The 244,763-nt window shown below is 42.2% G+C and overlaps 1 protein-coding gene and 1 long non-coding RNA gene across 2 annotated transcripts; one reads left to right on the top strand and one right to left on the bottom strand.

Moving 5' to 3' along the window:
* Window positions 1-14,224: 14,224 nt before the first annotated feature.
* On the bottom strand, window positions 14,225-188,314 carry LOC103823772 (Kv channel-interacting protein 1). The gene is made up of 8 exons (XM_009098917.4): window positions 187,805-188,314; window positions 32,031-32,155; window positions 25,880-25,949; window positions 23,693-23,763; window positions 21,975-22,082; window positions 20,933-21,037; window positions 20,304-20,366; window positions 14,225-18,087 (listed from the first exon to the last, which is right to left on the bottom strand). The coding sequence occupies exons 1-8, from the start codon at window positions 187,863-187,865 to the stop codon at window positions 18,040-18,042; spliced, it is 651 nt and encodes a 216-aa protein (XP_009097165.1). The 5' UTR covers window positions 187,866-188,314; the 3' UTR covers window positions 14,225-18,039.
* Window positions 188,315-233,035: 44,721 nt separating this feature from the next.
* Window positions 233,036-234,609, top strand: LOC108963423 (uncharacterized). Its single transcript, XR_001992124.3, has 2 exons — window positions 233,036-233,556; window positions 234,380-234,609. It is a non-coding gene; the product is annotated as an uncharacterized LOC108963423 (long non-coding RNA).
* Window positions 234,610-244,763: the final 10,154 nt, after the last annotated feature.

The following is a 244,763-nucleotide window of genomic DNA, read 5'->3' as shown; positions in this document are numbered from 1 at the left end:
CACAATATGCTCTAATACCAGTCCCACTTCTGAATTTCCAACAAGGCTTTGCTCTTCTAGCCCATTCTCTGAAATGGTACTCAGATGCTTCTAGAGGCTCTCAAGGGCTCCTCACTAAAATGTGAGGATGCAGGACCACAGAGAGAATCATTTACCCACTCGAAGCAATGTTAGACCACAATTTTGACTGAAAAGAAGGAAGACATTGGTCCAGGTTGTTGAAAAAACTTGTAGAAAGAAGTTAATTTTACAAATCAGACTTCAGTTAAAGTACGAGACTTCATGAACTTCAGCTAAGGAACCTCTCATGAGCATCGCTCATGAATGTCCCATGTTTTACACAGGATGACCATAAAGACAATAAATATACCAAAGACTGGGAGGCAGTGAAATTGAAATCTGTAAGTACTCCTGGACAAGAGAAAGATGACACCAGTGCCCAGAGCTGAATATAACCACAGTATTTCTTCACTGCTCAGTGTGTCAGTTAATAGAATAGCAATTCTGCTATTCTATTATAGGGCAGGAGCTTTCATCAGAGATTACCAGCAGTGGGAAGAAATTGTAATAATGTTGTGTATTTATGTTTCTCTGTCCAGCAAAGTGTTTCATTTTCACAGAAAAATATAGCCTTAAACACTGTTAGGTGACCAAGGGCATAGTCAATACACCAAGAGGCTACAGCAAACACACGGCCACAAAATCCTCAGTGAACATGTGGGAATTTTTCTTCCAAGCTTCCAGGTAACAAGTAAATGTCAAATAAACTGTGCCGTTCCCCTGGTAATTCAGGATTACTCTCCTTGGTCATCTGTGGTGTCCATGACAAAGGGAACTGGTTTTCCCTGCAGCCCGTGCTGGCAGGCACAGCTGGGGGAGTTCAGCGCTCAATCCCTGCCCTGGGAGAAGCAGGGGGGACGCGCTGAGCTCTCCCAGCAGGAAAGGAGTGATGGACAGGATGGCTTTCTTGTGTCTCTGCTCTGGCTGAGCACCTGCCTCGGCAGCACCTGCCAAGGATGGGAAAGGAGCCGGCAGGGCTGAACAGAGGGAAGAAGGGTGGAAGGAGCAGCAAGTGATGCATTAATTGAAGGTTTGACAATCCACTGACAGATAAGCACGCAAAGAAAAAATAGGAGATGGGGCCTCGAGGAGCACAGTTCAGACACAATCATTCATCTTACACATCTATTAGTCTGCTTTTCTGCAGGGCAGTGAAAACACTCCCCACCGCAGGAAGTTTTGGGGGAAAACCAGCCACGTACCCTCCTGAGCACCTCCATGGCCCACATTTACCCAGAACATTTATTTTGCTCTTGCAGGCAGCACAGTAAAAGCTGCACTGCAGCTGTACGTCCTTCCATGCCAGCGTTCAGTTTCCCTCAATAAATATTCAATATCTACAATAAACACAAACGTATTTCATCTGGATTGGTTTCCACATTACCTTGTTTTTAAAGACCATTCAGCACCATGTTTCTTAGTGCAATATGGAATTTATTGTAGTAGTAAAACAACCAAGAATTTTTTAAAATTCAGAACAGTTCTCATTTTAAACCACTCAAGAAATAGCATAAATGTTCCCCACTTTTAATAACAGAGAAATTAAGGTACACAGAGGCCAAGTTATTTGTCTTGAGCGTCACCAGTAAGACTATCTGTCAAGATGAATGAGCCTCCTGCAGAACACGTACCAACAGCTCCTCGCTCAGATGGCACAAGGCTCACAGCTCTCCAAGAAATGCTGAAAGCAGCAGCACTGGCAGCCACACGAAGGCACTGCAGCATTCCCCTGCTGCTGTCTGAGCCCGGCACTGCGGAGCAGCAGCACCCTCCAGATCCGCCCTGCCTTATTTCCCTCTGCATTCTCCACATTCCATTCGGATCCACTGCCCCAGACACCGGGCCCCTCCCTGCTGGGGCGAGGGATTTGGCCGGGGGGGGGGGCAGGCATTGGTCTGCCAAATACCAAGGATTAGCTTAAATAAAGCTAATCCTTCACACAAGTGACCATCAATAACTGCTAACTTGCTTCCTAAAAGACACAGATCAATTGACATAATATAACTCCTTTAAATATTAATGCCCTAACAGGGAGACAATTGCACTAAGCCTAGGGACTCCTCCACTATTAGAAATTATGCTCCAGCATTAAACAAATTAACTCAATAAATGTCTTACCATGAATACAAATTCCTGCTTAGAGCTTGCAGATAAAATTATTTAGAGCTGTTCTTTGAGGAAAGATGAGGTGTTTAAACTTGCAAAAGAGCAAGGGCAGCTGTATTCATTAGTCTTTTTTTCAAATGAACTGCTTTGTTTTAAACTCAAGGCATCCCTTTTAGAAAGGAGGAGGAAGAATCCAGAAAATTGTTACATTTCTTCCTCTGGGTTGCACAGTTTCGGTCCTACAAAGATGCAAATGTTTGCTCCAAACTCCAAAGGCAGCTTAGGGCCAGGCCAGCTCGGCCCCAGTGGTGCCCAGTGCCATCAGCCGCACATCCCTGCAGCACAGAGCACCTGCAGGACACAAGGAGTCCTGGCTGGTGGCACTGGCCAGCAATCTGTGCTGCTGCCTTGCTCCCGTGGTTTCTGGCAGGAGGTGGGCATGGCCATCAGCTCTGAGAAACCTCATCTGGAACCCTGAGGCTGGAGGGAGTTATTCGCCTTGTCCCGAGGGAGGTCGATTTTTATCTCAAAGTGGATGCAATGTTTCTGGTGTTTATTTTTCAGTTTGTACACACAAGCAGCTCAAAACCGCAAGGTACCCATTGAAAAAAACAGGGCAGAAGATATTTCTCCTTTATTGATGCCTTTATTTAAAGTGATCAGCTCAAGGCTGGGAGCCCCGACAGATCCGCGGGCTCACCATCGCAGCTCCCTGGAGTGACTCGGAGAAGGCAAATGCAGCTTTGTCCACCACGGGGCAGAGATTGGGGGCCCAGCCTCGGGAGAGCATGTGAGAGTATACACGCTCTTCAATCCCAAAATGGAGCTGGCAGTCTCGGCTCCTGGCTCCAACCAACATCTTCTGAAGTTGTGGTGTGTGGCCATTAAGGTTTTCAGAGTCTCTGCTGGCTTCTCACTTCACCCCTGATGTCTAGAGACCACTTTGATCTCTGAATTCCATATTGGCTGCTGGTTTAGGGGTTTATTAATTGCGTTTGGTGGGGGGCTTGCCCCATTGCATTTTGGCTTTTAACTTATCTGCATATCAACTCTTGGTTCCCTCCCCTCACCCGTCTGGGGGGATGCCATCCTCCCACCTGGCCGCAAGCAGGGTGATGCTGATACAATAGAGTGAATTCTCAACCATAGATGGCTAAAGACCTGATACTTAACAGGTGATTACAACATGCAGCCAACAAAAGCACTCCTCTCCCCCAGAACTGGTTAAACTTGTAATTCTACAAATTTTGGAAAAAAAAAAGGGGTAACCCTTTTTTTGTTCATAACACTTGACTGAAACAGAAAGGTTTGTCAAAGAGACCATAGATTCAGCTTATTTCTTTTGCTATAGATAGAGGAAAACTCCAATGAAAGCCGCACACAGAGACCCTTAAACATAGAGAATTTTACAAGCTGCTCAAGGAGCTTGCCTCGGCAGCAGCCTCCTCCTTCTCCACGCCTTCTCTTTGCTGCACTGGCTTTGCCCAGGTACTCATTGCATGCCCAAAGGCTATATCGGTGAGCTGCTGAGCTGTTGTGACACAAACCCTCCCAGCAGGAATGCTGCTTGTATGCTGCAGATTTTACCTACAGCACCTGAATTCCTTTCTGAGCTCCCTGAGGGCTGGGAGAAATTTAATACAGGTCTCAAAAGTGAGAAATTGACACAAAAAGAGAATGTGGACAGGGAGACAGGATGCAGTCTGCTTGGGAGGGAGGGAGACACAAGCAGTGGCAAGAGTAGTTCTCTCTCTCCCCTCCTTACTGGCCCCCACATCCCCAGGACTGAGAACCCACTGTGATGCCTGAGGTACCATGGCAATTTCAGGCACCCCCACCCCCTAGCACCCATGGGGACCATTTCCCAAATCTTGGCTCAGCACTCCCAGCTGCCTCAATTTCCCCACAGGGCTCACATTTACAGACATCACCAGTCCCAAGCTGGCCCCACTGCCCAGAGGCAAATGCTCACCCCTGGACAGCCCACACAGACACCATCAGCCACCAGCACAGGGCCATCACATTTAGGGCCACCCAACTCTTCAGCTTGAGCTGTGGGAAGATGTATCTGTGCTAAGATGTACTAAGAATGAGTGTCAAAGCAACCTGCAAAATGAGAGCAGTGACTTGCCAGCCCTGAACAGCAGGTTGCAGCCCCTTGGGAGGGTGGCAGCAGCGCTCACCCCCGTGCCAGCCCTGCTGCCACCCCCTGTCCCAGCACCTCGGGGTCCCAGCTCTGTCTCCGGGGGCTGCAGCTGGGGCTGATCCTTGCTGGGGCCAGGGATCATGGCAGAGATGATTCCTTAATAGGCTGCTCTGTGTGCTGGCACAGAGCCACGGAGTGAGGATATACCTTATCAGCCCTGATTTGGCTTTACAGCCTGCTTGCTGCTTTGGTTCTGCCTCCCAAGAGCAGAATTAATTGCTGGGCTAGAAAATGCCGATAAATCAATCAGTTCATAGCACATTTATTTTCTGTAGCTCTGCATTGGGCTCCTGGCAGCTTCAAACAGAAGCAATACCCACTCATACTACAGGGAGAGGTGAGGGTGGGGCTCTTGCCAAAAACTACCTGCAGAAAGGAGCACAGGCAGGGCAAGGTGGGGGCTTAGCACCAGCAGTGACCAGAAGCCAGATGCCATCCCAGCAGCAGTACTGCCCCACTTCAGCCTTTAAGGTGACTGCCAAGCCAGACCATTGCATAACTTCTCTTTCTAGATTTTCCAAAATAAATGCCTGCAAGACAGGCTAGAAAAAGGAGGGAGAAAACTGACATTCTGTGAAAAGAAATGCTGTTTTATACTCTAGACTTATTTACATCAAACTCTGTAACTTGCCAACGGTGTCTACAGCAACACAGAAAATAAACCACTGAGTTGTTACCAGTATGCTTTTTTTTGGGTGAAATGATAGAGCAAACACAGACCTCAAACCAAACTCAGACTGCACAGGAACCACTTTTAGTCAGTGCTTTCCCACCCGTGGCCCTGGTCCCAGGCTGCAGTACTGCTCAGCTGTACTGAGGCCTTTGCCAAGGAACACACAAATCCGGGTAGTGACCCTTTCCCTTCCCTTTCCCTTCCCACGCCACCCCACCCCACCCCACCAGACACACCAATACCCCCTGTTACGAGTAAAAAAATAGTTACCCATTTTTTAAAAAAGGGTTGCAGAGTTTATAGTTAAGCTGGGAACTGATCGCTGGCCAGAAGAATTCTTTTGTTAGCTGAATGTTGTAAACACCTGTTGAGTATCAAGTCGTTAACCCTCTACTGTGGAGAATTCTTCTTTCAGTACCATCCTTGCCTGCTGCCAAGAGGATGACAACACCCCACTCCGGACGGTGGGAAGGGAGGAGATCTCAGGAGACATGCCAATATAGTCTCAAAAACCCAGAGTGCAACGGGATTGGACCCCCACCAAATCCTGGAAAATACCCCAAAAGCAATGAGCCAAGACAGAACTGAGAGGTCAAAGTAGTGTTTGGACAGAAGGGGCGAGGTCCAAAGCCGGCAGAGACACTGAGAACCTCGGTCACTCCTTGCCCCGGCTACAAAAGGCGTCAGGCTGGTCCAGGACTCCTGGACCGGCAATCCAGACAGAACCCTGGGTATATCCCCACTGCCCTTGAGAGGACAGGACTCCCGGTTATGCTCCCCATGGGACAGAGCTGCACTTTCCTCCTTCTCTGAGCTGCTGCTGGGAGCAGCGGCAGAGAATCGTGGACCTGTCAACCCCCCTCCTGAGCTGATCACTTTTAATAGAGGCATTAAAAAGGAGAAAGATCTCCTGCACTGTCTATTTCACCCCCAGTGCTCAGCCCCATCCCACGTCATTTCTGCTCTTTCTCCTGCTCTGAAAAAGGGAGTTTGATGGAGCATGGTCCTACCACAACCTGAACCCCACAGCTATGGGAGATGCTATTAGTGGGGCTGTATTTTGTCCTGTTATTTACATCAAAGATCCAGCACCACAATTTTTTCTCCCCACGATTTAAAACCATGAACCAGCCCTGTCCCTGTGCCTCAGGTGCCAGCCTCACTGTTCATGGAAGGGCAGAACAGGGACCAGGCTGCCCCAGCACAGGGGAGCAGGGCTGGGGGTGCCCTCAGCTGCTGTGTCTGAGGAGCAGCCCTGGGCAGCCCTGAGCCCCTCAGAGCCCCTGGGTGCCCAGCACTCTGCAGCACCCCCCAACACCAGCCACTACCCAGGGTGAGGCAGCTCCGGCTGTGAAGTGCCCTGCAGGTTCTGCTGCTCTTGGAGAAACACATGGTGCCCACAGCAAATGCTCTGTCGACAAACGTGCTGTGTTCTGAACAGGGCCCCTCTGCCAGTGATGCTCATACCAGAACCAGAACAACATTTCAAGTAAGATCAAAAGTTCTGGACTGATACCAGGCATGCTTTTTTCCCAATCTGTAACCCCATTTAATTATTTCCATTATGAGGTTGCCTATGACAACCTGAAAACATTTTATCTGTGCGCTCATCAGCACCCAGTGTTCATGATTTTAACTCCACTTTAAAGACAAAGAACACAGTTTAAATGCAAAAGAAACTGGTGTAACCTCTTGTCAGATACAGTAATGAGTTTGGGAATGGACAATTAATTGGATACACAGTTTTAACCGCTCCACGTTCTGTTATTATCTCATATAAATGCACAACTGGGGTTTTATCTTTGGGCAAAGCTCTTACCTGATACAACATCATTCCTTTCTGCTCCCTAACTTGTTAAATAAATATTTCACCCATACAAGTGACTTTGGCTGTCAAAAGCTGGACAGATATTTTACTTACACCAGATTAGGATTTATTGGAAATGGTTGTGTACTTTTATATTAATAGGATGAAATACACGCGGAGACATCAAAACAGATCAAGATGTACTCATTAAATGAGAGCTGCAGTAAGTACTAATTTCTAGTTTTCATGTTCAAGAGAGAGAAATTTATCTCTACTGATAGTGCCTGGTATTTGGAACTGTTCTGAACACCATGAACATCAAAAAAAGCTTAATTAAAAGGCTTTCTTTTAGTTTAACTTTCCTCCCAAAGGACCTAGGCCTATATTGTTCTGTCAAGGAAAAAAATCCCAAAACACTTTAAATTAATCCATGATTGCTTTATGCTGCTCTGCAAATGAGATGGCAGTGACCAGTGGGGTGCATCCCAGGGGCACAGCAGCATCTCCACTGAACAGCCACAGAGCTTCAGGAGGTTAGGATGCAGCAGGGACCCCCACAGCTCTCAGCATCTCTCCAAGCACTGCAGCAATATACCCAATTAAAAATCTTCTATGTTCTCATTTTGTCCTGAACAGTCACAGAAAGCAGACACAGACACATCCCAGTGTTTTGCTGTTGAGGTAACTGGATGTTGATTATAGGACAACACTTCCTATTATTATTTTCACTATTTGAGAGTAATAATTCTTGCTAAGGAGCTCTGGCCAGTGGAAGACTGTGGCTTCACGTTATTCATGTGGCATATGTGTGCTCCCAGCAGAGGAGTGAAAGGCAGATAAATGTCTCACCTGAAGCTCTTGTCCTCTGCTGTTACAGGTGAGCAGCATGGCACTTCCCCAGGAGCTCCAGCATGGCAGGTCTGGGAGCAGCTCCTTGGCAGAGCACAGGCACAGGTTTGTCAGCTGCCAGGTGTGTGTGCTATCTCCCCTGGTAAGGACCTCTTCAAAAAGCTTACCCAAAGCACGCTTCAGAATTTCCAAAATTAATGTCCAAGGAGCAAGCCTTTCCTGCTTTTGGATGAGACAAAATGAGGTGGAAATATCATTGAGGTTCACACGGGTTTATCTTTCTAAATTTATCAGTGCTGGTAGGTTTGCCAGAAGGAAGACAGCTCTCATTACTTAGTATGGATTGAGGTTTGTTAATCTTAAAAATGCCTCAGCAAAAGACAATGCAGTAAAGAAACATTTTGTGTTTAAAAATAGTCTCAATAGTTGTTAAAAGGGATTAAGCAATGTTTTTTTCCTGTACCAGCAAACGGAGCAGTGCAGACAGAGTAAAAGGGTAACTCTGGGAATGAGGAAATACTGTTTTATCTAATTTACTGCAGCCTGAGGTGAAACATTAACTGAGCTCTGAGCTCTTATGGGGTGTAAACAGCCTAAACAAAAACACTGCTGCACTTAGATGTCTTCAAAGCTGTGAATGGTATCACAGAACACACCTTTCATTTTCCTGAAGCATTCACTGAAACGTTTACCTTTGGAGTAGATTGTTTTGAACACTGTGGAAATAAGGAAAAGGGGAGATTTTTATGATGGAAGTTTCCCAAAAAAATGTGAAAATATTTTAAAGGGATAAAACCAAATCACTGCAGACTTACGTTCAGGTTTGCATCTCAAAGGACAGAAAATGTGTACGTTGTTTCCCCGGAGTTCAGCAGGTGCTACCTGCAGGGATCCCTGCCCCTGTGTGAGGAGCTGGAGTCAGCCCCCAGAGGCTCTGGGCTGGAGCCAGACTGATGCTCCTTGGGCATCTGGGAAAGAGCAGGTTTCAGTTCTCTCCTTCTCAGGGTAATCCTTGATCTTGATCTTGACCTGTCTGCCTGGGAATGCACACACCAAACCAAAAAGGAATCCATAAAAATGGAGGAAAAGATCTGACATTTTCCCTCCTGATTATTTAGTTTAAGTTTGTTACAGTATAAAGCACCACCAGACCACCAGACTGGCACAAATAAAATAACCAAAAATCACTGAAACACTTGTGAGTTGATGGAGAACGTGCCCTTGGGTATGAGACTGATAATTATCTGACAGGGAGAAAATGTCTGGAGTCCTTAAAGGCCCTGTAGCCTATTTATTGCTACATCTGTGGTTAAGCCACATCATCACACACCCCTGAAGAAGCTTTGTGGCATCTGGAAAAGTACTGACCAGTTTGTCCCCGCTGTGGGTACCAGCAGTGCCCTGGCAGAACTTGGTGCGATAATCACAGGGAATTTTTGTATGCCAGGGCCATATCTCTGCCAGTGAACTGGGAGATTGGTACGAGGAGCAATAAAGCTGATGTGCAGTTCTGGCCTTGTTATCAGAGGGAAGGAATAGCTCATGCAGTTATTTACAGTTTGTCTCTGTGCCACATGCAGGCAGTCAGCACTCAAATAACAATGGCTGAGGGAGAAGCTGCAGCCCTCCAAAACCACCCTGCAGGCTTGGTTCCAGCTGGCAACCTTGGTGATCTGCGCTCCAGAGCTTCTGGGCTGTGTCACATGGTGGAATGACAAGTGACAGCAGTATCCTCAGCTGTCCTCCCATGGCTCAGATTCCACCCTGGCTTGGGACAACAGGGTCTCTGCAAGGTTCATCCACTGAACATGCTTTGGGAAAACTGAGGGCCACTTTGGGAACACTGCACTCCTCTCTGTAATGTCCTGAAAAGCACAATCTTGAGACACACACCTGACACCATGTCACATTTACAAGGGAAAATTTAAGTCTAATAAATATTAATTCAATGGGACTTACCACCACATTTTTTTCTAGTTGCATTTGTTAAAATTTTGAGGAGTTATGAACAAATCCACAGCCTTTTATTTTCCATTTGCCAGGCAGAGACTGTCCAGAGCATGACATGCATCTGCTCTACATCAACAAACTACTTTCACTGGAGACTCCTGTCCTAATACTCCAAACCCTTTGATCCCCAAATGTCCTGTTAAAGCCTGTATAGCCTGTGACAACAGAACCTGCAGAATGTGTGACATTATCCTTATGCTACAAACATCCATACACCCATAGACATCTGTACACATCCACACACATCTCTACACACACACACACACACACACACACACACACATCCATAGGTTCTACACATGCTGACAACACTGGCTGTTTTGCGCAGCTCCATGCAGGGAGTAGAGAGCACTGGGAGGTGTCTCAAGCCATGGGAGGGGTACAGCCTATTCCCCATGGAAGCCTCAGACCATTTGCTTTTTCCCATGTCAGTACCCCAATACCTGGGTGCCAGCTATCCCCTGGGTTAATTCCCAGCTCAGCCTGTGTAGTGAGTGGAAGCTGAGGGCTTGAGAGCTGCAGTGCTGCCCCTCATTGGGAACATGGAAGAAACTTGCAGAGTCAGGGACTAGGTGCAGAGACACAGAGCAGAACACAATACCTGGAAAGCACAACCACAGAAGACCAGCCAAACACTACTATTGCCCCTTTTTTGCCAAGTGAAAAAAAAAATCTCCGAAAGTCCCAGCTCAGGGAGCAGGTTTGACCAGCTTTGTCACATTTTTGTGTTCTCTCAACTAACACAGACCGAGGCAGGGTTTTGTCCATCCCTTCCAGACTGTGTCAGTGCCATGAGACACCTCTGGCTCTTCCCCCAGGGCAGCTCCAGCCCACGGCTATTGACTTTCTCCAAACAAGGAGATGCCTATAACAAGGCATCTCCTCACTCCATGGACTTGTCCTTGGAGGAAAGGCATAGCTAATGCACAGGGACTCATCTGGTCTGTGAAACACTACCTTAGTTCCCAGCTGTCAAAATTTCCTCCCCAGTTCTCTGGCTCCATTCAGCTCCAACAAGAACAGGCAGCTCCTCCAGGCCTTGCTGGGGCTCCAGGGACACAGGAGCTGGCCAGGTGCTCCCACAGTGTCAGCACGGAGCTTGCCCATGTACTGCAAATTCATACCAAACCCAGAGTAAAGCTGCAATAAAGGAACAGGCTGCATTCGAGCATGACTTTAATTGTATCTAAAACTACCCGCAGGTCTCTACAATGTCACATCCATTTCTGCACTGATGTCTCTGGGCCTTGCTGAACAGGGCTGCCCAAGGCCTCAAATATCCTCTTCACAGGCTGGAACGTGATTACTGGTCCAAATGGGGATTAAATGTGCCCCCAGAAAAGGGAATTTTTAGGTTTTGAAATTCTTCTTTTGGACACTTTGAAGCTGCTGAAATCTACAACATATATTCCCATTTTTTATTTATGACATGTACTGAATACTCACTGCTATAATAGGACAGAAACTAAAACCTTTAATATTCTGTTAATTTTATATCATGGGTTAAATCACTACAAAGTATTGCTTATAGAAATCTCTTACCTTCCTTGCCTTTCAAAGCATCTCATTTGTTTGTACAGCTCTATCATTTGAATACCAAAGGAACCAAATGCAATTCAGTAACTTGTTTGTAGCAGATGTTCCTCGAGATCTAAGCATTATATCACAGCTTAGTGCAAAATAAAAAAAGGCAAATAAAGTGAGGTAAATTTTAAAAAGTCTGAAACAAAAATTGAGAAAAATTTAGAAGCATTTTTGCAACTCAGTTTGTCATACACATAGATGGGTTTTTCTAAAATTTTCCTCATTATCAGTTACAGAACAGACAGTGTGCCTCCCTCCTGTCAATGCTCATCCACCACAATGGGTATTATTCTTCTTACTTACAACTGGTTGGTGACAAATGCTCTTCTGTAAAAGCTTAAGCTGTGTGAAGAAAACAAGGCTTTGGTAATTCTTTGTATTCTGAGTTCTCTAAAATTTAGAAGGTTTGTTCAGACAGAAAACATTGTGCTGACATTTATCTTCATGTATATTTACACTGTTATATATTTTCAATTTATATTGATTTATAAGTAAATCAATAAGATAATTAGAACACAAAGGTTGAATCAGTTTCTGTGAAAATGTCAACAAATTCAATTTAACCCTGGGATTGTAAAATCAATCTTGGATTTTTTTTTAAAATCAACACTTTTCAATAACTTATTTTTCTTCTGGAAAATCCTGGATTAGCACTAACATTTCACAGACATTTTAACAACAAGATGACTGGACATTACTAGCAATGGGCCCTTCCCTGCATCCCTCGCAACATCAATGTATTCACTCCTTGGCTCTCTGCAACGGAAAGAGCAAACACAGACGCTAAAATGCTTGGGCAGTGTGTCCCTGGTGGGCTCCATCGGTCGAGGCAGAGGGAACTGGGGCTGGGTTTGGGGATGTCCCCATGTGCTGCGGGGAAGGGAACTCACAGCTGCCAGGAGTGTTCAGGCTCATTCTCATGCTTTGTTATCTTGGTGAGGGCAGTGACTGTCCAGGCCCATCTCCTGCAGCCAGATTTCAGAGCAGAGCAGATTCCTGCCAGGGGAACTCTGCACTGGTGCTGTTCCCCTTCTCCATTTCATGGCTGCTTGCTGTGGGTGCAAATCCCGACAAGAAACTTTGGAAGTGTCCCAGGTTCTAAAGGAAACATCCCCCTCTACCCACCACCAGGAGCCGTGTCCACCCCTTGCAGAAGCCCTTGTCCTGAACAAGAAGTGTGGATCACCCCATATCCCCCCAGGCTCCTCACAGGCTGCTGTGCACCTGGCCAGGACAGCAGGTGAGTCCCCAGGAGAATGTCCCAGGCAATGTGACAACTCACCCTGTGCTCAGGAGGCACCTTCCTGCCATGGGGGCTTCCAGCCAGAGCCCTACAGCAATTCCCAGTCTCTACAAGAACAGATGGAGAAAGAGAGACTTTTCTTCTGCAAGACAACAAGGGAAATTTTAACAGAACAGTCTGGAAATAACCACATCCACTGAAGCTCTGGAGTTCATTATTTCCCACCTCCTGGAGGGTGATGGGGACAGGGGTCCTGTTTATAGAGATCCAGTCTCTCCTGGCCAAGCAGCAGAAGCGGGTCCATCACCAGCTCTTTATCACACAGAATTTCCGCTCCTGCAGCTCCCATGCCTGATCCCACACAGTGCAGACCTGATGTGATGAAATGACTTCATGTTCCAATGTGTTCCCAGAAAACTCCTCCCTTTCCAGTTTGCTGGACCTGCATGGTTAAGCAAAGGTTATGGAATTAATGTTTCAGTAAAAAAAAAAGGCTATTATTGGATTCAAAAGTAACCTTGCATATGCTGAGTTGTGGCACACACTTGAGGCTCCCCCACTGTGCTCCAGAGTGAGAGACAGCCCCTGGGCCAGTTCAGAGCTGCTCCCTCCCCACCACCCCTCCATCCATCAGATGCAATGCCCTGGACCTCTGAAGCAGCAGGACGAGGTGCTCAGACTGCAATAGTAACGGGCTCAGAATAAAACCAGAGCTGTCCAGTATCTCACAGCAGTAAGTCAGACTTCACCAGCCACTGGAACAAACCTCAGCCAAAAAGGAAACAAAAAGCCTACGCACGTGCTTGGAGTCCGAGCCTGCTTTGCCTGGCAGCAGCTGGGACACATCCCAGGGAGCGAGAGGTGTTGAGCAGGCAGTTAGCACACCTTCTTCTGGCAGAGGGAGCAAGAATTCCAGTCTGGCATTGTCCAGAGGGCCCTGCTGTCTCTGGGTGCAGGAGGTGCCTGTGGAAGCGAGTGCTGGGCAGGCACTGCAGTGACACCAAGACCACGTTTCACACAGACACCTTTATTTCCATATTTCCGCATAGATGAATGTTCTATTTCCTGGGATGTACCGGTAGACAGATAAAACCCTACAAAATGGAGTTTCGCAAACACATATATATGTGTATGTATATATATATATATGTGTGTGTGTGTGAGTGTGTGTATATGTGTGTATATATATGTATATGTACACACATATATATAGTCTGGCAAAATCACTTCTGCATCTCCTAATGTGTCAAAATGGATGCTTACAATGCTTACAATAAGCTAAAGCTGAAGGGACACTGGAGTTTTGGGTTGTTTTCCTTATCTATAAAACAGTGTTTGCATTTTTTTTCCTCCTTATACTTAAGCAGAACTGCAGAAGAGAAAAGCCATGCCTATAAGCTTGCAGTTTTCACTACCCTAAGTTACTATCAGCAGTGCAGGTAGAAGAACATTACTGAACTTTACACAAGGGCCAAACTATCAGTTCAGCATATGCCACCACATCAAATGTAAGAGCACTCCTGTATCAGTGATGCAAATAAATCATTGGCATGTAAGGGATAACTCACGGCACAGTTCAGTTTCACAGCCCCCACCCACACAGATACATGTTTGAGTCCCACTTTTAAAAGTTTCCTTGCAAATTTTTAACTGAACAGTGTCTCTTGAGAAAAAATACATACTGGGTTGAGGAAAGAACACCCTCCTACAGGTATTTCTTTTTATTATTAAAACCAATATTTTTAAAACCATTCATCAAAATTGAATACAAACTGCCATTGGAGAATAGCATTTGTAACAGTGAAGCTATACATGGCTGATCCATTAACATGGCTTTAGATATCACAATTTACATTATTTGCACATTTCCTTAGGTGTTTCATGGCACTTCCATAAAGAAGAAGAAAAGTTTGATACATTGCTGCTACTATCTCATCAGAGGCAACCCACAGACACAAGGGTGTTCGTTCTCAACAGATACTGCAGTCAGGAAATGCCAAAATGCCACTGCCCATGATGCCTGAACCTCAGGGTATTTGTGTCTCAAGCTTTTAGCTTGGCTCATGGTTACTCACAATATTGCATTGCATTAGAGGAACAGGAAAACAAACAGCCACAGTACAAGCATGGTACTTTTTTTTTTTTCTCTTTTTTTGCATTATCATTTATCACATTCCTATTTGTCAACAGATCGTTACCTAAAATGCATGATAGAAAGGCTTTCTTTATAAAATGCTGGCATGAAGATGCAGACTAATGTTTGTAACTAGTGAAACAGTCAGAGTCCTGATTCAGACATTATTTAAACATTCATAACCTGCAGGAAATGTGCACTGTCAGAGAATCTGACCGCCTTCTGTCTACTGGCAGGAGGATTGATGAGTGGGAGACTGGAGCAGCATAGTGTGTTTTATTTAGAAATCTGTAGTAGTGTTTGTCATAAATATTGCAAGCCCCATTTATGAGTGAGCAGAGACTTGGCAAGTTTACAGTAGAGTAACATTCACAGAAAACATGAAAACAAACCCAAAGCCATTTCCATGCAGAAAGCAGCTCTCTCACAGTCACTGATGTCTCACCTGCCAACTGGAGCACACCTGCCATGGACAGATGCTGCTGATGGAAAGCCCAGAGGCTTTCTATGGACTGCTGCATCCCAGCCTCTGGCTGTAACAGTGGGATCAGGGACAAACACAGGGAAATAATTAGGTTTGCAATGGCAAGGACTCTGCCACAGATAGATTCTGTAATCTGAGCTATGGTAAAATGCAGCTGTGGGGGACACTTTGCAAGTCCTCCTGTCTCAGCTACTGCGGGCTTCAGGTGAAGCACAGAGCTCAACCCAGGGCAGAACATCAGGGGTGTGTGGGAGGGGACTGACTCCAGTGGGATCAAAATCAAAGCTCGTTATCCTCTAAGGGCAGACTTGGTGTGGCTATCAGCATGTTCCTCTCCACCTGATGCACCCTCATTGTTCCTGGCAGTGAAAAGCAGGCACAGTGAAGCAGCACAGGAGATGGCAGAAGTGCAGGGTCAGTACTGGCACTCTGATCAGCAGTGCATGTCAGCACACACTGACAGTGACAGCAGCTGTTTGCTGCTGAGCTGGAGCCACACTCCAGAGAAAACAGTGACAGCCCTGGTGACAAAGGCAGCCCCCAAAGAACTGCTGCCAACAGGCCAGGAAACACAGATGAGGCCAAATTCATCACACTAACTCCAGAAATTAATTTAGCTTCAGGGACTACGGCATCATGCAACTAACAACATTTTCTTTTGAAAACGGCACATTCCAAACACTTCTGTCTGTATGCGCCATCTCATAAGCACCCGTGAAGCAAGACTATTAGAGGAAAAAGGCACTGTGCTAGCCTGATTAAAATCCTTAATTTCCACTGTCCTTGCACTTCTCCCTCTGCTGAAGTGAACTGCTTAGAATAATAGATTAAGCAGTTTTGGTGGAAGGGAAAACCTGGTAATTATATTAAATTCTGTCATTTGCAAAAGTGATTGCAAGAAGAATAAAGAAGGAAAGGTGTAAACTGTTATTATTTCAGCTACAACTGATGTCTATACAAAGTGCCTGTTAAATAAAGCCCAAATGACCCAACAACTGGAGGAAAGGTACTCCCACAGCAGGGCATCACTCCTGCAAATCCCAGCCCCTCACAAGAGCTGCTGGATCACTGCTGGGAGGAATTCATTTGTATGTAGGTATTTGTACGAAAGGCAATAAATAAGATGGACTAAGGTGTCATTCCTGCAGACATGTAACTTCACTTGAACATCACTTTTGATGGCAAGAGAACAACTTAGAGAAATAAAGTTAAGACTACACAGAAGTGTACAGGGGGGCGCAGTAAAAGGGGAAAACACTCCATCTTGGGGAATTGGCATTATCATTATACTAGGACTGATCAGACCTACTTCTGTAATTAGGAATGATTCAATAGATGAATTTTTTATAAAATTAGGGCTACAGAACTGAGGCATTCTGTATATTCTGTATTATAAAAAACTTCCACTTACATAATTTTTAAAATATATCTTCAGTGCTAACACTTTGTCTGTAATTAGTATGTGATACAATAAAAACAGGATGGGAATTATGCAGCACTACTGCAAGGACTTGCTCAAACTGTGGTTTGAGCAGCTGGAAGAGCTGGCTTCTTCCCTTCTTCCCTTTGCTTCTCAGCCATTGTCTGCCTGGAGATGGCAGTGGCACTCTGGTGGTTTAGCTTTCCTAAAAGGCTTCTTCACAGAAGGCTCTGATGTTCCCCAGCTGACAAATCATCCAACCTTGGTGTAAATTCACTACATGAACTTTTCTGTTTTATTAAGTAAAAACCCAAACCCTTAAACCAATACTCTACTTGGCATTAGCAAAGAAATGGGGCCTTATACAAGGCATGCTAGTGCCTTGTAGGAAAAAAATATGGAGCCTGGGAGCTGGTTCTGAGGCTAATAACAATTAAGGAACTCCCAATCAAATGTGCTGGGCACTTTGTGGGTACCAAGGTCTGTATGTTGAAACACAGCTGCATCCTTGTTCTTTGCTAAGTCAAACAAGAAAATTTAAATAAATCCATAAGGGGCGTAAGACCTGACTGTAATGTCCAGTGATGAACCTGGGAAGTGTGTACCAAACTACAGTAAAAGGACCAGAGCACAAGGCCGTGGTGCTGCTGAGATGCACTGTGGAGCATCACCTGGTGTCCCTGGGACTCAGCAGGCAGCTGGGACCAGAGCAGGTGTTCATCTTTCTGTACCAGCCCTTACACACCTGCCTCATCTCCTGAAAACTTACCATTTCTGAACAGGATTTGTTCTGTACTTTTATATTAATATGTGCAACACGTTCTGCTCCTTTCTGACTCACGCTGGCATGAAGATCACCTGATTAATGTGTTCAGGAAGATCTCCACTAAACCCAGCGTAGTGGCACCAGTGCATGTGAGAGGATAAGCAGGATCTCTGCAGAAATGGGGATACTGGCTACATGGGCTGTCTGTTTAATGTCCCAGGTACATTGACTGTTCATTTTTTCACAGACTGCCCTGGCAGATTGGGGTTTTGTCAAAGCAGATTAACAGCAAAGGCATCCACAGAACATTGTGCCAAACAGAGGTATGGACTGAGCAGTCACTTGCAATCGATGGCTGAATAGCTATCAACATGTGCTATTATAGGGAATTAAGCTTGCTAGATTAAAAGCAGGACTTGTGCCTAGCAAACAGTGCTCTGTATTGCTCATTGAACTTCGAGCAGCAGTTCTCTCTTGTCGGGATTTATTAAAATATTCACATGCTTCCAAAGTGAAACAAAAGTCCAGCAGCATCTTCCGGGGAGAAGTGGTGGGATCGGCTGCATTCAGTTGCCATTTGGTTGGACATATCATACAAAATCCTCACACACTGGACATGGCTCAATTGTAAAATCTTTCACCCAGAAAGAAGATCTTTGTTACACAGAAGTCTCAGACTCCTCCAGTGCTTGTCTGGTTACATGACATTCTCAAAGAGCTGTAAGGATCGCATGATATTGTCGTCCTGAAAGCAAGGAGAAGATACTCCCATGAAACCAGCATGGACAAGCACAATTCATAATCCTGCCTCTGCACCAGGGAGCTCTGCAGCTGCTCCAGCAGGCAGCGGCCTTGCTCTGAGAATGCTTTCCCCTTCTGTGAACTGGGGCTCAGTGTCCAGGCCATTCAGCACAGCAGCTGGGTTGTGCTTTGGCCCGGGGATGGTTTGAGGCACACCAAGCACAGGGTCTTCTCCTGGGCCTGATATCCAGCATGGCTGTGCTGGGCAGGGCACTGGGTTGGTGGCTGTGCTCAACTCTCAGAACCCCTCCCTGACCTTCGGTGTGCAAATATGCTCTTGGCTAATGTGCTCCACAAGTCAAAATGGAATGGCAGGTTTTGAACCAACAAGCAAACTGCCTTGAGGGAGCACTTCCTGCCAGAAATTCCAGTGCAAGCCCCAAACACATGCAATCTGTGCAATTTCAGCCTGTCCGAGGTTCCTAGAGCCAAATGAGAAAGTTACAGACAGACACAAGGAAAATCCTGGATTATTTCTCCTGAAGTATTGGAATTTTACTTCAAGATAAGAACCAGATTAGTATTCAAAAACATAATGATGGTTTTTATCCTGCAGGAATTCAGTTCAGAACAGCTGTTTGCCTGTAACATGAAAACAATTTTCCACATTGAGCAGCTTAAGAGATCTATTGCACTGCATTCCTCAGTATTTTGTGAGGCTGCATTATTCCTGTCACTGCTGACTCAGTAGCAGTTGGAAGCCAATCATCCTCTCCAGGGTCATGCCAGAGCTTCACTGCCCTCAAACCAGAGCCACTGCAATGGTACAGGTGAGCACTGCTGTGCACTTTGTTTTTCAAAAAGATAAAAAGAATAAATCTTGGTGTGGCAGGGCTTGCTCCTGCCTGCCAGGAAACAGCAGCTGACAGTGCGTCAGCATGCCCCAGCTCCCAGTGCCAGGATGGCAGCAGAAGGAACCAAACCCAAACAGGGACAGAGAATTAAAACTCCAGCAGTTATAGGTAAAGTAAAGCTGCTTTCAGTACTGAGACCACCTGATAATACACACACCTACAGACAAGTTACAAATGTGCAGAATAAGACACAACACAAATGATTAAATAAAGATGGTGCCAAAAATAAGCCAAACAATCAGGATGGACCAAGAATGAAGTAACTGAAAAACATTAGCTTTCTATTATGCATTGCTAAACAAGGATTTGGTTGCCTGAAGCCCGTGACTAAGACCTGGATGTGGCCAGAGCCAGATTTGACACCAAAGCAGCAGAAGTCAGCCCAGCCCTCCACAGTGAGCACCTTCCCCTTGCTCAGGGACAGAAGAGCTGTCCGGCTGCAGAACTTGAAAGAATTTTCCAGGCAACATAAAATGCACAGAAGGGCCAATATGCAATTTGGTGCACCAATATAGACATTCCAAAAGGCAGAGGTTACCTTTTACACTATTATTGTAGTGGTCAAATATTAGACATATTTCAGAGTGCATATTCACAGAGTCCAGGCCTAAGACAACAGACATTAAGCCAATTGCATGTTAATGCAGATGCTTCTTTGTGCCAGTGCTAGAAGTACCAACAAATCTTAACACAGCCGACCTCATATATGGAATTTGAAAGAGGGGGCTTACTTCCAAAACAGAGAAAAAATTAAAATCATTGCTACGATGACAGCATTTGCTTTTGATGTTTGACCATGAAAACATCAACTGGTTTTATAACTCAATGCTGTAATTGCAAGAATTTGAGACACCTTTGACTCTGGGCAGTTCCAGCAATGTGATACCTGATAATGACGTCTGGGGCAGTACACAGAGACAGCAACAGACTCTCAAAATGAAGAAAAAAACCCCAAAACCAAAGCAACAAAACTCCAAAACAACCTAAGACAGTTAAGAGTTTTCTCTACAGTTGTCTGCTTGTCTGCAGAATCAGGGACTGCAGTCCACTCAGGAAAATAAAAGCACTGCACATGAAGACATCATCTCCCGTATTCTGCCTCACCCTACCTCGCTATTGAGTCACAGGCTTCACAGGGCATCACAAACTCAGTCTTGAAGCTGTTTTGGTTTGGGTTTTTTTCCGACAGAGCAAAGAAAACCCAGGATCCTGAGCAGCATCTTGTTTCAAATAGAGTCTATCCAAAGGGAAGCAAATGATGTGACATGAGATAGAGCTTTTTTTGCAGTTATAGCTTAGTCCTTACCTCCTGACACGATTCAATAAACTCATCTAGAGTTACAACTCCATCTTTGTTTTTATCCATTTTCTGCAAAATAAAATAATGTAAAAATTAGCTTACACTGGTAACACTATTGTCACAGTACAGTATCTTAGTTGATGCAACCTGAATAAAGCTGGGCACTTAAGCTTAGCCCACAGACTAAGTGGCCAGTGGCCAGTGCTGAATTGGCCAACTGCTAAGGACTTGTTTACTCTAGGATCTGGAGCACTTTTGAGGTCATCTCTAACTGCTTTCTTGACACACACCAGAACCTCTGTCCTTATTCCATTGTTTACTTATTCACTGCCTGACCGACCCACACCCACATTCCTGTCAGTCCTAAGGGCAACTGAGAGAAGCAGCACAGAGGGCCTGCAACACATGCAGAGGCTTCAGACCTACTGGACGTGGCGCATCCCAAGGCAAAGGGTCAGGCTAAGAGACATGGGAGATACCTTTGGAGCCAGGAAATCAGCAGACATTGCAGTGCCAGGCTGAGTGGCTGCCAGGGTTTATTTTGACATATATAACGAAGTATAGACTCAACTTTACAGGAAAGTCTATCAGTGCCTAGTTCAAGTGTTAAGAAAAACCAACAAAAACCCAGGTACCTGGAAAAACACTTCTACATGCTGCCTTGGTGCATCTTCCTTGAGCACTGGATATGTGTATTTTCCCATCATATCATAAATCGCCTTTACGATATCCATCATTTCCTGCCATGGCAGCATGCCAGCAGAAACACAAAAAGGAAATTAAGAGAAATAAGGGCCCATTTCTGTCTTGCACTGCCCTATTCTTCACCCTCCTTCTCCTATGACAAACCAGCACCTGGAATGCCTGTGCATGTGCATGGAGACAGATGTACCTGACACACAAACACCCTATAGAAAGAACTGCTTCCCTCTGTCCCCACAGTGCCACATGCTCCCAGTGCGCCCTCCCCTCCCCTGGCCTGGCTCTGACACAGCAGGTGCTGGCAGCAAGGGCTGTGATCAGCCCTCTACTGTGGCACCAACACTGTCCCAAGGGCATCCTCCATTGCCAAGGACCCTCAGAGTTGGAACTGGGAATCTGGTCCCTACCCATACCTTGCACAAATTGCCCCTCAGCTCCAAGACTGGTGGCAGTAACTGCAAACCCTCCAGAGATGCACAATGGGTTTGAGTGGACCAATTTGTATTTGACACAAATTCAAGGTCACCATGCTAAGTCAAAACTAAGGCTTCCCATAACGGGAACAAGCAATACCAGATAAGAAGATAAAGCCAGATGACAATGCAGGATTTGGTAGTGGTGCTGCTTCAGATGACCCCCAGAGTATCTTCCCATGCAGAAAGCAAGTCCTTGAGCCTCAGTCACAAAGTTCTGCCACCATCACCCTCCCCTTTACAAAGCTTATGTGGCTCAGAGGAGTAACCAGCGTTTTGCTCCTGGACAACACAATTCATTAAAGGGACCATAAGATAGGAAAAATATGTCTAGGAAATAATGCAATAAGACCACTATGCATTTTGCTTCCACACAGACAAATGCATGAGTCCACTCTGATTTGAGTTTAATTAGCTGCATGTATGATTAATTGTGTTCTGCAACAAAACCCAATCAACTCTCCCTTCCAAAATCAGTCATATTTGTCAGGAACAGCCTTACCTCCTTGTTTATATAGCCATCCTTATTTATGTCATACAGATTAAATGTCCATCTCAGCTTTTCATGAACAGTTCCCCGTAGCAGAATGGACAGTGCCATGACAAAATCCTGGTTTGGGGCAGTGAGAGAAATGAGATTTCTCATAACATCCTTTTCTAAGTCACCCTCTTTATACAATGCCAGTCAAAAGATTCATCTTTTTAGGATGGAGCATATGCTTATCAACCTCTTTTGGCTCCCTTTTCCAAAAATGCGTCCTCTCTGACTGAACTCAATGGTTGAAGCATTCACTGAGATGTCTGGTCTTTAAGAGCACTTCCAGATGCTCCAGTAGCCTTTCTCCTCCCTGCTGCAAGGACCTGTCACTCAGATTGCCACCACCTGATTAAACACAGCTGGACTGTGCCTGTGGAAGTAGAAGCTGATGCTTTCTTACCTCCTGACTGAGGTGCTGGCAAAGAAGGGAGAAAATCTTATCTGAGAGATAAAATCCTCTAACACAAGGAGGCCTAGATTTTGCTCTTTGGCAAAATCTGCCAGATTTGACCAGATGTGATTCCCACCACTAATTACTCAGTGTGGGACACATTATTTTAATTGGTTTTCTTTGCTTACAGCAAAGATACTGCTTCTGATAACTGTGATTTACTAATTATACTGCACTGGTGGCTCAGGCACTGAGACTAGCATAGCCACCGGGCATTTTTAGCACAGGCAGAGCTTCAGGCTAACAGAGCTATACAGCTCCTGATAACTCATTTAATAGCTTTAGTCACCTCCATGAGCTCTGCATGGGGCAGAGCAGCACTGCTTAGAAACCTCTGCTCCTTTTTGCCAAGCCTCTGAGGAATTTGAATTTGTTGATAAAAAAGGGGACAAAATTCTCATGTTTGACAACCAGTTAAAAGACTGATCTGCCAGAAATGAAAGTTCAGCACTTTCTAGGTTTGGGGTTTTTTGTTTGTTTGTTATTTTTACAACATTTTCCCGTTCTCAGACTGTTTAGGTTTCTGAACACCTTCAACTACAGAGGAGCTGCCCCATGCAAACCTCCCACTGCAGCTCTTGCCACAGAGACACACAGATACATATGGAAACACCCCCATTTTGCATTTAATGAACAGATACATTTCCCATGGAAATTAACAGAGGCTTTGGACATTTGACAGCAAAAGCAAGACTGACTATGATTTGTTGTTTTATAGGAGTTTTATAGTCTTCAAAACTAAGAAGTTCATCCTCCTGAAGTCTATGACTCAATACAACCCTTTGCTGCACTCCTACAGCTATGGGCTGAGCATGAAGAGAGGTTGTTTCTAGCCACTGCAACAGGCCCTTTGGTTAAAGTGAGCACTTAGCAGGTTTCCAAGTACCTGAGATGCTTGTTCAACGCATGATGCAATGCATGATGACTGCAGAAGGTATGAGATGCAAGTTCTCTGCGTCCCTCATCTCATTTCACGTGGGACTCTCAGCCACTCCTCTCTGCTGCATAAACCTCTGCACTTTCTCCCTCTGATCCTGACTAGCACAATCTAGATATTTCTTTACTGAAATAGAACTGCATCTGCATAAACTTAAGTGAACCAGATTTGAAAACATTGACTGGCTTTAGACTGAAACTTCTAATCTTTAATCCAACATGTCCTACTACTTTGCAATGAAGACTGGACAGAAAAGGTTAAACCCACAAAATTTGCAAGATGCAAAACAATCACCTCAAACTTCACGGAGCCATTCTGTGCAGTGTCAAAGGCATTGAAGAGGTAATGTGCATACATGCTGGCATCTGAAAGGCACAAAGGACAGGGACTCATCATACAGGCTCTAAACAAGTCATGAATTTATCTTCCTTCTGTATACAATTCAACCCTGACACATTGCCAGGTATTCTATGAAGCAGTAAATGCTGTCATGTGTTGGGGAAGATGAAACGGGAAAGCCTTATAAATATGATTGTCTGGCAAAAGATTTTGAGAATATAGAAACTATAAGCGAGATTGAAATGAAAGCCAGCTTTGAGATATCTCAGTTACTGAACAACGGGAAAACAATGGTGTGGCTGGCTGAAGGTAATCCCCTTTTGATGGAACAAATACCCTCTGCTTGCAGACAGGTCCAAGGGTCAGAGCAGACCCTGCTAGCTTGGCAGAAGGGGCCCAAAGAGGAGTTTTTAGGGTTTAAAATGTAACACAGTGTGGTAATGTAATGATTCTCACAGGCTGTATGTAAATGCTATAGGATTTGTATCTTGCTCTAGATTGGTTAGTGAGAATTAGAAGATTCAGCATAGAAGAAGATTTGTTGTATTGTAACGGGAATTTTGCCCTCTTATCCTCTCTTTTACTCTCTCTCTTACCCTCTTTACTCTTCCTTGCTCTCTCATCCCCTTTACCACGCTCTTGCCTTCTCTCTCTTTCCCACTCTCTTTACTTCTCTCAGGCCTGCTCTGAGCTGTGGCTGGCAGCTCACAGCAGGGCCCTGCACCCAGACCCTTTGCAATAAACCCCAAGTTCCACAACCTGGCTTCAGAGATCTCTCGTCTCTGTCTGTCCTAACCCTGTTGTTCCTACAATCATGGACTTGCAAAATCCTGGCATCCTCACTTAAAACAGCCTTGAAATCCAAAAGCTTTTATTACAGTAGAAACTATTTGGATTTTGGAGCATTACCTGAAAGAACAAGCAGGAAATCCCCACCAACCATGAGTGTCTCTGGTTCAAATGGTGGGAAACAGCAAAAACATCAAAGAGTGACTGCAATCTGCAGCATTCTTTCTCTACCTTTTTGTTTTGTGGGAGACACAGCAGAGACCCCCCCAGGAAATGCCCAGCATTAGAAGGCTCTTGCTCCAGTTAGTTGAGTTTGACCCATGGCTGCTGGAGATCAATCTCACCCAGAGATATATTTTTGTCCTTTTGAATCTTAAACTACTGGGTTTAGAAAATCACAAGAGGAAATCATCAAGTTCATACTGAAATTTAACGCAAACCTTTTATAGGTGTATCTCTTTGAGGTCCAAGGGTTGTAAAACATAAGCATAATGTGTTTTATTTTGACATGGAGTTGAAAAAACACTTGTTAATGACCTTCTTTAAGTAAATGTATATGCACACATACACCCTTGCAGAAAGATCAGTCATTGTTCCCCAAAGACTGTGTTCTGCAGCTACTACGGAGTGGGATATTTTGGAAAGCCTCAAATACTTTATCTTTTGCTAAAAAGCTACTTAAATGACTAATTTCTTTCAATTTGAGAACAACATCCCCACAAAACCTATCCAATTACAACATATAGATTCTTGATGTTTTTAGAAGGAAAGAACACGCACTATTTGAGAGATTTAATACAATACCTTAATATGCCCATTCATGATCTGGCCCTGTCTTAATCCCATAAACACCAAAAATGATCATTTCAGGCATCCAGGAGTTTACTTATCAACTAAAAACTGCTTTAAGAATTCTAAGGAGGTTTTGAATAATTTTCTAGCCAAAAAGAAGTCTGAGACCCTCCTGTGCTAGACACTACATGCCCAGCAGTTCAACAGCAGGGAAGCACGAGCCACATGCTTCCCTGTGGAAGGTGAAGGAGGTGAAGCAATTCCACTTTCTGCCAACAGAAAGTCAGAACAGAACAAAGCATCAACCCACAGTTTCTATTTTGGACCTGGGGAATGAAGAGCTCACATTGAGGGGCAATCTTTATCGGGGTTTTTCTATGTGAAATAGCTGTTCAAAGGGCCTAAAATTTTATTACCTTGATGTTTATGTTTCTGTCTAAAACCCCTCAAAGCTTCAGCTTGACTCTCATTTCTCACACAGATGATCTTCAGCAGATTTGCAGCCAGCTGGCAGTAGGCAATGTTAGGGCTTCAAGAACCCTGAAAAAGCACTCCACTTACCTCCATGAGGAAAAAACTGTGCATAGATATGTTTAAATGTTTCTTCATTAACAACCCCACTAGGACATTCCTGTTGGAAAACAAAAGGAAAAGAACGAGAGAAAGAGAATCAAGAAAAACACAGGTTTGTAAAGGTTCATTTGCAAAACTCTATAAGCCCAAAGAGAGCAATGAAACAAATCACCTTCCTGTTCTCACAGCGCTCTGCATGCATAGGCTGTGCAGCTGGAGAAATTAAAGTAATTCAGACAGAAGTTTCATCCTAAGCATCTCACAAAGCTGGCTCACCATTATTAACATTTCTAACTGTGCTTTCAGCAGTTTAATTGCTGTTTTTAATCCTCAGCAGCAGACTGTAGCCAGGTGAACAATCCATACACACTAGTAAGTCCTTACAAACAAACCTCAATAATAGACACACCCCCACCAGCTCAGTGCTGCTATAACATACATTACAGAGCCTTGGGCATTGCTACCTAACCATGTGATGTTTTCAGTTAGAGAAAATACTTCACAGTTGATGGCACTATTCCTCAAATTTGCCTATCAACCAATTTTGAAAATTAAACCAGAGCAAACCAATAAAATAACCACATCACTCAGCCTTTTTCACAGAGCACAGAATTACATACACAGAAAAGTCAACTTCCTCCCATACTCTGAACCACTGATCAATAGAGACCCTAGGGTCTGTGTTGTGCTGCAGCACTGACCCCACTCAGCCATTTAATTCCCCAAGCTCCTATCAAGGAGGGAGGTGGGAGCAAGAGCACTGTCCCTGCTGGTAGGAGGTGCTGGAGGTGGATTCTCTGAGCAGGCTAACTCTCTCTCGCAAAACTCACAGAACTGGCATGTATGGTTGGGCTTGATGCTTATACTGAGCTGAAGGGCAGACTTGGGATCAAGAAAGTTCCTCTGTTCCTAGCACTATACTCACTCCCTCTCTGTGTCATGCTGTGATCCCTGCCTCACTTTAACACAGGTGCTTCAGCCAGGAACTTCACAAAATATCCTCTGCACAAGGAACCACCAGCTTTCCATTCTTGGAACCTGACTCCTACAACCTTGCCTGATGATAGTCCTGAACTACTGTTTAGACAGAGACAGCAAACAGTCAATCAGACAACTTTTCTATGAGCCACTTGTGATTTTGTAAGTTGCAAGATTTCTAGTTAGATGAGTATTCTCAAACTGTTCCAAAGCTTCTCATAAAACATCCATTGCCTGGTTTCCTTATCACAAGAAAAGTGGTTATTTTTTCATCTGTAAAGAAGAAATCATCAAAGGAAGATAATTAAATAGAAGCTAACAGCTACTGTAAGAGATTCTCCCAAATAGTTCCTAAACATTCATGTCTTCTGAAGCTTGTAAGCTAACATACATTAAATAAATCATCTGATATTTATTTATGATATCTTTTAATCATTGATCAGGCCCAGAACCATATCCACAGCCATTCTTGAATAGCAGTGTTCTCCTTGGTCACTGAAGTGCTGTTGCTACAAGATCACAGGGCCCTTGCAGAGTACTTCACCAAATTGTCATTCTTTTTAAAACCAAGCCTGGCACAATTGGCGCATCCTTTCCAGCACAGTGCTACACGGAGATTTATTTCCTTCTCTCCTCATGATAAGACAACTGTTGCATTCTCTAAGAAGCACAACTTCACCTGCGGAAAGATGGTTTGTAGTTGAGGGACTGATCATTCTTTTCTCTATGTTTCCCACAAGTGCAGAGTCCCTGAGGTCCCGTCCCTCTGTTTATTACCAGAGATGTGCATGTGGCTGCTGCTGCTGCCTGTGCTCTCTCACAGGGGCAAGGGCTACCCTGGCAGTTGGGCCATTGGGCCTGTTTAATTTTCTGAATTTCTACGTGGTCCTTATTGCTTCTGATGCTCCATCTGGAAGCCAAATGAAAGTTTGCATCACAGCTCTAGGAGTGGTGGGGAGAGGCAGTGCTGACATTGATCAGCCCATTTAGCTCTCTATAACTGGATTGCTTTCAGATACATATGCTACTACCAATTTATTTGCAGTTAATTGATCACAATTTTTGTTTTATAAGAGGCAAACAATGCTCCAGAGGCCTCATTAGTGCTATAGCACTACTTAATTCTGCTGACTCCATAGAAATCTTACTTGTGACACAGGTGAGCAGGTGAGCTTAGTGTCAATTAAAATTCCACTGAAGATAATAAAGATTCACTCATTCAAGAAAAAATCCTTGTCAGTAAGAAGAACACAGTCCTTCACCGTAGTATTCATAAGGCTTTCCTTTGATAGCAGGGCTTTAGGTTAATCCTTCTCATTTCCTTAAAGTAATAATTCTTTAAAAATGCCAAACAGTGACAAACATTTTTTTTTTTGTATTGTCATCAAGCACAGAACAAATCCCTCATTTTCCCAGGGTGACTATCAAGCTTTGGCAGCACAAGCTGTGCATCTGAACTTACCCTCCTCTTTTAAATCACTATACCACAAAGGAGCTGAATCCATGTAAAAACCAAACACACCAATCCACAAAACCAAAAGGAAAATAAAACATAAATAAAGCAGCTGCATTTTTTCTCTGCTGGAATCAGAAATAAACTTTACCGACTACTTTCAGAGATGTGCAAAACAGAGATGCGGGGACCAAAGGGGATCTAAGCCCTGCCTTTCAGACCCTCCTGAGTTCAGCTGGCCAGAACATGAGGATGAGTACCCAGAGCTACGTTTTGCTAAATTAGAGGTAGTATGTTAGCTGACCACGGACAAACACACAATCCAGATTTGCATCTCTAAGCATTCACACATTCCATGTAGTTTGTTGCTCTATGTTCTCCCACTTTGGAGATGTTTTGGGGATTATTAAAGAATGAGAACATTTCTCCCTTGCTTGTACTGCTCACTTTAACCTCCGTGATCCTCCTTTTTTTACAGTTATATTTCATACTACCCTTTGTTACAGATTTGCTAAAATGCTCATGCTAAAGCAAGGTAAGGATGTCTCCAGCAGCCTCTCAGTCATTTGGGTTGTCTGTTTCCTGATTCAGTATTAAGAAATTATCCCTTGCAGCTTACAAGCATTTCCCCTAATAGCACAAAGCCCCCCAGCAAAAAAACCCACAAAACCCCCAGTTCTTTTAAATCCTTGTACTCGATTCCAAAGAACGCAAACCATGCAACATGGCCTAAGTGGAAGATCCTGAATTACCAGGCTCAAATCTCTGTATAGCTGGTCCCTTCATTAGACATCAATTTATCAATTTTAATAATACTTCCTTGCTCTCTTCCCAGCAATTCCATAAATGGCCACCAAACTTTACTCCTCTGGGGGGCAGAAACTCTCTTCTAATTCCAGCCTATGCCTATTAATGGCCTTTCTGTTCCTGTGCCAATGTTGCTGTTTAGCTCAAACAATTCTGATGGTTTTGTAGACAGAAGGTATCACATTTTCTTTTGTTAAGTTGTACCGAGGCAAAACCCACCAAAGAGTCTGATGGGTTTGCCTGTAACTTTGCTTTTTTAGTCCTTTTTTTAGATGGGACCAAACACCTCATGTTAGTCTGGTTCCAGTCTTACCACAGCTAACAGAGAGGTGCAAAGGAGACCATTCACATAATGCAGAATCCTGCAGGCAGAGGCAACTGCTAGATAAATGTGAACTGTTGGTCCTGGAACCAAGAGAGGCTCGAGGGTGACACCCTCTCAAAACTGGAAAAGCAAGCTGAAGGCAAAGAGATGGAACATTTGGCCAGCCAGCAAAAATACAGGCCCGGTTAGCATGCTCAGCTTCTCTGGAGATGAATTTATCGGCATCCTCTATAACTGTGGGGCAAAACCACCAGACCAGACTAGTGACACCCTGGGTAAAGACAGAGACAATTTGGAGTTGGGGGGGAACAGAATTCAGAGACAAAGAAAGAACAGGTTTAAAGGTACTGAGAATTAGGACCCTGGTCAGACAAGCACTAGTCCAGAGGCCAGGCCAGCCTGTTCTGAGCTGCCTTTAGTGGAACACTATCCCTGCTCCTGCACACTAAATCCTCTGCAGCCAGGACCTCCATCCCTCTGTCCCCTACACAAGTTCCTGCAAATTGCTCTGTGAGTATCCAGGTGTTGCCTTGTGGTTAAACAGGACTTGTGCAGTAATCACTGAGAGCAAGCGGTGAGTACAAGCCAGGGAGGAAAATTACTGTATTCCCACAGGGATTTTGAATCTCCAGATGGCACTGTAACATCATCCCAAGGAACAGACTGTTTGGTACAATAGCAAATATGGTAACAGATGAGCCAGTTTGCCTCCTGTGCATAATTACCCATACCACTGAAACCAGGATTTGCAAGCTACCAGTGTTAAAGCTGCATTTTCATGTAAATTTTAACCTTACATATGAAATCTTTGTGTATACTGTATGCAGATCAGCTGGATAAAACCAGCCTGCTTTGTCATAATATCCAGATATAAACGAAGACCTTGCTGTCACTGCCAATTAATACCAAGACCTTCAGTGATGTCCTAGATTTAGGTCACAAGTTAAAAGCCCTTGTCTGCAACTATTGCCCGGGGAGGTAATGCCTCTGTAGTGCAAAGTGCAAGCAGAATTGGAAAAGGCAGAGGGTAAATGTCCTGTGTGCTGAGAATGCTCCAAGTCTGCCTCAATGGTTTACTTTTGCAGCTACAAATCCCCCCAGCTCAGAGCAGAGCTCTCCCACACAGGATTCCCACCCGACAGTGATACAGAAGGCACGGTAGAGATCTTAGCAAAACTGGGTTTAACCTCACTCTGTAGGCAGTCATGTCATATCAGGGTGTTAATCTGTCAAGTTCTGTCTCAAAAGCCCTGTGATTTCCTGCTGGCTGGCAAAAGCATAAAGAGATACCAGTGTTCAGTTAGGCAACTTCACACATGAAATGACCTCCTGCGTGCAACAAAGGCTGCAGAAATATGCCACATGCACCAACAAAAATACAGAAAGCTGAGCTGTGCTTTGGCCCACTTAGGGTGAGCAGAGAAATAAAGGGTGAAACCACCAGACTCCTTAGAAAAGTCAAATATACACTGGAAATGTGATTTGATCAAATTTCAAAAATCTGTCAAAAAGCAAGGCCCTTCTCAAAGTCCCGCAGGTTCCTCAGAACTGCCTGTATTTAAGGTAGCTCAGCTTTTATTTGACAAGTTTTTACCCAATAGACTTGCCTGAGAAATGTCATCATTTTGCTATAATGGTTTCTAAATGCTGGAGCTGTCCTGCAAGAGAATATAAAAACCATTCTGTCTTTATTGAGCCATTTTGATTCTGACCTGTTAATCATCATTAAAACATCAGCTGGCACAAACCACCTGGGTGACTAAATCTTGACCCTCAGGCAAACATGTAATGAGTACTCATTCTTCAAGGTCCATAAAGCATCTGCTCCATGTAGCCTCAACATTCCCCATCCGTTTTTTCTAATTGTTAGGAGCCCCTGAGAGGCAGCAGCAGAGCCAGGCTGAGGCTTGGGAGCTGCAGACTCCAGGCTCCCAGGGAGCCTGGCAGGAACGGTGGCTCACAAGGCTGGGCAGGGAGCTGCTCTGAACACCCAGTCACACCAGCTCGCACTGCTGCCTGCTTGCCCAGAAATCTGGGGCCTCTCTCTGGTCTCCTCAGTCTTAACACACATTCAACTTTTGGTTTCTCTTTGGCTCCTGCCACTCCAGACTTATTCCCTACTTATGCAGGACCTTAAAGTCCTAAAGTGCTCTACTACAAGAGCAAGATTTCTAGAGAACTGAGGAAATATCCATCCTGGGCACCTAATCTCAAGTGAACAGTAGCACTTATATTTGAACATGAGGAGATGAAAACAAGGCTTAAAAAAGTAGCCATAAAAACATTTTCAGGTTATCTTCAAGTACTGGCACAGCTGAGGAAATTGAAGTACACTTGCTGACATTTGGGGAACAAGTTTAATGAGACCATTATGTGCTGAATATTCATCCAAACCCAGTTTTAGGCAGATTGCAGTGTCATAAATATTAGATGGAAAGGCAGATTGTGCTCATTTTGCTGTGGTAAGGGAGATCTTATACAAAACTACTAATGCTTAGCAGGGGAATAATACAAAATCAAGCTGAGCAGTTGAGGCTGTTGAGGACATATTCTGTTCATTGCAGTACTGTTCTTACATTTTTAAATCCTCTGTAAAGAACTTGAAGTTCTCTTTTAGTGAAATTGGTTTGTGCTTCAAGCTGTTCCAGTCCCTCGGGTCTATGGCACACTGTCGTCATTTCTAATTCATCTTCAATTTTATCTGAAAGAGAAGACAGGAAAATATTTATTTTGGTTGTTACCTTTGCTCTTTTAACACGATGGATAGGACAGACTGGATTTCAAGAGAAACAGATCAAAAAGAAACTACCAACAGAACTGATCTGTGTAACTGTTTTCAACCTCTTGAAAGCAAAAAAAGGCCACAGGAGTAAAGCAAAAGTTCACATTTCTTCCTGGGCTGCCAATTAGCTGCCCATTCACAGAGCCAAAATGCTGGTGAGAGCAGCAGGGCAGCAGCAGACACCATTGCTCCAAAAAGCAACCACAGACATTTCATACCTAAATATTGAGACGGCGTGGAGGAATGGCACTTCCAAAGTACTGGCTTTAGCTTTCTAGCTGTGCAAATACACCAGAGGGAGCAGACATGCTCAGACAACGACCTTATACTGAGGTTAAACTCTGAGGGAAACTCCTCTGTGTGCTAACCAAAAACTTGTCTAGAGACATTGAAGGTCACTTTAGTCCTAGGAGAAATTCAAGTTTTGTCCACAGTTGCAGAATCTGGAATTACTTCAGCTGGAATTTAGAAGAACTTTTTGGAGGAAGAGATAAAAAATGAAAAACACTTCTATGCATTTTAATCAAGAGAGTGTTCTTCTACAAGGAAGAAAAATACTATCACACCCTGATTTACCATAACCTCACTTCATTTTTGATGCATGTTTTGCCCTGCCAATCCCATCCCCCAAGACTGTATGCAATGCCAAAATACATAGATATTTAGTGTCTGTCAGTTTGAGATTCTCTAAACTTCAAGGATCAGATCCAGCCGTCAGCTGACAGAAAACCCAATCCACATCCAAATGTTGCTTGGCATAAAAGCAAATACTCCCCTTATCGTCAAAAAATGCACAATTCATTTCTTGCAAAAATGTTCTAGGTTATTTGGCTCAAGCATAATATAGTTATTTCTGCTGTAAGCCAACAATTAAAATCGAAATTTGCAAGGAAATAGAGTTACCCTGAATAGAGGAAAGGCATAAATTCAGAGCAGACTGGCTCAATGAAAGAACAGACCAGCCCAAAGGTGTATTTTCATAAGCTATTTATTTTGCAGAGATACACACACACACACACACACACACACACACACACACACATATATGCATACACACATTAAATGGAACATTATTAAGGGAGGCCACATGTCAGTAAGTGCTAATGGTTAATTAACATCAGTTTTTTTGTCAGTATTAAGAAACTGGTTCAAAATATTGGTGACTTCAGCAACCCTCTTAATCCACCACATCTGCAACATCACAGTCAGCATTTGTAGGCCTTGAACAGATAAAATGTATTCCTAAATCCTGTTCTGTAGGTCCGTTGCACTGCAGGGGAATAAAGGTGATAGGCTGTAAGAGCAAGGAACAGGAGCAGAGTATCAGCTGTTCATGAAAAAGAAAAAGGGACTTAAGGCTGTTAAGGGGCCGAAAGAAGCCTGAAGTACACACCTTCCCACACAAAGGGAAAATGAAGAGTTTAGACATTACAGCTCCTGTTAGAAGAAAGGAAATGTAAAAGGATGTCTGCTACAGGAAAAGTAATTTGAAATAAGGGGGGAAAGCCATTTTCTTTGCAAGAGAATTAATGACACAAAATGAAGGAATGCAGAAGCTGTAAAGAGAGAAAATTGTGGGGAAGAAATTCTTTAAAAGGAGGGACAAGAAATGAGTGGTTGAAAAACGAGAGAAAATCTACCTCAATAGTCCTCACCCTCCACAAAGATTTGGGTTTTTTTGTTATTTGTTTCCTTTCAGTGCTTGTTCTCAAATCAGCTCTTTTCAACCTGTTTCTTTCATTCCCTGATACCCAATAAATTAACCACAGAAACTTTAGTAGCAAACCAGGAGATTGGCACTTCCTCCTCTGCGCTCGCTTTTTATCACGGGCATTGTATTTCTTTTTATTTGCATTTTCATTATCATCCTGGCTCAGTCCCTCCAGCTCTTCAGAGGTGTCACTGTATGAAATATGAGCTCTTGCATCTATTACAACTACAGTGTTATTATATTGAAGTTCACTGAGGATGGTGAGTGCAAGCAGAAGTATATATACATAAACACATGCAAATTTAAACTTCTGATAGGAATGATGTTAAGATATTTTATGTAATACCACATTCTTCCTCAGTTTGCCTTATTTCCAGTTTTCTCCTGAGAGATTCAAGTGTAGTAAACAACCTTGCTGCTGTTTTAAATTTAATTTTCTTCTTCAATTCATTTATGCATGAACAGACCTTGGGACCAGCTGCACACACAGTGAGGGGCGAGTGTGATCACCTCCTCAGCTCAGTGACACCTGTATCTGCCTGGTTCTTACAGCATCCTTATCCTTTCCAAGCTGGCAGGACATACCTGTGCTGCTGATGGAAACACACACTCAGGGGCTGGACACCATCCAGCTACTACTCAGTGAGAACTTGAAGAGGTTGAACCGAAGAAAAGCTGCCGGGTTTTTTTTTGTTGTTTTTTTTTTTTTTTTTTGGTTTTTTTTGGTTTTTTTTTTGGGGGTGGGGGGGGTTATCTGTGCTCACTAATCAACTAATCAGGTGGAAGCAGCAACTAATGCAGAAGGCTTCTTCTGCTTACAAGTACTGATAAATGGTAATTTATTACTTTTCTGGTTTTATTTCCAACACTTGTTGAAGTCATCCCAGGATGAATCCCTTCCACAGCAGATGGCTGCAGTGAGTTGTGTCCTAGACTAAAGATCTAAAGATTGTTTAGCTGGTACAAAGCATTCACTTAGCTGTTTTTCTTACAATGTGTTTTAAAATAGAAGAATGGGATGTAGCATTTCTTGAGTTCAGATTTATTTCTGCCCATATTTTTGTGGCTGCTTTAATAGCAGGGTATGAGGTCTGCATCTGGTAGAATCACCCGTGGTAATCTTACTCCACTGTAGGCCCAGGTTAAAATAATCACTTAGGTTTGCATTTTTTGTGCAAAATAGCATCTGTATTTGCTTAGCCCATAGGATATGCACACTTCCTTTCATAACGGAAACCAAACAGTGACTTCACTTTACAAAGAAAAATAATCTTGACACACTTGCAAGTACATGCATGTTTTAGATTGTTGCTAATAAAAGAGACTTTTTTCATTTCACCACTCCTTGCTCAAGAGCAGAGTGAATTTTCCTTAAGGAAAATTGATGTTTAAACAGAATACACTTTAGAAGTTACTTAATGATGCTTGCTTTATTCATCCTTTCATATTTGTTCCAATTTTACCTTTTGCTATCTTAACAATTTGGGAAGTTCCACACTCATAGCGCCTGCAAATGGCTCTGCACTTCAGACACCGGTTTGCATTGGAAGGGACCTTAAAGATCATCTAGTTCCAACCCCTGCCACAGGCCGGGACACCATCCACCGATCCAAAGCCAATTTGTGCACCATAAAACAATGGTGGGTTATTCCCCAGCTGCTGCCTCGGCTCTGGGACTGAGCACGCACCATCCTGAGCCTGCCCATCCTTGCTGGCACCTGAAGCTGCCCCTGCACCCCCGGACCGTGCCCAGGGGTGCAGGGCTTCCTCGGCCACACGCGCTGGCGAAACAAGCATCAAACAGCACCTAACACCTTCCTCAGGTGCAATCCTGCAGCATTTCCAGCCCACGTCCTGCCAAATGAACAATAGTGAAGCCTCATACAGTGCTAGGGCTGTCCAAGGACAACCAGAGCCTAAAACAGTTCATAGGGTGAAAACGACGATTTTCATAAAGATGTAAATGATGCTGTCCCCTGCATCTGAAGGCTGCAAGGTAAAAATGCAGAACATCAGTCTCCATGGTTCATGGGAGGACTTTGAAAACAAGTTGCTCATAATAAATTCCCTTTTTTAAGGAAAACAGTCAAGGCATAAAGTGCAGATAATGTGCCCAGTGTTAATTGTAAAACTGACAGGCGTTAGATGAAATGGGTAATTTTACAAATACAGCTGAAGGGGATTAAATTATGTGCAAGAATTATTAGACTGCATCTTACTTTTATTAAAAAAAGCGCTATATTTTAGGAGCAAGGACCTGAAGAAAAAATTAACTCTAGTTTACCCACGATATACTTGAAATTAATCTCCAGACAGAACACGCTCTTGGGCAGATCTTGCAGGAAACAGGTCTTGCCTATGGGAGATCAATTGCAAATATTTGGAAATTTCACAAGGAAAAATACCTCAAGGCCTGAGTGTGTAAATGCTCATTAGGGCAGGAGCTGGGAGAGAGCTTTGGGGTGTTCCTGGGGCTCTGAGCCTCCTGATCCTTGGCCCCGCTGTCCAGCAGCAAATTTCTGTGCTGTGCTGCTATGCCAGCATGCTGTGCCATGCATGTGTCTGGCATTCCTGGGCTGTGCCATGTGCTCACCCCTGGGCACTGTTCCAGCCTTTAAGTGACCCCGCCTGGCACATCCTGCACATCCCTGGAGCCGCGCAGGGACAGAAGTGACAGCTCACACTCAGCTGTGATCCTGAAAAAGGGGCAAGGAAAATCTGCTCATGGCAAATGCAGTTAAAAAATGGAACAAAGGTACCTAGTGATGCATAAAGTAGTAAACACAATTAAAGTCGAACACCTATTATTATTATTATTATTATTATTATTATTATTATTATTATTATTATTATTATTATTATTATTATTATTATTATTATTATTAAAAATAATTATTAACATTATACTGCCTGACTGGAGAGATCAGTTTCCAAAAGGTACTCTCTCCAGGCAATAAACCAAAAAGAGAGTGGCGTCCTTATCCAATCCCTTTTTTCTGATAAGACTTTATGACTCCTTCAGGTCTATTTTGAGTTAGATTTGATGGCCCTTGTGGGTCTCTTCCAAGTCAGAATATTCTGTGATTTTCATCACTAAACTATCAACATCAAATTAATTTCACAAACATCCAAGCTTAGCAGGGTGGTTCTGCCTGTGTGAACCTGCAACACCACCACTTGCTGAGAAAAGATACCTGAAAACCCAACAGTGTATAAAATTCTAAGATAAAAATAGCTAATAATAACAAATATAATTAGTAAGAAATAGATCTTTTTAGACTTCTTGCCTAATCCTTACAATGATCTGTTCACAATGTATAAATACCATCCTCTGCCTCTCCTTTAGTTTCACAGCTGTACACAGGGATGCAAAACCAACATTCTTCTCCAAAAAAGGAGGCATCAGAATTTTGAGGTACCTCCCAAATGTCTTTCTGGCACACAGCTAAGATCAGGTACCATGGCTTGAACATGAAATATGCAATGTCAAATTTGAATTTAGACGTTTCTGCAGACACTGTATGAAGTTCACCTGTCATTAGAACTGTTTTTGTTGTGAGCATTCCCAGAGGAGGAGACTGCAACATGTCCTGGCAGTGCACACGAAGGCTATGCAGGCAGGAGCCACTGGCCTTAAACTGGTTTTCCCTGGTGGGAAATGCAGGCTGAGCTGGAACCTAGGCAAGATTATGATTCCAAAGCAGCAGGAGAAAAGAAAAACCATGAGAATGTCAAGCAATCACACATGATGCTTTTTTAGAAGAACTATCAGAAACTCTTCAGAGCACACTTCATTAAATAGTCGTAAGAAACTTCTGAATTATAAATTAGGTAAGTAAAACTATTTTTTTTTCCTTTTATGGAATACGTAACTTATAAAAAAAACCAAACTCTGATGAGCCCAGAAAATGCATTACAAATGGACTTATTATCTCTGTGAATTATTGTTGTCAATGGGTTTTTTTGGTCATTAAAAAGCAAATCAGATACTTCAAGTCCTTGATTTATGACTGCAACAATTTCCATTTAGACTGTTTTGCTCTAGCTTTGAGTTAGGAAACAGGTTTTGGAAGAACAATAATCAATGAATATATATAATAGGGTGAAATCAAGCAATCAAAAATATTAATTAGTTCAGTGCCTAATTCAAGTACCTTTTATCCCTGAGTTATCATGGGGAAAATAGAACTGTGTATTTACATTCATGCAGGTTTTAACTACAATGTAAAACCTAAGGGTTCCCCCCGCCCCCGCTCAGAGGCACCTTTTTTGATTACACACACTTCGCAGGATAACACACACTTCGCAGGATTACACACACTTGGCGCTAGCTGCAGACTTGACAAGAGAACATGTAAAAACATTCATAAAAAGAAGGTGAACAGGTACAGAGTTTGGCACAGAGAAGGTGAACAGGTACTCAGTTTGGCACAGAGACAAACACAAGTTAAACCACATAAACTCCTTGTAAAGGCACTCTCAATCAAGTACGGTGTTAAGGGCACAGTTGCAGCGGATCACAAAACTGTAGCCTCCCCTGAGATTCTAGTCTGTATTGGGACTTTTCACCTGGAGACAGAGAACTTGTGCTTTTAAGTGTGTGTACGTCCCCTTTCCACTGAGGGCCTGGCCTGTGCCCTCCCCAAGGCAGCCTGAGCAGGGGGACACCAAACGCAGATCTGGGGAGACGCAGGAGCAGGCCCAGCTGGGGACAGCCACAGCACTCTTTCAAATTTTATTCCTCACAAACGTTCATGTGACTGGGATACATCCAGAAGCCATCTCCCCCCTGCACCAAGTTTGTGGTCAGTTTCTCAAAGTCTACTGACAGTACAGCAGCTCTTTGCAGCTTTCTCTCTCTCAAGTTACCCAGTTACATAAAATTTTACTTCTTCACTGGGGAATTATGCAGCAAATGAGCAGAGCTGTAATACATCCATGCTCATAACCTACACTGGAATTCTGCACAACATCAATTTCATGCTAAGAATCTTTAAAAAACAATTAGCTGTTTTTCTACTTTGACATTAAATGTCAATTTATGATCAGTTTGTTTGGATTTTGTTGTTGTTGTTTTTTAAATGAAGCTTTGGTTAGGGTTTTTAAAACAGAAACACTTATTTTCCCAAGCTGTAAACATGTGGGTTTCTTCACATTTATTAAGGAAATCTGTGTGTGCGTTAGCATACCTTCTTGTCCGAGATTGCAAGGCAAGATATATTCTATCTGCCATCTGTATGGCAGTTATCTTCTGTTAAGTGGGCAGTTTTCCTTATCTCTTCCACACCCAATCCTCCCTCCTGGGGGACATTGGCTGATAACAGGCTATTGAATGTCACTGCATGACTGATATCAGTGACTGATAAGAACTACAGCATCCCGTTAGGAGATGTGAGCCCAGAGGGAGGAGCCAACCACTGCTACCCAGATATAATCTGGAGATTCTGGAATACCAGCACAGCTTCTCCACTGGATTTCCCAGAGGAACAGCAGCTGCTTCTTCCACTGGATCTTCAGAGGAAGACTACACCCTTTCTACAAGATCCCTGCTCCAACAGAACCACCCCTGACACTCCAGGAGGACTGCAGCCATAATTCCAATTGGACTTCTACTGGATCCCTGCTCCAACAGAACCACACCTGACACTCCAGGACTGCAGCCACATCTCCGATTGGACTACTACCAACACCCTTACCAACAGGGTGTCAGGCTGGGTTCTGACTCTGTCAGTATCGTTTTGGTTTACTGCATTGTTTCTTTTATTTTCTTCTTTTTATTTTCTTCCCTAATAAAGAACTGTTATTCCTGTCCCCCTATTTTTGCCTAAGAGCCCCCTTAATTTAAAATTCATAGCAATTTGGAGGGAGGGGGTTTACATTTTCCATTTCAGGGGCGGCTCCTGCCTTCCTTAGCAGACACCTGTCTTTCCAAACCAAGACAACTGCCTATCAGAAACAGCAGTGTATGAAACAGAACTTGCCACAGAAATATAAAGCAACAGTGGCAGTGTGAATGTGGAAGGAATTTTCCTCTTAAAACAGGTGGACCACTGCATTATGGCAATTCACCTGTGTAAAGACTAGAAAAAGAACAAATTGGTGTGATCCAGTCAGAATTGAGGACAGAAACACCACCATAAACGAGTGCTCTGCAAATGCCATCGAAATGAGCCAGTACTTCCCAGAAGATCACTTCTCCCACTTCACAGAACTGCTCAAGTTGAACAGATTGCTCCAAAATGTGAAGCATAATTAAGCAGAACATTAGTAGTAATTAGCTCTATTTGCACAGAAGAAACTGCAAAAAAAAGTATCATTCCAATACAGATCCAGATGTTTCAGTAAGAGAAAATGTCCTTAAATGTGTGTGGTGCTGTGAGCAAGCTCTGCTGACACACGGTGCACTCCCGGTGGGCGGGGGACAGCTCAGGGCCACCCACCAGGCACAGACTGTGCTCTGGAGATGTGCTTGTACAGGCAGCACCCTCACTTCGGGCATTTCATTGGATCCTGATCTCGGGCAACCAACAGGGCCTGGATGTCAACTTCATAAAAACATTTATGTCCCGGTTTTTGGTTGCAAAGAAGCAGAACCAGAAGGGAGGCTTCAGGACATTAAGATAAAAGGACAGTGCCTGAACCCTGCTACTGCCGATGTTCCTTTAAGTACAGACTACAGACTTCTTCCTGATTCAGATAAAGCTGCTTTTGGTACCTGTACTCAGATTCTCCTCCCACATACTATTCTAAATGCAGAATAAATCAGGTACATATACATACACATACACATACACACTGCTGCCCAGGGTAAGTGCATTTGCTTGCTGAAACTTTTCATCCAAATAAATGTCAGTTCCTCATGGCAATTAAAAAAAAAAAGAAAACCTCATCCAACACACTATATTCTTTGGCATTAGTAAAAATCCAGTGTGAAAGCAGCAAGTTGTTTCAAGATTTCCAACAGTTTATTCCTTGCAAGGAATTCCTTTTCTCTTTCCCCAGAGCCATGCCTAGCCTGTGGAGATGCTCCCAAGATCAGCTGTTTCATCCTACTGCCTCAGCCACAAATCCTTCCCCATCCTACACCCCTGGGGTTATTCCCTCAGGAAGGGAGTGAGAGGTCAGAGGGGTGTGAATTCTTCGCCTGTCCTGTACACTCTGCTATCAGCATTGTTGTTGTTACTGTTTGTTTTCTTATTTCACTGCTATTTCTAGCGAACTGTTCTTACCTCAACCCATTATTTTTACCTTTCTGTCTCCAATTCTCTTCTCATCCCACTGGAAGGGGAGAGAGAAAGCGAATGAGGGACACACGGTCTGAGGTGTTTCAGTGGCAGCACCAGAGCAGGGGTAAACTGAGACCTCCCTGAACTCCCGTGCAAGAGCCAAACCACCAGCTAGCTGCTCCAGCCAAGCAGCAAAGCGAACAGGCAGGGAGCTGAAAGCACAGCAGATAAGATAGAAGAGTTTCAGGAAACAGACAGTAGCTTAACAATTTCCTAAACTTGGTCCAGTTAGTGGTGCTGGGAACCTTACAACTTTGTTCCTGTGGCAAAAGGTTATTTGGGACAAGCACAAAACTTCCTTTGATTTTTCTGTGTCCTTATTCTGCTTCTCCTTATTCTGCTTCCCTATTGGAAGGCCAATAGGGACAACCACTCTAAGACATTGTACTAGGGTATAAATGCAACCAACTACACACTTGGTGAGTTGCCATGAAGCCAAAATATTTCGTTATTTAAAAGGTTACCATTCTCTGGGTTAGAAGATTTAGATTCTACTATTCTAAGGATCTTTCTGCTTCTAAAACTCAGTAATTCTCTTAATTAGGAAAGGAAGGCCGTGAGGTTTAGATCTTCTGAGGCTGGGGTCTGGCTGTGATCAGTCCCCTAAAAGCATTGGCAAATTCAGAGATCTGATCTGTTTTTGAAATACCATCAACAGAGAGTGATTTGAGACTAATAAACACCAGTGCTTGTAAACACTGGAGGTGTTCTGGCTGACAATGGCTGAGGACTTCTGTGGCCAGAAAACAAATACACAATTAGGAACATGACCAATGCCAGAACTCAGCTTATTAAATTTTCATGCCGACTCTGATTACTTTCATTTAGCAGCACAGATGTTAAACCAGAAAGAGGAGATAGAGTGCCCATGAGTACTGGGAAATGGCTGGCAATACAGGCAAGATTTGGAAAAGAGTCATTAGAGCAGATGTTGCACATGTGCGCTGATCGCTCTTACAAGTCAGTTGATTTTAAAGAAGCCACAAAAACATCTGACTATATTGGCTTTCATAATTCTGATTGTTTCATTCTGTTTTAAGGAACTCATGTAGCAGCTCTAATGCAATCCATAGGCGTGTCGTGGTTTGGGACGGGAGGAAATTCAGGGAAGCGATGCAAAGGTTTTTTGTGTTACTGACAGTCTGTTGAACCACTGAGAAGCTGGACACGCCTCTGTGAAAGACGCATGTTAAAGAGGAAAAAAGCGGGAACTCTCTTTTCTGGTCGGTAAAGGGGTAACAGGCCCTGGCCCCGACCCCGTCTCAGCCAGGCTGGGCCGGGCGGTTCTGCCGCAGGCTGGGCCCCTTCCCCCTCCCCAGGCCGCCCCCCATCAGCCCCGTCTGGCCAGGCTGGGCCCCAGCAGCTTCCGAGCAGGAATGGGGGGAGGCTGCGGAGCCCTGGCCAGAGCAGGGCTGGCCGCGGCTGTGAAGATCCTGGCATTAGGTGCCCTTCCCCCAGCGCAGCTGAGACCAGAGGCAGCGGGGTATCCTGCAGCCCATGCAGTGTGGCCCTGCGGCTGGAAGTGAACGCAGAGAAAACTAAAGATCAGCCATGAGGCCGATCCTGACACAGCCAGCCGCAGCTCCAGCCACAAGTTACCGGCGGGTCAGGTAGGCCCCAAGAGTGATGTTAACTCTTTCAGTGCTTGTCGTGGTTTGAGAGGAAATGAAGTTTTTGTGATGGTGTGGGCAAGCCAATCGGTGTTCAGATTTAATATTGGCACCTGGTTTGTCCACTGAGGGCATGGATACGCCTCTGAGAACACCGGGGGTTAAAAGCTGTGAACGCCCAGGGGAATTTCCTTTTGAGTTCCGCTTTGGGACTGAGCAGACCCTCAACCCTCCCTGCCTGGCCTGAGCTGGGCGCGGGGGGGGGGGGGGGGGGGTGCCCAGCAGGGCAGCCAGGCGTGGGAGTTCATGAAGCAAACCGGCAGAGCCTGGGACTTTTAACCCTTCTCGGGAGGATGGAAACCTTGCAAATGCTGATTCCTCCTGATGTTGATGAGATTGAGAGGATGTTGAGAAGAATCCTAGGTGGGAGGAGATGATGGAGTGGCCTTTGGCTGGACTTTGCTTGTATAGCCACAGCAGAACCCCTTGTGTTCCTGTGACACAGAGACTGCATTCTAAGGGGAGGCGATGGCTCAGAGCCAGGAGAGTGCGGTGATGTGGAGGTGTGCGAACAGAGACGACGGGTGAGGAGGGTGGTGGTGGTGCCCTCCGTCTTTGAAGAAGAGGAAGATGATCTCTGTTCAAGAGACCCTTCGGCCCCAGGGGGTGAAATTTAGGGGGGGACAGGTGTCCCAAAAGGAGAGAGACTGTGATCTTTTTGGAACTGGACAAAGTATCCTTAAAGGGAAAAGCCCTAGAAGCAGCTCTGGTCCATGTGCAGTGGTGAGAGCACTGGACATGGAAGGAAGAGGTCACAATGGCAAAATGTTCTCTGGGCGGTGCCACACGTGACACGGAAACACGAGAAGTTTCGACTGTTTCCTGGGGAAGTCTGTGGTGCAAGAGGGACTTCTCTCTTCTCGAGGAATTGAGAACTGATTATCTAAAGGGTGGCAATGGAATTGGAAATTTGGTGGGGGGAGGAGGAAGAATTTGGAAGGTTTTCATCTTGTGTTCTATGTGTTTTGTGTGTCTTCCTTTGTAGTTTTAGGTTAATAAAAGTTTTTTCCCTTTTAACCTTAAGTTGGAGCCTGCTTTGCTCTGTCTCTGATCACATCTCACAGTGGGTGCCAGGGAAGGAGGTGATCTGGTGGGGGCACTGGCATTGCGCCAGGCTCAAACGATGACAGTGCTTCAGTCCTCCTTCGAGTTAGAGAGAGGAACAAGAAGCAAGCATGTAAATCTCAGATGGAAGGGAGGAGAAGATGCCTTGATCTTCGGGCTGAAGTCCTCTTGTAAGCTATGGAGAAAAGACTCCCTATAATGCATGAAGCTGTGGGGAGATGAAAGTTTTCAAACTGATACTGAGCAAAGGCCTCCATGTTAAAGTAAGCTGATGTTAAAGTAGCTGTGATCCCATAAGAAGTTTGAACCGAGAAAGAGAGAAGGGTGCCTTCTCCTGTGCCCCCAGGAGAAGAAGAAGAAGATGATTTCTGTTCCCAGGGATGAAGATTATTTTAGAGATAGATAATGAGAACTTTTGTCCTTGAGCAGGACATCTTTAAAACAGTACCCCATAAGTCAACATGGCCCATCGACAAGCTGTGGGAAGGCTTGTGGCAATGGGAAGGATTTCACGATAGCAGGGTTCCCTGGGTGGCTGCTAGTTGTGATGAAATTGGGAGCCACAAGAGAACTGTTTTTTTTCCTTTTGTGAAGAAGTCTCCATAACCTTAACAAGAAGTACTTCTCTCCCTAAGTGAACTGAAGAAAGACTATTTTAGAGGTGGTAAACTGACTGGAAATTTTAGGTTTGATTTCTTTACATTGTCAGTGGGAAAGAAAAGGTTTTGGGGGAGAAGTGTTCTGAAGGGTTTGTTTTGATTCTCACTGCTTTTTTTCTTTTAGTCACTATTAATAAAATTTTCTTTTTACCCTCTTAAAGTTTTAAGCCTGCTTTGCCTTTCTCCTAATCCTATCTCACCGTAGAAAGTGAGTACATTGTTCATTAACCAGCACCAAAACCTCTTTAGTGCCTTGACTGGGAAATTCTAAAATTGGGGAAATTTTAAAATTGAGGAAATCTTAAAACCACTACACGAAGGAAATCTGCCAAAGAGCAAGAGGCACAAGGAACAGGTTGAGATCAATGTGCCATCATGGGTAAGCTCATCTCAGAGCTGAATCTTGCACAGAGGAGCCCTTTGGCTCTTTCCCTTTTGCTCTGGGCTCTGTCATCTGGATGGGGAGCACCAAAGAGAAAAGGCAACCAAGATCCACAACCTGTGATAGGAACTTCTGGTCGAGGATCAACCTAGGGAAGCCTGACCAGTCTGCAGGTGCACAGTCCTATTTGTTTTAGCGAGGAAATATTTTAAATGATGTATGTGAAGAATAAAGAAGAAAAATTTCCTTTTCAGAATGCTTCAGATTTCATCTTGCAATGTCAATCCTCCTTTTATTCATTTACATAAAATATAATTAAGTTTTGGCCTACTCCCAGAATAATAGGACAGTGGAGAGCTAGAGCACTGTACATGTAAAGACACACAAAGGCAGTCTCTGTGAGCTGCCAGTCCTGCCCTGGCACCTGGGAGCCCTCATTCCTGCCCTGGGGCAGCAGGAGCAGCCCTGAGGTGTGGGCACAGGGCACTCCTGCCCCTCCGGCCCTAGGACAGGTCTGGCAGCTTCACCTTCACTTCAGGACCTTTTGAGCCTAAACATGTGAGAAATGATGCTCACTTTTAAAATTTCAAAGGTTTATTAAACTTTAACAAAATACAACAAAAGACTGAATATGGAGAAATTAGTACTGGGAACATGGAACTAAACTACCACATGCCCACCCACTAACTGCCTGCTCTGCCTTTTATAGCTATGGTGTTTTGCTAGGTAACCCTAACCCCTCCCAAAGTCTGCCAATTAACTTTTCTCTGCTGTCCATTGGTGGAGACTGCTTCCTTGCAACTTCACTGGAGGTGAGGTGTTGCCATGCCACCCTCCCCAAATGCCCCATGCAAGGAGCACAGGTGCACGCCCTCCTTCCCCATGTCTTGACTACCATGGCTGTCCCTTGGCAACTGTACAGGTGGTAAGGGGACTATGGAGAAAACAGAAGCCATCCAAACAACAAATCACAATAACATAATTATCCAGCAACAAAACTTCTTAGCACACACTTAATATTCATCCCTGAATTGCGAGAGCCAACCATCGCATTACTCATGTATAACCAACCCCAGTACTCTCAGGTGCACTCAGCTGCACCAGCCTCTCACAGCAGGTGGAGTGACAGACCCCACCACTGGCCCTGCCACTGCCACTGCCACCCATGGGCACACGGCTGCGGCAGGGAGCCAGGGACTGACAGCACTGCTGTCAGGAAGGATGGTACACATAAAATGGACAAATTAAATGTTTTACTCTTTCAACTGTGTGGAACTTCCTTTTCAGAGAGAAGGAATTAATTTAGGACTTAATTAAGATACATTTAGATTAATTAGGACTTAATTAAGATACATTTGGATATGCATCCTCAATTCAAGGTTCCCATGTGTGGGTTTAAGAATTGCAGAAGAGGGATTAAAGTAATGTTAATTATATTCCATTTATATCAACTATTTATATAGCTATCCCTTTCCAATTATAAGCACGTCTAACTCAATTCCTTCAAGAAAAGGAATTGAGCCTTATCCTGAAATTCTTGAGGATCCTCTTCAGTCAAAAGAAATCTCTCTCCCTAGAACCATAAATTTATCAAGCCAAGTGAAGTTATTCCAGATTTCAAAACATGACACTTTCAAAAAGCTTTCTTCTGGTTCTTGAATGTTTCTGAAAACAAGACAACCATGAAAGAACAGGCAGGTCTGTATCTAGATGAGTCATGCTTCATGTCAGTGAGAATGGGTTCAGCATCGATGGGGGAAGCTGGAGCACAACTCTCATTTTAAGACTTACTAATAACAGTGTGTCCCTGATACTTTGGCAAATCAGTGTAAAAGATGAGTAATTTTTAACATTTCACCAGAGTGAAGCCATCTCAGACCCTGCCCTGGGGTTGGTGGAAGGACGTGTCTTCAAAACCGTGATGAGCTGTTGTGTTCACCTGCTCTCAGGACACTGAGGCTGGCACTGCTCACAGGAGCTCACTGCAGCAATGGGAACAGAAACCATAGCTGACTGCTCCTCACAGGCCAAATGAAAAATTACTAAACACATCGGTCTGCAAGATTTTAAACACCTTTTGTGTAATGATGATCTAAGTTATCTTTAATGGTACAAGGAAAAAACCTATTTTTAACCTGGCCATATCTCTTTAAAGTGAATGCTGTTTTCACACTATTTAACTTCTATAATTTAAATGTGTATGTCAAGCAGGAAAAATTTCCACACTTCTTTTCCTTTCTGCTGCAATAAGAAACCACATTTATTTCATATAAAATTTACCACCATTATTTATTAGCAGGCAGAAAGCTTCTGGGTATAATAAAAATTTGGTACATAAAGCTGCAGCTTGCCTTAGGAGAGGGGGAATTAACTGTAATAAAACTCATTTAAAGAGCCTCATAGTATCGCTTCAGAAATAATAAAAAGAAGGGGGGAGAAGCAAGAAGCAAAGGGAAGATTTTTTTGGTAAATCACAAAATATTTTCTGTTCTTTCTGCTAAATTCTCATATGAAAAGAAAAGACAAGTTTTCCTCTCATGGCTACATTTAAGAGTATTCATGGAAGGAATAACAACAGAATATTTTCTTTTCCACATTTGCTAACATTTTACCTCTTGACAGCAATTATATCTGATAATTTCTTCCTGGGTATCAGATTATTACATTCCTATTTTAGAGACTTTTGACAGCCACTACACACAGGAGGGGTCAGCTCTTTAAGCACACCCAACCTTGTGGTTTCATGTGGAGGCCAGCTTGCACAGCTTCACTCAGGAAAATAATTACAGAAACACCTAGAAACGCACTTGTAATGCAATGGCAGAACTGAAGAGACAAAAGACAGAACTTGGGGAGACATTCAGGACTTGTGTACTCCAGACTGCACACAGGGACAGCACACGGGGACATCACTCTTGCCTGGCTGAGCAGAGCAGGCAAGGATGCCAGTTCCTTTAGTAAGGTATTATCCTTACCATGTGCATTTTCTATTAGATATTGGCTGTATTTCCCACTATTGGAAAGAAAATTAAATCCCTTCCAGTGAAAATTAAATCCCTTCAGATTATACTTCAGAATTCTGTTTCAGTCTTCAGGAGGTTGGGTTGGTTTTTTTATTACCTTGTTTTGGAAACACCCTCGGCTAAACAAAGTAACCTGCATAGAACTGATGTACAATTCTGCCTGAATCCCTTACCATCCAACAGCTCCTCCTTTCCAAAGTAGATCAGAGGAAAGTCTTGTAAGGGAAGAGACAACAAACAACAGTGAGAGAACAGAAAGCCAGACTCATCAGATACAGAGAGTTTGGTCCGTAACAATCAATCACAGACATCTAACATCTATCAAGGAGCCTGACAGCTGGTTCAAGAGCATTGGGGAATCTCTACCCTCCACAGCCAACGCTTCCATGGTTTTAAATGAAGAATAACTTTGACAGCTACAAGCTCTACAAGGACAAACTCAGCTTCAGTGATGCTGCCATTCAGTTTAGAAAATTTTGTGCATGTATTTTTCTTGAATCATATTAGCTTTTCCCTAAAACCAACCCCTGCCCTGCAGGCAGTGCAGGTACTAAAGCTTGCACCCTTCTTCCCTCTGGCTGCCTGATGCCTCTACCCCTGCTGCAGCTGGATAGGATGTGGATCCCCATGGGCAAAGGCAGCACCCAGCACCACATCCTGGCTCAGGGAGCTGCACTTCTGACACGCACGGCCACCCGAAGCCTGCGAGTGTGCAAGGTGAGCCTGCGAGTGTGCAAGGTGGATTTTAGGCAGCAGTTACAGTCCACAGTCTCTCTTGCAGCTCTAGAAAATGGGTAAAGCATAAGCTCCTCCTCTTCAGAAATGTTAGATCAGCTTATCATCAGTGCATTTTATCTTGAAAAAAAACTGAAGCCAAACAAAAATTACTGTAAAAAATAAAATTGTGGATTTCCATCAAGCTTTATACAGTTAAATTATTTTTGTTTTAAAATAGTCTAAAGAATATTAACTGCTTCTTACAACCTTCTTCTCAGCAGATAAAGTGATGCATATAGGGAGGAAGTCTGAAGGGACAGAGACAAGATGCAAGGGAAGAAGCATATCCAGCTACAAAACTCATGTACTGTTGTATTTTTATATACATGGAAAATTACCAGAAGCACAACAATCATGGAATATGGCGTGGGATATGTTAAAAATTTTGCTGTGGTATATTCTTTTTGCATGTCTACCATGTTATTTTAAGAAAGGCCCATTTTAAGTTGTGCTTAATAAAATACCTACTCAAGATAGTTATCTAGCTGTTGCATCACCTATTACAAAGGTTTGCACTTTTCAAATGATTAGCAAACTTCTAAGTTAACTTAGAGCCATGTCCTTCAAACACTGGTGCATAAAGCATAATAAGCAGTTCTACTTCAAACACTAGTGCACTTTTTATCTTCCCCTCAGCACTCTGCCCATCCCACTAAAAACACATCCCTTTCTTCTCCTGGCCATCTGCTCCAGAATTTCAAGGAGGGCACTTCTATACTTCAAGTCATGATCACTCCCATACCAGCAATTAAAGAACATGACCTGAGTAAGTATGGGGGAGGACATTGCCTAAGAAGTCAGTCAGATGAAACCCCCTACTTTCAAATTCCTTACAGAGCATTAGTATCTCACTGTAATCAACCTAAAGCTAGGGGTCTGAGGTAGCTGCTCCTGCCTTGACATGTGCTCCCTTTGGGAGCTGACACTGCACCAAGAGCAAGAAGGGAAAAGTTCCTCAACCAGAACTTCTGTAAGACAATCCTAAATATAAGGTTGTGTGGAACATGTCCCATGATATTCTCATCCTGGTTTTGTTCCTAGCTTCCCATGACTGGTGATCACTGTGTTTTCCCTACCTTTAGGGAACTGGGAGACCAAAGACAGGCCCTTCTATTTTATCCTGTAAGGGAGAAACAGCTAAAAGAGAGAGAGGGATACAGGACTATGTAATTTTTTTCACCTTTCACTTCAGTTCTTGGGAAGTACTGAAACAACCAGCGATGCATGGTCACTGAATGGCCAGAACTTCTGGAGAATGTTTGTAAGAGTGCATCCTTGTGCAGAGGAGAGAAACACAGAATGTATTACATCTCCATCCCAGTAATCCTTTTTGGCCCTTTCCCACAAATCATTCACTCCAGGAAGCTGGGGAAAAGAATGGTCTATGAAAGGGCTGTGAGTCAGATGGAAACTGACTTGACAGCTGAGAAGAATTGAGAAAAAGCCTGAAGATTCCTACTGATGGATTTCAATAAAGACAGATGCAAAGGGCTACAAGCCCGACAACAGAGCAAAGCACACAGGTACAGCTGGAGATCTGCAAATGATCCTGGATCATGAGCTGAACAAAAATGACTGGTCTTAAGAGGCTGCAAAGACAGCAAGGACTTGCCCAGAAGTACTCACAGGAACAGGATTTTCCAGCCAGTTTTTTTCTCTGTATGGGAGGGGGGTCTAATTATTAATATTTTTTATTTAAACAGAACAAAGGAACATGGTTTAAGTAAACCTGTTCCATCTTCAGAAGAGAAAAGTTCTAAAAGAAATACACATAGCTAATTGCAGTGTCTTATTTTGGTATTATTATGCAAAGTTATGAGAACACAGCTGGAATTTCTAGGCGTTTAATAAGGTTTTTATTTCTAATAAGTAAAAGGTAAAAGTAGTGATCATCTCTAGTGAGTATAAAGTTGTGAGAAATACTTGCATTGCAATGTAAGCATCCACTTTGCCTTTTCCATTGCTGCCACCAGCACATCAAGGAAAACAACTTAATGTCAGATTTCTGACTTATTGAAATCTGTATTGCATGATATTAACAACCACCCACATTATATTAATGTTCTAATTTCACATATAAATAATTCTTAGCACAGGAACAGAGTCAAAAGGGAAAAACGCAAGCTCATCTAATAAGTACCAAATAAATATATCTTGGTTTCCAAGTGAACTATTTTGCAGCCACAAACACAGATTTCCAATAAAAACTATCCAAATCTGATCAGGTTTATAATGCTGTGTTCCTACATGTTGTCAGGCAGCCCATGTAATCAGAGCTCTGTGTACCAGTGGTGCCTTACAGAGGTAAATGTCCATGAATACAACGTGAGCTATTTGCTCACTTTTACTCCTTTCACCTTCACAAAGACACCTTTCTCATCTGTCATATACTTGACTTTGCTGGGAAAGCACTGGGGAGACTCTTCTAGGAAAAGTAATTGCTTCAGGAACAGACACTGGAATTCTCACAATTAGGTCTGCGAAGGAGGTATGAGAACATTCTTGCAGTTAATGCAAAACAAATGCAATAGCAATGCAAATACATCAACATTTGACTTGGCACCTATTTTAAGGTTAGCATTTCTGTTCCCATTATTTGAAATTAGTTGTCATTGTTGGAGATCTAAATTTATTTGTAATTATTTAATTGCAATCCAGTGACATTCTAAGAGTAAACTAAAAGCTCCCACTATATTAATTTTGAAATGAGGAAATTAATAATGTAAAAACAAATACATGCTGTTTTACATCTCTTAATGTAAATAATTCTTAATTAAGCAATTTTTAGATTTTTTTCCTAAATTCTGCAGGAGGATTTCTAGGATTGTGTGACAGCATTGATTTTACTGTAGTGGGGTTAAAATTCCATCTGCTTTTCTTGATCCACTAAGACAGATTCAATATATAAATTTTCTTTACTTTTTTGGAATCTTTTGCCAGCCTGTACTAACCTGTATCTTGAAGAAACGAATAAAGAAACATAGGTGTTTATGCTAGTATTTTATCCTTACTATTTCCTGTGGTAGATAAACTTGACACAGTTAATGAATAAGAAGCAAGAATATAGTCAGTGACTTGGGGGTCACTTTTCTTTAAAAAACACCTCACTTGCATAATCAGGAAGTTATTTTCTTTAAAAATTCAGTGATACGTACATCCCTTTATGAAAAGATGAACTCTAAAGCACACTTAGTTGTTCAAACATGTATGCTTTACATCTAGGAAAACCTTTAAAACAAAAAAAAATTGAGTTCATTACATTGATTACAAGTCAAAGAGAGACCAAATCTTCCTGCTGGTGAAAAAGAAATATTTATTGTTAGATTATTTTGCTGAAGTGTCTGGAACGGCAATTACAGTGAAGTTTTGTTTTGTTCACATTCAATACATAGCGTCTTTAATCTGCAAATTACAGTCACAACAAACCTCTTGGAGCCCTATGAAATCATACATCTAATTATCAGTTTTGGTTCCATTATCACAAGAAGCCCTTTCCTTTTTTCAAGTTTGGTACTAATTCATTTTCAATAAAGAGCAAGAGTTAACAGTAAGAAAAAATAATTAGGAAAACTTAAATAATACACAAGGCAAAAACCATCACAGCTTCAGATTCTCTCTGGCTAAGGCAAAATATCAAAAGCAAACAAAAGTCCTCAATAAAGCATAAATCAGAATTGCCTCTTTGCAGCCTGTATGATTCTTAATAAAGACAAAGCCCACACTGAGAATCTGTGCACTGACAGACACCACTTTCCTCCCACAGCCAACTGCTGCCTACACTGGCTTCACTTGCATGCATTTAAACACAAGCAAACAGGAGCTGCAAAACTCAAAACTGTTGTTCTCTTACCATCTGACAAGTCAATTAGCCCGAGGTAGTGCAAAAGTTTCAGAGAGGAGCACACCACCACCACAATCCCTAAAGTCTCGAGTCCCTCTGACTCGCCTTTAGTCCACATCCTGCAAGGCACCACACAGACACCACTGGTGTGCCCACAAACAACTGCCAGGCATCAGAAGCTGAGAAATCCTGTTTCAAGCTTTCCTTCCTGCTGCTCAGCTAAGTGCACAGCACATTTCCCTCTCCCCCTCTCTCACTCCCTCTCTTTTCCAGCCTCTCCCCCTCCCCTCTCACTTGCTTTTTTTTTTGTTTGTTTTTGTTTTGAACATGCAAGCAACTTCCGCATTAAACCATAATCTAAGGTTTTATTTTCTTTCATCTCAGGGTAATTCTCTCAAGAGTTTGCTCTGCTCCAGAACAATTGAGCACCATGCTGCTAACCTCAGCAACATCTCAAACCTTTTTCTTTTTTTTTTTTTAAATACCTGTGCTACCAGTTGCATTTGAGATTTTGTCAGTAATTCTGCCAGTGCAGATGCTTTTTGTCAATGCCTCTGCTGTACTGCATAAGAGAATAAGAGACACTGTAGGAGAGGAAAGGGCTTTCCTTTTCTGCATGTCTCCCCTCACCCACAACATGCTGGGGTAAAGAAAAACACACTTCCGACATCCATGTGTGCACCCACACCCAGGCCAGGAGCTGCAGAGTAATTCTGTCTGCTAACAGCTCCCCTGAGGTACACAGCTGGGCAGCCAGAAGTGCACCCCAGTATCTCCAATGCAGCCACACTGGGGTGGGCCAGGCTGGCTGAACAAGCTTCCCTTGCAGGCAGCTGAGGCAGAAGAGCAATTCCCATCATTTCATCTCAGTGTTTCACCAGGCTGCTGGCACTGGGCAGCACTGTGGGCTGCTCACAAGCTGATTATGTATTTCCCCATTATCACCAGAGATGAGAAAACTCTTGGCAGAGTGCGTGTTTTATCAGGATGGCGATATTGCTACACCAGTAAAGGCTGGGGTTTTCAAGCATGCTATTAGACGCTGGTAGTCCCATGCAGGATGTTTAGGAGAACTGAGCTCACTGATGCCTTTTATTTTACTGAACTCAGAGGCTGCTGCGTCCCCATACTTCAGCCCAGTCCAGGAAATCAGTAGCTCCCCCTTCCTGCAGTCCCCAGTGAGCAGGGCTGGCTGCCTTTCACCCACAACACTGGTCCACAGCCTCTCCTGGTGCTGACTCTGCCTTAAACTGCTGGTGAATAGCAACAACAGGTGCAGAATCTCAACAGGAGTTTGTATATCATAGTAACTAAAAAGTGCACTTGGATTGCTAAGAGATGCTCATAGTGAGGCCAGGTTGGAGGTGCAGACTACTCACACACACTTGAGTGATCAAGTCAGCAATGAGCAGTTTAATTGAATTTGAGCTTTATTTCTGTATGCAGATGGCCAAGGAGGAGAACACACTAGTTATGAGGGTTCTCTGCCATGGGCATTCACCTTCCCAGAGCTCAGAGGCATCATATAAAAGCCACTTCTCCTGATGAATACCTTAGACCAAAGGACTTTTTAGTGCTCTGTAGCATCTGCCATATTAGGTTTTCATTACCCTGGCTGTATGGCTGGCTATCATGCCACATCATGTTTCCTATCTCCCAGATTAACACTTTCAGCTTTAAAACTATCAAAGGTCTGAAATCACTGTACTGTAAAATCTCTCCCAGATAAAGAGAGGAGAATTTCAAAGAGTAACATGATAAGCAGACCTCAAAACATTTAGATAATTCCTTGGTGTACCATGTCCTGTTCCAATTAAAAAACCAAACTACTACTACACAAAACCCCCAAATAAACAAAAAGTCATGCCCCCTTATCACATGAGGTTTGGACAGGAATAATGACCACAAAAATAGCCAGATTCTTTCCTGTCTATGGAAGGGATTTTGTCAGATTTACCAGCTGTCTGGTGGGCTTTGCACTGTTTTCTTAGACTCCTTAAGTTTACAGGTCCTAAAGAGCACACAGAATCACAGCCCACTTTACACACTTGTTCCCAGGCACTTTGTTTACTTACAGATACATTTAGTCACAAAGTTTCTTCCCAGCAATGCACAAAAATGCTGCATCCGATTACCACTAATAAAAAAAAGGGAAACTCAAAAAATTATGCTATAATGAGTAATGAAACTCAAAGCACCTGGCTCCCCAAGGGTGTGTCTTGCAATTCTCTGGTTCTCTCACATTAATATCTTCACTCCACAGCTCCTAAAGCCCTGCAGCAGCACCAGCAAGAGAAGGGGGAAGACACAGCAAAGTGTGAGTTCCATTGTTTGTGTTACTGTAATTTATGCCAAGTACAAAGGGTTTGATGCTTTAGGCATTCCTGATACAAGCAGCTCTAAAAGAACATGCAGTTTTGTTCCCTTGAGTGCTCACTGCTTGAAGTGAGCCATGCTTGAAGTGCATGCCAGAAGCTCAGAATTCATTTAACAATATATCCAATGCTGAAAAGGCCAAATCATTATTTTTCTGAGGTTGAGTCAGTTTTCAAACAAGCTTGGAGGGAATGTTGAAAGACTTTCCCCATTCAGGATCTTCAGGCTGCTTTAGGATTACCCTGATGCTGGCAGTTCCTCCCGGATGCTGCTTTTTCTCTCCCACTTCCCAAAACTACTCAAAATTGTCACTTGGTTCATTGTTCACCTGCTTGTTTGTGCCCCAATGTAGAGACCCTGGGAGGGCATTCCCTGGTTTAGGGAGATACAAGAAGCTTCCCTCAAAAAGCAGCTAGACCCCATTGGCTCCTTCCCTTGTTCCTATGTCTGTTCCTGTGTCTCTGAGCTACTCCTCCCTGTTCCCTGACTGGCCCTCAGCTTTGTACTGCCCCGAGACCAAGTTCACCCCCAGGCCCCTTGGCAGGCTGAAACTCAGACCCCTTGTGTGTGGGTGCTGGGACCCGAACATCTCACTGCACGGCTGAATAAAACATCTGGGTGTATTATGCAAGGCCCTTTTTGCTTCCTTACCCTGGACTATACTAGCAGCAATTCAGCTTGCTACACCCCAAGAACAGGGATTCCTCATGCTGGGCACATATCAGGGTCATGCTATGCTAACTTTTAATGGAAAATGCTGTGAAGTTGCCTGACATGCAAAGCACCAAGTTCCCAGTTCACCCATACCAGCTTTCTGGTGGTCCTTAAGAATTCAAATAATCACAAGTTATTGATTGAAGAGCTGACTACAGATGTTTCATGGGAGGCAAATCCAATGGACCCAAATACTCCTGTGTTTTCCCCATAACAAGAACTAATTTCAGTAAGGGATAAAGCTTTCCTCAACAGCTGGGCCCATTCCCTACCGTCACACTCATTCTTTTACTGTAGTATTGAGCTAATGAGAGAGATTGGTTCTGTGATTTAAACCAAAGGAAAGCTATCCAGCTTAGTTTTCCAGTAGAAATCTGCAGAGAAATAGAGAATCATCAACTCTAAAAAAGAGGCAGAAATATTAATCAAGATATTATTAGATATTTTATTTGAGTTGCTTCTGAAGCAATGAGGAAATGAGGAAAAACCCAAAACAATGCCAAATAAATACTGTGACTTTTTTTTTCCTTTTTTTTTATTCTTTTAATTTCTAGACAACTCTGCTCTGCAATGTAAAAACCATGCTGCATATTCAGGTTTTGGATTGATGCCTCCCAAACATTTCTAATATTCTGCAAAATACATGCTGTCATCCTTAGACAGGGTAGGCAGCTCAAGGGACTACGATTTTACCTAGAATCATATATGGAATAAACTGCACCAACTAAACTGCCTGGTTTTCTGCTGTAGACACTGGTCAACAGATTTTGCAGAAAAGCAGCTGGAAGAACGTTTGTCTAGTTACATACAAACAAGCTTAAGCTCACTAATGAAGCAGTAAGCTTCGCTTTTACCAAATTTTAAATAATGAGGATGCAAAATGCCTAATGTTAAAATACCAGACATTCTGATAATAGAGATAAATGTTCCTGCTAGTGCCTACTGTACACATCTCTCATATGCAGCAAAAGGAGTTGGATGCCTGAATTAGCTGCAGAAAAGGTATGCACAACATGTGCACTCTGACAGTGTAAGTGGGAACTTCATAAAGATCAATCAAAATAACATGTAATGAGAAGTCTTTTCTGGTAATAAAAGAATTGCTATGATGAATCATATAAATTATTTGTGTAATCTTTGTATAATCAGCTTTGTATAATTATTTGTATAATCAGCTCTTAAAAGTGGCTGGGGGTAAATAATGCATCAAACAGGTGAAAAATTCACAGCAAAATGGAGAATAATATTCCTCTCAGAAAAAGCTTCTCCAATGACCAAGGTATTTGGAACAGATTTACACTTTTGAAGAGGAGGATTTGTGTCCTCATTTTGCATAATGCAAATGCAGCATGACATGTTCTCAATACCCATACCTTTAACAAAACTTGGTGGTATTCTGTGATTTGCCTGGTTTAAAACTCTAAATATTAGATTTTTGTCATTTTGATGAACTACTTCTTTGCTGTTGTGTTATGATAAAGAATAAATAGAAACATCATGATTCTTCTTGTAGAGTACTTTATTTCATACACCCCCAGAACAGCTCTGTTTACCTATCTTCTGACACTCAGCAGTCCTGAACGGTCTTCTCACATGGCTGCTGTCCATAAATCTATTTCCACTGTAGATTTCTGAAGCCTGTCCACTTGTGGTTTGTTTCAGAAGTGGCATAATGATTCACAGCACAGCAGCATCAAGGGTATGAATTTACTATTTCCTACATATTTATCCAATGAGCTCTTTTGTGTGTACATAAAGTTAGCTGGTTTTGTTGCTGTTTTGATTTAACATTATTCAAACCAGAATGAAAACTAGGCCTTTCTCGTGACTGACTTTAACTTACCTAGTCCCAAGCAATGATATTTACTGCTTAAATTGAATTATTTTTATCAGTTTGCCTTAGTCACCAGTCATTTCTCTGTCCTGCTCACACTCATCTATATTTCTCAGATTTTTCTGGATCTCACTAGCCCCAAAGAATTTGTGTCATCTGCAAATTGTGTGATGAGAAAACCACTTATTGATAACTACTGACTACAATTAAAGGAAAAAAAAAACCCCAAAAACCTGTGAGTAAATTTAGAAGTTTGGTGTTTAAGTAACTGATGATTTAGAGCAAGTCCAAAAAAATCTCCATAGACATTTGGTGCCAATGAGCTCACGTCCCTGCCCATTTGCACCACAATTCCAGCCAGACCCCTCTGCCTGCAAATTAATTGGATTTCCTATCACACTATTATTTCCCAGCAGTTATCCACCAGCTAGAATAATTTTTTTAAAGTCCTGGCTAACTACTACTTATTATTTTTGTCAGTAGAGGTACATTCAGTTTTAGGATAGATGAACCACAAATATCTCCTTAGTTAGTTTGGATAACACAGAAATTGGGATGTTTTTCTATTAGTGCTATCCAGGGAGCTGGGAATAAAAACCTCAGTTCTTTAGCTGCCATTTCCTTGCTGTGTGAGCAAAGGGAAATAACTTGCAGATGAACACTTGTCCTAACATAGTATCAATTTTTCTGCTATAAAAAAAACAGCTGTAATTCCTTCAACATTCCCCTCCCTTAGTTCAGTTCTTCTGATGCATAGAAGGTGCTGCTATCTTTGTGCTATCAGAATCTCCCTGGTTGCCGACAATGGTAGGTGGTTGTGGGGTCCATGAACCCATGAGGAGAAGCAGAAGGACCCCCCCCCCTTCAGAGGACTGTCTTGAGCTAGTGATTCCCAGCCTTCTGTGAGCCTGTGGCCACAATTCACATGGTCAACTTCACAACACACAGGAATAGCTCTGAAAAGTTCCAGAAATCTAATCCATCACTCCTAACTTTTTCCAGAAGAGTTGGCAGCACAGACAAGCACATCCCACCTTGAAGTGAGGGTTTGGCTTTACCCTGGAGCTCATGATGGCAAAAGCTGAGTGAGTGTTAGCAATGCACAGCCAAGGTCATGAGAAGACCAGCAACTGACAAAGAAACCAGGGAACCTTGAAGGACTAACCTGAGCCACAGTGAACTTGCACAGTCTGAAACTGCAATAGAGGCAATATATAATTAATGAAAAAGTAATAAGAACCTCTCACAACTGTTAATATCCTTGTCAAGTTCTATTTAACTTTTCCCTTCTAGTTTGCATCAATTTCTCTAGATTTTTATTTGTAAACCAACCCAGGTACACAAACCACAGCAGCAAACCCAGCAGGCTCCTCTGAGATCACACATCACTCTCTGACTTGCAGAAATGCAGTGTCTGCTCTCAGGAGGGACCCAAGGAAGCTCTCCAGCACTGAACTTACTGTCCTTTTGTGCTGTTGCTGAAGCTGGATGGACTGCTAGCAATCATTTAATGATCTCAGCTGTGCTAGGAGATGAGACAGAGAAAGGTTGCAGGACATTTCTCATTGTCCTACTTTTAAACAGCCAATGAAAGCTGAGGAAGACTCATGCTGTGAGGAAAAGAGCATTAGGGCAGAGAAGATGAAAAGTTAAGAAGAAACAGGAAAAGAAGGTATTTCAAGGCTGAAACAAGGAACAGTGCATAAAAGCATGCAATGGGAAGAAGAGGTCTGTGAGGGACTGGGATAGGACTAGGTACAACATGAAACTGCTCAAAACCAGAAAACCTGATGTTTCAATTATTCTGGAGGCTCATTCCCCAAAAAGGGCAAATGCCACTGTATGAGTCCACGCAGCCAATCTGTGCTGAGCCCCACACCCAGCTGAGCATTTCCTCTGAAGCTGTACTCAGAGGTGAGCACACCTCACCAGCAAATGCACATCACTGATAAGTGACAAGCAGCCAAAAGAAGCTGCCAAACCTCACAAATAACCAGGAGACAGATATGTTTTGCAATGGCAGTTTTTTGCTGGCTGAATTTCTGCCACAAGCAAGAGGAGATGTGACTCCTCCCTCTGGCAATCACTGTCAAGCTCTGGAAGCAGTTAAGAGGCATAAAGCTTAAAGCCTCTTCTATCAGCTCGGGCTGCAGTGGACTCATCACAGCTCTGGTGGTCTCCAGTCAAGATATCCCCCTTATTTACCCATTTCTCTTTATTTTTAAGAGGCAAACTGAAGAATCCCTTTGCTTAGAGCATTTTTAGCTCACTCTAGTGACATACTAAATATGATGCCCTCATTTTTGCATAAGAATTATAAAAAATACTGCCCCGTAAACGTCATCTCATACATTTTTCTTAGTAACAAGAGGCCAAAGCACTGAAAAACACTCCACTTGAAGACCAGTGTTTCTTTGTGTGTTACATTAAACTGTTTTCTCACCATTTTTCATGCTGTTCTAGATTTCTTATTTTAAGTAACCTCAAGCAATGAATACATGTATAAAATATTCTAAATAAGCCTATATTTGTTTCACTTACTGAACTGTTATATAAATTACCTTTAAATATTCTTGTTGACTCTGCTGGCATTTCATCTTCATTTTACCATCTATGCAATAGTTGCACTTAGGTTTTTATTTTATTATCTGTAATTTTGTAATTTCTGTTCTAGACCCAGCTCAAAAGGTTTAATTTGCTTATTTATTTGCATAAGTATACTAGATAGTGCCACAACTTCTAGGAGATGACAGTAATAAGTTCATGAAAGAATTATAAAACTGTATAAAACTAACCATATTTTAGATACATCACAGTGAATTATGAAGTAGTACCACACTATTTTAAATACATCATAGCCTCAAATTACACCATCCCAAAAATTTTTAAAATCTGTACCAAGCACCAAAACTCTCAGCGAAAAAACCTGACAATTTATAAAGCTAACGTCTGAAATCAAACTTTCTAAAGTAGTTTGTAAAACATAGGTAGCAAAAGCTGAAATGCCAATTTATGATGTAACTCTAAGCACACAGAGAGTAGGAGAACATTTAGACGGCTCTCTGGAAAGGGGGCTGGCTTTGCTTTTGCCAGCAGTGCTCCCACTATAAGGTTATGGCAGCAGCTCCATGTAACCTGCACTCAGTAGAGGGGTCAGCTCTCACAGATAACCAGACTGTCCCTGATTTACAAATTACAGTTTAACTGCTCCTCTAGCGGCACCACTAGTGAAATTCTGCTTCTTGACATGAAGGTAGGCTGACTTTCATGGAAACAAAGCACATGAAAAGCACATGACAGAAACGATACTTAGGATGTTAAAGCTAAGCAGCAGCCTCAGATAATAAACCTCCTTCATGTGTCTTGTATCTAAAAATATTCCATGACCGAGCATGCTATCATGCACACTTGAGCAGGCAGACTACTCCCCCAGTATTCCACAGTCCTCCTGATTCACAGTTTTATGGCTAAGATGGTATCACAAGTATAGCTCTGTGTGAGAGAGAATTTCTTCATAAGCCTTCTATAGTGGATATTTTTGCCTGACATCCAGGAGAAATGATGAGGAGGACTCCATCTTATCAGAAGGCTAATTAATTACTTAATTATACTATATTATTCCATATTATATTACATCTAAACTGAATCTGCCAAGTACTCAACTGCACAACATAGGTGACTGTCAGCTGACAGTCCTGACACTGACACACACACACTGATTCAATTGGTCAGTGAATCAAAACCCTCACACCAGAATCCAATTACCAATTCTCTTCAGGTAAACAGTCTTCCACAGTGCATTCCACTTGTGAACAAACACAGGTGCAGCAAATGAGATAAGAATTGTTTTTCCTTTCTCTGAGGTTCAGAGAATATGAATCCCAGAATATCCTTGTGAAGTTGTGCCTTGCTTTTCTCTGTGAAGAGAAATGTGGCAACAGCCTTCAACATGCAAAACTCAAAGCCTAACATTTTTCCAAAAAAAAACCCAAGACATTTGAGAGCCAGCTCCTTGATAAGAGAAACATTCATCTGCATGAAAAATTTTGGATCTTATTGCAGAGGCACTCATCCTCTGAAGGATTTAATACACCTCTTAGGCTAATCCCAGCGCCGAATGGGATAAAACTAGGTTCCAGAATTAGGGACAGAGTTCAGCAGATCTTTGAAGCACAGGAGCACGAGACTGGAGTGTTTCTGCCAATGTCTGCAGAATACCAGCACTTCCAGAGACTCCTACCCCAGAGCTCTCCAGGAACAGCTGCTCTACAGCAGCACTCACCTGACCTTGGCACCAGGAGCCAAGCAGTTTCCCCTGGGTGTCCATATGTAAACAACCATGTGATGCGCATTATCAGTTGTACTATGACATTTCTTGATGAAAATCAAATACACAGTATGCAAAGTACAGAGATGAAAGGCCAAATCCCATAGTGAATTGTGCTGGACCAAATCCCTGTCAATCTAAATTTCGATCAGTTCAAGTACAGGAAGATCACTGTTCTCCAGGACACTGCAAGGGACTACCTAAAGAGCATTTTTAAGGAAAACTTGGTCAAATATGTCCATCTCAATTAACTAGGTATTTTCACAATGGTCCATACTATTAATTGGAAAGTATAATAAACCTTTGCCTCTACTTAAATATTCCTGCCAACTTGCTGATTGGAATACATCCAAGCTAACGGAAAAGAATATGACAGAGGACATTACTTTCCCTGCCGTCCCTGCAATTTAATTAAACTACAGCTTATTAATTAATTGTGAGTTACATTCTCATGAAAAAAGTGCAAAGCTTAATTGTCATCATTAAACTACATATCAATGGATGCATCAGTGCATGCTTTGCTGCTGCTCAAATACATCCCTGCTCAGGCCTGGAGGGCAATACGCTTAGATGAAATGAAAGGGTATTTCACTTGTCAGTACTTTTTCTGTTCAGAGTGCTTTCAGGCAAACAAAAAACCCAAAATCCAGCAATTATGCCAAATTATGTCTGGAGGTATTGGAGATAACAGTTTAGTTAATGTAAAACATGAAACACTCCTCAGTACATTGAAGAATCCTTGGCTTGAGATTTCTCTATCCTTAAGCATTTTACATTCATAGCAAGTAGCTAATTACTATTAACTCTTGCTAGTCACCAGGAAAACATGCACTACAATACACTTGGGTTTCTATTAGGATTACCTTCCAGGTACGTTTTGAATAAAAGTATTGATATGAATTTGAGAGATATCTCTCTAGATATACCTCTGCTATTTCTATAGAGAAAAAAAGATGGCACACATCCAAACCACTCTCTACTCAATAACAAACTACTGAGCAGGATCCCACTTTCATTGGGCCTTGAGAATTGAAGGATGCTTCCCTGCAGAAGAAAAGCATGCAGGCTAACATTTGGGAAATGAAGGCAGGCAAAAATTCTTTAAATTTTGTGGCAAATCGTGAAATCATTCTGACAGTTTACTCTTCTTAGAGAAATTGATAGCACTTGGATGATGTAAATGCAAGCATTCGAGCTGCTATAGAAACGTTTAGTTTGCTTAAGGGAAGCTGGATGAATCCCAACTGGATGTTGGGAAAACACCATATTTGCTGCCCACCATCCCCACTGCTTGGTACAACACTTGACTGTCAGGGGTGGCCTTTACAGACTGGCCATTGCCTACAAGCACACAGGAACAGAGGCTCAGCTGGCAGCATTAGTGTCTTTCTGCCTACTTCAGCCTATTTCAGCTGTATGGGCTGCTTACAAGAGGGATTGCTTTTAGATTAGAAGAAAAATGCATCTGAATCTTAAAGCACCATTAAAATCTCATACATCATGATTACGGGAGGGTGTTTTTTGGAAAAGATACATAAAAATATTTGTGAATATGTGAAGCTTTGTGAGCCTGAAAACTATTTGCAAGCCTCTGAAATCATCCAGTTCCACAAAGTGCACTAATCCTGTTTCAGTTGCTAGCTCCAATATCATCAAAACAGGAAAGTGGGAAACCACTCAATTTCACACATGGGCAAACTGGCTTGGATTCTGCTAAAATAACTGATCTAAACAGGAAGGAATTTTCCATTTTGTTGCCCAGGTTGCAAAGCTGCAATCTTTGCTAAGCCATAGAAAAATCCAATTCCTGTGTGTTTCTCCTGGATACCAAGTAGGCAGCCTCTTGTTGTTAGGATATAACCATCAGTAAGCATTAATGCTCAGGTTTCTTCAGACCTGGGTATAAACTATTTTCCAGTTGAAGATATATACATATATAACTTCCTGAACCACAGAAGAGTGCTATGAGAGTCAGTTAAGAATGAAATCACATCTTCTCAATTAACATAACCTCAAACCTACTAAAATTTCACTATTACAACTCTAAAAGGAGAAGGTGACGTTGGCATATTTATTCAATACATTCTGCTTAGTTTATACAGTAATTTTGCTCAGAGGGGGCATTAGACAGCACATAGACTTGGAAATGCCATACAACAGCTTTAAACTTTAAATGTCAGCTGAGGGTTCTGGTTATTACTTGCTTACCATGATGTTAACTGCACAGACACTCAACTGACTTTGCTTTGGTCTCTGCTATAACTCCAAAGTACTGCAACAGGGGAATTAACTGTGCCACAAAGCTGACAAGCTTTTGTTTTGTGCTAACAAAAGCTAAGCTGACAAATCTTAAACTGCGGCTGTGCTTGAAAGTAAAGCTGCACCTTGGATCATGATGAATTGCAAAAGCTGAGCTGGAACCTTTATGAGACCAATTTCTCCAATCCAGCTGTTTCTCGGTGTGCTGGAGGGAAAGGATGCAGAGTCCCACCTGCATATCCACGCAGCAGGGAAGCAGGATCAACTCACCACACTCTGTATCGGACACACACAAACAAGTCACCAGGGCATCACAGGCACATTGCCACTTGCTGGGGGCTGGCTGGTTGAAGACATACAAGGCTGGCAATATATGATCTGGATGGGAGGTATGGGAAGTCCTTTTCTGCACACCTGTATTCTGCCTGACTATCCATAAAACACCTAATAGTTTGGCTTTGCTGGTCACCTTTATTTCTTTATTTATTTCTATCACCTTTACTTTTCTCTTGGGCATATCTAAGTCAACACCACTTGGATACTGGCATTGTCCTTTTTTTGTCATTGTTCTCGCCTGGCTGAGGTGTTTCTGTGTCACCACTGTTATAGTACTCCTCAATTACTGCTAGGTGACTCATACAAATGCTGTTATTTGTGTGAAGCAATAACTAATATGGGGTTGGTGTCAGCCCTTCCTTGTTCCTAACATGCTACGGGGTGTCACAAAAATAGAGGAAAGATTTATGTGAGCCCAAGCCTTCAGAAACCTAGTTGCTGTGCTGTGGAGAAGGTATGAAATCACAGCCAAGCCAAAGACACCAAAATGGCCTGGTGTGTTCAGGGGCCCACGCCCTGAGCTGTGGCTTTGCTCTCCTCTCCCAGGCAGGTAACAGTGCTGCCTCTGAGAGCTCTCCCCACCAGTGTGCTCAGTGCTGTGCAACACCAGGAAGTTACAGCACAGGGCACTCACTGAGCAAAGTTCAGTGTGAAACACACAACAGGGCCAAGTGAAGCCATGAAACAAGAACTGGTATCGGTGTAAGCCTTAGCCCTAGGAAATAATTATATATCACAAAATATTAACAACCTCTTCATATGATTTTCAACCTCTCAGAGCTCAGCAACTCACTGCCAATTTCCTCACATGCTGCCAAGGACACTTGCCTTCCAGGAAATCATTTGGGATCAACTAGATCCTTTCCCCAGGTTTCATTGGCATAATTTTAAAACAAGTTCCTTGAAAAATTGTTCTGCTCTGCTCTACCAACAGATAGGAAATAAATACATTTTCAGCGGAATGCATTCTAGAGAGGCCCCAGGCTGGGGTCCCCTTTATGTAATGGTGCTCAGTAAGACATCAGCTGCTAGGCACATTATCTTGTGGGTTTGCTGTGACTTAGGAAAGACACATTTCCATTTTAATAAAGAAATCAGTTACCAAAAATGCCATCGGGGGAAGGTAGTTCCAGTAATGGGGAATTAACAAGTTCTGTAATTAACCAATTATTTTAGATATAAGTATTAGAAGTTGCATGTTCTCATTTCATTAACTTCTCCTAGCCTCTGCTTTCCAGCTAATTGTAATTGCAGAAAAAGGTAGGAGAGGTAAGACCCAGTAAGACACATCTACTGCAACTGCTGCAGTCTCAAGCACACTCCAAAGCTGACCCACATTGCACAGCCAAGGAAAGCTGGAGGAACTCAACTGCTGGCAGGCTTGCCCAGAGACAGCTGCCATTACACAGAAGATGTGTAAAAGTAATTTTAAGTAGTAGTCTGAACATAATATTAAACTAGTGATGAACCGGCCCAGATCAAGGCAAGGCCTGGCAGCATAAATCTCTATGCAGAGTAAACCGTGTGTATCAAAATATTCAGGATGCACTATTTGGAGGTATCTTAGAAAGTTTCTCCAAGACCCTGCTCTACCAACAGAACATGTGCTCAATACACAGCAAAAATCAGCGAAGGCAAAGGGCAGTTACAGGAAGCTTTCAGTCATACCTTTTTATTTGCCTGTTGCTGGGTCTTAGCTCAAATATTAAAGCCTGATGTATTCAAGGAGTGTAAGAATAGCAGCTCTTCAGTTCTGCCTGAAAACCAGTTACAGAGAAAGAGCGCTAAATTCCCTTTCACAGCAATTTTTTTCTAAAGTTATCAGTTCAGCTCTCTGCCTCCTTTCCTTCTTAGGATTAAAGAAGGGAAAAAACCCATAAGCTGGTTTTGCTTCAGTTTCTGCTTATAAATCAAGCCATAAAACCTCTTTTAACATCTATGTGATCAGCAGGAAATATTCACTGGCTGGTTTAGGAACTGGCATTGCAATTGGGGCTTCTTACAGTACTGGATTATTTCTTGAGAAGCAAAGGTCTCCATTTCACAGCTATAAAATGGAACTAAGTCCTGAGAACTGCACTTTGGTAGTATGCCTGCAGATTTTTTTTCCAATTCTGGATGATACTGTTTGTACAGTACATTGCTTAAATGAGGTTTAAATTGCACAGCACAATAAAATTTACCAAATAATTAGAAAGAGGAGAAAGTGTCACACAACTTTTTCACACACACAAGCAAATAGCAGCAAAAGAAAGCAAATGGGCAAATTGTTTTGGTAGAAATTCATGTTAGGTAAATACCATCCACGAGATAATTGCTACTACTATTACAGAAACTTCACCTACAGTTTTGGAATATTTGACAAAGAAAATTCTAGTAAGAAAAAATGGAAGAAAGCAAAATAATGTTTCCCAGAGCCCTGAAGGAAAGCTAGGGACAGAAGTTAGGTTTCCTGAGTTTTTGAAGCAGCTTAGACAATGTACTTAGTTTGGTACTCTGCCTTCTTTCTGAACCCCTAGGCTCAAATTATTCAGGCTCAGGTTCACAAACACCTTTGCCTTCATTTTTTTCCTAATTTCAATACCATTTAGTAATGTTTTCAATGACTTATTTACTAAAGTCTATTTTCCGTTTGTTAAAAATCTCTGATTTGAAAATTCACTATTCCTTGCTCATTGTTGAGTATTCTTACCCTTTAGTCAGCCTCAGAAAACAAGGCAGAAGAATACAAAGGGAGAAAAAAGCAAGACAAAAGAAAGAAGGAAACAGTGAAAACTGAGTGATAAATCAAGACTAACAAGAGAATCATCAGATAAAAGCCAGTTGATTCACACCAGATAAACCCATGTTGCTTATTGGCTAATTCTACCTAGAGATGCCCACCTTTGTTTCAAGAAATGTGTCAATTCACTGAACCAACCATGAGGGAAAATGCCTTAATAAGCAGCTCAAGACTGAGGATGGATCTAAAGCATTTCTCTAAATGCAAATACTTTCACAGATAGAGGAGTATAACTTCTATAGCACCAGTCACTTTTTTTCTAAATCTGCAGTACCCATCACAAGCAATTCTGTTCCCCCTGCAGGTGACACCAGGCACACACAAAAACAGAGCACAGGCCAGCAGCAGGTTCTCCCAGCAGAATTTCATTTCAAGGAGTAATTTTCATAAGCCCATTTGAAATTCTGATGAACAATGGTCACACTTGGACTCAACACTGAGAAGTCACAACAGACTGCAGCTCATTAAACCTTACAGGCAGCTCTTGAGACCCTTTGCTTTTAAAACCCAAGCAAACATCCACAAAGCCATTCTAACTTTCCAGAAATTGACTGAGAACATCACAGAGCTGGTATAATCTGGGCCAGGAAATTGCTAAAAAACCTGAAAGACAACTTTATGGAACAGGTCCTAAGGGAGCTGACTGGCAAAGATGCCTACCTGGTCAACAGAGTGGATCTTGGAGCAGAGTAGAGACGGAGGCTGACTTGGCCATGGCCAGCACAGAGCCATCAAGTTTAAAATCTCTGGTGACAGGAGGAAAAGTGTCAGAAAAACCTCAGCTCTGGACATGAGGAGAGCAAATCTCAGGCTGTTTAGGGAATTAGTAAGGTCCTCATGGAAAATATTTGAAATGCATAATTTCTCACTGCTCAGGAGAAAGCAGTAATTTTGAAGTGACACAGAGAAAGGCAATCTGTAACAATAAGGAGACATTTTGTGGTCTACCCAGAAAACCATTCAAGGGCAGGCACTTTGTAAGAATTTTTCACAAATTATGTCCAGCATAAATACAAATGGGCAATTAATTAACATGTACTTGGAAAGTAATGCTTCTTTTGTGCAGAGAATTTTTTTGAAGTTCTATATAGACAGAGAATAGAACAGCTGTAGCTGAAAAGCTCAGTACAGCAGATTTAAAAACCTTCACTCAGACACATTATAAAGCTATTAAATATCTGCCATTCAGGTAATTATTGGAGGTTTGCTATATATTTTACTGTCTTCAGTCCAAGACATGAGGAACAGGAGAGGGGGAAAAAACCAAAAGAGGAGGGTAAGTTAATGGATCCAGCCAAGGAGCTCTTCTCAGTAATTATGCCTGATTAGAAATGTGTCTGCTTCAAAGAACAGAAATCTGAAGCTTTATTAGTAATGAGAGATCTCAAGTTTCTAATAAACTGAAAACAAAAGTACCATGCATTTCACATTGTACCTTCTTGTTGCACAGAGTCATTGTTTTCAAGTCACTGTCTGGAGGACTAATTTGTGCATGACCTAACAGAGAAAAGGACAGGGAATCATAAAATAAAATAATTCCAGTGATTCATGCAACACAGTTTTTCTTGTCTAGAAATCCTCGAGATCCTCTACCCACCCTAAACCTGCCCAGATTCCAGTGCAGATTACAGACTTTCTATGCTTACCTTCATGTGAGAGGGAATAAACCCAGGCTCACCAGACTCAGGAAAAATATTTCAGTTTAGCTTTTTTTTCTCCATGAGTTGTAAGCTGGAGTGGAAGGCTGCATGGCTAAGAGCTGACTTCTGTGCAGGGTATTTTCAACTGCATATTAGCACCCTTCTCCCCTCATACCCTGGGAGGCCATAGACGTCACCTTCTTTAAGAAGAGAATTGTTTCTTACTACCTCTGCCCACTGGGAATAAATGTTGGGAGTTTCCAGCTGAAGCCAGAAGACCCAGAAGTCAGAGACCTGCTGCAAACACCATCATATGAGAGCCTATGACCACAGAACCCCAACTCTGAGGGGATCATAGCACACACCTACACTTCAGCTTATGTCTGACTTTAGACGTTTTACAGCAGTAAACATAAATCTTCCATATTGTTGAAGATGGCACTGGTAAGTTTTGCAAAGAACCTCACTACCCAGCAAAGTATGAGCCAGGATATTTCCGTGCTTGATCTTTTTGCTGATATTATCAGCAAAAACATGGACTACATCCAGCTGTGAAAGCAGACAGAGAAGAGCTCCCCCAGCCAGTGACAACTGGAGTAAGACTGTCTTATTTCACAGATGGTAAATCCAAGTTATTATCTAGTAATGAGAGAGCCAACATTTAATCTATGATGAACAAGGACAATTGAAACCAGGATGTCTATGTGTCCAAAGGAAACTAATCACATGTAGAGAGGGCAAATCTCATTCCCCATTATAGGCAAAACACAGAATAACAGAAGTTTGTAAACTTCCTTTGCCCCCTGTTAGAACAATCATGAAGTCATCCTTACACTTCTTATTTCATCAGATTATATCAGAAAAGCCTGATTTATTCCAAGAAAAATATAACATTCGCTTTAAGTGCTCTTTCTTTTGTTAAATACTTAATTTTGCAATTTCATATCCTCATTCTTTTCGCGTATGGTTGAGACATTAACTTTTTTTTTTTTCTTACAGAATATCAGAGACCAGCTGATGCTAGGAAGATGATGGAAAGTACTGTTCAGAGCTGGGTTACCTACAGCAGGGTAGTTTAGAGTCAGGCTTGGGCTATTTCCAACAGACTCCACCACCCATCAAATCAGCCTCTTCCAGTGTTGGATCTAAAACGTGCTCAAGTCAACAAGGAACCTTCTACTGACTTCAACACCTTGTGAGTTACCCTGCATGATGACACTCGTTATTTAGGCTCATGAACGCTCCGAAAGATCATGGAGGTTTTTTGAAATCAAGTGGTTCTGCCTTCTACTTCATAAGACAGTTTGATGCAGTGGTGTGGGAAGTGCACATAAATAATTCTAAACAAATTGGAGTCAAACAGCTTGTCTTAATATTTATCAATTTTCAATGTCTCATTTGGAAAAAAAAAAAACAATGTAAATCTCTCAAACACACTCTCATAACTCACAACTTCAAAGAAATTGTTCACTGTTTTATACTGAATTTATCTATATATACTTTGGTTTAAGGACTCGTAATAATATTAAATAAAAAGGCCTTGTCTTAGATGAGATTAAGTGTCACTGTAGTAATTCAGTAAGAGGATGAAACTTAAAAAAATAGCAGAAAAGGTACACAGTTTATATAATCATGTAATGACAACAGTTTTCTGCAAATTGGCATGGTGCTCTTTCAGCTAACTAAAAAAAACCCCTCCACCAACTTTTCATTATCTTCAATGAAAGCCCAGAGCAGAATTTTGGGGCTGGAAAGAAACCCCTTTACTGAAAAGGGCAGCAGAAATAATGAAAAAAGTCAGAGAAAATTAGTACTTCACAGCAACAAATTTTGCCACAGCCCCAAATTCAGATCCCTAAAACTTGTACCCAAGTGGTTTTTCCTGCCCCATCTTCCCTGTCCCCAGTGAATCATAGCTTACACTGGTCCATGCATTTGTGGCATAAAGAAAAATCCAGCAGTTTGGATGGTGGAAGAGAACTGTTAGGGCAAAGTGGCTTTGTGTCCTTTTGCTTCTGTTGAGAGACTGAGGAGACAAGCACAGGCTCCTGTTAGCCCCTGATTCTGACTGATGAGCCCATCACTCTAAGGGAATCTGTTCCAAGTTTCTGGTGATACAATATATTAATTCTATTCTCTACCCCTTAAAAGGGAAAAACTTCTACTGTCTTACAAAAAGGAACTATTGTGGGACAAAATATAAACTTAAAATGTTCAGAAGTAAAAATATCCATTCTGCAAGGCAGTTCCTCCATCCCCAGGCTCAGGACACTCAGTCACAGTGACAGCAGAAGAAGCAGGCCCAGGACAGCCCTTGCATTTCTCGGGCTCTGCTCTGCAAGGCCCGGTGATTCTTGAAGAAAGGACTTCTCCAGACCTTTCCTCTATCCCCCCGCATCTCCAATCCATTCTATTCCTCCCAACTCCTTTCACATGGGACTTTAAATGAAAATTTTGTACTTTTATCATCCTGGCAGTGTTAACAGACATTATAGCTATGACAACTACAGCAAAACCCAAGTGTAGAAATGAGGTCTGGGGAAGGAGTGAATGAAGGAACACTCACAAGGTTTGACATTCTGTTTGTACAGTTCTTTATTCTTCACTTGGTATCCTCTGAATGCTCACCAATGCACAGCACAGTTTTTTCCCTAGTTAAAAACCAAGTGAAAGTAGTACTTACCATAGAAATTATGGTTTAATTAAAAGAAAGCATTTCATAACTAAGACACAGCCATAAGAAGCAATTACACAAACCTTCGGAGATCCCTGAAAGCTGTGGACAGTCCTTTTACAAAGGAGGCTCAATTCTGGAGTCCTTCAGCTAATTTTATTAGTCAGCTTGCACTTTCTTACACTTTCTCACACACCAGACAATCTGTTCCACTCATGGAGGACTGCTACAAATAAGTCAACATTAAGCTTACCTGTCCCGTGTGTATAGCTCACTTATCTTTTTTTCTTACTACTCTCATAAGCAACTAGCAAATACACAATACTTTGAAGAGTTTTTTTCTTTTTTAAGAAAAGTTTTCTGCCTCAGCATGTTCAAGCTAATTATTCTGTAACATTCAGGGCTCAAGAAAAACACTCTCACAGTAGCATGATTAAAAGTCAACACGATAATAGTGCCCTGCAAGCTGTAGCACTAATTAGATTTCTTAATAGGATAGGGTTGAAAAGGTTTAGTTTGGATTTTGCTGAAGGAAAAATAAATGAGGGACAAAATGAGAAAAAAAAAAGACTGATCTAGATATGTAGATATTAGATACAGGTTTTGCTCCCAGTTTGCCTACTCACTTCACAAGCAAGGTCAGACAAGTTACTTTTGTCCTCAAGCAGCTCAAACATCAATCCTTTCAATCACTTATTCATGCAAAAAACTTCACTTCTCCTGAAGTGATCTTCACACTGTACAGAACTATTTCTAAAACCTTCACTAAATGAGAATGGACTTCAGTTTGCTACATGAAAGGCAGAAAACCCCAAATGAGACAAGATGCTATAATTGCCAGCAGGTGTGATGACATGAGTATAATTAAAAGCTTTCATCTACTAGGCACGAGTTATATGGTCCCAGCAGCTATAACAAAACACTGGAGCCACAGTTTGAGCGATCTTTTCTGACCTTTTATGTCATCAAGCTGGTCTACACTTGAGTTTTTATGGGTAAAAATTCCATAGTTCCAGCTTCAAACTGATGGAACAAGAACTTGCAATTTCTCTCTGCAGATCTCAGCTGTCAATTGCACACCCTGGACTTAGTTGCTTCTTTATTACCTACATGATCCTTCTGCAGTTCTTTGTTATCTGTGTCATAAAGGAAAAAACAAACAAGAAAATTGGTCTAAGGACACACACTGCACTTTTGCCATCAATGCATTGCTGTGAACAACCTTCCCAGGCAGGCTAACTGCATATTAAAGATTTGCTGAATCAGAATATAATAGAAATGACCATGCTTATTTGAACAGAAACCATGCTTTATTTCACGCATAATTGTATTATCAATTTTCCTGAGGTCTATGATTAATTTGAATGCTGAGTTATTTGGTGGCACTGAAATGAGAAATCACATTGTTTGTTAATTCTGACAACAGATGAATTTGGATTTTGGAATGCTTCCATCCATTGCTACAGCAGAATAAGCTTTGTTTTTACTTCTAATCAAGTCTGCATAAATTGTACATTAAATAAAGAAAGTTGCATTTTTTGAGGGAACTGCTAAGAAAAAACGTAAGTAAAAGCTCTAGAGATTAAAAGTCTTTCATGTATCCTCAGAGCAGACACAAGGAGCATATCTGTGTTGCCTCTCCAGCCAGAGCTGCTACCTGCACTATCCGTGCACTTATGTTTCCCCTGTGAGACTTCTATACCTGCAGTCATTAAGCAATCTGGTACATTATATGTAGAAGAGGTTTTGATACTTTCATTCAGATGAAGCCATGTCATTAAAAAATCCATGCTTAGCAAATCATTAAAGCAAATACAGGACAGATTTTAAGACAGCTGTCAGGTCACCGAAATTAAACCCCCCAACTCTGCACTGAACATTGATGGGACTTGGGCATTTTCCTTCCCCTCTTCCATCACTGAAAACTGTGTTTTCCTCCATAGCTTTTCTGATACTACATTGTTGTATCACAGGGTCTTTTGGTTGATTGCTGTAGGAACAGAAACCAGCAGTTCCCATGGCATGACCATCAACTGACATCCAGCAGCAGCAAGCCAGGCCCTGGGCACACACATTCATCACAGCCCTCAGGAACAGCAGTGTACAGACGGTGATCAAGAAACTGGTGTTGCGGAGGGAAGCATTACTGCCAGGTGAAGACCACAAGCATGTGTTCTGTGCTCCCATCCTGGCCAATATGTAACTGATACATGCAGTGCATTTCCCAGCTCAACTAAAAGCCACACTAGAAAATTATAGGTGCTACTCTCCCACAACCTCAGTGTGCTCTGAGAGATGCTCCACATTACAAGTAAAAATGCTAAGTTTGGAACTGATGAAGCTGGCATGAACCTGCTGTTGTGACTTAACTGCAGCAAGCAGCTCAGCCTCATGAAGCTGCTCCCCCTCAATTGCACAGGGGAGAGAATTAGAAGAATGAAAGTAAAAAAAAAAATCATTAATTGAGATAAAATGTATAATAACCCTGGCCAGGGGTGAATATTGCTTCCACTTGCATCACTTGTCTTGGGGTTAATTTCTTTTTTGTTAAAGTTTATATTTTTTAAGGATTTCTGACAACATATATGGACCACAGTATACTCGGAGGAGCTCTACTGTATGTTTGTGAAAGCTGAATTATTTTCATTTTCTATTATACTTAAGTGTCAGTAGGCTTGTGAAAGCTATTAGACTTGACAACTTACATTTTGTGACTTTCACTTATGATAGTTGAATTTTATGTCTCTCTCAGTGCTTCAAGAGAAGCATTTTTGCCTATGTTTGCATATAATTTACCAGAATTTCAATTAATTTCCTCATATAGCTTATTTCACACGCTTCCTAGAACAAATGTTTTTCAGACTCATGCAAACACACATAGGCAGTAGTCCATCCACCTGCAGTTTCTGTGTCATATGTACCTTGGCTAGAAAAATTATGTTCTATTCATCTCTGAACAAGGAGCACTCGTCACCCTCCAGGAAACCACGGAATGAGTTTGCTTGGTGATGACTCTGCTGCAGAGTTTGCAACGTCACCTGCAGAAAACCTTCCTCAGCTCAGACCAACCATCTAGGAGCCAAAACCTTTTATCACTCTGGAAAGGCATTTGGTCTAGAATATTCAAGGGTTATTACATCTGGAGCATGGAAAATTCAAGAATAGAATATTTTCCCCATCACAGTTGGAGGGGAGGGTTCAGATGTCAACTGTCATTAAAATATCTTTAAAAGATGTGTTCCGCACAACCATCTGAAAGTCAAAATACAAGACTTCTCTGCAGGAATAAACATTGTAATATACTTTAAAATGAAAGTTTGGGTGGATTTTTTATGTAGCTTCTCATCAAAATCTTCATTCTCTAATACATTTCCTAGTTCCTTCATGCTGAGAAGTGCCTCTTATCTTCTAAATTGCCAGACTGTTGGGCTGAACAAAATGAATACAATTTGCTTTTAACTGTTTCAGCACATTGCCAGAGAGATTTCCCTGATTGCCAAGCAGTAGCCATTTAAGCTGGAAAATGAAGTAAAAGTAGAAATCCAAGTCATTCCACCTTCACCGTTATTTTAATCGAAATGAATCAGTTCAATTTGAACATTGTTAATGAAGGCTCTTTTCTGTCTTTTAACTGCATTATCATGGCAGCTGTGGTTTAACCTGATAGAAAATGTAAAAAAGACGAGGTTTGGAGAATCTAGAGAAGAGAGACCAGGAAGGATTTTGAGCAGAGACAGAAACAGAGCAAGGACAAGGACTTGTTCTATTCTCCTCCAAATCCTCAGCCTTATATAAGAGGTAGCTAATTTTACAAATGCAAAGAATTCTAAGGATTAAGAAAATATTAAAGAAAATATTTTTACCACACAATTTTTTCCTAAACAAATTATTGTTTACTTTCACAAAAGACAACCATGCAGCTAAGTTTATGCCTCTGTTCATACTGCTTTGCTCCCTTGCCTTTATCTCCTGCTATATTCTTTGGGAACAGAACAAGCTGACCTCCCATAGTACACTGAGAGCAGGCTGCTAATATTTAGTCTGAAGTAATGTCTACTGTCTACCAGAATTTTGCCTGAAGTCAAATCCAAGCAAATCCAATCTGAAGTCAGCTCCAGAGCACTCCTGCTCTCTGCAAGCCTGATCCACCTGTGCAGCTACACAATTCCTTGGTAAGCAACTCAAAATTTTGCTAGACTAAAACAATTAGAAAGTCTAATTACTACTAAATAAGCAATAAAGAAAAAGCAATTTAAAAAAACCAACTGTTTCAGAAGCACTCAATATACTTCAAAACCAAAAAGGTTTTGAAAGCCACACATAAAAATCTTTAGCCGGAAGATACCTGGAGAAATAGTCTACTAAATAAACAGTCTTACTTGAGACAAGACAAACATACCTGAACCAGTTCTGCCGAAACTGAGTGCTGCTCCATGCTATTCAAGGGATCTGACCTGGTATCCAACCCCTCGTGCAACAGCGCTCACCCAGGGGCTCTCCTCACAAGGGGCTATACTTCACACAAATGCATTTTTTTCCAAGCAGAAGTGCTGCATAGTGAATGAATCCCAAAAGTAAGACTAAGAGTACCTTAGCAATCGTTTAGCAAATATTTCCTAGCATTCAACAAAGGGATATATATACCCCAAAACACATCGAAACATGCTGCAACTCCGGTGTTAATTAACCTCGAATGTATCTACCAGATTTAATGGAACCAGCTGCAAATAAACTCAGAAAAGGTGGGCTGAGTTCTGGGAGTTATTTCTCACTGAGTTATTGCCCATTGGCGAACCGGCCTCCACCTCTGCGCGGCTCTGCTGGCGGCAGATGAGGCTGGAGGTGAGCGGGGATGGGGCCGGTCAGGGAGCGCTAGGTGCAGGCTCCGGCGTGCCCCCGGGATGCTGTCGGTGCTGCCCGGCTCCCTGCAGGAGCTGCCGGCTGCCCAGCCCTGCCCTGCCCCGGGATGCTGTCGGTGCCGCCCGGCTCTCTGCAGGAGCTGCCGGCTGCCCAGCCCTGCCCCCATCCACCCGGCTCCCCGCGGCAGCGCTGCCGCCCCTCGGGCCCGGCTCGGCAGTCCTAGGAAAAGCGCTGCCTCTGAATCCAAGGCTTCCCGCAGCGCTCACAGAATAGAAAAACGTTACATGAGTAAGGAACTGCTGACCCTTATCCTAAACACAGTTTTCTCTTTAAATTCCCCTGATATGCATGGTCTGGGACAAATGCTGATAGGCTGGGAAACCAAGGCCTACATGAGCAGTTTTCACATTAAGCAGGTCATCAGAAACCACCAAAAAGGAGCTGGCGCTGTCTGGTGTTGAAAGTTGGAGTTGATTTTTTTCAGTTTTGTTTGTTGGCTTTGAGGGGAACTTTTTTTCCGCCTAACTAGGTCATAGGTTAAACCTGGCTGTTTTAATGAAATAACTTGCCTTAAACAGGTACCAACATCCATAAAATTTCTGAAAAGTACAGGACTTCAGAAAACCAGGTTATTCCCTTTCAGGTCTAGCTATTAAGATGGATAACTTTAAAAAATAATTTTGTTTGAATTTTGTCAGCAGCTATTTTAGGAGCGACATTTCATAGTCTGTCCTGACAGTTGATCAGCCCAAATTAGTGTTAAACCTATCACCTTCACCAACAGTACGTTCGCTCCAAACAGGAGTCTAAGCCTCTTTTGTATTTATTCACTGAGCGTAGTTCTTCTAAGGTGATGGTTTGACATGATACAGCTCATGTGCTAGAGATTACCTGGAAACTCCTTTGAAACAATCAGTATTCTGTGTGATTGTATCAATGATCAAAGACACAGAGAAATTCTACTTATTTATTAATAAACAAAGCTTCAAACCACAAATATGGAGCAACCAGAAATAGGGAGCTGTCATTCATGAAACATAAATCAGCATTTTCCATTTCTTTTCCCACCCAGTTAATTGCAAACAGTAATGAACCATAAACAAAAACTCAAACTTTTTGGGGGAAAAATTCAATGCCAAAATGGCCTATTTAACAAATTGATAGTAATTGTGCAAAGAACATTATCTATACTTCAGTTTTCTGAGCAATTATTGTAACAGGGAAAAGCATGAAACTAGGGAAGAAGAGAGAATAGAATTCAGGATACTTCTTTTATGGCAAAACCTGCAAGGGAAATAAAAAATCCTAGTCTCACCTATATTGATGCTGATATTTACAGCAGATTCTTCAAGCTGTGTGATTTTTTAAACACAGTCAGATACAAATATTTAATCTTAACTGACATTTTTCATTGAAAGAATGATAAAATGTGTACCAAAGCAGAAGGCTCTAAGTTAACTGCTATTGTCATTTCTACTCAATTACTGCCTACACAAGAACAGTCATGCACTGAAGGCAAGAGAAACACCACCACTGATGGTGAATTTCCTGGCTTTTATCACTGTGTCAAAACACTATCATTCTTTAATCACAGGCTTTCATGTAAAACAGCTCAAATGGCAGCAAAATCCCAATGCAAAGCATTTTTGAATATCAGTTTAGTCATGACAAGTAGCAGGATTAAGCACTGCTTAAATTAATGAGCAGGTACTTAAAAGGAAGTCCCTCCCTGATCATGGGCCAGGCTCTCCACAGCAGGGCCCATCTGGAGGCTTTGGAAGATCTGCACTCTGTGCAGGCAGCAGGAGGGTGGTGGGGAGGCCTTGCAGACCCATCCTGTAACAGGGGCCCTTCCCTCTAACAGGCATTCACTGCCATGAAGCCTTTCCTGGAGTTCCTCTTCAACATTTGGGGACCAGGAATACTGTTATTCATCAAGAACACACAACCCCAAGTTTAAACTGCTTCCCTGTACTTCAGGTTTCTAAACCTAAGTTATCCTTGGAGACCTCTTGCCAAAAGGTATCTTTTGCTCTTTGGTCTTGTGACTATTACAATTGTCTCTATTACATGTTGAACCCAACCAACAATGCTGAAAGAGACCAGCACCAGAGTACCTCTTAGGGTGAGACACATTCTCCTGGGAAAGGGGAACCCACATTCAAATGTCACTTCAAAAAGAAGGTATTTTGCCCCTAAACCGGACTAGCACTCAAGCCTCTTGGACTAGGAGTTTCTTCCTCAGGCTACCCAAATATAGATCACGGTTTCCTCAGCACCCGCCAAGACTCAATTCTTACTATTCTGTGAACTGCCTTAACTTCTAAAATGAGCTCAAATGAAATGTGTATATATCACTTCAATAACTTATTTTTGGCTAAAACTAGTTATTTAAAGGTGTCAAATTTATAAATGAGTTTGACCATTCTGCTGCATAAACAGTTTAACTGAAAAGATCCAACACCAATTCCACACTTTAAACCCCAGCACAATGCTTCCCTCTGGATCACAACTCATCCCTGAAACACATGAGAGATACAGACAGTGAAGGGGAGAAGACATCCTATCATGACAGCAGATAATGACACATCAATGCATTATTACATCAGTAAGTTCACAACTAACCAAAGCTGTTCCCATTACAGAGCATCACTTCTCCAGCTGTGTGATATCACACACTCCCAGATACAGACAGCCCTGTACAGTGCTTGCAAAGGCCTCAGGTAGGAAGCCAGATCAGTACTTTTAATGGCATTAGGGGAGCACACATACTCACTGTACCTCTGTTGTGATAATGAGTGACGCAGGGACCCCAGGCAGGTGCAAAGGAATGCTCTTTGCTGCCAAAAACCAGCCAAAAACCAGCAGTTAGCTGGTTATCAGTTTACATAGTTTTAAGGCACAACAAGCACAAGTCAACCAATCACCATACATCACAATTGTGGACATGCAGCAGTCTCTGCAGCACATCTCTCTACCCCTGCTCCAGCTGAGTCACTCTCCCATAGTTTCCTTCTACTTAGCCTAAGTAACAGGCCAGAGCCATGTTACTAGGCCTCCCCTTTATAAAGCCTTGCCTGTTGGTAACTCTACTACCTCTGCTCAGGTACAACCTTCACTCCTCACAGGAGGCTCTGTTACTACCTGTTACAACTCTGTCCATGTCCTGCTTAGACTTGTTTCCTGCAGAAAGCACAATCAGCAGAACTGCACTGATTCACAGGATTACTTCTAAGAAGCAGAGTTGTAGAGGTATATATATGCCTCAGTAGTTCCTTCTCAAGTCACTCACACGTGATTCTTTCCCTGGAAATGAAGCATGAAACTGTGGAAACTATTCACAGCTTGATGACTACATTGCCTGCCAGCCAAAATACTAGGACTGTGTGAATACACAAATCTTTTTTACAAATCAGGCTGTTAGAAAACTTGGATCCAAAAGGAGGCATCTGTGTGTTTTTTGTGCTACAAGCAGTCACAACAGGTTGCCTGAAATGGCTTGCTTCCTTAGCTAGTGGGCAAGAGTAATTTATGAAAATGATTTATTAGATACTTGTATCTAAAAAAAAGTTCATCAATTTACAAATTATAGTTTTTTCTGCTTCTGAAGCATTCAAGGAGTGTCCCTGGGTCAAACTACAAAACTGTTACCAACTCCCTGGGTGTGGAAAGCAGAACAGGGGAGTTGCAGTGCTGTACAGTTCCCAGGCTGGTTGCTGGAGCATGGCCATTTCTCTTTCAAATGTCAGGATGAACCTCCCGATCCCCAGCTAAAAGGCAGTGATAACAGAGGGGTGTGACTGATATATCCCCCATTGGTCTTACAGGCAGCATTGCAATTTCCACAGTACCTGCTTGTCATGGTTTGACGCTGGTGCAGTGCTTATGCACCCAAGAAAATTAATTTTTCTCAAATGAGTTCTGGGAGATGCAACCAGAAACAGAGCAGAGCAGGCTCACACTTAGAAATAATGAAAAAACCCCAACTTTATTAACCTACAACTATAATAAAAGGAACACACACAGAATTCAAAATGAAAACCTTCCAAAACATTCCTCCTTCCCCCACCCAGTTTCCACCCAAGCACAGTGAGACAAAACCTTGGATTCTCAGTCAAGTTACCACCCCTTAGATAATCAATTCTCAGTTTATCAAGGGAAAGAGGAGCCTCTCTTGTACCATAGTCTTCCCCAGGAAACAAAGTTATGTCAACAAATGCTACCGCTTGGAGAAAATCTGCCATCATGACCACCTTCCTTCATTCCATGTGCAGTGCTCTCACCACTGTTCATGGACCAAAACTGCTTATAGCGTTCTCTTTTAAGAATGCCTTGCCAAGTACCGAAGAATAACCATCTCTCATCTGGGAACAACAGTTCCCCCCCATTTTCACTCCCCCTGGGACCAAGGGTCTCAAGAACAGAGATCTTCCCCAATGCCAGAGGGCACCACCACACCCTCCTTCTCCTTCTCTGTTCTCTTCACTCCTGCACTGGCAGTCACTACAGCAGGTCACTCTCTTGTCTCAAGCCATTGCATTTCCCTAAATGCAGTCTCTGTGTTACAGGAAAAATTAGTCCAGCCAAAGGCCACTCCATCATCTCCTCCCACCTAGGATTCTTCCTCATCTTCTTATGACATCCTTCACTTGCTCAGACCTCCACCACACTTGCCCATTTCCTTCTATTTCATGTCTGTCTCTCTTCTCATTCAAATCAGAGAGGGTTAAAATCTCAGCCTCTGTTTGCCCAGAACTCCCACGGTGGCCAGGCACCTTCTTGCCGCACCCCCGCCTTTTCCTTCGGCCGTGCTGCCAGCACAAGGCACAGGCTCTCACTCTATCTCTGTCTCTATCATCTCTATATCATCTCTCTATCTCTCTGTCTCTATCTCTCTCTGGAGGGCTGCCCGATGCCTCTCAGGGTTCCTCCACCCTTCCACTCCATCCTGCAGGGGCCTTCACCTCCCTTCTCTGCCCCAGGCCCAGCTTACCTCACCCAGCCGCATGGCTTTTCCTCCCCCGCCCAGCCCACACCTGGGCAGGGCAGCTCTGACCTCTTTCACCCACCGGAACCAAGGGAGCTTCCCTCTCGGTGTTCTCTGCTTTTAACCCCCCTGTGTTCTCAGAGGCGTATCAATGTCCTCAGTGGCCACACCAGGTGTCAATATTCAAATTTTGCCACTGATTGGTTTGACTACAACTTCCCGAAAAACTCACTTCCTTTTCAACCCAGGACACTGCTGTAGCATCAAAGAAAACCAAACCACACAACCCAAAAAAAGAGAATTCAGCCAAATGGCTCAAGTTTTTCATTAAATGCAGCTAAGGAACAACCTTCCAATTAATTCACAATGCTTACAGCAAGCACTATAAAATCCTTGGTGTACTCTATACACGAGTTAGATTTAGTTACCATCTCATTAAAATAGATAGAACTGAGATGGATGAATTCCCTTTACTGCTTTCATAATCCCAGCTTTTATGTTGATGCTACACAAATTTTACATGACTAAACAAATATCAAGTCTAAAATACAAGTTTTTAGACTTTTTTTCCCTCACTTAGGACTAGATTTTGTCACAATACTGCATGTACTACAGATCATGAGTAGCTGGAATCGATTTTGTTGTAAGAACCACCTCTTTGTTTGAATTATTTCTTGGACTAATAAGTAATTTACTTATTATTAGAAGTGATGGCAGGCACCAGAGCTTGGGGGAATTTGTCACTAACTCCAACAGATGCTTTAGTCCCATTATCTATGAACATTTAAGCCCAGAATGTATCTGGGCGAAGCCAGGCTTTCACTGGGAAAACAGTAAAATGTATGTTTTAGTTGAGTGGGTCCCTGTAAATACAGGTCTTTGCTGCCAGTATATACTTCTCCAAATTTGGACTTGTCTCAGGGATAAAGAATAACTGAATTACATTGTCTGCACCTTATTTTTTAAAAGCAAAAGTCTCAAATGGTGCTTTTTTTTTTTTTTTGTAAGTTAACATTACTAGAAGAGCAAACATTTTCATTTAGAACTTGATAATGGCAAAAAGCCTGATAGTTTGCTATGGAATGCCAGCCTGATCTGAAATACAAAGTTTCTGAGTTAGGGGTAAATCTAAACACTTGGGCTTGAGTAAAAAAAAAAAACCTCACCATTCTGCATAACTAAAGAAACAAAGTGAAGATAACCATTATGTTTGCTACAATACATTGCTGGAATCAAACCTGCTTTATGTTATTAACAAACAATACATGGTGCAGGGTCTGGAAAGAACCTCCCACAGAGAATAATAATTCACAGCTGTTGGGGGCGGGGAGGTTAACCCTACTGTTTCTCTTCCACTGAGGTTTCCTGCTCCTGCTCCTGCCTCTGCAGCTGTAACTGTAAGAGTCATCAGGCACCAAGAAGAAAAGCCTGACTGCAGCTGTTCCCCTCGAAAGAACAGTGGGCACACAACAGGCTTGCAGCCAGGGCACAGTGGCCTGCAGTTTGCATTTGCCAGATGGGGTGCTGGCTCTGTGCTCGGCTATTCCTCCCAGCTCTCTTTTCTATTTCCACTGCCTTTGTCCTGGTTTATAGAGGAGGGTGCTGTCACATCCCTTCACTTTTACTGAGAGGTTGCTTTCTAATTTGCATGCGTGCGTATTTGCGCAAGGGCATGGTGTGCAGTTCAAAGCTATTTTCTCACTTTCAAAGCAGTCCTTGTGAGTAAGTTGTCCCAAGTCTGATGTGCACCAGGATTTTACTTTTGTTTTTGATTGAGTACTGCTGTGCTACATTCTTTTTAAAACTCCAGCTATTTTGGGAGAGGTGCATAATTTAATATGATCAATAGTTTTCTTGTCAGGCATTCATGTACAATTTCCTTCATCTTGCACTCAGATGTTTGATGTTCCACAGTAATTGGATTTGCTACCTCTGTGTTTATTTTTATGACCTACAGTAAATGCTGGTTTCTTAGCCAGAACAGTTAAAGTTCTTGCTGAAGCCTACAGTAGCCTACCCTGCAGGTTTTCTGAAGCTTGCAATGTCAGTTTTCAAGCAATTCAGAACTCTTTCCGCAAGGGTAAATAATGTACAAATTAGTATAGCCTGAACACTGCATTAAGAAAAAGCTCTTCCCATACAACAGCAGCTTTGGGTATGCAGTGTGACCCTGCTCTTTGGCCAGATGCACAGCAATTCACTTTAATAATTATCACTGGGCCAAATATTTAAGTAAAGACAAGGAAGAAAAGCTTTTCTCACTGATATTGCTGTGAAGCCCATTCATAGGCAGAACTGGTCTCCCCGTTGAAAACAAAATGAGAAACCTGAAGATACAGTGCAGGAGAGATCTTCAAAACTTTCTGCAGGGTCAGCACCAATGTCCCATTGAACTTGAACCCAGGAAACTGATCCAGGACTGCAGAAAACAAACTCTGTGAAGAATAGAGCTGTAGGACATTCAAAGACTAGTCCCATCATCTTTGTCTGTAAAACCAAAATCCAGACAAACAACTTCCTTTGTAAGCACAGTTAGACATCTACAGTCAAGTGGCAGACTGTCCCTACTGGCATGGGACATGCCATCCCACAGCTAGGAAAGCAGGCTCCGTGCTTCTGCCAGCTCTGCTAGCTCATTACTCAGGTCTTTACTTTGGAACCAATTTCCTTTCCCACTGAATAAATGTGGGAGAATCAAGGGATGAAGGCAGAAAAGAAGAAAAGCCAGGAGTAATCATAACTTGAAAAGAAAGACCTTCAGGACATCATTAACAGGCCACACATTTTAGTTTGTCTCTGATGTTTGCACAAGTGCTACTCAAATTTCTCCTACAAGTCCCATCATATTTGTTTTCTTTCTTCTCAACAATACATGCATGTTGTGTTAGGAGTTGTCTTTTCTGCTCAGGATCAATGGTAGCTCCTTTCAACCTTTTCCTTTTGTATTTAAAAAGCCCAGCTGGGAGTTCTATGCAGCTGAACTCAAAAAGTTGCTTTTAAAAGCAAGAAGCAGAAGTGCAATCAGCTGCAGGGAAAGCTACTGAAACCTTCAGAAGGTGGAAGCAGAAATGCTCCGGTACAGTCAGCTGGTTCCCAGTGTGTCCCTGCAGGATGCATGTTGCAGGACCTGGGTGGCTTGTTCTGAGCAGGACTGACAACAGGTTTTTCCAAACATCTTTGCAGGGACAAGCAATTGTTAGAAACTTGAAGAACCTCACTGTTCTTCAAACCCTCTGGTCTGCAGGTCTCAACACAGGATTATCAAGTTTTATAAATAACAGAAAACTTGAAGAAAGCAAGTCTTGGACAGCAGGTGAAGGACAGAGGATGATGAGCAGATGGCCAACCACAGCCAGTGCTCCTCCTGACATGGAAAAAAGCTGGCACATAGTCCTGCTAGGAAACAAATTTAGGTCAACTGGAAGCAATGACACATTCATATTCTTTGGAGAAAAACCCAGAGAAAACAATTACTGGAGCTATTTTTACTTAAAAAAGTGAAAACTATCTTAGGCTGTGGTAAAGGAAGTAGCTAATTGTTCACAAGTAAATAATTGTTCACATGGCTGGGAGATTTGGGTCTCCTCCATTCCAGTACTGTATAATGATTTGCTTTTATCATCCTAGCATGTTCTCAAGTAATATTAGACTGGTAGAGCAGCTCACGTGCTGTCCCAGACCGGATGCCTCTTGAGTAGCAATGCATCCCCCTCTGCCAAAGGAAAGCCTCAGCCTGCCTTGTGCATGACCATTAGTCCCACACAGGGAGACCCTTGAGAGGCCATGGAGGAACAGGAATGCAGAAGGAGATCTCTGGTCATACCTTCTCTTTGGTCCACTGAACCTTGACCTGTCCATTGACAAGTCTTTTTTTAACCTGTTCAGATGCTAAAGAAGTTCTTTTTATTCACACTATTTCACTCCTGGAGGCCCCCTTTCTTCTTTTTTCTGATGCGGGAAGATACCAACTGAAGTGGGATCCTCAAGGCCCTCCTGTGTTCTTTTCTGGGCTGTCTCTTCATCCTGTGCTTTTTGGTTCATACAAGGCAATGATCTTCCACCCTCAAAGGACAACTCAGACTCTCCTATGGTGTACAACACTGACCTCTAACAGAACCACAGTATGTCACCACTGATGTACATATAAGAGCATTATTTCCCTGCTTTTTCAATGAAATACGTCCATTCAGAGTATATTAACCAAGGCACTGCAAATTAGTGACTGCATGTGAGCTGGTGTGTGCTCAAAGAATTGAAAAATGTGCTATAGAAAGCAGAATATTTTGAACTATATGATAAAATTAAGATGCATCACATTTTTATGGAGTACCTCTTCTTTTTCCACTCCGAAAATATGCGTATTTTACAGTAGAATTTTCACAAGAATGAACTAGGAGAAAAACCCACCTTTCAGAGCATGTCAGAATTAGCTAATTTCAACATTGTTGGGATGTTTATTGAATTCATATTTTTCTACCATTTTTCAAATGACACAATAGAAGAATTATTGTAAGAGTGCTAACAATTCAGAGGTTGGGACAAAAGCCAGAAAGAGGGACAGTTTTAACAAGTGTTAAATGAATCCAAACTAGGAAGCAATTTTAAGCACAGAAGCATTCCAGTTAGAACAAAAGTGGGTCAGATGTTCAATGGAAAACCACGGATTAAAGCAAAAAGTTTTTTTTCCACTCCACAGTACAGTAAACTTGGATTAAACAACAAGTCCAAAGCTAGATGGTTTTGAGGTACAAAAATAAAATTGACATTCTGTCAATATGGACTTAGGATTAGTTAGTAAACAGAGCACAGGGAGTGCCCCAGAAAGGTTAAGTCCACCGCAGTGGGCTCTGTAGGAATCATGGGATCACAGAAGCTCCCCTAACCCTTCAAAAAGATCTGAGATGATGAAACTGTAAATAGAGTGACTTTCCTATTGGGTCAACATGTCTTGCATCCAATTCCCCTGGCAGGAATTTTCAGTAACACTATTTGTGGCACCACCCTGCCAGGGGTCACTCACCATGACTGACACAGGAACAGCAGCTCCATCCACCAACACAGCAGCACTCAGGGCTCACCCTTGTTTGTGTTGATACCATATCCCTGGGGACACAAACACTACCAGTTCCTGCCTAAGAAAATAAGTCTCATAATGTTATGGAGCCACTTTGAGCAACCTGATCTAGTGGATGGGCAGGGGGCTTGGAACTGTATGATATTTAAGATCCCTTCAAATTCAAACCATTCTGCAATTCTATGGTTCTACAATTAGGGCATACTCCTCCCCACCTGAAAGAACAGTTACATTCTTCTGCCCTAACCTGCTTTCTTCTGCCTTTTTCATCTTGACAGCTTATTAGGAATTATTATTATTATTATTAAGACAGAATCTTTGTCACTTTCCACGTTTGAAGTAAGTGTGTGTGCCTGAGAAGTGCACTGAATGCAAGAAAAGTGCAGCACTGTATTCACCTAGAAAGCATCAAGCACTTCAGATTTTTCTGAAAAGTGGAAAGATTTTTCAAGTGTAAGTGATAAGCAGAGATGTAAAATATACAGCTGATATTACAAACTAAGAGTCATGTAAGACCAGTGGAAAAAAATTAGGATCCTGACTCTGCATTACACCCACCAAGTCTCCTGTGATGATCTCTCATCCAGCTTCTAAGATGTGAATTAGATGATTACTATGATGAGCCTGTCAGAAGTGGCAGAATGAAGACAGAAGTTTATTACATGCACAGCAGTATGTAATAGCACACACTGTTAGCAGATTGTTACAATTTACAGCCTGCTGATTTAGAACCTTTCCATGTAAAAGTTACAGGTATTTTATTTAGGCATGGAGGAAAATGGAACTAGTAATTATTTTTAACTCCATTTAACTTATGCATAAATTATGTAGAGAAAAAGATATTCAATCTGTCTGAGCACCATCTTGAAGAAGGGAGAGGAAAACCTCTTACACACTCCTGTCACTGACAGAATGTAGAAAACCATGCTAGATGGTAGCAAACCAGTTTATTTCAGTTCAGAAGGTCCCTGTCCTTTGGTTATTCTGTGCTCACAAAAGCAGTACAGTCCTAGTGGCTCACATGAGTGCACAGAAGTGATTCGTAGACCAGAGCTCACCTGTAGGTATAAATGCTTTCTATTTGAGTTCATCAGCCACTCAAAAAAGCCAATGAAAGTGCAACATAAAAATTCCAAAGCTGGAACAGGAAGATGAGTACTTGCTCATCCTGAGTCCACACTAAAGCAGACACCCCCAAAATATGTCCATCAATGACAGCTGAAACTGCCCAGTACCAGATTAATTGTGCTAACTTCATGCAGCCCAAAGCAGAGGTGCTGACCACGAGCTCAGGCTCTTCTGCAGGCATGCTGTGGGGTGTATGGTGGGCACACGTGTCAGTGTGCACCAAGTACCAAAACCTATGAGCAGAGACACAGCACACAGCCATGCTATGACTGCTGTGGGAACACAGAGAAAATATTACAGTTCTGATAATTACTTCCTTTCAGCCAGCAAGTGTGTGACAGCCAGTCAGCTCTGTCACCTACTTGAGGACAGCAAGTGTCTCTCAGCTCACAAGGGTAAATGCATACACAGAGCTGTCTTCTTTGTTAGTCTGGAAGCTGCGGGTTTGGCTCAGTCTACCCAGAGCAAGTCCTTTATACTCAAGGATAGCTCTCTGAGCTCATTACAGGACACTGCCATGATTAATTTTTTTAAAGATAAGAAGCAGTGACAAATGGGCCAGAAAGAGAAGTAGCAAAGCGAGAAACCTGAGTGTGGGCACCAGAAAATACAAACTCAGGCCTTTCAATCTGTTCTGTGACCATTTATTTCTAGCAGTGCTCTTGTGTTTTGCTGTGTGGAAGTGGCCCTGCAGTCTGAGAAGCTCTGCTGGTGCTGACATGCTCTGCCCCATTGGCCACGGGCAGTCACTGCACCGTGGTGGTGCCATCACTCTGGAGCTCTGCCCCCGGCCCTTCTGAGGAACCCCTGTCCAACAGCCACACACTGCCAAACAGTCAAGCCATTGCAAAGCAAGTCTTGGGAAGTGAGGCAGGGCTGAGACTTAGCAAGGCACACACTTCAAGAAAATAAAAGAGGAAAAGGAGATAAGAGATTTGAGGAACAGAGAGTTAAATTTTAAGATTACATGGTAGTAGATCTCAAAAAGATGGAAATTAATATGCAGGTGTTCAAACCAAACTAAGACTATGAGGTGTATATGAACATTTGAATTGTAGTTGTCAAGAGAATCTTCTTATCATTCTGCTTTTCTTCTGTGAGAAACTCCACTCTTTCCCTCTATCCCGCACCTTGTATACCACAGGCTGAAGCTGAAGGATAGCAGGTTTCCCTAGGAACATCTCGTGTTGAACATTGTTCTCCACTGCATTTTAGTAGGAGTGGAGGAGATAGGAAATTGCATAGGAATATTTGGGGTTTATTGTGGATATTGGTATGTTTTTCAAAACCAGTTTTGGATAGAAACAAAAGCACAGTTAGGAAAACTCTGATGTCCCCACTCTGCTCAGTTACTGACAGATGGTTTGAGCTAATGATTTTGCAAATAATTTTATAAGTTTGAGTGTTCTATGTGACATTTAGACAGAGGCCCTTTCTCAGCAGCACAAAGACTCAGATGACCCACCTGTCCAGGTGCCCACAAATGTTTAAGAGCAAGAGGCCAGCAAGAGTCAAGGACTTGAACTCCAGCACCAGCATCTCCTTTTAGTGACTGTGATCTTCCAGAGAGTATACTTATTACTGGCTAGCAGGAAGGGTGCAGAATTTCAAGGAGTTTTGCCTGTTTCTGTCTATGGTAATTTGAATTATCTTCCTCTGCTTAAAAATGTATAGATTTTATATTCTATATTTGTATGTCATTTTGAAAGTCTCTCTGTAGAAAGTACGGATGAGTTTGAATTATAATTACAATGGTTTCAACACAGAGTTTGTTAGCAGTGTACTTTTGTAAACTGTTCAGTATAAACAACGTCCACAATAGTCTGGGGAAACTAAAAGCACAGCTAGGAGATATCTGGTCCCAAGGCAAGGTCCAGTGGTTCCAGCTATTGCTGGCTAGCACTCCATAGGCAGTGCTTAAGGTTCAGCAGACCTTTCTACATCTCTGTGTTTAACTTGATACCTGTTTTCTCTTTGCTCAATGAAGCCTGGAAACAGAAATTTGTTTCTTCTTAGGATAACACACACTTGTGGAATTTACACTGTACTGACAGTGTAGATTCCTATGGAGCATCATGCTCTGTAAATCCTACATCATTACGCAGTACTATTAAAAATAAAGGGAAGTTAAAAGCTCAAATTTTTTCTCACTAGAATATTAAATATCATTTCTTTGTATAACAACCAGCATGTGAGCGTTAAGAACCAACCTATTGTAACAAATAGTCAATAGTCTCTGCTGGAAATTATTGACATACAACCTCATTCATCTCACCATTACAGCAAAGGAAGCAGCAGATCTCACAAGGACCAGAGCTTCACAAAGTATGTGTATGTTGTATGTTTTTACAAAGTGTAGACAAGGCAGGAGAAGCTGTAAGGAAGCCATAATTGTGTACAGGTTCAAACTACAGAGTCTGAATACCAGCTTACCTGAAGTTCTAACATATTAATGTGAAGTTAACCTCATCCCTTTTCCAGCACAATTCACAGTATTTTAATGTAAATTTAATCAGAAATACAGCTAGACATTATGATGATTTGCTCTGAATTATTCAAATATTCCCAAACTTTCCATCTCCTTAGGAGTCAGCAATGTGCCATTCCCCCCTTACTCATGACATGAGTACAGCTCACAGGTACACTGGAGACTGGGCAGCTATCCAAATTCATGAACCGCCGTCTCCTAAAGCTGCCTTCTTCAATACTCTATTCTTTTTTAACCAACTTGTTAAATAGAATCTGCCCTTAGATTCATTCAGGCAGACAATAAAAGGATTCCAAAAATCCAGGTGCCCAGATGGACCAATTCATAACAGACTTTGCTAGAGCTGGAGAGAGGAAATTACCTGTATATTAGGTACCATCTAACACCTCTCTGTGAGAGGAGCATATAGATATCTGAGGACTCACAAAAGCCAAAATAAATTAATTTTTCTATTGTAATTCTGTCTTGCTTGCACAATTTGATCATTTCAATAGCCCTGGAAAAGTCAGCTGGTAGGTGAAGCACTTGCTACGCAATCTGCATTACTGCCCCAGCTTCAAAATGTTTTGCATCAGTCACCACCAGGTACCTCTTAATTAATGCAATCATAAAAGTTAGGGAAAATGCTCAAAGCAGCAGGAAGTAGGAAAAGCAAACACTTGCATGAGAACTAAAATAAAGAACACAATCAATGAACGAAAAGTTTTATAACTTCTCCCCTCCATTAATAGTTCTTCAAGATTCTTCAAACCTTCTACTAAATGTTGTCAGGTAAATTACTATGAGGCCAGCAAGCTCACCTCTTCCAGGTTGTCATGAGCTCTGAAGCAGAAAGGAATAATTGTTCTCCATCTGTGGTAGCTGAAGTTTATTTTAACAACTGTGTATTTCTTGCTCACTGTGAAAAATGACTCTCAAGTTGCTAAAAAAAGCAGCTGTTCAATATTCAGGAATATTCAGGTATACTGTAAATCTATTCTCCCTATTAAACAAGGACACTGTCTGTACAGATGTGTTTTGATTTATGGAGCTCACTAAAATTCATCCCTTTTTAAATTTAATATTTGCATGTTTCTACATGAATTACATTGTTTATAAATCAGAGATGTAACAAGAATTAGGATATCATTTGCAGTCCTATAGCTCCTTCAAACTGTATCCTGCAAAGCATATTTACCTTTCAATCAGCCAAGTTTTCCTAAAATATACTCGAGAATAGAGAGCAAGACCAAACAGATCTGTTAAAGATAAATATTCTGAGAGAGGGATAAATTGATTACAACAGAAACATTTATCCAAGTAAGTTCAGTAAGGTTTTTGGATTTTCTGTTAATAACAGCCAATAGCTAAAAATAAGCCATGACATTTCTAGAAATTAGAACAAATTGAGAGGATATAATCTAAAATTCAAACCTTTCATTTAGAGCTTTGGGAATGTGAGCTGCAGTTTACTAAAGCACACAAATCTATATTGAAGTTCTTAAAACAATCTTAAACATAAACAAAGAATGGTTTAAGATTATGTCACATTTATTTTCAGCATTGCAATGAGAGCTACAATATATATAGACATTTAAATACATTTCATTTGCCTAAAAAAGTATATAACATTATTTCAGCTACCTTTCAGCTCCCCAGATACTCAGACGCTGAACATGCATATACAGATTAAAGTAAAAGTCTCTGCAGCAACTGGCTTTCAGAATAAAGTATTTTCTATTTCTTAATAGCCTACCTTCAAAGTTGTCTTCTAGGAGACCCATATGCTCAAGTGCCTTCACAAATCCAACTATTATCACCAGTACAACAATCATTTCAAGTCCCTCCAAGTTCATCTTGAAAAATTATTTATGTAAAAGCATCTTTTCTTAGGGAGAGTCCTGACTTCAGAGTTAGACTTTAATTAAAAAGCCCTCCTAGTCCAAGACATGCCACACAACCAGATAAATACAATGCTAAAGAAGCCCAGAATATTCGCACCATAAAACATTTCCATTGACAGCCAGATGAACAGAGGAATGTAAGGAGTCAAATCTTACCATGTCTGCATCACTTGCCTGCATGGATACAGATGTTTCAGTCTCTAAGGCAACAGAATATACAGTAACCACTTTGTTTAGCATTTCCTCTCTGTCACAGCCGAAATCCACCAGATCCGATTGATACCTACTAAAATTTCTCATACTGAATTACAGCTTTAGAGGGCTCTTATACTTTAATGACACATAGGAAAAAGTCCAAAACACTTTCTTTGCCCGATAGGGAAGTTTAGAAAACTCAAAGCAAAATTGTTTCATTAAAAAGATGCCCTGTTTTTGTATTTCACTATTGACTGGAATGCAGTTAGAAAAGGTTAGCTATTTGTTCAAGTAGCTTGTTTTCCCACACTGCAAATACATTCACAGGAAGCTGGTAAAATCTGAAATATTATAAGAAGCAGCTTGTTAGAAGGAAATCAGATTAAGTCTGAGGGGTCTATGGGAAGCAAAAGCCTTTCCCTCATGCTGCACAGCCCAGGGGGCTTGTGCAGGTGTTTAACACCTGCCCTTGGTGCAGGTCAGCAGCAGGTCAGCTGCTGCTCCCGCGGCTGTCTCAGGTGAGGAAAACCAACAAGTGTGCCCATGGCCAGCACTGCATGCAGCTGACTCCCCTGGCTCAGGGGGCACTTCCACAAGCACCCAGAAACACTGAAACTGCTTCCAAGTCCTTGCACATGACAGTTAGCAACAGATTCTCTGAAGGACGTTATTCGTTATTCGGAGCCACCTAATAGCTGCCAATTAGCAAGCACTTGTCTGTCCTTCCTACTTACCTTCCCTTAGCTCTCCAGATTTGCAGCCACATGTGCATAGAATTACCAAAGGAAAAAAAAAAAAAAAACCAAAACCAACCAACCAAAAAAAAAAAAAAAAACACAAAAACAAACCCACAACAACAAAACACCCAAACAAACAAACAAAAAAAATCCCCAAACCTGCATCCTTTTGAAAGTAGGGCCACTTGTTCTGGTAAATTGTGATTACTTGGTCTGCAATGACTAAGAATTCTGTGCACAACATCAAGTACCACACTCATCATTCTTTTAACTCGTTTTGGGACAACCTAACCTGGGAAGATGATAGATAGATAGATAGATAGATAGATAGATAGATAGATAGATAGATAGATAGATAGATAGATAGATAGATAGATAGATAGATAGATAGATAGATAGATAGATAGATAGATAGATGTGTGTAAAAGTAAAACCTTACATTACTGTTGTACTTATTAAGCTACTGCATTAATAATCCTCCTCTGGAAGCCTGAAATCCAGCTTGCTTTTTCAGTTACTGGTTTTTAACCATTTGGGTACTTCTATCTTCAGCTGATGCTTTATATTGCTGTCTCCTGGGACACTCTTCTCCAGCTACATTAAGCATTGATATGCTGTAAGTCCAAGGCTGTCTGTGTGATGAGAGGGGACTCTCCTGAGCTGCACAGTGGACCCTATGTTACTGTTCACAGCAGGATCAGTCCCACAGATTCTTTTGAAAGCTGTAAATGGTTTTTTTAATGACTTCACTAAAGCTTTGCTGTGTAGCAAGGTGTCCCTAAAGGCCTGAGTGAAGCTGTTTTCTGTATGAGTATTCCAATATACTAATATTTATTAATATTTTAGAAGTATCAATTCCTTAGCAATGTAATTAGCATCACTGACATCCACAGCTTTTCTCATCCAAAATAAATCTTACACTTTTCATTATTGAACTCCACCTGAGCATCTCACAGCCCTTACTGAAATTCTCAGTGCCTAAACACTCCTGAGAAGAGGTTAAGAATTTCCTGAAATATCAAATCCAATTACCATGGAAATCAAACCACCTTTGGAACAGTCCAGACATAAGTTATTATAATTTAGAACAATAAACAATGGTTGAGCACAGAAAGCAAAAGAAAGAAACACTACCTGATGGAAATGGACTGGGACAGAGGGTAAAAAGAAGAAACTAATTTAATCTTATTTTTGGTCAGGTTTAAAATCTCTGCTCCTACTAAAAATGAAATTAGCTCGGTGATGCCAATAAGCATTGAAATTTACTTTTATTTCTGTTTGGGAAAGGGAATTTCTCACAGTTCACTTTTACCTCTTTTCTGTTTTGCTGCTGCTCTCAGCTGATTTACCAACATAACCAATTAACAAATACATTATTTCTTTTTCTTGTTAAAAGGTCTATTTTGTAGAAAATAAAAATGTTTCATAAAAATGCACTTTTTTTCCTTTTTTTTTTTAAAGAAAGCTGCATTTCCAGAGTAGCCCAGCTCTTTGACATGACAAGGCATCCTCCCTTCCTCAGAGGGATGGAGCACCTTTCCTATGATGAAAGACTGAGAGAATTAGGATTGTCCATCCTAGAAAAGAGAAGGCTTCAGAGACCTAGTTGTGCCTGAAGGGAATTTACACAAAAGGGGGCAAGACTATTTAAGAAAGCCTGAAGTTACAGGACAAAGGGAGAATATGGTCAAATCGAGAGTAGGTTTAGATTAGCTATTAGGAAAAAATTCTTCCCTGGGAGGTGGGCAGGCCCTGGCACAGGGTGTCCAGAGCAGCTGGGGCTGCCCCTGGATCCCTGGCAGTGTCCAAGTCCAGGCTGGACAGGGCTTGGAGCAGCCTGGGACAGTGGGAGGTGTCCCTGCCATGGCAAGGAGTGTGGAACTACATGCCCTTTAAAGTTCCCTTCCAACCCAAACCATTCTATAATTCTGTGACTCTCCCTGCTTGGATTCAAGAGGTAAAGTCTGAGTCTTGCTTTATCCCAAGTGGAGCAGAGAAATGCCATTGCTCTGTGCACTGCTCCAGTCAGGGGGGCTCTCCCACCCCCAGAAAGCAGAGGGACTTCCACAGATTTTGCCTTCCCCTTATGACACTTCTGTTACTGAGTTATTGGTTGCTCTGCACCCTAATTCCTGGAGGAGGTTTCCTCTTTTTTTTCAGGCAAAAAAGAACAATTTTTTAAACCTAGAGCACTTCTCAGCTGTTCTCTGAACAGCCTAATCCACCAGTAACAGTGTCTTTGGGGAGAGACAGAGGGAGAGAGAGAGAAAAGAGAACCTACTCCAATAAACTCCAATCCAAATTTATTTAGCTTGGGCAAGCCGACAGAACAAAGCTGCAGGCTGTGTGTTTCCTGCTCGTAACTGTCTCACAGCAATAGATCATATTTATAACAAACTCTCAATATAATTTTCAGTTGTTCTTTTTTTGAGCCTGAGCAATCCACTGTGCAGGAAGCTACTCCTGTCAAAAAAGAAATGCAGGAGTGTTCTGGGAGGAGAATATCCACCTACCACTATCCACTTCAGCCATGCACATGCAGAGCAGTAGGGGTACTGCTGCCCGTATTCCTCCTCTCTGTACAAGGAGGAAGGTTGGGGAGTCTGGCATACTCTGGCACTGGAGAAAGTGCTGAAGAACTGGGCATCCAGATGCTTCTGGCAGGTAATGTGTTGGGCAAAACTCTGGGGACCACACAGATAAATGGCTCATGCCAGGGCCATGACCTCACTTGTGAGCAACACCTCCCTTCTACTCCCAGCAAACAAGGAGAGATCTCAAAGAGAACTCACACGTGCATCAGAAAGTAGATGTCTTTGTTTGGAAAGACAGGTGTCTGCTGAGGAAGGCAGGAGCCTCCTCTAAAATGGGAAATGTAAACCACCCCCTCCCTCTGAATTGCTATAAATTTAAAATTAAGGGGCTCTTAGGCAAAAAATATGAGAGCAGGAAATAACAGTTCTTTAATAGGGAAGAAAATAAAAAGATAAAATAAACAAAGTAGTAAACCAAAACAACACTGACAGAGTCAGAACATGACCGGACACCCTGTTGGTGAGGGTGCTGGTAGCAGTCTGTCACTATAGGACACAAAATAAAACAACGCAATGAATAAAATTTCTCCTCCTCCAGAAAAGAACGTAAAACAATAATTATTTAGAGAAAAGTATGTGAGAAAGTTTGTTACAAGAATGTAAAGATCAAAAGGCTTAGAAGAACTTAGAGGAACAGGGCGATAGCAGTCCAACTGGAATTGTGGCTGCAGTCCTCCTGGAGTGTCAGGGGTGGTTCTGTTGGAGCAGGGATCTTGTAGAAAGGGTGTAGTCTTCCTCTGAAGATCCAGTGGAAGAAGAGGCAGCTGCTGTTCCTCTGGGAAATCCAGTGGAGAAGCTGTGCTGGTATTCCAGAATCTCCAGACTATTTCTGGGTAGCAATGGTTGGCTCCTCCCTCTGGGCTCACATCTCCTAATGGGATGCTGTAGTTTTTATCAGTCATGCAGTGACATTCAATAGCCTGTTATCAGCACATGTTCCCCCTGGAGGGAGGAGTGGTTGTGGAAGAGATAAGGAAAACTGCCCACTTAGAAGGCAACTGCCATACAGATGGCAAATAGAATGCAATTTGCTTGGCAATCCAGGACAAGGAATCATGATAGCAACAGGAAAATCACCAAGCGGTATCTATTTGTTAGTTAAATTTTCCTGTACAGCTACCCTTAAGACTGCATCTAAGATTTGGCCCCACAGTGTCCATCCACAGCACAGATTAACTATTCCTCTCATTTCTACCTGTCATTTTGTCCCTACACAAACCTCCTGGGTTTTTATCTTTTTCATTAAACCTTGGAAACTGAACCAAACCCTGAGATGAGAAGATGACCCATTGGGTACCACAACAGCACTCTGACAAGGGCAGCAACTGACAGCAAAGCCCCTGAGGTTGCTCTGCTCTGATCAAGCCAAACCATTCCTAAGGATAGAATTACTTTCAACAACAACTGGAAACAAGGAGATCACTGCAGAAAGCCCCAGCACTCACAGGGATCCACCAGGGCTGGAAGCAGCGCAGCAGGGCTACAGACCTTCCCTCTGTTCCCTGGCCCTTCTCTGCAAACCAAAATGAAAGGACAGTGCCAGCTGCCATGGGAGACTTTTTGAAAGTCAGGGTATTGCAGAACTGAACAGCTAAATCAGGATAGGGATTCCCAAGCTAGTCCATGTTCTTCTGGTCTTCAGTTCTAAGATTTCTTTGCCCCATCTAGACAGTAACCAGGCTCTCAGCTGAGTTTTGTTGCAGCAGACACCGGCTGATACATAATTTTATTAATAGCATGATTACAGTATAAATATTTTATTCCATGTTGTGTGTAGGAGGCTTCATTATGCCTTGGATTCTTCATGTGCATATTCTTTTTAAGTAGAGCTCTGTTAAGGCAAATGTGTCAGTTCCAGTTCTTTCAATATTTTCTTAATGTTCTCAGTGTTTTCTCAATTGATGATAAAGCATTAATTCTGGGCCAATTTATTCTATGAATAAAATTCACATAGGAAAATATAATTCTTCTCTAATGGGGACATACAAAATGATGCAGTAAGAATTTAATTAAAAATTAAATTCTAAAACCTGGTGAAATCTTACATGGTACAGAGTTCTGAGGCAGATACTGGGGCAGATGCTGACTATTTACGGACAGTATTTTCAAAAGCATTCCCTTTTAACTTCTCTCCTAAATAATATAATCTTTCCTGCACCCAGTGGAAGGATCATATGAACTGAATACCAGTTTCAGCTTCAGTGGATCTACAGGAATTATTTTTTGTATGTTTTTTAAATTGGAGCTTCTTTCCATAATGCTGCTTATAACTCTGGCTACATTAGATGTCTGTTTTAAAGGCTTTAATTTTATTTGGCAGTATTCATACTTATATCTAAAAACCTTTGAGAGAGGCATTCATACATTTCAAACAGAAATGCTGAAATACAAGTCTGCTTTTCATGGCAATGAGATGTGATGGATGGTATTTTCACATTCAACCCCTCTGTCACTAGTAGTTCCAGAGCTCCTTAAAATACACCACACAACCTTGTTACACTACAGCATATTTATTACAGTGCAGTATGCCTGATTCAAAATGATGCTTACTGACCTTGGAGGCAATGAATAAATTGTTCAAGGAGTGTGGAAACTGGTTCTTGTGCAAAACTCTTCAAGCTAAAGCTAATGAGGGATCTCAGGAGAGTGGAGGGGGAACACAGCCAGGTACCTAAGGCATGAGCTCAGTAGATGACATTTTAAAAGGCACAGAAGTATCACATGTCATGACAGAGTCAATGGTACACAGATGTATTAGAGGCTGGTAACAGAGGAAAAGAATCTGCTCAGCCAGGTTTTGGAAACCAAACTGCTTTCAAAAGCCAAAAATGGAATCAAAAGGCTTCAAAGGAACAACCCTAAAGTGTAAAACTTCTGTGGTGAATGTTGTGGTCTGAAGTAAATGCCAGATGCAAGCTGAGTTATAAAACTGGTAGCCAGAAGGTGTTCAAAAGTGGATGTAAATGTTTACTGAGGTTGTTATGTCTAGGATGTCCAAACAGATGTGAGCATAACCAAAGCCATTGCCATCTTTCAGGAGAAAAAAGTGAGACAGAAATGCAGCGCATGTGAATCCAGTTACACGTTTTGCTGACCTCAACTATCAGCTTCACACACTTCAGAAGGGAGGCACTCACTAGCCCGGGAAATCATGCCCTGATATGCCATGCTCAAAAGGGTAGTGGTGATACAGCTGTAAAGAACACATGACTTCTCAGTTGATGAAAACCATCCTAACATCAGTCAACAGAAGGGGAAAGGGAAGAGAAAAGGGAAAGGGAAAAGGAGAAAGTGGGAAGGAAAAAAGGAAATGGGAAAAGCCAAGCATAAGAAGTTTCTCAGCATTCATGTAATATTTTACTGGCAGATCTGAATACTAATTGAAACAAAACCAAATACACAAAATCTAGAGTAGTGAAGAACTAATCAATAATTTGAAGATGGGCAGTAGCTTTTGTTGTGTCTACTTGAAATATGAAAAAAATTGTATTTGGATAGCGAAGAGTTTTAAAATTCCCAAATGACTGCAACATAACATGCCCTGTGTACCATTTTCTGTATACTGATCTTCAATATCTGCAATTTGCATTATAACAGCACTGATCTGAAGAGATACCACAACATGGCTGTACAGAAATATAGCTGAAAGATTTTTGTTACTGGTACATACAGAGGAATCATAGATGAGGACAAGAGAATCCTTCATAGTATGGATTTCTAAAGAAGCCACAGTTTGATTTGCAGAGATAACACTAGGATTTGACAGGATGTGAATGTAATTGTTCCTGGAGATAATGGGAGAAGAAAAAAGAGGAAGAAAATTTCAAAGGAAATAATTTTCAACTCTGATACAATAAACATGCCACTGTCTGAATGGAGCCCACCCATGCCAGTGGTTGAAGCTGGCAAGGGAAGCCCTCTTGCTGCTAGCAGCAGTGCCACAGAGCATGGGTTAGGTGGGAAGCACAGCATGCCGGTCCAGCAGTTTACTGACTTCTAGCAAGGTCCTGCTGACAGTTGATGAATAAAAAATAATCAGCTCTAAATGATCCACAAAGTAAGGTTTTCAGAGTATGACATGTTAACTTGGCCCTATTCAAGTGAAGGTTTTCAGAGTATGACCTGTTAACTTGGCCCTATTCAAGTGAAGGTACTGTAAGTTTTATATCTGAAAATTGTCATAACTAGAGAACCCATCTAAACAGTCAATGAAAAAATAGTATAAAAAGTCTTATTACCCTGTAAAATGTCAGTAACATGAATATTTCATATTGTCCCCACTCAGTTCTAGTTAAAGATAGACCAGAGAAACAGCAGCCTGCATAATAGTTCCCAGTGCACATATTTGTTCTGTAACATTCACAGCTGACATGAAGATCTCATTGTGTCTCACAGCCATAGCAATCCACAATTACAGTACCCATTCCATTTTGAGTTTAATTTACATAGAGTATTAGACCTGAAAAAAAAAATTCTCTGAGCTCGTCAACAGGCTGGGACAGCTTGAAGAAGGCTTACTCTGTTCGCTTACATTCCTGAACTGCACAGTTCAAACAAACCAATCCAGACTTACGTGCAAGAAAACAACATACAAATCTGGGGTTATAACTTCAAACCTAATAAAACTTTCTCACTGAGGCGTGCAAATAAATAATGGTTTCCTGTAAAATGTTACAGTACTTAGAATTAAAATACCTAATTATAGCATGATGAATAATTTACTTAACTGTACTTTTCTCCTAGTCCTTAAATAATTAGAAGAGGTTTATTTTAACCTGATAATTTAATTACAAAAAGGTTGCACTGACAAAGGGAAAAACATAATATCTGTTGTTTTTCTTATTACAAAGTACTGTTTTGTCTGTTCATTGAGTCTTGCCCCCCAAGCCCAGCATTCCCTTCCAGAGCTCCTTTACAATGCAACAGATTTCAGCATTGTTTAAAACAGCATGACTGAGTGCAATGCTGAGCATACTGGAAAAGATGGGGTTTGCACACTTTTCATTGACCTTTTAAATAGAAGAAAGGTCAAAATCCAACATCCACATGGTGAACTTCTGTCCCTACCATGGAGGGACAGAAGCAAGTACCTGGATGAGTTGGAGTCAGGTGAGCTTTTATAATGAAGTCTTCACATCAGTCTCCCAGCAGTTTTTTTTTACAGAACGACATTTGGGTGAAAAATATTTGAATTTTTTTTTTCCATTTGTCAAAAGACAGTAAATTTGTTAATGGTGTCTAATAATCATCACAAGAAGAGCCTCTCCCATCCTGGGTGGCAGGCTGCAATTCCAATTGAAATATTCCTCCTCTGGGAAACATCCGGGTTTCCCAGATTTCTAACCCCCCTGGCTGCCCGATGCACTGAGGTGAGTTAGACTCCACATCACAGAATGATTCTGCGTCAATTCCCTGGGTGGGAATGTGACAAATGGTCCCACACATAGCCTCTCCTCTCTCCAGGGGTCAGTCCCACACTCGGGGTGACAGTCCCACTCCAGGCTCTTCCCTCTCTACTCTACAGGAGACACAATACAGGCAGCAACTTGATGCCGTCGTTTGTGCCAGTGTTTTCTACCTTCAGCCTAAAAGGCTCTCATCCCCACCTAGTGGCACTGGTGCCTTGTCAGGTGACAAAAGCAAAGCGCCGCAGCCAGGCTGCGCTCCGCTGTCGCAGCAGGCTGGCGGTGTCCAGCGCAGCGCAGATCCAGCGGGAACACCGCGCGTTCCCGGGCTGCCGAGGCCAGGACGAGCCCAGCGCGCTGTGCAGCTCTCACCGCTCCACCCGCACCGGCCGGGGCTGCTGGAGCTCCCAGCCCGTACCCTGGGGATGGGTTAATGCCGGGAGCCGGTGGTATCCTGCTGCCACCTGCTGCCACCGTGTCACACACACAGGAGCGCCACACGCTGTGCCCTGCCAGCCCGCAACTGCAGGGAATGAGTATTGCGTGAAGAAAGAAAAGAATGGTGATCACTGTATGAGCTTAGGTTAGATTATGAGGAATTCTCCTCCTTTCCTGCTGCATAAACGAACCCAATTTGTGTTTTACTGACTTTTCACATTAACACTCAAAATTTCAAAGGGACTATTTTGGTCAACCCTACATTAACATTATTTTGCTGCACAAATAAACTTGGGTCTTTGTACGTGCAGTCTTTGAAAAACCTTGCCTTTCTTCCTACAGAAACTTGTACTTGCGGCCCAACCCTTAACACTCATATACCAGTGTGCCTCAGTGGCTGACAGCAGAGAGAAGTGTTAGATGGGCTGAGAATAGTCACAACAGCCAGAAGCCAGAGTTCAGAGTTCTGAATGCAATGTCTGACTCTCACAATTAAAGGCATGGGAAGACAGAGCTAAAGAATCAGCAGGAAGGGCATCAAAGGACTCTCTCTTTTAGCTGTAGTGTTATTCCTTTTCCTAGTCCCTAGCCAATGAAAGGCCAGATAACAGCAGGAAAGAGCTAAAAGTTAGAGTTTAGCCCCACACAGCTCTGGGTGCCACGAAGCAGGAGCAGCCAAGGCTGGCTGTCCTGTGGCTCGGGGAGATGCCAGCCAAGAGCACCCTTTAAGGCTTGTTTGATACCACAGCCTTGCCAGGAGTAAAGTCTAAGCCTTTGAAACTTTCATTTAAATGAAGTTAATGTGTGTCAAAACCTGCAAATATAGGCATAAGCATTCTATCTTATTTGCAGTACTGAATTTCTACCCTTAAAAGTAACAACAGGCAATGGGCTGCTGAGAAATGATAGGAATCATCTCTTACAGTGCCTGCCACAGCCACAGGACTGCACCAGGAAGAAATGGCTTTATGGAAAAAGACATCTGAGACTCCGCCATGGGAAACCTGGTCTGACTGTGTGTGAGGGGTGTGTAGGAGCAAGGCACCCGTGGGCTCACTGGAGTCGCTGTTGTGAAGGGGCCTCAGTACCAGCAGTAAAAGTCTCTGGCATTGGAAGTGTGACAGCCAAAGAGTCTCATTATTCAGACTGGGAAATTTCCTTTACAGGCTTTTGTTCCCCCAGTGTACATAGCCCACTAGTCCTCTCCTTGTCCAGCTCTGGAAGATCCTCACAAAGAGGAAAAATATACCACTAGAATAGGTTTTATGGCCCCTATCCAAGCTGATGGGACTCTGCGGCTCTAGACTGTCAGGTCAACATTGACTCCAACCAAGGTGTCCCTACACCTGTCTTATTCCAGGTGGTGAAAAGAACAGAGACTGACTTCCCTCTTTCTCTAGGGCTAGAAGGACAGCTGGCAGTGGTGCCTTGCTTCTCTCTTTTTGTGTCCCACAGCATACCCAGCCATATCACAAAGTCTTGCAACCAGGAGATAGATTCCCTGACAGCTGTTTTTGGCTGCTGATTTCCCTATACTTCAGCCATAAAGTACCTCAGGCTCCCTTGGGTTTCACCTGCAGCTCTATCCATTTATTTCCCCAGAGACGGAGGGTGTTACAGTGATCAGTAACTTCCACGCAAACATCCTTCCTTTTGCAGGGTCTCTGCAGATTCCTCCTGTTGTAATGATATTAGGAAGCATCCCAGACACCCCCTGCTTCCCAGCAATATTAGAAGCGCTCCTCCTCTACCAGATATAGAAACCATCCCTGCTGCAAGAAAGATCACTGCATGTGATCAAGAATGGGTGAGCACTCTTCAGCTAAACTGAGGTCTCCATGGCTCATGCAGAAGGAAGAGTGAAGTGGTTTTGTCTGAGTTTATTGACCCTAAGGACTGGCTGGGCTGGGTACAGGCTCTTGGAATTATCATCTCTAAAGAGCTACTTTCCTTGGAGAAGGGGACAACCCTGTGCAGAAAATTTCCTCCCTTTCAGAAAGAAAAATGTTACTAGTATGCTAAAAGGATATTTTTATTTATGGATTGAATGCATTATCTGAATCTGCTGGACTGAATCATAGGTTGCTAAGTGTTCTTGGCACTCCTATCGGTGGGTTTAGCTCCATGCATGAATTCCAGTGTTTTGCACTGTCAAGGATGGCTGTGGGGGCTGGAGTGGGGCATTAGTCACAGTGGGAAAATAGCACTCTAAGACGTGATCATGTCTTGCACATTTTGTGGAACATGCATTGAGCTACATTAAAACTTTTCAGTGGGAGGCCTCCAAACCAAGCTGCCTTACACTATGCAGAGCCTTTTGCATAACTCCAACTAAATTTGAAACGCAAATACCTGAAATAAGATTTATATAAAATAGTAGCATAGGTATTTGCAAATTAAATATCTCTGAAACAGGAAGAGCTAAATATAGAGATCTGGAAAGAGCTTTTAAACTTAATATCCTCTTTCAGGGGCTAGGCATAGATAAATACCCCTCCATATCAGTAACACATTTTATGCAAAGCCAGTGATTTGATAACAGTCATTAAGAACTGTCATTTCACATTAAGAATGAGGTAGTCAAAACAACTCTTACGTGCACTTCTCCTAAATTATTCTGCAAGATCTGTGGGAGCAGGGCTAGGCCTATGCTGATTCTAGATTAATATTTACATGGTGAGAAAAGAACCTGTGAGATCCGAGGGAAAAAACAAGACGACCCATTTTTGAAGCATTAGAGACATGCTTGGCTAAAGCGAATACAGGAGAATCATTCCCAGTGGTAGTCGATGAAATTCAGGGCTAGTGCTCCCTACTCTGAGCAGGCTAGTGCACAGAAGCACATGTGGAAATCTTCTCAAACCCAGTTTAAACCTAGTTTAAAGGCCTTTCCAAAGGCCTTTCTAGGCAAGTCCTAGACCAAAGATACTTATTCCTTTCTCTGTCAGATAGACCCCATCAGTCCTGAGCAGATCAGGCTTTGGCAGAGCGAGTCCCATGGTCTGAGTACCAACCCTGACTACAACACCATTGCTCTAACCATTTGTTAGAGATCTACCATATTTGTCTGGACATTTCACATTAGCTGTAGTCATGCAGAGATGATACTCATTTATGACTGTATTACACAGATATTGATCAGCTGAGATGGATAAAAACCTTCCATTACAGCTGATGCAGAAGGGAAACACCTGTCAGCATGACTTTATGAAAGGCAGGTCCTGCTAGACCAAATTTATCTCCTCCTGTGACATGGGGACCCACTCAGTGAATGAGGGAACAGCTGAGGATGTTGTCTGTCTGGACTCACTCAGTCTCCTGTCCCAAGTAACAAGTGACTGGACAAGAGGAAATGGCCTCAAGTTGTACCTGAGAAGGCTTAGACTGAATATTGGGAAAAATTTCTCCACTATAAGGAAATTGGAAACAGTTGAGCAGGGCAGGGGTGGAGTCACAATCCCTGAAGGGATTTAAAAGAGGTATGAATGTGGCACTTGGGGACTGGGTTCACAAATGGCCTTGGCAGTGTTGGCAGAATGGCTGGACTTGATGATCTTAAAGTTCTCTTACAACCTAAATGACTTTATGATTCTATCTAACCACACAGGATGAATCCTACCTGAGATTTTCCAAAGCACTCTATGTAGTGACAGTGAGTCTGTGATCCTCCTTTGTGAACTGCCCTGTGGAGAGCCAGACTGGAATGAGAAGTGCTGTCAAAATAATTCTCTAATGCTGTGAATGATTCTACAAGCCACACACATACTGAGCTAAGTTAATTTCTGCTGTACCTGAACTATAGTTGAAGAATTATGATTACTGGACTGGGAATATCTTTTTATTGGATCTATGAAATATTGTTACTTAGTGCAATGAGTTCCTCTGACTTGAGCTCTCTTTCCTCTATAAGGTTTTCTTTCTAACTGGAGTTATTGATCACTTTGACTTTAGACAGGAAATCATCACCGTGGTAACAACTACCAAAACAGTATCAGTCCCAAGACATTATTCCCTGACACGTCACTGATTTCAATTTTTTGAACAGAGAATGTTGTTAAATTATTGTCTGATAAAAAGCACTTCAACATGCAATGTATTTTACATTTGTCATTTTGATCTTGTTATAGATGAGGAATGCAATGTCTGAGTCTCACAATTAAAGGGTAAATATTATAAATATGTTAAGAGAAGTTTTGTAGATGTATAGTTATGTTTCTCACCCCCTTACATTGTTATCATGGGATGGCCTGAGTAGTCAGGGCATTTGGGAGGGTCAGCTCTTACCATGGCAACACCTGACCTCCAAGCAAGTTGTAAGAAAGTGATCCCCACCATTGGACAGCGAAGAAGGAGTCGATTGACAAGGCTTTGGGAGGGGCCAAAGGGTTAAGGGGAAGAAAATCCATTGTGTGGATGAGCACTTTGCTCCTGGCATGCTGTATTATTGTCTCTATTCAGTCTTCTGTTGTATTTTTGATAAGGTTTTAATAAACCTTCTAAATTTTTTGAAAGTGAGTATAATTTCTCACAAATGGGGGCTCTTTCCAGGATATACACCTTGCCCCAGTGACCCTAGGAGTTTTTGAAAGAGCTGAGCCCCACCACAAGTTTGGCATGTCTATCAGACCCTCCCAGGTCCACTGGTGATCACAGGTTGCAACCCCAAAGACACCAGGAAACTAAATAAAGAAAAAAGGGGAAGGGGAGGTGAGTACCATCCTCATAACTATTTTTGGCCAGATTGTAATTCTGTAATTCCGATGTATGAAAGCCAGCTTTGTAATATATGTTATAAAGTAATTCATGCTCGAGGAGAGAATGTATGTTATAAAATTATAAAATCCAACAAGTCTCTGACCACAAGCAGCCCAGGGACAGATAACCACTCCGGAATTTTGAAATTCCTGAAGGCACCAGGAGAATATTGCACCATTTACCAATGAATAGACATGGCCAGTGCGATATTCAGCCGGGTCGGCTGCCTCCAGGGACATCAGGAGACACCCAAGGGTGATCATCACTTGAGAGATAGCATCAGTCAAGATAACTGAAGTCATCAAGAAAGATACATCTGAATACGCAACTTCCCCTGACATGATCAGCGCTTGCTACTACTCAGAAAACAGCAACTGTCCAGCCCTGCACAGTGAAAGAAACCTTCATACATATGCAGGGTACAAAAGAAATCAGGGCACCTCTGCCTCAGGCATAAAAAACTGTATAAAACAGCCCTGCTGGAAACCGCATGGGTGAACAGAGGGAGATCCGATGCGACAGAGTCGGATATAGGCTCACCCAGCGCCAATCCCAGGCTCGACGCTGTCTCTTTGGCTGTGGGTTTTTGAGGACCGTATTTTGGTCGCAAAAATAAAATCTTTCACAATTATTAATTTGTATTTCTGGCTGATCATTTATAATAGCTTCAAACACATACACATGGGACTTGGTCTGTTGGAGCTTCAGGATATTGGATGGAAAAAAACGGTGGGACTTGTGGGGGGAAGAAAACATGGACCCTGTGGACAAGGACCCCGTGGCCAGCAAGACACGTGAGATTGAAGAATTTGTGGGGACTTGGGAATGGGGCAGCTGCCAAAGGGTTTGTGGCAAGGGTCACCCATTGGGGAAGACCGTGCTCGTGTCAAGGCAGGGAGCCACAGAGGGATAAAAGTTTGACAAGAAAGCTTAACAGATATGTACTCTTGGCAGAAAGCTCTCTGAAGGCAGAACAACGAAATAGAGATGTAAGCAAGTTTTGATATAGAAGAATATAAATTGAGGTTTGCTGAGCCAGTCTTACTGGACAACTAAGAAAGCAACTTTCAGTTGGAAACAGATTTTATTACTAAGAGCAAAGAATAAGCTGACCACAAACAAAAAGATTTTTACCAAGCAGAAAGATACCACAGGCAAACAAGACATGTCGATCTGGCAAGTAGAAAAACAGTTTAAGAATTTTCCACTGCAAGAAAACTGAAAACCAACTTAAACTGTAACATACTAACTCATGTGATTGGATAGTATTAACCATAATATGGTAGTGATGGTAGATTTGACAGGCTGTAGGTAATAGTAAAGGTATCAGTTGGTTGATTATGTATTGAAATGCACAGCCAAGAAAAATATATAATGCACTGTAACCAAAATTAAAGAGTCTTCAGGCTTGTCTGCAGCTGCAGCTGACAGCTGTATGGCATGGCTCTGTCACCCATGGCCCTGGACTGCTGTACCATCTAGGATACGATAAACTGCATTTTGAAGAGCTGCCTGAAGCCCTGAATCTCTTGTCTCAGGCTCTCACTCCAGCCCACCTGCACAAAGGGAGCCAGTGTATGGCTCCACATGGCGCGGAGGCAGTTTCTGGTGCGCTCTCACTTCCAGAGCCAGCCAAAGAGGGGCTGGGAGCGCGATGGCCGCCAAAGGGTTTGCAGTGGGGTCGCCCATCAGGGAGACCGCACTCGGTGCGGGGCTGCAGCTGAGTGGAGCCAGGCATGGCGGGGGCGCAGCAGAAGCCAGATCAGGCTGGAGTTGGGGCTGCAGCCCAGTGGAGCTCGGCTGGATGGGGAGCAGAGTGTAGCCATGGGACCAGAGCATTGAACCAAGGAGGAGAGGAATGGCAGGGACGAATCCAGTGATACAGAAGTCCCTGGATCATAGGTGGTTTTTTAATTTTCAGAAGAGAGGTAAAGTTTTTTCTCTCTTCCCTTTCCTTCTTTTCCCTCCTTTTCTTGTTTCCCCTTTTCCCCCCTCCTTTCCTTTTCCCTTCTTAGGAAGGTGGGGCTTGCTGGGAGGGCCTGTGGTTGCCTGTCAAGATGGGATTGGGAACAAGTAGGGAATCCCCTGAGGAGGAAGGAGGAAGTGAGGAGGTACCAACAGGGATACCCCCAGATAGCCCACTGGGAAGGAAACTAGCCCAGTGGAAATACGACCCCAATACCAGAGATAAGGACAAGCTCAGAATGATTCAGTACTGCATGGTAGAATGGACCAGAAGAGAAATTAGGAGCGATCATGTACACTGGCTGAGAAAGGGATCAGATGAAGGGTGAATGTGTTGGGCATTAAACATTCATGTAAGAGCTAAGAAACCATTCACTCAGGAAGAGAGTGATTATCTGCCTGCTTGGAGGGGGAGACCACCCTTGAAGGTGTGTTTAAGGTATCAGAAAATAAAGAATGGGACCTGTTAGAACACTTGCCCCCTTAGAACTTCCCCCTGCACCTCCAGTAGCCCCAGCTGCACCTCCCCTGCACCCTGATGGGCACAGCCAAAACACCAGAAACAGAGTGGTGCAATGAGCAGAAAGCAGATCGGGGGAGGGGAACCAAGCAGCGGGATTATATCCCCTGAGGGAAGTGCCACTGGGTGGGGTGCAGGGAGGAATTGGATTTGTAACCATACCTCTCAGTTCCTCTGATGTGAGAATGTTCAAGAAAGAATTAAAAAGATTACTAAAGGACCCCACCGGATTAGTGAATTCTGGGGCCCAATATTTATAAATGGGAAGAGATGCAAACAATAATGACCATTTTATTCACACTTGAGGAAAGACAGATGATCTGGGCGGCTGGGATACGGATATGGGAAAGGGAGCATGTGAGAGGACCTCCTGGGGATCTGAAAAAGCCCACAGTGTGCCCCAACTGGGACCACAACAACACTGGGGGAAGGCAAGACATGGGGGAGAAGAGAACATTAATTATAAGACGTATCAAAGAGGCAGCTCCATGAAATCAAAATGCTCATAAAGCTTTTGACAAGCAGCCAAAGAGGGAAGAAACCCCAACAGAGTGGCTAGAAAGACAATATTAGGAAATATTCAGGGGTAGACCCTGATACAGTGGCTGGACAGATCTTACTAAAGAAAAATTTTGCCACTTACACTTGGCCAGATATACGGAGAAAGTTAGAAAAGTTTCATGACTGGAAATAAATCTTTTAAGAGAGGCACAGAAGGTGAATGGAAAGAAGGACAAAGAGAAGGCCAAGGCAGGAAACCAGCATGCAAAAAACAACCCATGTAAGGGAGGGGGACCCCAAATGTGAAAAGATGGATGGAGGGGGGATGCAGCTGCTTGGGAGTGGGCACAAAAAGAACAGTTTTGGAAATGGGGAACCTAGGACCAGTTTGTTTTTATTGTAAAGAGAATGGGCATTTCAGAAAGAATTGCCCCCAGTGGGAAAAGGACCTGAGGGTCTATGAGACTGAGCAAAAAGGAGAAGCAGAAGATTAGAGTTTCAGGGTCTCTTCCTCCTGAGGATGGAATACCATCAGGAGCCCTTGATAACTTTAAAAATAGGTCCACAGGAGGAAAAATTTGAACTTTTAGTAGACATGGCAGCTGAAAGAACTTGTGTTTGTAGAATTTCAAAGGGGTGCTGAAAGGGCCAAGATACTGTACAAGTAGTAGGTGCTAAAGGGGAAGGGTTCAAAGCCTCAGATATAAAGCAAGTAAAGTTTGAAGGGACAAATAAAATAGGGGTTGGGGATGTCTTATTAGTTCCAGAAGCAGAGTGCAATTTATTAGGATGGGATTTACAGGTGCAGTTGGACATTGGAATACTCCCAGAGGAAGGGAAAATGGTATTTAAGCTTCTCCAATTAAGAAGATTTAAAAATAATTATAAAATGGTATGAGTAAAACCAAAAAATCTTATGAAACCTACAGTAATAAAAATAGTTAATGAGAACCATCCAGTTCAGGTGCAACAATACCCACTCTCCCTGGAAGGGAGACAAGGACTATGGACAGTGATCCAGGACCTACTCAAGAAGAGGACCTTAGAAGCATCTATGTCCCTCCATAATACACCCATATTACCAGTAAAGAAGTCAGATGGGACTTACAGGCTTGTCCAAGATTTGAGAGCAGTGAATAAAAGAACTGTGAATTGGTACCCAGTAGTGCCTAACCCCTATACACTACTGAGTAATATCCCCCCATCACATCAGTGGTTTAGCATGATAGATCTAAAAGATGCTTTTTGGGCATGCCCACTAGCAGAAAAAGGTAGAGATATATTTGCCTTTGAATGGGAGGACCCTGATTCAGGGAGAAAGCAGCAGCTTTGGTGGACTAGGTTATCCCAAGGGTTTTCTGAATCCCAACCTATCCGGTCAAGCACTAGGAGAAGTACTACAACTCTTTCTCCATCAAACCTGAGATAAAACTTACCAATATGTATATGATTTGCTCCTCTCAGGACAGGAAGAAAAAGAAGTTCAGGAATCCACCATAGCATTGTTAAATTTTCTGGGAGACCAAGGATATTGGGTATCAAAAGGGAAACTCCAATTTGTAGAGAGGGAACTAAAATACCTAGGACATGTGATTTGTCAAGGGACCTGGCAACTGAACTCTGAGAGAATTACAGGGATAGTCTCACTTCCATGGCCTAAAACTAAGAGGGAAGTTAGAAGTTACAATGGTGGAAGTTTTTACTAGTGATAGTAGATCACTTGACTCATTGGATAGACGCAGTACCCACTGTTAAAACCAATAGCAGTGTTGTGTGTAAAACACTTCTAGAATTAATCATCCCCCCAATCTGGGATGGCAAACAGGATTGATTCAGACCAAGGAACTAATTTCACATCTAAGATACTACAGCAAGTTGTTCAAGCCCTGGGAGTAAAATGGGAGTTACACACTCCATGGCATCCAGAGAGTTCTGGTTGTGTTGAGAGGATGAATCAAACTCTTAAAAGAACTCTGGTTAAGCTGATGATTGAAATCCAGATGTGATGGATAAAATGCCTCCCTTTAGCTCTGTTAAGAATTAGTACCCAACCCCGATCTGATCTGGGGGTCTCACCCCAGATGATGTTTGGGTTACCCTCTTTGACTTTGCCCCAGAAGGTTGCCACCTATGAAGAAGGGGAAGCCAATGCCATGAAATATGTTATGTCTATAGAACAAACCTTAGAAGGGCTAAGACTTAAAGGGGCAATTCCTCAAACTACCACCCTGGATTTCAGAATCCATAATATTAATCCCAGAGATTGGGTGATGATTAAGTCATGGAGAGATCAGCCTCTAACTCCTCAGTGGGAAGGTCCCTTTCAGGTTCTGCTCACCACCGAATCGGCCATGCAAACTGCAGAGCGGGGATGGACTCGTGGCAACAGAGTCAAAGGTCCAGTGGAAGAATGCAAAGAATGGACTACAACATCCAGGCCAGGTAAACTGAGATTGACTCTCAAGGAGAGACGAAAAGACAACCAGAGAAACAACAAGACACTCAAAACGTAGAGTCAAACTTCCACCAACCAGCTCAAGAACTGTCCATCTGTTTTAATGGGAGAGAATTGCAAACATCTGTTGAGCGGAAGTACACAAGGGACCCTAAGAGGTAATGGGGCAGCTTCCTTAAGAACCACAAGTAAAGTAAGACAAGGAATGGAGGGTGAGACCAGGTTGGCCTCTTTGTTGGCTACCAAGAAGATTCCATAGCCCTGGTGCAGGTAGCAACCCCGTAGACATGGTAAGGTAGGGACAAAAAGGCCATACTGGACCTCTATTATTCCTCAATTTTAATGCAAAAGGGACTAGAGGGCAAGAGTGAGTTGGTCTCAGTACTCACCACTAAGATACACCTACTATGGGTAGCAAACCCATAGGCAAGGTAGATAGGAGTCAAAGCCAGACCTCTGTAATGTCCTCTTGTCCATTCCAAATAAGTGTGTCCAGGGAAAATCTGAGATTTTTTCTCTGGTTCCCACTGTCCTTGCCCACAGATGCTGGCATGACTCATTCAGGAGGAAAAAAAAAAAATGAGTTAGCTGTTTGAGGCAAATGACTTCTAAAAAAAAAGGAAAAGGGGGGGTTTGTGATAGATGAGGAATGTAATGGTTGACTCACATAATTAAAGGACAAATACTATGAAAATGTTAAGAGAAGTTTTGTAGATGTGTAGTTATGTTTCACCCCCTTGCGTTGTTATCGCGGCACGGCCTGGGTAGTCGGGACATTTGGGAGGGTTGGCTCATTACTATGGCAACGCCTGACCTCCAAGCAAGATGTAAGAAAGTGATCTCCACCAATGGACAGCAAAGAAGGAGTCGATGGACAGAACTTTGGGAGGGGCTAAAGAGTTAAAAGGCAGAACATCCACTGTGTGGATGAGTATATGGTGATAGAATCCTTTGGTCCTGGCACACTGTATTATTTTCTCTATTCAGTTGTATTTTTTGATAAGGTTTTAATAAACCTTCTAAATTTTTTGAAAGTGAGTATAATTTCAAAGTGAGCATATTTTCAGAATGTTTTAAACACTTGCTACTACATTCTGCTGCAAAGCAGCTTTCCTTTTTAGAGGAGCTTTCCTTTATATTGAGGAAAAGACCACCACGGCAAAGTAGCTATCTCCATCTCCAGCATGCTGGGTTCTCTTTCTTAACCTTACTACTGTAGAGAGGGTCATAGAAGTTCCTGGTTTGATGTTAAATTCCCATTAGTGTGTGCCCTTTTATATCCGACTTCAGCTGGCAGGTCTACCAAAAGATCAGAAGTAGCTAGTAAAACCTGAAATTTTCCCCATGCAACACTGCAACATTAATCTTCTGTTCCCCACATAAATATGGAACAATCTCTCTTGAAATTGTATCATGGTACTTCGACATTCATGTCTTACTGCCCAGGGTAGCAGCTGCAGCAGCCTGCTCTGGAAGGAAACCTGTTATTTATTTACTCTTCTTCAACCCCAACGTGGAACAGCAGTTACATTTAGCGTTAGCTACATTTAACAGTAACAAGTCAGACACGACTAGACCTTGCGCTCTGTTTCCAGGCCTTGAAATGCTCCTCCCAAGCTTTATCTCTCAATACAGAGCCAGAGCCAAGAGAAATATGGATTTGTTTTGTAAAAGTATCTATAACTCACATCTCATCAAATGCGGCAATGCCTTGGTAATATAAGGGGTGAAAGCTACTGATGTCAGCACCATGTAGCATAGCGTCCAATACTGTCTATGGATGCCCTGGTCTGGTGGCAGGTTGCAGGCCACAGCTGCTGGGATGTGATTCTGATGCTGTATGCAAAACCAGAACCAAACAAAAGAGTTGTACAAATCTGCCTGCAGCATCAAACCAGCTCTGACAATTTTTGATGTGTCTCAAATCTAAAGCAAGAAGATATTTGATGGTTTGATTTTTTTTTTTTTAATAGGAAATAACATCTCAAAAATTTTAACATACCTTTACAAACTGTGATATTATCTGTCCAAGATGAATTTAACAGGCAGCTGAAGCATAAGGGAGAATCAAATTGGTTGTTTTCCTGGCAATCAAAACAATACTGAGAACAGATTCCCTGACAGGTCATCAGGGGAGAGCAAGGGTTCTCAGTTTGAGGAAAAGGATAGTACCAGGGCTGCAGAACATGGCTAGGAGGGGATGAAACTCATATGTGTCCAACTTTATAGCTATGCACACATACACACACAGAACACCCCTTTGGGAAATTACTGTTTTAAAGGAGTGACATGTTAGAACACTCACACCTCTGACAATGGAAACTGCTGCTGCTCATGGCACAAGTTCTCTGTGGGAGCTACCAGCCTGATTCTGGGTAGTACCTGGGAACCTTACATAGTCCAGTTCCTCATTGTTCCAGGACTGAAAAGACAAAGGAGGGAAACAACTCTTGTACATGGAAAGCACAGAACCTTCCAGCAGTTTCTGCTTGTTTTTAAGACTACATATTTTCAGCAATCTCCTTAAGAGTTTTATTCTAATTTAACCAAACACAACTCTTTGAATCCATGACAATGGCACTGAAAACATCCCACTTGAAAAATAGGTGATTGAGACACTAATTAAGTGCCCTCTTGAGCGGCAGCCTAATTTATAGAGAACAAGAATCCATCAAGAATGGCTTAGCTTTCACAAAAACCTTCAAGACCTCAAGAGTAGTTTCAAATTTACAGAGCAATTTGGGAAAATGTTATTTGCAGGATTTGATTGCCTCAGCAAGACACCACAGAATCAACACTAAACTACCCAAGGGCTCAGAGGCCCATAATGAACTCAGGTTCAGTATGTCTGGTTGGTGCTATATCTTCTTGCATTGCTGACCAGTATGGGCCAGGTCTGTGTAGTTCAAAGAACAGAATAACAATGATTTTTTAAAAGATCTGTCCTCACAAGATTATTTACCAATTTACAGATTTTCTCAGAAGCAGCACATTGACAGTGATTTTCCAATCCCCCAGATCTTCAGATGTTGATATGTGAGAATCTTTGTGATTTATCTTAAAGCTGAAGGTTTTTTTATGTGTGGTGTAATGAAACAAGCTATACATTAACAGCAAGTGCCCTGGAGTTAAAATAACATCATGATAACTCTAATGTGATGCTGATGTCTTAAGGTAAAATAAACCCAGTAGGGAAATACATATAAAAGCAATTTCACTTACTTGTATAAAAAGGAAGGATTTTAATGGGACATTTTGTAGGCAGCAAAAATTTCATGAAGAAAAATCTTTGTTTCCTCTAAATGCCACAAAACTTGTTCCCACTACCCAACTGCTTTGACCAAATCTGGCATTTTTTTTTTTAATTACTATCCTCACTTTATTTTAACATCTCACTAAACAAATGTAAATTCAAGTCAGCAATTAAAAAACTGAAGTGTGTCATAATATGCCACCTCCAGCAAAGTGCTGTAAACTTCAGGCTAAACTTTAGCTTTCCTCCAAGAACAAAAAACGCCCAGCTTCAGCCATGGATAACACTAGACAGCACTCTTTATACTTAAATTTTTCTATGTATGCATTATTTCAAGTCTACCTATTAGCAAACAGCTCCATTCCATAAGCTCTAGATTTATAACTCTCAGCAGAGGATGAATAAGCCAAAGTCAAGACCCCATTAACCTCTGATTTAATGTTCCTCAGGTTTACACAGCAAACCTCAGTAGCCACAATTTGGTTTTATCTCTTAATCAGCTGATAAAAATTCAAGAGCAATTTCCACTTGTGCTGCACTATGAAGTCGTAAACATTTATGGGGATGTGAAGAACTGGCCATCAAGAACACTAATATGCAGATTTTTACATCTTACACCATTTCCCCCCGGTTTAGGAATCTCTGACAGCTCCCTGGCAAAGCCAAGCTGGGGGAGTAGAGAGCGTGGGTGTTTTGTTTGGAGTGGAATGTAAAACTAGTTTAAAACTAAACCACATTTTTTCCAAAACATCAAATTGTCACAGTATGATAGGTTTTATTCAAACCTATACAGGGGACCCTCAGCCAACCCTGCTCAAACTTAGATGCAGGCACACCACTGGCCAGAGGTCTAGGCAGAGGGAGATCCCAAGGAATCAGCTGTTTTAACCCAGGAGTTTCAATCTCTTGTATAAAGAGTTTTCCATAATAAACCACTGCTGTTTGTCTCATGATCTTTGGAGAGTTCATGTCTTGTCTATCTCCAACCAACGATCTCATGTGACATCAAATGTAATTTCTTACACCGAAAAAGGCAGCAGGCTTCTGGGGAGGGAGGGACAAAGGCTAAGACCTAACCTTGGTTCCTCTCAGCTCAGCAGCTTCAACAAGACATTTGCAGCAACATTAATCAGCGTGAAATAATGAGGCTATGAGAGGCATCGTGCGACTTCTTAATTTCATCTTAATTATAATTTAAAATTTTAATGTCAGGAATTTGACAAGGGTTTGAGCAAGTGGAATTATTGCTTCAACAGCAATTAATGTCAGGCAGAGAAATGTGCTTAATCCCAAAGGAAAGCAACGAAGGTGCCCTGTAACAGCAAGGCAATTCTAATTGTTCTGCCAGTGGCTGACAGCTAATGGGCTGGTTCAGAAGCCCAACACTCTGTCCCAAACATGTGTCCCCTGTTTCCAGCCAGAAGGAGGCCCTACCACAGAGTGACTTATAGCAAATGCCAGGCTTTTGGAAAGGAAAGCAAGATGCACCTATAACAGGAGCTGATATTACAGGAGCAGGTTGTGATGCATGGGCATGTTCCTGTAGCAGGACACAACACTGGCCTTGCTGGGAAGGAGAAAGCAGGGAAGGTGCTCCCAGAGCTGGCACTAGGGGTTTCTCTCTGATTCCTGGTCTCGTGCAGCTGAAGCACGAGGCCCAAAAGAGGCCTTATCCCTAAAAGATTAGACTGGAGATGTCTCAGCCCAGTGGCAGGGAGAAAATGAGGCCCAGCCTGGGCACTGAGAACAAAACTCATTGTTTGGATTACTCCCAGGACTTGACTCTCATCCCTGTGACTGCATGGGACCATTAAATTTGTGTGAAGCTGTGCTCCTTAAAACATGGGATATCCTAATAGCATGGCCTGAGACCAGCACTGCTTCTTGGACACCTTGGTAGGCTGAGAGCCAGTCTCACACTGCCTCCTTTTCTCACCTGCAGCACATCATACTCCCTAAGCAATGTATATGTCTTACAAAACCTCCTTTTTTGACACTATAGATGCCAGGCCAAATTGTACCAAGTCTACATCCATTCACTTGGCAGCCTTCACAACAATAAAAAAATTCCTAAAATGCAGGGTGAGATTTCATGGGGCATGTCAGGCTTTTGGGAGGAAGGACCAAGCAGTATTGATTGGCATCACATGAAAAATATAGAAAGTATCTCCAAAAGCTAAGAGATTAAGCTTCTCCCAATGCACTACAACTTAAAAGTGTATCAGAGTATTCCTTGTGCTTTATGTTCTTTGATCCTGTTATGGCTCTGCTGTTATTTTAGTCACTACCCATTAAATAAAATGCTTATTTAAATGTGAAATTACAGCTCCCTTACAGCAGAAACTTATGGAAAATGAGTTTGCAGGGCTGATTGAATTTGAGCTATTAAACAATTACAGATTTACTGATGATGTACTAGCATGTATATCCATTAAAGAAACAGAAATTTCAATGAGTCTTACTTGTAAAGGATGAGAGATAATTACATTTTTATTTAATTATATTTTTAACATATTTTTATATAGTTGTTTGCTTAAGGTCCAGCAGTGAGATGCCTAAAAGTGAAGCAGTAATTTTCTATGTGATAAATTACTTATATTGCCTGTATTTTGAATTTTGAGGTAGAAGACTTTAAAGAATGCAAGAGATTAATCACTCAACATCAGGCTGTCTCTTCTCTGTTACCTAACTGCAGTGAAAAATACACAAGGAGATTACTGACAAGTGGATAACTTGATGGTAAGCTTCAGTGCAGAATCACCTATAGACACTGGTAACCAAAGAGTGTGAGAATAAAGCCATGTGATCTCACCCCTTCCACAGGGGCAGATCCCTCTCTGCACCCTAAGACCCCTCTTCTGCAGAATAGTGGTTCTGTCCAAATCACCATTATTCTAACATCAGAGATAGGCAAAAACTGCAGCCAAGACAAAATGTTCCCAAAAAGATAAAAGAACATGTTCAACTAAAAACTGTATGTCTTTCCATGGAGATTATTCTTTCATGGGATAGAAAATGTGTACTGTAGATTTTCTGACCCTGGGAGCTGTATGGATATGAACTTCAGTGCAACAGGTAATGTAAAGTCAACCCAAACTGGGCATAGACTAGAAGAACCACATTTTGCCCAAAATGGTTCAAGGAAGCGCTCAGAGTGATTCATAAGTGACATTTGTCACATTAAAAAAAAAAAAAAAAGATGCATGTAATTAACACATAAACATCTTTCTCACATGGAAGGGAAACAAAGAAAATAGAAAGGCATAAAAATACTTTGGCACACATGCTATTTCATGAAGCTGTTCTGGTAATCTAGCCTTTTACTTTTCTGTAAATTGCTTTCATGACTGTTGTTGAAACATAGTTCCCTCCCAGGAGGGGTAAAATTGATTGAGATAGTTTGAGAAGAAACTAGAAATCCTGACATTTCATTTAAAACTAAGAATAGCCTAATTCATGTGTGGAAAAGCCTTACCCCTTTTAAACCATTGCCTTTCGTAGAGAAGGCAGGGCACCCTCTCAGCACTGGGAGCTCATCTGCCAACAACTCCGGGAATCTCAGCGCTAACTCCCACAGTGAGGTAAATCCAGTCTCCCTCCTGAAGCCAGACCTTCCCTCGGTGTCTGCTGTGTTTTGCCAGAGGAGGTCAGTAGCACCCTGAGTCGATCAAGCTTCCAACTGCATCCATGAGGAGTGGCACAAAGGCATCTACACAACGGAAACTCCCTTTTGCCAGTTCATCTTAAATGTTTTAGACCATTGCTGTATTATCCAGACTCATCAACACTCGGGCTGCAAGAAACACACCTCTGCAGCTCATGGCACAGACCATGTGCAAGGGCAGTGATTCTCACACACTTAAACATCCTTAAAATGCTTCATTTTCTTCCAATTCTCTGTGTTTTTGATCCTGCCAGAGCACGGTGCTGTTGGTGAGGGGAAGCACAGGAGTGTTTGAGAAGCAGAGCAGGTTATAGTGCTCATTTTTCCAATGTGTATTTGCATTTCACCAGCTGAGTGCCTTAAAGAGTTGTTTGTTTGTGTAAAGAGCTTACGAACCTGATTATTTTACACCATCAGGCATAGTCTTAAAAGCCTTTTCCATTTACCTCCCACTGTTCCTCCTGTTAGCAAATGTAACAGAGACTGAGAATTATGAGCCACACAAGAAGACACTGTCTCTGATTTGATATGGCTCCAGCCAACCCAATGTCTGTCTTCCCCAAAAGCAGACTGAATTTCCCACTGGCAAGGCAAACTCACCCAAGCCAAATGCCTTTCAGAGTCCCTGTGTGTGCCAGCAAAGCCACTGCCTTGGCCTGCCCTTGCAGCTCACACCACTGCTGCACATGCTTAAAGATCCGTTTAGCAGTGTCCAATTTTACATGGGCTGCACACAGCAATGGCACAAGACTGACTGCAAAGATTAAGTAACATCTGCCATGAGAATTTAGGCTCCTGACACCTTCAAATGCTTTTCAAAATGTTTACTAAAATCTTGCCTGTAGAGCATTATCTCAGAGCTGAGATTTACTCCATGGAGAAACAATGCCCCCCACAAGGCAGAAACCTTCCCGTCTTGCCCGTCTGGCATAACAAAACACATCCTCCTCTGGTGTCACACTAACTCAAGAGGGACAAAGGGAATCTCTCCACCTTCCCCTATTCTGTTCACCATGTTAACCCCCATCCTCTGGTGATTTCCATGATGCCACTGAACACAAATTTTTAGTTCTTAGCCCAAAGTGCTTCTCTGTTCCCTGAAGCTCACTCTTGTTTGTGCCCCTGCCAATAATCAAAAAATATTTTTCCTGTACATTATTTTTCCATGGCACAAAGCCATAGATGCAACCTTTTTAGAGGCAAGCAGCTGCTTTTGAAGGATACTGCTTTCTGCTGCTCAGACCAAGTGACATGTGATATATCAACAGTATTATCACCAAGTACAGGATGCCAGGCTGCTGCACAGTCTCGAGGATTTTCTTTTGAAGCATTAGTGAAAGAATTAAGCAAGAAAATGCAGTGGGTTATTCAAATGTCAGTGGAAAATTAAAATATCTGTTGGGCAGGTTGCAGAATACCACTGGAACAGTAAAACAGAAAGGGTTTGACAGCTCCCTACTGACAATATGGCTGGCACTTTAGGAGGGAGAAGAGGGTGCTCTGCCTCCCTGCATTTACCAAATACAGAGTGCAAAAAAACCCATCAGAGAAGACACCCACACAGTAGGAGAACTGAGAGCTAGATGTAAATCACATTCCCTGTAAAGACATGACGTATGCAGATTAGTATTTGTCAGCCTCACGACAAATGGGTTTTCAGAAGGAATTTGACTAATGAGTAAGTGAAACTCCTCTTAACAAAAGGAGCTAAAAGCTAAAAAGCAAGACTTTAATACTTTTTAAAGAACAGTTTTCTTTTTACTTATTTCTTTGTGAAGCATTTGCCATTGTTAACTTCAGCAAACAGCCTTTGCTGGAAGGTGCAGAGGGCTGGAAGGTGCAGCGGGCACTCTCCATGCTGGCTTGACTCAGGCAGGTGAAGCTGAGGGAGCACAGCACTCCTGGCAGAGGAGAGAGGATTACACCCCAGTAGCCCAAGAGCAGTCTCTGGGCTGCTGCAGCTGCAGGCAGAGTCCAGGGTTCAGCCTGCCCAAGAGACAGGAGGGGAGAGCTTGCCTTGCAAGCTGCACTGCAGACCACCTCTCCAAACTAGAGATAATAAAGCACTGTTTAACTGTCTGATTTATGAGACAGCATAATTTGTAAAGTGTAAGGGGGTGTAAACAAGGAATGTGTTTGCACCATGTGGCAGTTGAACATCATGGTCTCAGCTCAGTTTAGTTTCTCCCATTTATCATTTTCTTCTTTTTTTTTTTTTCTTTCAATATCCAACTTCCCCTGCATACAGCAAGGCTAATAGCATGACAGGCTTTTCCACTCGTTTTTGATCACAACAAATAATTATGTATAATTGTCTCCTCCTGGAAGAGAGAACAGGTTCTGCTCATTTACAGGTGGGCTGAGCTTTGTTAGTTTGTTTTCTTTTGGAAAGAGCATAGTTGAAGAGGATTTCAAGGCAGGTGGAGTCCAATTAAGCCAAACATAAGGGATCCAATTTCAGCCCTACATGTGGGTATTTTCTCCAATGAGAAGATGCTTGCCTGGAGCACTTTCTTTCCCTGCACATCAACAGAAATCCACTCATGTGACACCTAATGGTTGTTTTTGCTGTACCAAAGCAGTAACAAATACTAAATCACAATAGGCTGTCACTGTGGCTGACTATCCTGCTGGATATTCCATGAAGCAGAGTTACCTCAGTGCCAGACTAGGTGGACTCCCAGTAGCAGGAGGTGGACTAGGTGGACTAGGCCAACACCATCTTCAGAGTCTGCAAGAGCTGGGAAAAAGCTGAGCTAAGATCTGCTGAGAAAACATGGCCAGGTTTCACCTGGGCAGGGGAACTCTGCAGCCTGCCCCTGCTTGGTAAGTTTTATCATTGCAAGGCAGCACACGAGAGATGTTCCACCAGAGACAGGAACTTCCCTTGTCACCCACCTGCAGCCCCTGTGGTCAACTCTGTTACGCCCAGAGCAGCAGTAGGCAGGTTACCAGAGTTTTATGGCAGGTACCTTTTTCTATATCTCACAGTCATTAAAACGTTGGCTGACTGTAAATCCTGTGTCTCAGAAAGTCTGGACATGGACACAACTCTCCCAGGAGCCTGAGGTGGAAAAAACAGTTAGGATAACAAAATGTGCAGAGAAGGAAGTTCCAGCTCAATTCCTCCATCTTTTGGGACAAGAAAACCATGCTCTGTAGCATGCATAAACTTCACATTCAAACACTAAAACTCTCTGACACTCAACTTCTCTTACTCCCATTGCATTTTGCTTTTCTTCCTCCTACACCTGGGGATGGGAAAGCAAAAGGCCAAGTAGAGAAAGGAGCATCAGTTGCTGGAAGTAGTAAACAATGGAGTTTTTATCAGCTAAAGGAGGACAATGGCAACTAGTCAGCAGTATACAAGGGGCCATGGTGTTTTAACTGCAAACCATGCAGTGCACAAGGCTCTTCTAGGAAGAAGCTTTTAAAGGCTCATCTGTGAAGCTTGAATGGTGGTTCAAGATAGCTCCCCAATGAAGCAGTACCTGGATTCTTCAAATAAAAGATCAGCATAAGATTTTCTCTTTCACCACATTAAGTTAAATCCCCTTCTATCATTTCTATGCGTAACTCTTGCATAGATCAGTATCATTGGCAGTCACAGCTGTGGAAAGGGTCACACTACATGAAAGGTCAGGAAAAATCAAGAAACTGGGACTCCAAAATAGACCCTTCTCTAGATAAAACTCCTCTGGCAAAAAAACTGTTAAGTTCAGGAACGATCCAAATGACAATTTTATATCTTAAACTGTAGAGTTTATTATCTCTTTTTTAAATAAATAAATGCCATACTACTGCAATCTGGTCAGCTAATGTCCCTGAAGCATATTCCTGCTGTACCAGCCTCATGCTCCCCTGGTGCTTGTGAAGGCCATAACTAGGAGGAGATGAATTTTCCACCTGCTGTCATTACTGCCTCTGCCAAGAAGAATGCCAAGCATGAGTGCAATATCCATTTTCTAACAGATATTGGATTTACATTGCCAGCTTATTTTTCAAAACTCACTAATGAATAACACGAGGGAAGGACCTTCCAGCAGCACAGGCAGAGAGTACATTGTATCAAACACTCATGTAAGTGACTGTAAGTATTGTCTTTTCTCGAGATAAATGAACACCATATGGGACTGTATACAGAGCATCAGCTTGCACCTAGACATAGAGCTGATAGAAGATCTTTGGCCAATATAAATGCAGCCCTGGACATGGGGAGGGCTCTGCAACACTCACTCAAACTCATGTTGATGCCAAGAATGCCCAGAAGCTTTCAGGCTTGTAAAAATCTGGGTTCAGTGTGTCTCAACTAAAATAAATCAACTCCCCCACACCAAAATCAAAGAGAGATTGCTTTAAACCTTCTTAGTAAGAATTGCTACCCGTAGCAATCAGCAACCAAAGGATGATACAATCAGTATGAAACCCAGTGTGAAAATGGATGGAAAATTCAGAAAGCTGAAAACCTGGTCATCTAAATTATTTACTGAAATCTGTTTCTGTTTCACTGGTCTGTGGCACCCAGAGGTGAGTGGGAGGAAGGACCACTGCAGCAAGGCTGTTCTATGTCTGCAGCGCATGGAGCACATGCTGAAGGATCACTCCAGGCCCACAGTGAGTGCACAGTAATTAGGGGAAGGCAACATGTGCCTGTGCTAATTGTGGCAGCCAGCTGGGCCAGAGTGTTTCCCTGCTGTTCTTGAAGCCACTGATGCTCGCAGATCAGGGAAGCCTGGAGTCATGTACAAAATTAAGCCCTTGCTGTTTTCAGAAAGAAACAGCTCTTGCTGTTTTCAAAGACATTTATAAATGAAGTCCCCATCATGGTAAATGTAGTTTATTTCTTCCCTTAACACAAGCAAACCATTTTCTTTGAGACATGGGCATTAATGCCACCTTGCAAGCATGGATCAGAATCCAAATAGGACTCTTAATTGTTTCAGAAAAGCTGGAAGAGATGGAACTATATTAAAAATATTTATTAGATGTAGCAGCACAGATGTCTCTTGCAGTCTAGCAGTAAGGGGATGCATCTTTGGTCCTGCTGTAGAATTTAAAAAAAAACAGAGATCCTTAAAAAAAAGCCTGTATTTCTAGGTAAACAGCTGCAGAATGAAATCAAACTCTAATGGAAATGTAAAAGAAATAACAAGGATAGACCATTCTTGATTTGCATTCTTTGTTTTTGCTTGATGATCATGATTCACATTCTGTGTCTTTTTATTTTAACTAAGTAACTAAAAGCCAGCAAGAGAAGTCCTGCAGCCAGGTAACCCTGCCACGATTCACTACAGGCAGGAGTCTGGTGGCAGCACCCCGGGCAGGCTGTGTGGCACCCAGCGGCACAGAGAGCTGGGCTGTCCTTGTCCCTGTCCCTGTCCTGCAGAGGAGAGCCCGGGCATGGCAGAGCCAGGCCTCCCCTCAGGCAGTACAGGGCAGCTGCTCCAGAAGCACAGCTGAACATGGCACAGAGGGTTTCACTTCCACAATTTCTATTTCCATGGCTTTCTGCCAGCAGAAACCTCAGCCTGCCAGAGACCTCCTTGCAGATCTCCCCAGGGCGTCACCACTCCACACATTCAGGACCTTAAAGAAGACCTAGCTTGTGAACTAGCTGCTGAAGTTTCACTTCAATTACAGTTTGTGCAGAAGAGGTTGAGGACCTTGTGATTTCTATGCATGGCATGTCTTAGAAGCAGCCAAATTAAAATCCTTATCATTAAGGAGTTGATAGCTCCTGTAATTGCAAGAATTTTTCTGTGTTAGCTGGAGGGAGTGGCGTGACACACTGGCAAAGAGAAGCAGATCTGTTCATAAAAGAGATAAACTTCTAACCAAAGAGATTTTCCTGAACCATTAATTCCTCTAAAGAAAGTACTATTTTAAAACAAATCGCTTATATAATTTGTGCTGTCAATACAAGAACATTCTTCTGAGTTAAATCTTTTTGCCATGTACTGCTCTGACTCACTTTCCTGCCTGACCTACAGTGCATCCATTCATGACTGAAAAGAAAAATTTTATCTCTGAAGGATGAGTCACACCTCTCTACCACCCTTCAGGCTAAATCAAGTTTCACTTTACCTTCCACAGAGTATACTTTTTAAGAGCTGATGAGTTAAACAATTTATATGTAGGTCCATTTGACCAGAATGCTTTAAAAACAAGTATTAAAATATTCTCATCTCAGGCACCTGTCCCCTATGTGATGATAATCTCAGTGAAATGATGATGTGTCACTTGAGGGAGAAAATCCAGGAGGATACAGAGCTAGTGCAGGTTTAAACCAGATCGTCCACATCTTTTGAGGCCAGAAAAATAAAATGAAAGGACAGAGCATTACATCATGCACTAAGGGATTGGTAAGTTTTGCAGAGCTCATTTTGTGAGTGTGGCGCTAAAATGGGGTGGTTTTGCTCTAGGAAGAGACTGCCTAGAGCACACAGCCAGCCAGGCACCCCATTTACCCTAAGCAGTGACAGCCTGGAGCCAAGTGACAGGGGAGCAGCCAAACCTGGTGCAGCTCCACACACAGCTCCTTTACTCACAGACTTGGTCCAGTTTGGAGAATTCAGCTCAAGACTAAAATCAGTAAGTGGTCTGACTGGATAAGGTGACTCTTCTAGCCTTATGACTTCTCAGACCAAAGTTTAACACCAACCTCAGATCTCTCATTCAAGAGATTTATCCAAATATGGGGACAGTTATTGTGGCTGTAAGCTGAAACATCCAGCAGCCACTGCCAGAATTTAAATACCTGTTCTTGCTTCCCATAGGGATTCATAGTAAAGAAAGTATATCATTAATGCCCTGGAGTCTTTATACTCTTCATGTGAGCTCATGGCAGTGCCTGGGAAGTTACACAGCCCAAACAAGAGAAAGAATAAGAAATGCCCTAGGTCTGCAGGGGGGCAGGAACAATACAGGGTGTCTCAGGAGTGGGATGGCAAAGGCATCTGGGGGGGGTCCCTCACCAACCAGGATCCTCAGGAACACCCAGTGGTAGAACTCATGGAGAAGAATGAGTTATGGGAACAGTTCAGGTGATGGAGTTCGATCTGGGAAAACACCTGAGGCAGAAGACAAATGCAAGCTCTGCCGAAATGGGAGCAGCCTGCATCTGGTAGCAGCAGCATGGCAGCTAATGGCATGTGAGGCAAGAAACAGAGCAAGCACCTCTCACTGCAGCCCTCCTGCAATCAGCCTTCCATCAAGCACTGCTAGATTAAAACACTGAAGTCATTTGAAAGATGGTCACCAGGTTTTTCTTTTACAAGGTGCTGCCATTCGATTAGAGTTTAATATGAAATGGAGCAAAGACCCCCCCCCCCCGAATTGCTGTACAAGACTGCTTTACTTAATAAAGGGAAAACTGAAAATGGGTTAAGAAAACTGTTCTTAGCAGTAAGATGTCTTAGATCTGTTACAAGCATGAAGAAGAAAAAGTAGTCTGCATGAAACATAAAGAATTATACAAAAATGGAAAAGCCATGGAAGTACAGAACAAGTGAGAGCACAGAAGAACAAGCAAGGAAAACTACAGCCCTGTTTGTTACACACATACCTGAATGACAGAGGACACATTTTTCTGAACAATTTGATCCATCAGAGTATTGGTAACCAGAGCAATGAGAAAGATGGCATTTCAACTGTGTCCAGCTGTGCCTCACCAGGACTATATTCCCTGTGTGTTGATTTAAGATATTATTTTTTCTTTAACATGAGTTTTTTCACCTTTTCCAGGAGGGACTTACATCCTAGTCCAGAGCAGGAGCAGTAGCTCGGGTTTCTTCTTCTTACAGCTGGTGCCATGCTGCCAGCAATGCTGTCAGAAGTGCTATTTCCTTGATTAGTTTTCCTTAAATACAGAACAGCTTTATAAAAGATGTACATCATGCAGGATATAAAAGGGGCAGTTGGCTTGTGTGGCTTAGGCTTGCTGAGCCATAGGCTCAACATCAACCCTGAATGTCAGGCTTATCTCAACATAATCAGCATTACTGGAGGACAAACACCTGGCTAATCTAAAGAACCACGGCTTGTGAAGAGCTTCCACAAAAAACTCACAGAAATCTGAAGAAATTGAATAATTGAAAGATATGGCGATAAAAATAATTGAAAGATATGGTGAATTAGCCCAGCCTTTAACTGGGCTTCCCTGATGAGAGTCTGATTCCAGCAGCTACCACTGCAAGCTCGGTTGTGTGACATCTTTACAGAACAAATGCAAGAAAGGGAGTGAGAAATGGGAGTAGAGATTTAGTAGAGAATATCAGCATCCCAGTAAAAAAGATCTAGTTTGATATTTTAGGAGTGGAGAGAAATGAACTCATACTATTTTCACACCATTACATACTTGAGCTCTGTGATTTCCATATAATATGCAGATAAACCAACTTGAAGAAACTTCATTGATGTGAAATAATCTTGATTAAAATTTGCAATAATGGTAATAAAAAGCAGAAAAAACTAAAATTAGTCCTATCATGCTGTTTTGTTGTGGATAGAACTGTTTGGTTAAGCCTGTACTTTAAAAACCAAGAGCTGAATACAACACCTAGAGCTGTGTGGTCTCAGGTATGGAAAGACTCACAGTTTTATATAGTGTATTCTGTTTCCAGAGGCTACACCTGAGCTAAAAAATCTCTCTGCTATCACTTCACATCTGGCTGCTTTTTTAACATGTCCCTGCAGAAAGGACAAACTAAAGGTCTGCAAACAGCAGCCCAAAGCCTTCCTGCTGCCTGTGATGCTGGGTAAGTGCCTGGCATGGAGGATTTTCTTGTGTTTCTGACTTTCTGTTTGGGCTTCCCAATCTCAGGGCTTTCAGATTAGACTTCCCACAGCTGGAGTGGAACTGCACATTTTCTCTTAGTGTGGCTCAGGACATTTTCGTTCTCATCTGCTTTTTTGGAGATGTTGTTCCTTGTGCTGGTATCATAGAGTGGGGACCAGCCACCTGTGCTGTCACACAGTGTGAGCACTGAAATATTTTGCTAAGTTTTAAAACAGAATTCAAAACAGCACAGGATCCCCAGGGCTGTCTGTGCTCTTCCGAAAGCCACAGCAGCCGTGCCTGCCCTCAGGACAGACCATCTGGACCAGCCCCCAGCCACATTCTCCAGGCTCACAACACGTTGAGGATCTGCAGGCTCTCCCAGACCTGGATTGAGGCAAGTACCAGGAAACATCAGTATCTCTGCAAATCCCAGTGCTAGACACCAACTCCTTACTGTATCTCCTGCTTCACCTGGGCAAGGAATCACAGCCAGGCTGCAGCAGGAGTCCATTCCAATGCAAACAAAGAGCTTGCTAAAACAGTACTGGGTCTTTTAGCACGTAACAAAAATTATTTATTCCATTTCTGCTGACAAATCCTGTACAGGCAAACAATAATTCTGAATTTGTTGGACTGTTGATGAATGATCCAACACAACAGTATTTCATCCCAGATGCAAAAATAGAACGGTTCTTTAAAATCATTTATGCTTCAAATTGTACAGCAAGAGCAACAGAAAGCAGAAGTGCTTATAGTCTACTACAGCTTTGCAAACATCACAACTACTGTCTAATTTTGAGATTGTTTCATCTTGAATATTCACTCTCCTACCTTGCTATCTCACTGAAATGCAGAGGTTGCAGCACAGCCATTGGTGACACGCTAATGCTACTGAATGTTCAGCTTAACCTGTCTGCCCTGCACACACCAAGATGTTGTTGAAAGAGATTCTCCAGAAGCTGCTCTCCACTTGAGTCCAGGACATTTACATTCCCCTTTACCACTAAACCCTCCCCAGCAAGAGGCTCTTCTCCTGACAAGTATTTGGGGTTCCTGTGAATTCCAGCCCCAGGCTGGCTTTTGGCTCCTATCACAACAATGCCTCTTCCCCAGCAAGCACCGCTACAGAGCTGTTGCAGCTTGTGCTAAGAGACAGGAACACAAGGAGTCTTTCATGCATATTTTATAGAACTCCATGGCTTATCCAGGCAAATTCTTATCTATGTTAATTTGGTCTCTTCCAAGCTAATTAAACTTAACATATAAAACAGTCTCATTAAGATCTTAGTTTAGGCTGGATATTTATATTCTCAGTATCCCCAGCAAAATTTGTAACTGATATCAGCCACAGACCTGCCTGGAGATGTAAGGTTACATTCCTCCCCCAAAACAGCAGAGAGGTTATTACCAGGAGCTCAGCATTAAAAAATTTGAATTTTTGGTGCCTCTTGCTTACAGATGCCTCTTGCCCAGCTCCCTAGCATTAAGGCTACATGAGCATGTCATTCCCATTGAAAAAAATCCCCCCTTCATTTTGGTGCATACAGAAAATCCAGCTACTAGGAAATACAAAACGGATTGTCAGACCACCAAGGAGTGAGAAGAGTAAGAGTAAGAGTAAGAGTCTACAACCATACAGATACCTGGAAGCTGACAGTTACAAGGGGCACAGAAGAGGGAATCAGAGAAATCCCACTGCTTGACGGGGTCTGGGGGGGAGAAATACACAGGAGGGTTTTGTGATGAAAATCGTAAGGCCAAAATACTGTAAAAACCTTTTGATTAGATTTTCAAGGTAGAAGTTCAAGATTTCAGATTTTGGGAAATTCTTTCTAGTTATTGTTATGCTGGTGAAAACAATAAATAAAATAATGGGTTGCTAAAACACTACAGAAATATTCTTACTCACTGGAGCATTAGTCCAGTGGCTGAGTATTTTGAAAAATAAAATTTTTATCTTGTATGGATGAATGCCCCCTCCTGTGGAGGTCTGTGAGCCTACTGGGGAGAAGGCATCAGCAATGTCCTGGAGAGATGCACCTTAAGCTCTGGGCATTCCTCAGAGCTCAAGTTGAGGAAAGAAGCTTCCCTCATGGTGCTCAGCAGCACTATGTTAATTTGTCCACGTTAATTTGTCCTTCCTATTGTCCCATCAGCCTCCCCTACCCATTTTACCTTTATATGTCCATGTTCCCGTGAGTTCTCCCTTCCCTGTCTTCCCATTAGTTTGTGTAACGCTGCCCATCCATCCTGGCACTTCCTATTGGTCTCTTCCCTGTGTACCGCCCCTGAGCCCTCAGACCATTGGATCCCTGATGCTCTCCTCCTCCCACCTCCCCCCACCACCCCCCCCCCCAACTTTCCCTGGATTTATACCGTGGACCCTCCTTTGTCTTTGTATTTGGGTGCTGGATCCCTTCAGTGTTGTGTGAAATAAAGAAATAAAGCATCTTGGAGCTGCATGCCTGGACCCTCTTGTGTCTTCACTGCCGAGCTGCTCTGTATGTGTGTGTGTGTCTGTCTGTGTGTGTGTCTGTCTCTGTCTGTCTGTGTGCTGGTGCTCTTGTGGCTCCTACCCATTGGCGGAAGACACTCTTGGGGAAGGTTGTGTCCACCACCACTGTGGACCGCAACACCCTCCCCCCCAATTTCACACCAAAAACTGCTTTACCTCTCCACTGATGCAGCCTAAGATTCCAGAGCCCCATGCAACAGAACAGACATTTCCAGATAATTAAATGACCCATAATTGCAGCAAACACTCTAAAGCAAACACTCACAGTCTAAAAATCTGTCCTGTGAATGCTTAGGAATAAACAATTGATTTCACTGAAATCAGAACTAATTCACAAAATAACAAAACAGAAAAAAAGGGGGTCTCAATCTGAAAGTAACAATTGCAGCAGCCCCCTTTTACAACCATTTGGCAGGAAATATTTAAGGAAACAGCAACTGTAATGAAAAATATTCAAGGAAGCACAAGAAACAACAACTAAATGCTATGAGATATTCTAGATTCTGAAGGCATTTTTGTTTCCACAAAATGAAAATGCTGTTTATTCACTGCAAAAAACATGATAGCAATGTTTGTGCATCCAAACAACTGGTGAGAAACCCCTGGAAAACACAGCCTGCAGTGACTGGATAGGATGAGCCTGGAAGCTGAGCACACCTACTGCACTCACAGGGACTCCAGTGCTGGAGCCTCTGGGCTCTGCCTTGTTTGCTGGTTACATTGGTTGGTCTAATAAAATGTGAGACTTCTCTGATCAAACCTTGTCCACTTGGATCATCTTAGGTAATGGCACTAGAAGCTGCTTTATTACTATTGGTGTTCTGATTGTCCAGGATGTTCTCTAGTTTTAAAGTGAGTAATAACAGGGGTTTATTTAATCTGTAGTTTGCTGTCTAGAACAGAAGTCCAATTTGTCAATAGATTTCAGTTGTCACAGTATACATACAGCAAAAGACAGTGTTTTACTGGCTAGATTTGCTTTCCCTCCCCTTCCACGTGTACCAGATTGGTAACGGTGGCGGGCAACTCTAACTGAGCCAGAAGGGCAGCAACTGGGTTCACTCAGGGCAGGAAGAAAAAAATCTCCTTAAGCCATATGCAAAGCACCTTAAGTCTTGCCTGCATCCCTCACGGAAGGTACTGATACATGAACAAAGGTCAGTGAGGCACAGCACATCAGGCAGTGCTGAGCTTGGCAGCGCCCTCCTCGCACAACACAGAAAACTGATGGATCCTTTTGAACTATCACATTAAGCATCACCTGGAGAAAACAGACTTCAGTCACAGCCTTTAATGATCCTCGTGAGCCACCATCAATCTTTACTGCTCATTAACTGAATTTGCTGTTTAGCTGATGGTGTGCTGGGTGAACCTGTGTGCAACATAATCCTGTTTAACACATTCTTTAAAGCCACAGGAACTTGACCATAAAAACAATGTGGGCTGCAGTACTTGTGACACTGGTGTCAGGAGACTGAACAGGGGATGAAGAAAAGGAGCAAAGGAATGGATGAAAGCAAAGAATGGTGATTCTGCCTGCAAACTGGCATCAAAGGAGCATTTGACACTGTTAGCTGTGTTGGCTTTCCCTTCATGACAAAAGAACCACCCTGCCCTGAATCATTCATTAAACCTCAAAAAGCAAAGGAAGCCTCTGCTCTAATGAAGACATTAAACGGGACAAAACTGTCAGAAAGGAGAAGTTTCAGCCAAACTGGCTGGTAGGCAGCATTTCAGCCTTTCACATTGTGTCTTCCCAACAGATTCACATCAATGAGAAGCGTCTGGAAGACCTGATTCCAGGACTGGGGGGGGGGCACACACACCACCAAGTATGGAGCACTGTATGTTCCAATAACTATGAGGCTAAAGGCTCAGTAATGCTGAAAGCATCAAAAGGGTAAGAAAGAGGGACCAAAGTTCTGTGGGTGATGATAAATACTAACATTTGAAACCTTTTCCAGATACAGCACAGACATATTTGGGAGCTGAACCACCTACATGCACAATGCAAAAATAGGTGGTGAAAGTGTCTTTCAACTTGTCAGGAATACATGTTTCTGTGAATGAAATAGGAACTTTGTGGAATGTTCCATCTTCTATAGCTCCTCTTAGCTACAGGTTAAACACAAGATCACCAGTTTTCAGAACAGAAGATGGGGATTCTTCTTTGCTTTTCTTTGCTTTCTATGCAAGACAGACATGTTCTTGGAAGAAAAAATATATTCAGAACCATTTCCCAAATATTTCTTGTTTAACTCTTGTCTAGGAAAAGAGCCAACTATTTCCAATCCTCTGTAGCAAACATCAGAGGTGAAGCTTTCTCAACAGCCCTGCTTACTGTCAGAAGTGTATGAGCCAAAGAGAAAACACAATGTAAATACTCTGTCGGTATTTGTCCTGCCCCAGCCTGGGCTTTCATTAAATGTGTCTCTATTTAAGCAGTCTATTTTTGTTTTTCTTTAATGAACACAGCATGCTGAAATGGACTTGGTGCTGCATAAAATTATGTAGCTCAAAGTGAAATTAGAAGATTGTCTTAAAGGTCTATAAATGTTAATACTATTTTTTTTCATTGAACTCTGATAAACTTCTCTATAAATATTCCAGGCATTATTTTTATTACAGCCACATTTCCCCACTCAATTGCTAGATTTCATTTCACCATGAATAAATACCTATCCGGGGATTTTTGGCAGCTTAATGTTGTTCTAACCCACTGGTCTTGCAATTAGCTCCTAATGTTGTTTTTGTGAAGCCATATTCTTCTTCATGTGTCCTGAAGTCCCCAGGTATCTTCTATTATATTAAGGCTAGGGCACATTCATATCCAAATGGCATTAAACTGCAAAAAACTGCTGCCTAGATGTTTTCCAGACATGCCTTTGAAAAGGAAAAGTTTTGTTTAAAATATTTTACATCTGTTATCCCAGATATTTTATATCTGTTATCCCAGAGGTGTTACCACCATTTCTAGTTGGCCCAGCCTTGGCCAGCAGCATGTCCATCTTTGGAGCTGCCAGAGATTGGCTCTGCCAGACAGGAGATAGCTTTCTGCAGTTTCTCACAGAAACCACCCCTGTAGCCTCCCTGCTACCAAAGCTTGGCCATGCAAACCCAATACAGGCAGAAGTAAGGAAAAGCATTATATTAGTTAAATATGGTTTACTGCTTCATTTGGGGTTTTCCTTAAAAACAGCCAGTAAAAAACCTGCATGAATGGATTCACTTCATAGGAAAAACAACTCCAGCATCCCTCGGGGTAGTTGCTGGACAAGCCCACTGAGTCAGCAGCCAGACTGGCACAGTCACTGCTGTTTGCTATGCTGACACCCAGCAGAGGCTATGCATGTCTTTGGGCCTTGCCTGGAATCACTGGAAAGTTGTTAGACCACTTTAATTTGTAAACCTATTGACAAGCATTTAATGTTAATGAAATATTAGTGATGAGTAATTTTGGCAGATGAAACACAGTTAGTTCATTGTGCATCTAATTTATTTAGTGCTAAATGCTTGCCCTGATTTCCTTTACACATGGGAAAGTCAGATTTAGATAAAAACCTTGCATATTAAATAGGGCAATTCTTTGAAAAGTCAGTCAAATTTATATGTAAATGCTTGTATTTGAGTTTCCCAAAAAACTGTTTGCAGGCATATATCCTGCCATGATGGAAGTGGAAGGTGTACACTGCTCCCAGTGCCTACTTATTCATAAAGCCCTCGATGGTGGAGATCAGAACTATCTCCACCAAACCATCTTAACAAATGCAGTGCTGGTGAGCAACTGAAAGAGATCCTACACAACACCACAGGTATGGGAAGGTCCTGGCTGTGCCGGTGCATCAGAAGTAGCCCAGTTTTATCCTCTCTGGGTACTAACTTTAGAGCATTTGTGATATTCGGCAGTGTAAGTGCCAGAACATCCTACTTGGCCAGCAATTTATTACATTGCACAAGGTGTATTAGTTTGGTAGCCACTGGAAAAAAACAGACAACCTCTATACTAGCAGGGAGATAGATAATGTCCTGTGCAGCAGTGCTGTGCCTGTGTATGGGCCAGTGCTGCCAGAGCTGCCCCATTCCTCATTCCCCTGTTCCTCAGCATGACCCCACTGTAGCAGGGGCTCCTGACACACAACATATTAGGGAAAAAAGTCTGATACAACATCTGCCAGCTGCCTTTCTCAAAGAAATTGGACAGCATTAATATTTACCCTCTGCCCAAGAAAAACACAGCCATAACACTATACCATATTCCTGTGTTGCCCAATACTGTCCCATCCTTCTACTAGCAAGTGTAATCCTGAGCTCAAAAGACTTTGAAATTGCATTAGTTTCTGAACAACTGAGTAAATCCAGAGAAATAGATGATGAAGAACCTGCCCTACTGCAGAACCCTGCCCAACTGCCTGAGAAGTGGTTTCTGATTAGTCATACCTGTACCTGAGCGTGCCAAGCCTCAAGGGGTGGACAGTGGTGAGGAGGCAGCAGGTTGCAGCCAGCCCCTGAGCTCCTCTGGTACCTCAGGGCTGCTCAGGGGCTTTTACAATGCTCACAGGACATGGCTCCATGGTGAGGCCTGGGCATGTGTCCCTTCAAAGTTTCACCTGGTTAAAGTAGAAAGCTGGGCTCTGGGGAGCAGGAAGGCAGTCAAGTTGCTGTTATTGCAAGTTGGCAATTTATTCACCAACAAGTCCCTAAAGGGCTATCTATTAATACATAATGTGCCAGCCAGGAGCTCAACTCATCCTGTGTAACACAGGGCAATATAAAGTGCTGAGACTCCCATCAGAGAAGCTGGTTTGGAGGGCTCAGCACCTCTAACCAGTGAGCTCAGCACAGAACAAGCCAGTGAGTCCAGCTTCTGCCATAACACCGTGGAGCTCCTGACAGCCCCAGTCAGGCAAACAGTGTGGTGTCTGGAACACCAGGGCTTGCACCAGTATCAGCACTACAGCTACCTAGGGAACAAAGCATGGGGAAGACAATGTGGAAGATTTTTTTAGTACTGTGGGGATGGAATTTGGCTACCCCCACCCACAATCAGCAGTGGGTTTTTTCCCCCTCCCTTTTTTCCTTCTATTTTAATAAGGGGAGTATTTCATTTACTCAGAATAGCGGAAAGACTTTTAGGAGAGATGGACAGCAGGACAGAATATCGGTTCACCGTGAAGAGTGGGAAATAAAAACATCACAGAGTGAAACAATCTGTTTCTTTCTTTTTCCTCATAATGGCCCAGTGGCAGACAAGGGCTCAGGGGTCCATGCTGTCCCAGCCACTGCAGGGATGGAGCAGGCACCCAGGCACGTGGCTGATTTCCAGAAGTGTTTTTGTGTTGTTAGTGAAACTTCACGCTCAAACAGCAGATAAAATGGCATCACAGAAATAAATTTCAATAACTCTGCAAAAAGAGATACCAGTGTTAGGTGGGGTTGTGCAGAATTCCCTATGTCAGGCATGTTTACAGGCTGGAGGGGAATCTTTCATTATTTCACTATTTCTCTTGTTGAACAGATGTACAGAAAACAGTGGCAGCATGCAGAAACCAGATTTGTTCATCTCTGAGTTTTCTTTCATATTCTTCTAAATGCAAATACCTGAGTTATCACCTTTTCTATATGGCCTGTCTGTGAAATGAAAACAAGGCTTTTTGCAGTTTTCCCTGTTGATCCTTTTGCTCTCCCTTTTGTTGGGAATGTTTTTGAATGGAAGGTAACAAGATGCTGTAGAGAAAGCAGTTACAGCCATTCATTCTGTGCCGGCAAATAAACACAGAACGAAATGGAAGAAAAAGAAAGAAAGAGAGAAAGAGAGAGAGAAAGAGAGAAGAGAGAAAGAGAGAAAGAAAAGAAAGAAAGAAAGAAAGAAAGAAAGAAAGAAAGAAAGAAAGAAGAAAGAAAGAAAGAAGAAGAAAGAAAGAAAGAAAGAAAGAAAGAAAGAAAGAAAGAAAGAAAGAAAGAAAGAAAAAGAAGAAAGGAAAGAAAGAAAGAAAGAAAGAAAGAAAGAAAGAAGAAAGAAAAGATAGAAAGAAAGACAGAAAAAGAACGAACGAAAGAAGAAAAAGAAAGAAAGAATAAAGAAAGAAGAAGAAAGAAACGAAAGAAAGAAAGAAAGAAAGAAAAAAAAGAAGAAAGAAAGAAAGAAAGAAGAAAGAAGAAGAAAGAAAGAAAGAAAGGAAGGAGAGAGGACCCACTATACTTGCATTCCTCTCATGTTTAATTCCCCCAGTGAACTACAATGGACATCTGGTACCACTGTGCCAATACTTCGCTTTTGTGGTTGACTGAAAAATTATCAGATTTATCTGATGTCTAGCAACTATCAGTTAACACTTTGATATTAGATTTAATTGATAATGCCTTAATTTCTATGTTGTTTTCTTCCAGACAACATGTCTCCAGAGATCTGAGTTAGAATAAATAATACCAAATAGAACAAATAATATTCTTTATCTCTTATCTTGCTATATACCACACGTGTGTGGCGATGGATGTTTTGGCAACTTGTTTGTTGCAGATTGTCACAAATACACCCTGTGCCTGGGACAGCCTGAAGTACATGATGGCCTTGTTCTTTAAAACATGATCAACTTTGTTTAATCCATCAATGGAAGCTACTGTGGCAGAGAAAACAAGGAAGGCTTTTCTTAAAGTGGGTTGTGCACTGCCACTTCATTCTGTAATGTTTTACTGCTGGTGGAGCAGAGTCCCTGTGACAGCTCATCCCTGTGCCAAGGTAACTTCAGAGTCACACTCAGAAAATTAACAATGGAGCACTAAGGACAAACCCAGAAGAAACCAGATGACACATGTCATGAAAATATAAATGAGACAGACACTCAACTACATAATGGATTAAATCTTTGAAATGAACTTATTTAATAGTCTGTTAGCACTGCTGGCTGACACTGCCTGCTGCAACATCCTCTCCTCACTATTCTAAGCTAAACTTTACAGAATGGGAAAAATTTTTCAGCCTAATGAATTTTTTTTCTTTTTGGAAATTTGGCCATAGCAACTCAGTTGGTTTAGTAGATGAAACTACTGAAAATCACCTGGTGTTTTTGTGGGTTTTTTTTTGTTTTATTACAATAACTGGGCAATCTCTTTGGTTGCTGAACATGGGCTTTTCTTTCCCTTTGGCTATTATTGTATTTCTCCCTGCTAGACCTGCATTCTCAGCATTTACAGCCAGGATGTAGGTTCATTTTGTACAGAAACCTTCCACCCTAGCATCACTGTGTTTTGAGTGCTTAACTTGGTTGCATTTGTACTCTGCTGATAGGAAGGACCTGCCTGCCTAGGATGGAAGATCAAGAAAGCCACTATCTCTGCTAGAACCAGTGTCAGGTAAGGGGAAGTGTAAACCCCTTAGTTAGATAATACAGCTGAAGCACAGCTCACAATGATAAAGGAAGAGCACTTTCCAATAAAACCAAGGATAAGGAAAGGCAGAAAGATTGTTGAGTCTGGCCCTTAGAGTGCAAACACAGACTGCTCCTTACTTCAGATAAACTGCATCCAGTCTGTCAAGACCAAGCATCACATGTTGTAGACCAACACAAATGCCACAGGAATCTACGGATACTGCTAGCCTTAAAGAAGAGCTGCTCAGAAAAACTGCTGTGAATGCTCCCCTTCAGCATTCAGGCTTTTACATTTGTAAGCCCAGCTGCTCTGCTTCCCTGTCTGCTAGACCCTGAAGGAACCATCGTAGCATGGGGAACATATAAATATGCATAACTTCATCCCTAGGAAGCTAAACCAACAGCTGTATGGTGTTAGAGAAAAGGTAGAAATTTCATCTCCCTTGTTTCCATTGCCTTATTATGACAAATGCCATGGGATTTCCTTAAAGCAGTTCCCATCAGCTCAAGCCCAAGTAGTGATCTGTGAGACACATTATGAGGACAGCCTTGGAGAAGTGTCTGGAATCAAAACCCACCTCTGCAAAGGCCCCCCTAAAAAAGGCACTCAGTTTTGGACACTGGGAAGTGCTCTTCTGAACCTGCATACAGACATGGGATGTGGCCACTTCCCTTGGGCTGCCTGGGACAAGGAAGAGGAACCAGCTGAACATCACACTGGGAACCAGGGTAAATCGAAGTGTACATAAACCAAGCTACAAGGTGAGAGACATAAATAACCTTTCTAAAGTGTTGCGGTGCATGTTTTTGATTGTAATTCTGTCCTAGTAGTCAGTTTTATAACCCTCCCCCTATTTTGTATTGATATATTTTACTACCAATGGATTGTTCCTTTCCCCCCTGTGTTGTTGGTTTTTGCACTGGTTGTCCATCTCCCCAAAGACCTACCCTTTATTTCTCTGTTCCTCCTCCCATTGAATGTCAATCCCTCCCCAAGCCTGACCCTTTCTTTTGAAACTTCCCTATCAATTTTGTATCCTTTGAAACCCGATTGGTTTGTTTAAGTTATTCTACTCCCCTGTACTCCCCTGTTGGTTTGAACATTGTATTCTCTGCCTTGTGTTCCGCCCCCAGGTTCTCCCAGTTGGTTAAAAATTGTATCCTCCCCTGGGACTTCCCCTGTTTATAAATTGATGTGTGGCTTTGATTCTGTGTCTTTCTGTCAGGGAATAAACACCTTTGAAAAATACAGAGAAGACCTCTCCTTGTTCCTTGTTCTGTGTTCCTACCCTCAGCGCAGTTCTATCCCCAATGCAGTCCACCTGTGCCTAGAGCAGCTGTGCCCTACAGCTGCACCCTGGATTCGACAGCTTTCTGGGGGCAGCCCACACTCGCTGACAATGCTGGGAGCTAGTCAGGCTGAAGAAATCCAGCACCGCAGCAGTATACCAGAGGGATGGTGATTGGGAGGGAAAGAAAGGAAAGTTTCCCTGAAGTAACCATCTTTTTCTTAAAATTAATGACTTTTATTTGGAGTTTCCAGCAGACACACCACCACCTACACTACCTCACACAGAGCCAATCACAACAACACTGCCACAGGTGGCAGAGAACCAGTCTCTGCTGAAGGAACCTTCTCCTGACTCAGTTTCCTGATAAACCATACTAAGAAAACCCCACACCCGTCCTGCCAGCTCTAAGAAAATCTGTTAGGACATTGGGTACTCAGAATTGTTTGCATTTTGAAAACTGTCTTACAGGCACTTTTGATTGTTTTTTGTCGTTTTCTGTTGATTCAGTTGATCCTTCAGAGAAGCTTTCTTAATAATAAAGCGGGAGTTGTGGAGACCCTGGGGGGCATTCCCTGGTTTAGAGGGATACAAGAAGCTTCCCTCAAAAAGCTGTTAAGACCCCCTTGGCTCATTCCCCTGTTCCTTTATTCCCCTGATCCACTCCTTCTCTATTCCTTGATTGGCCCTCATCATTTGTACTGCCCCAAGGCTAGGTTCACCCCCATGCCCCTCAGTGGAGAGAAACCTGGACCCTCCACATGTGTGTGCTTTGGGACTCTGAACATCTGACTGAGCGGCTGAATTAAACATCTGTGGATAGCATGCAAAGGCCCTTTTTGCTTCCTTACCCTGGACTTTATTAGCAACTATTCAGGCTGTAATGCTAACGGTCTGTGTTCACTAATAGCCACAACCTAGTTACTCCTTACATTTGGAAAAACAAAGCACAGTAAAAAATAATTTCAAAATATTTTCAAACTATTGTTCTTTTCTACAAAACCACCTAAATGCGATCCATCCAGTAGCACACAAGTTCCTGGCAAGCAGAAGTCATGCCTGAGGGAGAAAAGGGTCTGCTTCGGGTGAATATCTCCTTCAGCCCAGGACACAGTGCAGTGAAGTAGCACTTCACACCCAGGAGCCAGAGTTTGCCCTTTGGCCCTGCTGAGGCCAGTAACAGGTTGGCACTGGTCAAGGGCAGCACCAGGGCTCGCTCTCACTCTGTCCTGGCCCAGAGAAAGGCTCTTCCCCAATATTGTCAAAGCAGTTTGCAAATGCCCAACTAACAAGAGGCAGTGAAAGCAGCATTGCTGAACTGCAGACCGCAGAGCTGTGAATGAGATTCACAGCTGTGTTACTTACAGTCATCTTACTCTGTCTTCAATGTTTTATTTCAGCATCATAAACACAGTTTTATTAATTGTAAAAAACATTTGGGAGGAATGCTGAATTATTTATTGTTTGAAGCAGCCAAACAACCTGGTTGTCAAAACAGATTTTTGAACTTAACACAGAGTCTCATGTAATGAAGTGCAATTTAGAAGTTGCAGGGTGTACCTTCTACAGCTTGAACTCCTCTCCAAAAAACTGGTCAAAGGAGTTGCCTTTGAATGTTTAACTCACAGGCAGTTTTTTTTCTCAGAGCAGGCATATGCCTACACACTGCAGTGCTCCCATCCCATCCCATCCCATCCCATCCCATCCCATCCCATCCCATCCCATCCCATCCCATCCCATCCCATCCCATCCCATCCCATCCCATCCCATCCATCCCATCCCATCCCATCCCATCCCATCCCATCCCATCCCATCCCATCCCATCCCATCCCATCCCATCCCATCCCATCCCATCCCAAGCAACAAAGGCTCTCCAGCATCCCTGATGCCCTCCCACAAGGCATATTTGAAGCCTGTGCTGAAACCAGGGGCAGGTTTCACTGCTTGACCTGTCCACAGTCCCTGACTTTGCAGAAGCAATGGGGTATCTTAAACACTGATTGACTAGATCTGTGGGATCTGGTTTTGCAGAAGAGGTGCCTCAGTCTTTTTTAGATTCAAACATCAGTTTGCTGGGCTGGGGAGCCGAGAACCTGGTGGACAGCAGCTGTCTCTAGAGAACTCCAGTGCTAGTCAAGCTCTCACCCACATGCATCACAGCACTGGTATGCCAGTGACTCACTCAAAATTGCTTTAGTCATCTACAGTCTTGTTACAAGTGCTAATGTAAACCCCAGCTAATTCTTCTTGCTCAATGTGGCCTTCCACTAAATGACTTTAACAAAGAGTAGTGTAAGATGAAGGCAAAAAACTTAAGGAGAGCTATCTTGGAATTTTATATAAACCATGCCAGAACATACTGCCAAACTTCTCAATTTCACTGAATTCAATAACACACATGTGTTACCTGTGTGCAACACAAGTTGTATAGGACCAACAGGTTCAGGCAAGCAGCAGGTGTTTCTCTGGTTCCTTCTCTGAGGAAATACCAGAGCAGAAATGTTGGTCACACCCAGTGCTTAGACAACCTCCTAGTGTCACAAGTCACTCAGGGTTGTCAGGCCCTGAATGATTGACCCCAGCCACATCATATTGAGATGAGGAACCCAGTAACTGCATGCAGCACCTGACAGCAACCTGTCTCAGCTACGGGGCCCATAATTTTTTTTATTTGTTTGAGACTGTCCAGCTGCTGCATGTTACCTTCAAGTACCACTCTGCTTAATGCTCATATCTGTAATATTTGTGCTATATTTTTCTTATACATTATGTCTCTGGATGCTGAGGTTTTGAAGATTTGAGAGAATGGACAAGAACCCCTGGCAGAGCATCTGCCACAAGATGGTGGCAGCCCTTCCCACAAGATTCCCTTGGGGGGAAATATGGAAATCTGCCCCTGGAGCATGAAATCAGCAAAAAAGCCCATCAGCTGCTGCATTGAGGGTGTTTGCAGAAAAACTGAGGACAGAAAGTCTGAAGCTCTGCCACATTCACTCCTTATGGCTTCTGGCCCTTCCGTGAGCCCACAGCATCCCCAGTGCAAGGGGCCATGACCTGCACCTGCTGCTGCAACGGCAGCTCTGCACGAGACCCAAGGTCTCCCTCCCTGAGCAGCAGTGAAATTCTACTTTCTTGCTAAACATTCACAGGATACTATTATTTTCAAAGCACATTTCAATGTCTACAAGTACATCCAAAATAGCAGAAAACATAGATACGGGATGTCAGTCAGGCTTGCAAAACTGCCCCCAGAAAATCAGCATCAAATCTATTACATGCTTTTTTACCTGCACAGCAATTATTCTGCAGGCTTTCACATGTGTCATTTTAAATTTTATTTAGTTAAGATTGCCAGAGCCATAGAAACCAGAGCCTAGGAAAGTTTTAGCATGAAACTGATTCCTGTTTTGAAGATAGGTTAGGTATCAGAGATTTTTACACTTTTTTAACCCTTTTAAACATTGTTTAAAAAAAAGATATGTCCCTGAATTTCATTATCAAATAATTTAATAATTTAATTTTTTTGCAAAAATGAAATGGTAAAGTTGACTTTTGCTTTGTGCACAAGGGAATAAGAATATGGAAAAAAAGGTTTCAAAGGATTTAAGAACACAAAATAATGCAACAAAACTATGTGTGGAGATACAAAATTACAATTCTCTCCATCAGGAGGTTTGCATACCTAAAAAATGATAAAGAGGCAAAGTTGTCTAAGAGGTACAAAAAAATTGAAATAAATTAGTGAAATGTGAAAAAAAAATCTGTGCTTAGCAAAATCTGTGTTTAGCTGGATGTAATGTCTCCTCTACTCTGCAGATAAAGGTTTCACACTTGGGGCTTTTTGGTCCATCTGGCATGAAAATAACAGCTGTGATTGAACATTACTTTTTGACATGAAGGAAACTGCTTGTCAGTGTGTCTCAACATCTCAGCTGTGTGCCTGTATGGCCATTCATTGTAAGATATGGCAACAACAAGGACACATTACACCTTGAAGTCATTTTGATCTCAAATACATTTTCCTTCACTTTGTTTCAGGCTATTTTATATTATATACCAAGTCTTGGAATACAGATGGTTTCAAGTATTGTCAAAAAAAGAGCTGGAGCTGGAGGTGGCAGAAGCAGGTCTTGGAGACTGTACAGTAACATCGAAATGCTTTGTTTGAACTCTAAAGGGGCTTTTTTTTTTCCTAAGTATCAATGTCAGAAATTGTGGGCTCTTCAGCAGTGGCAGGAAATGTAACATGAAGAGCAGTCTCAGGTAGGTACATAGTCTAGGAACATTTTAGAAACTGTGAGGAAAAAAATAAGTACATTCTGCACCTGGATGAAAAATTGCCAGCCCAGTTTGGAGTGAGAAATTGGATGAAGCTCTCCCATATCTCCAACAGGAGTCTGGGCCAGTTGGATGTCTGGTCATGCAAGCTGGATGTGTCAAGAAGAGGAAATAAAAATCAGAGAGCCAGCAGCGAGAGCATGCTGGTGTTGCAGAGATGAGGTGGAATCAGCCTGCCAAGTGTTCTAATCACTTGCCTAAGAGGTTTCTGCCACCATATGCTAATAAAGCACCTGTCTCTACACAACACTTATAAGAGCTAGAAAACTAAACACTGTTTACATGGTGAATTACAAAATCAGTATTTCTAGTAAACTAATTGACATAAACCATTCCCCCTCCTCTGCCCATCCGCTGCCTCTCATCTTTCAAGTACTTTTCCTGCTTGTTCTCTGCACACATGGCCTTTGCTGCATCTAGAGCTACCATAAAGTACAATTCCTTAAGCTCTCTGTAGTTACACCACCTAACACCAACCAAGTATTTAGTTCTTAGACTATGATTTTGCCCTATAACACCCAGTCAGGAAAAAATTCAGTTTCTGGGAGGCCCCATAATCCTCCTCAGAATATTTCCTGATTTTTGTTTCTCATTACTCATCTCACTGGCTGTTTAGCTGATGAATTTCAAAGCAAATCCTTGCCCATTCTGCAGGAAGAGTGGATGCTGGAATATCATATGACAATGACACTGGGGAAAAAAAAAGGCATTAGCATTAAATTATCCGCTCCCAGATAATTTCCCAAATGAATCACCATAAAAGGCTCTGAAGTGCTCTCTCGCTCTTTTTCATTGCATAACATTTCACTGTACTCTAGACTTGAGGAGCTATAATTTATCAACCTTCTGTCTGCAATCAGGGCATTGTTTTTGCCAGAGTCTCTGATCACGGGAGAAGTGGCATTGCCAAGTTTGCAAGGCTGGAGGAATAACCTGTAAGCAGCAGAGGGCAGGCCATGGATGCCCTGAGAGAGCAGGGGGCTCTAATAGAAAGCAGACTGCACTGCTGTTGATGCATGTTACTAATATGCTAGTAACACTCCAGTCACCTCATCTGGGCAGCACTCAAGGCTTTTTCCTTTGTGGGTGATTACTCATGAGAAAAGCCCATGGCAAGGAAAAGCTTGACCAGCCCAAGCACTGGACAATGGCAGAACTGTTGACTAAGCTTGGAGAGACCACCTCATCAATAAACATAAGCCATCAGTGATTGACATAATGGGATTTTTTCCTGAGTCAGACTTCAGCCTGCTGTGCCCTTCTCCCCTGCCCTGAAGCCTGTGCAAGCCCCCTTCCAACCCTGCTCCAGTCCTGACCTCTGCACAGCCCGCAGATCCCTCCCTCCTCCTCTGTGGCTCTGTTGAAAGCTCAGGGACTGTAGTGAGAAGGATCTCAGCTGCACCCAGGCCACTTTCTCCTGCACAGAAATGTCCAAGACGCTGGAGAAAGGCACCCTGAGCTGCTGCCCCCCTACTGCCTGCTCCCTCAGCAGGGGATATTCAGTGTCCCGATACCTTCGGGTGCTCTGCAAGCCCATGGTAGCCACAGCCTGGGTGAGAGGGGACAATACCCACACATTGTTACTTTGCAAACAACAGGCCTGGAGCTGCTGGAGTCCAAATCAACCTCCTCAACGCCTTGCAGTGAATCTGCCCCAAGTCCCCAAGGCCACACTGGGCTGCCACTTCCTCTGGAGACACTTGTCCACTCACAGCTCTTGGGGACACCCCCAAAACCAACCCTATTCCAAAACAGCCATACAGGAATTAAGAACACCAAGTCTTATACCCATAGACAGATTTGAGGATTTTGAAAGAGAATTGCTGCTGTGAGAGCAGGCTGTACATCCTGCAGGAGGAATGTCCCTAATTACAATTTCCTAGGTGATGCTGAGTAGCTGCTGCTGAACGCACCAATTCCAGCTCACTCCCCAGCAAATAGAGATGAGCACAGCAAATCCTTGGCTCCTGCTCCATGCCTGTGGTTGTTTTTTTTATTCAAGACTACTACAAAATTTACATTTTGCTGCCTACCAAAAGATTTGGTCAAATCAATAGCTTGTGACAAAAGAAAGTAACAAAACCTGTAATAAACCCAAGTGATAAATAGGTATGTGTTAATGAAGAAAAAAGATTTGTGCAATTCGTGGGGAGAAGTGACATAGTGATAACCATTAACAGAGGGCTTCTCAGATATGTTTTTCAAGTGTCCAAAATGCACATTTGGCTTCCATTACAGACAGACAGACACACAGTACAGGGTGGCCTATCCTCAGCCAGCACACCTTCAGAAACCAGGAGCAGGAATTAAGGTGTCTGCCAATGACTCCCAACCCTACACCTGCAGCCAACCAGCACTGGGTGGATCACTGCACAGGGTTGAATTCTGCCACTTCATGCCCACGCTGTGCCAGTGCCATCTGGCAGCAGGTCCTGAACTTCAGTTGCAGTGTTGTAATAAATGGATGAGGAACCTGTGCAAGTTTGTGAAGGGATTTAACTACCGAAAGTCACAGTCAGATGATCACATATCCCTTCCAAAGGTTTGTATCCAGGCCTGGGAGCAAGGCTCTGCTCTCCCAGGTATCATTTTACAAGTGTATTTTCAGGCTTGGCTCTCCCTGTTTTCACTGTGAAACACAAGAATTAGGACCCTTTTAACTCAGAAACCTTACCAATTGTTCTCTGCAATCCAGATGGGAAAGTGACTAGAAGAATATTAACACCTGGGTCACGTGGAAGCATTTTGAAATGTCAGGAGGTCTGTGTTTCAATTACCAAGGATAATACTGAAGCACTTTAAGTGGAAACAGAATTATTGATGGTAACAGTAAAAGTATTTTATCCACAAAAATCAGAGACAGCATATACTGTCTATCAGGAACATTTAATTTAGCCTGCCACAGAGATTAAATATTTTCATTAAAAATAGCATCCAGAGCATTATGCAGTTGGGTACAACTTGAAATGATCTGCCATGATAAGAAAAATGCTTTCTTCTTCATGTTTGCCTTCTTAAACTCTGATTCAGTGGAAACAGAGTTTCCCAAGGAGTTCTGAATTCACTCCTCATGCTTTGCATGGTACCAGGCTCCCAAGGCAGGGAGAGGGTAGCACTGTTCTTCCCAGAGCTGTGTCAAAATGCAGCATGCTCTTCATTCAGAGAAGCAGTGAGCACACTCTGCATTATAGTCACAGCCCCTAAATGAATTCTTATAATGAAAACGTCACAACAGCAGAAGAGAACTGCCTCCTTGGTCACAAGGGAGATAAGCCGGACAAGAGCAGAGGTACAAATCAATGCAATTGCTTTGACAGAGAGATTACAGACAGCAAATGCTAACTTGCAGTGCACAAGCACACAGAGTGCAGTGATCAGGAAAAAACAACCCAACCAGCTTGTGATTTCAAGCTTCTATTTTTTTACAAGCTGAAATGAATTTACTTCATTTTCCTGAGGGAATGCAGATTGCTTTTGTGCATCTTTTGTTCCTCCCTCCAGAGAAGACATCCTTTCTCAAGTCTGCTCTCTTTGTTGAAACAATGCCTCTGATTTGGTCCAATGTATTTTGTGCTGCAGTGAATATCCTCCAAAGGTATTGTTCGGAGCAATAAAAAGTATTAGTAATCTGACTCACTGGGAAAGTTTAAATAACAGACTAAACTACCTTTGAGCCTGATTCTGTTGGTTTCCCACCCACCTGAGAGTGCAACCTCTTAGCCACTCCTTTTCAACATGCAATAGTGTAGTTCGAGACAGTGTGAAAAACTCCAGGGCCCTGCTGTTCCTGCCCTCCTTTGGGTCCCACACCTGCCATGCGTCCCTCTCTAGAACAAGTGAGAGATGCTGGCCAGAAACCAACCCGGAGCTGAGGGATATATAGATCAGTCCTCAAGTAGGTACATACAGAGAGTCCTGAGCTGTGGTTCCATGGACTGATGCACAGCAGTAAGGGAATTGGAGCTAATACTAACACAATATTAAATGCCTCAGGCCATTTTGACAAACATGTTAATATACAGATGAAAATGACCATAAAATATGTAATTTTTTATTGTTCATAATAAAAATGAGCTGCTGGGAAAATATTTTCTGGGAACTGTGTCCTCACTTCAGAAAATTGCTTGGATGGGAAATTCTCAGCCAGCTCTCTCTCCCAAAGGGTTGTTACACAGTAACACCTCAGTGAGACTCTGCACAGTTGCCAGGGGACCACCACACAGTAAAATGTAAATAATTTCCTAAATGTATCCATTATATTTTAAATTTACTTTCAACAACCCCCTTCTGACACAGACTGCTCTGCTTCCATTGAAAAAGTTTGCCAACTTTTCCATCATCCGGGAGCTAATCAAGCAGAATGACAGCTATTCCAATGCCAAATGGTGGAAAAGTAATGAGTGTGAAGTAGAAAGACCTTCTATGCCAAACATTGATCTGTGTATCAATCTGCACAGCTGTTTGGAAATACTGTTCATCTGGGATGAAATTCTTCATCAGGCCCAAGAAGAAGCTGAGGAGCTTGGGTCCAAGACTACCTCAGTGAACAAAGCCTGCACAGGTCCTGCCCCGGGGGGGCTCAAGCATTGCTTGGCAGCAGCACTCTTGGATAGTTCCATTGCTTTGGATGTGGAAATGCTTGTTCAGAGCTCTTAACTAAAATTGTTTAGTTAAGCATGGGTTGTAAAAGGAGCAGTTATCTTAACTGCATTTGTAAGAGAAAGGAATTTATTGTTATGAGAAGTACTGCTGTAGAAATCATATGAAGAACAGGCAGTTTTAGCAGAATATACCCACGCCTAAAAAGACATAAGCAATAACAACAGTTACATCTGGGAGATTTAAGGAAATTCAGCAAGTTTAAGATACCCAGGATGAAAACACAGTGACAAAAACATAACTTGGGATTGGAGCCATCCTTTCGCAGCTTGCTGATTGTGCCATCCCAGAGGCATGTGTAAGCCTTCCTTAGGACTAGAGAGGGGTTTTTTCAGCTGCTCAGATTGTGCTTGACTGGAACAGTTCCAGATTCAGGCATGAGGCCACTGTAACTCAGGACTCACAGCTTGTGCTATGGTGCACAACCATAATGTACTGCACAGGTGAGGGCCAGACCAGTGATGCCCTGACACTGCAGCCTCCCTCCCTGGTTCTCCTCTAAAACAAGGCAGTTGAGCCAGTCTCTGAAAGTATCAGTTCCTGAAAGAGTTCTCAGGGATGAGCTTAGCCAGGATATCTAACATTTATGCACTTTGCTAGTGTGTGTGAGTCATCGAGGTTCTTTCTGTGCAAAGAAGTGAAAAAGCAGTGATTCATCCCCTACCAAAATAGGTGCTCAAGGGAGATGGGATGGAAACTTGCATGGAGCTACTTGTCTTCCACGGAGCTCCAAGAGCTCTTGCCTCACTAGCCCAGGCACAGCTCAGAACTTCTACATTTCTAATTTATTTAAGCCTATTTATGTAGAATTAATACAGTTAACCCTAACCTTTGCAAATAGTTATTGAAGAGCATGGGAAACCAGGAATAAAACAAACTAACAAAGAACATGGCAACTAAAAATTCACCTATGTTCTAGAATGGAACCGTAAAAAGTTTAACAGACCCCCCTCTGCACCTGCAAGGATGGGCAGAGCCAGAAGGCAGGGAGGCAAAAGTCTTGATTTTGACAGCATCTACTTTGGAAGCACCTGGTATTTTGACTTCTTTTGAGCTAGATTTGGTGGAAGAGATCCTACCTCAAGCTTCAGTAGAGAAATATGAAAAGTAATCTATCTGAGGAGGAGTAAAGGGCTTAGAACCAAGGGTAATTCAGTCATGGTCCAGGGGTGCGAATTCTGTGCATCACTCTGATGTCCACTAATATTGCAGACTGTTTGCAGCAAAAAACTTTTTTGCTCCTTGCTTTACTCCCATGAATTGGAATACAGCTGCCTTAACTCCCAGATTGGCATTCCTAGGCCTGCTCCTGAATTACACCTTTAAAATATTCCTTGATAGCTTGATGGCTGCCCTAGGCCCTTAGCCAGGGTCTAGGTGACAATGGGGCAAAAATCCTGGGGCAAGTCTTGCAGAGCCAAATTCGTACCCATCTTCCCTGGTGCAGCTGCTGGCCCTGCTTACAAGCCTACTCTGCATTAAATGCATAAATCCAACCATTGTACAATTGAGAATTTCTCCATTTCATCCCAACTCAAAATGAATTTGAATATTAAAACCACTTTTCTCTCTTTTCATACAGGCATTCCTGTTTTTCTAAATACCGGACCCTGACCCTTTCCCTCACAAGAGGAGATATTACCAAATTGAAATTATACACAGTTGTTGCTAATAGTACTAACTATTGTTGTTGATTGTAACAAGAAGATGATTTAAAAGTATGCAGTGCTCAGAGTTCCTTTGAATTGCTTTTGAATTGCATGAGACTGATTTACATTTCTGCTTAGCATACATGGCACCAGAGTGAAGAACTGTATTTTAACAGTGCTCATGCAAGATATGGGAAAAAAAGAGGTGCATAGGACTTACTTGCACTGTCAGTGAGAACGTGCTTCAGCAAGTGGGGAAGTGTTAAAAACAACTGCATGGGTGAATAACAACAAATAAATAAAACAAAAAGGGAATTTCAAGCTCTTCCTTTTCAGATTTAAGCTCAAACATTCAAACAGCAGGATGGCTCCCCACTGTCCTTTCATTTCCCCTTGCCAACAAATTATCTCTTAGGGTAATTTTGTTAACTGGATATTGGTTTAACATTGAGTTAGTACTGTTTTATACAAGGAAGGAATTGCAAATTGAAGGAGAGATCCCCTTCACCTTCTTAGAACCCAACCATGACTTACGATCCAATATAAAGCAGTGAATTCTATTTGGACGTGATACTGAAAAAACTTGAGGGAATAAAAACCAACAAACTCCTCCAAAAACCCAAACAATAAATCCTTGTGGATTCTTTCCTTGATAAACAGAGGAAAGTTAATCATTGACATAGTTTAAAAAGGACCCAGCTGTTTCATCCATTACTATCACATCCTTGTTAGGCTAGCCCAGTTGAAGAAGTCAAAACCAGCCAGAATAGCAGTAGTTGCAAGGCAAGACATGTACTTTGAAATCTTAAATGGTTGTGGTCTGAAATAGATTGTTCTTAATTCCTAATTACTTTGATTTGTTTGGTACCTATCTGTAAGCAGGGAGTGTAGTGCTTGTGCTGTAAAAGTGATGGGGACATCTCCTCAGACCAACACTTCTAATTTGACAGCATAATATGGCACATATTTCCTTACAGAAGGTTTTAGACAAGAACAGATATTTGCCTCTGGAAGGCACAAATAAATTTAAGCTTTTTTAATAGGTATTTTAGAATCAGGTTGAGGAGGATTCTTAGTTATGTGCTAGCAGGTTATTTAGAGCTGGACAGACGGAAACTGTAAGGAACCACCTGCTCTATTTTTTGCGGAAAATTCTTTAAGCAAGCAGAAAGACTCCCCCAGAAGAAATGTACGCTTAACATTCATTAACTCAGCGAACTCAGTTTACCACAGTGCTCCAGTAAAAAGTGATCCCTGCCCAGCTAACAGTAAACCTGAATTTACAACAATAATGGCCCAGCAGCACCGTTTTCCCAGCATATTGACAAGGGTGCAGCCTCTCCCTAAAGATACAGCTGGACTAGCTGACATTATCAAAGTAGTTCACTCAGTGAACTTCAATCAAAGTAGGTTTGGGAAGGCCTGTGTTAATTTCCTGGGTTTGTCTACTTTAGTTTGTGTTTTTTATCAGGCTTTTTCTCAACACGACCCAAGTGCTGTCCTATGGAATAGGAACCCAAGATCCTCCTGACGTAAAATAGTTGTTAGAAACTGAAGTTCACACTTATGTTCAGTTTTTCCTTTCTAAATTAGATTTCAAACCTCAGTCAGGGAAATTAACAATCACATTATTACTTTATTTATTATCTCAGAAAATAACAGTTTTGATCCTGTTCATGCTATTCTTTTTATACAAAGCAATTTAATTCATTTACAAAGGATTTTGAACTGTCAGTACCTCATCTCACATCATAATCACACACTTGAAGATAGATGACATCGCTTGCCTCCCCCCCCACCCCAAAATGTACATACATTATTGATTTTTCCAAAGTCCCATGAATAGGGTAGTTTGTAATCATTAAAATTTAAAGAGAATGCTGCTGCCTGGGGAAGAACAATGGCAAATTTTGCTCTTGGCTCTACTGCTACTCCCCTGCAGCAGAACAGGGACCTTTTTATTGCAAAAGAGATAGGAAAATAAGGAGCATTGCTTCTCTTTGTAGCAGACAACTGCCCAGAGCCCCTCTGGATTAGGTACTGCTCCAAGGGAAGCCACAAGGGTAAAGGAAATGCCCATCACAGTGCAGCCTCCTGTGCTCAATATTTAGGGCTTAGAACAGCTCTGCAAGCTGCTGCCTGTTACTATTCTCTACCATTTTCACTTTGCACTGTGTTTGCTTCAGGAATAACCTTTTACACCCACGAGCATACAAGATATTTACTAAGGAGGTTCATCCTATGGTCACAGCATAAACTGCTGTGGTCCTTTAATATTTCCAAGCAGATTTTTGCTCAGAAGCAATTTAAATGTTTGGAAAATGTGTCATTTTCATAATTATTCCTGGCATAATTTCATAAGAGCATCATGGTTCCCCAGCACAGTCAGTCAAATCTTCCTCATGCCTGTCACCACCTGCTTGCACACAGTGGCTGCCCCACCAGTCATTACGAACTCTGTAAGTTATGTAGGTCCTGGCAATAATTTTAAATTCTCTTTTTGTAGAACAAAACTCTGGCAAGGACCTAGAATCACAGTCACATTATCTAGCTATTTGTGAGGCCATTCCAATAACGAAACACACATACCTCTGGAAATTACACCCGCTCAAGAAAAGGCTTTTAACTGACATTAAAATGTCAAGCTACTGTTTCAAGTGTTATGGGCATTCCATTGCTCAGTCCAGTTGAAATATGAACACATCGAATTCTCCTTAACAATCAACCATATTAAAAGTTTATGGTCTTTAGTACCTGGAAAGACAACTACAGATGACATGTTTAACTGGGCTGATGGTTTTCTACCTGATTCTGTTGCATGAATGCAAACCCAAATACATCTTCAGTGGGCGACTAAAGTAACTATTTTGATAGTTACTTTGAAGGATAATACCTTCATTCTTTCTGAAAAAGTCCTGTTCCCAGAGTCATACTGATTATTTTTGCTTTACTTACTGTAAGCCTGTCTTTGTCCTACTGCTATCCTATCCTATCCTATCCTATCCTATCCTATCCTATCCTATCCTATCCTATCCTATCCTATCCTATCCTATCCTATCCTATCCTATCCTATCCTATCCTATCCTATCCTATCCTATCCTATCCTATCCTATCCTGTCCATCTTGTCCTCTCCTGTCCTATCCTACCCATGTCCTTTTCCTACTGGTATCCTACCTTACCAAGTGAAAACTTGTTCTGCTAATCTTAAAAGAGAATAGTAAATCATTGTTTACAGCTGTGGGTTTGCCCAGAAGACTGCCAGCAGTTCTATCCCACTTACAATATACATTTATTTGAAATGATCCCTTAGACCTGTACATGTAAATCAGAAGGGGGACTAAACATTATCTATCTGAATTAAAGCAAATTAATTAATACTGTAAAGTATTTTAAAATACTTTACAATTAATTGGTCACACTTGGCAAAATGAAGAACACATCTTTCAAAGCTGCAAAAATAGTCTAAATAAAGCTAAAAGTAGATAATACACACAAAGTACCACAGCGACCTAGGGAGTAATGCAAGATTCAGATCAATATTTGCTGTTCCTAAGCCCATCTCCACAGATCCAGCCTTGACTGTTAGAGAGCGGATCACAGTAAAAGTCATAGCCATGGTATTTGATAGCATTTGTTAGCATTTATTAATATTGCACAGTCATTTCTGGCAGCACATGCAGTGTGTCAAATTGTAATTTTTATTAGTCAGATTACTCTAACTATTGGCCAAAACCCCAAATTTCTTGAGCTCACCTATAACTTCAGCTCTCCATGCTGGCTACAGCAGGCTTTAACCATACAGCCGCTGCTGTGGGGATGGGGAATCAGCTCTGGATAGGACTGATATGTACAGCATTGACCTCTGCAGTCTCCCCCTTTGGAGAGGAGCAGTCAGGGACAACCACAGCAAGAGTGCACTTCTGTCATTACCCTCTGACACCATCTGTGGAGGGGATTAGCATTCAAGTAAAAACTGGTCTTCTTCACCCACACCCCTCTGGCTTGACAACTGGAGTGACTGACAAGAAAGACATGGAAAGATAGCAAGCACCCCATTCCTGGAGAGTAGTGACTGTGACACCAAGCACCTTTGCTGCTTCCCCCAACACTGACACCTGCAGTTTTTCGTTAAAAAGATATAGGCTATAATTAAGACATTTAATCTTCCTAATCTTCACCACTACGTAAACACAAATAGGAATATATGCCTGCATTATTGAGTGAGGGCCTCTGTGAAGATTATTGTTTAAAGAAGCAAGTTAGACTTGTTTGAAAAAGGCTGAACTGATATCATGAATTATAAAAAGATGTAAAAAATAACTTGGTATCAAGCAGCTGACAGTTCTCCCAGCAGTGCTCTTCTTAGAAATGGCAGAGATGCTGAATTTAAAAACTGCTTCCAGTATTGTCACTGATAAATAACCATATCATGCTGAGCACTTGAACCATGCTTCACTGTGGATGTGAAGTCTACACATTTTCTACCCTTTCAAGAACTAAATTACTAATTTCTGTGTATTGTATAAGAATGAAAAACTGTGGAGTACTCTTTATGGTAGACATCATTTGGCTCCTAGGATTCATTAAAATGTCTTTGTATTATAACACAGCTGAGCAGCAGGACAAGCCAAGGAATATAGCAAATTTACCATTTAGTTCCTGTCAATAGCAGGACTCTGCAGTTGAAACACTGACAGAGTTAATGAAATTCATGGCTGGGGCAGAGAGAATCACACAGCTGCCCTCAGCCACCATCTCAGTTTTGACAAGCAAGATAGGATTATTATTTTGTACCTGTGCCAAAGCAGATAATTAAGTTAAATTTTTAATGATTGCAGCTGATATTATGGAGTAGAAATGCCCAGAATATTGATGTAACCTATGCATACGTATCACTAGTTTTCTATGTTCTGGCTTTCTCATGAACATACCCTATGTGGTCACTTGAGTTTCTGCTACGAACCTACGAAATCCCCACATTACACTCTTGCATACTTGCCTTAAGATTTGGCTGGTGTACTGGCTTGTTTTAACCTGGGCAGTATTATAAATTGGTCCTGCTTCCTTCCAGCCCTGGGTGCTAGACCCAAGGATGCTTATGGTCTCCCCTCTATCCACAGAACATGAACAGACAGGGTGATGCACTGAGCCTTCAAGCCCTTGGGCAGCTCTGGACCAGCATCACTCCCAGGAGGAACTGGCAGAGGACAGGCATTCCCCCAGGCAGAAACAGAAAGGATGAGATGAGGATTCTGTGTGTACCACAGAATATCCTGGAGGTGCATTTGCTGCTTTTTGTATTCAAAATTTACAGGACAAATAGCCTCTGCAGGACGAGACTGTGCTCAGCCCTAAGAGCTACCACAGCTGGTGTAAGAGAAGGAAGATCTTTGTGTCCACCAAGCTACAGCGAATTCATTTTTTTACAGATTAGGGCCAATGTGGCATGTAAGCCCTTGATACTGTGACTGCTACTTTCTTGCTTGTAGTTGGTTTTCTATTAAAAGGCCAACACTACATTTCAAATCTTTGCTCAATGTAGCACAGAAATAGCTAACAGAGTGGCAGTAAAGATTTCCCTGCCTGCAGGATGCTTTTCTATGGTTTGTGCTATAATTCATGCTCCTTCCTCTAAAATCTCAGTGGAGGAATGTATTTAAAAGGAGACTACACAGACTTCTTGTCCTGATGCTGCCTGCAAGACCCAGGATCTGTGCATGGGCCCTCTGAACAGAGTGTGGAGCTATTTGGGGCAGGAATGTACTGCATCTCTTCTCCAAGCACCTTCCTGACCAGATAAACCCAGTGGCAAATGGGCATTTGCCAGAATGGATAAACAAATTCAGTAAAACTCAGAAATGCTCCTGTTAATAGTTTCTTTTTCCTTTGATCAGTTTAATTATTGTAAAACTAACTTTCTTAATGCTTATTACACTTAGTTCTTTTCACAGAAACAACTTCGCTCTTAAATGGCAGTTTGGGACTGCAGTTTCCCCAAAATGCCTCTAACATGGCTATGCTGATGTCTCATACATGAACCATTCCTTATTTTATTCCACATAAACATGACACTACAGACATGCTTTGCTGTTTGCTATTGTATTTATGATGATTCTCTTGTTATACACAACTGTGGTGCTGAATCATTGCTGGCTATTGGAAACTTCTCATCCTTCAGCAAGGAATGCCTTTGAATGCCATCAATAAGTCCTGTTCAAAACATGAAAAAGAAGCCCAGCCCTTTCAAGAAAGGAAAGCCAATATTTTTCCTCTCTTTATCTATTCAGGCATACATCAGGACTAATTAACTTAGGACTAGCATAACTTGATAGAGTAAAAAAGGATCTAAAAAATTACAAAACTAAAAGAAACCTAGTTTGCTTAACATTAGCATATATATTTTTTAAAACAGAGATTTAAACCAGGGTCAGTATTGACTGTGTATGTCCTTAGTTTTTAAAAACAATCTATCTTTGATTATTGAAATGCGGTGCCTGGCACTAATGTTTCAGGCATGTAACTAGGTTACAGATAAATAGATTTCATAATAATCTTCTGTATCCAAGTAATAAGGCTGTGATGTAGAGACATAACAATAAGCTAGTAATAATTTTTTTTGCTCTCACAAAGCCACAATTTCACTTAGATAGAAAATTAGGATAGGACAGGAAAACTGTAGGATATCTATCATGATTTCAGTGTCTTAACAGAACAATTTTATTAATAGTTAAAGAGCAACTATAGCACTTTAGGCCCTCAAACTTCAATGCAGGGAGCACTTAGTTTCTGCTGAATCCAACAATGACAGAAGACTGTCATCAGAAATTACAGCCATTAAAATTTAACCCTAAGTAGCTTAAATTTTATAGTCTCCTCAAATATAATTTTTGATTTTTTGCCTTCTAACCTTACAAAACACAGTGATTGAAACAAATTGTACATATTCTGTCCAATGTATACAGTAAAGGTAACAAGCATTGAGAAGTAATCATACTTGTAATCAGAGCAGAAAAGATATAAGGAGTCATGGTAAGTGCAGCACCAGTTTTGTAGCTGCCATATCTTGTTCTCTGTTGACTTTTGCTTATTTCTGTCTCTAGAGATGGGAAGAAAAATAATTGCTTGCACAATGTGCTGTCTCTGTTAATCCAGTCATGCATCCATTGCTCCATATTCTGCACAATCAGTAACTTTCTAGTAACATGAGCCCACAGCACAGGAGGCAGAAGGGGACAGAAAAACTCCTTGCTATGTGGGCACCCTCTCCCTGGCTCAGACATATTTAAATTCCCTGGGAAAGATCAGCCTGCCAGTGGTAGACATGACTGCACTCTGCCTGAGGTCCATCAGCTGTATGTATGGCACTACTGAAAAAGGGAAAGAACTGATTTTTACACTCCATCACCAGTGCTACTAGTGCCCATGTGGTGCTGTTCAGCTACGGTTTTTCTGCAGCAAAACAAGCAGGATGGGCAACATCAGCAACTGAGGTTTATAAAGCCTGTTCTTTGGCTCTATGCTCTCCCTTGGAAAAACCAACCTTTTCATTCTTTGGATATTGCAAAGGATGAGGGGGAAAAAAGGGAAATGGGCCCGATTTCCTCCCAGTCACTCCTGCACCATAAGAACAGCTGCATGTTCCAGGCTCAGAACAACCAATTTAATCTTCTGGTGGGGAAAACAAAAGAGCAGTCCTTGAGGAAAGTTAAAACTCATACAGGTGCCATAAAAATAGGTGCTGTATGAGTAGTAGCCAGAGGAGGAACTTGCTGTATATATACCTCCATGGAAGGAAGAGGTCCATTCTCAGAAACCATTAGAGATTCTGCACAAGTAACACACAGTACAATGTTGTGGCTGAAAGCAGAGCTCTGTTCACACTAGCCCCTGCAGAGACAGCCCACACAGCTTTTTGACCTCCCACAGGCTGGTGTGGCAATCACACAAACTGCAATCCCACCTCAGTGCCAGCTCCTGCCACCATCAGCTCCTCCTTGATGCTCGTCTCACCTGTGTCCAGGTGGATCCCGCTTTTCTTCAGGGCAATGCAGGCACACAACCAATTTTAACATAGAAGACTAGTATCCCTAGAAGGTGGAGAAAATAACTGCTGCTGCTTTCGCTCCAAAATAAGAATTATAGGGAGAACTGGAGGTAAATAACACTCATCTGTACTTAAGTTTTGTGATTCAGTCAATTTTATTTAAATCTTTAAAGCACCCTGAGCTGCACTGCAGAGTTAATAGATTTGGCAGATAACAATTCTGGCATGAAAAGCTAAACTCAAAGCACATAGCTCTGCTTCTTCCTGATCAATGGTAATTGCGTTCTCAGGAGCCAGAGGCTTTGCACGCGCACACCTCCCACTGCACCCAGTGCCAGAATGCTGCAGGCCCAGCCTCCAGCTCAAGAGAGGAAAGCACAGTGAGCCAGCAGGGCTGGCTGGGCTGTTGGCACGGACAGAGGAGCTGTAACACTTGGTGTTTGAGGACCAAAGACAACCCGAGGGGTAAGAGCCAACACTGTTGCTCACTGGAGAGCAGAGCTCTCTCAGGAGCTGGGGACATCCTCGTTTCTCTGGGTGCAACACAAAGGTGGGACTTGGCTGCCACATCCCCAAAGTCTCAGACACCCTCATGGAATGGACACTGGTAAACTGACTTTCTGCACATCCCTGCTTTACCATATCTGCATAGTACCCCAGTTGAAGCTCACTAGAAAGTTACTATTTTCTGACAACAGTACTTTTAAGGCTTTCAGAAATAAAATTGAAATCCATCTTGAGTTCACTGTGCTAGTGGCTTAAGGAGTTCCTTTGAGTACCACTTAAATGGTGGAAATTGTCCCAGATCCATGGGACTGTGCTCTTCCTAAATGAACGTCTAATTGCCAGCAGTCCAGTATTTCTGCCCTTGACTCCAAAATCCAAAATCACAGAAGGAATGAAACTCTGGAAATTCTGCCCAAAGAACAAGTGGGCAAAGGTTACACAAATTCAAGGTTTCTATTCCAGTCACATTCAGCGTGCCTGGCAAGCCACTGTGTCAGGCAGCACTGGTTCGGTCTGTAATCATTCAGGTTTCTTTTCACCCAAGGTTAAAAAACATGCAAGATTCCTGCAGGCAGACCTGGTATCTGAGGCCTTAAGGGAACTGCAGACTTAAAGACTTGCTCACCATGGCAACGTATGGAAGATTATGTATTACGTCTCATCATACAAAAGTCCTTTCCATCTGAAATCCAGTAGAATTCCTAGCCCATATAACAGTGTATTCAAAAGCACTTCTCCCCATCCAGCACCTCATCCCTTCAGTGCACACAGTCAGTAAGGAAACTGCTTATACACAACACACTAGGAATGGTGTTCACATCTACTGCCTGAGACTGGTGTAAATCGAATTCTCTACACATGGATTTAGAGGACCAGGAATGAGAAGCAGAGTTCCACAGTATCTCCCACACTGCTCCTGGGCCAGGCAAGCGTAGCAAAGTTGTGGTCATCTTCCTGCTCTAGGACAGACATGCTTCGCATGACATAGCCTCTCCCTACTAATCTCACAGCAGAGTCCTGGCAAAGCCAGCTCGCATTTTGGTGAGAAACATGAGGTGGGCAGGCAAGATAGTAGTAATGGACTGTTGTCCATAGGTAATGACCATTAGCATAATATCATAAACATTCATCATCATTAACAAACCATGCAACACAGTCGGGAAAATAAGTTTTATTCTGAATTCTTAGCAAAATTCAGCCTCATATTTCTAACTGCAGGTGTAAAGGGTCTCAGATTAGTGCAAGGAAGATGTGACGTATCTGGCTGTCATCAGAATGAAAGATTAAATTCTCTCCTAGAGAATAGAGATTAAAGACAATTAAGCAAGTTTAATTGATAAATTCTGCCCTACCACACTAAGCTGCCACCAATGCGTCTGAATCTGGAATCAAATCCTCCATACAGAGCCCTCAGATTTAAACAACTCATTGTAAATCATCAGTTCCTCACATTTCCCCATTAATTGCAGAGAAGAATTCCGAGAGAAGAAACGGTTATAGAGTAAGGATGGCTATAGAGGAAGGATGCTGCATCAGGCTGTTGTGCTCCACAACACAAAGAGAGAGAACAATTCCTGACATAGCGCATGCCTCTGCTCTTTCAGTGTTTGTTTAATTATAGCTGAGTCTTTTGAACGTTCAATGCATCTCACATAAAATGAGACAACCACACATTGTGGCTTAATGAAAATAACTGAAGGAAATGTACCAAATTATTGGTTACTGGGCAGCTGCTTCATAAATGCTTTCTCCCATCTGTTTTCTCCTTCTCCTCATATCAACTCATTCAGCTTAATGACTATAAAATGCTGAGTCAAATGTTTCAGGGCATCTCTAAACTCCCCAGCCAGTGTTCATGAGTGACTTCAGCCACCTTGCCCTGGATTTGGTAGCTCCCCTGGCTGCATGGCCAAGAAAGACATGCTCTTGTGTAAACATACCCCACTACACAGGGCTTGATGAGAGCAGAGACAGCTAATGCTGCAGTCAGTACCAAATATAAACAATTTTAAAAATATGTATATATTGTTAATTCAGCCCCTAATTATGACTTTGAAACAGCTGGTTGTGAAGTCTGAAACAAGGAGGGGTTTGGCTACAGCGACCCAATCCCTGATGAAAATGTAACCAGGCAGTTATTGGTCAGTGAACTGGGTGGTAACCAATCAGAGCCAATCAGGTTCCAGCATGGAGTCTTTTGAATCAAGTATATAAAAGCTGGGTAAGGGATTAAGAGCTCTCCCTGCTGCATGAACCTTGGAGTGTTGGATTGTGTCTCCATCTCCCCTGAATGTGTCACCTAATAATAAAATATCTGTCAGTACAGGGTCACGTTCTCCCACCTTAAGGTCTCTCATTTCCATGGACTCACTGCTAGAGCCACGTTCATGAATGCCTCTCACAAGTCTGCTCCCAGAGAGTCATCAGACTCAGTTCTTGGATTTGCAGACAGATAACATATAGAATATTTCCAGCTGGAGCAGGTCCCTCTGCTCTCATGTGAGACACCAGGCATTAGCCACAGCAAAGGATTGCTGCAGGACTTAGAAGATTGAGGACCTTGTTATAGATTGGTAATGCAATGGTTGGTTCTCACAATTTAGGGATGAATGTTATGTGTATGTTAAGAGAAGTTTTATTCATGTAAAGTTATGTTATTGTGATATGTTCTCCCCATAGCCCTCTTTCCCCTCCCCCTTGTATTATTGTCACTGGATGGCCTTGGTAGCCAGGGCATTTGGGGGAGGGCAGGCTTGTTACTAGGAGATGCAGCATGGTGAGGCAACACCTCACCTCCAATGAAGTGATCTCCACCAATGGACGACAGAGAAGAGCTGACTGATGGACTTTGGAAGGGGTTAGGATTACCTGATGCAATACCATGAGTATAAAAGGTGGAGCAGCCATTTTGTGGGTGAGCACATGGTGGTTTAGTTCCACACTCCCAGTGGTGCTCTTTCTCCTTCTTCCATCATTTGTTGTATTTGTTAAGGTTTAATAAACCTTTAAAATTTTAAAGTGAGACATCATTTCTCACAATCTGATCCAGTAAGACCCAGTCATCTGCAGCTTTTGCAGCAACATGAGTAGCAGCAAATAGATGTGGCATGTGCTGTGTCCAAAAGATCTGCCATGTAAGCAGATCTCATACAGGAGCAGCTTGGTGGCACCAGGTCTGGGCTGGGGCTGTCTGAAACAAGTGTGCTCCATGCCCACCTGTCTCTCAAGGCGTTGTTTCTCCTCTCAAACCAGCCGCCACCCAGTGGTATTGAGATCAACCAATATTGACAAGATTGCTCAGACACAGAGATGTCAAAGCGATCAGTCGTTGCTGGCTACATTGGGTAAAATGGTTTCTTGAAAATCACACCTGGACAAGCAGCATGTTACCTAAGGAGAGGGACCCTTTGCTTTGCCAGCCATGCTGTATGTCTCACAAACAGGGCTACATCTCATCCTGCTGGTCTGGCTTAATCTAATGGAAGAGCAGACAATGGAATTCAAGTCCCCCAGCTCCCCAAGAGCACAGGAGAGCCGGTGTCTGTAGGAGTGCATGCAGCGAGAGCTGCCAGCCAACTCCACGCTCCCTGACACAGAGCTCAGCCCAGTAATTTGGGTCACATACACACTAATTCTGTCCTAATTTACCAAGCTAGCAAACTTGCAGAAGCAAACAGATGTACTTGTTTAAGTTGTCTTTTTCTCCTCAGCAAGAAGAGTGATTATATTTCTCTTCAGTCCCACTAGAGCTATCATAAAATATTAACCTGAAGCCATCCAGTTCCACATTATAATTACCTGCAAAAAATTGCTAACGGATATTCTTTTGCCATCAACATGGCAAAAGCTGGTTAATCCTCTGGAAACCTAATACACCTAAACAGTATGACAAATATTGGAAATATGCACCTCTCACCTATTAAGAATGTGGCTTGGTTTCCAAAATGTGCCTAATCAGTTCAAAGGTGGCAGCAAATTTACAGTGGCAGGAAATATTTAGGGCTTAATATTTCAGGTAAAGATTGTTTTAGTGATTCTATTAGAAGAAGGAACCAATGAGCGCAAATACAACACAAAATCCTATTACAGCTTGATATTTAACTCCAGCCTTGGGTTTCCCTTCTCAGCTGCTGGCACTGACCAAGCACATAAGTTTGGTGTGCTCAGTTCTGGACTTCTTTTTCCTCATGATCTGCATTGGCAGTTTTAGGTAGCAACATTCTCCTGATCTATAAATGCATCTTCCACCCCTCAGACAACCTTACAAGGTCTGTGACAAGCTCATGTAAGGCAAATAAACATTCACAAAACTCTGGCTTTATAGCATCCCCATCTCTTGCCTACATTATCATTCACATAAGAACTACATAAAACTTGAAGAATCCTGTTTCTGCATTAGCCATGACAGCAGTGACTCCAGTTCCATGGCAAGCTATGGGCACCAGAGTGACTCCTGATGATTGGTCCTCTTACACTGTGGGAGTGTGTGCTAAACCACAGCAATTCGTAATAATCATGTGTTAACTGAGGGCAATGATAAAATCCCTCCAAAACCCAATAATCATTCAAAGGTGTGTTTCTTACTAATATCTGTACTTTCAGTGCTTTGGCAAAGCTTTAACAGAAGCAGATTTTGGGGCAGAAAACACAAGGAAACCTAATACATGGTTTCACCTGACCCCTTCTCTGCAATTTATGTGTCTCAAGTAAGGAGAATGGCCAGTGCATGTGTGGTGATCAGGCCTACAGAAATCATGTATAAATTGCTGGCCTCAGTCTTTCTCCAGCAGCGTGTGATGCCTTACCCGGGTAAAATAATGCTTCCTTCTCCACATTCAAACAATAATCAACTGGGGCTCTAAGGACTTGCAGGGTCCTTGTTGCTGCTGCTTTCTTTGTCAAAAGAAAGCATCAGCAAAACAAGCAACAAAAACCCAAACCAAACCAAACCAACCAAAAAAAAAAAAAAAACCCCAAAAAAACCAAAACCAAAAAAAAGACCCACAAAAAAAAACAAACCCAAAGGAGGCAAAAAAAAGTATAAAATTTTTCACTTAGGTCAACATCTAAAAAAAAACTAAAGCTATCCCAAAGGACTCTGAGCCACTGCACTCATCTCTTCCTGCTGCAAGGACTCGTGAGAGTCAAATAAGCTGTGCAAGAGCTGTGCCAACTCCAGTTAATCATCCCTGGCCATGTTGTGAGAACAAGTCTTGAAATCAAATTTTCATCAAATTAATGGGTACTCTGGGAAATGGTTGTTTCTCTGGGAATTAATGGTAACTGGCATGAGAGGAGTCACCACCTTGAATCTCATCAGCAGCAGTCAAGAAAAAACAGCTGAAACTTTCTAGGGAAGCAGCACTGATCTCACTCCTGGGTCCTGTAATTGACCCAACTCAGCCCACCTTCATATGTGGAGATCATAGGGAAACCTAAACAGGACACAACACACACACCATGGGAGAAATGCAAGCATAATAAAATGAGCTCTGAATTCTGAAGCCAAATAGTCACACAAACATGGAAACTGCTGCCACAGCTGCTAACCATAAAGAAAGTTAATGTTCCATTGCTCAAGCACAGTGTTCTGCTATCCCTGCCTTCTTATAACTGCTTTGGACACCTTCACACCAGTTCCATGAAACACTCTAGTTTCCAATAGGTTTAGGAAGGACAGTTCAACTTGAGACAGTGTCTGCAAGGGAATGTCTTCCGAGCCATACAGAGCAGTTCTTCCAAACACCAAAGCCCAAGGAATTGCAATCAGCCTGGTCCTGGCATTGCGTCATGGCATGGCACAAATATCACATGACAGCTGACCCAGTGCAGAAGAGCATTCTTTAAGTTTTCATTTTGCCCGTGGCTTCTCAATAAGCACTTTGAAGTCCTCATCAGATGCTTTTCATCAAAATAGCTTTTGATGATGAGGACTTTCTTGCAACTTGGGCTTTTGATCAACTAAAGTTAGCACTGAATCAACTTCAGAAAACAAAAAGCTGTCCCTTGCTTCTCCCTGCCAAACCAAGCAAGGAAAAAAAATCCTCAAGAAAACCTCAAGCTCTACCGCTATCAAGAACAATATATCCAATGTTATGGAAAGAAATTTTATGAAATCACCTTTTTGCTGACCTCCTGTAGCTGAGCACTGTTGGAATACACATTTACAAATAAGGCTTTGGTCTTTAAGTTGAAAGAAAAATTGTGATTTCTCCCCGCCTCTGATTTCCACACAATTAGCTGAAGATGCAGCTCCTAACCAGTGCAACTTCACCAGTTCTTCCCCGGACAATCATCACACAGACCTGAATGTCAATATCCCACTTTTAGCACAAGCCTCATTTCCTTTTTCTTGGAAGGGATTGAAAATATGGGACACTGTATAGGTTTTAATCACTACTTTTCAATCAAGTGAAATATTACCACCTGTCCTGGTTCAGGGCAAATTTGGGAGAAAACCTCCAAAAGGGGGCCCCTCCAGAAAGCAAACCTACACGGCCTCTCCTCCCAACCGGTTCAGGAAAGATTTCTCAGAGAGAAGTGGAAAGAACCTGTTTATTTAACAGGTACAGCACCCCCCAGCAACACAAAATGAACAATACCAGACGACACCACTCTGTCACTGCTCTGAAAAAGATGACAAATTCAGAAAGTCTCTCTTGGGGGTATTCGCTCTGTTATCAGTCCCTCCAGCACTGGAGCAGCTGCTGCAGCCACAGGGTGCAAACTCTCGGTGTTTCCCAGGTCCCAGTCCGGAGCAGGCTTGAATAGGTCCAAAAAAGGGAAAGGAAAAACAGTCCAGGAAGAATTCAGACTGCTTAGCTAAACTAACTAATGAGCAGAAGCAAAAAGCAAGAGCAAAGCAGGAGCAAGAGCAAAAAGCAAAAGCAGCACTATGTACTGCCCCATCTCAGTGTCCTGCCAGCTGTGGGGGAGCAGGCTGATAAGAAACCAAAACAAAACTTTCACTCTTCAGAGCCGGTCTGGAAGGCACAGAACATAATATCCAGCATAAACAGAACACACGGATGGGGATACAAGCATCAAAACTAATTCAGTTGTGGGGAGTAAGCATTGGGGGACCCTGTCCTATCTAATTTGCTATCATCTGAAGTAATCACTGCTATTAATATTAGAGTGAAGAACATGTCACAAGCTTAAATTCATCACTTCAGCGTGTCATTCCGGGAACAAGTGGCAGCAGGATTGATTGTTCTTTCTTCCTCAGCCTCTAGTCTTATAATTGAAACCCCAACTGCAATGCAGCAAACAACATAAAAATAACATCCATGTGGCTGTGCCAAGTGTATGGCCATTAGAGGTTAGTGATAAATGTTCAACAGAGCTCAAACTGGACATGGAGGTCTAGTCCTTCCAGGAACCACTGCCCATTGTTAAATGAGGGATAAGGAGCTTCTGAGGTTCCACAGTACAGACCCAAAGTACAGAGACAGACTAGCCAGTGCTCTTCGCCTGATGTATAAATTTCCCTTTTTGGTTTGTAATAACAGGAACAATTAGAAGAGAAAGGGAGCAGAGGGTTGTTAAACTCACACAATGTAGGGATTGCTGCTTCCCTGAGGATACATTCTCCACTGGAATCACCTGGTGTTGTGTTGCACTAAGTAGTTTATTTAGTTCTTATTTTGCACTGGGTGATTGGAATTTTGCACTGAGTAGTTTTATATTGCACTAAGTGGTTCGTTTGTATCACATGGTTTGTTCCGTTCTCCCCTCTCCTCCAAAGCCATTGATGGTGGTCTTGCCCTGGGTTGGATCCTCCCATTGCCCCTTGCATCATTTGTATCCCATTGTCTGTAGTTTCTTCCCTCTGCCCCCCTTCCCCCAGGTTTAAAATCTCCTGCCATGGTAAACTCACTCTTTTCCTGGACAGCTCCATCCCAGCCTCTTTGTTTACCTAACAGCTCCTTCCCAGATGTCCCTGGAGTGGTTCCACAATAAACTGTAGGACTTTCAGTCCTGAGAAGAAAGAGCACCTCTAGTCTTTTGCTTTTGTCCTTGTCGGTGAAGCTGGGGTCCAGAGCTAGGCAAACCAGACCCCCACGAGGCTCTCAATCCAACAACTTAGTGTCACAAAGGTCACATGACTGGGGAACAACAAAGAACAGAGAAGGCCCAGGCAGGTCAGAGAGACACAGTGGCACTGTGGTTTCACTGCCACAACCTTCATAAGACCAAATCCAGGCCTCACACCAGCTTGGCTGGCAGGGTCTTCCTTGGCACATGTGCAGTAAAGATTCTGGTTCAGGAGGAGAAGAGTAGGAGGTGGATGGAGGGCACCGCAGGGGTGGCAGCATAGCAGGAGAAAGTATTCTCTGTCAGGAGAGACACTCCTGCCCTGGCTTTTGTTTGGCAGCACAGAGGATGGTAACAGCAATAGTGTCAGGACTGCAAAACCTGTTGCATAACCCTCCAGGGGCTCCCCCCTCCCCTTCTGTCGGCTCTTGCTGGAGTCATGCTAACAAGAATGCCTGCACCTGCCTCAATAACCTCTGTGTGCTCTGCAGACATGCTGGTAAAATCAGACACTTAGGCCTTATCTCACACCTAAGTGTTAAGCTGTTCTGTATGTTCTGACATCTTCTTGCAGTTGGAACTTCTTCCCTCCAAAGTACACTTTTCTTTTGTTTTAATTTAATTTTTCCCTTCCTGATTGAATTCTCAGACCTAATAACACAGCAGTACCTTGTAAACAGAAAACAGCAGCTAAATAACATTGCTGTTCTTTGAAGGAGAACAAATGTGAAGAAATTAAAGACAATGAAGAGAATCTGTCTAAAGCTATCTTTGCAGAGTGGCAAATTACTATATATCAGACAGCCTAGACAACATGCCCTGTGCTGGAGGGCAGAGGGAGGACATTCTCCTGGACCAGTTGTGATCAGAAGCATCTCCTGCCAACTTGGGCAACAGTTCTGATGGATGAAACAGTGCTTGTTAATACTAACATAGCTGACAAAGGGTTTCAGCAAGGAAATCCACTTCAGCCATTATTTAGTGCTTTTGAATATAATTCAAGAGATAGAAGCCATTGCTTCTCTAATGGTGAAACCACACTACTGTGCGCTAACCTATGTTTATCAAAGAAAGAAAACAGCAAGAAAACTCACAATGGGATCCCAGACAGGCCAGACCAGAGAGGTTTCCACCTCTGGCCTGTGAGGATGGCTTGGCTCTCCCTGTGAGCAGTGTGGGTGCTACAGGGGAAAACAGGCATGGAGAAACCAATCTGGGAAAAAATAACTAGATTAACTGAGATCTTTGTTCTGAAGAATTTGAGAGACTGATACTGCACACTAAGTGTTTTAGGCACCAGAACATTCAGAAGGGAGAGAGCTAGGTGCCAGGGCAAAGCCTTTGGAGCACATAAATGTGGTATTCACATATCCTCTGAACAGAGAGAGACAGAGACTTTCCCAGGATTTTCCAGGGGAAGGCTGTGAGAAAGCTTAGAAAAATTATGATAAACAATTTTTATCTCTACTTGCTGCATCTGTTGTTGTACACATGTGGAATGTGTTACAGAGAATGTTTACCAAAAGGTACTTTCTTAATTGGACACTGGTGGTGGTGGTGATTTGATTGATTGACCAAATAGGTCAAAGCTGTATCGAACTGTTTGGCAAGGGCGAAGGGATTTTTCATACAGTAGTATAGTATAGTATAGCACAATAAAGCATTTAATCAGTCTTCTGCAATCATGGAGTCAGTTCACATTATTCCCTGGTCAGGGATCTGCTACCATAAACCTCACAATTACCTGAATTCTAGCAGGTATCACCCAGTACAGACTTCTTCCTTTCTGAATAATTGCCATATATTTTAACTTTTAAAATATATGGCAATAGGATTTTATCCAATCCTCTTCTGTGATATACAATGCACTTATCTCACTGTTGGTCTTGGTGGCTCAGGGCTGCTATTCTGTATTGCATTCTGTAGGACTCTCTCTTACCAGTCCAGGGTTTTGGCATGCAGAGAAGTGTTGGCAGATAGGCTGCAGACCAAAGCAAGCTGGACACATGCCTGGGGGAAGGACAGTGTTTGTTTCGTGGGGGCACTGGCATTGCGCCAGGCTCAAACGATGACACCCTCTCATTATTATTTCATATTCCCTTCTGCAGAAAATATCAAACAGCAATTTACTGGGGGAAGGACAGTAATTTTTCAGATACCACATAAAAGAAATATCAGTCTGGCCTGCACTAGATTATGTGAAACAATAGTTTATTAAATATTACATTACATTGCTGGCAAGTTAAGACATTGATTTATTCCTTGTATTGAATTTGTTCACAGTAATGAATGTATTGTTAAATCCCCAAAGGCCCCAGCATTTTCTCTCACCTTTATTGATCAATTGTTTATAACTTTGAAACTATTTAAAATCAATTTTTAGTGATTAATGTAACTTATTTTCTAGTTTTAACACAGCATAGGCAATTAGCATCTCTAGAGCAAGGCCCTACCTAATCAGAAGTAACACTACTAGAACTGCACCAGTATCTTTTACATTGGTCTATATTTCAGCACAGAATTCAGTAAAAGGGTGAATCAACACTTACTCGTTCATCTCTCAGAAATTCTGTAAAACATGGAGGATGGTCTAAGAAGAATTAATAGCTGCTGGCAAATCTCTTTATAATCTTTAGAAGAAGTGTATAGAAATAACTGGGAAAGTGTGATTCTTAATCAAAAGCAATGAGCATAATTCTTGGCTCCTGCAAGACAACCAAATAATTAATAAAAACTTAGTGGGGTGGGAAAATCATTAAGGAGAATATCCCTCCCCAAAAAAGACAGAGTACAGAACTTCTGTAGCAAACACAAAACACATAGTCCCATTCTGAGGTTTATGTGCTCCAAAGGCTTGGCACTGACACCCAGCTCTTTCCCTTCTGAATCAGTGCTTAAAATTTAAGCAGTGCAGAAAATGCTTTTCAGGAGGTCATCACAGTGGGGACTTTCAGGAGGAATAAGCCTCAATATTGGCACACGGAGGTAACCTCAGAGGGTTATCCTAACAGGGTCAGAAGGACTTTGCATCGTTTTTGATTATTGCTGGGCTTTGAGGAAAGCTGAAATGCCAAAGCCAGGAGAGCAGTGGTACCTGAGGAGTGGGAGCCTAGGGATCACGTTCTCTCAGGTGTAGTCCACCCATTTTCCCTTCAAATCACCTACCTGTGAAAAAAATCCCTGCTCTCTTGAACAGCTGCAATGGAAGAAGTCACAAGTTACCTCCCCATAGAAGGAACAGAGACGTGGAAAGATGCAAAAAAGAAAGAGCAAAACACTCAGAGAAAGAAGAGAGGATCAGGAATACAAAAAGAGAAGAAAAGGAGAAGAATCACTCAGCAGGAAAACCAGATTTAAAAAAAAAAAAAAAGTTTAGAAAACAGCAGGACGTTGAAATCAAGAAGCAATTAGAAACAGTGCTAAAACACCTGGAGACCAGCCCAGAAGTTTTGGCAGTATGACAGCACCCCATCAGAATCTGCATCAGGAATAACTTCTTCACTAGGGCCCCTTTATTGCTCAAAATACAACTGTTTTAAAGCTGGATGAGCAGAACATGTTTGAGAGCTTTATTAAAGGCCTCCAGAGATGTCCTATGCAGAGAGAAGCTCACTAATCCTAAGCAAAAATTTCAAAGCCTACTAATCCTACCGGAAAACTTCAAAGCCTCATGTGCAGGGTGACTGAGCATTTGCCGCACCAAGAGAAACATTCCATGACTCAAAATGCTGCTTTATCAGTCCACAACCCATGTCTACATGGACAGTGGCATAGCACTGTCATCCTCCACAGCATCCAGAGACATTTACTGTGGTTATTTTTTGCTTTATGAGAAAATGTGTGAGCTTTGATCTTGCAGTACAAGCTGACTTGTACTGAACATCAATCCAGATATAAATAAGAAACCCAGCCCAGTTCCATAAACCAGCCTCTCGGCTATTGACAGATGTTACAACCAATATTAACTCTCTTAAAATACAAGCATTTGACTGGTTCAGAGGGTGTGGAGATTAGACCAATGACTGTTTAGAGCTGAGAGCTTTACATTGCCTATAAAAGTATGCTCTGTACAATAAAACAGGCTGCTTGCCTGATGTACACCAGAGGTCTGCTGTGTGTTCCCTCTCAAACACATGGCCCCACGTCTCCCTGCTCCCGCTGTGAGGACAAACAGTCCAAGGTTTGCCCACAAGTAGAGCAGAGAGAGACACAAAGCAGAGCCTGCAAAGCCTGTCCCCACAGTGAAAAGCTGGATAGGAAGAGGTGGGGAGGGCCCAAATTTGCAGCAAAGGCTACAAGAATAACAACTGCAGCAAAAGCTGCAAGAGTCACAGCCAAAGAGCTATGGGAAAGAAGAAACCAGAGAAGCTGAAAATAGAAGAAAACCCCATCGAAGATATGGGAAACTTTATCTCCACGCAGGACTACCCAGTACTAAAGGTATGGAAACTTCTTCTTGAGGCATGGGACCTAGACTGTGATGAAAAAGCATTATTAGCATTAATAACGTGAGCTAAGAACCACAGATTAGACACAACTAAAGAAGCTGCTTTTGACTTTAATACTTGGGCACGAACTGCTCAAATTATAATCAAAGCAGCTTCCAGAGGCGACAAAAATACAGTAAGAGTTATAAAGCCATGGAAACTTATTTTAGATTTAATAAGACTGTTAAATACTGAAGCATTTGGTGAGGAATGGACACCGGACAGCTGAAGTATTTGTCTCACTTTGAGCTGTCACCTAGGTTTCCTCAGTTCCCTGTACTTTGCTGGTTTTCCAGCTGGGTAAGGGGATGGTGCTGCACACACTGCACATCCGGCTAAGCAAGGCACAATTTTGGGTTGCACATCTTTGAAGCTTCATTGCTGACAGACAACTGTGCTCATCCTGAGCATGGTGCACAGGAAGGGAATAAACTAGCAGCACAGGAGAGGAGGGAGCTCTGCCCGACTACCCCAGCACATCTTCACAGACTCAAATCACCTTTGAGACTTTAGACAAGAAGAAAATGAGATTAAAAGAGATGTATCTGGAGGATACATGGAGGTGGTTGAACTGAGGAGAAATAGTTAGTGTTCACACTTTTGTGCTACCAGTCACACAGCATCTAAGAATTGTTCTCCTGCATATGCTTGCACACGAATGAGATGGGAAACATCAGCCTCTAAAGCTCCCACCTAACCCATTCCAACCTGGCTATAAGGGAAACTCTGATGCCAGCTGCTTCTTCAGCTGTTTCAGCCAAACTGCACAAAGCCTTCAGTAACACTCTGATGGCAAAGCCTATCCCCCTTATCCTCTTCCTGCTTTCATTAATCACCTCCTGCCATCCTCAGGTCTTAGTTTAAGTACTTGATAATACTCAGCAGTTTATTGATGCAATTTAGCTACTGAAAATAAGATATAGCAGCCATGCTCCACTGTCTACTAGCAGTCCAAAGCTGGAGGAATTGGATGACAGTGAATCTTTTTAGTAGCCTAAAAATGGGCTGTATAGCATGAGGGTGTTTTTTTTTTTTTTTCCTATGTATTATAGCCACACTTAACTATCAAGCAATGGAAAACAGATTAGCAGGGAGGAGGAGCACAGATCATTTCTGTGTCCAGACAGATGATGTTGTGGAGTTCCTGCTGTGATCTGTCACTGCCTCCACCTGACCTGTCTCACATGGCTTGTGACAATAATAGAAGTGAAGGTTTCCAAGACCCAAACTCTCTCTTTATATAGGGGCAATACAAGAGTCCAGGCTTCATCAGGCATTGCCACCCCAGAGAGTTCCTCACCTCTGGTTTGTGAGACAAAGCACTAAGAACAAGGCATCATGAATAATAAGAAAAGCAAAAGGCTTACCAAATGGGTCACTTTCTCCTCCAAGTGAAATCAAACCTCAGAGCAGCTGTACAACACTTAGTTTATTAGTACTGATCCAAAAGTTCATCACACTGCCTGCTCTGGCACCTGTCCTACCTGCTTGCATGCTTTTACAGCCTCCTTTGACAGAAGCAAATTCTTCTCCCAGCTTTTCTTAACCAAGCTGACAGACCTTTGGATTCCCTTTGCCATCCTGATAACATTATCTGCTTTCCTCTATTTTTTATTTTTCTTTCTGCATTTTTTTTTACATATTGATACCAAATAACTCTTCCCTTGACTAAGATTGGAGAACATGCAGAAACAAGCAGACACATTTTGATACTAGAAATTCATGCCATTTTTAATAGAAAAAAGTTTTGCTTCTTCCATGGAGTAATTTTGAGTGTATCCACAGAAAAAATACCAAGCTGGCTTGTGTGGCACTTGTTTCTTATACTATGTTTAAACTTACAAACACATACAAACCCTGGTGAGGTAATCTTGAGTGTCCTAGAAAGAGAATAATATCATACCTAAAAAAAATAACTTGTGGGCTCCTGACACTAGCTTCTATACTCACATTCACAGAGACACAGTTCCTTTGTAATAAATGTTTATGACCCCTTCCTCATTCTGTCCTAACCTCTTACTGTGCTCCTTAAGATTACACCAGTCCACTTTGAGGACACAGAGGGCTGTAATTTAGGCTGGAACTTCCTGACCACCTTGTCAGTCATCTCAGTCCCCACCAGTGGCTTCCTGAGACAGGCTTGTGCTGGGCATGACAGGGAGTGAAAAAAAGCATTTTGCCAAGGGCAAAACCGTCATTCACTTTCTCTTCTTTTTTCAGCTTCTCCCTGAGGTTTAAGAAGTGGTGAAACAGTGGGGACAGACTATCATACAAGTAAGACTGGGCCTAGACCTTGGGCTTCTTCTCAAGAGCGCTTTATAAAGTAAACCCTCATCTTTTGAAGGCTTAATGTCTTGAGTTCAGGCAAAATCCAATCTACTTATTTGAAAAGGTGAAAAGAGAAAGTGGAATAGTCCAAGACAGGATTAATACTTCTAAACCTGGGGAGCTGCAAACTTTTCTCAGTATTAATCACTCCTATTTCTGCCATGCTTGACTAAAGGAAAAAAAAAGAAAAAGCTACAAACTGGGACAAATATTAAAACCATTTGTCACCACAAAGGCTATACTACAGATAGACAACATCCTTGGATGAAGGCAATAAAGGTTTTTGAAACAAACAAAAAACTTGCTGTTCTCTTTATAAATTTATGACCTTAATTCAATAATCCTTCTCTATAAAATAAGTGATGCAGTTTCTAAGCAGCACATGAATGATTTTCTGAACTGTATGATTTGCAATGATTTCACCAAATTCACAATGGTATCAGGGCACTCACTCACCCCAGGATCTCAAGGCCATTACAAGCAAGGATAGTAGTTACAGCCTCAGGCAATGCTGTTGCTCTGCTTAAGATGAAACTATGTATGCATTGGTAATTTGACAAGGAACAAGAGAAGCTGTGTGCCCATACATCCTGTCCTTTGGGATGTTTTCTACAGCATGCTGCTCACAGCGCTGCTATGGACTTGTATATAGGAGAACTGAGTTATAATCTAGGACACAGTCTACAGTGTATACCAAAACTGTTCGTTAATCATCAGCAATGACTGCATTTGGCACAAACCACACATGAGCACAAAAGAACAGCTGTAGGTACAATACCTCCACACAGGCCCAAAGCAGTGCAAAAACCCAATGGCCTTCAGTGTGTTTGCCCATAGAGCAAACTGCAGCCCAGCTATGCCCAAGCCTGAAACAATGGGATGAGGAGCACAGCTGGCAACACAAAAGCCCAGACCACGTAGAGGGCAAGGGAGAACAGAGCAGGACTGAGAGCTGTGCAAGGAGATGTGCATGAGATCAAAGCAGAGCAGGAGTCCTGTCAGTGTCCTTTGCAGAAGATGGTTAGATACTAGGCAAGTTCAAAAGAGATTTTGTTTAGTGATTTAATGGCTTCTTTTTAATGCAATTTACCCAGTCAATGGCTAAATTTCTACAGGCTCATGCAGGTAATCTACTAAACACTCACCCTCTAGAAGCACTTGCCAGACACTTTGGAAAAGCAGCTGCACCAAACTCCTCCGGCTTCCACGGGACCTGGTAAATGCAAGAGGTGCAGTTGGAAGGTTTCTCCGAGGAACACCAACCTGCACTTCACACATGCATGAAGCACAGCTGCCTTTAGCAGCCACAATCTCACTGCCGAACTTCACTCTGAATATCTACTGCTGTTGGATTTAATTACTCCAGTCCAACACTTGACTTTGAATTATTTGCTTCTCACTTGCCAAAACAGTTGTTCCCTCCCACTTTTCTATGACAAAAAGATCCAAACTGTTGCTGCTGACAATAGAGCTACTATTTACAAATAATTACCAAAAATATTGAAGTTTGTAAATACCTCAGTAAAAGATGACATTTACAGATAAATTTACAACATAAGATGTGAGTCACAACAGACAAAATTCCTTGGAGGGCTGATATCTACAGATATTTAAATCACTGTTTAAATCATATAGACACTGCACATGCAGTAGCTCTTTTAACATAGCTGATGTTGGATGATTTCTATTTCACGCAGGAGAAAATGGATACACCTCAGTAATGCTGTATTCCTCTTCAACCCTGAAAGGTGCCAAGATTGATGTTGGGTGATTTATTATCCCACACGCTTGCTAAAACTCTTTCAGAAGACAGTACCAGTTTGTGCTGGCTACACTTTATTTTTTCTTTGGGCTTTAGAAATGAAATGTGTCTTTCTTAACACTACCGTTCATGGAAAAAAGACATTTAGGGTTCAGAAGGTTTCAATCAAGAGTAAATTTGGATTTTCCTTTTTGTTCTCTTTTCCACCAGGGAAAGGATATGTCAAAACGTGTTCTGTGTTTTACACCAAATACAATATTAGCTGTAATAAAAAATAAATTATCTCAAAAGTTTCAACATATTTTTTAAAATTTCTGTATCTTCTGGCACTTCATTTGTTTGTGATCTGTATTAATACTTCAAAAGATCAAAACCTTGTCCTACTTCTGCCTGCCACCCTTGCAGAGAAAGACATGTCCTATTTGGCTTTAAAGAAACCTGTGGAGGCTGCTTGAGAGGAAGCTCTTAAGCAAAGTGCACTTCTGCTCAGAGCCCGAGGCGCACACCACCCGTTGTTATACAAGCCTCTCCCTTGCTTCCAACGCCTGTTTCAAAAACTCGAAAAAATCAGATGCGTGGGGCCAAAGGTTTTCTATTGCTCACAACGTCAATCTCTACCCGAGCTGGCTGCCGAAGAGGCGCTTGCGCCGATGCAGCTACAGCCGCACTGCCGGGCGAGACAATCCAATCCTCCCAGCGCACACGGAGGCTGCGCTGCCGCTCCTGTAAGTAGGTTACTGGCACCAAGGGGAGCGAGAGCTTGAGAATTAACCTACGTTAGTCTGCTCTCTGCCCTCCTGTATCACCGAAGTGTGCAACTCCAGAATATATGGGAAGGGACAACCTGGAGAGAGCAGCGTTGGCAGCAAAGACAGCGCCAAACTTTCCAGGCTGAATTAAGCTCGGCAAGATTTGTTAAATTCCTGCACAATGAGTTCATGGCTTCAAACTTTCCTCCTGGACTCAGAGGATGCTGTGGGATACAGGGTAACATTTTTCTAATAGCTGATTAAGTTTAAAAACTGAGGCTTATCTAAAATAAGATATGTAGCAGATTGAGATGTTTGAATTGAGAATCCTAGATATGTTCCAGCTGGTGAGCAAGGAAATTTTGGGAGCTGGATTTACAAATGCACATGTCTATTTTATGAAGGTGCCTAATTAGAGTGCTGCAAAAATAATGCTATCAACTTATGTACAATGTTTTCTTGCATTGCCATTTATCTGCAGTTTTAGCAGTCGAGACTGTTAACTAGTAAATCCTATCTGTAATGTGATCATTAGAGTGAACATCAACAGAAGCCAGTAACTCAAGTGATTTTCCTTATATTTGTGAGCAGTTTCATTCTGTAAATATCTCCTTTCACCATCCAATAAACATCTCTAAGATGGTAGCAGAAGGAAGGTGAAAACTTATCCCTGGTTTTGAGACTGGATTTATTTACAGGAATTTAAATCTCTACTCCTGTTCCTCTAAATTCTCTTTAATTCTGCAAATATCTTACTTAAGCTTTAGAGTCTTTGCTTCAAAGCTATACAAGCCTGCAGAGACTCCAAGCATGTGCACTCAGCTTTGTGCTCCAGAACTGTGTGTCCCAGAAAGGCATATGCATGAAACAAATAATCAAACAGTAGGAAAAACATTTCACTCCATTTTCTGGAATGTCTGCAATTATAGGAAGGAAAGAGAATATTAGAAAATAGAAGAAGAAATGAGATCATTTTGGCAGTGTCTCCACATTTACGTGGACCATGAAATGTACATCAGGTCAAGGCTCTCTTACTAGTACAAGAAACATTCAGTTAACCAATGTGTAGTTCTCTGGGAACCAGGCTTAGAAACCACCCTAATATTATCTTTGTTCAAATTTAAGTCATATTCTGCTGTCTTTTCCAGGATAGAAACTAACACCTCTGTGTCTCTGAGTTTCTCTCTCCCCACTGCAGGTACCTTCACACCCTTCACATGTTAAATAAATAAAAATGTTATTTACTGAAAGATCAGACTCAAAATCAGGGAAACAGGAGCAAAATAGAAAATTTACATTACTTTGCCCTTAACAATTGTCACTTTGTTTGATGTAACCTCAACCTGATGAAGGATGGGCACCTTGCCCTCAACCAAAATAAAGGACACATTTCAAAGTGCACACAGGATTTTAAACATCAAGATTTGAGCAGTTACTGCTGACATCTGTTCACTCTCTACAAAATCTTATTGTAAACGCTGCACTGACTCCTCAGGAAGGTGATGCTTATTTCCATGCACACACAGCCCAGCCTAGCTCTATGGGGTTCCAGCTTTCTCTGCCCACTCTGGCACCAGAGTGGACACACTCAAACATTTCCATTTGTGGATGATCACAAATGTTCTCATTGGAGCCCTCTGACCACTGTCTACAACCATTACTGATCTCAAAACACCCCTGTGTTACGGTCTCTGTGCTGTCTGACACTGCAAAGCAGCAGTCACAACATGAAAAATGGTGCCTTAGCTATGCCCTCCCACTCTCCTAAATCTCACATGATTGGGAGCCCACTCATAGTGCTTACAAAATACAACAAAACTGAATCACAACAAGCAGGCCAGTGACAAGCAACTAACTTAGGCAAAACTCAACATCTCTTAACAGCTATTACACAGAAAAGGACAGCAAGCTGATGAGGATGCCCAAAGGTACTAATGCAGCTTTGGCAGCATCATGTCCTCGACCTGCAGACTGGCAAATACAGAGCAGCAGGTGCTGTGAAGATGCAGACCCGGCACTTGCACCAGGTCACAGGGAAAGCACAGATGAAATCCGATCTCCTGCAGCATCGTTCCCACCTCATCCTGCCTCAGCAGTTGAATTTACAAGGAAATTAAAGCTCGTTAAACAGATTGCTCTATATTCATGGCTAACAGGACAGAAATATTAAGTAAACGAATGTGATTTGTGTGGGCATCTGCAAGGAAGCCTCTCTTCATGGGAACAGGGAAGAGGATCAAAGGTGCACTCAATTGTTTCTGTTTATTCAGGAATTCAGTGGGGTTTGAAACTTTCTTGCAGGTGGAAAACACTACCAGACATATATGTCCCTTGCATTTATTTATAATTGTTTAACTATTTTAAACTATTGTTTCCACCCAGAATTCAGGCATATTAACTGAAAATAGAGGGTCTGATCCTAAACTATACTGATATTTAGGGCACTGATCTCCAAATGGGAGCATGTCCCTCCAGAAGTGGACAGATGCTGACAAGGGGGAGCAGCAAAGCTGTGCCTGTGCTTTTCAGCCCTGCAGCCCATGAGCTTCACCTCGGCTCTGCCACACCCCAGCAAATTCCAAAAACTGGCAGCCTGGTTTTGATCCAAATGGAGGTTAAGAACTTTTACCAGGTCATTACCTCCATCAATAATTTCTAGGCAACAACTCATAAGGGGACAGTTTTGCCAAACACAAACAATGGAAAGAGCTATAACAAAATTCATTCCAATTCTAAGCATTTCCAGAGTTTCCAAAATATCTCACAAATTCCATGGGGCAAAGAAAAGTTTCAGGTTTGAACCAAACTTTTAGTCTAACAACTGATAGGCTTTGTAGGTTTTACAAACCAGTATATGCGCAACATGAGAATGCATTTGCTTGAACAGATGCAGCCCCACGTTTACCCTGCGGAGCATTCACCTGGCTGTGATTGGGCTGTGAGTGACACTCAGAATGACACAGTGGTCTCTCCTTGCATTGCTGAGCAGCCACAGCAACCAGCACCTGAGGAAAGTGCACCCAGCATGCTCCTCTCCTGTGCTATATGAACTTTTGAACTGCAAGTACTTCATCTCCATCAATAATAAGGACAGAAACAGAAAAGACAGTATCATCTACAAGAAATACAAATGTAGTCATATAAAGTGCTATAGCAGATGGCATTGCCCAGAAAATACCTGATTAGAAAATTCCCTGCTTTTTACTTCATACTTACCTGGAGGGCTGCAGTGAGCCAGGGCAGCCCAGTGCTCAATCAAAGAGGTGATTAGAAATGATGGAGCTCAGCTGTAATGTCCTTAACTCTTGCCAAGCAGAGGATGCCAAATTGCTAATGTAAATAGCCCCTTTTGATGACTTAAAGCCCTGGAAATAAAAGGCATTTTCCTGAAAGCTCAGTCTCTGGTCGACTTTCTGTCCCAGTACCAAATCTGCTCTGCATGCAGGTCCAGCTGCTAGCTAAACAATCAGGACAGGACCTTTTGGGATCAGATTTCCTTTGCAGAACTGCACATGCTTGCCTTTACCCATTGTGAAGTATATACAAATGACCACCCTGGCAGAATTTTCCTCATGCCCTACTGTAGCTGTCTTCCCAGCTGTCTGCAGCCTGGCTAATTCTGTATGCACAAGACTGCAAATGAGACCTTCTGTCAGCTCCCATGTTAAAATATTGGTTAAATCAAAAGCCATGTTACAGGGATTCGGCTCCACATAAGGACATGCCTTCAGTTCCTGGGGTGCCAGTATCACAGTTCAGGGTCATGTTTGACACTCCCAGCGAAGTATGTAAACCAGTGTGCCAATTCAATTACACTGGCTTATTAGGATTAGCAGGCAACAGTCCTCTCTGCACTGACACAAAAGTTTCTTACTTCCCAATTCTAATTTCCGTGTACTGCTCCCAGTTCAAATGGCAACATGGTCAACAAGTCCTTTGAACTGTGTGGATTAGGAATGCAAAGGGGTGCTGATGCTCCCCACTGCACCACAAAGTTCACCTGCATGGGATGAAACAGTTTCCCTAAGGGAAACTGTCCTTTTCTGCAGATGTTTGCTGGCTCCCAGCATTTTGCAGCTGAAGAGCTAACAGCATCATCCTTTACATGGCTATGTGCACCCCACAGGGAGCAACCCTCAGTTCATGCAGTTTGATGTGCTAAACAGAGGCCTTGCCTGAGGTTTCAGCTGATTATCAAAAAATCTATGGGGTTGATGTGCAGAATCACTCACTAGAATAGAGCAACAGCAGCCTGGGAAAATATACCTGGGAGCTTGGCCCTGAGCTGCAGGCAGCAAAGCTACAATAGCTGTCAAAACATTTGAGCTGTGCTTCTGAAACCATGCTGTAGCTAGGTAAATCTTGTGAAGGTGGCTTGTTTCATCCATATTTTTTTTGCATATAAATTTGACAGGCAGAAATATGTATTTTGTCAGAGCTTTAAAAGCCCCTGATGTTCAGCACTGATCTCTGGCAGGCTATAATTTGGCTCTCCCCTCCCAGTAACACTCTCCTGTTCCACTAAGGAGCCCTCAGTAAAGCAGTGCCATGGTCTCATGGATTACCTAGAAAACTGCCTCCAGCAGCACAACATGTATCCTGACAGCCTTGCTCTCCCTTAGCTGTTCTCAGCCACAGTATAAAATGTCCTATGCCTACAGACTGCAGCTGTGGCCATCTACAGAAATTTTGGGCACTTCCCAACCAGCCACCCACAAAACAAGTTTGGGAGAGAAGGGTTTTTGTGAAGCAAAAGAAAAGCAAACACTGGTGTGTGTGAAGAGCTGTAGTTGTTAAATATGTCAAGAAAGTAATGTTTGGATTGAGGGAAGTCAAACAGATGTTGTAGAGCTGTGCCAGGAAAGGATGACTCTGTTACCCTTTTTGTGTCTTCCTTAAAACACCCTGGTACCAGAGCCAGGCCAGTTCCCCTCCTGCCTGCTCACCCTCGGCCTGCCTGCAAGTACAAGCTCAGCCCCGCAGGCAACTCTGCTGCCCCACGCCTGCCTGCTAGCACAGTCCTCCCTTGCCTCCTCCAGACCCACATTCTGCCCATCAACCTCTAATCAATTGTACTGTGCTTTGTTCAAACTCTTCAGAGCCTCTCTGCACTGAGCAGTGCTGGCCGAAGTAAGGTAGAGACGAACTGACCACTATCTGTATCCTTTTCAGTCTGGACAGACATCACTACAGCCACAAACACAGACTGGCGACATCTGGACACAGTTGCTTTCAGTTTTGACTTGCCTATTTTGAACACATGGATGCAGTTTACACTTTTAAAAATTTTTTGTTAAGTACAATCCATCTTATAATAACAGTTACTCCCCCTCCTTCTGGCATCTCAAACAAATAAAAGGAGAAAAATTAAATACCTTGCCTGGAATCCCAAACATATTTTGGTTAAAAATTCTGCTGTGCTACCATACAGCTGTTACCTGCATTTCTTAGTTGGTACACAAGGCCATTGGGGCCCTTCCTGCAGGGATGGTAGGAGGTGCCTAGAGCACTCTACACCTGCTGGAAAACGCCCCTCAGAGAAATGCAAAAGCTTCTTACCTTATAAATACCCGTGGTATGAGCAGCAACAGGACACAGAGACTCTGAGCACATACTCAAACTTTCTGTGTCTCTGTGTTATGACATTCTCTGGATAATGCTTTTGAATAAGAAATAAAACACTAAACATAATCACAAAGATCTGTTACCCACTGCAAGAAAGTCACAATCACACTTACACATTCACATCTAAAATGACAACAAATCGCAAGCCAATTTATTTACTTTGGAAAGTTTCAGGGAATAATTATAACTAATAACAATTTTGAATAATGAAACATTTCAGCTTAAAAATTGCCATATTTGAAAAATGTGTAAATCTTCAGTCTTTTTAACAAAGCTTAAATAAATATGAAAATAAAGTATTTGATCAGGGGTTTGTAAGTGGAGAAATAGAAGATTTTTATTTTCCTCTTACACTTGACTAAAATCAGAATGACTGATAACTTTCCTTTGCTCACCTTACCCTGTTTTTTACTTCAATTTTTTCTTCAAAAGATTTGTACAACCCTTACTGACTCTCTTTATATATGTGATGACATTAACAACTGTAAAGCCAGGAATTACTCAAAACTTCTGCAATGTCGGGGAAGGGAGACGCCGACACCGGATGGCTCATCAGCGAGACTCGGTTATTTAGCCATATAGTTCTGATTAAATACATTTTATAATAGCCTCATACATATTGCAAAAGCCAAGCTCATTATTGGTTAGCTCCTAAAGGTCAGCTCCTCCCTAGTTGACATTCCTGTAGTTTGTCTTGCTTATCTTTGCAGTTAGCTAGCTACGTGCTAGCTATCCTTCTTTCTCGTCCTACTTTTTCGCCCTGTTTGCTACTTCTCACAGAGTTCCCACTTCTCAAGGATACCCTGCCCCCAAATCGGCCTTTGTCTCACACACTGTCTATTCATAATAAATCTATCTGGCTATGCCCTCTCTCTAACAGCCAGGCCTGAACTACGCTCTCCACACTGCAATGTATTAAGCTTTTCACATCTACAGCATTAAATATTTTCAGTTGCAAAATAATCAACTGCTTCCTAGTGCCCATTCCAAACATCAAATATCCAGTAACGCACACTGGAAGAGGTAGTAATGACAAAGACTGGAATATTGCCAAGGCTGAAAGTTAAAAGTTAGAATGTATTTTCTGATTTACTCTTTTGAATTACTGTGGAAAAAAATGAAACTTCAAAGCACTGGCCTGTAGAGCTGAAGTCTCTGATCCCTTCTTTTCTTTGTGGTGGGATTTCATGGCTCTGCATGGACATGCTGCATGCACAGAGGCACACAGTACCTGTGCCCATAGGCAGGAAATCAGCACACATGTATGCTAATGTAACATAGAACACTCTGTAGTGAACTTTCGTCCATCCATTTTATTTTATTTCAAACCTCCAAGCTGTGTCTGACTGCAGCATTTCAGGCAGGAGCTGTATGCCTGTGGGAAGCAATTGGGGGCACACATAGCTTATTTTAATTTTATCATTGCTATCTACTTCTACCAGCTATTTGAGATCACTCTGCCACACTGCCAGGAGTCACTTGAAGGCAAAGGAAGAAATTTAGAGCTAGCAACTGCATGGGAGCTAAGGAAATTTTGGCTGAGAGATGGAGGAGCGGGGAATGGAAGTAGTCACGAGTCTGTAAGACCTCTAACCCCATGCTCAGGTGAAGTCTGGTTGGTAGGACTCAGGGAAGCCGGCTGCAAACAGCTCCCTCACCTCTGAGCTACCCATCATAGGTGTGTCAGCCCCATGGCCAGGATGTTTGGCTGCTGTGACACTGAGCAGCCTCCTACACACCTCTCTGCACTTCAGAGAAACCAAAATGCTTTATGCAAAGATGCATGTTCTGACAAGCACTTATTGGTCGCCACAATTTTTCCAAATTGTTTCTGATTTGAATGCTTACATCAGTTTTGTTGCGGAGTGCTGTTCTGTACACTCTCTACAAAGGTAATTCCCTCGAAAAATCTGCCTGTCAAATCCTCAGTTTTCAGTGCAGGCAGACAACCATGGACTTGACATGCCAGGATGTATCAGATGACAATCAGACAAGACTAGGGAAAGAAAGTGAAGTGTCTGTGCCAAATATTGGCTCTTAGGCACAGCCAGGAGAAACCAAGTAAGCCATTTCTTCCATTCTCTCAAGCACCTGCTCAGGTCTCCAATCAAGGGAAACAATACCGTCCTCGTTCTAGAAAGAAAACAGATGAGCACTAATCTTCTCTCTATTCGGAAAATACCAAGAGCACAGTCTGAGTCTTTAGAACACATGTATTTGTTCACAATAGTGGCAAGCTCTCAAATTTCTTTGAGGAACAGAAAGAAAGTAGAGAAGGGAAGCTTTCAAAGCTTTTCTTTTGGAACAGGATGTACTGGGCAAAGTAAATAACAACGCAGCTTCCCTGCTCAAATCTATCATCTCCATTCCATGTCTGTACTAAGGCTGAAAAGGGCCTGCTCCTTGAAACACTACTGAATCACTTTTTCACCTTTTGAGCAGAGAAGCAGGTTGTTCTAGCACAGAGAACTGAAAGGGGACTGTCATGACCCAACAACCTTAGGAGCTCGGGGCAATCTGATATTCTTATGAAGATTGCAAAGTGAAGCAGAGTTGGTTACCTGGTAAGTAAACCACTTGAAAATACAGCTGGTCAGGCACAAAATCTGATAATTTTGGATAATAAGCCATTTCAAAATAAAGCCTAAAAATTACTCACTATAAGAATCACACAACTGACATTTTAAGCAAAGTAAATTTCTGATGTTAGTTCTAGCAAAATTAAACAAATGTGCCAGACTCCTCTTGCTAGTTAAAGTTTGGGTGGTCTTTGATCAAAACATGGTTACTCACATTTAAGAGAGTATGATTATCAGCTGAAAATGGTGCTGCTTGCTGCTGCTGTCAGGATCAGAGCCTGTAGCTCTAATCCAAACAAGATTCAGGTATTGAGGAATATTCAAGTTATATTTCACTTTCACTGGGGGAGGTAGGGGTGAGTGCATATTTACAGAACAAACAAAAGAACTCAGAGGTGCAGAAAGTAGTCAAAACTAGAAATTCCCCCTGCTTTAGCAATCTGCTAATTCAAACGTTTCCATGGCAAATACGGAAATGGCTGAATCTAGCTACAAATTTGATCATGATTGGATGCAGGCTGGAAAAACAAAAAAATTTCTATTTCTGCATCTAATTGAAATCAGAGATGCATTTGTGTGTGCATTATCTGCTGTGCTGGCCTCTGCTTTTTAGTGCTGCAGTTTTGATGGGTTTTTTCAGCTCATTTATTGATTTATTCCTTATGTTTGTAAGAGAATATGCAATCAGCTAAATAGACTCAAGTCCATCTCAACCATCTAAGCACTAGCTACCAATGTACTAGAGAGAGGACCAAATAGTCAGCTTTGTTGACATTTGGTTCACAATGAGCTTTGAATTTACTTCCTGATCCCAATACCTGAAGTTCCTGTATCTTTAGGGTTTTTAAAGTGACAGTAATCCCAGAACCAGAGGGTAAATAAGGTTGGATGGGACCTCCAGTTCCCTCTTTAAGGCAGGGTTAACTATAGCTCAGGATTGTATTCACTTGGATTTTGAGTACCTTCAAGCTTGGAGACTCCACAGTCTCCCTGTGGGGTCTCTTCCAGTGTTCAGTCACCCTCTTAGTAATTTTTTTTCCCCCCGTAATGCTTAAGCAGAATTTTTTATTTCAGTTTGTGCCCCTTGGCCCTTGGTCAGCCCCTGGGCACTAGGGAGAAGAACCTGGCTCCATCACCTCTACTCCCCCCTCTCTCAGGTATTCATACACTCTGATTAAGACTTCCCTAAGTCTCCTCTGCTGCAGGCTGGACAATCCCAGCTTTCTCAATTTCTCCCCTGTATGTCAAATGCTCCAATTGCTTCATATTTGTCATGGTCCCTCAATAGACTCAGCTTAGTACATTCTCATCTCTTCTGTCATGGGGAGTCCAGTGCACCAGACACAGCACTGTAAATGTCTCACCAGTGGAAAAGCATCACCTCCCTCAGTCTACTGGAGAAGCTCTGCCAAGCACAGCCCAGCAGACCACCAGCCACCCTTGCTGCTGGCTCACTGTCAGCTTGTCCCCAGGACCTCAGATAGGCTCCACCAGCATCCCAGGAATGCTGGTCTGACATACAAGTGAAGTGAACGTGGTAGAAAGAGGTATTATCTTTTAGTAGGTCAACTCAGAGTGCTGGAAAAGGCAGACAAGAATCCCAACAGGAAACAATTCCTAATGAAATGTACAAATAATTGGTGGAACTGTCCTGAGCCACTCCCAAAGTGAACAGCACAATCTCACAGACTGTTGGGGGACACTTCAGTGAACAAGGAAAGCTTCTGCAGCTTTACTGATAGGATTGCAAGTCTAAGAAGCAAAAATCTTTATCTTGCAGGACAGTGCATGTGGGTCCCAACCTACCAACACAAAATGCCCATTTATATTGGATTAAGTTTTTACATTTGAGCCAAGCGAATTATGTCTTCCTGTACCAATGCAAAATGCTGTCCTCTCCCAGAGACAAGGTCTCATGCTTGATGGATCACTGCTCTCCGCTTGACAATTTCTGTGTCACTCCTGCCTTTATTGATTCAGGCTCCCCATTTTCATCAAAACAAGCAGTTTAATCTTGTATTCTTGAACAGTGCTAGTATGTCCTTTCCAACCTTTCTGCTCACAGCTGGAATAACCAAACCAGCCCCCCATCCCACTGCCAACACCCCAGACCCAGCCACAAGCAGGACATGAGGGCGAGCAGCACAGGCAGAGCTGGAAGGGTTCAGCATGGGCCACTTGCACTCACTCTGCGCCCTGACCCACCATGGGCTTCCTAGTATTAACTGATCTCTGGAACTGCCTCACTTTAGACATGACCTGTGTATTTTCTTGAAACAATGCCTGTTTTTTGCTTTTACTTTATTACAACAGAGAATCAGAGCTTCAGACACTGGTGTGAACTGCTCCACTTGGAGGAGCACATACTTGCCAGCATGAAAGAGCATTTGCAGAGGTGTGGATCTAGCCCTGTTACAACTATTTCTCCGGGTCCTTGTTTTACCTACTACATGAGGTCCTGAAATATTCAGATAAACACATAATAGATAAATATAATAATTAATAAATAATAATGTGATAATCTAATAATAAAATAAACACTACTCAATCAAAGATAAACTTAGCAATAGCCAATGAAGCAGTGGCACCCAGGCACCACTAGCCAGCTGCCTTCTGGCAGAGAAGCCCCCACATCAAGCTGCACCAACAGTCTGTGGCAAACACTGGGACAAATGATCCTTTCCCTGCTCAACACTTCGGCAAGCACAGCCAGTGTGCTGGGGCCAGTTTTGGACTCCCCAGACCAAGACAAACTTGAATATGGTAGAGCATGGTCTGGTAGAGGCCACCAGGATTGTTGAGGGTTGGAGGAGATGCCAAGAGAACATGTGGGCAGCACCAAGGAGCCAAGTCCATCATGTAGGGGTGATTGACTATTTAACTGAGAGACAAAGAACAATTTCAGATTGTATTCAAGCCCAGCATTAGTGTTTCACTGCTCACAAGGTGAAGTGCTAACAGTTAGTGTAAAACACACTCGCAAACTACACAGATAACACATCAGAGCCAAGAGGATATAACTCTGGGAACACACGTTTTGATATATATAGCTGAACAGCCACTGCCAGCAACCATCAGCAAGAGTGAATTCCATTGTATAGGTTAAAATGTGTGACCATATCCTGGATTTTTACTGCAGGTGACCTCCAACAAAAAGCAATGGCTTCCATCCACTAGAGCACAGAGCCAATCACAAGAGAACAAAGTCACAGAGAATGGATATGTTCAGACAGAAATTATCTACATTTAGTGGAAATCAGCTCCCAGGTTCCTCGCAAGTGGACAAGACACCTCTTGGTGTCACAGCAACCACCATGCCTAGCACATCCTCTTCAGTTCTTCTGTACTGCAGTGCCAAAGCACAGGTTTCCCAGCTTCAGGTGTAACTCAGTGCTTAGACAGTTACACAGCTATTCTTACATTTTAAGTAAGAAATGGACATCATACATGTCCCAAACAACCATACAATTATGGGGGCATTACAGTAACACAGAAAGTTGAACTATAAACTATGTACACACACTCCAATGTAAAACATTACTCTACAGTATCAGGAACACAGACTCACAAACTTGCCACAAAAAAAATCTCACAGCCATTGCCCACTTCTCTTTTGCATCATTAATTGGTGTTCAATATTTCCTAAGACAATTTCCAACTTAAATTGCAAGAAAATCCATACCAACCTGCAGTTCAAAACCATGTATTTGAACTGAGCAACAGATCCAGTGGAAATAGAGACCTCCCTAGAAAGAGACTCTAAAATGCAGAGTTCAGGCAGGGAATATTTCTAAATAGCACAAATATTGCTAAAGGTATAGAGTTTTTCCTTTTGTTTTTAAAAAATACTCGTTCTGTAAGGTCTGGATGTGCCCTTGACAGTGCTTTCAACTTTCTGCTCTGGAATCTTCAAATTAACCCTGAAGAAAATAGAGCAAAGCTCCAGCAAATACTATTCAAATCAGACCTCCTGAAAAATCAGCATTTACAGGCAGTATTTATGGATGTAAGGACCAAAATCCCTGGAACTGCTGTTTAATTTCTCATTTTTATGAGCTCCTGTTTCTCTCTTTTACAAAAACATCCTAATTTTTTTCCCCTCTTGCTAATCGCTATAAAACACACAACATTAGTATTGCATGCTTGATGCTGGATTACTGAATATGCAACCCTAACTCTAACAATACTTCCGGAGACAGAAACCCGAAGGTATTGGGAAGAATTTGCTGTATATCTACATTTTATTCCCTCTCCAAAGGGTTTATACAGCATGGGATTTGGAAATAAACAGGTCTCTTCTGCAAGTGCTCTGCATATGATGCCACTGAGTTTCTCTTCCTCATATATGCCTGCATTAAGGATTAAGGTATTTCAGATTCTTTTCAACCCCCAAGCCCCTCCACAGCAATTTCCTCATGCCCACATGTTTTCTCCACCACCTAGCATCCCACTCTCCTCTGCAAATTACCCCTCACAAAAACACTGCCAGGTTACTTGCAAGTGGCACATGTTCATTTTCTCCTCCCTTCCCCATGCAAATATCTCCCACAGCAAATAAACTAAAGGGACAGGAAAAGCATAGCAGGAGGTCTTACCTTTTGATGGTCTTCTTTGTTTCGTTTGTAGAGACGAGAATGTACCCATGACAGCACCCATTGCAAAAGCCACTCGAGAGTTTTTGGGGAGAATTTATTTTTGCTAGGATTTTTTTTATTCCTATTACCCCACCCCTCCACTGACAGTGAACAAAATCTACGTGAAATGCCCCCAAGAACAAAACAAAACAGAGAAAGACCAGACAAGAAAGAAAAGAAGGAAGGAGGAGGGAAAAAGCAAAGCACTGCAGCTCGGCATTCAGCAAGCGTTAAGCTTTGAGGGTTTTTTTTAAGTCAACACACATGCACTGACTCACAGCCAGCTGCACTGTTATTATTCAAAACAGCTCCCCATCAAAATTTAAATGCTAGGTAGATTCCCTCAGACCAGAGCTGGCAGCAGATGCATCAAAATATTTACTGGAGCACAGCCACATAAACACACAGGCTAATTCTTCCTCCCGTTCCCTTATGGCTCCAACCAGCAGCCTGTAGGTCTAGCATGGGAGTATCAGCACAGCTCTTCCAGTGAATACTAAACTGGAGTCCTGCAGACACGCTGAGGATCTCAGGGGAAGCTGGGACTTTGGGCTGGATACCAACTCGGAACGAAGAGAAATCTTCTGAGTGGGAAGCAATAGTGAGCAAGGCATCAAAGCCCCAGCTGCACAGACTGTGTGCTCCTGCTAATTAAAAGTCTGACAGAAAGGTAGAAAGCAGCAATCTCCAACACTCTTCTCAAGCAGAAAAGTCAAAGAAAAATTACTAAGTGCAAAGGGGGGAAAGCAAAAATTTCACCGCAATCCTTATTCTTCATATCTTTTCTCAAACACCAGAAAGACGTGCAAGAAAATTAACTTATTTTTCTGCCAAGTATATATGTGCACATCCCTTTCAAGGATATTAAAAGAAAAAGCTGTTGAAACAAAGCTCTACAAACATCAAGTGATTAGGAGGAGGTAGAGCAATTCCTAGCATTTTTTTCAGTTCTGTCATATTTCAAAAAATCAGCTAGACATTTAGTTATGTTTTCTCAGAAAGTGAAATAGTAAGTGCTTAGGCACAGAAGGTGTTAAATACTCTGAGGCAGGTCTCAAAACCCAAATTAATTTGCTTCTTGCACATGGTGACTGAGATTAGGGAAGCATTTGTACAAATACTGTATTTTTCAGAGGAAATTCAGCACAGAACAAACCACCTTGTCTCAACAAGTTTTCTTAGCTTTCCTCTAACTTTACAGTAGAGTCCCTCAGATGCAGATCCCAGCTCCCCAAATGTTGGTGTCCCTGGAGGTACAACCCTGCCTTACCTGTTGGTCACCTGCTGCCAACATCTGTCTCTGCATGCACAGGTGTATTTGCATCCTTACTGTATACAAGCAGAGCTTCCCCTTAGTTTCTAGTTGCAGAAGGCATTGCACAAAATAATTTTATTTTTATTGTTTCATAACTCAAAACACATCAATTGAACTTTTTGTGAGAAATGCCTGGAGAAAGGTACTGTTTAAATACCCAAGTCCTGAGATGAAACACATCAGTTGGCAGGGAATTGCCCAAGACTGGAGGTACACAGGAGCCTTTGTCATAGTGGGAGGACCCTGTCCTAGTTTATGCAACTTTCCTTGCCTCCCATCCAGTCCCTACTCCTTCCCCCAGGCTGGCCACAGCTGAGGTCCTACTGCCCTTGCTTCTCCACTCATCCTGTTCCCAGTGGGGTCTCTCAGACTACACTGATCTGCACCAGGCACTGAACAGCTGTGAGAGATTCTTAAGCTTTTTTAAAATTCAAATATTTATATTTATTTTATTACTATTTTATTTGCATTTACAGAAGAAAATATTACACAGGGTACAGTGTATATGTGGAAAATGACTGTTCTTGGGACTTGTGTATTCAACAAAGGCTGGAGGGTGACCAGAGGCTACAGCCAATGTCTCCAAGATGTCAAAACTGGAATCTTCAATCTAGGCAAACTATCACTAGCAGAACTCAAGTGTTGCCAAGGTGTAAGGCCCTAAACAACTCCACTGATGAGGTTTTTAAAAGGGTTTATGGTTGTTTATACACACTGAGTTAGACACACAGCAGAAGTGCTGACAAGATATTCTCAAGAGATCAAAACTATAAAAAGAACTTTACTGGCAACTTCAGAAAACCGAGGAACTTTGACAGAAGGCTTAGTGCAACATTTAATCAATACAAAACACTTCTCAAAGAATTAACTGGGCCAATTCAACTTAGCAAACTTTAAGCCCATTTGATTCTAAATTCTAAATTAAAAAATTAAATTAATTCCAAGAAGAGGGAATTAGGAGAAAGAAAGACAGAAGAGGTATAGAAAAAGACATCTATAGCTACCAGCTCCTGGTTTCCAGTGGTATTCCAATAGAAATTCCAAGAGGAGGTAGGGTCAAGACATATGAGTGCTTCATGCCCTGTGACCTTAAAATACCCTTTGGCCCTTCCCCCAGGTGGGGCTTCTGGTCATTTGGCCCCTCGGGAGCTCTGTTAGGGGCTCCAGGGGTTGGGTGTAGGGCATTGCATCCAGTGTGCCAGGATTGGCAACCACTGCCAGGGTGGGGTCTATAGGGCAGGGCACTGCCTCACTCAGTACATCAGGGATGTACTGAGGCTCTGTCTGTAAACCTGCCTGCAGTAAATTCAGAGTTTGGTTCTGACACAAAGGTGCACCTGTCTTGGTTTGAAAAGACAGGTGTCTGCTAAGGAAGGCAGGAGCCACTCTTGAAATGGAAAATGTAAGCCCCCTGCCTCTGAATTATTTTAATGTTGAAATTAGGGGGTTTCAGGCAAAAATATGGGAGTAGGAATAACAGTTATTTAGTATGAAAAATAAAAATTTTTTAAAAAGTGCAGTAATACAAAACAACACTGACAGAGTCAGAATAAGACCTCACACTTTGTGGGTCAGGGTGCTGGCAGCAGTGCCATTCCATGGCGGCTCAGTCCTCCTGCAGTGCCAGCTGTGGTTCTGCTGGAGCAGGGATCCTGCACAAGGGGGGAGTTTTCCTCTGCAGCTCCAGGGCTGCTGGAGATGGGCCTGCTCTCCCTCTGGGAATGCAGGGCAGAAGAAAGCTGCTCCTCTGGGAATGCAGTGGGCAAAGGCTGCTGTGCTGTTCCCAGGTCAGATTGGATCCAGGTAGGAATGCTTGGCTCCTCCCCTGGGCGGAGCATCTCCCCATGGGATGGTGGAATTTTTATCAGTCATTCAGTGACACTCAATGGCCTATTAACAGAAGATATCTCCCCAGAGAGAGGACTGGCTGTGGAAGAGATACAGAAAACTGCCCCACCTGGATTAACAGCTGGCCCATTAAGAGCAGATAACTGCTGCCCACTTCTAACAAATGGCAATAGAATACACACCCCTGGCCACATCTTGCATTTGCAACCTAAGACAGCATCTCAGTACATTACCATCAGTCTAGCCTGGGAGTATTTTGCTTTGTTGTTATTGTGAATTGAACTACACTACATCTGTGCGGGATGGAGCAGACTTTGCTGCAGAGTGGACATAAACAGGTTTTGAAGCTCAGATGTGGTACCTGCCCTAAATAGCCAACCAAAACCAGATTGTACCTGATACCTCAGGTACAGCAATATAGCTACAGCAATTCCACACAAAAGAAAGCTTAGGAAGGGCAGTTGTTTATTAGTATCTATGCAAACAATCATGAGAAATTCCATCATCCGTGTGAAAACCACAAGGTCTGTGACATTTCTGCCAGCAGTCAGTATGCTAAAGTCATTCACCAAAATAAAACAAAGACTAAATTGTAGCATAAAGCTCACCACTATAACATACATACACAAGTAATGTAAATTAAGTGGGATTGGGAACGACTGAGAACTAGTACAATAGCGTGATCTATTAACTGAAACTTCCTTCCCATGAGATCCATGGGACAAAATGTTTGTTCTACACTGGGTTTCACAAAGAGAAATCATTTCAGGTAGCTCCCAAGCTGTTAAAATCACTGACATTTCCACTAAACGTTTTCAGGACTTCTGAAATCCTGAAATCTTAATGGGAGCCAAATTCACCCTTCCTCTGACTAAAGGAAAACAACATTCCTTTTGGGGGAAAAAAAAATCTTATTCTTAAGCCAGTTTTTATCTAGATTCAGCTACATTCCTACATGGCAGGACTATGTAAAGCTTCAAAGATATGATGTGAAAAATATACTGTTAAGACACTCTAAAATCTTGACAAATCTAGAGATTTCTGCATTTTGCAGAGAATCACCTCTTTTGGAGAATAACTGCAGTGTCTCTGTAATATGAGTCTCTCAGCAATACAAGTGAGTATTTCCATCTGTAACTCCATCTTAACTTCATTTTTTGTGAGAAAATTTACATTAAGGTTACAACAGATGAAGAATGCTTCCAATAGAAGGGATATTTGCTATTCCTCTCCTGCTAGCTGGTGCACTGAATTACTACTGTTACAATTATATAACAACTTTTATCTTGCTGCAGAAGTGCTCCCCAAATCACATTACTGGTGGCAGATATTTTCAAATTCTGTTCAATACACCAATCCTCTGGAGTTAATAACTAATTAAAAAAAATCTCCATTTCAAGTACACTCCATGTACCAATGGAAGGGTGGAGACAGCTCTGAGACACATTTTAACACTACTTCCACTTCTGGCAATGCACTAACGTGTGAAATAACCCCAACTAAAGCAAACTCAACTGCATATATTCAGATCAGAATATCTACACTACTTTTAATTTACTCATTTGAGGGTAAATGCTTCAAGACTGAGCATCAACTTTTTGTAATACATCACAAGTGTGAGTTTCAGACCAGGTTGGAAAGGGCTTGGAGCAACCTGTCTAGTGAAAGGTGCCCCAGCCCCTGACAGGGGGTAGGAACAAGATGGTCTTTAAGGTCCCTTGTCACCGACATGTTTTATGAAAAATCCTTTCCTTAGGATTTTTCCCCTCCTGAGAAACTGAGAGGCCTCAGGAACAAACTGTAAACAATTCTTATCTGCTGCTGTGGAATGCAACAGGGGGAATCTGTGATTGGCCTCATCAGGCTGTTTCCAATTACGGGCCAATCACAGTTCACCTGTCCGGCTGGTCTTGGTCTGAGAGAAGACCTTTGTTATTCATTCTTATTCTATTCTTAGCTTAGCCTTCTAGTGAAATCCTTTCTTCTGTTCTTTTAGTATAGTTTTAATATATTATCTATCATATAATAATAAATCAAGCCTTCTGATACATGGAGTCAACTTTCTCGTCTCTTCCCTCATCCTGGGACCCTTGTGGAAAATACCACAGTCCCTTCTAATCCAAACCTATCGAATATGATTCTGTAAGTTGAACAAGCCATGCTTATCTCTCAGGCAAGGAATGGCTGACAGGGAAGCAGCCTCCCTGCTGTGCTATGCAGGCCAAACCCTCAGCTGCAGGCAGAAGCAACTCACCACATGCTTAAGGGAACCCTGCCAATTTTACATACACACAGAGGTCAGTCAAATGTTCCCACACTTTGTGCACAGTCCCCAGACAGATATATATGGATAAAAGGAACAAAATTAGTCTTATCTATTGAGCACTTTTCACACATGCAGAAAATGTATTGGCTTTTTCTGTTCCCCTCTCCTCTACTGGCATCCAGAATGTATTTCCAGGAGTCCAAGAAGTTGAGCCATACTTAGATTATTGTAAGTAGTATACAAGTTCCATTACAGGAAACTCATTTTGACCCACAGATTGCATGGACACCAAGACGTGGCATTTATTTTCTTTGGGCAAACCAGATGCCTACCTCAGCAATCACAGGGTTCCCAGCTGCTGTCTGACCTGTTTGGATTTCTTGCAGGGGACTCAGTGTTTTACTTGTATACTGGAAAATGGGTGCTTGATTATTCCATGGATCCCTCCTCAGTAAAACCCTGCTGCTGACCTGTACCGAGTGGGAATTTTTTCATCTTTGAAGAGGAGCAGAGTGTCACTGGAGTGCCTCTCAGTGAAAGAAAAGCTACACAAACCACTGCAATACTATGGAGCCCACATTAACCACCTAGACTATTACAGACTGGCAGTTTCTGCATGAAGCTAATGAATAACTTCTGAGAAGTTACATGCAGATCAGTAAATTCCAGTCGGCTCTTGTTTTTTTTCAGATTCCCTCCAGTTGGCTTCTGCAGCAGACTTATTCCTTGGTTTAGATTTCATTATTGCCAAAGCAACAACAGCAAAAAAAAAATAATAGCCAATTTATATGAAACGCATCTTCTGCAACCCTCTCTCATGAAGACTGTCAACAAGATTTCATTAATCCAGTGGGAGAAGCCCTGGAACACAGCAGCCCTGAGGAACTTACAAGATTCAGGTTGGCTCAGAAGTGGGCAGAGAGCTCTGCAGGGCTCCAGGGTAGAGAAGCACCTACCAGTACCTTTACCCTCTCCAATTTACAGAAGCCCCTGGATGCAGCAACACACCCACCACCACAGCCATGAATTGCAAGCAAGTTTTTGTATGAACGGAGGCATAGAGATACAGGAGATGTCAGGTTTCAGCTAAAGCTGCAAATCCTAACTTGACAAACACTGAACGGCATTATCCATGAAGGCATCTCCCGCTATGACATTCCGACTATGAAACCTAAAATACATACTATTTTCTCTTTATGAGTCTAAATTAGAAAGACTAATATTGCCCTGTTCTTTCACGTGAAAAAATAAAAAAGCCTCCAAATGCACTGAACAACACCACAGAGAAAAAAATGGGAATGAAGATTCACTGCTTCTGATCTTTGTGGAGTTACTGGCTTTACTTCAGCAAGATACAGAAGTAAAAACACACAAATAAAGTTATTTCTCCCTGCTCTAGATATTTTAAACCTAAGACTTACCTGACCTCTTACAACAAATCATCTACTGGAGTGCACTGGCCTTTCTCAGCCCCCTTCCATGGGCCTGGCAATCTAAGCAAAACAGTGCTCTCCAATAACTAGGAATTGTTGCCAAGGACTTGGGAAGAGATGAAAAAAACAGGAGTAAAAAGAAAAGAAATCCCTGTTGCTCCAGGATCAGCCCCTACTCTACCAAGCAAAATTATAAAGTCACATTGACAATTTCATAAATTACTGAAACTTGAAAAAGTGTTACACAAAAATTGAGCATATTCTCTATTTTTTTTAGGCAAAAATCTTTAAAGTTCACTCTAAATATACATTACAGTATATTTACTGGGGAAGAAAGTTATTTCCTGAGCCTCCTGATTATTTTTCTCCTTGCTGCCATTTACCTGAAGATTCAGATTCCAAACTGAAATTTAGATTCTGCTTTGTCACGTACTTAAGATGTACTGAAACACATACAGAGCCATTGTTCTAGAAACTGGATATAGAAAAACACACATATACATCCAGCTGCAGGGTCACCCTCGTAAGCAGAGCTCTGGCACAAGTGCTCATGGTTCCACACAGTGAACACAGCTCACACAGCTGCGTGTTCCCAGTGCTGCCCAACATCCATGCAGGAAGTCAGCTCCTAGTCCAAAAGGCCAGAAGGAGCTGTCTTCAAGCTCAAGTTGAAGTTTAATTTGGCTAGCCAGGGTCTGAACAATGAACAGATCCCAGAGGCACTTTTTCCAGCACTGAGCTGATATCAAAGAATGGCTTGTGCCAGGGCTAAGCCTGACTTATGCTGGAATTCTCCATTTGAAGTAAGAGCCAAGTCAAGAGGGGCTTTGCCACTCATCTCTGATTGACAAGTCAGCTTCATGGAATAGATATTATAAAGGTTCAACTTGATTCATTTTGCAGCATCAGAAAAAAAAAAAAAAGAAAATTATTCCCAATAATTCCAAAAGTATTCCCAGTAATTTCATTTCTTTTTACCTTGGCAAATACACAAAACTTTCTGCTAGTAAATCCATGCTTCTAAGAGAACTGATGTACTCTAAATATACACCACCAGGACTTGTGTTCTGATTGTTGTAGAGCCATTCAAAATCAATTTCTACATTGTTTCTTTATTATAAATACTTATAATAATTATTTTTCATACCTTCCTGTCACAGACAAAAAAGCTGTGCCTAGCATTTAAATTACAGCATTCAGCAATCTTATTTATGCAAATTGATACTTAATATATGAACAAGGCATGGATTAGCATAAGTACTCACACTTAAAAATGACTGGTCCAGACAGCAGCAAAGGAGATCAGTGGCAGCATATACATTGGAAATTGTTCCACCAGTATACCCAATCTAACAGTAGTAACATTTTTAAAGAAATGTCATATATAAAATATACTGTGCCATGTCATAGGTAATTCTGAGTAGGCACTCGCTGCTCTGGCAGCAAGCAACATATCCTTCTACTGGATGACTAAATGAAGTTACAGAGATTCATGGCCTACAAGAATAGAGGACTAACTACAGATGAGAAAAGGAGTTTTCCACAAAGAGTTTATATGCCCTGACTCTGCAAGATGCTCAACACAGCTCAAAAGCTGGAAATGGAATAGGTCCAGCTCTAGAAAACAAACTCCATAAGCCAGCAAATTATTACAAGTAGCAAACTTGGAAATTTTAGATAAATTCTGCTTATGGATAAATACTCTGTATTTCACATGCACGAATACCAAATCTTTCCTTCTTCACTAATAAGCATCCAAATATCTGACACTAGCTTTATCTTGGGTTTAATCTAGAGGATGAAGTCTAAAGCTACCTCATGTCCATATTGCCAGTGTTCACTGTGACTCAGCTCAGTGATTTGCACCATGTCCAAGCTCAGACAGCAATGGAACTGGAATTCAACAGGTTCCAAAGGAGCTGAAGGAAGGAACACTGGCCGAGCTGTAGGGCATCACATGGGGTGATGAGCAAGATAAATAAAATAACTGAGAGGTGTGTTACAGCCAGGCTTTGCCTTTAGTCTCACAATCAGCTTTGCCCAAAAATGTAAAAACATGTGAAATACTGAATTAGGGTGCAAAGGGTAAGCATACACACAATCAAAGATAACTCTTACTTTTTTTCCTAAATTAATTGATCCTTGGCCCACTTGAAGTTAATAAAGTTTCACTTCACCACAGTTGTCTTCCTGGAACACTGGGAGGCATCACAGGCTCATTACATTTTGGCTGACCTTGAGTGAGCAAAATTTCATCCAGCATTTCCTCTCCTCCTTGTGGCAGGTTTCTATCAAGGTGGTGTCTGACCTCCACCTTGCTAGGCGAGCGTGAGCACTCAGGCTGAGAACTCATCAAATCTGAGTCACTTCTGGAAGTCCTGCTGAATTTATCAGTGATCTCTTGTTCCTTCAGAGCCTGAAAAAATTTCAAGCTTTTAAACTTTTCCTTCAGTATTTGCTCCCTTCAGTTTTGGTTTGCAGCTTTCTCCTATACTGTCCTCAGTCTTGCTTTTTGATCTTTTGATTCTTTTTGTAATTGCATCTGATATGCCTTCGCTCATCCAAACCTTCCCAAAGGTCTTTTGGGAGGCAGAATTTGAAAGACTGCCAGGCAGGAAACACATCACTTTCCAGTGAATACAGTCTTGACCAGCAGTAAAGCTGTAACAGCCCATATTTTCCAGCCTTATGCATATGTAATTAAATATTCACTCTCACTTGCTGTTTAATGATGGTGACTCCAAAGAATTCAAAGAGTTATTTTGGTTCCAATATTTTCTAACTGATTCCCTTGGGAGGTGGAAAGACTTGAACTACATGTCCTATCACAACTTCACTATTTTGAGATAGATAATATGCAGCTTCAGATGTACCACAGTTGTTCACTGTAATTAATACTTCCTTTTCATTTTTTCTGCCATTAATATAACTTTCCCACAGCCTAGTTAAGTGCCGGAGCCTGTATTTATTCTATCACTGATGAGTTGTTGAAAAAACCACTACAGCAGACATAACATGTCTTTTTTACAGCATTAGAACTTACTGCTGAATTCCAAAGTATTTGTATTTCTTCATTATGAGTAAAAGGCCTTTCCAGGTCTAGGAATGCTGGGATTAACACATCCCATAGAGCAACATTGCTACTGCACAAGGGCTGTTAACTGCTTACATGTTTTTAAAGTTGTTACTTGCTTTCTCTTCAATTTACCTTTCAGTAAAGCAGCCCTCTCTTGGGTTACTACTCATCTCACTTATCCAGCTGAAAGTTGAACAAGCTGAAAGTCTGAACAAGCAAATCACAGACATGACCTTGCTTTCTTCACTGCACAAATGACAACAACAAAGCCTGCCATGTTTACAGAAACCAAGCTCGCATTTATCTCAGTGGTAATCTGTCGTAAATAAGAAACACTTCAGCTAACCTCGTGATACTATTCTGCTAGACTAGACAGGTTGTCTCTTCTATGCTTTTGTATTTATGGCATCAGCTTTCAGGCAGGTAACAATCCCTTTAGCTTATTAAATTTTAAAAGATGTAAAAAAACAGATCAGCTTCTTGGGGACCCAGCTGTACCAGAAGTTCAGGTGAGGAGGATGGAGCAGCCATCATCAGAAGCACACAGCCAGCAGGCCCTTGATTTCTGAGACCCACGGATCATGCTCTACTTTAGGTTCAGTTCTGTGGGAGTATTTTTGTACAAAACTCCTACTAAGGTGGGATACTTAGGACTCTAGACATCAGGGTTTTTTTAACCATTTCACCTTAATGTCCTAACCTTTTAATCTATTTTCAGAGGGTAAAGATAGACCCAAAATCTGTCACTTTCATAGTAAAAGACCTACTTAAAGGAAGACAGGAGCAGCCACTGCATATGGCAAATGCTGACAGAAACACTTGTGCTGGTGGCATAAGGATACAACACAAACATGCACACTAAGACTGTACTAGCCAGCCTTCCTGGGGTTGCTGGATCCCACTTGCACCTTCTCAGGCATGATTAGGCAGCAAGCAGCCTAGAACAGGATTTTCAACTGATGCACCATGAACCCAACATTCATCAAGAGTCTTTGTTATAGAATCCAGTTGAAAGCTCCTAAAAAGCAAATCTGAAGGTGTTAAATCACATAAAACAGTAATTAATATTTCAAACTAGTAGGAGTTGAGGAATAACAAAGCCTAACACTGGTGCAGTGCAGCTCTGGCACATTGTCAACCTCTAAACCAAGGAAAGATGCATATCATCCATCCAGTAATCACTGAATTATCTCTTAAAAAAAATAAATAAAATCAGACAATCAGACCTACAGAAAATTTTGCCTCCCTAAGTAACTGCCAACAGATCATCTTCTGGGCTTGCAAAACAAGGTAGAAGCAAACTGCAAAGCCAACCAGCTATGACTAACAACTAACTAATTGCATCTCAGGGCGAAGCCTAAACAAAGAAATCTGGAAATTCATCAGTTCTGAGAATGCTGGTAGCTGGAAAAAGCAGGCAATGCAAATTTTATCCCTTATTTACATTAGAGACCTTGGACAGTACAATTGGCTTGAGTGTAGGGCATACTTTTGTGGGCAAAATATCAACACAAACCGCTTTGAAGTCTTAAGACAAGGACTCTGAAATGTGCTGTGTCTGCCTTGCTGAAATTACTGATCTCATTCTTCTCAGGAGAGCAGAATTTATCAGCAAAACATACCACGTTGTCCCAGCTAATGCTGGGACATTTCTCAAAGTCAGTCATATTTGCAAACAGTTTGTGGATTTAGCTAGCATTATAGCATTACGACAAATTTCACCCAAGATACTGAAATATGTCACTAATGTCCTATTAATAAATATCCTGACATAGTTACTTTCTTTAATTTCTTAAATTTAGTCCATGCTGGTACAAGGTAAGTGCCGCGCACATACAGAAACAGTGGGAACAGCACAGGATATTGCTGAGTCTGATACATTTATCTCAAAATAACTCTCAATAGAAATCAAAACACTTTAGAACCAGAATGACAATGACAAAAGCTACAGCATTTGTATTTGATATAGTAGCTCAGCACAAAATTCTGGAGAATTCACACGACTTAGTCCACAGCCCAGCTGTAAACCGTAGCCACAGCACTACTAAAGACATTTCTGTCCTTCATCCCCTCTCCCTGAATTCTCCTCTCCTTCCTGGCCATGGATATTCCTGCAGCAAGGCTCTGCAAGGCACTGCCCAGTTTCAGAGGCCTAATATGGCCTATTAATAGGCCATCCTTGTGCAGTGCATCCTATGCACTGCACAAGGATGGCCTTGGGCCCTGATACAGCTGGAATATTAGTTTTTTGCAAGAATTACATTGGTAATTCTTCTCTGTAATTACCAATGTGTCAGCTCAAAATTGTATGGCAGAATTTCAAATCATTTTTTTTTTTGTGGAAGAAGATTGTGGCTTTTTAAATGTTCACTTGATATCAAAACAGCCTAGAAAGATCAAACGTAATTAAAATCTTCTTGTGGTTATCAGAAGTTTAATCACCAGCAGCCAGTAAAAGAAGCTGCAAATAACACCTTCACTGCCAACAGAAAAAACAACTCAGCTGCTCCTGGCCCATAGAGCTGGCCCCAGGTTTGATAATGTCTGTACTTTTACAAGTTACTTATTATGTCTATAAGCATGTGGAGATATCACCAGCTGCTCAAAAGCACAAGAAACAAACTATGTCTAACTTCTAACATTTATTTATGTATTTCTAGAGAATTCCTCATCAGGTGTTTATGCTTAAAACTAAGTTTTCAACTTGCATAGAAATTACCATAACTGATGCTGCTCCAGATGGGTTTGCAACCAGACAGCAACAGACTGACATGTTACACGGGCATGACGTATCTCTCTAGCTCCTCTTTAGCAATAAAGATTGAAAGGTGACTGCATGGGCCTCATTGTTTTTAAGTTATGTAGAAAAATTACTAGTAAAGTGGTAGCTCAATAAAGACAGAAATAAAACATTTTTTATGCTTTTTCCACTTGTAAAAAGAAAGGAAAACAGGAGCAGTCATTGCACTGTGTAGGCTTTAGTAGATAAAAAACAAGCTCCATGTGCAGTACATGAACAAAGCATGTCAGACTGTACAACCCAACCATTATAAAATACAGGTTTCATTTCCCCCTCCACCCTCGATTTTATGTGAGCTTGTAGAGCATAAGTACTGCTTTGCGGTATCAGTTAATGACTTGTTCAGAAAAGGATATTTTCAGGAACAGCTCCCAGAATTACAGCGGCTTCTTCATGGTTGTAACACATAGAAATAGAGTACTTAAACTGCAGTGAGACACCCAGTGACAGCATTTCTAACTTCAAGCTTTCTCTATCTCCAAGTTTCTATCTCCTCTCTCTTCAGTGTTAAATGCGATAACCTTCCTTCAGAAAGAGTTTCTTTTCTCCTAGAATGAAATGGCTCTTGGTAGATACTCCTCTTTTCTCATGGTCACTGAAAACTCAAATTTCTCTCTCTTCAGCTGGGTTCCAATGCCTTCCAATTTAATACCGCCTGCAAATTTCATTAATGTCCTGTATAACACATCTTCCCAATCAGCAACAAACTTGAATTAAGCTCTGCAGTTGATTCTGAAAGCTCTCCGCCATGCCACCCCTTCTTCCCATGTCATTGGGCCCCCTTTGTGTCACATCTTTCAGCCAGCCAGCCACAGCACTGTGGTCCTACTTTAGGCCAACTGTGACTTTTCATGGAAATCTGCATGAGGAAATATCAACTGAATTATTACAATCAAAATGTATCACATCAGATGCATTCTCTTCATCCACTGAAGCATTTACAATAATAATTGAGTAAAGGTGATCAAGATCTATTTATAGATAAAACCTGAGACAGAGCACTGGAAAGAATGTTAAAGAGGTGTCTGAAGAGAGGAAGTATTTTTTAAAAATGCAGTGCAATCCAGCTAAACTACTTCAACAGCAATTGCATACTCAGTGATGCTAGACTAATTATTATTTAAAATAAAGAAACAAGAAGGAGACAAATGTTGTTAGTCAGCCACTATGTGAAGATTCAGGGTGGATCTGGGGAAACTATTCCTCTGGTTCAAGCAGTGGGCACGGCAGCCAATGCAGAGGCTACTGAACAGGCTTTGGAGATGGAAAGTCCGGGGGAAGTAACCTCCCAATTCATTACTTATACACAAACCCAGTATCTGGAACCTCTTGTCACTGTCTAGAAAAATCACTGGTTGACCCTGAGCACCCCATCTAATATCTTCAGGGCTCATTTGCATCCCAGCTGTTTTGCATGTCACATGTTGTGATGCTTAATGTTGCCTCGTTGTGTGCAACACGCAGACTCTGAGTATTATCAGGCAAATGAGGTATACAGACAGTGAGTAAAGTCAGCTCAGGCCTGGCCCAGCACAAATGCACCAAACTGAGGTCTGACAATTCAGCTGCATTGGCACATTGTGCACCAAGCACCATTTCTGCTAGAAACCTGGAGCCTTAAGATCTCTTACCTGAGCTGCACTGATGGCAGAGCACAGCCCAGAAGTGATGGCCAGCAGCAGTGTGGCCCTAGGGATCCCCAGGGAGCCCAAGCTCTTCTCTGAGAGAAAAGCTTTGAGAAGAAGAGCTCTTCTTTGAGAGTGAGCTTCACCTATTCTTATGATGCTGCAGTAGATTTCCAACAAATGCACCATTACCACAAGTGTTAAGAGACTTACAGCAGTTCCTTATGATGATCCACATTTCACACAACCTAAATTGTTTAACAGAAAATTTTCAAAACATGGGAATTCCCATAATATGATCTCAAATCACCAAAGCAGCAGTACTGTGAAGCTCCAAGCTCAAAGACACTGCAAAGGGAAACTCACTTTTGCCCCATAGAGAAACCCCTACTAACTCTGAACTCCTTCAAGTTCTCCATTGCCCTATTGTGCAACAAGTGTTTAATAAATGTTAATTTACAATTATCTCTGCTTATTTTGAAGACTTAAAAAAGCACATTTTGCTCTAATGCGTTCTGTTTTCATTAGAGCTAGCACTTTAGGGAAGTGCTAGAAGTACTGAATAGCAAACATCAAACAATATCTAAAGATAAGTAGCATCCAGGCTGTTAAAATATGCTGACAAATATTTTGCATCAATTTTCACCGAAGCTTGACTTCGGTTTTGAAATACATCAGGATACATCCTACTCTGGTATAAGCAAAGTCTTAAAGTCATCAGAATTCAAGGAAGACATATAGCCAGCTGCTCATATTAATCAGTTATGATCTGACTTGGATGTAATCCAGGCTTCTATTATTTGTTATTAACATATATATGCTTGTAAGAATCCATGGCTGGACGGGCTGTTTGGGACCAATCTGGCTAGCTATGGATCCCAGCCCACACGATCTCACGTGGACAAAGGCAAAAGATGAGAAGCACTCTTCTCCACGTGGGGACAAATATCCGCAGTTTATTCCCAGGAGGACTACCAGATGGAAAAAAAGAGCTGGGCCAGCTGCTTCTAGGGGGTTTTCAGAGCTGGGAAAGGGGGCTAGAGGAGAGGGACTACAGCCAATGGGATACAAGTGAGGAGGGCGAGGGGAGGGGTAAAGCAGGGAGACACCCCCACACTGACACTGACACTTGGGGTCGGGGGGAGGGGAAGACCATGTGGTGGTAGCATACAAATCATGTGAACAGTGCAAATTACCAAACACCCAGTGCAAACAACTAAATAATATTTAGTGCAATACAACACCTCCCCCTTTTCTGTTAAAAAAGAAATTAAAGGAAAAAGCATCGGCTTATTTCTGATACAAATTATGGATTTGTCCACCACTCATGATTTGTGGGCCTGTAAGTCTGCTTTAGGTCCACAAGTTCTTTAGGTCCACAAGTGCGGTTGACTTCTGAGGTAGTGGAGACTAAACCGTTGATAGCTTTTAAAAGTATGCAACTTAGAATTCTGAATGTTAACGTGACTAGAAAAAGAACAACAAAAAACAACAGAATTGTCCTAATTACAGAAGTCCACCACCCCAAGAGTCCCCAGTCCTTGAACAGTCTGCTAAACCAGTCCCCAGATTCCTGCTTGACTTGTCCGATCAGTCTTTTCACTTCTCGGAGAGCCAGATGGATGTTGGGTGCTTTTGATATTAAGTTCAAGCAACAAAATCCTTCAAATTCCTGGCACTCGTGTCCATGCAGCAGGAGGAGGAAATCTATAGCCCCACGATTTTGGAGTGTGGCCTGCCTGGTAATCTCCTCGTCCTCTAGGAGGGAGCTGATGGCCGTGGATGTTAAGTTTGCTTTTTCAACCACCTAGCACTCTACATGGCCCAATTCACCTAGAGCTTTGGCTGCTGCAACCCATGGAAGGAACAGGCATGCAGCGATTTGCTTTGACTTGGCCCAATGAAAAATTTCTGAATCGCAATTTGGGTCCAGACTGTCAGTGCTTCTCTTTTGAATTTTGCTGAGTGAATTGTTCTTTTGAGTCAATTCGCCCATCATGGTTTGGTTGGGTGTCAACAGGGATATGCTTAATCAGTTTTTCCTAACATTTCTGCCTGATTTGTAAGGACTTTAAAAAGAATATTAAACACAAACCACTGCATTTATTTTTACTTGATTTTGTTGTCTTATTTAAGAATTCTATTTGGATTAATACAAGAAAATCTAATGTCTTCCAGCTCTGAAAAGTTTATGGGAAATGACTGGATATAAGAAGACTTCTCTTTGAAGTGCAATATTTGCATAGAGACAGCTCTAGCAATGCCTGTTGGGCAGGCTTCACATTTTACTACCATAAGGTACTAGAGGTGATTATTAAGAGCCCCTCAAAGATCCTTCGTTACTAGAACACTGGGCTGGGCAAGGAGAGGAAGAGGAAGAGGGAGAAAAAGGAAAAAGGAGGAAAAGATTTGCTTTTGCTTTGCACCTGTCACTGCTACTACAGGAATAAATAACTGATATAAAAATTACCTTTTGGAAATGTGTAGCACAATTTATTCTGTCACTCAAAGATATATCTGTCCTGAAGCTCACATTATTTACTCACTCTATGAGTGTTACAAGAAGCAACTGTTCAATAGCATGTCATCTCATCCACCTCAATTTCACCTCAACAGCTGCCCAGCTCCTTCATTCCGAAGGTAATTTTCAAGATCAGAATTTTCTGAGATCAGGATTTCCTTAGAGGCAAAACAGGCACATTTTGTGTTTACCAAGTATAAAATAAGTTAGCAGGAATTAAAGTTGGAACATGAAGAACATTACATAAGCTGAAAGTCTGGCATGCTGTTAGTGAGAAAACTTCAGAAAATCTAGAAAAAAGACTAAGAAAAAAACAGCCAGTGAACAGCAGGGTAACAGGATACAAAGCATGCTTAAACACAAAGCTGTACAATACACAACCATACCTTTTTCATCAGAATGATGCTTTATCAGCCCTAAAATGACAAACCAAACAAGACTAAAATGATAAAAAATTGATAAAATTATAAAATGATAAAAAGGAGTTACCACTTACTGAAGGTCCAACAGGTTCACTTAGGGCAGAATGCACAAATGATACATAGCTTTGACACTTTTATAAGTTTAGCAAATTAGCATAATTGTCAAGAATCCCCAGTTAAAAGTATGGTTAATGAAGTAATTCCCCTTCTTAGTCCAGCCCCTGCTGATGCCTCCTCCTTGCTTATTGCCCCACATTGTTTATATCTCAGTACATGGGAAACTAAAATGGCCTTGATTCACTGCAAAAGCAAGAATAGAACAGGATTCCAGAAATGTGTTTGTCTGACAGGGTAGAAGTACTGCAGGTAACTAAGACATTTTACAATATTAGTCTACAGAGCTACGCCTATATGAAAAAATACATAAAAAGCAAAAATCTTTTGCATCAAGACTAGTTAATTAAGCCTATGATTACTGCCAAATGAAAAATTTCTAGCATTGCAGTACCAGTGTACATGTATTGCAGTGCAACACATTTTCTCTTGTTTCTCCCCTTGCAATTCCCACAGCAACAAGAAATCAGAAAAAAGTTATAAATTTTGTCTGACTTCACGTGCACACACATATGCCCAAACATCCATTTCAGTCAGGACAGGCGAGCAATATGTTACCAAGTCACATTACATGAAGAATGGTAAGACAGATAAATCTAAGTCTGATGTTTGGCACATGAGACAGACAAACTAAAGGGAAAAAAAATCAGCTTTAGTTACAGAACGACTCCAAATGGGCTATGTTGAGAGCACATATGTAGAAAATCCCATCACAAAGGCAGGCATGTGCCTTCCTATGTCCCCACTGGCCTGGCTGCATGCAAAAGAATGCATGCATCTTCACTTACCTACAAACCATCAACCTGTTTCCCTTACAGAAGAACAATATGATGATAAAGGATATGGTAGTTTATCCTCTCTCAGCTGCACCAGCTCACAGGAAGCCAGAAGTCCTTCTCCAATGTGCATTCACCCAGTTTTAAATCAAAACCTCTCCCTGCCCCCAAACTAGCTATAGCTGCCAAAGAGTAGGGGGGAAAAAGGTTCATGAAACATAAAAGGAGCTCTTCAAATCCTTTTTAGAAGGAAAAACTACTGAAGTCCATCCAGAAGGCAGAAGCCTCTTCTCAAAAACAGTGACCATCAGAGGCAAGTGCACAGTTAATTTTTCAGTGATAAAACCTCATCTCCAGATGGATGCTGACCATTTAACACAGCTCCTAGCATGCTGTTCATCAAACATATGGCTCCTCTGACCTCAATTATTATGGCTCTCATATAAGTTACTTCTGAGAAGCTATTCCAAAGTTCTGTTGGAGTTGTGAACAAAGGGTTGGAATAATGAAAGTTCAGATTTATATAATCATTTGAATATCCAAAGTGACCTCACAAGGTCAGGAAAATAATTTCAGAACATATCAAAATTTTCATGCCAAGGTTTGAGCATATCTACAACTCCTGTGTCAACAATAGCAGTTCTGCTATTTGTTTCAGGCAATAAAATGTGAACTAACTAGACAAAAATACTTGATATACTTTGTGATGCAAGTAAACTTATTAGAATTTTTCTTCAGAAAAATCTGATCCACTGTGGCCAGGTCTTTTGTCTGGAGTATAAGCTTTTAAATAAATTAATACCAAAATACATAAATGGATAATCTGTGGCTGAAACACAGCCATCTCTTAAAAAAACTTTTTTTTCTTCACTTGATTTACAAAACCAAAAGAGAACTAGGTATGCACGAATATTTATAAGCGAATGCTCACACAACATTAACAGTTTTACTAAACTTTACAAAAGCTACACAAGTAGACTGAAAAACAGTTTGGCCGTGTGACATAATGCCAGTAACACTGCCATACCTGCAATTCAGTTTCATTTTCTCGGGTCTCCTCCCGGCACTTACTGATCAGCGAAGATTTTTTGCCAAGTCCCTCGCACACTGCAGCAAGACACGCAGGATACAACACCTTTAAGGCAGACGAGAAAGTGTACCTTTTTCAATTAATCTCTGCTGTGCTGATTTCTGGCCTATGAAAGGAAATCAACTCTCACACCCGAAAGAAGGGGTTCCAGCCCCTTCTACGGTTGTTGTTTATGCACTCGCAGGCATGCTCATTTAAAGGTCGTTCTGACCTTCTGGCACTTTCGCATAGAAGTCTTGACATTCCGTGCACAAAGTGGCTCAAACTTTTTGGCAGCTAGGGACAAAACCTGTTTTTAATTCCCTACACCTTGCCCTCAAGCTTCATTCCCCCCATTTTATTGCAGCAAGTTAATATCACCACCTCTCTCACAACAACCTTTGCACATCCACCCCCACTTACTTGCTGGTGTAATGAGGAGCAATGAAGAACAATGAAGAAACACGTGGCTATTGCAGCCTTCCCTTAATGCCACACCCAGTAAATCCGCAGGGAGATTGCTGACACCTTCCACATGCTCAGGAGATAGAGTGGAAAGCCGTGCCAGCCCCGCCCGGTCCAACAGCCTCACAGGTTCGCACTGCGGGCTGCCTTGTACACCAGCCAGGAGCCAGTTTTCACTATTCATCCAGCCTTAACCAGGCAAGCCTGGTCCTCTCTGCTATTTGCACATCTCCCCCCCTCACCTTTTTTTTTTTTTTTTCTCTAGATCTCTGAGAGTCATAAAAAGAATAACTTAAACCAGCAATGGCAATGATGTGAAATGGTGCAACTTTACTTTGGTGGGGTCCATGAGTTTGAATCAAAGCTTCAAAAATTACTCACCACAGCTACAGAAGGGAACAGAATGCAATCCCTTAAAATACATCCCTCAACAAACAGAGAGATGAGAGAACATTACTGCTTATGAATGCCACTGCTTACATATCCACAGAGAGACATCAGCCCTCCAAGTCTGAAAGAGCTGTGACAAACACCACAGGCAGAAAGAACATTTGGAGAGAAAAATGAAAATGCAGAAAAAATAAGACAACTAACCTCTTAGGTTGCTGGGATATTCTGAATGAAAAACAGGATATAAAGATTGCTTCTGTGTATTCTAGTTAAATAGACACACTTTTAATCCTGCAACTACTGTTTCCATGTTTCCTTGTATTTTAATTTTTAATACGAAAAAAATATTTCGAACACTAAAACTTCAAAGAAAACAGAACCAACCCAGGATTGCATCCCTCACTATTTCCATGGGCATAGAGTATGACCATGTCAGTTATTGTGTTAAACACCAATAATATTACTGCAAAAAAATATTAAATGCCCAGATGACTTTCATTTTTTCAGAGCTGGTATTTAAACATTTTTTACTCTATCTTTTTGAAACATTATTAAAGAAAATTTAGGGTTTTTTCTTGTTAATTTGGAACTTCAAAAATAATATGACAGCAGCAGTGAAATAAAGATTTTGATAACAGTAAGAGTTTTGTCTTCATGGATGTATAATTTAAATTGTCAGACTTTTGGAACATTTATTGACTATAAAACATAGTCTGTCAATAATAATTGTGTCCCTTGAGACATCTAAAAATTTGTTTTATTGCTATTTATTTTTGTCTCATGTAATTTTCTGCAATATAATCATAGTTCAGTGACTTCATCTGCAAGGAACAACAACAAAGCTTTTGCGTAAGGATATACAACAAATGAGTCTCAGTTCCTTAACTGCCCTGTTACCTTACTGGTGCCTCATTTGAATACATGGATGCCCAAAAATTTAAATCATATCTATAATTTCTTCACAAAAAATTACATAAAGAACTGAAAGCATCATAGTCGCTGCACTTTCTGAAAAAGAGAACAAAAATACTAAATCATTATAAGTTACCATATAAAAAGAGAGGATGTTTGCAGACAAAGCTCTCTGTGTACTCAGAGGAAAGAAGAAATAGCACTGAAGAACTACATGCTTTTTTCTGTCACATGATGTAATACTTTGCACAAAAGCAACCTTCCCAACTGGGGTAAAACCAAAGGAGTCATTATGAAAGACTCACAAAATTGGATGAGATTGGGATTACAGAAGGGTATTATTATTCCCATTTAAGACTTGATCGTGGCTAGCAATATACTCCAGAGCAAGAGGAATCCAATCCCTGGACACAGACCTGCTATGCGAACCGGTTAATGCATCAGCCAGATAAATGTGGCTGCAGAGCCTTGGTATTGGCTGAAGAATCCGCTTGAAAACAATTTCTTAGTATCTGTACAAAACGAAACACTTGTATAGGCTTTTTTTCTTCCTATGATGAGAACAGTAATGAAATTGTACTGCACCTCAGAAACTTCCCTTTGTCTTGAAGGACACATTCCTCCTTGATACTTGATCCTCCCTATGAACCTTTGCTGTTAAAAGCGTGTCCCACAACTTGTGTCCCAAGATAAAAGTCCACCTTCTACCAAACACTTCAAAAGACACTCTGCAAGCCTCAGTTTCTAAGCATTTCTAGTATCCCAGGGACTTTCAGGAGTGAGAGTGATCCAGCCTCCTGGCCAACCCTAAAGAAAATCTCTCAAAAGACAGGCTGAACAGACTCAGCACCTCTAAAGCCTGTCAAAGATTTGAGGCGCAAGAGACTGATTCTAGAGCACAAGCAAATGCCAAATAGCAAACTTCCTCAATTGTCTCAAAAGATTAAATGAGACAAACTGGTTCTTCAAGACCTGTTCTTCCTTTGAGATAATTTTCAATTTTAATCAGTCCATATTCATAATTTGGGTGTCCAGTCTACATCCACAAAAGTAACCTGCCTATAAAAACTGGATGAACATATGTCATTCCATGTGAACAGGGCACACAAATGCAGTTTGTGCATATTAATTACGTTTTTCTAGCTTCAGAAAATTGACACACTAAAGGGAAAATTACATACCTCTAGGCAAGTAAAGAGTCATCACAAATAAATATTTTATAACGCAACCAGCTTTAAATACAAAGGCATCTTACGAAAGTTACCACATTAAAAAGAATCCCTATCACAACTACAACTACTGTAATAAATTAAATGCTAATACTCAGTTCTTACATTAGCACTACTTGAAACTTTGGCCATGTAATCTTGATCTTACCATTGCTCTTGTAAATCCACTGACACCAAAGGAGTTAGGCTGGATTTTCACCCAAGGAATAGTAATTTTGACCCACACTTATGTCAGTTTTGTTGGAAGACATGTCTTGTAAATGTCATCCCTCTCTCTCTCACTTAATTATTTCTTTTTTAGGGAAACAGTGTAAAATCACACCAGTCTAAATTTCAGAGAATTCTCCTCCTATTAGTAGAGGAAAAGACCTTACACACGTTGATATAATTATTTCCCATAGGTTCTATACAAATCCAAGAATTTAATTTATGAAAGGTGAGGCAATGTTCCTCTTGCAAAGTCACCACCCCAGATTTAATTTTGTAGAAGCAATTAAAGTCAAGAACAAATGCATTTAGTTCTTCTCCTATGAGACAGTGGCAGTCTTTTAAATATATGCACAGGCACTTGGGTATTATATGTGCACTAGGATAACAGTCATTAATGAATACTAATTTGCTTTCATTTTTCCTCTGGCTTTGGCATTGAACCCTGTAGGGACTGACTGCACCACTAATGCCAGGGGGAAAGCACTAGACACTGCTCTGTGCTGAATCTATGAATGCTGTCCAGTTTCTGCAAACTCATCTATACCCTTAGTTTGCAGCTTTACACAGAACAAACATTCAAAGCTATAAACCAAATCTTGAGAAACTTTTGTACAAAATTTTAGATTTATAACTAAGCCTTTTTAACATTCCAGTTCCTGCTAAGTAAATGGATGATGCTACACAAATTTCCAAGCAGAAGTCAAGCTGACAAAATTTAAAAAGGAGCAGGTAAGATCTGGGAAAGCCAGGCTCACTGCCTAATGGGCTTCAGACTGATGGCAAAAGTAGCTTAAAATTTACTGAAGTACAGTAGGAGCTGCATGGCAGCTGTGACTTCAGGCTTGGTGCTATCACCCCCCTTCAAAACTTGCATGGGGACTGCCAGCCTAGTAGCCAAATCCCTGGGCAAAGTTAAATGGCTTGCCATTGCATCTTTGAGGAAAACATCACTGTGCCATTCAAATACATCTCAGTAACTTTGAGATGTTACTCAGCTTTTTATAAATCCAGCTGTTTCTGAAAGGGCTCGATCCCCATGGTCCTTAATGCCAGTGGCAGCAGCTCAGACCTCTGTGTTTCCAGTCACTGGTGAAGACCACCACCACCCACTTATAAGCAAGTTCACAGGGAAGAACAAAAAATGAGGAACAATGACTCTAATCCCAAAGCATACTGACAGGATAATTAGTTGGAGACAGGGAATGGCACCCCCAAAACCAGAAGGGAATAAATGTGCGCAAGTCAGAGAAAAAACCCCTGATGTCTGCTTATGCATATGGGGTTTATGAAATGGTATTTTGTCCAAGATTACCTTGCATAATTAAAATTAGATTTCTCATCACTCCCTTCCCATTCTTTTCCCCTGTGGCAATGCTGTATCAGATCCTGACTCCATGTTGGTGCTAAGACTGACTTGATTGGAAGAGAAATTTTCTCATTAAATCTGACAGCAACTGGCCATCTTTCTTTCTCAAGGAATAAGCATTCAGAAAAGGTCAGATGTCAGTAACAATTTAAGTATTACCTGCTCACTGAGATATCTCACCAGCAGACTTCCAGATATGTAACGATTCATTTTGAGACTATAATCACATAGATCTGTTTTCAAATGCAATACTAAGTCTGATATTAAGGTACCAAAATGAGGATTCAAATACAAAAGTAGCTGTTTTCACATGCATGAGTATCCAGCCAGGTATTATCCTAAAGTGTCCTTATATTTAAAAAAGGTAGATATTCTACACCTGATAGCAAGTACAAAACCATAACTCACTGGCTTCTTGGTTTGAAACATCAGTGAAAATATCTAATATAAAAGGACATTTCCAAAACTGAATTGATCATAAGAGAACCTGAAAAAAGAGGAGCTGTTTTCTTATGTGTACCATGACTTTTGTGAAAAATGTCCTTTTTTGCCCAATTGTAAATTAAAGAAGTTTCATTGGAAGGCCACATATTCACCATAACAGCCTGAATTGGTGTGAATTTTTAGTAGCAGCATCTCTTGTGCAAGACTTTATGAACAAAGATGCATGTACAGACATGCAGAAAGTCTGTAAACCACTGAATATCTAAAACCCCCTTGAGTTCCCTGATTCAGTACATCTGCTTTAGGGGCCTAAATACAGAAAATGTAAGAGCAGAGTTGGGTCATTTCACTGTGATTTCTGTAGTTCCACCCAGATTTCGAAGGTATTATTTAAAATTACCAATTTGTCATTTAAGCCCCAAATACTGCTAATAGCAGATTACACATTAAATTGCTCTAACAGGTCTAACTCCCACACAGTGAACACTGCAGCGCAGAATGGGAAGCCCAGGGAAATCTGATTCCCAGACAGCAAATTTAGACTGTGAAGCTGCAGAAAGAAAAAGAATACCTAATTATGGTGCTGTTTGCAGGGGTCCCAGGATGAGGGAAGAGACGAGAATCTCGACTCCATGTTTCAGAAGGCTGATTTATTATTTTATGATATATATTATATTTAAACTATGTTAAAGGAATAGAAGAAAGGTTTCATTAGAAGGCTAGCAAGGAATATAATGGAATGATAATAAAATCTTGTGACTGACCAGGGAGTCCAAGACAGCTGGACTGTGATTGGCCAATAATTAAAAACAACCACATGAGACACATTAAAGATGCACCTGTTGCATTCCACAGCAACGGATAATTATTGTTTACATTTTGTTTCTGAGGCGTCTCAGCTTCTCAGGAGAAAAAATCCTAGCAAAAGGATGTTTCATAAAATACATCCATGACAACCAATAATTTGAACACGGAAAGACTTTTCCCAACAAAAGTCTACTTCAAGAGTAGCTTATTGGAATGAGGTAGGGGATTAACCTATATGCCCTCAATTTCTACTTTGGTATGGCTCTTTTTTTCTTTAGCTCACTGTCAGTGTGGAAATTCGGGGCACCAATAAGCAGAACCAAAAAAGTTCCAAATTGTCCTGGGGATTTGCTACTGCGCTGATTCTGAATCATTCCCGATTGTTTTCATCTTCAATCTTGCTTCTACAGCATGCAGTTAAAGCTATTTACTTTCCCATTTTTGCTACCATGTCTCATAAATAAGCACATGCCTTCATATATTCCATATCTCTTTCTTAGTGCCTTCGGTTCTAATTCCCTGTCCTCTACCACTCCTGTGACAATATGCACTTTTAAATTTTTTTTTAGCAAATGAGGATTATACAGTTGAATTATACTGCTCCTAAAATCTTGGCATAGAAACCTGGTTGTAAAAAGCCACCCTGGACAGTTCTACTTAGATTGTTTTCCTCTGTTCAAAACCATTCCCTTAAGAATTGTTTCTATCCATCTTTTTTTTCCACCCCCAGAAAAGTAATTTCTAAAAATATTATGAGAATAGCTGTAAAACTATTCATAGTTATTACATACTATACAATATGGAAAAAGGAATGTCTGCATTTGAAACCTACAGTTATCTATGGCAGCACCTGAGTCACTACAGCTTTTCCCTCCGTGCACCGCAATTGCCATAGCTCAAGTTTATCTTAAAGTACATAGCAAATATTAAGAAGGCAAGAGAATGTTTGAAATAAGACTTTGGACATATCCGTTTTCCCCATATGAAAGAGAGGATAAACAATTTTTTTGTTAAAAACATTTGCAGAAGTATAAGGAGCATATGTTACTGTGCTTCCCCAGCCTCTTCACTGAACTGTTCCCAGTGTGAAAAATGCCAATCACTTGTTTTTAAAATTTTAAAGGTTTAAGAGTAATAAAATAGTTATAAAAATAGTAATACAATTAGAGTAATAATAATTTAGACAATTTGAATTAAGACAATATGAGACAATAGAAACAAAGAGTTACAGAGGTCCGGGTACCTTTTTCTGGGCAGCACAAGCCGGAAAAAGGACACCCATTAACAATGGATTAACCCTTAAAAACAGTAGCTTGTTGCATATTCATACGCTTCATACATGATGCATAAATTCCATTCAAACAAAGGATTCTGTCTGGTCATCGTCAACTTCTTCCTCCTAATCCTAAGAGTGCTTTCGAGGTGGGAAGAAGTTCGTTTCTTCTGATAAGAGGGCAATAAATTCTTTTTCTCTGAAAGATTTGGGTGTCCTGTGGCTGCTATCTCGCTGCAAGTCCTTGCTTTAGAAGAAGTATCTTACATAGCTTAGTTTATATTTTAACATTTTTTATAACCTAAAACTATATTTAATACAATACTTAAGAGAATTAATACAGCATTACTTTCTAACACAACACATATAATATTCATTTTAATATTTGCGAAAAGCCAATCATAAAATATGCATTTTTCATACCAGGATACTTTTTATTGGTAATTTGTAATAATATATTGTTTGATTTAGTTCAAAAGCTCTGAGAAGACTTATGCCCCAGGTTTGCATTAGCTGCTTCCCTTAACAACATGCTCTAGTCTTTGAAAAATCCCAAAATATCTCCAGTTTTGGTGTGTTCCACTGGGGAGGCAAAAATAAATTTCTGCAGAGCAGGTAGTTCTGCTAGTGAAACTGCACTCATTCTGTAGGCACATGCCTTAAATTGTGCCGTACAAATGCCCATTGCAAACTTCTGCGGTAAAATTGTCCAATTCTTAAACTCTATTTCCATTTCAGGTTGCAAGCAGAGCCCTCAGCAAAAAATAAAACATTTTTCAGCAATTATCTTTCTTTGCTGAGTGATCAGAGGACTCAAACTGTTCATCTCAAACCAAGAATTTTGGAAGATTTTGAATTTGAGTGAATATGCTCAGTATAATGAATACTTGGGCATACAAGTAGTCTTGTGAGCTATCAAGAGCCCCTGGACTACAAAAGGAGAAAAGATACAATATAGAAGCATCTTCAGAATTGTCTTCACTGTTCACCAGAGCCTTTTAGCTGTCTCTTTTCTTTACAATGATGATACCTGTGTTAGTGAGAGGAAACAGAAGATTTTCAGAGCAATAAGCTGCATTCAAGAAGACATGTCATGAACTCAAGGAGGATAAAAGCTGCAGAGAACTCCCAGCAGGTAAATATGCTCCACAACACAGACAAAAGTCCATTCTCAGGCTCCTCATTTACCACATGCCAAGAATGGTTTACACTGTATTATCTCAGATTTAGACCTTGCTCTTCCACTAAGAAAGTTTATGCTGCATTTCATGGAAGACAGAAGATCACTACAAACTACAGAAGTACCCCAGTGATCATTCCAAACAGAGATCGTTCCAAAGACAAAGATTTCTCATTTCTATCAGGAGGACAAAATAAAAGCAAAGATCTGCCATTAGTCACCAACAGGCCTTTTCAATACAATAAAAATGTACCGCTAATAGTTTAACCAGCTGGTTCATCAGTTCTTTCATTTTGCAAGAGTTAGAGTTAGAGCAAGGCACTTTCAAGCAGGCTGAGCTGTCATGTATCTAGATACTCTCTTCAAATGTTATGTCCCTTTATGTTTCCCAGTTTGGGATGAAATAACTCAAAATAATCCAACAGGATATTGCCTTTCCTAACTGTCTCACTTTTAAGTTCAAACCTTTTAGAAATGGTGAAGCAAATAGATCTAGTAGACATGAACTGATCAGTAACTGAAGTCAGGATCTATTGTTATGGAGGGCAGAAACCAGCTCCCACCTGTTCAGGGTTGAGCTTGACAGCCTTTTTCACTTCATTTCTACAATGAATGATGATTTTCCTGTCAGTGACAAAGCACAGTTTGCAACACCACATTTGTTCTCTAATCAAAGGCAAGAAAGAGTTTATTTTAAATGTCAAAGCTGAGCTAAGCAAGGCTTTTTACAAAAGAAAAAAGAAATAAGATTGTTTAAATCCTCTTGCTTACTGAAGATTTTGTTGTAAATGATCAAATCGGCAGCCAAATTTATTAAAAAAAATTATAAATTTATTAGATTGACAACCAGATAGAATATTATAAAACTGCCACAGCCAAGACAGCATCAACCCCGGAGTTTGACGCTGGGTGAACCTGGTTCGGACGGACGTAGTGTCAGCGTCTCCCCAGAGTTTCACACCAACTGCTCCAGGTAGCCAGTTTATATACAGTTTATTCTGCCTGGAGCAGAAATGACCTGAGATTTCTGTAAGTCCCTACATATGTATAACAGGGACTATACAGATTCAGACCCGTATAAAAGTTAGTCCATAGTTCGGATGGCTGTCGGAGCTCCTCAAAATAATCTTCTTTTGACTTGTAACCAGAAGTCGACAGATCCTTGATGTAATCTCTTCCAGGTGCAGTACCTTGAATGTTCTGGACATTCCTGAGAACTGGCCACTTATTGCCGGAAAAGGACTCATTCATTCGTTAATAGGCATGATTTTATCTGGGTGAGAGTCCGGGAAATCTTTGAATAGAAAGAAGGCTCTGCTTCTGGCCATGGGGGTCAGAGGCATGGTTGGATCTGTTAATTTTTATACAGTTACAAAGCATGAATTATCTCTATCATATACTACAATTTCAAAGACAAAAGGAATTTTGCCTTCACATTTTGCCCAGCACTTTGCTGAGATTTACAACACCTAGTCTCTTTCCTGGCACACGTCTAAAAGGAAAGACAGAGTTCACAAGGAGACAACAATTTTCAATGTTTTTATCTCAGTGCTGAATATGAAAGACACAGAGACACTAGGGCATGACAGCACTGAGATAAAAACATTGAAAATTGTTGCCTGAATTGTTGCCTGTAATGAAATCTTTCCTGATTTCATTACAGAACACCTGGCTACACTGGGGCATTGCTACATGCTGTAGTTTTTCTGCAGATAAGTGCTGTGCTATTGAACTCTTTTAAGATAGAAATGAAGCCTAAAATCTTGGAAAGAGACACGCAAACATTGCTACGCTTTGAAACATTCACTTATTAAGTCAGCCAGTGTCTCTGTATCAAATATAACCAGAGAACGTTATGTATATGTGTGGGGGGGTTGGGGGTTTTTTTCTTTTCTTTCCTTGTTACTTGTGTACTTTTCTCCCTTTAAGTTGCTAAGAAGCACTGACTGCTGTGCGCTCCAGATGGCAGGGAGGAGGAACTCCTCTGGTTTTATGGGACTTTCTCTCGGGGCGGGGCGGGGCGGGGCAGGGCGGGGCAGGGGGCAGGACAGAGATACCACCAGAATAGAGGCAGGTAAAAAGATGGAGGCTGGGGAGCTGGGAATGCTTTTTCTCCCTCTGCTGGGCTTCGGACGAAAACGGCCAGACCTGCTGCTTGGGAAAGGAATTCACTGCCACGACCATAATCCGGCGGGGAACCTTTCTTCTGCTGCTGGGCCCCGCATTCCCCTGCCCTGCCAGGGCATCCCACAGGTTCCAGCTATTGCCGTGGAGTTTCTGATACATCTCATCCACTGCTCTGGGATTTCTGCTCATCCCTGCCGTTCCAGCCTGCTGCTTCTGAGAGTCCTGTTGCAGCATGGGGATCGGCTGCCCCAGGGTTTGTGGAGCAAAGCCTCTTCTTCATCCCTCCCCGTGTGGGCCCAACCGCCATTGCCGCGTGCTCCCCGAGCCCCTTGCAGCCCCGGGGAGGGTGGGGGGGGGAGTCACTGCACCTGCACCGCCTGCTAGGAGCCACCAGCGCCCCTGCTGGCTGTGCACGGAACTGCACCAAAGGAAGAGTGCCACAGCCCCAAGGCTGGGAGTGGGCTCAGGTTCTGTCTGGTGTTAGTGCCAGAGCTGTTGTTTGTTTGCTTTGTTACACATACTAGTGAAGAACTGTTATTCCTGTTCCCATATCTTTGTCTGAGAGCTCCTGAATTTCAAAATTATAATAATTTGGAGGGAGGGAGTTTACATTCTCCATTTCAGGGGAGGCTTTCTGCCTTCCCTAGCAGACACCTGACTTGTAAACCAAGACAGGTCTCAATACTGAAGGCTTATACTGCTACCCGCATTACTGATATGTATTAACAACAGGGAGGTAAAGAAGAATTCTTAACACTTCCTTTAAGTTTTGGGGGAAAAAAAGAAATTTAAGGTGTAAATGACCAGGCTAGAAGACGCCTATCCTCATGCAGATCATTTTTTGGGCAATGACTAAGAAAATCACTCAGGCTGCACTGCGGCCTGGGGCAAGGCAGACTGCACCATCAAAAGGATTAAGAGCTCCCGTCATCTACTCAGCTGAGGCATCCTCGCAACTCTGTGCTCTGTTAAAGAGAATTGTAAATTTGCAACCAGTTAGTTTTCATCCAAGTTACAAACATTAAAAAAAAATCTCATCCTGTACCTGCTCAGTAGAGCTAGTTACGATTAATTAATTCCTGTGTTTATGTGTTCTTACACACCAGATGGCTTGGTGAGCTATTCAAGTACTTCCCAAGAGAACATTTTAGAGGACATTTTCTGGCAAGTTCCTTAGAGAGATTGGATACCACTGTCAGTTTGGCAGCAGCTTCACTATGAACAATGAACAAATATCACTGACAGGTTCAGCAGTTTCTCTGTCCCAGGAAACATACTTCTACCTTGGTAAGCCAACACAGTGAGCATAATAAAAATGCAGATCCAAGTTCCAATGTTTACCTCTAATGTTTACCTCTTCAGAACCTCTTTGGAGCTTAACTCCAGATAAGTAATTTCCATGGAAATTCCAGCAAGACTACATTACAAATGAATAATCTGACTTTAGATCCAACTACAACTCAAAGTGAGGAATCACTTTGGCATCTGTGTCTCCTGTATGTTCCACAGGAAAAATGAGGAATCCATTTCACAGATGAAATGGCCCATACCAAGATTTCTATTTAAAACATTCTTGGTAAAGGTGGCTAACAGCTAAACTCGAAGAGTACATAAAGGTAAAACAGGGCTGAAGACTGAATTGTCAAAAAGTAGGTATTCTATTATTTTCTGCAGAAGAGTAAAATCTGTGTTGGGGAAAAAAGGACTATTTATGCAAATAGATGTTGAGATTAGTCAGGAATTATTAAAAAGAGAATGATTTGTTTCAACAAAGCCATTGGATCTGCAGCTTCCTTGTATGCCTCTACTGGCAGTCTCCTCTCAGATGTTTTTCTTTTCATCTTTAAACTCAGAACATCTACTTATTTCCAGTCCTCTGCCACAGTTCTATACACTGCTTTACATTCAGCAGAGGCCACAAGAAAGCTGATTGTCTTCTTAGTTTCTTTGCACATCAGGAGTAGGAAGAAGTGTTAAAAAAAAACCAAAAAAACAAGTTAGATTGAACTCAATGTAACTCAAATTCGAGCTGGCCTTCATTGAACATGAGCATAAGTCTATCCCAGCTGATTTCTAAACATCTGTGAAAGAGGCTTCCATTTGAAACTCATTCCTTCAAATAAGAGCACCTCCAACACAGCCCCCTGTAGCAAACAAAACAGGCTGAACTTGTTGAGGAGAACTGCTGACTCACACAGCAATAAAAACTCAGTGTTGCTATAGCCATAGTTGATTAAATATTTACTGCCTAGCAATTTTTTTCACTTGCTTACAATCAAATGGATCTCTTATCCACTAAGAGATCATAACTATAACAAATATTTTTATAATTCATTCTTTTTATGTATGTATGTATTTGAGGTTTCCACAAGCTGAAAAATCTTCATCAAATCTCATCCATCAATACTTATTGTTAATATTTAGACTAGTTTAATACTTGTTGTATATAATGACTGCCAAGACTCATCATTGAGTAGGAGATAGACTCAGGAGAGTTCCCAAAACATCCCATATGTAAAATATATGACTACTGCTACAGGGTCAACCTCAGTCACTACCCTACTACTCATGGCTGTAACCTCACTTCTCTTAATGGTTTAATAATTGCTTTTTCATAACTAGTTTTTGGGACGTAGCACAACATATTTGAAAAACAGCAGAAGATAAAGCAGGAACAACAAATGATAGAACACATAAACCCTAACTGTTGCTGGTATTTAACATTAACTGTTTTCAGGATATGGCTATAATCTCCAAACTAAAAATATATCAATCAGGAGGACACTGTGCTCCCAGCTAGCCATCTGCTAAGAAGAGCAATGACACTTCAGCTCTTGCTGTAATATTCAAAGTAGAGAAGATGGCTCCTGCTGTGCTACTGAAACCCTGCTGGACTGTTAAGTATGCAGTTATTCCATAAGGATCACCTGGACTCTGTGAGAAAGGTGGAAGCTCAAACTTTCTTTAGGCTGTGCAACTGGCAGTGATGCCTTCAGAGCTGCCTGGGGTGTGAACAAGGATGTCTCAGACCAGCAGTGCTCATGGTGAATGCACGTGAATACAGATGGAGGGAGCTGCCTCATTCCTGCCCTGCTGAGAGCTGTCCCCCAGCCTGGCAAACCTGGAGAGCACCAGGGCTGGAGCTGCTGCCCTTGTGCCTGCAGCAGAGCAAGGGGATGGTTGACATCTGCAGAGGGCTTGGATGAGCAGAACAGAAGTAACTGGCTTGCCAGCACTGAGAAAGGCAGTTCTGCACTAGGAGAAAGCAGCTTCCTAACAAGGCACAAACACACACAGAGCCAGAAAAGCATTTCACCTTTCCAGAGAAGAGCTGAATTCTGTTCTAAGCTGAATTCTGAAGAAAATAGTATTTTCCTGGTGAATGGAAAGTGGCAGCAAGTGGCAGCCTCAATTAACTCACCTGACTAAATTTCAGAAAACTATAGTCCTGCATAAAAACTTAATCTCCAGCCTTCCAGCTTCACCTCAAAAATCATTTGAGCTTTGTGGCAGATAAAAACTCCCTTCTTTTAAAAGGAGTACACCCTTCTGCTAAGGAAGAAGCACTGGTAATTCACTTTTTTTTGTAACATTCCCTTCATACACATCTGTCTTGACATATGACAACTTAATTATACATGACTGAGATGCTTACAATTACTAGATCTAGTTAAAAGAATATGAGACCCAGGATCACAGACACTTCCCTGCACTGAGGTATCATCTCCCCCCTCTGTTACTGTCTGAAATTGGAACAGACTCTGCATTAAGAAATGATGGGACCTCACAACAAAACTTTGAAAAGTGAAGATCAGAGGGAGGGTAAGAAAAACCCCTAACAGTTAACTCTGAATAAAAAAAACAAGTAGAGCAATAAAGTTCAAAAATAAGTAAAAATCACTGGGAAATTTCCTGGGAAAAAAAAAACAAAACTGGAACATTTAAATAGAATCCTCATATCCGCAAGAGAGAAGATGGACTCAAGCACAGTGAAAACCCAGATAGAACAGTTGGATTGCTTAAATGTTGCCCTGGAGCCCTGAAGATAATTGATCTCCTAAATGTCATTCAAGTAAACCAGGATGAGAGGGCAAGCTATTAGCCTCACGTTTGCAAGTCATAAGAACATTGCAATTCAGAATATCCTTCTTGGGAGATTGGAATATTAAAGACTCCTGCAGGAGGAAGGAGAGTCTGCTGAAGCATTTTTGGATGCTCTTAAATTAACAAGACAAAAAGAAACCATTATACTTGGTCAGCTTTTCTTCTGAGACACTGTGCTCAGGGAAGAGATACTGTCAAATACAGATTTACAGGGAAGGCTGGTTTTGCTTCCAGAAAAAAAACATTGTATTGCATGAAATGCTGTAGTGAAAGTAAGATGAAACTAGGTTGGTCTCACCATTTAAAGAGGAAATTGAAAACCAGAAGATCATAACTGTAAGAATTCAGAAGGGATTTCACAGGTCAAAATGCAAGAGAAATGCAACCAGAAGTATTGTAAATGACATAGCAAAAGTAATGCCCCAAATAATTTCTAGCATTTTAAAAACTCTGTACCAAAGCTACAGAAATAACCATTTTAAAAAAATTGAGTCCAGTGGTAGCACATGCAGAGGAGACCACCACACAGGTGCACAGGAACAGCCAAGAGTTTCGTCTGTCAACAGTCTGAGAAAACAAGAGCTGAGATGATGCCTTGGTACTCTCAGCAGACAAAATACAAGATTATTTGACAGAACTCTGTAAATTAAATATCAGTGCTTGCAGCTCAGCTTGAAAATCTTGTTGACATCTGAATAAAAAACCTGATAAACAGATGAAATAAAAAATAAAACATAAGGACAGTTCCTACTGAAAGACTGAGTCAAATACAAGCTACAGTGGGAAGGTAAAGATGAGCAACTAGGCATGTTAGAAAGAGCGAGAATATTAAGACTAAAAGCATGTGTAGCTTTTGGCTTGGTTCAGTGAACAGATACTATGAGAGAAAAACAATTACTAAGTCCCCAAACCAATGTCGGACACAGGTACAAAGTCCCAAGAAAAGACAAAACCCCACAGAAGGTGCTGAAGGTCAGTAGGATTACAGCAGCAGGTCAAGGCTGGCCCACATTCACTCCATCTGGAGCTATGTACATGATCACAGGGTAGTGACTGCTTACATGCTGTAGAGTTCCTTCAAGCTAAAAGAGTTTATACTATTTATTTAAAGAGGAATGTTGTGGAGTCTCATCCTGCTGAAATCTTTACTGCAGATACTTTTAATAGAGGGCTTTGGCCACAGACAGTGGCAGACTGTATACTGAGGAGGGACACCTAGTGGGGTCACAGTGGGAACTGTGGGTTTTTGGGAGCCAGTACACTAATATACCCTTCCTTTACTTGATCAAGTTTCCAGTTTTTACAGTCCCCTTAACACGATCCTCCCTTTAACATGGTCCCCTTTCACCGTTTTATAGATACATTATAATATTGGCATTTTACAAATATTAAAATGGATTTTATATGTGATGTTAAAGTAACTTTTCTACAAAGATATATATTTATTTTTGTTGTTAATTAAGCTTAGACATAGTAGTGAAATAGCTGATATAAGTATGCTTTTGTTAAAATGCCTGCTTGGATGGGATAACATCCAATGAACACAGGATGAGGACACCTGCCACAGATATGCCAACTATCAGCACTTACTGTCTAAAGAAAGTGTGGACCAAGGCCCAAGCTGGAAGTGATAAAGGAGCCAAAACCACAGCCAAGAAACACGCATGCTTTAAAGAGGCAGACCCAAGGAGGGGCCATGTAAAATAGCTCCTGGAATATGTAAATTAGTTTATGGGTATGCATAAGGGTCTATGAATATGCAACAGGCTGATGTAAGGGAAAAGGTATGTAAAGGGTATCCCCAAAGGTGAAGGTGTGCTCTTGGTGAGTGCCAAGATACACCTGGCTGTAATAACCTTTGCCCTATGGTCCTTGTCTCCTATTGTCCTTTATCAAACTTTTAAAATTTTCACAGGAGAGTGAATGTGTTTTTCACAATCATTAGTCAAGACCTTTTTCTTATAAGGTCGTGTTCTGAGTTCATCTTTCTCATTGGACCTTCTGCCCTTATACCTGGCTGCGTTTGCCCTGCACAGGGGTCTTTGGAATCTAGCCTCTATATCTGCACCACGTTTGTTATTTTCGTTATTAATGTGAGAAATACTACTCACTTCCAAAAATTTTAAAAGTTTATTAAAACATTATCAAAAAAATACAACAGAAGACTGAAGAAAGAAAATATTACGGTGCCAGGAGCAGAGGATTTTTTCCACCATATGCTCATCCACACAATGGATGTTCCCCCTTTTAACTCTTTAGCCCCTCCCAGAGTTCTGTCCATTGACTCCTTCTTCGTTGTCCCGTGGTGGAGATCACTTTCTTTCATCTTGCTTGGAGGTCAGGTGTTGCCATAGCTATGAGCCAACCCTCCCAAATTCCCCAACTACCCAGGCCATACTGAGAAAACAATGGAAAAGGAAGGGAACAAAACTATAAATCTATAAACTTCTCTTAGCATATACATAATATTTGTCCTTCCATTGTGAGTCAACCATTTAATTACTCATTTATCACAATAAAGTTTTTATTTTCCAGGCTAGTTCCATCGTTCCCGTCCCTCTTTATTAGCCAGCTCCTCCCAGCTAAGCCGAACAGGGGAATCACAGTGGGTTTCTAAGCCTATATCTGGTGCCCCAAGAACAGGAACCTCACACTGAGGGACCTCCTCAGTTTCTGTTTGGCTGGGTCTTGGCAAACCATAGGACTTTTTTCTCTGCTGTGGATTAAACTGCCAGCTGACATTGTTGGAAGCTGCCTCTTCGACCCGGCTCTTTCAGATGCCTTGCCAAAAAAAGCAGGTAAACAGAGAAAAGGATACACTTATTCCCACCTGATCCTCCCCTTACCAGGTGGGAACGCCTACATGCCCACCTAATCCCATTTAAAAAGGGAATAAGACTGTCTAGACCTCAGAGGAATGTTGATGGACTGAATTATATATTATAAAGTAATCCATTCTTAAGGGGAAAATGTATAAAATAAAAATTGTAAAAAGTATCTAACATCCAATGAGCCTCTGACCACGAGCAACCTGGAGACAGATTACCACATCAGAATTACGAAACTCCTGGTGGCAGCAGGAGAACACTGCCTCATTTACTAATAAAAGAAGGTGGCCGGAGTGGAGATGGGCTTCATCTGAAACCATCAGGGAACACCCAAGGATAATCATCACTTGATAGATACCATCAGTCAAGATAACCGAAGTCAAGTCTGCCAAGGACCCTACATCTGAATACACAACTTCCCCTGACATGATCTGCGCCTGCCACTACTCAGGAAACACCAATTGTCCAGCCCTGCCCAGTGAAAGAAAACTTCATACATATGTGGGGTTACAAAAGAAATCAGGGCACCTCTGCCTCAGGCATAAAAGTCTGTATAAAACAGCTGGAAACAGCATTTGTGAGCAGAGGGATATCCAATGCCATACAGGTCGGATATAGGCTCACCCAACGCTGATCCCGGGCTCGACACTGTCTCTTTGACTGTGATTTTTGAGGACTGCATTTTGGTGGCGAAAATAAAATCTTTTGTATTTACTAATTTGGCTTTCTTGTTGATCGTTTATAACAATTCTTGTGACCCTGACATGATCTGAATTTGGGGTCCAGGGACCTCCTCTCCAGTCAGGAGGCACCCCGCTGATTTCAGCGGCCTGACAGGATTGGGAACCGGTGAAACCAATCAGACACTGAATCAAAGGCAGAACCACAGACAAAGAGAGCATAAAAACGGGCCCAGAGCTCTCAGGAACTCGGAGCGATCCAGAGAGGAATTTCCAGGGCTGCGGTGCTTTCTCACTCGAAAAAGTCTATGTGCACAAAGAGTCCATGTGGGAAAAGGAACAATGAGTACCGTGTGGTTGAGTGATGTGTGATCGAGCGTGTGTGAGTGAGACGTGATTCTATCACAAAGCGAATGTGGACCCCAAGATCGCAGTTCCACTCTCCCATGAGGGACGTGGTCGGTCGTGGGGGAAGGGGACTCCTTGGCTCACAGTGAAGCCTGAAACTTGGGGGGAATTCTTGGATTTGATCACGGGTTTGGATTAGAAGGGAAGGGACGTTCCCAAAGGGTTTTGGAGCTGGTAAACCTTTTGGTCTGGAGTTCAGGCAAGAGAGCTCGTTACCAGCCAAAAAATCCATGGAACGGCTCTCTGTGAGGCTAAGTTAGCTGGTAGGTTTTTAGCAGACATTAAAGAAACCAGTACCAGATAGAGACCTGGGATTCTATTTGGGAATCCCAGCTGAAACAAGCTTGAGGTAAAAAAGGTCAGGAAAAGTAGTTTTCAAAGATGGGACAGAGAAAGAGCAAGGCTCAGAGAAAACCTCAGGAAAAGCCTTCGAAAGACCCAGAAAAGGTTCTGCCTGAAATCCCAAGGGATAGTCTGTTGGGATGGATATTAGGACATTGGGAGGACAACCCTAAGAGGGAGGAAATATCTAAGGAGAATAATCCATTGGAAAATAATCCATTTTTGCATTGAGAAATGGGGAGGGAAAGAGATCAGGAGGTACATGGTCTGGCCTATTTTCGGCACGTTCGAGACATGGACGTGCCAAACTTTATATGATCATGTGGCCGACAAGTACCCAGAAGACTTGGAAGAATTAGAATATGCTGAAATGTTGAAGAAATGCTTGTTCAGGATTATTCCCAATAAGAGCCCACAGATGCGCAGCAGCTTGGGGCAGGGAATGGGAGCTGCTGGATAACCTCCCACCTCCCTATCTGGTGCCTCCGCCCCAGCCCATGCAAGCCCAAGTCCCTGTGCCCGCAGCTGTGGGACCTTCGCAGGCCCAGGTACCTCTGGTGCCCGTGTCGCCTCCAGAAGCCTCTCTGCCACAGGAGCAGGCTTCAGCGCCTCTGCTCCCACAAGAACAGGCTTTGATGCCTTCACTCCCACAGGAGCGGCCCCAGCCCCCGCCACCACCCAAATCAGAAAAGAAGCAAGTCCTCCCCACGGGAGGAGCCAGCTCTCCCCCAGCCCATTGAACATGACGAAGAACTAGGAAGGTAAATAGTGAGGATGAGGAAGAAAAGCCCAACCTCTTCCTTTTAGAGGAGGTGCCAACTGCTCCGGGAATTATCGGTTTCGTGAATGTGCCGATCAATACTGGGGATGTCAGGGCTTTCAAAAAGGAGAAGGGGAAGTTGATGTATGATCCATTGGGGGTTGCAGAAAGGCTAGATGAGTTCCTAGGAACCAGCATTTACACCTGTGATGAACTTAATGCAATATTAAGGTCGTTGTTTAACAATGAGGAAAGAGAAATGATCAGGCAAGCCTCGATCAGGGACTGGGAACATAGGAACCCACAAGGGGAGCAAGGGGACCAGAGGTGGCCAGACCAGAAACCGTCTTGGAGCGCCCAGATGGAGGAAGGCAGACAGAGGATGATAAATCTCAGAAACATGGTAATACAAAGTATACGGGAGGCAGTGCCGAAAGGACAAAACATTAGTAAAGTACTCAGGGAGTGCTGGGGAAAGGATGAGACACCCACAGAGTGGCTGGAAAGGCTAAGAAAGAGCCTCCAAATGTATTTGGGTACAGACCCTGAGTCACCAGTCAGGGCGGTCCTGTTGAAAACTCAATTTGTGGCAAAATCGTAGGAAGATATAAGGAAGAAACTAGAAAAGATAGAAGGATGGCAAGATAGAGAATTGTAGGATTTTCTTCGGGAGGCCCAGAAAGCCTACATGAGAAGGGATGAGGAAAAACAGAAAATGTAGGCAAAAGTGCTAGTGGCCACAGTAAGGGAAGCACAAGAAGAAACAAGAACAGGTCCGGGATTCAGCAAAGTCAGTGCCACCAAGGAAACAGAACTATTCCCAAGGTAAGGACGCAAGCAATCAGAAAAAGGATATTGAGTGCTTTTACTACAAACAAGAGGGCCACATTCAGAGGAATTGTCCAAAGAAAGTCAAAGGTGAGAAAATGTTTCAGGAAGACTAGAGGTGTCAGGGGCTTTTTAATTTGGGGTTCAGGATATCCAAGGAGCCCTTGATAAAGTTGAGACTGGGACCCCACAAGCAAGAGGTAGTATTTTTAGTAGATTCTGGAGCCGAACAGCCCACTGTACAGTGATTACCACTGGGATGCTCTGTAAGCGATGATACTATGATGGTAATTGAGGCAAAAGGGGAACCTTTTAAGGTTCCAATTATTAAAAACATTGAAATAGAATCAGAGAATAAGCGCTGCATTGGAAATATGTTACTGGTCGAGGAAGCAGAATACAATCTCCTGGGAAGGGATCTGATGGTGACACTAGAAATCAGCCTAGTGGTGCAGAATTCCGAGCTCAAGGTGAGGTTGTACCAACTCACTGCCAAGGATGAAGGGAGGACAGATCTGAAGGTTTGGTACACTCAAGGGGAGGCTGGGAGGTTGGGAGGTTGGACATCGAACCAATCCACATTGAAATTGAGAGGCCAGGAGACCTTATTAGGGTAAAGCTGTACTCCATTCCCATGGAAGGGAGGAGAGGGCTGAAACCAGTGTTAGAAAAATTAGCGAAGAAAGGAGCATTGGACCCGTGCATGTCCAGACATAATACCCCAACATTAGCAGTGCGGAAAACAGATGGAAGTTATAGGTTGGTACAGGATTTAAGGGCTGTGAACCAGAGCACTAAGACATTGTTCCCCCACTTTCGAATCCTTACACTTTGTTAAACAATGTCTCTCCCAAGGACACATGGTACAGTGTGATTGATCTGAAAGATGCCTTTTGGACCTGTCCTTTAGATAAGGACAGCAGTGACTATTTTGCGTTTCAATGGCAAGATCCAGAAACCAACTGAAAACAGCAATTCAGATGGACATCTTTGCCTCAGGATTTTATGGGCTCACCAAACTTGTTTGGTCAAGCACTTGAGCAAGTGCTGAGTCATTTTGTACCAGAGGAAGGAACAAAATTATTACAATATGTGGATGATTTATTGATTGCTGGTCCAAGGAAGGAGGATGTAAGGATGAGCACTATAGCGCTCTTGAATTTCTTAGAAAACAAAAGATTGAAAGTGTCTAAGTTGAAACTGCAGATCACAGAGTCAAGTATTTGGGACATTGGTTAACAAAAGGTAAGAAGAAATTAGACCCCGAGAGGGTGGCAGAGATCATTGCCCTGCCCCCACGGACAAAGAGAGAGGTGAGACAATTATTGGGGCTTTTCGGATATTGCCAGCAATAGATTGAAAGGTACAGTGAGAAGGTAAAGTTTTTATATGAAAAGCTCACCACTGACAAATTAAAATAGACAGAAAAAGATGAGGAGAGATTTAAGGAATGTCCTAGGGTGACGTTAGGATGCTGTTATCCCCATTCGTGTGTGTGTGTGTAATTTATGCTGGATATTATGTTCTGTGCCTTTAAGACTGGCAGAGTGAGAGTTTTGTTTTGGGCCTCTTATCAGCCACTCCTCGAGACATACAGATAGCATCAGGACTTAGTGTTGCTTTTTTGCTTTTTGCCCTGCTTTTTGCTTTAGCTCTTGCTTCTGCTTCGCTTCTGCTTGGCTTGCTCTTGCTTCCCCCCCACCCCCCTTCTCATTAGTTAATTTAGTTAAACAGTCCAAATTCCTTTCTGGACTGTTTCCACACACACCCCCCCCACACACACCCCACACCCCCCCACCCGCCCGCCGTGTTGGACCTGCCAAACCCGCTCCGGACTGGGATTTGGAACACCGAGAGTTTAAGAGAGAGTTTACACCCTGTGGCTGCAGCAGCTGCCTCAGCGCCAGAGGGACTGATAACAGCGACCACCCCCAGGAGAGACTTTCTGAATTTGTCATCTTTTTCAGAGCAGTGAAAGAGTGGTGTCATCTGGTATTGTTCATTTTGTGTGCTGGGGGGTGCTGTGGTTGTCAAATAAACAGGTTCTTTCCACTTCTCTCCGAGGAATTCTCCCCGAACCGCTTGGGGGGAGAGGCCGTGTGGGTTTGTTTTTTGGAGAAGCCCTTTTTGGGGATTCTCTCCCAAATTTGCCCTAAACCAGGACAAGGAATTAAAAGAAGCACTCATGGCAGCACCAGTGCTGAGCCTCCCCAACGTGAAACAGTCATTTCAGTTGTTCGTGGATGTCAGCAACCATACCACCCATGGCATGTTAATGCAGGACTGGGTGGGGGCCAGGAAACCGGTAGGTTACTTATCTAAGCTTCTGGACCCTGTAAGCAGGGGTTGGCCTACTTGTTTGCAGGCAATCGTGGCAGTGGCATTGTTGATGGAAGAAGCTAAGAAGGTAACCTTTGGGGCTCCATTGGTAGTATTAGGGCTGCATAATGTGCAGAGTATGCTGCAAGAAAAGGCAGACAAATGGCTCATGAATGCTAGGTTGCTAAAGTATGAAGCCATTTTGATTCACTCGCCTGACTTGGAGCTACGAACAATGACAGCACAAAATCCAGCCCAATTTTTGTTTGGGGAGGTGTCAGAGAAGTTTATGTATAACTGCATGGAACTGGTGGAGCTGCAGGCCAAAATAAGATCAATTTAGAGGAGGAGGAATTGGAAGAGGGAGAAAAATGGTTTGTGAATGAGTTAGCCAGAGTGGTTGAAGGGAAAAGGAAATCAGGATACACAGTTGTGGACAGGAGGACAGGAGAAGTGATAGGATCAGGTCCTCTGAACACAGGATGGTCGGCTCAGGCATGTGAACTGTATGCAGTCTTGAGAGCTTTGAAAAGGCTGAAAGGGAAAAAGGGGACTATTTTTACAGACTCCATATATGCTGTTGGGATAGTTCACACATTTGGGAAGATTTGGGAAGATTTGGGAAGAGAGAGGGCTGATCAACACTCGAGGATGGGGACTGGTGCATAGGGAATTAATAAGACAAATTTTGAAGGCAGTAAGGGAGCCAGAGGAAATTTCAATAGTACATGTAAAACAGCATCAGGTGAGAATGCAGTTTTGAATCTGGGGAAACAACCTGGCAGACAAAGAGGCCAAAAATGCAGCGTTACTGATGGTAGGTACCCCAGAGGTTGAAGTAACTGAGGCCCCAGAATATCTTCCACAGCCTTCCCAAAAGGAAATTGAAGGTTACAAGAAAACTGGGGGAAGATTGGAGGAAGGTAAATGGAAATTACTGGACAGGAGAGATTTAGTGTCAAAGGGTTATACCAGAAGAATCTTAAGGAGGTTGCACCAACAAACACACTGGGGGGTACAGGCCCTTGCAGAACAGTTCTTGAAATTTTTTGAATACAGAGGAATTTATGAATTGGCCAAGCACGAGGTACAAGGATGCTTGATCTGCCAGAAAGTTAACCAAGCTGAGGCATGACAGGCAATCCTGGGAAGCAGACCCATAGCGTACCAACCGCTGGAAAGAATTCAAGTTGATTTTAGTGAACTGCCCAAGGTGGAAAGGTACAAATTCTTGTTAGTAATAGTAGATAAACTGACCCATTGGGTGGAAGCCTTTCCGAGCTCAAGGGCAACAGCTCAAACAGTGTCCAAAATACATTTGGAGGAAATTGTACCCGATATGGGGTAGTAAACTACATAGATTAGGACCATTGAACTCATTTCACCTCAAAGATTTTTAAGCAGTTGGCAGAGTCTCTAGGCATCCGGTAGGACTACCACACTCTATGGCATCCCCAGAGTTCAGGACAAGTGGAATGAATGAATCAGACATTGAAAGTGCAATTATCAAAATTAATATTAGAAACCCAGATGTCCTGGCTGAAGTGCCTCCCCCTTGCCTTGCTTAATATCAGGACTATGCCGCACTCCAAGACGGGGCTCTCACCTTTTGAAATGTTATACGGAATGCCATATAAACATGAAATGCTGGTGGGACACCCCAGGTTGGAAGATAGTCAAATTCAACCTTACTTGATAGCGATAAATAAGAATTTACAGGAATTAAGGAAACATGAGATAGTATCCCAGAGTGCTCCTCTGGGGTTTGCTATCCACAAATTACAACTGGGAGACAAAGTACTTGTTGAAGTTTAGAAAGAAGTTCCCCTCTCCCTTCACTGGGAAGGTCCCTTTCTTGTCCTTCTGACGACAGACACGGCCATTAGGACGGCAGAAAAAGGCTGGACACACACGTCGCAGGTGAAAAAGTTCGAGCATCGGGAGGAGGCTCCCGAGTGGAGGATCACCTCTTCCCCTGGGGACTTAAAGATAAAACTACACTGACCAAGTAAATGACCGGCGGAGAGTGGGTAAGTTGTATACTGCCTAATTGCATATGATTCCAGTTTGCATACTTTAAGTGCGAGTACTGTCTGGAAGTTTATGTTATACATTGTAGAAGGAGACAGTGGACGAAGAGATTATGTACCCGGTGTCCATGGAGAAACCCTGTCTGCTTCCACTGCAGCTGCAGCAGCCTGTGGCACAGTACTGCCAGCTGCCAATCCGACCCCACTCAGCACAGCAGAAATGGCACAGATGGCGGAGTATTCTCTCTGGGATTTTGGGATTCCAGGGGGTTGCCCTTTATGACCTAGCAACCAAGGAAGAGCCTCTCATGGTTTGTCTGCTCCCTGCTTTCCACATGGTTTTCAAAACACTTAAGGCTGAAAAACTCCGACTCCCAGCACCTGATCCCTTCCCTGCCCTGCCAGTGTGGCAGGACTCTGGGGGATCTGAGACCATTCTGCTGCAGGCAACCCCTTCCCAAACCGGGACTGCTTCCAACCCTTCTACCCTGGGGACCGAATCCAGGACCAGATCTTGTAGCATGCACCAGAGCCAAAGCTTTTAGCTACTCCTGCTCTCTTGTATTCTTTCCCTTGTCACCCTCAGACTTCTCTGGAATGGGATACAGGGTGTTCTCTACCTCTGCACAGACAAAACCTAGACATGGTGTTATAAATACATATTATAATATTGGCTTTTAGCAAATATTCAAATGGAGGCTATACATATAATGGTAAAGAAACTTTGCTATAAAGATACTGTTTTTATTTCTGCTATTAACTAAACTTAGACATAGTAGTGAAATAATTGATATAGTTATGCTTATGGTTTGAACTGCCTGAGTGATTGGGATAACATCCAATGAATGTATGATGAAGACCACTGCTGCTGACATGCCAAACTATCAGTGCCTACTGTCTGAAGAAAGTATGGACCAAAGCCCAAGCTGGAGATAATAACAGACTAAAACCACAGCCAAGAAATGCACATGCTCTAAAAAGGTGGACCCGAGGAGGAGCCATGCTAAACAGTTCTTGGAACATGTAAACTAGCTTGGGGAAAAGTTTAAATATGCATTATTGTTTATGAATATTCAATAGACTGATGCAAGAAAAAAGGTATGTAAAGGGTGTCTCCAAAATAGCAGGTGTGCTTTTGGCTGAATGCCACGTACCGAGCCATTAAACTCTGCTTTATTTTTGTATCTTATTGTCCTTTATTAAACTTTTAAATTTTTACAGGAGAGTGAACCTCGTTTTTCACAGCCGGTTACTCGGCTATCCCGTATCCCCTTCTGCCTCCTCCACTCAGGATGTGAGATGGCGGTGGCCACGCCATCTCAGACCCCTCCCCCTTTACCTTCCCTGTGCCTTCGCTACCCGAACTCCCCTCCTATTCATCTGAACACCCTGTTGCATTGCCTACTAATGACTCTGCTAATCTGTACTCCTTGTGAGATGATATGCTGCTTCAGCTTTCACCCGTGAGCTCTACCCCGGCTGCCCAGGGTCCTGATGCTCCTGCTCTGGACTACAACTTCCAGCATGCCTTAGGGCACGCCCCTCCTGGGGAACCAGAACCACGCCCACCGCTATCCTGGAAGCACTGATCCCCAGAATGGTGGAATTCACGGCGGCCACGCGAGCAGAGGTATCGGAGGACAAAAACAACATTGTGCTTGCACCCCCTCCTCCTCGGATGAAGACCTCACTTCTCCTGGATCCAGTGATTCTCTTGATCCATGGCAGAAGACCCGGCTGACCACGGTAAAAAACAGGAGGGGGAGGATTGGCCCTACATGGAAACCTCTAGCCTATAGGGATATAAAGGGACTGAGTAAGGCTGCCAAAAACCATGGAAGAAATTCTTCTTTCTTTAACAATCTGTAATGAGTAAAAAGTTGTCCATATTTTTAGAAGTTGCAAAGTTCACAAGTTAAATCAATTGCTGTCAAGTTGGAGTTCTAACTATTTATTGTTAATAATTTCATGTTGAAATCTCCTATTGTTAATAGTTTCCTTTTAATTGCTGATTCTTGGTGGTGCCCCAGTCAGCCCGCCGCTGCCTTCCCGGCCCCGCGCTGCGGGCGGGGGTGGCCCGGGGGGTCCTAGGGGCGGGGGCCGGTCCTAGGAGCGGCGGGTTGCCCCCCTTCGGCGTGGGTCCCGGCCGTGCCGAGGGAGCCCTGCGGGGGCCGGCCCGGGTATGCCCCGGGAGCGGTGGGTCGCCCCCAGCCCCGGCACGGCCGGGACAGGCCCCACGGGGGTGGCAAGGGGGATCCCAGGGGCGGGGACCGGCCCGGGTCGCCGTGTCCCGCAGGGGCAGCTGCTGGCTGGCTCCCTTTGCCGGGCGTCGCCCTGCTGTTTCCTGGGAGATGGCACCCCGACGGTGAAAGGACGGGACATCGGAGTTGACATGCAAATAAACTCGGAGCCAGAATGCAACGGGAGAGGTCCCCCACCAAACCCAGCAAAAAGACCCCTAAAAGCAACGAGCCAACACAGAATTAAGAGATCAAAGTGATGTCTAGACGTGAGGAACAGAGTCCAGAGCTTGCTGATACACTGAGACCCTTTTTGTCTCTCGCCCTAGCCACGGGGGGTGTCGGCTGGAGAAAGGACCCTGAAGGTCAAACTGAAAAAGTGAATAAGGGAAATCTTTGGTACTGTCCTGAGTACGGTGCTCCCAAGCTCTGCTTATGTGTACAAAGCTGTACTTTTTCTTCTATGCCGCATCTGGGAGCAGTGATAGCATGAGTGCTGACCTGTTGCTTCTCCCCACCTGAGCTTATCATTTTTAATAAAGGCATTAAAAAGGAGAAAGATCTCCTGCCCTATTTATTTCAAATTTATTGCAAGTTACTTTATTTGTATATCCTTTAACCCCTCACGATTTAAAACACGTAGTGACTGTGTTGCTATCCCAACTATAACTCACTCTGTGGGAGAGGGGATTGAAGAGACTTCAGCTGTTGTTTGTCTATGCTGAGGACCAAGCAGGGTAGGTGTAAACACCACAACACCTAGCTGGACAAGAGCCATATTCCCATCCCAATGTGCAGGCTGCAAACCTCCTGAATGCAGTGCTTGGTAATATTAAAAATGCAGCAAGGAGAGATTAATGCAAGTGCGTGATAGTAATACCTGTTCTAGACTCTGTAATTTTAAAGCGAAGGCGTAGCAAACCACACATAAAGCTGAAGTCTTGGCTTCCCTTCACCAGAATTATTCACAGGCAATTGTTCATCATGTGGACAGTATATTTATTGCAGCTGGAAATAATTCATCTTTAGATGCAATTTTAAAAGCCACTGTCACAGCTATCCAACAAGCAGGACTGACCACTGCAGAAGAAAAGATAGAACAAGCATCACCCTAGAAATTTTTGGGACTCAACATTCACTCTCAGATGTACAGCATCAACCATTGCAGCTAAATGAGAAACATGAAACACTCTGTGATACATGAGGAATGTGATGGTTGACTCTCACAATTTAAAGGCAAATATTATGTATATTGTAAGAGAAGTTTTATAGGTGTATAGTTATGTTTCACCCCCTTGCGTTGTTATCGCGGCACGGCCTGGGTAGTTGGGGCATTTGGGAGGGTCTGCTCGTTACTATGGCAACGCCTGACCTCCTAGCAAGGTGCAAGAATGTGATCTCCACCAATGGACAGCAAAGAAGGAGTCGATGGACAGAACTTTGGGAGGGGCTAAAGGGTTAAAAGGCAGAACATCCACGTGTGGATGAGCACGTGGTGGAAAAAATCCTTTGATCCCGGCACTGTAATATTTTCTCTATTCAGTCTTCTGTTGTATTTTTTTTGCTAAGGTTTTAATAAACCTTTTAAATTTTTGGAAGTGAGTAGTATTTCTCACAACTCCCTGATTTATAAAAGCTATTGGGAACAAATAACTGTGTCAGATCTCTGCTGGGAATTACTAATGAGGATTTAGTTCCATTGTTTGCTTTGTTAAGGGGAGATTCTGGGTTAAACTCACCTAGGCAGTTAACTGACAAGGCAAGGGATGCCTTAAATAAGGTATCCTATGCCATTCAAACTCTTCAGGCACACAGAATAAATCCAAACTTACCATCCAAGTACCATGCTAGCTATTTTGGGAAAAGGACCTCAACCCTATGCCTTAATTTTTTAGCTGGACCCCGAGGCATCTGATCCTTTGTTGATTTTAGAGTGGGTTTTCCTGATGCATTGTTCACAGGGGTCTTAGGATGAGGGAAGAGACGAGAAAGTTGACTCTATGTTCAGAAGGCTTGGTTTATTATTTTATGATATATATTATGTTAAAACTATACTAAAAGAACAGAAGAAAGGATTTCATCAGAAGGCTAGCTAAGAATAGAATAGGAATAAATAAAAAAGGCTTGTCTCTGAGCGAGACAATCTGGACACATGGATTGTGCTTGGCTATTAATTAGAAACAACCAGATGAGACCAGTCACAGATCCACTTGTTGCATTTTACAACAACAGATAAGAATTGTTTGCCTTTTGTTCTTGAAACCTCTCAGCTTCTCAGGAGGGAAAAATCCTAAGGAAAGGATTTTTCATAGAACATGTCGGTGACATTTTCCTACCCCACCAGCCTGGTAAAACTATAACAAGTAAGCCAGAGATGATGATTCACCTTATTATAAGATAACCCCTTTTCCACCTGCTTAGTTGTGTTAGCAATGGATGTGTGGCACTTAAACAAGGATGCCATCCATGTTTTGTATCCCCGTATGGAATGGATTCACAATCCCATTGATAACTGGGATTACGGGGCCAGGAACTTACTGCACACACCACTAGAACCCCAAGAACTGGAAATTCTAGGCTCTGCAAAAATGGATTTTTGTGTTACATTTCATGATATCAAAATTACTCCTCATCTATTATAATGCCGATGCTATAAGAAAGCAACCAAATACATAGGGAGATCTTTCCCCACCTCATCCAGTTCATAAAAATGAAAGTACCTGGGGTAACTACACCCGTGACTTTCTGGTCCAGTGATTCCCCGTTACAGTTTCCACCTGGGACATTTCTCATTTGCGGAGACAGGGCATGGCCTGCCATTCCATCTTGCATTTTAGGGCAGGCCATGTAGCTTAGGGAGGCTTACTGGACTAGTGTAACTGGATATGCCATATGATCAAGCCTCGGGATTGACAGGGGCTTCTCCCAATCAGATCTCATATGAAGCTGCAAGCATTGCACTGGCTAGATCCCAAGGGGACGAGGAGTTCAGACCAATGAGAATATCCAGACCGGGTCTTTAAAATGCCCTTTAATGGGGGGGGGGGGGGACATGGAAAAATGGGTAACTCTTTTTTACTCATAACAATGGGAGCTTGGATATCAGGACCAAAAAACACCATGATAAAGCTTCTGATTTTCTTCTTTCTAAAAAGAGGGATTGTTTCCCCTGGGAGAGAGGGAACCCCAGCAGATGCCGGCATTATCCAGAGAGCTGGCGGGATGGATTGCGAAATCCATGGAGAGATGGCGGCCACCACAGCCCCAGCTTCTCCGAGCTGTCCTGCGCCCTCCCCAGGCTGCGGTAATCACTATGCAGCCACTTCGGGCTGCCATATCGCTAGCCTAGGCAGGCACACCACGCCGCCCTGCTTAGGGGGAACAGACCGTATGGTGGGTACTTCCACCCCCGCCAGGGCTGCCATGCCATGCAGCCGCTCCGACCCCTCCCGAGACCGAAGCCCCGCGGCTCCATCCCAGGCGATCGGTGGGATCCACCCCACGCCCTTCCCGGCCAGCCGGCGGTACCTCCGTCCAGTGACGTCACACGGAGAGCCCCGCCCCCGATCCAGCCTCCGTGGAGCACGGCCGCACCTGCGGAGGGAAGGGCCCCACCGCCGAGACTGCCTCTGGAGAAGGCTGCAGAACTCCCAAGCAAAGCCTTTGCAAAGGTCCAGCCTGGGAAAAGGCAGTACCAGGGGTGTGGTACCACAGGGGCGGAGTCGAGTCTGCCCAAAGAGATGGAGTCGGACACGCGGGTTGCGTTCCTCACAGGAGCTGAGGTTAAGACACACTGTCCCCCAGACAAGCGAGAACCCAGCAACTGCTTGCAAATGGAAGGCAAAAAAGCAAAGAGACACCAACTTTCCTTCCTTACAAAGCATTACAACCATGTTACCTCCTGATAAATTGAGGTTTTCACAGTACAAAAACTCTAATAAAGACACTGAAAGGTTGCCACATAAAAGTTATGCTAATGTACAACTGTTTTTAAATATGCATTAGAACTCAAGGTACAATATTCATTATGGATGTTTGCATTTGTTAGAATCAAAATTAACAAGCCCATGATGAGTAAGGTGTTATATCTCTGCATCAGACTATTAATGATGGGAAGCATTAGTGTGTGTATTATTATGTATTTTTTTCATACTCTTAGTAATTATTGCTGCATTGTTTCAAGAAGGATGGGTAAGATTCAGGGGATATCCACTAAGATACCCATGCCAAAATTAATTTATCATAGGCAAATTTCAGTTGCAAAGTTTTTCAAGGGAAATTTTGCCACTTGTCATAACAATAATTTTACAAAGTCAATTATTAAATCACTAACAAAATTTCTAGCTTCTAACAAGGCAAGAAGGGAGTATTGCCTACACTGTGATTCATATTAAAATTGTTTTGTTTTGTTTTGAACTAGATATTAATACAAACTTGTTTTTATAAAGGAAATCTCTCCCAGCCAAGTCATTGGCCTGATCAACCTATGAACCTGGCTGGTAAAGATTCTGAAAAAAAAAAAAAAAAAAGTTAACCCTTTTTCTTTTGAGACAGGCATAAAGGTTTTGTCTGGAAGAAGCCCTCCAGGTTTGCTCATAATGAAAAAGAGACTTCAGCAACACCCTACCTTATTAATACTTTTAAGAAATGTATGCTTTATTTCTATTTCTACTTATTATACAGAGAAAAAGGGGGAAAAAGGTTGGGGTGAAGGTATACCCCCCACCTTTTTGAGTTTGGGGTGGTGTCATGTTCTTATGTTTTATTATAAGTCATATAACAGTACAAATTTCCTGTGAAATCCAAGGACAGCATTCTGAAGTCTCTTCAACAGAACAATGGATCACAAATGACCACCTACCTCATGGACAATCAGTATAAGGACTTGATTCATTTACAAATTATTTCTCATGTTTACAAACTGTTTTTCAGTTTACAAACTGTTTTTCTGTTTACAGATTGTTTTCTGGGTGTTCGGTTCTTCAAGAGATAAATGGGTTACAGGTTGTTTTTAATAGCTGGACTTTTCTATAATGGATAAATGCATTAAAGGTTGAGTGTTTTTTGTTTTTTATAAGTTATAACATATAAGCATTGCACCTGTGGCCTGAGTCCTCCCCCAGCAGGTACTGTACAGAAATGCTGCAGCTTCTGTGCAAATTTAGCCATGGGAAGACAGCCATTTAGCTGTCTTTTGTTGTCCCATTTGTAAAGGGCTCTTGCAGATAGGTAACAGAAAACAAATTACAAATTTTATTAAACAAAGAAGGGTGATACATTACTGGATATCACATAGCAAGCCCCGGGATAGACTGACAGGGGCTTCTCCCAATCAGATCTCATATGAAGCGGCAAACATTGCACTGGCTAGATCTCGAGGGGACATAGAATTCAGACCAATGAGAATATCCAGACCAGGTCTTTCAAAATGCCCTTTATGGGGGGGGTGGGGGGTGGGGGGGGGGGATAAATCTGTCTGTTGCCACACAAACATCTGGGGGTGAGTTGTGTCTTTGTCTCCTTGCCCCTCACACCCCCCCTCCCCCGCCCTTTGCAACCTAACATACTAGCACCTGAGATTGCCCCAGTTTGTGAGAAAAAGGCCAGATGTAAGAGATTTATCCATCAATTCAAATCAGATTGCAAAGACAAAGTTAACTTTTGGAGTAAAGGAAAAAGAATGGCAGCCTCAATATTGGCACCTGGGGTTGCTAGAGCAAAAGCTTTGAAAATATTAGGCAATCTAGGATGCTGGCTAAGTAAGCAAACCAATGCCATGTCTCAGGCACTGAGTGAGCTACTGACAGATGTGGACAGTATCAGACATGCTACCCTGCAAAATACAGCTGCAATTGACTTCCTGCTGCTAGCACAAGGACATGGTTGCAAAGATTTTGAGGGCATGTGCTGCATGAACTCTCAGATCACAGCAATTCCATACACAAGAGCATCCAAATTCTAAAAGAGGGGGTCAGAAAACTACAAGTGGAAAGTGATGAAGACTGGCTGTCGTGGGGTGAAAGGACTATTAAAAAATACAATGTATCAGCTAGGGCTTTATCTTTGTTCAAAACAGGTTTACTAATTTTTCTAGTTGTTGTATTTATGTTGTTTCCTTGTTTTGTAAGTTGTCTGTTAAGAGTTTTTCAGAAATCTTTGCAAAATATTTTTCTAAAGACAGGGAATTGTGGAGATCTTTACTGCAGATGCTTTTACAGAGGGCTTTGGCCATAGTCAGTGGCAGACAGTATACTAGTCGGCTCACAGTGGGAACCGTGGGTTCTTGGGAGCTAGTATGCTAATAGAACCTATTAGTATGCTAATAGAACCTTCCTATATTTGGTCAAGTTTCCAGTTTTCCTTCACCATTAGTCAAGACCATTTTCTTATAAGGTCATGTTCTGAGTTCACCTTTCTGATTGGACCTTGTGTCCCTATACCTGGCTGTGTTCGCTTTGGAATCTAGCCTCTGTACCTATGCCACATTTATTACTTTCATTATTAAAGCTTTTATTTTCCAGGCTAGTTCTATCATTCCTGTCCCTCTTTATTAGCCAGCTCCTGCTGTCTAAGCCAAGCAGAGGATCACAGTGGGCTTCTAAAGCCCATAGAATGTGGCTTCAAAACCCTTCAAGCAGTTCTAAGCATCTCAGGTCATGATTTCCTCAGCATATTTCAAACTTAGCCAGCAGACACCACAGCTCACACTCTGTCCAGCTCTCCAGGCTCATGGCAGCAGTCACTTCACTGTCTTGTTTGTAATTGGAAGATTACACTTGTACACATGAATTTTGGAAAACTTGGGTCATATATTTAGGTTCAAATGAACATAAACCAGAAACTTGTATATGAATAATCAAATTTACACAAAGAGGACATTGATGTGACCCTTTCAAAAACAGCTGAGTTACTGCAGCAAGAGCAGACATTTCTCCTTGATGCCAAGACACAGCCTGCCAAAGGATGTCTCCATACTTATGCAGAAAGAAACACTTATGCAGAAAGAAACTTGTAGTGGTTTTAATTGGTATCAGCTTTGCATTTTCTGTTTCCTTTTATGGGTGTGAAGGAATACAAAGCTTCAAAACAAAATTTCACTGAACTTAATGAGTAACAAAAAGAGGACTTGCTGACCTAACATAAAATCAGGAAAGATTGGTGGAAATTACTCTGAAGGTCAGTTGCAAAGTTAATGAATTTCAATGAACCCAGTTATTGACACAGATTCTGTGTTTCATCAGTATCCTGGCCAAACAGAATTACAAGCAGAACCTCATAGAAAGAAAGAGTGAACCTGAATTTCAAGGAATGCAAGACTGGAGAAAGCTGTGGAAATGACGTATAGTTGATAGCACAACTGTGCCTTCTCATTGTGCAATGCATGACTCCTCCTCTCCATCCTTGAGTTTATTTCTTTATTCTTCATTATGAAAGGAGCATAACTATGGTCAGCAGAACCACAGAGGATGACTGCTAGAGCCTGTAAGTCTCTGTCCGAAGTTTCTCTCATCTGCCTCAAAATCGTCGTGAAAGGACAGAAACTGGGACTACCGAAAAGACCCTGGTTGGAATTCTGGCCTTGCTTGAGATGGTTGCTTGCCAAGATCCTGAGAACCCTGTTGGTTTGCCAAGCTATTGTTTGCAGGTGTGTTTGCTGCCATGGAACATGGAGCCTGGTAAAGGGTGATGACTTGCCCTGAATGCTTGCACCTGCTTCAGGTTCCTCCTCCAATAGCTTGTGAATTTCCCTACCTCTTGGCCTGGTTGGACTTTTCTGGGGTAACCTTTGGTGGTCCCCCCATGGAAGACCCCTCATCTGTTTTTCAACCACCATGACAGATGGAGATGGAAGAAGCCACTCTCTCAAGGACTGAGACATGAGACCCCTATATGGAGAAGCTCTCCCCCTCCCAAGGACTGAGACTGAAACCCCTAACCTGGGGGAGGTGTGTGGAGGAGCTGACCTGACCAAAGCGAGATTTTTGCCTGCAGGTGTGGCCATTGGACCAAGAAGACAATGGCTCTCGCCTGCTGCTGAGAATATGGACTACCTGTTACATCTATTCTATATTGTTCTATTCTATCTATTCTATCTGTTTCCCCCCTCCGCAATTTTCAATAGACTTAACCTGTTCCCCCTGTGATGGTTTATCGTAATAAAAACCCCTGAGTTAACCAGAGATTTCGAGATCTTCCCGACATGACTAGGCAAACTCCATCGACTGGACCAAAGGACTTAGTCTCTATGTTTGGTAGCTATATCCCCTCTCTCTCTCTCCCTCTCTCTTTTTCTTAATCCTTCTATCTCATTTGCTGTTTTCATTCAATAAAAAGTGCATTTGTTTTGATTGATACTGCAATCCCCTTTCCATGTTGTTTTGCACTCTGAGATCAGTAAAACGAACCATCACGACTCCCTGCTCGTATGAGCGGATCGTGACAGAGCCAAATGGAAGAAATTAAATATTAATGAAGTGTAAAGTGTGAAATTAATTAGAAAACAATATCCTGCTTGGCAGCTACATGACAGAACACAGGCAGATGCAATTAAGAAGAGATGAAAGTCATCTAGGACAACAGACAGGGACATCCTGGGGAAGAAGCATGTTTTTCTAGGACGTTCTCTGGGCAGCTGGGTTGTTTAGCCTCTCAAAGGAACTTTTTGATCTCTCCTGGCAAAAATTACCAGCTTTGCTCAAAACTTTGCAGATGAGAATTCTACTTTCTCACTTTTCAGTCAACAAATTCCTCTTTTGCACGATACCTAAACTGTTCAGAACTGAGTGAAAAATAAAACAAATGCAGAAAGTGATAAGCAAATCATACAAGGAGCAAAGTACAGGCACAAATCAACAGAAATCTGAATCCAGTTCAGCATTTTCTGCTTTCTTGCACAAGCAGGACAGTCTTCTCCCTGTTGCTCTGGCAGGAGACAACTTTGAAGATTATCCACCAGCAATCTACACAGACTTTGTTGTTTAGACAATTTTTTATGCTCTAGAAACACACAGAGAGATTGTGGTTGCAATACTCCCCTGGATGCCTATGCTTACCAAGGGGACTGGAGCTACCACTGTCTCCAACTGTAACAGAATAGCTCATTGCCTGAGGAACTGAGGTTTATACAGAGCAGGCTCAGCTGCTCCCCGTGGTAAAATTTCAGTACTAGAGGGTAGTATTTGCTCTAGGAAAATAAACATTTAGCTTTGAAAGATTACATGATAGGTACAGACTTTTTACAGGTATTATTTGCATGGTCATGAATTTTTCCAAGTACTCTTCAGAAAACAAAACCAAACTCCACAGAACTGGCCACAGAACCAGCAATTGTATTTTAGCATAAAGGCATCATTACAGTGAGGTAGAATGGGAAGACAGCAGGGCAGAGATGTACAGCAGCTCTCTGGGACATATCACTTACAGCCCTGGGAGCTTACAGCCACATGACAACAATGTTACATAAACCCCTTTGCACCTTTACTCGGTGTCATGGGCAGACTGACACCATGTATGCGGAGTCCAAGCACCTCTCTTGCAAAACAGAAAATTACTTCAACAAGGTTTACAAGTTTATCTGCATTTTGGTTTTGTTTCTACTCATTTTAATTTCTCTTATTCTTTGAGCACCAGTGTTTAAATTCAGGTTTAAAATAAAATAATCACATAAACAGAGACAAAAATATGCAATTATATAATTAAAGTTGATAGACAATATATTTAAAGAAGGTGTTCAGAACATGATTCGCACCAAATTTGGCATCAAGATAGTTTAATTTTTAAATTTAAAAAATCAAAATCTAAAATAAGAAATGGAGCAAAAGAGGGGCATAATCAAGATAAAAATATATGAAGAAAATATGCATGACTGCATTCCATTTTAAAAGTGATGTTGCAATTTCAAAGCTAACAAGATGAAAAGGAAAGAAAGAGTTAAAATATCTTTCAAATCTTAAATGCTAAATAATGAAACTATAACCATAAATAATGAAACCATTTAAATGCAAACAAATGAAACCATATGTCATCATTTCCTCAGTCCTGCCTTTTGACATACAATTTGAAAATCTCACTCTTGCGACTTGTATGAAGAGAAAAACCTCAAATGGCTACAGGATCTTCAGCACTACAAGTGCTTGCTAGGTGAAACCTTGGTGAAGGATCATGAAGTTGCCAACAGATTTTTTTGTTTGTTTGTTTTTAACCTGAAACTTTTTGTACAGTACTTGATTTCTGAATAAAAATCAGTGCCATCTCTACTGGGCAATGTAAATGTATGTAAGGTGGTGCTCTCACAACTTTGAAGAAATCTGTGGATGAAAGTGAGGGACACTCTCAGTTTATATTCCACTCTTCCCGATCTGATGCCTGCCTTGTGGCATTAAAACATCCCACAGAAATCATTAATGGATTTGTACAAACTCTTTTTTTCTCTTAGCCCTTAGACAATATTTCTTCCAAGCACACTGTTGGATACAGAAAAATCACATCTAGGGATGACTTAGAATTTCCAAAATAAATTACAAATCAAGGCAAATAATTGCCAAACAATGGTTTGCCACACTCAATCAGATTAAGAACTCAGTGTGTCATCTTTCACAGCACCATAGAATAGTTTCAGTTGGAAAATACCTTCAAGATGTTTGAGTCTGCCTGTTCCCAATTTAACTGCCATTATGTGATATTCAGACACCAAGAGCAGGAAAAAAGGTCTAG

The sequence above is a fragment of the Serinus canaria genome, chromosome 13 (assembly GCF_022539315.1).
Source record: "Serinus canaria isolate serCan28SL12 chromosome 13, serCan2020, whole genome shotgun sequence".
In the NCBI taxonomy this organism is placed as follows: Eukaryota; Metazoa; Chordata; class Aves; order Passeriformes; family Fringillidae; genus Serinus; species Serinus canaria.
The sequence above is the reverse complement of the archived record's forward strand: the minus strand, read 5'-3'. Positions and strand labels throughout refer to the sequence as shown.

Excerpts from the sequence above, each read along its gene's own strand:
- LOC103823772 (XM_009098917.4), bottom strand. The coding sequence starts at position 187,865 with ATGGGTGCTGTCATGGGTACATTCTCGTCTCTACAAACGAAACAAAGA. Across the intron at positions 23,764-25,879 it reads ACAGTTTTTTCCTCATGGAG|ATGCCAGCATGTATGCACAT; the intron begins GTAAGTGGAGTG and ends TGTGCCTTTCAG. Across the intron at positions 18,088-20,303 it reads TTATTGAATCGTGTCAGGAG|GACGACAATATCATGCGATC; the intron begins GTAAGGACTAAG and ends CCTTGCTTTCAG.